Here is a 225022-nt window from a genome sequence, read left to right as displayed (position 1 = left end):
AGATAGATAGATAGATAGATTGATTGATTGATTGATTGATTGATTGATTGATTGACTGATTGCTCACAGCACAATCACTACATTCACAATCCTGACCTGCTGTAACACGCTTTTGGAAGAGCAATTGGAAGACATGACTCTGCCCAACAAGAGCAACAGGATGTCCACCAAGAATTTTTTTTTTCATGGTTGATATTTTGTAGGGTTTTTTTTGTGTGTGTATTTGTTGTAACAAAAGAAATATAAAATATACAGTACAGTAATTGGACAAGCAGGATTGCATGTAATACATTTGTACACAAATAGATTTTTTTTTCTACGTACTATTCAATCTTCTTAACAATTATCAGCTTTTTTCAACCTTAATTTTACATGGTTGACTGTCTTGGTGAAAAAACAACTAATTATTTTGAGCAGTGTGGCTCACACGATGACAAATACACTTTATGTTTTGGTGGCCTTGGCCAAATTACTGACACGATAACTAGGTTTTGAAGCATGAATTAAATGTTTTGGGTGAATAACTACATTTTGCAGGCATGCAATAAAGTTCTGAAGTTCCAGCAAACAGTTTTGAGATTTGCACTCACAGTTTAAAGAATGTTAAGTCTATTTTTAAAAAAATATGTCAAAGCAATTCAGAAAAACTGTAATTTCAGTTTATTATCATGTAGCAAAAAACCCCTCATCATACCTTAGCACCCGATGTATCTACAGGAAACCCATTCACAACAGCATTTGGCCAAATGATCCCTCAGGCAGATGAATAGTGACTGCACATGATGACTGTTTTAAAAAAAGCTTGGCATGCCAACACAGTAAAGCTAATGACTATTCACACAAGACAGTGAACATGTTGAAATGTGCATGTACTGCAAGTGTACTGTAAATATGCCACTCTAACTAAAAAGCGAACTGATGAAGCACACAAAATATACCTAATACTTGGATTACCTAGCCCACTCTCCCAGGAACGTGCAACAGACTTTATCGACACAATTCATTCCGACAGGCAACTTGCGTAAGTACACTAGAAATCAGCAGGGATATGTTACTAGATGCACACTCAGCAGCTTTTCATGTTCATACCACGGGCACGTCTGGTGTGGTTCTCTCCTTACTGTCTAATTGGCCTTAGGTGGGCTTTGAGAGGGGATACAGCAAAGGCTATGAGACTTTGAACTGTTGCTTAATGCCTCAGTCAGCATGAGTCCAGTTTGTGCTGACTGCTCCTCTGCATGGCCTGCATACCTGTGGGACCAGCTGAATGTCATTAAAGTGGATGGGAAAGGGCCCTGAATGGTAATGAGGGTAAATATGTCCACTGCATAAGCAAACAGAAATTAGTGGTCTACTTCTGTGCTTTGGATTCGACAGTGCTGCAGAGTTTCTCGTTTGGTTAATGTGGCAAGTGAGTGAGTTTGCTTCTGAAACAGCACGCTCTTGAAAAGGGACTGTTATGATGAGGCTAAAGATCTGGCCTTGAATGAAGATTTTGATAATGAAATGTGGCTTTTGAAATGTGTGAATGCATGTAAATGTATATATTTTTTTTGCTAACATTCACACACAGTCAGAAGCAACATAATACTGTATGCTGCAAACTGAATAAAACTGTACTGAGATTTGAAATACATGGAAAGTATATTCAACGCGAGTGTCTAACTTAAATAACTTTAGTAGAAATAAAACGTCAAAATGTGAGGAGAAATGCCTTCCTGGCTTTCAGTGCAACAATCATATTCATGCAAAAATGAAGCACTTGTTCTGATTCTGGCTTAAATGTATCAACATATATTGAACTGAAAGCTGTTTAACACTTCTTTTGTACATACATTTTTATACTTGACTATACACATATACACACATATATTTGCTGACATATCAACATTTAAAAAAATGAAATTTAAACAAGTGAATACACACATTTTGTGAAATTTCCTGTGAAATATTTATCCTTCTTCAAATATTTTCCAAGTGATAACAGAGCAACACAATCTCCACAGATTTCTTATTATATTTTTACATCTAGAGAAAGTCTTATATAAAAGCTGTTTTAAAATAAAGAAATATAATTAATTAACTTACATAATTAAATAAAATAATTAATTAATTATTACACCCCTTAAAAAATTAGGTCACATTTTATTTTGATGGTCCGTTTGTTGAATTTAAGATACATTGCATTTACTTCCCAACTAATTCTCATTAGATTATAAGTAGACTGTTAGGTTGGGGTTAGGGTTAGTGTAGGTTGACATGGATTTGCACAGTTTCTTATAGTCAGTTAAATGTCTGTTAGTCAGCAGTGTCAACAGATATTAAGCAAACAGTCTACTAATACTCAAATGGACCATCAAAATAAAGTGTTACCAAAGTTATTTTTTGCAACAGGCTACAGAACAAACCACTGCTGTCCAGTGACTTGCCATATTAACCTACCTTGCCTATAGTTACCCTAATTAACCTAGTTAAAGGTGCAGTAGGTATTCTGCCTAAATGTTAACTGGTTAGCATGATATCTTTGAAACACAGTCCCTCCCCTGCCATCCAAAGCGATGCCTCCTGAAATCACGAACGCGCACATTAAAGATGACAGAGACCCACTAGATCATGTCATTCACCAGTTAGAAATCTTTATAGTAATTTATAACACTACAATTCTGAACGAAAAACTGTATTATATCCAGCAAGTTTTCAGTTGTGTAGCAAGCAACACTTATCATAATGTGCAATATTTCATGCATGCAAGTTTCGCTGGTCTCACTCTCTTACACCCTTTGTCCAAAAGTGACAACTGTTTGCTTAGTGCTTGGCTGGCGGGCTGCAGGAATTACACTTATTACTAAGCCATGCTTACATGCTATTTCAGACCAAATATTCAGAGTAGCGCGGTGAACAATATAGGGAGTGCGTCACAGGTTGTCATTCCTCAAAAATGAACCAATGTAGTAAATTACCAACTTTATCTCAGTAAAGCAGGCTTAGCGGAATAGTGCTTAACTCAACAAAACTTCAATCTTTCACCAGAAGAACACTTCTGTGCATATAACCAATTCATAATCCAACAAAATCTACATCAACTTTGCATGACTAAAATTGTTTTAAAACATAACATTACCTGTCTAAAAGAAATACAGTATGCAAAAGTAACTCCAATATTAATTCAGGATTTTAAAAAGTTTTGTGCAGGTGATCAAGCATGCATGCTCAAACGGTGGATCTGCGTGAATAGGGGTGCACAGATGTACAAATCTACATTTTTGATAGGCAGTTTGGGATACTTATCAGAATTATGGGAATTATTGGCCTGACAATTTTTAATTATAAACATTTTTTATTTTTACAGTGCGTCCGTAAAGTATTCACTGCTCTTCACTTTTTCCACAATTTTTTTATGTTGCAGCCTTATTCCAAAATGGATTAAATTCATTTATTTCCTCAAAATTCTACACACAATATCCTATAATGACAATGTGAAAAAAGAGTTTTTGAAATTGGTGCAAATTTATTACAAATAAAAAACCTGAAAAATCACATGTACATAAGTATTCACAGCCTTTGGCGTGAAGCTCCAACTGAGCTCAGGTACATTCTGTTTCCACTGATCATTTTTGAGATGTTTCGCTTAATTGGAGTTCACCTGTGGTAAATTCAGTTGATTAGACATGATTTGAAAAGGCATACACCTGTCAGTATAAAGTCCCAGGGTTGACAGTGCATGTCAAAGCACAAATCAAGCATGAAGACAAAGGAATTGTCTGTAGACCTCCAAGACAGGGTTGTCTCGAGGCACAAGGCTGGGAAAGGTTACAGAAAAAATTCTGCTGCTCTGAAAGTTCCAGTGAGCACAGTGGCCTCCATCAACTGTAAGTAGAAGATGTTTTGAACCACCAGGACTCTTTCTAGAGCTGGCCGGCCATCTAAGCTGAGTCATTGGGGGAGAACGGCCTTAGTTAGGAGGTGATCAATAACCCGATGGTCACTCTGTCTGAGCTCCAGCGTTCTTCTGTGGAGAGAGGAGAACCTTACAGAAGGACAACCATCTGTGCAGCAATCCACCAATCAGGCCTGTATGGTAGAGTGGCCAGACGGAAGCCACTCCCCGCCTGGAATTTGCCAAAAGGCATCTGAAGGACTCTCAGACCATAAGAAACTAAATGAGACTAAAACAGAACTTTTTGGAGTGAATGTCAGGCGTTACGTTTGGAGAAAATCAGGCACCGCTCATCACCAGGCTAATACCATCCCTACAGTGAAGCATGGTGGTGGCAGCATCATGCTGTGGGGATGTTTTTCAGCAGCAGGAACCTGCTTCAGAGTACTCTTGACCTCAGACTGGGGAGACGGTTCATCTTCCAGTTTTTTGTTTTTAATAAATTTGCAACAATTTCCAAAAAATCTTTTTCCACATTGTCATTATGGTGTATTGTGAGTAGAATTTTGAGGAAATAAATTAATTTAATCCATTTTGGAATAAGGCTTTAACATAAACAAACGTGAATAAAGTGAAGCGCTATTAAATAATTTCCGGATGCACTGTATATATACACATACACACATTCCCAGAGGAACGCTATTTAAAATAATGTACTGCTGTTTGCTGTGCTGTTGCATTTAAATGAACTTGACTTTGACTAATGTCTGGCCCCTAAAGGAGTTATGCCTTACAATGATTTCCAAACCAGATGTTGTGTGCACTTTAAAATCGCCCGATAGTCATATATTATCTACAGTCCTAAAAATGTCCATTTTAAGTTAGCTAATAGACTGAAGGTAACCTTTTGCCAAAATGAGACATGCCCTAGTTACATGAACAGTTTTAACTACTTTAATCTCTCTAGGTGACATACTTACAGAACACCGACGACAGTTTCTTTGTAGTAAACTTCAAATGAGAAAGTGCATCTATGCAAGCAGACCTGCTGGGAAAAAATAACATCAACATCAGATGGTGAGACTTCAGTATATTTATACATTTGAGTGTTTCTCTTCTCATAAATGATGGGATTTATTCATCGCTAAATTTAAAGTTCAGTTTTACTACGATGAATTGTGCTCATGGAGGAAGGAGAAGAAGGGAAGATTGTCAGCGTTTAAGATATACACATGCTGCGAAAAGCTTGACAACCCATGAGGAACATTTTCAACCTCTGGTTCAGATGGAGTTGTCTCTTATGGCTTTGGTTATTCTGTAAGATTTAATTTAAGATAAAGTTGTAGTTTTGTTGCTCCTGTAGAATCTATAAAAGGTTGAATCACTGCAACACATGTTATTCTCTTATTGAATCAGAGGCCTGTGATTGATATTGGAAAAAAATCAGGCTGAGAAAATCAATTCTTACTTTTATTCTTATTATATTAAGAATCCTTCAATTAATTTTCATACCATTTATTTATTTAAATAAGCTTTATTCTATAACATACACAAATGATTTGTTTATAGTCATTGGATTTTCATTTTAGCTTTTTTAAATGTATTTGTGCAATTCAATACTGTATGTCTTCTTAATCAATGTTAATTCAACTGACATATTTTTGCTTTTTATTTTGTATTAGTTTAATTAGTTTTTCTTTTTCTTTTTTACTATATATAAACGTTATCAAACAATATATTATTTAATCTGCATAGTAATATATATATATATATATATATATATATATATATATATATATATATATATATATATATATATATATATATATATATATATATATATATATATATATATATATATATATATATATATAGATGTACTGTATGTATATATATATATATATATATATATATGTACTGTAGGTATATATACATATATTTTTGTACTGTAGTTATACAATTATGCACATTTAATATATTGTTTAATAATGTTTTGTGATGGACTGTTCTATATAGGATCAGACTTTGGAAGACAGGCAGCTTTACATAGCCTATAGGTTAATTAGCATAACAAAAATGTTCAGTATTTTTTTTTCTCATTTCATCTCAAGAAGCTCTTAGTTGAGAAGCTCGTAGTTGAGTTCTTTATTAACAAAAACTTTAATTGCTTTCAATAAATGAGTTAATTAAGCAGCTTTTAAATAACTTAGAAAAACACATTATCTTGAATCTATTCTATACGGATACATTATTGTTTTTGTCACTGAAAGTTATTTTTAAAGGCTGGAAGGGCATCCGCTGCATAAAACATGTGCTGGATAAGTTGGGGTTCATTCCGCTGTGGCGACCCCGGATTAATAAAGGGACTAAGCTGAAAAGAAAATGAATGAATGAATGAAGTTATTTTTAAGACAGCTCATACAGTACATTTTTGTCTTGGACTAGCCTTAAGCCCTGTCTCTAAAACAGAACATAAATGTTTGCACAAAACATAAGTAAAATGATTCATCTTGTGTAAAAAAATAACATGGAACACTTTAGGATTCACTATGGTAATTGTAATTACTGTAATTGTAGAATACTGTATATTACAGTAAACTATTTACTATTTGCATCAATAAAGTAATGATAATTCATAAACTCTAGTAAATACTGAGTACACTTTATAAGTTACTACAGTAAACAAGTAGACTATGGTATACTGTATTGTAGGGTTGTCGCGATACCATTATTTCATCTTACAATACTATACCAGCTGAAGTATCACGAGACCAAGTAGTATTGCGATACTATAATTCAGAACACAAATTATAAAGAAACTGTCAGAAATATTAGATTTTACATGCTACAATAGGTCTTATAATTGCCTTATTATTGAAAAAAGTATTATTTGCACGTCACTTCAACTAAAATTTATTCATTCTTTTTGTTTATTTTGTAATTAACTGACCAAAAAAAAATACATTAAATAAAGATACAAATTATACCAAATGAAATTTGTTACAAAAAGAACATTTTTCCAACGAAATTAGGCTATATGAAGTGGTCATTGGTTTCAATGTTTTCTGTTGCTATTTTGGGATTTCATCTATTGTTTTGTTTTCAGTCTTATCAGGTAACAATCCAAAGTAATTCAAATTTTCACTTTGTGAGTTGTTGTTTAAGAGATTGTCACGATTGTTGTAGCTACTAAATCATATTGAGATGAACAGAAGTTAACTGATTCAGGTGTGCGTTCGAAACATCAGAAAACATCAGAAAACATCAGAAAACTTGCAACTCTAAAGGGCTCCACAGACTATTAAAATAAAATGGTCTATTGTTGCACAATCGTGTGAGCATTTTAGTGACTTTTCCTCATCCAACATTATCTATAGATAGATCGTTAATGTTGATACTACCATTTACAAACTACGATACGTCCCTGGTTAGCACTACACCAAAACATGGCTTTAATCGGTTAAAATAGCCTACCCATATATTTCCTTATTACACAGTAAAAACTTCAAAGGGTCCAGTTGTAAAAAATTACTATGGTAATTAATGTAATAATTTGTTTATTTCACAATAGTAGTTACAAAAGAAGTGGAGCAGAATTACCACACATTACCACATCATTGCAATTTATTGGCATATTTCCCATATATAAATCTGATCTATGGAAATTTGGATTTTACATATATAAAATATGTAAAATTTATATAAAAACATATTCACAAATATACTGTACATTTATAAAATATATATTTACATGTATAATAATATGTCATATTTGCAATGTATATTTCAAAATATTGGAAAAAGAGCAATTTATATATTTTCAACCATTGGATTTAAATATATGTGCATACAGGTCCTATGTTCAAATACATTACCTATAATTTTAAATGTGATCATATGGCTATATATGAACACATATAAAATGATAGATAATGTATTTGAACATAGGACCTGTATGCACATACAGTATATAGTATATTTGCAAATCTAATGGATAAAAAAACATGTAAACTTATATTTTTGCAATATTTTGTAACTCGTCATTTCAATAGCTTTTCCATCGATTTCACAGATATTTCAATTTAAGGGTTAAAGTGAAAACATTACAGTATTTACCACAGAAAATTGACTATGTAAATAAATGTAGCCTACTGTAAAGTACTGTATGGGATTTTTATTTTACTGTTTGTTTACATAACTGGTTTAAACATGGCTAGAACTTTTTTTATTCACGTTTGTTTTTAACGCCTAACGCCATTTGTAACTTTGTGCTATGCTTCCGGTGTCTTTGCTAGCAGTCATTTTCAGCTGTTTAATTAACGCTTGTTGTGATAACAAACTGGTTTATCACCCAATAATAAACACACCGATATATTATTCCGTATACTGAGACTGTATTATGTTGTAGTAGGCTACTGTATCGTGAGTAGTTAGTCGGTTTTAATAAAACAAAATAACCACTATGACATAAGAACTTGAGGAAATACCGCATGGCAAATGTCTTCAGGTGTAGTTGTGTATGAATGGATGCAGTAGGGATGGTGAAGCGGGCAGCAGATGCTGTCACATGATCCAGAGAGGCTGGAGATGTGAGAGATCCAGAAGCACAGCTCTCTGACTCTGCACTCGCGCTCCGGCTCATCTAATGCTCGCACTCTCTGATTGGTGAGTAGCTGCTGGATTTCTCCATTTTTTCATCCTTCTCAGTTGTTGAAATGTGACTGATTTTGCTATTTGGTTTCACCGAGGTAATAATTTACCGAGGATGTTATTATTTTATTATTTAGAAAGAGCGCTAGTTACTTTTTTATTCCATTTAACATATTTGACATCGAGTTTATTTCACAGTAATAATTATTTATTTTATGAGCTTTATTCCTAATAGATTTTAATACATGCATGCTTAATGACTCTTGAATTGGTTCCAAAGTTATTTGCTGCTCTTGCATGTTTATTTGTTTATTTTATTATGCTTAAATGGTTTAACCCTTTCAACACATTCCATAATTTCTAAAATATCAACCTCTACCAAATGCTAGATATGTTAGTTTATGGTAAAAGAACCAAATTTAGTACAGATACTATGAAAAATCTGAAAATATGAAGTGTAAGACCAATTTATTTAAAAAATGTAATAAAAAAAATAAAACATTTTTGAACACTAAATCATCTTTATTTTTTGAAGTATGCCATAAAATACTTCAGATTCTCATTTAACATGCTTTGTTGTTGTTGTTTTTAAATCAGGTGTAGTAGTGCAACAGGATTATGTTTGTTTGATTTTTTTGTAAACCAACAATGCTGTGAGTGTAAACCACTATTTAAAACAATCAAAACATGGTCAACTATTTGGTAGAGCAGGCAGTTAAAGGGTTAAAGGAATAGCATGTTCTTTGGTCTTATGCTAAATAAAAAATGGAATAAATAATTATTTAAAAAAAAAAACTTTAGCTTAGTTATTTGAAAAACAGTTGAGCGATTAACTGAAATGACTCATAAAGCAACCTATTTGCAGAAACTCATGTGAAATGAAAAGCAATACATTATGTTTGAAAGCATTTTTGATTTAAATGAGATTTTAAACATGTTGACTTGCTAGGGTTCATGCAGCTAGCAAGATTAGCAGCATTAGATAGCCTAATTCAGCTAATTGGATGTTTTGCAAATGTATTAAGGTTTTTTCTTACTATTGTTACTCTGTATTTTTTATTATATATTTTTTCAAGCGTAATTAATAAAAAAAGCCTAATGCACACAATTAAAAACATAAACAGTTACTTATTTGATTTCAGCTTTAATTTACATGGATCACAATTCAAATAACTCTTTACTGACACTATTGAATATTGTAACTTTTCATGTTTGTTTCATTTTGTTTAGAGCTTTGCACTTTTAAACTTAATTATACTTCAGATAAACACAATTTCAAACATATTTATTATGGATTTTTCATAAAGTTTAACGATGTACATTTTAAATATCACTTCAATTATATAAATGTGTTGCATTTCACATTTGGGCCCATCTCATTCATGGCATCCATATCTTACTGATGTGTCTTGACATTATTGTAATCATATGAAAATATTTGTCTTTCTGTAAAGTGTAAAAAGAAACTTAAAGCTTAAATATCTGATGAATTTTGACAAAAAATGTATCACACGGCATTGTAATAAGATTATTTCATGCGACATCAGCATAATATAAGTTGGCTTTTATATTATCCAGCCAGCTGCAATATTTCTTTCATACATTTTTGTATAATCACACGACCCAAGCCATAATAATCAGTCCTCAGATAAGGTGCTCACAGTCTTCCTGCAAAACCATTTTCTTTAATCAATATTGTTCTTGTAGAATGGAGAATGATAGTGCAGAAGATTTATGTTATTTTGAAAAAAAGAATGATTTACTATTCAGACTGTGTCAGTCAAGGGACAGGTGGGGGAAGCCAGCCGTGAAATATCCTTTCCCCAAGTGAGGCTTATCTCTCATTGGGAATTCTAGTAGGGATGGAAGTATCAACCATACGATACCTGGACAGAATTCCTGAGTCTTCCTCAGAGCCACACTTCCGTTCCATCTGAATAAAGATAATGAAGACACAAGTATGTTTTTATTTATGGAAGAATATTCACAACCAAAATAACTCCCATTCAGGACATCCCTTCCAGCGAAGTTTTAGATTGTAGACACCTACGCAGACTGCAGGATTGTTGATTTCTCATTTAACTGAAAATAAAAATGTGAGTGGGAGAAAGCCGATTGCATAAACCTTACTATTTGACAGCACTTTATTTAGAAACAGCCTATTAGGCTTCACACTGAAACCACTTTGCTGTCTGGTCAGTCTCTAATTGTTTAGAAGTTCATTGTTGATTAAGAACGAAGTGGTAGATGGAGTCAGAATAGCGTTCACCTTCATCCTCAGATATCATTTTCTTTGGATATTATTTGAAAGAATTGCAGTAATTGACTTATTAGAGTCAGAATATCTTGTTAATCTTATCAAATTTAAATTGGGCTTTGTATGTTTTGAGAAATGCATAATTCATTGTCCTTCCACTTATTTATCAGGGGTCACCACATCGGAATGAACCGCCTGCATAATTTAAAATTAAGCAAAACCAATATAGACAAGCAGACAAACAAGGCTCCAAAATAGTTTTGATCACAGTTACACATTTTTCCCCTCAATGTTCCAAAATAATCTTTTAGTCAATGGTGTTTAACAGAACCATTTTCTTCTTGGTGTAAAGAACATATTTTCATATTCACATTTTATCAATAAAACATCAATATATACAGTTGAAGTCAGAATTGTTAGCATCCCTGAATTATTAGCCGCGTTTATCCCCCCCCCCCCCAATCTCTGTTTAATGGAGAGAAGATTTCTTCAACACATTTCTAAACATAATAGTTTTAATAACTCATTTCTAATAACTGATTTATTTTATCTTTGCCATGATGACAGTAAATAATATTTGACTAGATATTTTTCAAGACACTTCTATACAGCTTAAAGTGACATTTAAAGGCTTAACTAGGTTAATTAGGTTAACTAGGCAGGTTAGGGTAATTAGCAAGTTATTGTATAACGATGGTTTGTTCTGTAGACTACTGAAAAAAATAGCTTAATTCTGACTTCAACTGTTTATGGATGGATGGACGGATGGATGGATGGATGGATGGATGGATGGATGGATGAATGGATTGATTGATTCATATTTTCATAATAATCAGTGACATCAATATATAGGCTCCATTGTGGCGATGACATGAAAATGACCCCAGGAGATGTTATTGGGTCTATTTCAGTGCCCTGGATGGTGTCATCCACACTCTTCATGAAAAAGTGAATGGCTTTCAACCTTAAATTGACCCCGTATTGTCTGTTGCAAGCAATGCACTTGTCATGTCAACTATAGCTCATTGTGTTGCCGGCTAATTAGTCAGTCCTCTAGTGACCCATTTACACATGCCTGGTTGAATTTACACTATATTTTGGGATCACCAAACAGAGGGAGTTTCTGTGTAGAGAAGAATAAGTCGTGAAGGAATGTTAATGCCAGAAGGAAGGTTTTGCAAGAATGTGATGGCACCATTTATTTAAAAAAAAAAAGAGTGCTGATATTGATTTTTTTCACACTGTTTTGATGTGGAGGTGAATGTTCAGTGTACGTGAGACGGGCTGTGGATTGGTTGAGGCTGTGAATTTTTGTCCAGCGCCTGAGAAACTGTCATCTCGACAAGCACAACATCTGGAAAAGCTACTGTAAATAAAGAAAACAGTAAAAAAAGTATTATGAAATAGGTTGTGTTTAGAATATCTTTTACCAGGCATAGCAAGTAATGGTTTCAATAGTGCAAAATATCAGCTGTCATTTCAGTATTTTACAATAAATCGCTATTTTTAATGTTTTTATTGTATTGATCTAATGTTATACACTTCAATGGAAAATACTACCCTAACATATTATAATGTTGATACACTATACTCATGCTAGTTTGAAAATGCCTGTTGTAACTGTAAACACCAAATCACTGAACTACAGTATGCTGGTAGGAACTAAACAAGAAATAAGGAAAACATTCATTTATACTTCACACATGGAACATTTTTTGAATATGTTTCAGTTGGATTTTGGATCTTACTTTTTTTTAAAGTTAGCCTACTTGTTCCCCAATAATTAGTACACATTCAAAACACTCTTATAATATCTGCATAATGATAATGGAATGTTTCTTTTCATTGAAGAAGAGATTAAAGCTTAGAACATATTTTGGTAGCTGTGATAAATTAGCTAATTATAAAGGCTACTCACCAAATAAATAAATGTGTGGAAATTAAATATTGATTTGAGTCATCTTATACACTCAGACTGACATTAATATGAACATTATGACAATAATATGACAGTAACATTAATATGAAGTAATCTTTGGTCGTGTACAAGATTATAAATTAAACCAAACAATAGTTTTTAACTGACAGTTAGAGGCTCATATGCAATAAAAATATTCACAGTGAATGCAACTTTGACCTAGTAATATATTTTATAATTAAATAAAAAATTGTAAAGATAACCAAATGTTTTGTGAGTTTTAACCTATTAAAACTGTATACACATTGTTAGAAAAAAAACAAAATGTATACAATAAAAAAACGACAGCTCTGGTTGCCAGCATTTACAGTTAAAAATACTGTACAAACCGTAAAATAAATATATTTAAGAGATATTATTAGATATTAGATAGATTATTAGATATTAAAGTTGGAGCCAAACTATGCAGGACACTGGCCCTCCAGGATTGAGTTTGGACACCCATGGTCTAGACCGTTGGACTTACTTATCTTACTGTTAACCAGGTAACAGATTTCTACTGTAGCATGTTTACCATTTTGTTTACCGTAGTATTTTTAACAATTGTTTACCATTGAAATCATGGCATTCATTTTTACAGTGCAGTAAGAGGATCTAATGCTGACAGAGAAAAGAAATGAGATTATTAGATTTTTCCATTCATGTACTTTCAGCCCTGACCAGTAAATCTAGCAGGAGTGTGAAGTGCTGTAGAGTGCGGAGAGCAGCGAGTGTTTGAATGGGGAACGTATAATAGAATAACAGACTGTGCACAGGCTCAGTGGAGCTGCTGAAGTGATGGAGTTTGAAAGGGAATAGAAATGTCATGTCCAGTCACAATGCCGGAGCTCTGCCATGCCTGTCAACCTGAGAGAATGAGGTGAGGTTATTGTTAACACAGGGAAGCGAAGGGTTTTCATGCACCAGTGATTGAGGAGAAATGACGGTGTGTGTTGAGAGCAGGATGCTGGTGTTGCTGAGGATCAGTCAGAGGGTTTGACTCTCTGTCTCGCAGATGAAATGGATTCTCTGTCGCTCTACTGATTTCTGGTTATTTTGTTTCTGGTGTGTTTGAATGGTAAGAAATCGCTGGAAGTTGTGATATTCCTTCTAAAAACAAATGACATGTCTTACTTGAAACAGATGAACATTTTTCTTTAAAGTACGTGTGAAATCAAAATGTACAATGATTATTTTGCTAGGACACGTTGTTATTCTTTCACTGACATTTTTTAAAGTAAGTCGTTGCAAAAAATTTAAATGGGCTGAATTTAAACAAACAAATTAAGTTAAACATTACTCAATTTAATTTGCTTGTTTAAATTCAGCCCATATAAATTGTTTGCAACCACTTACTTTAAAATAAATAGAGTAAATAGATCAATAGAGTAAATTCAATAAATATTTTTTTCAGTGCAGGTGAACAATTAGTCTGTTTAAAAACATGTTGGTTTTAGTAATATTCAGTCAAAATCATTTGCTTCTGTGTTTGGAGGGGCGGTCCTTCTCTGATGATGTCAGTTTGACGGCTTCAGCCACAAGGATCTTAACCACGCCTCTCTTCACACCGTTAAGCTACGGTCACACCTGGCTTTGTGTGTGCAAAATTCTGTCGTGCGGCGCTGTGAAAAGGGGCGGGATTAAACAAGCTTATTAGACATTAAAAAAAGCCAGCAATTGCTCCTTGTTTTACATTTCTGCCCAGAGAGGTCGTGTTTTGATCCTCGATTGGTCTCACGCAGTCAAGTGATGCGATTTAGCAGGTTAGAGTACACCAAGCTTGAACTTTGCACCACAGCAACCTGCGAAACTTGACGCATGACCCCGCGTTTCCGGTCTGACGCATTCGCGTGCGTATGAATGGAAGTCTATGGAGGGAAAAGTCAAGTGAGATTCGCAGCTCACTGCGGTGCAAAGTTCAAGCTTGGTGAACTCTGACCTGCGAAATCGCATCACTTGACTGCGTGAAACCAATTGAGGATTAAAACACGACCTCTCTGGACAGAAATTAAAAATATTGAGCAATCGTTGGCTTTTTAAATGTCTAATTATCTTGTTTAATCCCGCCCCTTTTCACAGCGCCGTACGACAGAATTTCGCACACACAAAGCCCAATGTGACCGCAGCTTCAGTTTGCTATGAGGGAATGATGCAAAAAGAAAGCCCCGCCGTCTACTCAATATTCTGTTTCAGTGGTATGTCCAAATACTGAAATAAAAGGCTCAGCAACCTCCAGTTCATGCAGACTTTAAAATTTAAAGGGTTAGTTCACACAAAAATGAAAATTCTGATATAATTTACCCACCCTTTACTTGTTTAAGTTTTTGTTTTTTCGAAAACAAAAGGAGATATTTTGAAGAATGTTGGAAACATATAATCATTGACTTCTGTTGGAAAACTACAGAATCAAGTGTTACAGATTTTCTTTTGTGTTAATCAGAAAAACAAGAAGAAGAAAAAAAACATTACCAAATTGGTATGGAACAAGTCAAGGATGAATAAATGATGACATTTTATTTTTTGGGTGAACTATCCACTTAAAGACTTTTTTGACTTTTCTGATTTTATATGGTAAAATACAGTTGAAGTTGGTGCAAAAATATATAGATGTTTGTTCTTTTTTTAAAACAGCTGAAATGATTTAGTTTGCACAATAGTAATTAGCTTAATTTGCTATAATCAATATAAGTGGAATAGGCAAATGGCTTTCACTATACAAGTTTAAAACACTTGGCATCCCTCTGTTGCTGATTTTGTAAATGTTAGAGAAAAAACTGGGCTTCATTCATTAAAAATCTACTGGACTTTTAAGTTCTGAGCACAACAATATATTTGACTTTATAATGTCAGTAATATTATGTCAGTAGGTAGTGCTGACGCCTTACAGCAAGAAGGTCGCTGATTCGAGCCTTAGCTGGGTCAGTTGGCATTTCTGTGTGGAGTTTTGATGTTCTCCCCGTGTTCGCGTGGGTTTCCTCCGGGTGCTCCGGTTTCTCCCACAGTCCAAAGACATGTGGTATAGGTGAATTGGGTAGACTAAATTGTCTGTAGTGAATGAGTGTGTATGGATGTTTCCCAGAGATGGGTTGCAGCTGGAAGGGCATCCGCTGCGTAAAACATATGCTGGATAAGTTCATTCAAAGAAAATGAACGAATGAATATTTAAATGTATTGAGATTATTCAATTTATCCTGCAAAATTACATTAAATTGATAAAACAGTTATAATTTAGACATTAGAAGATCATCTTTAATTACTCTAAAGGATTTCTGTTTGTCTGCAGTTGTATTTATCAAATAAATGAATATCCTGTGTGGTTGCTTCAAAAACTATTAAGCAGAACTGTTGTTTTCAGCAAGTCTTATTGTTAATGTTTAATGTTAACATCACTTCTTTTGTCCAATTCAGACATTACAGAAATACATTAGAAAGAAATAATTTTTTAATAGATTTTTATCATTTTATAGTCTTACCATTAAAAAAAATAAAGTGTGCCTTGCTGAAATAAGCAAATAAAATTACTTTTTTTTTTTTTTTACTTTTTACTCTTACCGTTGAACTGGAGGGTTGCCAGTAAGACTGTTAATTTACAAGCGCACTGTAAATTAATAATTTTAATTTACTATAAAATTACCAGTAACTTGCCGACAATTTTGGTTGCCAGTAAGACTGTAAATTCATGAGTACATTGTAAATTAATAATTAATATTTACTGTAAAATTCACAGTAAGACTGTACATTTACAAGCGCACTGTAAATTAATAATTGCAATTAACTGTAAGATTTACAGTAACTTACTGGTAATTTTGGTTGCCAGTAAAACTGTAAATTTACAAGCACACTGTAAGTGAATAATACCAATTTACGGTAAAATTTACAAGAAGACTAAATTTACAAGCACACTGTAAGTGAATATTAACAATTTACGGTAAAATTTACAAGAAGACTAAATTTACAAGCACACTGTAAGTGAATATTAACAATTTACGGTAAAATTTACAAGAAGACTAACTTTACAAGCACACTGTAAGTGAATATTAACAATTTACGGTAAAATTTACAAGAAGACTAACTTTACAAGCACACTGTAAGTGAATATTAACAATTTACGGTAAAATTTACAAGAAGACTAAATTTACAAGCACACTGTAAGTGAATATTAACAATTTACGGTAAAATTTACAAAAAGACTAAATTTACAAGCGCACTGTAAATGTAAGTAGTAAGACTGTAAATTCACAAGCACATTGCAAATTAATAGTTAAAATTTACTGCAAAATTTACAGTAACTATAGGTTGCCAGTGAGACTAAATTTACAAGCGCACTGTAAATGAATAATTACAATTTACTGTAAAATTTACAGTAACTTACTGAAAGTATTGGTTGCCAGTGAGACTGTAAATTTACAAGCACATTGTAAATTAATAATTAAAATTTTCTGTAAATTTTACAATAACTTACTGGTAATTTTGGTTGCCAGTAAGACTAAATTTACAAGCGCACTGTAAATGAATAATTACAATTTACTGTAACATTTACAGTAACTTACTGATAATTTTGATGCTAGTAAGACTGTAAACTCACGAACACATTGTAAATTAAATATTAAAATTTACTGTAAAATTTACAGTAACTTTTTGGTAATTTGGGTTCCCAGTAAGACTAAATTTACAAGCGCACTGTAAATGAATAATTACAATTTACTGAAACATTTACAGTAACTTACTGAGAGTATTGGTTGCCAGTAAGACTGTAAATTTGCATGCACATTGTAAATTAATAATTGCAATTTTCTGTAAAATTTACAGTAACTTACTGGCAAATTGGGTTGCCAGCAAGACTGTAAATTTACAAGCGCACCGTACATTAATAATTACAATTTTAATGTAAAAATAGAGCAAAATCTGAAGAACCCTTTTACACTATACAGAACCTTCTGTTCAAAGGAGATGTTTTATTCATGTAACGGCCAGTTTCTAATTAGATTTTCTGAGCAGTTACACATTATAGCACTTAAAAACTCTGCTTGATTCTATCAAATATGTTACCTAAAACCAATAGTTTTGGAGAATTGATTATATTTACATCTTAATGCATACAAGAGAATGCAGGTGGGAATCCTGACCTGATGAAACACTTTGTTATCACTTGCAGCGAAAGTCGGGAGAAGCCTTATATCTAAAGCTTTTTCTGCAGTGTGAACTTCACACGTCTCTGCTTTCTCACACTCTGTAGTGCTCCTCACAGCTCATCCCGACTGGTGTCTTCTTTGGTGTCAACCCACTTGCAGACAGATGTACAGTCTCTGTACACATGAAAAGGGTCTGACGGGATCATCTTTAAAGAGCGATCTTCTTTTATTTTGGTCTATTTATAGTCACTGCAGAATGTTGGCACTGGTGATCAAGATGTGTAAATTTGCACGAAGACAGTTACAATCCAGCTGGTCGTTTATGTATTTGTGTGTGGTTTTCCAGGAGGAGGATGTGAATAGGTAGCGTATCTGAAAATAACTTTCTTTCTTGATCATAAACTTTTATGTCTGTTTCCATGGAGATGAGTTTGGAAATGGGCAGGTAATGAATGAGTCAGTAGTTCTTTAAACCCCAAATGAATAACTCATTAATCAGTAACTCTTTGTCAGTCAGTAACGTTCGGTAGCACTAAATTATAGGTTGTAATAAACTGCTCCCATAAACAATCTATTGGGTCATTAATGAATACATTTTTGGTGGAGGGTCTCATCTTTTTACATCTTTCCATTAGTGTATTTTAATATTCACTGTGTACACAGAGCAATATTCTGTACATATTATGTAGACATGGTGGCATTGTGGCTCAGTGGTTAGCACAGTTGCCTCACAGCAAGAAGGTTGCTGGTTCGAGTCCCAGCTGGACTAGTTGGCATTTCTGTGTGTACCTCTGTGTGCTCCAGTTTGCCCTAAAGACATGCGCTATAGGTTAATTGGGGTAAACAAAATTGGCCTTAGTGTATAGTGTACATGTGTGTATACATAAAAAATATACCGGAATAGTTGGTGGTTCATTCCACTGTGGTAACCCTAATAAACAAGAGACTAAGCTAAAAGAAAATGAATGAATGAATGAAGGACATTCATTGAAGTTGTATATATATTTCATATTTCTAGGCCTCCACTGTTTTTTCATTCATTCATTCATTCATTCATTCATTTTCCTTCAGCTTAGTCCCTTTATTTATCAGAAGTTTCCACAGTGGAATGAACCGCCAACTTATCCAGCATATGTTTTACACAGCGGATGCCCTTCCAGCTGCAACCCAGTACTGGGAGACATCCATACACACTCATACAGTACGGGCAATTTAGCTTATTCAATTAATCTATAGCGCATGTCTTTGGGCCGGAGGACCCGGAGGAAACCCACGTGAACATAGAGAGAACATGCAAACTCTACACAGAAATGCCAACTGACACAGCCGTGACTCGAACCAGCCTTCCAGACTTTCTTGCTGTAAAGCTTCTGCTAACCACTGAGCTATCGTGTCGCCCACACTAGTGTTTTTGTATAGTTTTAATGACCATCTATATTTATGTTTTGCTATTTTTATTAAATAAAATAATTGAATAATCAAAAGCAGTACATGAAATGTGCACAGAAAATTTCAAAACATACCTCACAATATTCAGAATAAAAAGGCTTCATTGAAAAAACGATTTGGTGATGAACTAAACTCAGCTAAATCTAATGACTTTTCTACATTAAATAATTAAGTTAAAGCAAGAATAAAATGTGAAAAGTAAGTTCTATATTTGTAAATCAAACCTTGAACATAGAAAAATGAAGCAAAACCACAAATCCACTTTCTGACTCTGGTGTCACCATCATGCACCAAGTCTGTGTCTATCACTGACTGCTGTTTATCTGACTTAATGCATGATGAGAAGCAGACACGCATGTGGGAACGGTGGGCGAGGAGAAGCAGTTGGGAGAAATTACTAGGAATAATAAACGGCAGAAAACGGTCAAACTACTTATTCTACAAACAAGTGTTTGCATGACAGTACAGAAAAAGTAGAATAATATAATAAGAAAATATCAGTTTGCAACACCAAGCAGCAAAACAAGATGGTTTTAAGGTTTAAAAATGAATGGAAGTGAATGAGACCGGAAGTCTCGAGCCAAAATGATTCAAATGGCTGCGCCCACTCATACGCGGAGAATAAGGTGAATAATAAATTATCTGATGGGTATTTTGAGCTGAAACTTTACAGACACATTCTGGAGACACCAAAGGCTTATCTTACATCTTGTAAAATGGGTAAAATATTTAATTCCATACATGATAATGAAATGAAAAAAAAAATACTCTGTGCAAAAACTTTCCAAAAAAGTACATTTTTATTTTACTTTTTAATTTCTTGTCCTTTTTTTCAGTGTGATAAAAGTCAGTATAATGTGATCTCCATTGGCACACTCTTGATCTCTTTTACCAAGACTGTCCTGAAGCGTTCCAGACTTCTTTCAGCACTTCCCCAAATTCAGATTTCATTTTAGGCTTCATTTTATTTATTTATTAATTTATTTATTTTTTCTCCATGACAACCCCATACTGTACATAATATTCAGGACTCTGTGAATGCCAGTTCAGACATGAGAATGAAAACACAATGATTTACATTTGTTTTTGGTGAATTTGACTTTAATATTATTCCTTTGTCTTTGTGTGTGTTTCAGGACATCCTGAGAAGGATGACTGGGAAAACTCAAACCAGCAACATAACAAACAAGACAGACCCTCGCTCTCTGAACTCCAGAGTGTTCATTGGTAACCTCAACACCGCCGTGGTTAAAAAAACCGACATCGAGCTCATTTTTGCCAAGTATGGCAAGATCACGGGCTGCTCTGTGCACAAGGGCTTTGCTTTCGTCCAGTATGCCTGCGAGAGAAACGCACGCTCAGCTGTGGCAGGAGAAAACACCAGGGTGCTCGCTGGACAGACATTAGGTAAGTGCAGTTATTTCTCTTTCATTTGGGTATATGATTGGACCGATAGTAATTTTGATGACAATGAAGTGGAAGGTAGGGAAACATTTAAATGGGGCAAAATGAGAAAAGAAAGGAAGGTAAGGTCTTCAGGGCAGGCACAGAGACAGTTGATCTTAGGTCATAGTCGTTCCCATGGCTACCTGGTAAATATTCATCATCCTTTATTAAAAATGAAACTCCCGCTGTCACTGTAGCGGCTGTCTCTCCAGCTGAACTCCAGTGGGTCTTTTGGGCTGGACTGATTTTCCTTAACATTACTGTTGGACACCAAATTTATATTGACATGAGAACAACATACAGTTGTGGCAGATTTGTCAGCTTCACATTCATGATGTGAATCTCTCATTCACCACATCATCCCTAAGGTGCTCTATTGAATTGAGATCTATAGTGGAAGTGGAAGAATGGTGAACTCAATGTCAGGAATTTGAGATGGGATGAGCTTTGTGGCATGGCAGGTTAATCCTGCTGGAGGTAGAAATCACAATATGAGTTTCTGTGGTCATGAAGAAATACAGCTAGCAACAATAGGCTGTGGTGTTTAAATGATGCTCAGTTACTATAAGAGGCTGAAAATCTGCCCAAAAACAAAAAAATTGCACCATTTACAGCCAGAATTGTTGATACAGGATAATTAAGGACACCCATATTATCCATTTCTCAGTGAATATATATAGACAATGTATTTTGGTGGATTTAAACAAAACTGATTTATTAAACAGATATATTTATTAGAATAATATTTTAGTCACCAAACATATTCAGAAATCGAAAGATTATACAAATAAATTCAAGCAAAATATTGCAAAAATAATTTACAACCCACAAAATTTCAACAAAATTTTTCTTTTATTTATTTATTTATTATATTTTTTTGTAATTAATTTTTTTGCTTCTCTTGATTTTTCCTCTTTTCTTCAAATTTATATTAAAGATTTTTTATAACATACATTTGGGTGTACTAGTTTTCGGACCCTTTTCATAAGTTATTTGTTAGATAAGCTCCAGATTTGGCTTCAGTACTGATTAATCTAATGTATATGCACAAATATAATATTGTAAAGCTTCCTATTAAAAATATGAATTTAAAGGATAGATTTGTGAGGGGTGTACTTATATATTCTGAGCACTGTATGCCAACATCTGAGCTGACCATCTCTGTGGTCACCACCAATGACCACAGAGAGCCTGGACCTTGGTTTAACGTCTCATCCAAAAGATGGCGCTCACTGAGCACTATAGAGTCCCCGTCACTGTACTGGGGCATTAAGACCCACAAAGACCACAGGTTGGGCACCCCCTGCTGGCCTCACTAACACCACTTCCGGCAGCAACCTAGCTTTCCCATGTGGTCTCCAATCCAGGAACTGACCGGGCGCAGCTCTGCTTAGCTTCAGTGGGCAACCATGTGAGAGTTGCACAGAGCTAGCTGCCGGATAAATCTTCTTTTGTCCAATGTGTGACCTGACCCGTCGCAAAGTCCTGCCCCCCTTTTCAATGCCCAACAAGCTTTCAGTATCAGCTATGATGCTCCCCTGTTAATTTGTGCACTTCTTAGGGAAATAGTGAATCGTTTCTTGAAAAATTACATCTGATTTCAGACAGTCTGCAATATGTACGCTGGTGGTGGCGTGGAGAGACCCCCTTCATGATTGTGAAGTGCTTTGTGTGTATGACCATGCACAATAAATGCGCTATATAAAATACACACATTACATTACAGCATACGTATGAGGAATATGTTGAAGATATGAGCAGAACTTGAAAATGAAATGAAAACAAAATAAATATTGTACCAGTAGTTCACTGGTTATTATTTCACATCACATTTCCATAAACTAACTGCCCTGATCCGATAACATAACAGAGGTCAGTCTCAAGTTCTTAGAGTTCGAGTCATCCTTTTAGCAAGTGACCGCACTATTGATTGACAGTTGTTGATCACGAAGGTACATGTCACACACTTCTCTAGATTTCAAGAAAAGATTTTTCTCCAGTTTCACAATTTTTCATGTTAATCGCTGATGTTACTCTACTGCGTGCGGTTAGTCTTGACTGTTTTGTATGTTAGGTTAAATGGGCCACAGAATAATGCCGCTATGATTGGCCAGATCATCTGTCAATCAAACTGTCTGTAAAGGGCCGATTGTAGCTTCAGTTTGCTGTTCTTAATTGGCTGGATTTTTACCGGTGTGCATTATTTCAGGCCATATTTCATCTGCTTTGAGTTCTTACATGTCTTCCATTAAGAGATATGCTCTTCTGGCCATTCTGATGAAGTAAAGTTTGTCAAGTGTGGTTTTACCCATGCTCAAAATTGGTCCTCTGTATTTAACCCATCCAAGTGCACACACATATTTTGAGTTAAGAGTGAGAGCACACAAACAAACAGTGAGCACCCGGAGCAATGGGCTGCTATTGCTTCCAGCACCCAGGGGAGCAATTAGGGGTTAGACGCCTTGGTCATGGACACCTCAGCTGGGTATCGAAGATGGAGAGAGTGTGGTTCATTCACTTTCCCCTCCTTCAATTCCTGCTGAATCGAACCAGCAACCTTTGAGTTACCAGTCCAACTCACTAACCATTAAGCCACTGCCCCCACCTAACCTCAATAAGGCATTTCCCCCACTGAACTGCCACTCACTTGATATTTTCCCCTTTTCAGAGTATTCTCTGTAAAAATCTCAGTAGTTCATCAGATTCTGAAATGTTCAGACCAGCCTGTCTTACACCAACAACCAATACCACATTCACACTCACTTAAACCACATTTTACCCCATTCTGATGCTCAGTTTCATGCAGCATGCAGATCATCTGGATCAAGTCACCGTTTAAATACACAAGCAGTGGATTAGTACCAGTAGTGAACAGTAACTATTTTTAATTCACTCCTTTACCTTTTTTTTATTACTTACTTATAGTAACTTTTACTACCTTCATTGCGTGTTTCGCTGAATTTACAAATTGATTTAAATGGGGTAGTTTTTAATGTAAAGACTAAAAATAAACACACTTTAATAGATATTAACATAGATTAACAGAAATTAATACTGATTGCATTTTTTTACTGCTGTAGCACATACCAGACATTTATGTTTTTTTACCATACACACATGAAAATGTAATGTTTATATTTGTCAGAACACCATTGCACACTTTTTTGTTTATTTATTATTGTCTCATACAAGGGTATTTATATGTTAATTTTGTTAACACTCTTAAATGATCATGAGTTATGACTGACAGCTTTTGGTAATACAGTTTTCTTGTAAAATAAGCAGCCAGTTTTATTACTGAACATTAAATTTTATTATTAAGTTTTAATATTAAAATTCACACACTTTGGTACTTTGAGTCAAGTAAATTCTAAATGTTTTATAGTTTTACTGGAGTATTATTTTATTAGAAATTTGTGTAGGAAATTGTAGGAAACTTCGTCCACCACTGCTTTACACACAAAATGATTACCAAGAGCAGCACTCAGACGCCATCTTTATTATTTTACTCACCTGAAAAGAAACAAACAGGAATATGGGAAATCAAACACAGCAAAGAAGACATCTGTGCAAGTTCCATGAATCAAATAAATGTTTTGAGGGAGATAGAAAGTGAAGCTAGATTGTTTTCTTATTTTAAGGGGAAAAAATCAATGGATACTAGATAGTTTAAGAAATGTTTAGGTTACTTTTTGTGTCCCCTCGTTTTAATAATGTAAACATTTTATTACTGATTTTAGATCAAGAAGAACTGCTTAAAAACCTTAAATACGTTCTTTGCTTTAGAATGGTTTAGAAGGAATAGTTAGAAAGTACATTTATTGTGCTTGACTGAACATTGTTCACAGTGTTATATTGCCCTCTCTTGTTGGCAAGAGGAATTACAGGTGAGCTGGTTTGAACTGTAAACTCAAACTGTAAAAAAAAAACCATTATATATATATATATATATATATATATATATATATATATATATATATATATATATATATATATATATATATATATATATATATATATATATATATATATATATATATATATATATATATATTAAAGTTTGTTTTCAATTAGTGCATCTTATTATGGCGTTTCTTTGTGCAATGGTATTTGTTTGAAGATTACACGTGGTGCAGTATGCGACTTTGAGAAGTGTTCGCAACGCTTCGCAATGTCATTTCGCTTCACTCATTTCACACAGTAAATTTAACTCGTGTCGTCCACTAGATGGCAATGTAAATATACCAAAGACGTCTGTGCCACTGCAGAAAAAGACAACACAAAAGCTTATTGTGGAGCATTTATACATAGCCATTGACCCCATTCAGTTCAAGCAGATTGCTTTTAGTCAAAAAGTATAACAGAAGCTAAAAATATTGGAGAGGAATACTAAACCCCATAAACAGAATCATCTCATTTTTTATCTGAATATTTGAACAACACCTTTATGAATAAACCATACGGTGTCAAACTTTAACATTTATGTAAGCTTCAAAAGCAGTCAGAAATATGACATTTAGTTTCTATAGAAATTTTAAAATTGTTTTCTTTAAGCTTGCCTTAATAAAAGCTTTCTTAAAGAAAAAATATCAATGTCACACTGAGCATATATATGTTTGTGTGTGTGTGCTCTCTCTTGTTGTCACTGTAATTATTTTTTCGATATCTGAACTCTCTGACAGATATGAAAGCATCACAATGTCTTCAATTTCAGAGGCTGTCTTTAATTCAAAGAAAAATCATATTCCTCCATGAATAGCCTGCAGGCTTATTATGTCAATAACTACCAAGCCTTTCCAAGTGAATGACAGCAGCTGTGGGATGCTGCTCTTTTGATGTATAATATGATCCAAGATCAGTTCAACAGTCTCAGACAAGAGCATAAACTGCAGTGACTGATCATACATATTTATTCTAGCAATGCATTTATAAATACATATGTAAAAACTTGTTTTCTTATAAACAGCATTTGACAGATAAATGTAGAAGAGCATTTTATCTATTAACGTCTATTCATAATTTCTTAAATCCTTGAATTTTGCTGATCTATTATCTCATCATTACTAAATAATATATATTTTCCATTGCACCCTGATCTCTAGATTATATTGTTTTCCAAAAAAATCTATTGTTGCACATTTGTCCACACCCCCGTCATGTGTCAGTGGTACAGTCTGGAATGGTGCATGGTTGTGTGCTGAACTCTGTTCAGTCAGTCTCTCACAGTGACACCACAGTGAAGTGAGTACAAGGGAAAGGAGTCATTTATTCCACAAAATACAGTATGCACAACCTAATGGACATGTACAGAAGAACTGTGCATAAAGGGAAGCGCCAGAATCACAGATGTGAGTATTTTACAGACTGATAAGATGCACTATGTTTTCTGATAAGTGCTTTTAGTACTTTATTTATAACAGAATCAATAAAACCTCATTTTAAATGTGCTTAAATATGCAACATTTTTTGCATTACTGTTATTAAAGGCAAGACTTTTTATCAAATGTATATAAATTAATATTGTAGTTCTGTTTTATTCATTTAAAACACTTAGCAAATGCAAGTGAAATTTTAAAACTTGGAAAATTACTTGTAAATAAGATACAGATAACATCTGTACAAATGCACTTTCATTAAAAAACTTCAAATATGCAGTTGTTTTCTAAAAACGGTCTGTTATTGGTTTATTTGTATTTAATCTGTAAAAACTACTTAATTTGTTGCAACCTACAATTATCAAAATGTTCAAAAATATATTTAGAAATATATTAATGATGTTTGAATAATAATAATGTTAATGTAAAAATAATAATGTTTGAAATCACAAAATAATAAATAATATTGAATTATTATTATCATAATATTGAACTAAATACTTAAATGCAATGTGCTAATGTAATTTTAAAAGTTTTTTTCTTCAAAATTATAGTTACTGATTGAATTGATGTATTTTTTTGAATATTTTACAGTATTATTATTGTTTTATTTCAATATTATGATAAAAATGCTGTATGCTTACAGTTGAAGTCAGAATTATTAGCCCCCCTTTGAATTTTTTTCTCTTTTTTAAATATTTCCCAAATGATGTTTAACAGAGCAAGGAAATTTTCACAGTATGTCTGATAATATTTTTTCTTCTGGAGAAAGTCTTATTTGTTTTATTTCGGCTAGAATAAAAGCAGTTTTTAATTTTTTAAAAACCTTTTTAAGGTCACAATTATTTAAGCTAAAAAAAATTTCGACTGTCTGCAGAACAAACCATCGTATACAATAACTTGCCTAATGACCCTAACCTGCCTAGTTACCCTAATTAACCTAGTTAAGCCTTTAAATGTCACTTTAAGCTGTATTGAAGTGTCTTGAAAAATATCCAGTAAAATATTATTATTTACTGTCATCATTGCAAAGATAAAATAAGAGTTATTAAAACTATTATGTTTAGAAATGTGTTGAAAAAAAAAATCTTTGTTAAACAGAAATTGGGTGAAAAAATAAACAGGGGGGCTAATAAATCAGGGGGGCTAATAATTCTAAAAATGGTTGGACTAGTTTAAAATGATAATCATATCCTGTCTTTAATTCTTTCATATAGGGTACTCACTGAAATGTGTTCTCCATATTGAAATATAGTTGCTGCTTTTGTTGTAAAACACTTTTGTTTCTGTTTAATTGGGATACGGTTAAAATTAGAGGTTTTGTGTTGTGAGTAGGAGTGTAGGTGTAGAGTCGGTAGTGTAATTACATATATTATTGTTATAATTACCCGCAGGTATTTTTCAACATGCAAATACATTTCTCTTGACAATAAGTGAATTGTTGGTCCCACTTAATATCAAGTGGCCTTAATTAGCCTTAAAATAAGTACTGTACTTATTGTGTTCATATTATATTGCATAATACTTGTGTGATGGTGTGGGATACAGGCAAGGTTAGAGACATGTTTGGTGTTGTGGGTACACTCAAAAAAAAGATTTTTGCTGCTTGCTCAAACTACTTATTTAAAAATGAGCTGAAACAACAAGTTTTGAGATTTTTTGGGACAACTTAATTATTTTATGTTCAATCCATTTTAATTTGTTAAGTAAACTTAATTAATTTGTGTTGGGAAAATATGAATGAATTGTGTTAAACTCTGCATTTTCTCCAGTGTTTAGGTTTAAGAGTGAGTTAATATGTCAGGGATTGGTCAACAGGGTAATTATAAAAGTAATTGCAGACATTTATTACAGATATAATTAAATTATATCTAATTACATTAAACTGTACTTTTACTTATAATTTTAGATTATATTATATGTGTAATTATATTTATTGTAATTTCTTTTTAAAACTTTTACTATTTGTATTAATATTATATGTTTGGCACCTAGAGTCTGAGAATAATGCAATTTCGATTCTCTGTATGTCCTGTACATGTAGTTGAATTGGCAATAAAGCTTTGACTTTATATGCAGATAATTTGTAAAACACAATGTGACAACATGTACAGTTGAAGTCAGAATTATTAGCCCTCCTGTTTATTTTTTGCCCAATTTTTGTTTAAGGGAGAGAAGATTTTTGCAACACATTTCTAAACATAATAGTTTTAATAACTCATCTCTAATAACTGATTTATTTTATCTTTGCCATGATGACAGTAAATAATATTTGACTGGATATTTTTCAAGACACTTCTATACAGCTTAAAGTGACATTTAAAGGCTTAACTAGGTTAATTAGGTTAACTAGGCAGGTTAGGGTAATTCGGGTAAGTTATTGTATATCGATGGTTTGTTCTGTAGACTATTGAAAAAAATATATAGCTTAAAGGGGCTAATAATTTTGACCATGAAAAATTAAAAACTGCTTTTATTGTAGCCAAAATAAAACAAATAAGAGTACTTATAAGAATAAGAATACTTTCTCCAGAAGAAAAAATATTATCACACATACTGTGAAAATTTCCTTGCTCTGTTAAACATCATTTAGGAAATATTTAAAAAAGAAAAAAATCAAAAGGGGGGCAAATTATTCTGACTTCAACTGTATGTTCATAATAAGTGCATTTTTCTGAATGATTCAATTAAATGTAAGGGCATCTAATTAAGGCTATATGTAATATTAAGTGGGACCCAAGTGTATACAATAATTAATGTAAATGTTAGTAGTTGTTGACAATTATACAGTATATAATGTGGGTAAAACTTGCTAATATGTTTTGACTGTCAAGTCCAGAAAGTTAATTTCCAGGTCTGTCCAGGCTAAGTAGTCAAAAAACGGAAGATGTGATCAGTATTAAACCCGAAACTGTTAAATTTGCATGCATGCTGCATTCGGCCATGATGAGCATCCATGTTTTGTGCCTGTGTCTAATCAAAGACGGCACATCAAAGTTACAAAGCAAAGTTTTGTGGCTGTTGCACAGACACAACACTCCAGGGATAATGAGCGCCACGGAAAATGATATGATGTCCTCAAGTGTAACAAACTGTTCCAGACAATTGCGCGCATCAGTCACCGAATTACATCACGCCACAAAGGAGCGAGTAAAGGAAGCATAAGAAATATTTTATAAGTAGGTCATGTATAGAAAAAAAACAGTCATTAGTGAAACAGACACAATTGGCAGAAGTGTCTGAGTAACATTCGTAGACTTCGCCAGCTGAACAGATCCCTGAATTACGTTTATAATGTCTGTGGTGTGATTTCCTTTGAAAATAAAAGTCCTTGAAGTCCTTTCAGGTATATCCTCAACTGAGATTTCTTTCATTTAGAGTTCAGCGTTTAGGCTCAAGTGTTCAGTTATGTCTCGTTTGAAGGAATCACTCAGAAAACTCTTTTAAGCTGACAGGTGGACACATTGACATTAAGCAGAGGTCATCAGAAAGAGAAACGTCAATCTTCTCTTTAAGTCTGACAGACCTTTGAGAAAGCAGCCTATACTGAGAAGAGCCGGCCTATTGGTGAACTCAGATTAAAGTATTGATATGGCTCCACATTTGAAATATGGTGGTATTTTTAATATTGAGTGAAATGTCTGGCAGGTCCTGGGACAATCTGTTGATTATTGGCGCGTCTGGATGAGTCAGCCTGTTCTGGATCATATTGGCTCCCGGGAAACCATTATTAGGATCTCACAAAACATTATTAAGAGCTTTAAGGGACTCGAGTCACTCGCTTCCACATTAGTGCAGTCAAAGAGACTCAATAAGGTAGTTTCTGTAACTCAGACCGTAAAGGATTGCACTGGCATCAAGGGTTCGATTTTCCAGGGAATGCATGAACTGAAAAAAAAAATGTATGGCTTGAAGTGAATGCAATGTAAGTGTCTGCCAAATGTGTAAGTGTGAATCGATGAACAGCAGCCATTTCTGTGATTAGTACTCAGTAGGGTAAGTTCATTGTGATTGAACTTATGATGACTTACTTTTGAACCTCAGATGCTCTCATAACAAAACTTTTTACTCCATTCAGTTCATCAACTTTTTTTTCCAGTCCATTAGACTTCAAAAACATAATTTCATCATTTGTTATTTATTTAGATATTGGAATTTAAGGGTCAGAGTTGTTAATAGATATTTTTTTTTTCTATTTAGAAAGCATAAGTAAAGGAAAACATTAAATTAATTTTGCTTTGGCTGGCAGCTGGCTCTCTGCAACTCTCACATGGTCACCCACTAAAGCTAAGCAGGGCTGCGCCTGGTCAGTACCTGGATGGCAGACCACATGGACCACATAGTGAGACCAGCTCAACCTGCGGTCTGTGTTGGTCCTAACGTCCTGGTATATTGATGTGGACTCTATACTGCTCAGTGAGCGCCGTCTTTCAGATGAGACATTAGTCGAGATCCTGACTCTCTGTGGTCATTAAAAATCCCAGGATGTCCTTTGAAAAAGAGTAGGGGTTTAACCCCGGCATCCTGACCAAATTTTCCCACAGGCCTCTGCCCATCGTGCCCTCCAAACCATCCCCATATCATATTTGGCTTCATCACTCTGTCTCCTCTCCACCAATTAGCTGGTGTGTGGTGTTCAGTCTGACGCAATATGGCTGCCATTTTGTTATTCAGGTGGATGCTGCATACTGGTAGTGGATGAGGAGATTCCCCCAACAAATGTTTAAAGTGTTTGAGTGTCCAGAAAGTGCTATATAAATGTAAGGAATTATAATGTAAGGAATATATAATTATATAATTATCATTAATGAGTGCAAAAAAAGAGATTCATTTTAATAAATTGTATAGCTGGTATACCAATTTGTTATAACAAATACCAATCATTTTATACCAAATTGGTTTGGGTGAGAAATAGGATCTCAAAACAACATTTATCTACCATTCTGTCATAATTTAAGTTGTGTTCTTGCATGGCAGGTTTGGTTTGATTCTATTAATCATGGCTCTGTTTGGGGTTTATTTGAAAATGTGTGAATGCAGCCTTTTGATTCATGGAGTGAACCAAACAAGCAGACCATGACAAAAAATATTAATAAAAATGGCTCTCAGTTCTCTTTCAAACAAATTCTGATGCAGCTTCATTGAAATAGCAACACAATGCAGACCAAAGACATCCAACCAAACCAAAAATAGGATGTGCTAACATAAGACACTAGAATGTACAGATACAGATTTCCTCATTATAGTCTTGATGTTGCCCATTACAGTTTAGTACAAAAAATAATAATTAAAAGTACAGTTCAGGACAAATAATAATGATAAAAAATAGACTCTCAGTTCTCTTCCAAACATTCAGCATCATTGCATAGGTCTAATCAAATCAAAAACAGGATGTGATATCATAAGATTCTAAGATGTATAGATGCTCGACACCTGTTTTTTCCTCATTATAGTCTTGATGTTGCCCGTTAGAGTTCAATACCTTGGTCAGAAACATTGAGGCAGATCTTTAATTGAGTAAGTGAGATAAAGCATTTCCTGTTGCATTTTTGATTTCTTTACACTTTGTAGTTCTTCACAATTTCTTAACTGAAAAAATACATTCATTCAACAAGTGTACATATTATGTTCGGTCTTAAAATTACAGTGTGCAGTCAGCAACAAACATATTCTTTATTACTAACTATTCGATTTTTTAATATCTACTTTTGTATAATAAATCCCTAATCTTTAAGACTTTCTTAGAAATTTTTTATCCTATTTTCTATTGTTATTATTAAAAAGAACTTTTCAAATTCAAAGAGCAGTCGCACCATCTTTAGATTTTTTTAAGTAACAGTGGGAAGATGACTTAGGAAATATAGTCACAGAGGCAGTCTGGCAATTAACAATTAAGCCAAGTCCCTCAACATCTATCTGCGTCAAACATGGTCTATTACAATTTAAGATAATTCATAGGCTGTATTTTTCTAAAAGAAAATTGTCAAGAATATTCCCAGAAATTGATCCAACATGTTCTAGGTGCCACAGAGATAAGGCCACCTTGGGCCATATCTTCTGTACCTGTCCATCCCAAAGACCATTTTGGTCTGCTGTGTTTTTCTTATGTAAAAAGGAGATGCAACAAGATCCAGTAAGAGCAGTATTTGGTGTGATACCTGAAAACCTTGTACTACCAGCAGGTCATTTAAATGCACTAACTTTCTCTTTTTTGTTGACCTGAAGGCTTATATCTCTGTAAATATTGTACCCAATGCTCAAATAATAGATTGTTTAAAGTATTTATTCCAAATACTTGAATTGTAAGCTGTCCAACCACCCGACCCCCCAACATCGCACCTTAAATTTATTTATTTATTTATTTAATTATTTATTTATTTAATTCACCTTGTATTTTCTACTATTTTTCATGTACTATATTCTTGTATATGTTTGAGTTGCTGTGTGGATCTTCAGTTTGCTATGACTGTATTTGTCTACAAAACTTAAACACTAAAACACTAATACTAACTTTCTACACACATGTAACAATCAACACTATACAATCATTTTTCTATTTTCTATTTTGTTCTTAAAACAAAACACTTTCTTAGAACTTTCTCAGAATATTGTTTTATTTTCTTTGTTCTGGACTCAAAGTTCAAAGAAGTATGTGTATGTATCACTTATTTTCTTTTGTAGAGCAAATACTGTAAATGTAAATTTTGACCCCTTTGACTTCCATTTTTTGGACAAAGTGACATCCTTCAAAATATATTTTACCGAAGAGAGAAACTTTGGTATGGAGCAACATGAGGCAGAGTAAATGATGACAGAGTTTTTAGGCTTTTTTTTTCAACCCAACTAGCCGTTCAGTTTCAAAACTGACATCAAACTCAAAGTCACATCCTTTGAAGCTCCAACATTTTAAATCAATCTAATCACAGTAATTTGAAGAGAATTCCTTTTCATATAAAGCTTTTGTACAAACATCAAGCTAATTGTCATGTTTCTGTGGAAAACGTCCGCTCTCATTGCAGAAGGTTAGCGCTAATTAGCAACTGCTAATGACGGAGGATGAAACAAATCTGATCGCCTCAGTCAGCTCATTTTTTTCCCCTCCTACTATTCAGTTGATGTGTTTAAGCATATTTTCTAAAGTATTCCTCCTGGTGACCCTCTCATTCGAATGTTTTGAAACTTCAGTCTTATAAATACATTCGGAGCGCGACTGCCTCTATTTGAGAGGTCTGTACACTTCCATAATGAATTTGACTCAGTCAAGCAAAGACTAATCTAAACTCTGAAAGTGCACAACTTTTTTCCTCACAGATTTAGAGCTTTGTTTTGTGCTTCATCAGACTGAAGGCTGAAATTGCTTGTAAATGTCTTAAAGCCCCGATTTGTGATTTAGTCAGGCACTCAGGCAGCTCGTCCTTCTGGATAACGTGCCGGATGACCTTGAAAGGCACTCAGGAGTGATTGTGCATCTCTCTCTCCCTCTCTCTGTATGTGTGTGTGTGCGTGTGTTGCTCTGATAGCATCTCTCTTTCTGATGAGACAGATGAGAGCCATCAGTCATTTATTCTGTGGCATTATGCCTATGCACTCTCTGAGGCCGCTGAGGTCCATTATATTTTCCAGCCATTGTTAGTCATGAAGGAGACTATGATTAAAAGAGAAAGCGTAAACTGTCCTTTGCTCTTCCCTCAGACATTAACATGGCTGGAGAGCCCCGTCCTTACAGACCTAAAGTGGGATCCAAGCGCCCCTTCTCTTTATACAGGTAAGCCGTTCATATTTAAAATAAGAATGGAAAGCATGGAACAGCTGAAATAACTATTTTCTCCTCTTTCTTTCCTTTCCTTTATTTTAATTATTATTTTAGTGGATACGAATTTGATTACGATTTCTACAGGGATGATTTCTATACCAGGTACTGTATGTGCATTGCGTTCACTTACACAAATGCTCTTAGCACCAGATTTACAAAATATTAACAGGGGGAATTGGTTTGACAGTGCAAACTCATCATAGAGCTGTGATAAAAAGTCCTGCTAGTAATCGGCTGACAATGAGCTGAGCAAATGAAAGAAAACAGACGCAGCAGCTCATTTCAATCATGACCCACATAATCTACCAAAATTAGATTGCAAACAAGCAGAGTCGATGGTAATAGGGTTCATGTAATGTACTACACAAGCACAAAATGGGTGAAGATGTGGTTTTATGTGTTAAATAATGGTGCAGTCAGCTACTGAAAACCTTATTAAATCATGTTGCGTGATAAAGTCAGCTGCAAAAACAATTCCTGACAGTAGTTTTTATCATTTTTTTGTATAAATGCTGGGGTTTTGTTCTGTGGTTGAGAGAGCTTAAACTCAACGCAAGTTACAATTGAAGTCAGAATTATTAGCCCCCCTGAATTATTAGCCCCCTGTTAATTTTTTTCCCCAATTTCTGTTTAGACTCTGCTGTCGTGTAATTATTAAATACTCAGTGGCATAAAATGGTCTTAACGTGACAACATCAGTTATCGCAAATATTCCTTATCACACAATATGTATTGTGCCAGGCCTAACCAATGATTAATTGAGGAATTGTTGCATCTATTAATTGATAATCCTTTAAATTTACCAGTCATGGTGTTGAAAGAGTTGTTGTTGTTTTTTTTTACCAATAATAACATTAATATGGATTACCTTCCTATTATAGGTCATGTATTAACAACATTTACAAACAACAGCAATCAAAATGGCGGTTAACTCTGACAGTCAATTAACAGATAGCATGTAGATTCCTTAGTATTACAAAGCATTTCCTATTTTCTATGAATTTATGAAGTAGCTTTAAGTTAATTTCTTTAAAATTGCATATTTCAGAAGTTAAATTAATAAGATCTTTCCTTCAGAAGCTTTATGATTTGTTTTTGTTAATTAATATTTTTCAGTTGAGATCCTCTATGACCTTTTCTATGCTATGAAAAAAATGTGGTAAGGTGAAGCGAAAAATAAAAGTCAAAAAGGAGAGGAAGGAATCCCCCTAATAACCATAATTAAAGTTGTTTTATTGGTTTGACTTGGATCCTTTGCTCAGGCTAATGATGAGCACTCCTCTCCTGTGAGACATTAGCTGAATGTCAGAAAGCTGCTGGGTCGTTAAACCGACATGCCGGTCATCTTTCCTCTGACATTTTCATGTGTTTGCTTTCACTCCTCATTTGGCAGAGGCGAGTTTTATGCCTCTCCGTGGAAAATATATGTGCGCTAACGAGCAAAGTCCCTTCAGTGCAGTTATTAAAAAATATGCAAGAAAAATCTAATTATGCTCATCAAGTGTTATCTCGGGGGAAAGAGACTTAGGAATGATCTTGCTCTTTTGCATGTAGACTAATTAAGATATTCTCTCATCTCTTTATCCACCTTAGTTTGCAATGCCAAAATAAACTTCTGAAAGTGAGACTTCCGATTCATTAGTTGTTTTTGTTAAATAACTAGAAGAAATGGCACAAAATAACTATTTATATTACTATTTGCATAACAAAGGATGAAAAAAATCCAACCCAACCACTGGTTTATTTTATATATATATATATATATATATATATATATATATATATATATATATATATATATATATATATATATATACACACACACACACACACACACACACACACACACACACACACACACACACACACACACACACACACACACACACACACCAGATCATCATTGCTATGTATTTTACGTTTTTTTTGTGATATAATTATTGGTGAATGTAGTACACAAGTCAAGCACTTGGGTAAAAATAGAGATAAATATAGATATTTTAACATTTAAACAAGAAGAAGCATGCAAATGCTCAAGTTTTAGATATGCTAACCGGCCAATTTATTAGGTACACCTTAGTACCCCCTTTTGTCTCAGAACTGCCTTGATCCTTCATGGCATAGATTCAACAAGGTACTGGAAATATTCCTCTTTTGGTTGGAGATTTTGGTAATTGATTGACATGATAGCATCACGCAGATGATGCTAATCACCCATTCCACCACATCCCAAAGGTGCTCTATTGGATTGAGGTCTGGTGACTGTGGAGGCCATTTGAGTACAGTGAACTCAAATACAGATTGTAATGTTTAAGAAACCAGTATGATTCGCGCTTTATGACATGGTGTGTTATCCTGCTGGAAGTAGCCATCAGAAAATGGGTACACTGTGGTCATAAAGGGATCGACATGGTCAGAACCGTTGATACAAGGCAGGATGGATCCATGCAAATGGACAGGTGTACCTCATAAAGTGGCCGGTGAGTGTATCTTAATAATAATATTAATTGCGATAATATTTTTCTATCTCTCTTCAGGATTTTTGACATCCATGGGCGATTAGCACAATCTCCTCGGGCTGTGATACCCATCAAACATTCCCGTTTGGTTGCGCTCTCAACACGCAGGATGAAAAACTCTTTCCAGCCAAAGATGTCCACCTGCTCTTCCTATCTAAAAACACTGTCATCAGGTTTCTTATGCTCTATGGATTGTCCATTACAGTTCCCATGTTTTTCCCTTGTAAAACTCTTCTCCTGACCATAACTTTAACAGTGTCTAACTATGCCATTCAACAACTAAAAATCAAAAATGAAACTTAAAACATTGAGCTTTATCTTCTTCTTCTTTTTTACCCAAGTGAAATCCGATCAGCTTCTGACAATCAAGCAAGAACTGTCTCAGATCAAGATTAAGATCGACTCTTTACTGGGAAGGTTAGAGAAGATTGAGAGGAAGCAGTTAGCAGAAGCAGGTAAGAGGATGAAATGAGCTCTGCTGTCAGGGTAGAGGCCATGTTGGCAGGAGGTAGATTAAAAACACTTGTCTTCATCACTTTCAATGTCAGGGCTGGAAATCGAAAAACAACACCGCTTTCTCTTCGCATACACACAAAAACTATTTTTTTTTACTTACTTGAAACTTATTCTTCAAATGTTCAGTGGACTCTGGTTGTTGGCTCTATGGCAAGCTGTCTAATCTATAAAACTCAATCACATCTATTTTATGGTTCTAGTATTTTTATTTTTATTTTTTGAGCTTGTTTCTTTTTCAATGACCACTAGTGTTTATCCTTTAGGTTCTAGTACCTTTTTAAAAGAGACTAGCACTTGTTTTTTATTCTTGTTCTTATTTATTAGATAGTAATACTTTAGTACTCATTTCAATACTGATTAACTACTCTGCTGTTACTAATAAATTGAACATTTTGAGTTCTATAAGTATCTGTCACGGAGACTGTTCAGTTTGAAATATGTATTCAAGTTGGGATTAGTACGAATTATTAGATACTAGCACTTGATCATTTGATATATGTAATAAATAGATATGTTTCAATTGATTTCAAACTATTAGTCATTCATTTTCCTTCCGTAGTTCCTTATTTATCAGGGGTCACCACAGCACAATGAACCGCCTATTACAAACTAATATTTATATGTTAGAACCTACTTCTTATTTATTAGTTACTAGTACTTATTAGTTAGCTACAGTAGTTGTTTTTTAGGTCATTTTTTAATTGTTAAGCCTAGTAATAATTCTAATCTAATCTAAGGAAGTTGTGTCGTACTACCTTTGTAATGATGTGGGTCAGACATCTGGGTTCCATGACCTTCACTCCGGATTTGATGATTTCGCTTCATTAATCTCAGTGGGATTCAACAAGTTTGCAATAAATACAATGTTCTCTGCTGTTTACACACATGCATTGCCATTCGTTAAACATCCCAACTATTTTGAATCATCACATATCTGAATTGATTTTCAACCGACTCACTGTGAATTGTTACATCCCTACTAAATAGGTACTAGTACCGAAAGCACAAGTAGCTAATAAACAAATAATAGTATATATAATAGTATAAAAGATAGATGCAAAAAAGATAACTACTAACATGACGATAGATACTATAGTGTGCTTGGGTCCCATCTAGGCATGCACTGTAAGAAATTATATGATCAGTTAGTCCTGACAGCATATGTTTTTAGGTCATTGTAACTTATTAAAGTAAGTTAATCATGTTCTAACTTAATTTTATAAGTTATGCAAGCTGTTTTAAATCAGTTTAACATAATATAAGTTCAATAGACTCATAAGGTTAATTTGATTCAGATTAAAAAAATAGAAGGCAAACAGGATTTTTTTACAGTGTGGGATGAAAACTGTTCTCAAGGTATACCGTGGTTTGGAAAAGTCAAGGTTTTAAAACCGCCAAAATTTTCTGTAATACCATTCCTAAGGTATGTGTAGGATTTTTAAAAAACTTTTTATATTAGAAAAAATATTAAAAGATGCCGTTTTAAATTGTAAAGAAATCTGCATTTGAAACAAATGAAGACTGCAAAATTCAATGATTCATTTGAATTAATTAGCCCGACATGTTTACTGTTACAAAATATTATAAATCTTTCAAAAAAGAAAATATATTGTTTTCAAAGGGGAAACGGTTTTTGTTTTTTACCCAGGCATTTAAAAAGAATATATTTTAGAGCAGTGAGCACAATACCGTGATACCGTGAAACCGTGGTATTTTTATCCAAGGTTATCATACCATCAGAATCTTATACCAGCCCATGCCTAGTCCGATCATATACCTGGCGCAATAAGTCGCTAGATGTGTTTTGTGCGATTTGTTGCTATTTTGGGACCAGTGCAACCCTAATTTTCACATTTTGCACCATGTTGTTTAAATAGTAAATCCATTTGCGCCACTTTGTGGACTGGGTGTGCCGGTCTAGAAAGGAGGTGTGTTAAGCTGCATTGTTGGCACGTTGCTATTTTGAGGACTAAAATAGACCGCACCATTGACCTACTGAAAGCAGGTCTAAAGTCCAGTGCAGAGCGTGTTAGTTGTGCGCCTATGCAGGTCCAAACGCATACACATTGCTTAAAACACTCATACAGCAATACACAAAATCTTTACATATCAAAAAAATTTAAAGATTATAATGTTACAAAAATTACTATTTTCTACATAAATATTAAAACCACTACCTGCATATCTTCATCTCGGGTGCCTTTTTTTTAGTTAATTCATGACAGTCTGCTTTTGGATAATGTTATTATTATTAGTGGGCAGCACATTGGCGCAATGGGTAACACAATCACCTCACAGCAAGAAGGTTGCTGGTTTGAGCCCAGGCTGGATCAGTTGGCATTTCTGTGTGGAGTTTGCATGTTCTCTCTGTGTTCACGTAGGTTTCAAGGTGCTCCGGTTTCCCCCATAAGTCCAAAAACATGTAGTATAGGTGAATTAAGTAAGCTAAATTGTGCATAGTGCATGTGTGTGGATGAGTGTGTATGGATGTTTCTCATTGATGGGTTGCAACTGAAAGGGCATCGGCTGCTTAAAAACATATGCTGATTAAGTTGGCGGTTCATTCCGCTATGGCGACCCCAGATTAATAAAGGGACTAACCCAAAAAGAAAATGAATGAATGAATGCATTATTATTAGCAGTATTATTTATTATATGCTTATTTATATTTGTTTTAATTAAAACAAGTTTAGATTTGTCCACCTATCAGGTTTTGGAGACGTCTGCATCACTATATGGTGCATAAGAATAGGACGTGTGTTTGATATAACTCAGTTTTTTGACCAGACTTCGTTATTATTGTCCATTTATTCATTTGCTAGAAATTAGAACTGAATTTAACAACAGTTTTGAAACAAATCTTTGCCCTTAACAAAGTAAATTAAAAATGTAGGCTAATGGATGTCTTCAGTGGAGTGAGTTTCCACTGTTTCCCTATCCACAAAAGTAAAGGAGTAAAGTAAAGAGTAAAAGTAAAGTAAAAAGAAAGTAAAGAGGCCGAATTGAGGAGGCTCATTATTTATCTTTGTGCTGCAGATGGTTTGTTTAACTGTTTTCTCGCTAGTAAAGCATTCACTTTTTCCTCTTACAAAGTCTGCCAAGTAAATAGCAAACGCGCCATGGCGAGACGCAACTGACTCTTAAAGGTAATGGGAGATGATACTCTGATTGGTTTAATACAAGTTATGCTCAAAACACACCCATAACTCATTAAGAGAATAAGCAAAACCCTGTTAGACCATGGTGCAGACCTTATTTTTCTGTCCTTAAAATAGCAAAAGTGGATTCGGACACGCCCTTAATGCGTTTGCACTATGCGCTTTAGAGTTTGTGCCTAGATTGTTAAAATAAAGCCTCTTGTTTTTGTTTTTTTTACTAAAAGTTAAAATGGCTTGCCATATTTGGCCATCCTTTAATCTCGCTCTCACTGTTGTTATCAATATTGTGTAGATTTGCACAGGAAGCATGAGAAGGCCTATCGAAGTCTCTACCTTGAGACAGAAGAAAATCCCGGCGAAGATGTGGATCGGTGTCATCAGGAAGCAGGGTCTTGGGAAGTGACCGAAGAAGGTGATGACAGATATGATGAGAGGGTTAACAATGGACTGGTGAGCTGAATGTGAACTGTTGTTTATTTGATATATCAGCAAGACCCATTTGAATAGGGCATACTAATTGCGTGTGTTTGTGTGTGTGTTAAATCCCAGATAGAAAACCACATATCTGATGTAGACAACTGAACAAGGTTTGTACCATAAATTCATGTCACGTCATTTGAAATGCTTCAAAAAGTAGATGATGTCTGTCCTTCAAGAGTTTTATGAAATGCAATGATCGGCACTGTCTGATGTTATAAAAGACTGCTTTCCAAGTAAAGCATTATTACATTGTGCAATTTACAGCACTTATCATTTTCATACAGACCTTTGCATTCATAATCAGTGCCCTCTCAACTACAAGCTATTTAAACCATTAATTTTTGAATGCTAATGTCTCTGAAATGACTCCTCAATTGACCTTCAGTATCAAGCTAACAAAAACCCTTTGCTTTATTCAGTGTATAACCAACAGGTTCTTGGAAAACACTTACTGATGATGGAAATGTTTGATACTGCAAAGAATTTAGCAATATTAAAATTGTTGAAGGCTCTCTCTCTCTCTGTCTCAATTCAATTCAATTCAATAACTGCTTTATTGACAATTGTTACAAATGTATTGCCAAAGCATTTATTTTACATTATATTATATTATATTATATTATATTATATTATATTATATTATATTATATTATATTATATTATATTATATTATATTATATTATATTATATTATATTATATTATATTATATTATATTATATTATATTATATTATATTTTCATTCAAAAGAACATACATGTATATATATATATATATTTAAAAAAGTAAACAGTTAATAGTAGTAGTAAAATAATAATAGTAAAAATTATTAAATAAAAATAAAACTTAAAAATAATGATAAATTAGAATAAACTGTACATTTAACAATAAACATTTTAGGATAAAACAGTAATGACAAATAATAATAATCAGTATATTTACAATGATTCCATTATAATCTAGATGTGTCTCTCTGTCTCTCTCTCCCTCTGTAGGACTGAAACCAGTGCTCCTGTCAAGTTTACAATTTTTGAATGAAATCTAGTTGGAATTGTTTTAATTTTCATATCAGTCTATTTATGTATTCATTAATGTATGTACAATATGTTTGTAGGTAGGGTTGTATGCTATCTATCTATCTATCTATCTATCTATCTATCTATCTATCTATCTATCTATCTATCTATCTATCTATCTATCTATCTATCTATCTATCTATCTATCTATCTATCTATCTATCTATTTACAAATAATTAATTTCAATTTTATATGAAATGTGAAAGTCAAATCCATAAAGTTATTCAGCTGAACATGATATATGTAAATAGAAACAATAAAAGGTTAAAACCATATTTGCAATATTATTAGTGTATTTTATCTTACAAAAAAACTACAGATACATGTCATTGTTATTTTAAGGTTTACAAATAAACATTGTATTGTAAATTGTAGCCTACGTGCAGTTGATTTTTGAACATTAATTATGTACATAGTCGTTAACATGTCTATTGAAAATTATCGATGTCATTATTACATTTTATTATATTTATTATATGCCATGATGTTACTATTTTCGTTCTATTTTTGTTGTAGTTTATAACTAATCTATAAAGTGTGGTAACTATTTTTGTTTTGGTTTATGTTTAATATTGTGTGATAAATTTGTGAAATAAAATCAACCAGGCGTCAACTGCAGCAGCTATTTATTTGTTTGTTTATAAATTGAAGTTATTTACAACAAAGATTACTGGGAACACAACTATATATATATATATATATATATATATATATATATATATATATATATATATATATATATATATATATATATGTCCAATCAAATGCATTACAAATCTTACAATCGGATATTCACATTTTAGTATAAAATATGTAAGTAAAATAACAAAAGAAAGAAATAAGGAGAGAAAAAACTAATAAAGAACAAGAGCAGGTATACATAACATTAGAGGAGGAGTTCAGTTTTTGGAGTATATTTACAGTTCTGATTGCTTTACAACTTGAAAGTCCTTTAAGAGTTTCAAAATAGATTTTTAACTCAGCCTTGAAATGGATTCACCATTTGCGGAGTCAGTTAGAGGATTTGATTTATCATTTGCAACGAGGGTTTAAGAATTTGATTCATCAATTGCGAAGTCGGTTTAAGAATTTGATTCCTCAATTACGAAGTCGGTTTGAGGATTTGATTCATCATTTGCGAAGATGGTTTAAGAATTTGATTCATCAATTGCGAAGTCAGTTTGAGGATTTGATTCATCAATTGCGAAGATGGTTTGAGGATTTGATTCATCAATTGCGAAGTCGGTTTGAGGATTTGATTCATCAATTGCGAAGTCGGTTTGAGGATTTGATTTTTAGTTTGAGCATTTGATTTATCATTTGGGTAGTTGTTTTTGGAGTTTAATTTATAATTTGATCTTTTAGGCATATGGATAATAATTTTAATTTTGTTAGGAAAAAACTTCCATAGATGTTAGGCTTCCTATTCTACCATTTACACTTGTGTACATGAAACTTGCCTAATAATATCAAAAGATTGAACATCAACAGGAGATTCTATATATTTTTATGTACGTTAAATATGGCAACTAGCTTAAAACACTCTTTCCGTTCAGTTCAACTTCTAAAAGTTTTGAAAAAGAGGCAGGAAGTGACTATTTAACCGTCCGGAAGCAGAAAGTGCTAAGCGGGGGGGTGATTCCTCTTGGCCACGGGCTGTGGAGGAAGAACGCGGAAGACGGGAATTTTAAGCTTGGATATCTGGACTTTATTTGAACTGAAGATTCAGAAAGACAAGCTGGATCGAGACGGAAAGTGGAAAGAAGGAGGCGGTTGGCATGAGCCGGTTAGTGAATGGGACATGATGGCAGGATCTGGGTATGAAGATGAGGACAATGGGGATAGTGATGATTGGGTGGCAGCTGGAAGTGGGAAAGGTAAAGGTAGAGGAAGAAAACATAGAGATGGGGGCAATGAAAGGACTAATACAAGCCAAAAGAGGGGTCTGGAAGGAAATAGTAGTGAGGAAAATGAGCGCATGGTTAGAAGGAAAATTGATGAGGAAGATTTCAAAGTGATCATTATGTTTAGAAAGGAAGACGAACACATTCGTGTAAGCCCAGTTGCTCTCACACAAGAACTAAAGAAGAAGCTTGGTGAAATAGCAATGGCAAAATTACTTCGAGATGGAAACATTATGATAAAATGTAAATCTGAAGAACAAAGAAAAAAGGCACTTCTCTTGGGAAACATCTGTAAAAAGAAGGTAGTGGATAAAAAAATATTGAATGGAAGGAAAGGAACTTCAGGAGTGGTATGGGGTATTCCACAGGAAGAGGATTTGGAAAGCTTCAAAAAGAACATTCAAGGAGGAAAAGTAAAGAATATAAGAAGACTAAATAAAACAGTAAATGGAGAAAGAGTTGCGAGTTTGTCTGTGTTAATTGAGTTTGAAGAAGATAAACTTCCGGAAAGGGTCAAGGTGGGTTATGTCAGTTACCCAGTTAGAGAGTATGTTCAGCCACCACTGAGGTGTTACAAATGCCAAAGATATGGGCATATTGCGGCGGTGTGTAAAAGCAAACAAAGATGCCCAAAATGTGGTGGAGAACATAGATATGAAGAGTGTGGAGAAAATGTTAAACCAAAATGCTGTAACTGTGGAGGAGAGCACAATGTAGCGTATGGGGGATGTGAGGTAAGGAAAAGAGCAGTGGAAGTTCAAAAAATCAAAATAAAGAACAATATTAGCTACGCAGAGGCAATTAAAAAAAGTCAGGAACAAGGTAGAAATATTGAAAGGGTGAGTGAAGGAAATATGATGGATGAACAAAAACAGCCGAGCGACATCTCTGTGAGTGTGGAAAATTTAATTTTGTTCATAGCATATGTCATCAATTGTGCTGATCAGGTGAGGCATAAAACTGAGAAAATTAAAGTGATAGTGAAAGGTGCTGAGAAATTTTTATCAGTCAAACACATTGGATGGGAACATATCAATAAAAGACTCGAGATGGACAGTAAAGCTGCCAGTCAGGGTGGGCAAGGGACATGCTGATTATCCAATGGAATGCCAGAAGCTTAATAGCTAATGGTCAAGAATTCAAAGGATTCATTAATAAATTAAACATTAAACCGGATTTAATTTGCATTCAGGAAACTTGGCTGAAACCATCATTAGATTATGTAATAGCAGGATATGAAAGCATACGTAGAGATAGAGACATTGGTAGTGGAGGAGGATGTGCAGTTTTTATTAAACAAAATATACAGTATAGGATATTGGAAAGAGGTAAAGAACTAGAATTCATTTTACTGGAGGTTTGGACGGAGGAAGGTAATTTCAAAATAGCAAATTTTTATAATCCATGCCAGAAATTAACTTTAGAAAATCTACAGGAATTTACAGCCCAACTGGAAGGTAAAGTTATTTGTTGTGGAGACTTTAATGGTCATAATACACTTTGGGATAATTATAATGATATGAACGGAGAGGTAATAGAGGAATTAATGGATAGAAAAAATTTAGTATGTGTTAATAATGGAGATGGTACCAGAATAAATGTTAGAAATGGGAAAGAATCTGCAGTGGATATTACTCTTGTTTCTGAATCAATAGCTGGGGATTGTTGGTGGGAAGTTAAAAAAGAAAGCACTGTAGGGAGTGATCATTACCCAATTTTTGTGGAAGTAGCAGTGAAAATGAAGTCGGATGAAATAATTAAACCTGGAGGGTGGATATTTAATAAAGCAGATTGGATTAAATTTAGAGAAATTAGTGAGGATTTGATGGTGGAAATCAACAGTAGTCAAGAAATAGAAGAAGTTAATCAGTGTATTAGTGAAGCTATAATAGAAGCTGCGATTCAATCAATTCCAAAGAGAGTAGGAAATAAGAAAAGAAGAAGTGTTCCATGGTGGACAGATGAATGTGGAAAAACAGTTAAAGATAGAAACAAAGCATTTAAAAGACTTAAAAGAACCCTTAATTTTGAGGAATTAATTAGTTATAGAAAGGCACAAGCATTGGTGAGAAGAACAATTAAGACAGCAAAAAGAGACTATTGGAGACAGTTTTGCAATACTGTGGGTAGAGAAACGGATATTCGCAGGGTTTGGGGTATGGTAAGGAAAATGAATGGTGTTAGGAGAGAGTATAATTTCCCAACATTAACTGATAGTGGAAAAACAGCTGTAACAGAAAAAGAAAAAGCAGAAATGCTAGTGCAATCATTTGTTAAAATTCATAGTACAGAAAACCTTACTGAAAAGGAAAAAAGTGGACGTGAGGAAACATTATCAAAATACAGAGATTGTAATGATCATGAAAATGTGAATGAGGTATTGAATTTACCTTTTAATATTGATGAGTTAAATTATGTACTAAGGAACAATAGAGTGTCTGCACCAGGTAAAGATCAGGTTTGCTACACAATGATGTCTAATTTAAGTGAGATATCTAAAGATATTTTACTGGATTTTTATAATAGGATATGGGAGAGTGGTAAATTACCTAAAATATGGAAAGAAGCAGTAATCATTCCAATACGTAAAGCAGGGAAAGGAGGTAATAAACCAATTGATTATAGACCAATTGCATTAACCTCTCATATATGTAAAGTTATGGAGAAAATGATTAATAAAAGGTTAACATATTATATGGAAACTAAAGGATATATTGTCAGTTATCAAAATGGATTCAGGAAAGGGAGAAGTACTATAGATTCTACAGTGTGTTTAGAGTATGAAATAAGGAGAGCACAGATTAATAAAGAAAAGGTAGTAGCGGTTTTTCTGGATATCGAGAAAGCTTATGACATGATGTGGAGAGAGGGGTTGATAATTAAATTAAAGAAAGCAGGGATTAATGGAAACATGGTAAGATGGATTAAAGACTTTTTATTTGGAAGAACTATACAAGTTAAGATTGGGGAGAGTGTCTCAAGAAACAAGTGTGTGGAAAATGGTACTCCTCAAGGAAGCATAATTAGCCCTTTGTTATTCTCATTCATGATTAATGACATATTTTCAGATATTGAGAAAGGAATAGGTTGTTCTTTGTTTGCAGATGATGGTGCAATCTGGAAACGGGGAAGGAATGTAGATTTTGTGGTTAAAAAAATGCAAACAGCTATAGAAGTGGTTGAAAAATGGTCATATAAGTGGGGATTTAGATTCTCTGTTGAAAAAACAAAGACAGTAATTTTTTCAAAACAAAAGTATAACAAGGAGTCAATTCTGAAATTATATGGACAAGATATAGAAAGAGTTTCATGTTTTAAGTTTTTAGGGGTATGGTATGATGAGAAGCTCAATTTTAAAGTACACATTGAGAAAATTGTGGATAAATGCAGGAAAGCACAGAATGTAATGAGATGTTTGCTGGGTAAAGACTGGGGAGCTGAAAGGGTTGCAATGAAAAAAATTTATTATGGTTTAATAAGATCAGTACTGGATTATGGTTGTATAGTATTTCAATCTGCTAATGTAAGTTTATTAAGGGAACTAGATAAAATTCAGTATAAGGCATTGCGATTAATAACAGGGGCTATAAGGTCTACTCCTACAGCAGCTCTTCAGATTGAAACTGGGGAAATGCCACTAGAAATTAGGAGAGTCCAATTGACAATGAATTACTGGGTCAATATACAGGGACATAAATGTGATCATCCAGTTAAGGAAGTGTTAAAACCTTGTTGGGAAAAAGGAAAGTCAGATATCAAGAGTTTTGGATGGATTGTACCAAAAGAGGCAGAAGAAATGGAACTAAACAAGATGTCCATTAGTCCAACAATACCATGGGCAATTACTCCTGAATGGTTACTACCAAAACCCATTGTAGATACATCACTGGTAAAGAGAAGAGATAAGAGTGCAGAGGGCAATTTTAATATTCAAATGGTGCAAACATATCTTAAAGACAAATATTTTAATCATGTTTTAATATATACAGATGCATCTAAAGATAGTGGAAACAGAGTGGGGGTAGCATACACAGTAATAGATTTTAAAATAAAAGTTATTAAAAGAATCTCAGATGATATATCAGTTTATACTGGAGAAATGGTGGCAATACTAATGGCACTTCAATGGGTTGAGGAACACAGACCATTAGGAGCATTGGTATGTTCAGACTCAAATTCCTCATTGATGACATTAGAGAGTGGACATTCTGAAAGCAGAAAGGATATATTGATTGAGATATTGCAAACACTATATCGCATTCAGATGATGGGATTAGAAGTTAAGTTCTGTTGGGTTCCAGCTCATAGTGGAATAACAGGGAATGAGTTGGCAGACGAAGGTGCTAAAGAAGCAACAAGAAAATCAATTATAGACATTGAAGTAAAATATAGTAAAAGTGAGATGAAGGTTTTAATCAAGCGACTTTTAAAAAATAGGTGGCAAAAACAATGGGAGGAAGGAAAAAATGGGAGGTGGTTGTTTAATATACAAAGCAATGTGGATAAAGGAAGAAAAACAAGTAGAAGTAGGAGGGAAGAGAACATAATTTCAAGAATTAGATTTGGACACACAGGACTCAACAGTACATTGTACAAAATGAAACAACATAAGACTGGAAAATGTGATTATTGTGGGCAAGAAGAAACCGTGGAACATGTTATTATGATATGTCCAAAGTACAATAGTGAAAGGAAACTATTTATTTTAAATTTGAAAAGAATTCATATGAATTTTAACTTGGTTAAAATTTTAAAAAACAAGTCAGATGAGGACTGTATAGAATTTTTAATTCTTTTTTTAAAAAATACTAAATTAGATAAAAGAATTTAGATATAAGTGGTGTAGGTGGAAAATTTTGTTTAGTTTATCAAATCTTGTGAAGATGGATAGAATGCGCGATCATGACCCACACTCCTAACCAGCAGGTGGCGGTAATGCACCTAGAAGTTGTATGCCAACCGCCAATAAAACTCATGAGAAGAAGAAGAAGAAGTGCTAAGCGGGACTTTTAATTTTCGCAGCGGTAGGAAAAGCAAAATGGAAAGCTGTGGATCTTACGCAAGCGGATAAAGTTCATTACAAGCCGGGTATGTGATTATATTATTGCATATTGTTTATATATATTAGTTTTAGCTTAATGGAGATTATAATGCTTTCGTGGAAGCTCCAAAATAAGCCAAGTCACGCAGAAGAACAGACGTTTAAACTCGCTAACATATGAACACTTTGCATTTCAAACTAAAGCTGAACGAAATACATAACTGTTAATACTTATCTTACATTTTCATACAACCTTGATTTACGCGTCTTTTAATGAGAGAACTGGTCAATTATTAACAAACATCGTCCGATCGAGTATGAGACTGCGTTTTGTTTACATTGTGTTGTTGTCAAGTGCTGAACTGTCAGTCATCCATCGACTAAAACGTTTTTTTTTTCAGTGATTCGACTCAACTAAGTTATTATTATCAGAACCAAAAATTAAACGTATAATCAATTTAAATGAATTTTCAATCGTATTTATAGCGGTGTTTTAGATTAAAGATTTCATAAATTAAACATTACCCCTTTTTGACGCGGCTACTGTACCATCTATTGTTGTTATACATGTTATATATGTGTAAAACCCCGGATGTTTCTGCAGGTTATTGCTTATATATTTGACAGGCTGATAAAGACAAACGTGTTCTCATTGTGATTATGGCTGTTGGAGAGCTCTGTCTAATTGATAAAGATATATCAAGGTGAGTGTGACAATATTCCAGTACTTGTATATTTTAACAGGCTGGCTTGTATTGTGTGTTGATGATTTTACTGAAGTTTTATTTTAGTCTTCTAGAGGTCTCACTGAATCCCAGCATTTCATCCCTGAATCTCCACTGCAATCGTCTCACTAAGATTGAAGGATTGACGACAGCATGGCACATAAGGCATCTGGACCTGTCATCCAATCACATCTGTCGTATAGAGGGATTAGCTTCCCTGTCATCTCTGCGCACCTTAAACCTGTCTTGCAACTTAATTACCAAAGTAGAAGGTAAGGCTCACAGTTTTTGAGGCAGAAAATGCGGCATAAATATGCAGTATGTTTTTATTACAAAATGAGGAATAGTGAAATGAAAGTATGTCGTTCTTCTTGCTGTTATGTCAAACTGGTACATCTGTGGTATGGAGTTGTTCAATGCATACATTTATTTTCAGGGCTCGATGGACTAACAAACCTCACACGACTGAATTTGGCCTACAATCAAATAAATGACCTAACTGGTAGGTTAGATTGCAGTCTTGTTAAATGCATTTATTCTTGAGTGGTTTGTTTTAGATCTCTGAAAAATGTTACATTTAGGGGAAGAAATGAAAACTACAGTTCAGACATTGGTAAATTCTCCAGATAAAAAGTACGTTGTTCTCACCAAGACTGTATTTATTTGATCCAAATCCAGAAGCCATTTCTCTGGTCCTTATTGTCACATGATCATTGAGTAATCATACTATTATGCTGATTGGCTGCTCAAAAAACATTAATATTAACAATGGTCACAACAGTTGTCCTGCTTAATAATTTTGTGGATAGATTTATTGACTGATGAATTGATGAATAGGAAATTTGAACAAAAAAACTTTTATTTTAATTTGAAATGTTTTGTAACAATAACAAAGTGTTTGCAGTCACACAATTCAGTGCATCTCTACTGGATAATAATACAATTTAAAAAACAGTAGCAAACATTACAATTGATCAAATGTTTATTGAGTCTCTGTTCTGTGCTTTTTAGGTCTCTTGTATCTCCATGGAGCAAACCACAAACTCAAGTACCTGCAGCTTCACAACAATCGTTTGGATAGTATGAACCACCTGCTGCAATGCATGGTGGGACTGCAAAATCTGAAAGATATCACTCTTAGCAAGGACGGTGCAGAGAATCCAGTCTGCAAAATGATAGGTTTGTTGAAAATGTCCTGTTGGTAAAACATACATACATACATACATACATACATATATATATATATATATATATATATATATATATATATATATATATATATATATATATATATATACACACACACACACAAACAGTTGAAATCATAATTATTAGCCCCCTTTGATTTTTTTTTTTTTTTTTTCCTCTTTTTTAAATATTTCCCAAATGATTTTTAACAGAGCAAGGAAATTTTCACAGTATGCCTGATAATATTTTTTCTTCTTCTTCTTATTTGTTTTATTTTGGCTAGATTAAAAGCAGTTTTAAATTTTTTTAAACCATTTTAAGGTCAATATTATTGGCCCCTTTAAGCTATTTTTTTCCTCTATGGAGCAAACCATCATTATACAATAACTTGCCTAAAGACCCTAACCTGCATAGTTTCCTAATTAACCTATTTAAGCCTTTAAATGTCACTTTAAGCTGAATAGAAGTGTCTTGAAAAATATCTAGTCAAATATTATTTACTGACATCATGGCAAAGATAAAATAAATCAGTTATTAGAAATGAGTTATTAAAACTATTATGTTTAGAAATGTGTTGGAAAAAATCTGCTCTCTGTTAAACAGAAAACGGGAAAAAAAATAAACGGGGCTAATAATTTAGGGGGGCTAATAATTCTGACTTCAACTGTATATGTGATACATATACATAGAAACCAAACTATACAAACTAATTTTGTTACATAGATATTTAAATTCATATATAAATTGTATCATATACAACTATATTTTATATCTAAATAAATATTTTCTCAAATTTATGCATGCATGCTTGGATATGTGTATTTATATATACATAATACATATACACAGTACACACACACATATAGTATGTCAAAACAAGCTTTTATTTTGGATGCGATTAATTGTGATGAATTTTTGCCCAGCACATATATTTATATACTTATAAATTCTGTAGGTTGATTTGTTTAACTTGTTTATTGTTTTTCTTATGTCTTAAGGCTACAGAGAGATGGTTCTTCAATCTCTGCATCAGGTTACTACACTTGATGGAGTAGATCGCATGGGAAACACATGTCCAATAGCAGAGGACAGTCCTATGGATGTTCCCGGTCTCGAGGACTTCCTCGAGTTTCTGATTTCATCCGATGCCAGTGTAAATGGAGAACTGGTAAACTATTTTATTATACTTCTTAATTTTCTGTATTTGTCTGTTTTTAAAAGTGAGAATGACGTTTTAATGATTTTGAGTTGGTAGTGAGACACATGCGGATGTTCAGGCTGTTTGTTTGTTTTTTTTTGTTATGAAGGCAAAGTCAGATGCTCCTCTAACTACTCCACGGATTGATGATGTCCTGACCCAGTTTCGACAGCGAGGTGGAAAACCATCTACAGAAAATCAAGAAAATGAGCAGCGAATTAAAAAACTTGAGCAGCAGGTTTCCCATTTAATACAGAAGGTACATTTCTGTTCTCAAATATTTCAGTTAATTGTGATCTTTCTTTTCGTTCCTTTAAAACTAATTTTAACACATTTTAATCTGTTTTTAATCATTTTTATTCTTTATTTTTATTTTCTTGTACTTGTATTTTATACTTCTTTTATTCTTGTTCATGTAAAGCATTTTGAATTACCTCTGTGTGTGAAAAGTGCTATATAAATAAGTTCACCTTGCCTTCATTTTATAGAAACGGTGCAATCCAAAATGTGTGAAACAGTTCATTTCTAAATTTGACATTTGTTCTTAGGTCCCTAAAAGTGATAGAGTTAACTCCAGCAGTACTGCGCAGCCTTCTGTGATGCGTAAAGCAAAAAGAGACACTGATCAGACATCAGAGAGTGAATATGACAGTGGAAAAGAGAACCAGCGGCATTCAAGAGTTCTGTTTCATCCCAGAGGCTCTGCAGGGAAAAAACTGTCCAAGGACACCAAACCCAAACAATCTGACTGGTGACAGAACTTCTACTTGTTCATATTTTACGTGTATTTTTTGACAATTAGCACATCGAATTCTCATTACAGTTTACTGGATTTGATTAACAATGTAATTTTCTCCAGCACAAGGCTTGGATTGTGTTTTGAGAGTCTTGTTTAAAATATTTTCTTGCTGCACTCGTTCACAATACAGTTTGTTTAGCTCTTTTTCAGGAGTGCATAAGAATGGTGCATTCATTTAATAAGGTTCATAATTATAGAAAAGCTCTATGCTTTAGACAAAGGCTTTGCTGCAGGCCAGTAATCAGGGCAGCTTATAAATTGTCCTTGCTCCTCCTACTTAAAATTGCTTGAACACATGATTGATTTTGCTGTTCTGGAGTTGAGCTCATTTAGCCTCATCAAAACTCAGACTGCAATAATGTGGAAGTGTACAGAGAGTTCACTATTGAGTTGCAGCAGTATTTGATTATATACAACAATACATTAGTATGTTAATAAATAATATGTATATTTTAAATTAACATTTAATATGAAACATTTAGCATAAATGACAAATAAGCATCCTAAAAGAGAATTGTATGATAAAATAATATGATGAAATTACTATATGACAATGTTCATAGGCAATTTTTGCTGTATTTCTTTTAATAACAGTAACTTTTAATTGATATAAAATAAATCCAGTACCACTGCTATATGTAAATTATACATTTTGCTCTCTACAAAAACATTGACATACTAACGTTCAGTCATTTTTATTGTTCAAAGATAATTTAGCCTAAACTAATGAATGATTTTGTGCCAGTGCTTGAGCATGTGGCACGCCAGTTGTTTTTTTTATATTTTGCACATATTTCATCCAACCTGGAGATTAATTTATATTGACTAAATCAAATCAACATTTGGTATGACCACACGTTGCATTTTAAACACTTGCCCATATTTTATCAAGTAGCTTTGCATGTAGATTTTTGGAAGCATCTTAGAATTGTTGCCAAAGTTGCTGGATTTAGTTTGTCTCAGTTTGTTCTGTTTCTTCAGACATATTAGTTATTGATCACAGGCTGTGGTCAGACTCCTTGTGCAGACAATAATCTCACTGTATAATTACAACTAATGACAGAAATAATGTTTTGAATGCTACAGAAAAATATAGAAAAAAAAAACGCTTAAACCGAAAAAAACTATTTTAAACCTTTTTATTGGTGAAAATACTAATAGCTAAGACTTTTACACTACTGTATATATTTAGGCATTATGTTAAACTACCTTTTTCACTAGTATGAAACTTCTTTTTTTTTTTAAATATAATTATTTTTTAGATTTTTTTTACCTTTATTGATAGGACAGTGGAGATTTACAGACAGGAAAGTGTGGGGAGCAGAGATAGGGGAAGGATCGGCAAAGGACCTCGAGCCGGGAATCGAACTTGGGTCGCCGCGAGCACCTAGGTGCTATGTGTCAACGCACTAACCACTAGGCTATTGGCGCCGTCACTAGTATGAAACTTCTGCTAATATGAAGTGTTTTTTTATGTTTTCATTGCAGTGTGGGAAATACACAGAAGCAGAGGTCCACAAAGCTGACTGTTTGTCCCCGTAGGAGTACATCAATCCAGAGCTCAGAGACTACTGAAACCACAGAATCTGTCAAAAAGGGCCCCAAAATCATAAAATCAGGCCCCAAAAGCTCAAGTCAATCGCAAGAGGAAACCTACAAAGTATGCAAACTGCACTGCTTAGGTTTGCCATTAAACTAAATGTGAACATTCAAAGAATAACTACTCATGTGTTTACATGCAGGCAATAGTGGAAGAGCGAGACCAGGAGCGAGAGCGGCGCTGGAAAGCTGAGCAGGCTGCGAAAAAGCTTACCGAACAGGTCAAGAACTTGCATACTCAAGCCAGTGAGGAAAAAGACTTGCAGAGTTTGGCCTTACACACCACAGACAGGTCAGGACAAACAGACAAATGCAGTTTCACTTTGTTCCATTTGTTACTTTGTGCTGAAATGAATGTGAATGACATGAATGCAAATTAAGCAGCCTAATTAAGAGTTCCACCGCTGACAGTCAAAGTAATATATATATAGCTGCAACTTTTATTTTATCTCACTCGTTTAAACATTCTCTCCCATCAAGGACACCTTAACAATCTCCAGCCATCCAAGTGTTTGCGGAGAATGTTTGGTTTGACGTATTGCACCTAATTGGTGTCAGCTCCAGCTGAAATGTTGGATCGGAATACACTCGAGTATAATTAAATTTTATTAGAAGTTTCCAGAGACCCCACCACAGGGCCCTGATGTATGAAGCTCTGCCATCCCACCTGCACAGCGCTTTGTGTGGTGTGATGATGGCCCTGATATTGTGCTCTAATATTATAGCCCACGCGCTCCCCCTGGTGATAAATCGTAATTATAATGGAGATTAAAGTCGTGGTGACAGGCACATGTCTGCTGCAGATCATCAATCAATCCTAATTGCCACCCCTGCAGCACTCGACTGCTAATAACTGTTGCCTCACAGTCCAGTATGTGTTTCGTTAACTCTTCGTCTGCTGAGTGTGGGTGAATATGACAGCATTGTGTATTAAATGTCATTAAACTGATTTCTCAAGCCATTCTAGAGTGCTCATGATCTCTGCTCATCTTTATACTCCAGAGTGAGAGCTTTGAAAGAGATGAACTGTTCTGTGGAACATCACAAGTGAAAAGAATTGTAGGAGTAAAAATTGTCCATAAGTTAATAACTTAAGTTAAGAACCCTTCAAAATCTTTGATTCCAAGTGTCCAGTTATGAGCACTTATTTTGAATGACACTTAAATATGGTAGCCATGATTGTTCTTATTCCAAAGTGACATTGAGAGGTGGATTTTATCTCATTTGGAATGCTGCAAAAATGTGTAATTCAGAGTGAGAACTTTGAAAAGGGTCAACTGTTCTGTGGAACATCTCAAATGAAAAGAATTATGGGAACAAAGTGTCTATAAGTTAATAACTCAGAATCCTTCATTCCAAAAGCCCAGTTATGAGCACTTTTGTTTTGAATGACACTTAAATATGGCAGTCATGATTGTTCTTCTTCAAAAATGAGCTAGAGAGGTGGGTGGATTTATTCCCACTTGGAATGCTGCAAAAATGTGTAATTCAGTGTTTTACTATTGTGAAATGTATCAGTGTGGATTAAATAAAAGTAGAGAGATGGTAAGCATTCTTAAATACACTGTAAAAATGCAGGGCTTCACACAATTCATTCATGTTGTTTAAGTTAAGTCATTAAATTGATAAATTAAAGTGGATTGAACATAAAAAAATTAAGTTGTCCTCAATAATCTCAAGAATTGTGTTATTTTAGCTCAATTTAAATAAGTAGTTTGTATAAGCTGCAAAAATATTTTCGAGTGTATATTGTGTATTTAAATCTGATTTGAAATGAGTTATTTTTATTAATTTCTTACTCACGATCCTGTTGCCCCCTATTGACCTATCAATATAATTATTTATTTTGTTCTTTGAACCAATGTTAATTTAGTCAACAAAAATGCCATAAAAAAAACAGAAACTTGACAGATCTGCTGGGCCAGTATCGTAACTGAATGCGTGCGCTCTGATCTATGAATGATCAATGAATGGACTGTGCAATTCAGCAGATTATAACAAAAATAATTTTTAATCTTTTTGAATACATTTTAATCTTGTCTTTTTTCATCAAGTATATTGTGCTGTTGTTCATTCATTAAGCAGAGCAGAGTTTTCATTCACTTCACTCAACAAAGATGTCACGTTTTTGTTTCAAACCATAGGCAACAAACATTTTTCACCTTTATCTTTGTTGAAGAATTTAACAGTTTTGAACATTCTATTCATCAAAGAATCTTGATAAAATGCTCACAGGTTGCAAAAAATGCAGTACAGCTACTTTCAACAATAATAATAAATACAGTTGCAGATTCTAATGATTTTTAAGTGAAGTTTATTTGTAAACTAATTTTGAGAGGATCTTGTGCTTAAGATTGACCACAGCCGATCCCGCATTAGCTAATACATTATCCTCAAATCAGATGATTCTTAAGTCACTATTAATAACCACAGTCTTCATTCCACAGCCATCTTCGGCTGGAAGGAACCCCTCTTCCTCCCCTTCTCCTTCACCCTTTGCCTAGATTAGGTGGCCCGGCGGCCCAGTGGTTAGCACTGGTGCCCCACATGAGAACACCACCGGCTCTGGTCCTCGCTGGGCCAGTTGGCGTTTCTGTGCATAGTTTGCATGTTCTTTTTGTGTCCGCATTAATTTCCCCCGGGTTCCCTGGTTTACTCCCACCGTTCAAAGACATGCGTCATAAGTAAACCAACTAAGCCAAATGGGCACCATAGTCTAGCTCCCAGCATCAATATTTCTTCTTAAAGCAGTTCACCTGTAGTCGCATCAGCGGGAGAGTTTTTGAGATCTACCTGAGCTCAATCTCCCCTCTTGCCCTGCAAACGGGAGGAAGCTCTGGGCTCGAGGATCCTTTGAGCTCAGGGCTCTCTCTTGGGACAGCATGCCAAACAAGCTTATTATAAATCATCAGCTAAGTGTGAACTCTTGAAAGGACCGCGTGATATGAAAGTAAAGTCATCACAGGAAAAATATTGCAATGTAAATATATTAAAACAGAAACTTACTTTTCTAAATTGAAAGAATAACCCTACTAATACTAATTTACTAGATGTTTTAATTAAATAAATGTAATTTTGGTAAGCATGAGAACATCTTTCATAAACAACAACTAAAAGGTTAAGTGAATAAATGCTGAAAAATAATGATTATTATTCAAACATATTGTGAAAAGGTCTGTCATTTCTCTTTAGGTTGAAGGAGATGTTACTAAAAGAGCGTTCGGATCGTGCAGGACTGCAGACTCGTTTGCAGGAGTTGGAGGAGAGGTACAGGTCTACCGTAGAGCAGCTGGAGCAGGTGCGCAACCGGGAAGAGCAACACAAGAGGGCGCTGTCCAGTCTGGAGGACAGCATGAGTCAAGCAGAGACTCTTAGAGTTCAGCAACGTGCTGAAGAGGTAGAGGAAGAGTCCAGTTCAGTAGTGAAACACATCCATAACCTCAACTGAGCATCAATATAGTGTATAGACTGGCACTGATTTATCCCTATACGTTCAATCTCTGAAACAGAAGTATTAAAAGCTATTTTTTGAGATGGTTCCAGAAGCAACTCTCAGATAAATACTGTATAGTTGTGTTTGGCTGAATTGCAAAAAACATTGCAATTTCTTTTGACATTTCAAACCCTTTGAATTGAGAGGTACATTTTACTCCTGACCTTTCTATATATGTATATTTGAAAGGCTACCTTGAGAAAGCTGCTTGAAGCACCACTTGAGCAGACGTCTACTTATGAAACCACTTTTCAGAATGAAATAATTCCATATAAACGGTATTAAAAGCAGCTGACCTGCTATATTCTTTCAGATGAAGAGGACTCAGGAGTTGGAGAATAAAGCGTCTGCTTTTAAAAGGGAGGTTGAAATACTGCGAGCATCTTCTAGGCAGCACAAAGAAAAGCTGCAGCAGTTGCATGAACTACTGGCCTCCAGAGAGGAGATGCACAGGTACATGAGTTTCTAATAAAGGCGCCATAGAGTGCATTGATTTAATATGTTAAATTGTTCTCCCATATCTACATAGTACGTATGTGCTTTGGTAAAAAAAATCTGAAGAAATGCTCATTTATAAACAGGAATTATGCATATAATGACCATATTTGGAATAATCCTGAATAATAATTAAGCAAGGCAAGTTTATTTATATAGCACATTTATAATACACAAAGTTCTTTACATAAACAAGAATAAAACAAGAAAATAAAAATGGTTAAAACAATTAAAAATGATAAAAGCAGATTAAAATGTGTTAAAACGGGTTATAAAAGAATGAAAAAGAAAAGAAAGACATACTGCAATAGTGCGATCTGTCGGACGTAGCACTGTGCTCATTCAGTAAAGGCACAGCTAAACAGATGTGTTTTCAGTCTTGATTTGAATGTGCTTAATGTTGGAGCACATCTGATCATTTCTGGAAGCTGATTCCAAAAGCGGGGGGCATAGTAGCTGAAAGCCGATTCACCCTGCTTTGACTGAACTCTTGGAATTTCTAATTTACTTGATCCTGATGTTCTGAGTTAGGTTTGTATTCTGTGAGCATATCTGTAGTGTATTAAGGTCCTAGGCCATTTAGTGATTTATAGACAAGTAGTAATACTTTAAAATCTATTCTGAATGTAACTGGGAGCCAGTGTAAAGACCTAAGGACATGTGTGATGTGCTCTAATTTTCTGGTTCTGGTCAGAATCCTGGCAGCAGCAATCTGGATGAGCTGCAAATACCTGACTGTCTTTTGGGGAAGGCCAGTGAGGAGTCCATTAGAGTAATCCACCCTGCTGATGATAAAAGCATGAACAAGTTTCTCTTGTTCTCACGTCCTTACTGGAAACAAAGCATCTAATACTTGCAAAGTTTTGAGATGATTGTCTGCTGATTTACTTACTGATTTGACATGACTATTGAAATTAACTGTCTGAAAATTAAATGAAATTTATTTATATATTCAAAAAAGAGACATGAGGCTTCATGAGGCTTAACCACATGAAAACACAGGCCAGAATTAATATCAACCTCTGCATAAACAGATGGGTTTCATGAAGTTTACTGCTGTCCTTTCACTTATGAAAAATCACAGTTAGATCTGAGCAAAATGACATGATTAACACTTATGTGCATTAAACTCAGCAATCTAAATGTGTTTGTGGCCTCATTACAAACATAAACATGTCTTGCCTCATTACAAACATGTTCAGCAAATTTCCTAATTAACACACCTCTTCTTGTTGGCACTATGTAAATTTATAATCTGTATATCCTGCATTTTGTGTTATGACAAGCTGTGAACATTTCGTAGTCTTTTTAGTCTCCCTGCTTTCCTGTTTTCAAAATAAGAGTCCCACATACAACACCTACCTAGACTTAAACATAAGGGGAATAAAAAATGGTTGTAATCTAATTAGAAAATGTTATGGCCAATTAAACTCAGACTGGGGCGTGCATATTAATGACTTTGTGTGGATCGTCAGTGTTTTGTTGGGATTGGCCAGTTTTTCACCGTGATTCTACTCTCACAGGATTTACATGAGAATGAGGAAACAATGGGTTGTGTGGTTCATGGTATGTTGTTTTTATGTACTGAATGTATTATTCTGCTATGCCTAGGGATACCCAAATTGTAATTCTATGGCACCTTTTAGAGTGAAAATGGTTCAAATTACAAAACAATAAATGTTCATTTGCACCTGTTTAACTGTTACAGGAAAGAGCTTGCAGCACGATTGCTTCCTGGTGGAACTGAGTTTAAAGAGGCTGTAGCCAAAGAGGTTGCTGCAACAGAGCAGAGATTTGCCCAAAAACAAACTGATCTGGAAGGAAAAATTACGGATGCTAGAAGACAGTATGCTGCTCTAGAGGAGGAGTTTCGCATGGCTCTTACCATTGAAGCAAAGCGTTTCACAGAGGTAACATTTCAATTATGAGCACATTTGTAGTCTAATCAGTCTTATTTATGATTTTGTGACTGTAAGTTTTAGTTTTTCAATTTGAACTCTCATAGCAGGAAAAATAAAAGCAGATACATCAGTTTTAAGTTTGACTTTTAATTTACATTACAAAACAAAAGTAGTTTGAATTTTTAGTAATTTTATTATGTGGTTTTATGTGATTCAGGTTTTTTAAACTTTAGTTTTAACGTGGCTTTTAAGAAAGTTTAAAATACATTTTTTATCTAATATTTATATCTTGTTTCTAATGTAAAATATAATTATATGAAAGTTTATAAATATGGGATTATAATTATATAATACAGTTTATTATGAAAAACACATTAGTATAACATAAATAAAAACTGAAAATGAAATAATTTAATAATTACAAAATGATGCAAAAAAAGTCCAATAAGATTCAAATCAATTACATAATAATGACTAAATAAATATATACACATTAAATTGAAACACAAGTTAAATGAAAATGATAATACAAATACAAGTTTGGTCAAAATAAATAAATAAGTAAATGATAATAAGTAGGGGGAAAATATGTACTTTATAAAACCAGATATTTTACAAATAACATGTTCAGAAAGAATCAGAAAGAGCTTTATTGCCAGGTATGTTCACACATACGAGGAATTTGTTTTCGTGACAAAGCTTCTACCGTGCAATTACAGAGACAAGACAAAAAACAGATAATAAATATATTTTAAAAAATAGAAGTAAGTAGTGAGTGCAAATAAACAGATTGACAAGTGTATTTACATGTTTATTACTATATACAACGTTGTATGTGCAGCTGTTATGTGCAAATTGGCATGTAAAGTGTGTTGTTAAATAAGTGTATATGTGTATAAAGTGTATAGCAAGTAGTGATGTTGGTTTCGCAATTATTATCATCAAGTGTTCATGAGATGGATTGCCTGAGGGAAGAAACTGTTTCTGTGTCGGGCTGTTCTGGTGCTCTGTAGCGTCGACCAGAAGGTAAAAGTTCAAAGAGGCAGTGTGCTGGGTGTGAGGGGTCCAGAGTGATTTTGGCAGCCCTCCTGCTCGCTCTGGATAAGTACAGTTCTTGGGGAGTAGGAAGGGTTGTACCAGTGATTCGCTCAGCAGTCCGAACTATTCGACGTAGTCTTTGGAGGTCGTATTTAGTAGCTGAGCTAAACCAGACAGTTATTGATGTGCAAAAAGACCTATTTAAAACATGGATTTTTCTTAGTATAAGTAAAGTCTTTTCACAAGAAACTATAGATACTTTTTACATTTTAGGACAGGAATGCCTTAATGTTAACCTGAATATGTTTTACATGTTTACTGTATGTGCTTTGCAGGTAAAGGAATGCTTCGATCAGGTGTCTGCTGAACTCCTGGAGCTGAAGTCGGGTCTTAGCCAATCTCAGCAGAAAGAGAAACAATCGGCCTCTCTGGTGCAGGAGCTCACAGCTATGGTGAAAGAGCAGAAAACACGACTTGCTGAGCTTCTCAAAGCCAAACGAGAAGCTGCCAGTGAGTTCAAGGTAAAACCAAAAGATTTTACTTCAAATAATTATATACTTTCCTAATTTCTTGGTCCTTTGGTGTTTTGTATCAGATTACACTGTGATAGAAATGGACAGCAATATTATCACACAAATGAATCTAGCCCAGTGTTCTTTTTTTAAGGGTTTTCGCAGAGTCTTAAAGTCTAAAGTTTCACTTTAAAAAATGATATGCAATGTAATGTGTAGTTATATAGCACATTTCTTGTGTATGGCCATACACCCAAAGTGCTTCACAATCATGAGGGGGGATGATGCAACGGCAGCCACAGGACAACGGTACCAGTGCGCTCACCACATACCAGCTATTGGTGGAGTGAAGAGACAGTGATAGAGCCAATTCGGTGGATGGGGATGATTGGGAAGCCATGATCTTAAGGGCAGATTGAGGGACTTTGGCCAGGACACCGGGGTTACACCCCTACTCTTTACAAGAAATGCCATAGGATTTTTAATGACCACAGAGAGTCAGGACCTCGGTTTAACATCTCATCTGAAAGACGGAAAAAATGTCTGAAAAAAAATTCACAGGAGAGCGAATAATTCTGACTCAACTGTGTCTTTTTTTAATCCAGTGGCAGAAGTGTGTTTCCTAGTAATGCACACAAACACACACACATATAATAAACAGACAGCAGAGAGTTGACTGTGAAACAGACCATGTTTACTTCATTGATTAAGAGAAATAAATATCTGCAATACAAAGAGTTAGCGGTCAATTGAGCCGACAGACTGACCCGAGAGCATCAGTGTTTCACAGAGCGAAGCTTACAGGACAAACACATACACCCTCACTCATACACTCCAGAAACAATCCACTCCTATTTCACAATATTAATAATCAACATCTGTCAGTTCCAAAACAAAAAAATAAGTCGTCATCTAAAATCTGATATCCTCTTCATCTTTATAAATGCTGGAGAAAAAGAAACATTGGTCCAACGCTGCTGTCAAAAAGTCTTTGCTTTTATGCTTTTTGTCGTTGTTACTATTTCTTTTTATACACACAATATCGTATATCTCTTCTGAATAAAATCAAGCACAAATGTGGAACAGTCGGACCATTATTCACAGAATTGTCAATAATATGTAACATTAAAACAAAATCTCTTAATACTGTTAATGAAACTAGCTCATCTTCAACCACAGAGAGTCAGGACCTCGGTTTAACATCTCATCCGAAAGACAGCACCCACTGACAGTAAAGTGTGCCCCATCACTTTTACTGGGGCATTAGGACTCACACAAAATAAATGATTTTGGATGAAGTATCCCTTTAAATGTGCTAAAGTATTGTGTTCTAGGTCTTAAATACTTTCAAACAAGTCTCAATTGTCCTCCCCATGTTAAGCTACCTATAATACTCATTAAAATGCTCCTACATGACTTTGACATGCATTTTTGTTTTGTAATTCTCTCTTTAGCTAGCCCAAATATAATTTCAAGAGTTCCCACTTAGATATGCTTGGCGTATAAAAGGTGACTAGTGGAGGGGGCCAGAAAGGGGTGGCCAGGGTTGACTCATTAAGAATCAAAACAAAATATGCTCGAGGAACACTCCTGACAGAGATAGAGCTGGGAAGTGGCAGCGCTATATATAAATATATATGTATATATGAGAGTATATAAATATATATATATATATATAATGGGGTAATCTAAGGCCTGGAGGGGGCACTCAGAAGACTTCTGTGAGTCGGAATAGGCGCTGCGGGAGTTGGGGGCAGCAATTCTTATTATTTGCCGTCTCCGGCAGAAATCGTGAATTGGGATTTGGGTGGTGGAGATTTCTGCTAGAGGGTGAGTGGCAAGTTTGGCGAGACTCCTGAGGGAGTCGATGCTCGAGGAACACTCCTACTTGGAGATAGAGCAGGGAGTGACAGCGCTCTATATAAATATATAACCATGGACGAGAATCCATAGATATATATAAATAATGAGTTTCAGTGGCCTTGGGGGGGGGGGGGGGCAGTGACATGACCCCTGCGGGGGTCGGCGCCCGGGGAATAGGGCAAGCTGGCCGACTCTGACAGGAGACTGGGGAAAAGGGGATTTGGACGGTGAAGACTCCTGTTAGAGGGTGACGGGATGGGTTAGGTGCTCGAGGAACACTCCGTGAGGAGATGGAGCGGGGAGTGACAGCGCTATAAGTAAAAATATATATATGTCTATGTACTTGCACACATAGATACATATATATACACACACAAATCCATACATACACGCACGCATACGTATATACATATAAACCCACATACACGCGCATACTTCTATACGTGTGTACATACATACATGCATATACCACATCTACACCCGCACAAATACATACATACGTACGCAAACGCATACACCCATATATATGCAAACATATAAGAGAAATTTGCTAAGGCCTGGGGGGGACAGTGAGATGACTCCTACGGGAGTCGAAGCTCGGAGTAACACTCCTGCAGGAGTCAGAGCCTTAGGGGGGGCAGGGTCTGGCAGGAGTCGGGAAATGGGAGGGGGCTGTGAAGACTCCTGCAGAAACGGCCGGGGGTGGCGGGGTGACGAGGGGACTTGTATGCACCTTCGATTTACAATGTGACTGGGGGAGAAGGTTGAGTGTTACTCAGTTTAAAAGTAAGGGAAAGGAGGAGGGAAGGTGGCTGGGTCATGCCCTCGCCCTTGAGTAGCTGTGGGTTGATGGCTGGCGAGAGTCATCTGGGCTTCTTTGAGGTGCCTTTGGCGAAGACGTATGCATGTCTTTAAGGCATTGGATGACCACCTTCCCAGGGTCTGGATCTGTTGTTGTTAAGCCCTTTGGGCTTCTGTGGTGGCTGCTCATATTCTGAAACAGAGTATATACAGGAATCAGAAGTGTAATTCAACACCTTTAAATACCTTTAAGACTCTTTCAATACGTTTAAAGACCTATAACCACTTTTCAACCGGAAATACTGGCGATATTTATCTTACAATATATTTACTAAATATTAAAATGAAAGAAATTAATCCAAACTAAAACATACATATAGAATATAGATCTATAAAATCTAGCCGATTCAACGTGTCCCTATAGAGCTGCAGAAATAATGGTGTTGCCTTGGTAACTGTGGTAAATAAGCAACAAGCTGTCAAATCTACTAGGATTTTACTGATTTCGTAACTACACAACATCCTGATATTCACAGATTTAATACAGTCAAATTTTACCATACAATGATACCTTGTATAAAATAGATAAATTTAGTACATTGCAGGAATCTAAGACTATCTAAACTTGTCCTCGAACTTTTCTATATTGACTTATCTCCTTAACCCCTCGCAGAGGCCCTGTGAAAAAAGGGGGACTGGAGAGTGAGTGGGAGTCTGAGAGGCGGAGAATGCTATGAATCATCTCTAAATTCGGAATAGTGTTACTGGGCAATTGTCAACTATAAATGGGGAGGGGGAGAGGGGAGGAGGCAGGGAGAAGGCAGAGGGAAAATAAGGCTCGGCGGAGCGTCTCTGCTGTTGCAGAGGTGCAGTGGTAGTCAGCATTGGAGCATTATGAGTGCAAAATATTGTCAGTAACTATATGTAGAGATGAAGTAACAGAGGGGCTCAGCTAGAATGCCCGTGCAGTAGTGCTATGGGCGAAAGTTACTTGAATCATCTCTGCTGTTGCAAAGGTGCGTTGGTAGTCAGTATTGTATGGTTATGCATGTTCCTGAAAGAATAACAATACTGTCAGTAGTGATATGTAGAGATGGGTAAAAGAGGAGCTTAGCTAGAGTGACAGTGCCATGGTGTTATTGGTGAATGAAACTGGGTGGAGTGTCTCTGCAGTCGCCGAGATGCAGTGGTAATCAGCATTGGATGGTTATGCATGTTCCCGTAAGAATGAAAAATACTGTTGTTAGTGATATGTAGAGGTGAGTGAATAAGGGGTCGGTTAGAATGTCACTGCAGTTGCGCTGTAGAGGGGGGGGGGGGGGGGGGGGGGGGGGGGGGTGTAGCTCAGCTGAGCGTCTCTGCTGCTGCAGAGGTGCGGTGGGTCAATATGGAGACAATATGTGCTCCTGCAGAAGCATCTATTACTGTATTCATGGGGGGTTGGGAGTGTGACGATAGTGGTATTTGAAGTGTAAGTGTATCTGACTTGTTTAGAGCATTGCTGCTACATCAATTGACACTTGGGTGACCTCTAAATGGGTCAGAGCTGTGGTGAAAGAGTAAATGGAAGTATGGGATAGTTTGAATTTGGAGGGAAATTAAAGGAAGAAAAGAGGAGACAAGGGCTAGAAATGCATGAGGGTGGAGGTCAGTTGGAGAAGATCAGCTGTGCTTCCGTGATGTGGTATTGTTCTCTTGAGGTGTAAGAAAGCGAATAGTGTTTGAAATGGGTGAATGGGGGGGGGGGGGGGGGGGGGGGGGCTTATTAATAAAGAAAGGCAGAGCTTCCTCCTCCTGCCTAGTTAGATCAGCTATGATGGTATGAAATGTGGGATTGAAATTATGTTAATTCAGACTTTTCAAAAACCAAAAAGGGGCTAGTGTGAATATGGCCTCTAGTGTGTGGGCTGTATGAGGCAAAAAGGGGCTAGTGTGAATATGGCCTCAAGTGTGTGGGCTGTATGAGGCAAAAGGGGCTAGTGTGAATATGGCCTCAAGTGTGTGGGCTGTATGAGGCAAAAGGGGCTAGTGTGAATATGGCCTAAAGTATGTGGGCTGTATGAGGCAAAAGGGGCTAGTGTGAATATGGCCTCAAGTGTGTGGGCTGTATGAGGCAAAAGGGGCTAGTGTGAATATGGCCTAAAGTGTGTGGGCTGTATGAGGCAAAAGGGGCTAGTGTGAATATGGCCTGAAGTGTGTGGGCTGTATGAGGCAAAAAGGGGCTAGTGTGAATATGGCCTAAAGTGTGTGGGCTGTATGAGGCAAAAGGGGCTAGTGTGAATATGGCCTAAAGTGTGTGGGCTGTATAAAGCAAAAGGGGCTAGTGTGAATATGGCCTAAAGTGTGTGGGCTGTATGAGGCAAAAGGGGCTAGTGTGAATATGGCCTAAAGTGTGTGGGCTGTATGAGGGGAAATGCATCTTTGTGAAGAGTGTGAATACATTTGGAAATGGATATAGAGTGTGATGGGTTGAATAAGGGTAGTTTCTGGAGCTGGTAACCATGACCTCTAAATGAGAAAACAAGAAAGAATTAGAGATTAAATGGTCACGACATGGTACATGTACAGCAGACATAATTAAATGTTTTAGCTGATATTCATGCAAGGTCGCTTCGTCAGAGCGTTGTCAACTGTGAATGGAAGCGCCTTTGTTAATACATGTTACAATAGCTTAGATGTCACAATAAGCAAGGGTTGTAGAAGTGGACATTCGTCCCCCTGCAGGGTGGCAGATGGATGAAGAGCTGAGGATATGGGCCGTGTCTTGGCTGGTGGTCCTGGAAGTACCTCTTGAAGAGCAGGTGAGGTGATAGTATGGTGAAGTGGAGTTTAACCCCTTAATGATAAAGTAGTTTGTTTAAAAGCAAAATGTATCTAACAGAGTCAGTGGATGAAACGTTATTCTACTGCCAGAAATGTCCTCTTTGTTCGTAGCAGTCAAGCAGGAAGTTGTTTCTTCGCTGTTTCTCGTCCCACTGACTTGTCATTATAAGCGTGACTATGGCACTCATGTGTATTGATATAAGAGTAGCTATTGGCATGTTGCAAAAGAGCTTCAATGCTTTGTGTTGAATGTTTTTCACTGGCTGGGTAATACTCTTTTCGTTGGTTCCATGGCTATCAGATTAGATGTGGCAGAGGGGTTATTATAATTTTTTTTTTTTTTTTTTTTCGTTCGGAATCTTAACGTGATCTGGCCGGATTCATTCACAAAGTCTTAGCACTCAGTCCATTCATGAAACTGTCAAGAGATAAGGCGGGGTCATCTTAAGTTTGGAAAGCTCATTGGATGGTGACATTTCTCCTTTTGGCTCCTTGGAGTATCCGTCAGAGTGCAAAAGGTCGGCGGCCATTTTGACAAGCAAAATCGCTATAGTGTTTGTGCTTGAAAGACTATTTTGCTGCACGCGCTCCAGCAGCTGGTTTGACTGAAAACAGTGCATCCTTCCATGGACGGTTATCAACATATGAGTATGTTGTGGACTAATGTTTTTGGAAAAGATTGCTTGATCAGTTGCAATCGAATTACTTCTGCAGTCAGAAAGTTATGGATCTGTGGACAGGCGGGAGGTTGAGAGGTGAGTTCTTTATTGAAATCATTTGATTCACGCTGGTCTCATCTTTCAAAACTTTTATAAAATGTTTAGTCTTTGTTAGAGTGTAGTTATGTAGTGAAGCTTCCGCTTAAAGCATGTACGTTACCGAAAGTGGACCTCTAGGATATCAGTGAGAGTCAGGCTTCATAGAAATGGCTTGGATCGCTGGCGTCTTGAGTTTAATGGAAGGTGTGGCTTGCGTTGAGTGGGGCAGTAGGAGTAGAAGTTGGAAGAGCTGGTGGGCCGGCGTCTTGCTGTAATTCAGGCTTGATAGTTGGCGAAGCAGCGGCTGAAGTTTTGGGGAGAGCGGGGTTCTGGCTGGAGTTGTTGTTGCTGTTTGTTTGTTCTTCCACGTTGAAAGGTTTAAACAATGCTGAAGCCTAGGTTAAATGCTGGAGCGTTTGTAGCGGGAAGCATTCTTCCAAATGAAGATAAAACATTAGGGAGAAAATGATCCATTTATAGTAAACTAGGATCGCTCTGATTGGATTATTACTGATTACAGATGAGTGGCCAGACGTGCTCAATCATATCACGTGCTCCTCTCGAAATTTGGTTTATGAAACTTCACATAATGCTGTATCATGATTGCAAATGAGACCAAAATCATGATATAGGTCTTAAATATTATTCATAACTATCTAAAAAAGGTCCTAGAAAGTTTTAAATTTGACTTATTGACTCAACCCTGCTTTATTATAATATCATCTTTTGGTTATTATATGGTTGTGGTTTCAATCACTTCCTAGGTATTGCTTCATTATGCTCTGTTTTTGCTTTCTAGACTCGTGTGCAGTCACTGGAATCCAGGTTAGAGGATGATAAACGACTGAACCTGCAGGTAGAACTACTGAGGAAAGACAAGTCCAAGCTGATCTCCCAGCTCACCGCTCACGAGTCTGTCATAGATGGACTGCGGGCAGAGAGGAGGATCTGGGGCCAGGAACTCGCACAGCAAGGTACATCAGTAAATAAAGATACAGCCTTCGGAAAACAGACAGATAACGTTAGCTGTATTTTAACTAAGTTTTCATCCTTATGTTCAGGTGCATCTCTAGCACAGGACCGTGGTCGACTGGAGGCCAGGATTGAGGTTTTGTTAACTGAACTGGAATCGCAGAAGAAGCAGAGTGAAAGAGACAACGATTCGCTCAGGATCAAAACTAAGATTGTTGATGACCAGACGGAGACGATAAGGAAACTTAAAGAGGTAAAGCCCTCCCTCACTAAACTGTATACAAAGATATAGTATGCAGAGTATATAGATATTAGATATTAGTACCTATAATATATTGTATATATAATTTCATTCATTCTTTCATTTTCTTTTTGGCTTAGTCCCTTTATTAATCCAAGGTCGCCATAGCAGAATGAACCATCAACTTATCACAACCCATGACTGGGAAACACCCATACATACACACTCATTCACACATATACAATACAGACAATTTAGCCTACGCAATTCACCTATCCCACATGTCTTTGACTTGTGGGGGAATCCGTAGCACCAGGAGGAAACCCATGCGAACAAAACTTGGTAGTGGTAGTGTAATTACGTGTGCTAATTTCATTCATTAAATAAAAATTAAAAATAAACCTTCAATAAAACCTTCAAAGACTAAAACTGTATGTGCAACCGTGTCAGATGTCATTGCCTGGTTCATTTCGTCCAAATTGCTTCCAGGCATTGCTGGAGCGAGATGAGCAGATGCGTAAAGTTGGTGATGAGAGCGTGCAGGAGCAGAGAAAGCTGAAGCAGCAGCTGGAGGAGGAAACGGCATCTGCAGTGGAGCTCAGAGACTCGGTGGAGCAGCTCAGTCTCAGGAAGGAGGAGCTGAAACAACAGCTGTTTGATAAGGAGGCGGAGCTTGATGAGGCTAAAGAGACATACAGGTATGAAATAACATTGGTTGAATAGAGTAGTGGTTGGGTTACAAATGTAAAAAATCTGTTCATTTTCTCTATAGACAAATAGATTTTTTTTTTTTTAACAATAACTGAAAATTCTTACAAAACAAAGACAAAACTGCTATGTTGTTAATGTTGTTAATTGATTGTATATGCTTTTTTGGTCATCTGCCATCTGTCCATGTTAATTCAACTTCTTTTTAAACAATTGTTTGTCTTGAAAACAACTTACCCATGATGCTGTATAGAAAATTACGGCACTTTACAGAAAAATAAAATTACAAGCAAAAAAAAAAAATTATATTTGGCCATCCATTGCCTCAAGGCAACATAAATAATAAAATAGAGTACATTTTACAGTTTGTAGAAAACGTTATGATTTTGTCTAAAACCCACATCTTTTAACATATAGTTTATTGTCCTTCATTTTGATCTGATTGTGTCACTCACAATGCTTCATGGGATTGTAGTTTTTCCCTTTACTAAAGATATAGTTCACCCCAAACTGAAATTTTGTCATCACTGACTCAACCTTCACTTATCACAAATCTGTTTGTGTTTCTTTATTCTGTTGGACACAAAGAAGTTATTTAGAAAAATGTTGGAAATCAGTAACCACTAACTTCCATAGTATTGGTTTTTCTTACTATGGAAGTCTGTGGTTACTGATTTCTAACATTTTTTTGTGTTCAATGGAAACAGGAAAATCATAAAGGTACGTGAGGGAGAGTAAATTGTAAGTAAATAATTTTTTTGGGGGGGTGAACCATCCTTTAAAAGCTGTTAAATACACAGTCTTGGGTTTGTCTTGTCTATTTGTCCAATTTTAATGTACTTTGTTTCAAAGTTGCAGATGTTGTGATTCCCTTCAAAGCTGGTTTATTTGGTTCATAGATTACACCTCTTAGGGTTCCCATGCTTCTTGAAGATACATGAATTTCAGACCTGGATTCAAGGTGTGAAAAGTACTTGAAAACAAACACAGGTCCTTGAAAGTGCTTGAATTAAATGTAAAATTAGTTTTTGGTGTAATATCAACAATTGTTATGCTGATGAAAACATTCAAGTTTATCATTGAGTCTATTTATTTACTTGTGTAAATGTGTGAAAATATATATTTAAATTAATACATTTAATAAATGTTAATTATTTAATACATTTATATATTTTTTATTCATTTCAGTAATATTATTGACAAATATGAAATTTGCATTGTAAATTAATAATAGTAAATTTTTTATTTCAAAAGTTTTAATTCATATATTAGGTTTTTAGTTACGATACTCTCAAAAAAGATTCTGTAAAAATCCACAGATTTTTTACAAAATTCTGCGCATAAATAGTCAGCAGATTCTGTCTGGCCAAACTAATTACCCATAACATTTACTTATTGCTTATGAAACAGTACATCATTGTTTGAAATTATGACTGCTGATGTCTTACTCCTCACACAATTGTTATCTGTAAATTCAACTATCCAGAAAAAAAACACTTAACTTGTGCTTTTGCAGGGCCTCAAGTAAGAAATGGCAGGAAAAGGCAGAGGTGTTGAACAGGCTGGAGAGTCAAGTGAAGCGGATGAAGGAGGCTTTTGATTCCAAGGAGAAAACACTGATGGAGGAAAGAGACCAAGCTTCACAAGCACACAGGTACTGGACGGGCCACTTGTTTTAATATAACCAATGGAGAACTGATTTTTAGACATTTCAACTGATTTGCTGTTGTATTAGAGCGGCAGTGGAGAAGCTTCATTGTGTGGATGATGCCTTCCGTAGACAACTGGAATCTCTGCAAGCGTCACATCAGGCGGAACTACTGAGACTTGCAAATGACAAACAGAAACAGATAGAAAAAGCCAATCAGAAGGTATCAAATGCCAAATAACACTAACATTTCAGGATGGATTTATTATATTTAATATATTTATTATATTTATTATATTGCTACATTTGTGTAAACTATAGGCATGTGCCATTATTATGGTATTAATATTACATTTTATTATTTATTTATTTAGAATTTATAATATTTAATGTATGCTAATAACATGTTGTAATTGTTTAAAAAGTTATACTATTGAAACAGTTTAATAAAGAAATGTCACTATGAAACTATTGAGCTAAAGTATGTCAATTTTAAACAATTAAAATTTTAATAAACATTTTTAATTTCTAAAATAATAATAGCATTTTATATAAACTAAGTAGAACAACTAAATCAATTAATGTGTCTGTTTTTCATAATAAAAAAGGTCCAATCATTCTCTAGTTCTGAGGAAGCCATCGATGTACACTTTGTTTTAACTATCCACTAATTGAATCTCCTGATGAAGAATAATATGAAGAAGAGTAAACTAGTGCTTTTTTAAGACTGTATTTCTTTTTTTTTTAACCACAGGTTCTGCAGGTGGAGGAGGAAATGCGCCAGCTGCTTGAGGAAACTGAGAGTAGTAAAAGGGTAATGGAAGAGAAAATGAGACGCCTCACACAAGTGCTAAAAGACTTTTAACACTCTATCCATTACAAACCTTAAGACAAAAATACTTGGAAGAAAAGATTTTCATGAATTTTGTCAGCTGTGTTGTGCAAACTGGAACATAGCCTGAACTGAGACTCTGCTTCTGAGTGTTCAGCCTTTTGTGTTTAGCTGTTTTATTGGCTTTTTACTTCCATTTTCTTGAACAGAAAACTGGCATAGCTGTGAAACTTCTGTCTTTTAATGGCAAAATACAAAACATTAGTAAGTTATTTTTGTAGAACTGTACATTGAGTGTCATATAATGCACTTTTTACCATTTTTTTATTAAATTATAAATCGTTTGTTATTCATTGTACAGTGTGTTATTTTTAATTCATTAGTTAACTAATTCATTTATTTACTTTTATTTTTTCAAATATACAATTCTCAAAGCGCTGAAGTGGGTCAAATCTCTACCAGGGGTTTGCAAAATTGAGGTAAAGTTGGTTTTATATTTGCACATTCGTTCAGTGTCAACTTCCTATATTGTAGTTTGATAGTCATTGGCTGATAATATGATTTCACTATTTAGAATATGCAATTAATACTTTTCTGAAATTATGTTGTTGAGAGTCTGAAAGTGCGAATATAAAACCAACTTTACCTCAATGTTTGCAAACTGGGCACAATGTGGTCTGTGAAAATAAAAATGTAAATAAATTAAAATATTAAAAGTAATTCATTAAAAAACAAATAAGTAATAATATTAAAATAAATAATAATGAATGAATAATCAAACATAAAAAAATATTTGAAATATTTTACGAAACATAAATAAATGCACATTGACAGAAGAATAAGCTAATTTTGGGATGCCAATAATTTGATTAAATAAAACAAATATATATTAGATTAAAAGAAATAACAGATTGTATTACAAATAAATAATGAAATGTTGTTATTATTATTATTATAATAATTATTATTATTATTATTATTATTATTATTATTAACCATTTCCCTGTGAATTGGGTAACATTTTAAATGAAAAGTGTTAATACAATCTCAAAATATTTGGGACAAATATCTGAACCAGGGTTCTTTAACCTGGGCACTGTAAGGGAGTTTAATTTTTAAAAAGAATAATTAAAAAGTGAATGAATAAAATATGATTAAAATAAACTCCACTAAATAATCAAACCTTTTTTATTGTTAGAATTTTTATGATAAATACATAAACACATTCACATAAAAGAAACAATTAAAAACTGGATTTAACTAGTCTTATTATAAAAATAAATACACATATATTTAAATACGATTCAGATTATCCGATATCGTATTAAAATAAAATTATACAATTCATTAAGAAACATACAAATTAATAAAAAGGAACTCAAAGTTGTATTAAAATGAGTTAAATAAAAATTGTAAAGAATTAATATATAAAAAATAAATACATAAACTACAAAAATACGCAGAAAAAAATATAATGTGACTTTAAGAAATTGCAGGTAATATTTTTGACCACATTATAATAGAAAACGTGTTAAGTCAATGAACATTACCGGTATATTTAGGACTTGTGGATCTTATTTGGGTTTTTGTGTCTGATAAAAACTGCTCTGGCCAAACGCTCAAGCGAAGACGTTGTCATAGTAACTGTAATCCAACGTCATTTCCTTTGATTTAAAAAGCCTCGAGCCATCAGCAGTAGAAGGGTAGCCTGAGGTAAAGAAGTGCTGGAGATGAATTCTGCTCCCCCTCACCGCCACCAGCCGCACTGAGGTCCACCTCAACACGGGACAAAGGAGGACATTTTTGTGTCACCTCAGTAACACCAGGCATTTGGATGTTATGGCCGAGTCGAACAGCGCGAGTTTCCCTCATTCGACACCGAACGGGTCAAGTCGCCACGAGAAGAGTTTGGGTCTCCTCACAGTCAAGTTCGTCACCCTGCTCCAGGAGGCCAAAGATGGGGTGCTCGACCTCAAAGTGGTGGGTTAAAAGCACTTTTGCGAGTCGAATGAATGAATGAGTGACGAGAATGAATGAAAGTCGGCAGGCTGCTGAGTTCAGTCAGGACGTACACAAAGAAACTCTTTCACCTGAGTGAACTTTCGCCGTCAACTGAGGCGTTTACTAATAGAGATGTGCAGAAACATTAAAGCTCTGGTTCGAGGTTTATTAAAACTGTTAAACGAAAGATCGAAATGGCGTGTCATTGTGTCAGGGGCTTTTGTACAGAAACCCATTTTTCTCCCACAGCAGGTGTTTGTTACCTGACGCTTGAGGCTGCAGAGGCGCAACATGTTAATACATTGGAGAAAATATTCAGTTTAACACCTGTTACTTCCCTTTAAAATGTACTAAATAAGGCACCTAAACGATTTAAAAATAAAATGTTGCAAGTCTGTTTATATGTACAACTAGGAGGTGCTTAACTGTGCGCATCCTAAATTGACGGGGGAGTCAGCTGTTTGGGTTTGTGTAATACAGGCTTCAGTCATTTATATATTTATTTTAAATTACATCTAGTTTAATAAAAACGCTTTTACGTTTTCAGCGTTTTGAGGGATATTTAATGTATTCTGACCTACAGTATTGCCTGATTAGCTATTTCAGATGTTACTGTTGGTTAAACTACAAACTATGCATCTAATTTGATTTTTATTTTCAGTCTAAATGTAGATACAAACACCTGTTTTACGAGAAAACAAAGTCTTGTGAACACGAAGTCTATTGGTGCTCTAGATCTGCCGCTTTAACACTTTTTCTCGAATAGACTGATTGGAGCAATTATGCATTACCAATGGTTTGGACCGTTGTAGGGGTGGTAAAGTGTATATTTATATTAGCAATTATTTTAATTATTAACGTTAGTCTTTAAAATACAGATCAGAGTGAAATATTTCGAAGTATTAAAGAACTGACCCCTATACATCCCTTCCGGGGGTGGGGTGGGGGGACGGGGGGGTCAAGCGTTAATTAAGGGGAGTCAGTCCCCCCTAAACCCCCCTGTAAATCGCACCCTGGTCGCCAGCAGGTTTGGGATCTGTTGTTTTGGTGTAGTTATTCATAGACTTGTGATTTTCGTACATCAAAAATTAAAAAGATTCAAATTTTAATACATTAACTTGAGTTGCTGTGCTTCTAAAATGAAAAATGACAAATTAGAAAAACTGGAAAGATACATTTTTTTTTTGCCAGCTGAAATGAGGTACAAATTATACTTTTTGTGTGTCTGTGTGTTGTTTGCATGAGAAAATACATTTATTATCATCTGGTCATTTAATACAGTTAGTTAACTAGTTTACAATTAGTTCTTAAATAATTTTTAATTTTGAACGGTTATTTTAAAAACAGTCTTTGCACTTTATGCTGTGACACCAATATACAATATTTAATTTCTTCATACACTAACTTGAGTAATAGTACTGCCTAAAAGTGCACATTAACAAATTAAAATTAATGTGGAAATGCTGTAGAAATGTACTTTCTTATATTACAGGGTTCAATTGATTTCTTTACTTGAGGAAGAGTACTGCCTAAATGCAAATGATGATAGAAACGAGAATTTTATAATGTGGGGTCAATTTGACCAGTGCTATCACCTGCAGATGCTCTTCCTGATAATACACTTACTCATGATATCAGTTTAGAAATTTGTTGGTATATAGCAACACAAGCTATTTTGGGTCCCGCAAATAACTAGTTCCTGTTTTCTAACTGTACGATTGCTGATAATAACATTGTGGTTTATTTTCATAGGCTGCAGACAGTTTGGCTGTCAAACAAAAGAGGAGAATCTATGACATCACCAATGTCCTGGAAGGCATCGGACTCATTGAAAAAAAGACCAAAAACACCATTCAGTGGAAGTGAGTTCAAAGATTAAGATGTGCCACAAAGTGCTGATGGTACTGACATTGTATTTACGTAAACATATTTCTTTACATAATTATGTGCATTTTTGTAATGTGTGCTAAATTTGCACCATGCTCCTTTGCATCCATCTCCAAAGCAGTTGCTTTATCTTGTTTAGGGGGGAGAGTTCAGGCTGCCAGCCTCAGGAGGTTCTTGAGCAGGTGGAACTTCTCAAGGCAAGTATTGCTGATCTGGAGCTTCAGGAAAGAGAGCTGGACATGCAGAAAGCATGTCTGCAACAAAGCATCAAACACCTGAATGAAGACCCCTACAGCTGCAGATATCCTTACTGTCAGTAGGCATTTCCATCAACCTTCATATTATGCAAATTGAAAATGCATCTAATGGAAATGTGTCTATTCAGCAAAAGCTCCCATATATTGCAATAAAGCTTTTGCACTCACAGAAGGTGGTTTTGCAGACAAGTCATGAAATTAATCTTTCACAAAACTAAAATGTAAACTTTTTATTTATTTATTTATTTTTATTACAGGTAACATGGAGCATGTAAAGTGAATAATATTTATAGTCTGGTAGGCATTTGATAGGATATGACATATAATGTATATTATGTGTTAATCCAGAAGTTGTTTACATTTTTCTTTTTATTTAATTTTTTATCCACAGGTTAGCAATGCAATAAAGACATTTTGGGCATGAGGCTGTGGCACATTCACATTTATGCCACAAACATATTGTTCATTTAGATTGCACAACTGTAATAGTAGGATATCATTTTAAACTGAAAAATGTCTATAAATCCACAGCAATGTGCCTCTAAAAATAAAACCATTATATATACATAACACAAGTATGTGTGTGTCTAAGTTCAAATTCAATTATTCAAAAGTCAATACTTTTATTTCATTTTTTTTTACCTATACAAACTACTTTGGTGCAATTTTCATTGGATTCACTTTTATTAGTTTTACAAAGATCCTTATGCGTCGACTAAATCTACATATAATCGATCATAGTTTTCATATAAAGGAATAAGGCCAGAATATTCTTGAAATTTGTGTTTGTTCAAAATTAATCCTCCTCTATTCACAATTACAGAAAACATAAGAAAAATTCAATCATGATCTATTGTCAATGCCTGGCAAGAATTACAAATTCATTTTAAAACAGTTGGATGTCCCTGTATCAACAGACAAGAACAAATTGCAGATCTTTAGACACATGAATGTTGCTTATATTTGGTCTAATAAAGGGGAAGCATTCCATTCCAAGAATACTTTCTCATCATTTAAGCACAGCGACGGTTACTTCATGATCTTTGGATGATTCTCTGCCAGTGATTCAGGTCACTTCCCTAAGATAGATGATATGTAGAAAAAGGACTATATCAACATTATGGATGAAAAACTGGTGGTGCTGGTACAGACAGCATCCAAATGTACTAAAAGTGGGATATGACCAAAAGAATACTGCATGAGAGCTAGTAATGAGAAGTAATGGTTCAGGGACAACAACATTAATGTTTTGGAGTGGCCTATAGCCTAAGCCTTGATCTCAACCTGATTGACAATTTGTAGAGAGAGTTCAGGACCAGAGGCCTGTACCATAAAGCTTGATTAGCTGGCTAGTCAGTTAATTTTCAATTTAGTTTGCACTGATCTTGAGTAAAACTTTAATCATTCTTTGTTGCCGTAGTATTATGGAGATGGTGAGCTGAGCTACCTTCATGTTACCTAAAGCTCAGAATTGGTGTAAAGTAATCTGAAAATTAACTGGCCAGCTAGATAATCTGGCTTCATGGTACAGGCCCCTGGGTTTAGGCTCAAAATTAAGCCATCAGGCCATTCAGATAGTCAACAAATAGAGGTTTAGCTAAGAACAGAGAAGCAGACATCCAGACATCTTGTGGAGACAATCAAAGAGATTTAACTTTTCTGTTTATTATTTAAAAGGGGTATGAGTAATTCTGAACATTGAGGTTTTTTTTTTTTAATGTACAACAATATTTAAATATTTATTTTATTATTTTATATATATTTTTTTACACTTACAAAATATCTATAAAGATGCGTGCAAATGTGTAATGAAACATGCCTAGTGCATGAACCAGAAGCACTAGTCAAATCCCCCCCATTCCTGTCTGATATTCCTCCATTTTGGGGTGGGTTTTCAAATGATTGTCAGTCCCAGAAAAATGCCATTGTCAGAGGAGTGCACCTAATTACATGTTGAATGCAGTGCTGGTCCTTTTTTGAATGTGTGTTGTTTATTGCTGGGTATTTGAGTGGCCCTAGTCCAGTTTTACCAGTCTCTAATCCAATGCGGTTCATTCTAGAGTTTCATAACCCTCACCCCACCAGTTATTCCTCTCTGGATTTAACTGGTTTAATCATAACTTTAGGCTTTTCTCTCAAAACGGAAAATGTTATGGTACTTATAACCTAAGACAGCAGTGTCCAAACCGGTTCCTGCAGGCCACTGTCTTTCACAGTTTAGCTCCTACTCTAATTATACACATCTGAACTAGCTAATCTAATGTGTGCACATTTACTTGGTGTGTTTCATTTGACCGCAAGTAGACTTCAAAGCACACTTGATGGGGTAAGCTCAGGGTAATGATTGTGTCATGACCAACTTCACACCTATTAGAAACTTTGGGATGTTTAAAAATGGACTTGATAACCCTGATCTAAAGGGACATGATGATGAAATATATATATATATATATATATATATATATATATATATATATTCATATTCATTAATTTCACAAATTAATTCTCCCAAGATTTGAAGCATTGAAATAGTTGTTTATCCTACCCCGTTATGTTAATAACCAAGAATACTTTTTTTCAAGAAGTTGCAGAGGTTATTTATTCATTTATTTTGACTTTTTTTTTTCCTCATCACTGTGTCCCTTTTGGGGCTCTGTATCAATTGGACTTTTCTGACATGAAAATGTGCGAGATGGTTGAAATTTTATTAGCCATTGTTCAGATTCCTTAGTGTTGTGTACATACAGCTATGTGATGCATGAGGACATCTGTGATGCGTTCAGCGGAGACACCCTTCTAGCTGTCATGGCACCATCAGGAACTCAACTAGAGGTCCCAGTGCCTGAAATGGTACGTTACACCAACACCAATGCATGATTTGCCTTTTAGAGGAATTTAAAGGTTTAATCTGAAACCTAAAATGAAGTTGTTGTTTTTTCTCTACATAATTTGTAATGTGCTTGTGAAGTTATTTTTTACATTTCGCTTTTTTTTGGGGGGGTCTACAATTTTGACACAGGGCCACAATGGTCAAAAGAAGTACCAGGTGAACCTGCGAAGTCACTCAGCTCCCATCCAGGTCATGCTGATAAACAGAGAGACAAGCTGCTCCAAGCCTGTTGTCGTCTCGGTTCCTCCTATAGACGACATTTCCTCAATGCCGACTCCTCCTAGCACTCCAGCAGGACTGCAGAGGTTCCCCATCTCCTCCATTGATCTCTGTGATCAAAAGCGTGGCCTGCTTAAGAGTCCAGCTGCAGAGCACCAGCTCACACCATCTTCCACGTCCCCTGATATGCACATGGGTAATTTCTTTTTGTATCGGCCCTATTAATTACTGTGTGACTGACGTCTATAATACCAGTCATTGTTCTTTTTGCATGTTAAGATTTGATGAGGAAATATTTCTATTATACTTTTAATATATATTTTGAATGTATACTACTGTTGAGAGTTTGGGGTCAGTGTGGTCTGTTTTGGTAGTCTCTTGTTTATTTAATAAGTATATTTGAGAGGATAGCTAGTCTATGGCTGTGAGAGACTATACTGTATGTAGTTTAAATGAATGACTTTTCTGTCTATATGATATGCTGACATTACTAAATAGCTCTTTCTGAATGATCCTGATCTTTAAAAGCAGTTGTCTCATGTGTCATGAAAGAATAATACATGAAAATGATTACTATTAGATTATTTTAACGTGTAATTTTGTTTTCCTTCTTGTTTTTGTTCTTTTTGTTGTTGTTCTTGTTATTGAAAATATCATCAATAACTTATTAAACAGCAACATTTGAAACTTAATGTTTCTGTAAGATTATAAATGTTTTGCTTTTTTTCTTATACAAATTACAGATCCCCAATCTTTTAAATGATAATAGCATTTTTTTTTTTCAAGAATGCAACCCGGAGTCTCCTGCCAGTCAGTGTTTGTTGATGCAGGGCTCTCTAGGAGGTCCTGAAGAACAGCAGAGGGAATTGGGAGGTCAGGATCTGCAGTCCATGCTGGAAGAAATGAGGGATGACAGAGAAGGTGATCAAGCTAATAAAAGATTGTTCCGGAGCATTTCTACATTTATTTTTAAATATTAAACAGCTTTTTTCTTCTTCCTCTAGGAGTTTCTAACCTTATTGATGAATTGATGTCCTCAGATGGTAAGTTAAAATAATTTTGTCGTTTATCTGCATTGTTGGCCTTCTGAATGGCCTCTTGTGGTCACAAGGAGTTTACTGTTGTGTGCTGTCTTTATCAGTTAATCATATAGCTAGCAGTGTAGATAAATCGTTTTAATATGTCCTCACCAAAGGAGGATGGATTCCCACAGCTGAGTGATGGTTCCTCTCAAGGCCTTCCTTCTGTGCATGATTTTTTTATGAGCTCATTTTAGCTGTGAGATGTCTAGTAATAGAATCTAACATCAACTCCTTTTGAGAACTTCAACAAAAATGTTTACTTTACACTGAAATTTGAGCTAACAACAGCAAAATTATCAAGTCTTAATTTTTCTTTTTTTTTTTGGTTTTTATTTTTAATATTATATGTAGGTATGTGTCTATGGATCATTTATAAGACTTCCCATTTTGGTGTCTGCATTAAGTAAAATTTATAAAAGTGACTATACACATGGAAAGCAAATTAAATGCAAGTGTATTGTTTACTTTAATGTGTCAATGTGAAACATATATTTAAGGGAAAAAAATAAACAAAATGCTTATTTTAAACCTTTACTTGATGAGAAATAATATTAGATTTTTAACTGATTATGCTAAATAATTATTTTTCAAAGGATTATAAACTTCTTGCTGAAAAATGAGTGGCAATTATAAGGATTTAAACTAATTTATTTGGTGTGTGTGTGTGTGTATATATGTATATATGTATATATGTATATATGTGTATATATATATATATATATATATATATATATATATATATATATATATATATATATATATATATATATATATACAATATTATTATTTAAACTTATACTGAATGTTATTTTAGTGAGTGTCTTCTGTAACTCATGGTAAGAAAATATAGGATGATGTTGTTTTTTGTTTAGGGAACATTTCATAAAGATGAAACCAGACCCTTTCTAATGTATTGACCTTATTCTTTGCATATGAGTGGGCACAGCCATTTGGATCTCTTTTACTTGAGACTTCTGGTTTCATTCGCTTCCATTTATTTTTAGTCGTTAAAAACAGTTAGTTATGGTGCTGGATGTTGCAAACTGATATTTTCTTATTATATTATTCTGCTTTATCTGTATAGCCATGCAAACACTTGTTTGTAGAGCGAGTAGTTTGATCGTTTTCTGCCGTTTATTATTCCTAGCCATTTCTCCTATAGGCAACTGAATCAGAAGTTCTAAAACAATCGCAAAAACTTCCGCATTGAAGAATAAGGTCAATAGAATAATAATGTTTAAAAAAAAACTATATTACAGTTATCGTGCTTAAAATTGCCTTTTTTGGTTGTTTGGACCTCTGTGTACTCCATCTATATCAGGGTTTTCCTGCATTGAGAATTATAGGGCAGCTATCAACTTTTGTACCACCTCCACCTTAAATAAGACAGGAGATCAGGGCTACGACAATCCCCGGAGTGATGCTCAATCACTGGTTATGTATTAAATTACATTTGATGTTAGCTTTTTTAAATAAAATTACGTTTTACTTAAAATAATTTCAAGAATAATGCAAAATGTGTTTTTCAATTACCAAAAATTTCAGGATCGGGATACCAACTCCCTGTATATACTGTCCACAAGTTCAGAAGTTTAGTAATATATTCTTTGAATAAATAAACTTTTCAGTCAAATCTGTCTTTTTTACGTCATAAAGAATCCTTTAAATGTTGATCTTTTAATCTTTATAAAAGTAGCTTTTAGCATATTGATAAAACAAAATCGGGAAAAATGTAGTATGTTATTACAAAATATAAACAGCAGCTATTTGCGTTATTGATAATACAAAATGGTTTTTAATACATTTTAAAATATCATTTATTTCTGCTATGGCAAAGTTGTTTAAAAAAGTAATACTAGTTCATAGTATTGCCATTTTTACTGTTAATAAATAAATCACTTTTATTGTTACATTATCAGCAGAACGTGTACTATGATAAGTGAAAGCTTCTATATACTCCTGCAGTTTTCCCATTGTTAAGACTGTCACCCAACCCTGGTGTGGACTACAGTTTCAACCTGGATGACAACGAGGGAGTCTGTGACCTCTTTGATGTACAGATTCTTAACTACTAGAACATGATTCGTGCCACACTGATCCACACTTCATTCTCAAAGGACAAACGCAGAGGTAACGAATCTCTTTCCCCCACTGCCAACGGCTGCATTCCTGCCACACTTCCTGAACCTTGAACTTTGGCTTGCACTCAGTTTTGCGTTCATTTACACTTCATCCTTAGCAAGTCTTTAACAGTGTTGTCCTGTCCGCTTTCAACCATGACTAATGTTTCAGAGAAAGAGACCGGAAAGATTGAACCCTCCCACCCAAACTGTAGACTCTATTGTTATTTTGTTTGATACAGTCGTTAGTTTGGTTTCGTTTTATTTATTTATTTTTTTACCTCACCCATTGTTTCCGATGAGTGATGGTGCATTTCGTAGAGTTGAATGGAGGGAAGTCTGAATGTAATCTGAGGAATTAAAACCACCCAAACATGATACACTTTAAGATTTGGCTGTTCACTTGTTGGAACATGTGCCTAAAACGATCTGTTTTTTTCTTATTCTTGATACTAAAGTTCTAACCTTTTATATTTTTTACCACATATTGCAAGCAGTAGACATGAAAATGAATAATATTATTTAACAGCACACACAACGATTTGAGCGGTTCGATTTGTTTGTTTCTTACCTGTTTAATCAACACTCCACTGTGTATATTTATATTGCGTTTTGTTTGTCTTTCTTACTGACTGACATGTTGGAATATCACTGTTGTTCACCTTGTTGTGAAAAGCTGATTTGTTTTTTGTGTTTCGAGGCAATCCAATTTATTTAAAAAAGGGAAATGAGTATAATTTTGTACTATATTGTTCTTTGGAGGACATAAAGCTGCCTTGGATAATCTTTGTTTCTACATTGCATTCCAAGATTGTGCCTTAAACAGTTTGTAAGTAACTATTTTCTTTGTATAGTTTTCTAATCAAAAGAGCAATGTTTTTTGTTCTGTTGCACTTTTTTTAACCAAAGTTTTGTTTTATATATATATATATATATGTGTATATGAAACACTTGACATTGCTCAAGTATTGTGATCACTTATGTTTGGTGTTGAAAGGTTTGTTTGTAGCACTACAATATAACACACATGAAGCATTCTTTTGAGTTGTCTCTCCATTTATTTATCTGCCTTGAGGTTTGTTTTTTCACATACAGCAGTATTTGGACAGCAGATTTAAAAAGGAACAGTCATTTTTAAACAAACCTAAGTTATAACCTTAACAGACCAGAAGGTGGTAGCAAAAACATGGATGAAATTTATTTTGCTGTTTTTTTTTTTTTTTGTTTTTTTTTACTTAATCAGTTATACCATATAATATTTAAAAACTATATGTGAAACATTTTAATATAATTTTCTTTATTTAAATAAACAAAATTATATTAAAATATTTCACACATTATTTGGTTTGCTTCCCCCAAACAATAAAACAACAGAGCTCATATCTGAATTATAAAAACAAAAAAAATAATCAAATTAAATTGAAAATTAAAATATCATCTTGCTAAGATGTGTTATTAGCAGATAGTGATATTTTATGTTTATATTCATGTTTAAAATGTATTTATTTAGGTGTGATTATGGGACAGAAAAGCCTTTGTCTAAAAAAAAATTAGGATTTAAACTGTCTATCTCCTGTTCTATATGCTTTTCTTTTGAGAATCAGTTAGGATTTTACATGTATGGTGAAAGATTTGTTTTGTAAAGGTTTGTTTGGATTGTGCAGCTGGAGTTAATACAAATGAGTTTTCACCCTCGTGACCCATTGAAGTCAGCCAAGGTTTTTTGCAGAATGCTAATCTTCTTCTCCTGAAATTCCTTCAAACGTCTTTGATCATTGTGAAACTAGATATTGCAGAACTGTGCCAAAACATTTCAAACTGAAATGGTGCAGATGTGCAAAACGACCAACCAGGCACTATGTTGTTATTACACCCAAACGAAAAACCCTATGATTTAAACACTTAAAGATCACAACAGCGAACATGATGAGCTTATTTAAACAAGAACATTCGTCTATAATGATGATGGGGTCAATAACTGTTTTCTGTTGTCTTTGTTCTTATAGGTTATTCATCTAGAGAGCTTGATTCTGATTAGTCAGTTGTGGGATTAAGTGCTGTGATATTCATTCATATTTGCTGCTTTCCATGGAACTAGTTCTTACTGGTTTATTCAAGTCATGCCAGAAATATTGTACGAGTTTAGAAAACGTCTCTTTATGCATAATTTTGCAGATGTTGATGTAAAAAAAATACATTGCGCACACAGTCTTGTAATTATCTTTCCTACTCATAAATGCAAACTTTCAGGTCAGTCTATTACTTTATTCTAATTCATACATGTACTGTACAAATGGTGAGGAAGGCAGTCAGGGCCCAAAGTTTTTACATTTTATTGTCATCACACAGAGCTTGACCATGTTAAGGCAGAGCTTTGATCATGCAGATACGCTGATTTCCTTTGTGCTTGCAGGACAAAATTTCATAGTCTTCCATAACTTGCGTGGATCAAAGTAATTTAAAAGCACCTGATGACATAGTTAAACCTTTTTAAGGAGTTTGACGGAGCTTTATTTTTTTTATTTTTTTTTATGGTGCAAACATGCAGATCTTAACTAATGTAGAGGAAACAATTTTGTATTGTTCCGTTTAAGTGTGCATAACAAAGCACAGACTGATCTTGTTACGGTAGCAATGTTAAATGTATCTCTACTTTATGCCTAAATGCTGTTCAACTATGTCAAGGTTGCAATTTTTCTGAAAGTTCATACAGTATAACGTGCATGTTGTATGGATCAAATTTCATGCATTTCGTTAAAAGATTTCTGGCCCTGTCAGCATCAATATCCTGGTGACATGTAGCACTGAGGTGCTCTCACGGTGAGCCAAGTTCGATTCCCGGCTTGAGGTCCTTTGCCTATCCTTCCCCTCTCTCTGCCTTCCACACTTTTCTATCTATACTGTTCTGTCTAATAAAAAGGTAAGAAACCCTCACAAAATAATAATAATTTAAAAAAATATTTCTGGCACTGATTGCCTTCCATATCATATCAATTTTCATGAAAGACAAAAAAATCGGACATTTGCGTATGCCCATGCCAGTATACCATTGTGGCATGCAGTCCAAAAAAACATGGTGTCTTATATGTCTACCCCAGCATGCTATGACTTGAGTAAACCATCAATTCACACAAGTCCATGTCTCTCATATCACTCCGCAAAGCTTGGTCTTTGTTTGTTGTTCTTTTCGATACCAACTCGAATGTTGACATCTTGCGTCTCTGCATTTACTTAAGAATTTATTCTTCTGGTCAAATGCTCCGAAACAAAGCTCCGTTCTGTCACTTTGTGTACACATTTCCAAAGCTGCAGATGATGCAAATCCTCCACAGTCTGGTAAACATCTACAACTCTTCATTCCCAATGCTCAAATGGAGAAAGTGCTGGTGTCTCGGGAGTGCGAATGAGAATTCAATGAAATATTGACTTCCTGTTGCTCCCTCGCATGTGCCAACCTCCTTCCTCTGTCTCCAAAGTCTTTGGCACACTTCAAAACATGCTGTCTGAAGGAGGAACCAACGAAAGTATACACAACAGGATTTAGACAGCAATGCGTTAGTGCCAAGCTCTCTGTGATCTGAGTAGCCCAATCCAGCTTTTTACTAACCCCACAGTGAGTGACAAACGTATACATGATATCTAATGCCCGACAGAACTTGACCACATTGTAGGGCAACTGGGTGACCAGGAAAACTCCCACCATCGCCAGCAAAACACGCATGTACCGCCACTTCTTCCACTTTTTATCCTCTGGGAGCTTCAGCAGGGCTCGGCCTACGCAGGTGTAGCAGAACAACATCACTAATAAAGGTAGCAGAAAACCAATCACTACCTCCACCACTTCCAAACTAGCTTTAGCCCTGAGCGCCATGTCTGACGGATACATCGCAAGGCAGCTTTTTTTATGAGGGAGTTCTCTGACGGTTGAAAACACTAAATCAGGGATGCCGAGAAGAAACGCAACCATCCAAACCACCACACAGAGTTTTCCACAATGCTTCTTTTGAAAAACACGTCCAAGGCCTTGGTTTCTGGATCCCACTGACAACGCCAAATACCGATCCATGCTGATGTAGGCCAAAAGCATCATGCTACAGGTGAAGTTGATGGTGTACAGACCAGAAACGAGTTTACAGATGGTTATCCCGAGCTGCCAGCCATGGACTGCATCGGCTGCCCAAAAGGGCAACGTTAGGAGCAAGAGAAGGTCTGCGACTGCCAGGTGGATTATAAATGTGTCAGTCATTGTTTTCAGTTGCTTGCAGTATGCATACACTGCCACAATCAGAGCGTTGCCTGCTAAACCAATCACTAGAGATAAGCCAAAACAGCTGGGAGGAAGATTCTTGCAAAGGAGCGAACGTCGCCTTTCTCGCAGATGGTCTGATAGTCATCATAGCTAAAGTTAGAGCTGCTGTTTTCATACTCAGGGTAATCGTAGTAATGCTCCTCGGAGTTCTCCATTCTCTGAAAATGAAAGCAAGGTTTAATGGAGTGTTTAAACATTCAAAAAATGCAAGTACTTGATCTGTCCTATATTAATCATTTTAACTCATGGATGTACAGAAAAGCCTCAGCGGCTGCAGCGAAGCATTTAGTTATACAGCGCAGTTGGGAAACTGACTGTCAACTAGAAGAGTGGGTCACAGACTGGGAATAACTATATATTTTTTTCATTCATTTTATGTTTGGCTTTAATCCCTTTATTAATCTGGGGACGCCACAGTGGAATGACCCGCCAACTTATCCAGCATATGTTTTATGCAGCAGATGCCCTTCCAGCCACAACCCAACACTGGCAAACACCCATACACTCTTGTATTCACAGACATACACCATGGATAATTTAGCTTACCCAATTCACCTACAGAGCATGTCTTTGGACTTGTGGGGGAAACCGGAGGAAACCCACGTGAACACGGGGAGAACATGCAAACTCCACACAGAAATGCCAACTAACCCAACCGGGCTTGAACCAGCAACCTTCTTGCTCTGAGGCGATTGTGCTACACACTGCACCACTGTCATGCCCTCAGAACATTTTACCTCATCTAAAAACCCCACACCAAATCACCAATTGGTTCGCTGTATCTTTTGTCATAGAACCTACTGGACCCCATTTAAAATGCATCATATCAATGCCTCTTTTAGTTCTCTGTAATAAATGTCCTGACCAGGAACTTGGATCTTTTTTTTCATATGATGTGAGAATGTGAAAAAGTACAAAAATTTGGAATCAGGTCTGTATTATGTTATCTAAAATTATTGAACATCCTATACCGGTGAATTCTTTCATTCTATTACTGAGCGATTGATTCTACGTTGAATCTTACCAAGCTACAAAAAGCTATTTGGCTGGCTTAACTTCTGCAAAAAAAGTACTAGCCCAACATTGGCTGCCTCCACATAATTTGGACACGTACAAGTGGTTGGTACAACTTCAGGACATTATAATGTTGGAAATATCCACAGCTCGAGTGAACTTGGTACACATGAGTACTTTAAAGATCTGGACTTCAGCTGCTGACAAAATCTCCATGTTTATTGCTCAAAACAATGATCAGGATCCAGAATGATTCCTTATTTTGTATAATTGATACTGTGCTTTGTTTTGTTTTCTGTCAACTTCTGTTCATTGGATACCCCAGTTTAAAGAGACAGCATAATAAAGGGGTGGGGGTAGTTGAATTTCTATATTTCATTATGTTGTTTGTTCAGCACGTATGTTTTAACAACAATAATCAAATAAAAAACGATGGTGAGAATTGCAAAAAAAAAAAAAAAAAAAAAAAAAAAGAGCAAGTACTGATACAGTTGGAAAGCATATGGTTGCCAGATGGGATGTTTTACTGCCTCAGGCATGTAACAGTCATTCCAAACATTCCCAATCTTTATTTTCAAATGCCCTTTTTATGCATGCTTCAAATCACAGATAAACTGAACGAAGAGATGCATATCAGTTAAATGTTATAAACACTCCCAAGGTTTCCCATGCAAGCCAATTTACCAGAAGTTGCAAGTTTCACCACCTTTCATGTTTTTATTTTTCTCTTTTTGTCTGAATGCATTGCCAAAGAGTCTTAACACTTTCAATTATTTCAAAACTTTCCAAATTAGTTTAATGTAACGTAATTTGTTTAAAGACTACAAATGTGTTTTATTTCACAATTATCAATGAAATTAAAAACCAAGAGGTATTTTCAAATAGCAGATATGCACGTTTTTAACGGTTCATTATTGTTTATCCTAATGTTCACACAATTGCTTTCTTTTCTTTAAGATTTATCTGCCAAACTGCGTGCTATTTTACTAGCTAACATCTGGATCCTATTAAACTTCTTCTTAAAAACAAAATAATCTTCTAAAACTGAAAATGCCATGCCTTTCTTACCTCTAAATGGTTGAAGCTTTGCCTGAAGGCAGAGTGGATCGTTTCTGTCTGCTCTTCCTGTAAAACAGTGTTTACTGTGACTCATGCATGAAGGGTTTGACTCCCACACCTCACCATACACTCAGCCCATCTGTGATTCAAGTACGTTTCCAACAAACATGCACAGCAAACAGGCCCTCTAAGTCTTACAGACTGGTTTGCACAATATTAGACTGCATATGAGATAACTGTAATGCATAGCAGGTTCAACACTTTTTTTATTTATATTATAAGGGGGTTACTATTTTACCCCATTTTTCAAGATTTAAGATTTAAAAGTCTTTTGTGTCTGCAGAATGTGTCTGTAAAGTTTCAGCTCAAAACATCTATCAGATTATTTATTATACCTTTCAAAATATTGGAATTTTCTGCTCTGAACACAATGTAGCTGTTTTTGTGGCCTATGTCTTTAATGCTAGTACTCCACACCCACCGTTCCCATGTGCCTGTCAGTGTGTGCCTCAATCTCTGCCTCAGCTGTGTCAGATAAACAGCAGTGACAGACATGAAGCAGATCTCGCATCACGTTTTTGAGAAATACTACAGTAAGAACTTTCCCAATGATTATTTGATGTATTTGTTGTGGAGTTAATTTAAGCCTTTCTGCAACGATGAGTCACACACAATGTCGTTACAAAGTTCACGCACATACACAAACGCACACAGTGGGCACAATGTTTTTGCACGGCAAATGTGACAAGATACACTTTAACATCCACTGCTGTATGGATATCCGTTGTGTTAATGTACAAAATAAACCTGATTTAACATCCACAAACTGGGATTGAAGCGTCTTCTTTTATAATTGTACTGACACATGGCTGTGGTGATAAAGCTGGTAAAATCGCTGTAATTTATTACAATAATGCACTGTTTAAAAAAAAACCATTTTAAACTTGTAAAACTCATTCTTGATCATGTGAAGATTGATGATCACAGAGAGCTCAACAGATCTTTTAATCCCAGTTGCTTTGCACACGTCCTGTTTTGTTGATATGTTTATGTGCATTGCTATGGAGACATGTTAATACGCAGCTGTCAATCAATTTGATGGGTGGGGAAACTGCACTCTTATGTCACGTTAGGCCTCAAAATGGGAGGGATTTGGATCTTATTTTAATGTCAGGACATTTAAAAAAAGAGACTTATTGGCTTTATATTACTCTAGTATGACTGTGGACACTTACCTACACACAGTTCTGTCCAAACAGCTTACAAAAGATGATTTTCATCATAGGTGCCCTTTAAAGTTTATAGTAATAATAATAATTATAATAATAATTCAGCGCTGAGGGCGTCGTGCTTAGTGCGTCAACACGTGCACGTGCCGATCCTTCCCCACTCTCTGCTCCCAACACTTTCCTGTCAATACTTTCTACAGTCCTATCAATTGAAGGTGAAAACACACACACAAAAATAATAATGATGATAATAACAATTATTATTATTATTATATAAACCTAATCAAAGTTGAATGTGCATGCACTTTTTATGCACGTTTAACTTTAAATGCACTTTTTATTTCTTAAATTTATTTTATAATGTAAAAATGTGAATATTTCCGACTTCTGTACAATTCTGCTTTAGTTTTATTACAAGAAAAATGTGTTCTTGACTAGTTTGTAGTTTAAGATCTGCACAACTTACTTTTTTCTTTACTGTGGTCAAGAAAATTGAGAAGCAAAATAATTTATTTTTCTCCCAACTTAACAACATTAGTTTGTCTAAGAACTGTTCATGAATTTTATATTTTACTAAAATCTTCTAAATTATATTTCAATAGAGCTTCTTCCTGATTTTTGAGCTGTAGGTTATTTGGTTTCATTTAGACATTTACATTAATTCATTTAGCAGATGTTTTTTTTTCTAAAGTGACTTACAGTTGAAGTCAAAATGTATTAGTCCCCCTTTGACTTTTTTATTTTTTTTTAAATATTTCTTAAATTATATTTAATAGAGCAAGGAAATTTTCATAGTGAGTCTGATAAATTTTTTTCTTCTGAAGAAAGTCTGATTTGTTTTATTTCGGGTATAATAAAAACAGTTTTTCATTTTTTAAAATCATTTTAAAGTCAAAATTATTTGCCCCTTCAAGCTATATTGTTTTTTCGATAGTCTACAGAACAAACCATCATTATACAATAACTTGCCTAATTACCCCAACCTGCCTAGTTAACCTAATTAACCTAGTTAAGCCTTTAAATGTCACTTTAAGCTGTATACAAGTGTCTTGAAAAATATCTAGTCAAATATTATTTACTGTCATCATGGCAAAGATAAAATAAATCCGTTATTAGAAATGAGTTATTAAAACTATTATGTGTAGAAATGTGTTGGAAAAAATCTTCTCTCTGTTAAACAGAAATTGGGGAAAAAATAAACAGGGGCTAATAAATCTGAATACAACTGTACAAATTAGGATAAAAGAAACCTTTCAAATAATCAGAGAACAGCAATATATAACTGTCATTAGAAGTCCAAGTTAGTTTAGATTATTTTTTTTATGTATGTATTTTTATTATTTGAGGGAAGGCCTTTTAAAGTATAGTCTGAAGTCTGCACTGGTTCCATAGATATCTGTGTGGGTGCACATGTTTGTTTTGCATGGTCGCTTGTGGTTGCTTTTTGTTGCTCAGTGTGAATGCAGTGGTTCTGCACAAAGGCCAAGTGTGATTTTAAATAAAAGGTTTACCAGCTTATTTTAGATGCTTGAATAACAACCAAGTTCAATGGCAAGAAAATAGTTTCGAGTTATTATGAAGGATTATGCTTGTAGGTAAGAAGGGGTGTTGCTTTGCTTTCGACCGCCAATGTGTTTTGACAAGTTGGCAAGAAACATATTATTTCCTACGCCTTATTACGACTAACAACTTCTCTGGCACATTTAAACTGGCAGAACCACTCAAACACAAAAGAGGAGTAATAGTTATGTCGTTTTTGTCAACAGTGTCTTTCTTTTACACAGTAGAACTGTCAAACCTTTACAGAAAGCCATTCTTCGTCTACAATTTCCACTCGTTCCGCACAATAAAAGAGTGATTTTTAAGAAATGCTTTATTGTAAATACAATATAAAAATCAACAGGCATCAATTATCATCACGTTTAAAAAAAATAATAAAATAGCCAAGCCAGCGATCGAGCGCTCCTCTCTCGGATAAATGCTGCCGCCTAGAGTCCACTTCTAGCTTTACAGAATCCAGCAAATGCATTTGCTTAGAAAAGATGGCTATAGAACGATAAATGAATACTTTCACAAACATATCCTGAGGCTTACACACTATTTCTGATATATTATGGTGATGTGTGTCTGTGCAATTCCTTATTCAGTGAACCTGTAACGAGAGAGCAGAAACTGTTAAACCTAGTAGCTTTTTTTCTTATTTTGTAAATGTGTTGCAATATTTTTCACCTGGGGAAAAGCACTGGATCCATTTCATGGTTGAACCTTTTGGTCAGGGACTTTTCCCTCCAGCAGTCTCCTCTCTTTTGGCACGGACAGTCTGCTGTGGGTTTAAAGTAGGAGTTCAGTGTTAAGCAATTTAATATTTGTTTATTTATTTGACCTAAAATGGCCGCTATTGTGTTTAAATGGCATGTTGATGGTGATCAGTGAATTGGATTTACCTGGTCTGGTCTACTGCTTCCTAAAAGGCTGAATTGTCCAGGACGTGGTTTTTTCCGTTTGTTGTTCTTGATTTTCTCCTGCCTCTTGACACGAAGGTTGATGTCTGACTGAGATTTTAGAGTAAAGCAAGTCAGTACTTTTAGAATATGAAATAATTTTACTGGAGAAGTGTGCCTTGCCAAATGTACAGTTCTAATCCATTTTCATTAAGATTCTTTCGCTTAGTAAGGCTGCATTTGATAATAATGAAACAAGAGAAATACAATAAAAACAAAAATATATGAAATATTATTTCAATTTTAAATATCTGTAATACATTTCAAAATGTAATTTATTCTTGTGATACAAAGCTGAATTTTAGCATCATTACCCCAGTGTTTAGTGTCACATGCTTATAGGAAATTATATTTAAATATAATATACATTTTTTTAAAAATCATATACAGTTGAAGTCATAATTATTACTCCTCATGTGATTTTTTTTTTTAAATTAATTAATTAATTAATTTATTTATTTATTTATTTATTTATTTTTTATTTATTTATTTATTTATTTATTTTATTTATTATTATTATTTTTTCCTATTTAAAATATTTCCCCAAGGATGTTTAACAGAGCAGGGAATTTTTCCACATATTTTTCCTAACATATTTTTTTTCTTCTGGAGAAAGTCTTCAGATGTGTTTTGGCTTAAATAAAAGCAGTTTTTCCTTTTTTAAAAACAAAACAAAAACAAAAACATTTTAAGGTCAATAATATTAGCTCTCATTTGCAATAATTTTTTGTCTTGTCTACAGAACAAACGATTGTCATACAATGCCTAATTACCCTAACCCCCCTAATTAACCTAGTTAAGCCTTTAAATCGCCCTTTAAGCTGAATACTATAGTATCTTGAAAAATATCTAGTAAAATATTAGGTAACACTTTATTTTGATGGTCCATTTAAGTATTAGTTGACTGCCTGCTTAATATCTGTTGATATTGCTGCTAAACAGACAATTAAATATAAGAAATTTACACTTGTCAATTTACACTAACCCTAACCCCAAACTTAATCCCACCCTTACAGTCTACTTATAATCTAATGAGAACAAACGGACAATCAAAATAAATTGTGACCAAATGTTATGTACTGTCATCATAGCAAATGAATATCAAATATAAAAGGAAACAGTTGTTAGAAATTGGTTATTGAGACTATGATGTTTTAGAAAAGTGTTGAAAATTTTTTGTTTTAATTCTGTTAAAGAAATCGGGCGAAAATATACAGGGGGGCAAATAATTCAGGAGGGCTGATAATTCTGACTTCAACTGTATGTATGACCTTCAGTGTAACAAAATACCTGTTTTTACTTTTGCTAAATATTTTAATGGATCATTTATTTTTACCTCGGGCCCTCCATTGTCTCGTAAAACGGAAAGGTATCCTGAACGTGGACGTTTTGGTTTCCCAGTCTTGCCTTTTTCCTTTAGATCATAAAAATTCAAATCTTTACTTTTTCTGGTGACACGTTTTACATCATGTTCTCTGCTTTGGGAAACAATTATGATGACAGATACAGCTGTAAGCTGCAGATTATATATTTTGACAGATCTTTAAAAAGTTATTTTGTTAAGTACTACTGACATTTAAGTAGTGACCTAGGAGAGATCATCATCATCATCATCATCCAAAGCCCTGTAATCTTTATTAGATTGTGAAACGGCAGTAGCTGGAAAAATCATCTCACAAAAGTCACAGAACACTTACTCTCTTTTGCATGGCAACTTCTGTCTGTTCTGCATTTTCCTCCTCAGTCTGTCGTCGCACTCTGTACATCTTAAAGGAATCATTGATAAAAGACTTAAAAATATCTGATAACACCTGCAGAACAATTGTGTCTGTTCAAGCATTAATAGAGCTTCCAACATATCTGCCAAATAGATGCGTGGACGTAATGTGCATACAACTGAGCTTAAATCATGGTTCTGAGAGGACATGTGGCTCTATTCAGAGCATTCAGTATGGTTTTGTTTTTCAATACCAGTAAAAAATTCTCGGTTGCTAATTAATGATAGTATTTAAAACATAATTGCTACCAAAATGATTTTAATTACAAATATGATATAAAATAAGCCATTGGTGCTATCAGTCACTTTGCAAAAAACAAAAACAAAAAGAAAAATACATATATATGTCCTTCTCCCAGTATGACTGAGCTCAGTTGAAGCACTGCCAACTGAATTCACCCCTCACCTGAAGCTGAGGAATATCCTCCTCATCAAACATTACTGGTGTGTCCATGCTCTCTCCACCATCGATTTCTTCTCCATGAAGACTGCAGATGAGCAAGCTGAGACACAGCAGCCCTAGTTGCTCACACACCTTCATCCTGTTGCTTTTCTGCAGAGCAGACGCACTTCATCTCCTCTTTATACTCCCATTTAATTATTACCAGATGTCCAGAAAAGGGGCAGTAACACATTTGCCCTGATGAAAACATTTTGAAACGGCATTCAGCAAGCAACTTTGCTTGGGTATGCAGTGAGTTTCTGTCTAATACTGGCAGATGAGATTTATCATCCGTGTGTGATTTGTTTGGCCGAGGGGCAAAGAGAGGGTCAATGTATCTCATAAGGCTCTTATTAATGTGGTTTATCATCCAGCTTTCAGTTGTGCTATTGATTTATAACTGTGTTTGCAGTAGATGATCTCCATTTCTTGAAATTTATAAATTTGATAATAAAAAGTGATTGAAAAGAAGAGTGTCTTTCTCTTTGGACAGAGAAAGAGTGAGGTATAGGGAAAAGTTTGTTGTCCTTCGCTTTGTGTTACTCTTTCCAAACCAGCTGACTGGATTTATGCATGTGATAAAGCTTAAGTCTGAAAAAGCTGAAGCATTTGCTTTCCTCACAGCCTTAATATGCGGATCAGTAGACAAAACTAGAGGGAAGTTAAGAAATATATAAAAATTCATGACATATAAAATAATGAAGCAAGAGAACATCATTTTTTGGGGGTGGGGTGGGGGGTCTCTGTTTTATTGTTTATATTAGGTGGCTTTTAGATGATCGAATCACAGGTACAGTAGGAGACACATTCCCATCTCCACCTTCTGTTTAAAACAGACCTATGATCCTACAGTATGTGACTGGTGTGTTTCAACGTCCCACACTATTTAAGAATTACATGGCTGTAGGTGGAGATTAGGTGTTTTTTTTTTTTTTGCCTCTTTCAATTACTATGACCTTTTGAGCATTTACGAAGACCTGTTTGAATGTGCTCAAACTACCTTTAGAAGCAGGGGTGGACTTAACCAATAAGCAAGGTAAGCAGCTGCTTAGGGTCCCGGGTAATTAGGGGACCCCGACCAATGCCAAGAATTGCCTAAATTAATCATATAGCTCGATTATTTTCTATCATTTGTTGTAAAATCTCTCTATAACCATTAAAATTTTAACAATATTACTTACTTTCAACACTGGGGGCCCCCAAGAATAGTAGAACGTTGCTTTGGTATACTGCACATGCAAATATTAAAATCGAATCATGGCTGTACAAATAGCTAACTGTACATATAGTTTGTCAACTATAGTTAGTTTTTATTTATTTATTTATTTATTGTATTTAATTTTACATTAAGAAGATAAAGCTTCCATTAAAGACATATTTTTAACATGCTGTATATTTACAAAAAATCTACAGAGGGGAAAAATATCTAGAAAGAGTGTTTTGAGTTTTAATGGGGCCCCAAACCTGGAATTGCTTAGGGCCCCCAAATCAATAAGTCCGCCCCTGTTTAGAAGTATACAGAAGTGAACAGGCTCAACTTTTAAACCCTATTTATTTTGCATTGTCTGTTTTTCCATAATTTAGTCAAAACAGCATTAACAGGTGTAAACAGGGACTGGTTTCAGCTGGTCTTCCAATTGGACAAGGTTACTAAATAAAACCATGACCAGAAATTTAATTTAGGCTTATTTAGACTGCTTTAAACATTGATTTACTGCAAAGATTTTGTTAAACAAGTGCCATTATTTTTATGATTGCAAAACTGTTGGATATGTGTCAGTGCTGCAAAACAACATAATTGCTACACTATTACTATAATACAATTAATTAATTCAAATTTGTCTCTTAATTGCTCCTTAGATTTGGTCATATTAGTTATAACATTAATATTACAAATAACCTTTGATTTATTTATTAAATGACTTAAGAAGAAAGCAAAAACAATAACAAAACACATTTGAATAATATTAATCAAGCAAAATTATAATTTTCCTAAATGAAGAAAGATCTGACTAACAGATCTATGCATGGATGAAAGATCAGACGATGGGTGCATGGACGGACAAATGTATAAACAAAGAGACAGATGGATTGATAAATGAACAGACTAGAGCTAGCTAGAGAAAATAGAGAGATAGATAAATGTTATTCTCAAACACAATTATTTTGTCTATTCTTTAACATTATTCTTAAGGCTTTATGTATTTATTTTAAATGATATTTAATTAATTAAAATGAGAGTTTCTATTTTAAATATCGAGACTATAACAAGTAAGACGCTATTCTCAATATATTCTCAATATGTCATGAGTGTTCACCACGTTCAAAAGTGGATTAGCAGCACTGCAGTGGTCGAGAACAGGAGGTTGGCAGATTTCAGGACTCGTGGTCATAAATGGCTTGAGACCACACTAGGTGCACGCGCGCTCTCATTTCCCGCGCTTTCTCCTCATATTCTTGACTTATTTGTCAAACTTGTCAAAATGTTCATTTTGAGCGTGCCCGAAAGACGCTGACCGTATTGATTTGACGCGGACATACATAATGAGTTTGACTTCAAATCTTGACAGCTTGGCAGCCGCTGGTCGAAGAGAGCTGACGTAAGCGACTGAGCTGGAGACGCGACGGTGAGTGCTGCATCCTAACTAGCTCCTCACAAAATAACAATTGTTGTTGTTTTAGATCCTTATAGGGTAATGTTTATATTAAGGAGCCAACGTGATGTGATTGTACGTATAAAAACATTTTAACTGTGAACTGTCATAGAAATATAAATGCTTGGATAAATGTGAATTGATATTTGAACATTTGAGCAGCAGCTTCTTTCTGTGACTTTGGCAAACTTAAAGTCAGGTTTAAAGGGACAGCTTACTAAAAAACAAGTCTGTCGTCACTCACCTTCATACAGTATGACTTTTTTTGTGGAGCACAAACGATTATAGCAAGCAAAATGAAAGTGTCAGTCTCCATTTGCTTCAATGCATGTTAGGGATGCCTCTTAATAATGGTGAGGTGTGACAGTTGTGAACTTCATAAAAGGCATGACCTGAGTTTTCTAACCAGTAGGCTTACATTTCTTTCTTCTGTTGAACGTTTTATAATGTGAGAAGTTCTTGTAACAAAGCAGTTGCTGATTTCTTTCGACAACATTGGAAGTCAGAGAAAGGACTGGAATTGTTTAAGCCACATCCTTCAAAATATCTTCTTTTATGTTGAGCAGAAGAATAAATTCACAAATGTCTGGAAAAGAATTGAGGGTGAGTGATGAAAGCATTTTCATTTTGGCAGAAAGATTCTTTTAGGTGCTGCAGCCTTCTGACAGATAAATTGTAGTTATACCTCATGGGCAAAAAGCTCTGTGTTTGCTTTTACTGTCAACTCGACAGATGGATTCGAGGTTGCTCAGAAAGATTGTTAGTTTTGCTTTGTGGTTAATGAAAGCCCATGGGTTTGTTTTTCAAAACTGTTGTGGATACCTGCATTGTTGTAGGTTTGTTTATTATTATATTTATTCGTTTTTAAGTAATTTAGAAAAAGTAGCTGTAACATGTTTTAATCATAGTTTAATATAATTAATTTTGAATAATTTATTTTTTACTATTATATTCTATTATTATTATTATTATTATTATTATTATTATTATTATTATTGTATTCATTCTTTTATTCCAGCTAGTTAAATTATTTTTATATAGTTTTAGTTTAAGTTAATGCTAACAATGTTTAACAATTAAAGATATACAGTACATGTTAAAGGTGCAGTAGGTGATCTGCTTAAATGCTATGTGTTAGCATAATATCTTTCAAATTCAGTCCCTCCCCTGTCGTCCAAAACCACGCCTCCTGAAATCACGAATGCGCACATTAAAGATAACCCACTACATCATGTCGTTCACCAGTTAGAAAACTTTATAGTACTTTATAACACTACAATTCTGAACGAAAAAACTATTATATCGAGGTCCTTTTCAGTTGTGTAGCAAGCAACACTTGTCATAATGTGCAATATTTTATCCATGCAGTGATTGCTGGTCTCACTCTATCACGTGCTTTGTCCTAAAGCAACTACTGTATGTTGAGCTGCTTGGCCGGCGAGGTGCAGGAATTACTAAGAAATACTTGCATGCTATTTCAGACTGAATATTCAGAGTAACATGGTAAACAATATAGGGAGCGCGTCACAAGTTGTCATTGTTCAAAAAGAATCAATGTGAATATAAAACCAACTTCACCTCAGTAAAGCAGGCTAGGCGAAATGGTGCTATTAACTGCTGTTTTGTTGTTAAACTAAGGCTACGTTCACACTGCCAGGCTTAGTGCTCAAATCAGATTTTTTCTCAGATCTGATATTTTTGCATGGCTGTTCACACTGCTCTTATAAATGTGCCCAATATCAGATTTGCAGTGTGAACAGATCATTGTCCTAAACTGACCCGGATGCGCTAAAGTAAAATTTTGTAGCACAAAATGACTAATTATGCACACGTGAAACTGTATAAAGTAAGCACGTTGTCAGATCATGCTTATATGATTATTTCCTTTTTCACACACAACCGTGGTGTATTTCATGAACTGTAAATGATTGTTCTGCTACTACTAATGTGTATTTCGGCATTTGAAATCTAAAATAAGTCACTTGTGATTGTAAACACTGAGCATTTGTGATTTATGACAACTGTGGTGCGCGTATGTTTGACCACCATTGTAGTGAACTCATCAAGGGTTAATGAGCAGCTGCAGACTGAACTGTGAGGCAGAGTTGGTTCATCTCCGTTTGCAGAGTTATTTAATTTTACTTTGTTCTAAACAGCAGACACATTCAGAAAGTGGGTTTGGGTGCTCGAGCACCTGCCCTTTTTTCTCTCCCTCATTTGCACACGGATCCCCTATCCGCAACACACACTCCAAAATCTTTTTTAAAATGAACAACCAACTTTCTGTGGTAATCACCATGTGTGCCATTCTACTATGATGCTGAGTGAGGAGTAGGGGATGTTTGCAGCACAGAATGATGACGCATATCGCTTGAAGATTATGTAAAAGTAACATGAAATCCGACATAACCGTTCACACTGCGGTCGCATTGCAAAACATCAGAAATGTGTCTGATTTAAGACTACATATGAAAGTGGCACAGATCTGACCTGAAAAAATCAGATTCCATGCGGTTTGGGCTGTTCACACTATCATTACCTGAGTCACATGTGGGCAAAAAAATCAGATTCGGGCCACATTTAACTGCAGTGTGAACGTAGCCAAAATAAAAAATACATTATCAATGCTGTAAAAGGACCCTTATGAAATTAAAAATAGTCACATCTAACGTTCACCGGAAAATTTCAGTGGCTAAACAACACTTCTGTGCATGAAACCCATTAATAACAACACAATCTACATCAGCTTTGCATGACTAAAATAGTTAAAACATAACATTACCTGTATATTACCAAGAAATACTTCAGCCATGGTGTCGTCCTTCCTCTAGCGTGCAAAACTAACTCCAATATTGATTCAGGATTTTAAAAGTTTTGAACGGCGGATCTGTGTGAACGGCTGCTGCAGATGTACAAATCTACATTTGTTGACAGACAGTTTGGGCTACTTATCAGAATTATGGGAATTGTTGGATGAACATTTAATAGTCTTATGCTTTAGCCAGAATATTAAAATACAAATAAATACATTTTGATCATTTACTTTAATCATTTTATATTGGAATGTGAAGAGACTTTCAACCAGCACAATAAAAATGTTTCTGAAGAAAATCACCTACTGCACCTTTAAGCATAGTCAAACACTCAGGGGTATGGTAGTACAATTAAAAGCTACCTGTTTTCATTATATGTCAGGACTATCACAGAATTAATAAAAAAGAACAAGTCCACAGCAGTGGATATAAATAGCATTGTTGGGGGTCTTTAAAATCAGGGCCTTAACCAAATCTGGGCCTTATGTAGGCTACAGCCTGATTTAACAACCTTATGCAAGGGGGTTTACTTCTGAGTTTTGCAATGCAGTGTATTATGTTGATTTCATAATGGGGAAAAATGTATAATTACAAGAGGGTTTTGTCTACAGATTTACCTCTCAGCTGCCACCCTACAGCTGAAAGACAAAGCAATAAATTATTCATGTTATAGTATAAAAAATACCTAATAAAATACAACAATTTGACACCTCTAATTCAAAGACCTTATAAAGCCAGTGACGCAGCTGGTGCCAAGCTTTTGGTGTTGTTAAATGACTCTCTTCTGCTGCCCTCAGCTAACCATCCACACAGACCAGGTATCTTATTAGCTCTGTAGAGGCGAAGGATGGGCCGTAAACTGGATCTCTCTGGCCTGACGGATGTGGAGGCTGAACATGTTATGCAGGTGGTGCAACGGGACATGCAGCTGCGCAAGACGGAGGAGACGCGGCTTTTGTGAGTTTTTTGTAAAATCTCTTTTATTATTATTACTGCTCAAAACACATTCACAAAGTGACAGTTCAATTAATAAAATAAATTCTGTTCTTTTGAGTTTTCAGTTCATTAAAATAATTATTGTAAAAAATTATATTTAGCAGCTTATATATTTTCAACAATAACAATAATAAAAAATGGGCGTGAGAACCAAATTAAAATCTTGTAACAGTAAAGACTTGAATGAAGTTGTTAAATTACATTTTAAAATATATTCTAGTTGGAATAATAATTTCACAATATTACTGTTAATAATAAATGCAGTCTTGGTGACCAAAAGACACTTCTTGTAGAAACAAAATCTTACTGACTCAAACTTCAGTGTTTATCAGATTTAAAATGATAATGTTAAATATGAAAATAATTAAATATTTCTTATTAAACTCTATCAACATTTTCTCACTGCTGATGTCACTCAAATGGCATTCCAGTCATTGCTGGAGAGCATGAGGGAGTTCCCATCATTCTTTGCATAAAAATGAACAAAATGACAGGAAGGACCTTCCCTTTCCTCTTCTTCTGTGACTCGCTTCCTTGAGCTCACCGTGAGTGTAGTTTCAGCTTTGAGGGAATCTAATTCTGACAGCTATATAAAGATGTTCAATGAACATGAGAGAAACTCATGTTACTGTATATCTCACACTATCCCATGGTTTACATTCACAGACGTTTCAAAATGAAAAGACCCTTGTTTTTCATAGATAAAATATATAGACATTTCTATTTTGCTGCATGAGAATATAGTTGTAAAAATGTGCAGTATCCTTAACTAATGGTCTTACTTAACCTAGTTCTTTTATTTATGTATGTTATTTTACAGTACTATCTATAAAAAAAACAATTTAAAAGTAGTAACATAGCCCACCCTCTTCATGTGTTATTGTGTTCCGTGTATTTAGTCAGTAATCTTTTTTGACTTTCCTCTATTATTGTTTTTTCCTTTTAAAAAGTATGATATTGGCACAAAGGAGCACATTACTCATCACGCTACTTTTGGGTGATAAAAAAAACACTTTGGGTAATGGCTTTGTTGGGCACCAGGGTTTTATCAGACTGACAGACAAGCACTCTGGTAATCTCTCAGTCTGTTGTTGGAAATGCTAGCTTGCTTGATCAGGAAATTGGAATAATGGCACAAACATTAATTAGGAACAATCTAAAACAAACAAGCCTTCAGAATAAACAATTTCATGTTTGTAGAAACACATTTTATATGGTCACACAAAGAGACTCTTCTAATCACAAGTACTCACAAATGAGATTTGTGGATAAAGCAAATCAACTTTGCATATATATAGACTGTTATTCAAAGATGAGGACTTTTTACATCTATCCGATCCTTATCTTTATGTGCACAGACTTACAATTTTTTGTTTTATTACAACAGACTTTATGCACACTGTGAAAAACTTTTAAGACCTCTCCTGGTCCAAATGTGTCTGTCAATGTGCAGGTTATAACCCATATTACGTTATTTGTATGATTTCTAACCTCTTCGCACAATCACTGCTGCTGTAGCTTGCATTCGTTCCAGTATATATTTTTGTTTATGCTTAATAGTAAAAGGGGAGTTACAAAAATAAAAAAATTAAATATTAAACAAATTCAAATGTGGATTAGCAAAGTCACAGTTACTAAAATCCTGTGGTGGACCTGTGGTGTACATTGTGTCCATACTATTCTACTGATCTAAGTATTCTCTGGCTAGAATTAATACTATAAAACAGATGCCATCATTACTTTCTTTATTACCGTGTTTACAATAAACATGTTTCATTGCTGACATGCCCTTAATGTAAACAGTAGACCTATCACACCAGACCATCTTGGGCCATCTGACCAGTCAGAGCAAAGCAGACGCACAGAAAGGAGGAGTTTAGAGAGACAGGATCCTTGATCGAACTGTTATGAAAACTTAGAAAACAGCTGATTCCATAATATATGTTGTGGGAAACAGAAAGTATATTGTGATCTTTGGTTGATGTAAGTCTATAGTAGGAGACTATAACATAGCTATAGCATTTTAAGTATTTTCGAAATTCAAATGAATTAACCATAGCTTTCATTTAAAGGGGTAATCCATTTTATACTTTAGTTGATGTGTAATGTAGCTGTGTAAACAAACAACATTTCTGAATGTAGCTGTGTGAACAAACAACATCTCTGAATGTATTACGGTCAAAGTTCTATGCAAAGGGAGACATTGACTTTTACAGAGTTAGCTTAGCAAAGCCTACAGCGAATGAAGTTTGGGGACCATGAAAAAAATGCATCCGGGTTAATGATGTCATAAACCCTTCATGTAATGTGCATACACCCCGCACAGCCAAGAGGTGTGGCCAGAGGCGCTGTAATGTAATAGAGTGTGTCTAATGTCTAAATGCTGCTATTTTCACTGAGCTTCTTCTGTTTCTGTATTTGGACTTCCAAAGGAAGGTAACCATAATAATATTCTTTCACGTCGCTACAAAATCTTAAACTGCCTCATTTAATGCAGACAGCATTTTTCTCTTCCCCCAAATGTGTTCCGCCTGCATGCATCAAGCTTTTCAATATCCGTGCTGACACCTGGAGAGCATCTCTGAATTTCAAACAGGGCAGAGTGACTTATATGAGAATGGAAGAGCACAAAACAAGATTATTAGAAAAGACCCTTGGAGTAAAGAGATGAAAATGCACAAAGAGAGGTTTAAAATGATTTCCACGTCATAGAAAATTGTTAGATTAGTTTGAAAGAAAACCTGCAATGCAATGCAATCAAGGCATCATCATATACAATATACGTTCTTAATGGTCCTTGATTTGTCCTTCTTGGTTTACATCAATCCGAACACATACATTTGTTTTGGATAATATGCATTATAGCAGCGCATCTCTTCTCTCAGTGTCTGATTTGGTTAGTTTAAGGATTTCGTTTCTTTAAACCCCTCGTTTCTGAGAGTTTGCTCATGCTCTGATTGACCAAATGTTCAACCAAATGTTCATTACTACGTTTGTAGACTGTTGTAAATAGGCAGCCACTTACAATCATAGGCTGACATTGTGCAAACTTGTGAAAAACCTACATAAGTTGTGCTGGAATTGGATTGGAATTACTGATGAGGTTGTTCAGAAAAAGGCTGGGATATACACCAAGCCGAAGGTCAACCGTTAACATCTGAGCTTGTTGGCTCGATTCAGCATTTAACACAGCAACAAATCAGAGTGCGAGTGTGACGTAGTGAAGTGACGTAGCAACTAGCAAGTGAACAATTCCACTTCAATAAAAAGGCCGGCTATAATTTTACAACTTTTCTCAAAAATTTTCAGACGATATGGATTATTCTAGAACACACACTCTCGTTTTAGTTGGCTTTCGTTTGTTTGGTCTGTTCATGAACAGCTTTTTGGTACAGACAGTGCTAGTTGTTTGGCATCAGCTTGGTGTGTTCTGGCCTTAACACTAACAAGTCATTTTGACCATTTTTAAATGTTGTAATTTAATTACTTTGTTCAGGGCAACACAGTGGCGCAGTAGGTAGTGCTGTCTCCTCGCAGCAAGAAGGTCGCTGGTTCAAACTTCAGCTGGGTCAGTTGGCGTTTCTGTGTGGAGTTTGCATGTTCTCCCTGCATTCGCGTGGGTTTCCTCCGGGTGCTCCGGTTTCCCCCAGAGTCTAAAGACATGCGGTACAGGTGAATTGGGTTGGCTAAATTGGCCGTAGTGTATGAGTGTGTGTGGATGTTTCCCAGAGATGGGTTGCGGCTGGAAGGGCATCCGCTGCATAAAACAAAATGCTGGAAAAGTTGGCAGTTCATTCCGCTGTGGCAACCCCAGACTAATTAAGGGACTAAGCCGACAAAAAAAATGAATGAATGAATTACTTTGTTCAAATAACCGTAACAACATATTCAGTGCTACGAGAACTTGTTCTCCAGCTTGTGAAGTGGAAGTGAGGTGCACAGCTTCACAGATGGACTACTGTAGTAACTCATACAAATTTATTGGCTGTAATACCAAAAATATTGCATTTTTATGGTAGTGACTATAAAATATGATGACATGACATACTGTACCTTAAAAGCTTAATTCAAATAAACTAATAGAAGCTTTGAATGTAAATATAAGGTGACAATATGACGTCTTACATGAAAATGGTCAGAATGACTGCTATGGCCATTCTGGTAGGCTATAGAATTCTGATCGTTCCAGTGTTAAAGCTAATATTTATATTAAAAAAAAAACATAATAGGAACACTTTATAATGTTTAACCTATAGTTTGACCTGAACAATTGTTTATTTTAATTTTGTGTTAAAGATCAAGAAAAGGAACTGCAGATGGAAACAAATGAGCTAGGAATGCAGCTGAAAAATGTGCAGCACCAATTTAGGTAAACACAAAGACCCATTAGGGAACTACTAATCTAAATCAGCATTTGGAAACCATCTAGAATGAGACCCTAGAGTCCTCCATCACTCATCTATGATTTTCCATTTTATTAAATCAAAGATTTCAAACAGATGGCTGTGGATGAGTCTGACATTTTTTTGTAAGGGCACTGATAATCCATTGCTCGATGAGGAAATATGTTGCTACCACACACAAAACATAATGATTCTGGGAAGGCATTTTATCTTGTAGGACAGACTTCAATTGGCTGGTCATTTTGGCTCTAGACTTTACAAATAATGTGACTAGGTATTTTGTTTAAATACACACTCACCCATGCAATATATACAGTATTAACTTTATATGGACGTTAGTGTGTGGCTTATGTTTTAAACTGATCCACATTGGAGAACTAGATTTGTCTAGAATCTATGCATTTGACATATTGACAAGTCCTGTCATATGAGATTAATGCATGTTTCCTTGCATTGCTCTGTAGTGAGGCATTCCCATTGAAGCACATCTTGTTTGACTAACTATTATGTGTTATTGTGGTGAATTACAGCTGCTGATTTGAGCTGACAAGATGTTCCAGGAATAGGGCATGTTATTGCTTCATTGCTGGAGTATTTGCGCTGCAAAACACACCAGCAGATTTGGCTCTTTAAGACTGATCTCTATCTTGTTTGTGCAGAGAAGCTCTAAATCCTTATGCAACATATTTTATGAGATTTAATAATAAACTTAAATAAAGAAAATGCTTTTTTGTTTACTTTTTATGTTAATCAAATACCATTGCCTCTTAAATAAATAACCAAGCAAGCAGATGCCTAATATTTTTGTAGAAAAATATTGTTGTTTTTTCAGCATTCTTTGATGAATCAAATGTTCAAAACAAACTTTAACAATATAAATGTCTCTTTACACTTGATGATCCTTGCTTAATTCAACAATTTTTAAAAAGATATAGGGGAATTTAGGTGTCTTAATATTATAATTTATATAAAAATATGGAAGAAATGCTTCATATTGCTTACTTTAAAAGTATTATTATTATTATTATTATTATTATTATTCAAAATAGCTTTCCATTTCCTAATGATTATACACATTTGGAAAAAAAGCTAAATATTTAATGTCAGCTATGATATATCAATATAAAAAAAATGTCAATATATGAAGATTTCAGATGCGAAACATATAAATGCCATCTGAAATTTCTTTCAAAAACAAGAATTTTTCTCAGCGTCCTATGTTTATGTTCAGTTTTTTCACTTCACAGGCAGTGGAAACACCCTTTTCATCAACATACATGTGAAATGACTGAATTTTAATTTTTTAGAAGAATGTTCATTGGCATTTAAAGGTTTTTGCATCTGAACTCTTGGTAAAAAAATATTACCATATTGTCTAATCACTTATGTTAGTTATACTGCAAACCAAGAGTGCATTTCAAAAGTTTTCAAGGTAGGGTGTAAAATTATTTAAGGATAAATATTGTATAGTTCAACAGAAAAAGGTGCGATTGCTTCTTTAATAGATTTAAATGATTTAATGGTTCATTTACAAAAAAGCTACTGTTTGAGAATGCACTTTAATGTGTTGAATTTCAGTTTGAATGACAAAACCAACCCAGCCTTTTGCAATATACAAATTAATAAATGAAAAAAAAAAATTTCATATTGCGATATTTTATAGTTCTGCGATACATATTGCAATATTGAGTATACTTTAACCAAACGAATGAACGACTTTATTTGGAAATAGATTGATTGGGATGATTTAGTAGTTTAGTGCATCTGCATGAAATAAAAAAAACAAATCACTAGCACTGATACAGTGCAGCAAAGATAAAATTTATTTTTATAGTTTTATAATTTTTAGAGTCTAGCAGGCAAAATAACAATAAACAAATGTAAAATATCACTGTATGGTCTACATTGTATAATTACAACTAATCTTTCTTAAAGTTAAAAGCATTGTAATTTCTTGCCTGAATGTTTTAAACTGGCTTGAAATGCTCATCGACCTTAAAAACAAATGCAATTGATAAACAAGTTGGTTCACTTCAGTAAAATTTAGCAGTGAATCCACAAATCTAGTATGTTCAAAATCTCAAATCTCGGCAGGCACATTGCGATATCGATGGTGAAACTATATATTGTGCAGCCCTAATTGGAAGTAGACTTTCAGAATTTTCAAAAATGTTCAGATTTTTAAAAAAATAATTTAATACATCCTTGCTAAATAAAAGCACTAACTCCCCATATATAGTGCAAGTGCAACAGAATTGAGAGGCATATTCATGATTTTGTGCTGGAGTTGCAGATTATATTGGTAAAACCTGTCATTCTTAATAGATACTGCTCTGTCAAATGAGTTGGTATAAAATATTGGCTATTAGCTTGCCTCCCTGTTCATCACACCTGTGCCCAGTCTGGCTATCTGGCATGAGTCACTTAGAAGACCTTCCCTTGGATCTGCACCGACTGGCACAGGACACCTCTGGTGTTCTCTGCCAACACGTTGCTTTGTAAACAACAGACCATGTTTCAGAGAACTCTGTGCAAATGACCTGCCGAGTATCCAATTATGAGTTCATCTGAGAGACCCCTGATGGAGGATCATCACGGTGGGGGATTGTAGGCTCACAAAATTAATCCTGCTGAGGTCTGTTAAAATTCCTCAAATATTCAGCTTTTTTGCTGTTGCTTTAAATGCATCATACCACAGATTTGGTGAAAATCTCTTTGTAATTTCTATTTTTTTGTATATACAAGGTCTGAAAGTCACATTTCAGGATTTATCTACAAGCTAAATGCATTTTGGATTTAGTGCAAGAGTTGATTTTGCTGAATTTAAGCATATGCAAGCACAAAAAGGGTGGTTTTGCCTCTCATATTTGGTACCAAATTATTCCTGTCTACACATATGCTCAAAAATGCAGTGTTGCAAAATGTGTTTGGAAAGCTCACAGTCTCCATACCAACAGGACTGTATTTTCATTTCTTGCTTGTGTATAATATCATTGCAGCATTTGTTTTTTTCTTTTCCATTTTCCCCCTGACTGTCTGTTTTCAATCTGCTGAGATTATCCTCACTTTCCCTCTCTTAGTATTCACTGGAGCCAATCCGTTCATGCTGTGGCTCTAATCATTCGTAATGATTTCCTGTTGCTATTGTTTGGAGAGACAAAGTAAATGTCACACCTCAAGCACAGGTTTTCAATACAGCGTTTCCTTTCTACTTTTTCATCCCTCTCCACTGCTCCTGTTAACTCAGCTCTTGGCTATGTGACTCATAATGTAGGTTTGCTTTTAGCATATGCACTAAAAGAACCCAAATGAATACTCCAAACAAGTATATTAGTCATTTATTTATAGTTTAGAACTTAATTAAGACATCAAGTTGGCACAAATATATATTTAAAACATTAAATGAAGTGTCATTTTGAGATTTAATAATAAACACAAATAAAGTTTAAATTTAAATGAACAATCGAATAAAAAAATGTATAATAATATAAATATACTTCCAGTATCTGTGTAGGTTTCCTCTGGTGATGTCGTATTTTTTCATAAGTGTAAGGCAAAGCAGAATTAGCCATTTTACATGCAAGACCCACTGAATTTTTTAAAAAGCATGATTGTTATATGTGAATGATTCAACAACCCATTCATAATTACATTGACTGCTTCCATAATTTCACCTTGAGCAGGTAATTATTTTGAATCATTTGAATAATTACCTTTAAATTATGTACGTTCTATACAGTATAAATTTGTTCAGCAGTATAAATGTTATCTAAGGATACTGTGTTTGCCATGTTGTTCTTGTGTAACCTACTAGCGTCGATTTCATCACTTCACTGCCATAAACAAATCCTAGAGAAGTGTCATCATGAGATAATGAAATGTCATCATACACACTTCAGAATCTTGCCTGAAATAGTAGGTCATCTGGGTATTTATGAATTCAGACATGCCTCTTTTGTTATTATAACTGTAAGCAGTAAACAATTAGAATAAATTACTATACTTTTGGTGGTGCATTGAAACAAAAGAGTTATGTTGAGTTTGGTCACACATCTTTTGGAGTTGTAAGTTAATCCCTTTCAGTTCAAATAAGTTATTGGAATAAACTAAACTTGATATTTTGTGCTTCTCTTGATTTTTCCTGTTTTTTAAAATTATATTGAATATTTTCAGCCAATATTAATTAGGGTGTGCTAATTTTTGGACTGTGATTCAATTTTTTTTTTTGCTACAATAGTTCCAGTTTTGTATTTGGCACTGAATTATCTAATGTATATGCACAAATATAGTACTGTAAAGTATCCTATTAAATAATAATTTAAAGTTGAGCAGTACTGTATTATAAGTTATTGTGTGTATATGTGTATATGTGTATATGTATATGTGTGTGTGTGTGTGTGTGTGTGTATATATATATATATATATATATATATATATATATATATATATATATATATATATATATATATATATATATATATATATATTTATATACAGTTGAAGTCAGAATTATTAGCCTCCCTGAATTATTTGCCCCCGTTTATTTTTTCCCGTTTTCTGTTTAACGGAGAGATTTTTTTTCAGCATATTTCTTAACATAATCGTTTTAATAACTCATTACTAATAACTGATTTATTTTATCTTTGCCATGATGACAGTAAATAATACTTGACTAGATATTTTTCAGGACACTTCTATACAGCTTAAATTGACATTTAAAGGCTTAACTAGGTTTAATTAGGTTAACCAGGCAGGTTAGGGTAATTAGGCAAGTTATTGTATAATGATGGTTTGTTCCTTAAATATCGAAACAAAAAATTTGCCTAAAGGGGCTTATAATTTTGTCATGTGTGTGTATATATATATATATATATATATATATATATATATATATATATATATATATATATATATATATACTGTGTGTGTGTGTGTGTGTGTATATACATATATACATACATACATGTATACATACATACATACATATACATACTCACTGGACACTTTATTAGGTACACCTTACTAGTACTGGGTTGGCCCCCTATTTGCCTTTAGAATTGTCTTAATTCTTCGTGGCATAGATTTAACAAGATACTAGAAATATTCCACTGATATTTTGGTCCATATTGACATGATAGCATCACGCAGTTGCTGCAGATTTGTCGGATGCACATCCATAATGCGAATCTCCTATTCCACCACATCCCAAAGGTGCTCTATTGGATTGAGATCTGTTGACTGAGGAGGCCATTTGAGTACAGTGAACTCATTGTCATGTTCAAGAAACCAGTTTGAGATGATTTGCGCCTTATGACAGGGTGCGTTATCCTGCTGGAAATAGCCATCAGAAGATGGGTACACTGTGGTCATAAAGGGATGGACATGGTCAGCAACAATACTCAGGTAGGTTGTGGCGTTGACACGATGCTCAATTAGTACTAATGGGCCCAAAGTGTGCCAAGAAAATATCCCATACCCTGCCTGAACCATTGATACAAGGCAGGATGGATCCATGCTTTTATGTTGTTGATGCCAAATTCTGACCCTACCATCTGAATGTCGCAGCAGAAATTGAGACTCATCAGGCCAGGCAACGTTTTTCCAATCTTCTATTGTCCAGTTTTATTGAGTCTGTGTGAATTGTAGCCTCAGTTTACTGAGCTGACAGGAGTGGCACTCGGTGTGGTCTTCTGCTGCTGTAACCCATCCGCCTCAAAGTTGGACATGTTGTGCATTCAGAGATGCTCTTCTGCATACCTCAGTTGTAACGAGTGGTTATTTGAGTTACTGTTGCCTTTATCAGCTCAATCCAATCTGGCCATTTTTCTCTGGTTACAAGGCATTTGCACTCTCAGAATTGCCGTTCAACTGTATATTTTTTTTCGGACCATTCTCTATAAAGCCTAGAGATGGTTGTGCGTGAAAATCCCAGTAGATCAGCAGCTTCTGAAATACTCAGATCAGCCCGCCTGAACTGAAGCAGTGTCTACATGCCTGAATGTTGCTGCCATTTGATTGGTTGATTAGAAATTTGCGTTAACAGGCAGTTTGACAGGTGTACCCAATAAAGTGGCCGGTGAGTGTATGGAGTGTGTGTGTGTATGTATATATGTATGTATATATGTATGTATGTATATGTATATATACAATAATATATTTACACACACGCACACACACACACACACACACACACACACACACACACACACACACGCACACACACACACACAGACACGAGATACATACAAACTAACTGAAGAAATATTTTTAATTCTTTAATTCCTGCCAGTTTAATAGAGCATCATAAATCTTGTCCAAACAAATGATGTGCATGCTGGTTGCAACCTTCTATTAAACAGCGTTAGGTCTTTCGTCTCTCCACTAAATGTCAGAGCAATTTTGCAGAATTGCTCCCTCATCTCTGGAGGCTGCTATACGGCTGGAAATCCAGACAGATTTAAGACGTGGAAGGGCAAATGCAGTACATCTGTCAACACGCAGATGTCATGTGAACGTGATCCACTTACAGGGCACTACAGTACAACCCGCCTTGCACAGAGATTAATTATGAATGGTTTTTAATGCATTCTACTAATATGCAGCAGCTTATCTATGATTTTATATATAGTGGCATATTTTATATTACAGTTGCTTTTCTTTTTTTCTGCCCTCTTTCTCTCTTCTCTTTCCCTCTCTCTCTCTCTCTCTCTCTCTCTCTCTCTCTCTCTCTCTCTCTCTCTCTCTCTCTCTCTCTCTAGTGAGATGAAGAAGGCGCTGGTCGAGGAGGGCAGTCGGTCTGTTTTACTGTCGCGGCAGCACAGGTTTAATGAGCGCTGCTGCATCCGCTGCTGTTCTCCATTCACCTTCCTGCTCAATACCAAACGTTCCTGCCTGGACTGCCGCTATAACATCTGCAAGAGCTGCTGCACCTACAATAAGAAGGACAAAGGCTGGCTCTGCTCCTCCTGCCAGAAGACCAGGTCAGTATTGCTGTGCTTTCAATCGCTGTTGTTGTTCAGTGACAGAATGAGCACGAGCTCCGTCAGGAGGGAAACACCTGCAGCTTAACGGCTCGTGATGCTTCCGTTAGTTGATTTTGTGAGGTGGAAAAACTAGATGGAAATGACACCGCGTCAGATAATTGTTGTATTTGTGAATTTATTATAAATTGAGAGTAACTGTCAATATTGGATATTTAATTATGCATGATGATTTATGATTTATTTATTGTTTTTGTGGGTCATTTAATTCTCTGTTAAATAAATATTATATTTTAAAATAAATAATTGAAAAGCATTTATGTGTCATTGATGTTAATAATATATTTCTTTAGCAAATCTAGATCCCTTTGATCAGTTTTTATGATGCTGTAATGCTTAGATTTACTTGTAATATTTAACTACATTGATTAAATAATTTGCAAATAATAATAATAATAATTATTATTATTATTAGGTGTTTGTCAGAATTGTTGCAATTGTTGTGTATCAATGTTCCCTATTAAACAGTGAAAACTGACAGTGTTGTTTTACATTAATCTTTCATTAGGTCAAAGACTAAAAGGGGTTTTCTAGCTTTTAAAGAAAGCATCCTTTTTAAGTACAGTAGATGTGTTATACAGCTTTACACCCCCACCCCATTCATTAGAATCTGTCTTTTTTTTGACCAATGAATAAGTACTATCACAGAGTATCATTTTTCCTATAATTTACAGAAGACATTCACTAAAATACCATTCATTTTAACTATAGTTAAAATATAAAAAAAATATTTTTAGTATATTTTAATAATCGAATTTACAATAAGTTTATAATTTCATTTTTACACACAATGAAAAATTATAACATTATTTCATCCATATTTTGACCTTCTATTTTAATAAAAAAGTCAATCATAACATAAAAATTTGACTTGCATTTCATATCTTTGGGCTGCATGGTGGCACATTGGGTAGCACGATCGCCTCACAGCAAGAAGGTCGCTGGTTCAGGCCCCGGCTGGGTCAGTTGGCATTTCTGTGTGCATGTTCTCCCCATGTTATCGTGGGTTTCCTGAGTGCTCCGGTTTCCCACACAGTCCAAAGACATGTGCTATAGGTGAATTGAATAAGCTAAATTGTCCGCAGTGTATGTGTGTGTGAATGCAGGAGCGTGTGGGTGTTTCCCGGTGGTTGGTTGCGGCTGGAAGGGCATCCGCTGCATAAATATATGCTAGATAAGTTGGTTCATTCTGCTGTGGCGACCCCTGATTAATAAACAGAATAAGCCAAAAAGAAAATGAATAAATTTCATATTTTTTAATATGTAGTGTATATAAAAATCACCAAAAAGACGAGATTTGCTGTTTGTCGAGAGTTAGCTGGAATTGATTTCGTAAAAATAATCAAATAATTTACAAATTAATTTACATGTTGTTGTTTTTTTTTAATCATGCTAAATTAAATCCATTGGAATTGAAATTATTTTCTTACTGATACAACAGATTCCAACACTATAACACTTCCTGAAAAGGTCAGGGCTGGTGCTGTAAATGTGAGAATGCGTATCGTGTTTATGTTCATAAGAGTTGTGACTCACGTTGAAGCACCTTAGTAGTCATTTGAAGGTTTGTGAACGTCTGTGTGTCTGAAGGTTTGTTTGCTCTTATGTTTAATGAAAGACAGTAGAAAAGGTGTTTAGAACCGAGCCTTGCCATTGAGGGTTGGAATAACAGTGTTCAGACATTTCGACAATTATTGCAATAATTATGTGTAAAACTGTTATACAGGCAGCATGCTGTAACATAGCATTGCTCTCAAAGACTGTTTTAATGTCACAGACCGCTGTAGGTCACAAAACTGCTAAACCAAGACTAAAATATGTATGTCTTGCATGCTGATGAGCAAATGTTGGCCTGTAAACACATCCATTTGAATGTAGTGTAACTCCCCTGATTAGTCCAACCAATGGAGGTAGAGTTAAAATTAGGGTGATTTTATGCGTCTTGTTGGTTTAAATGTGCTTTCACGTCATTTTTAATGAAACCCACGGGAGTTTCACGCCAATGGAAGGTTACTGTGTCCTACAAAAGTCCTGTATTGAGTTATTTTTATGTATTTATTAATTTATTTATAAAAGGATGAGTTCTCCTCTTTCCTATCTTTACATAAAGGCTCACACTCGCATGCAAAGAGATTATGTCCATCAGCGGAATTGAATTTTGATACTGCGCTCTACACATCCACTCTAGATTTATCTCCTCTGTTTGTCACATAATAAGACTGATTGCTCGTTCCTGGTTTCATTCTGAAATCCGAATATCAGCATATTAGATCATCACTCAGTGGAAGTAGGCAATTTCAGTGATGCTATTTATGGACAGAACAGGTTTATCAGTATTTATGTACAATATGCATAATATACTGAACATGAATGTGTGGATTCTGTAGACTAAAGTATATAATGAAATGAATGCATATAAAAGCAGAGCTGAAAGCAAAATGATTTTATGTAGGAAACATATTTGTATGTAAATATTTACTATAATATATGGATTCTGGTGCATCACGGTGGCGCAGTGGGTAGCACGATTGCCTCAAGAAGGCCGCTGGTTTGAGCCTTTGAGTCAGTTGGCATTTCTGTGTGGAGTTTGCATGTTCTCCCCATGTTTGCATGGGTTTCCTTCAGGTGCTCCGGTTTTCCCCACAGTCCGTAGTGTATGTGTGTGAATGCAAGAGTGTATGGATGTTTCCCAGGGATGGGCTGCAGCTGGAAGGGCATCCGCTGTGTAAAACATAAGCTGGATAAGTTGGTAGTTCAAGCTGTAAAGAAAATGAATGAATGTGGATTCTGTAGTCTACAGTAGTTATTGACAAATATGCAAAAAAGAATAAAGCCTCTTTAAGAAAAAAACTTTATGCAGGAAAGAGTTTGTAATATTTTATACCAAAATATTGTAATATATTATTTTTTAGCGTGTGTCTGTACGTTATGGTGAATGGACACAGAATGCTGTTTTAAAAATGAAAACATTGCAGTAGAATCTGCATATTTCTTAAAAAAAAAAAGATATGTAGACCATAGTTGTTAAGCTAATATTGCTAACATGATTGTTCTGTGATTGTAAATAAATTATAATTATTATGGGATTATACGTTGCTGATTGGTAATTTAGTTTTGATCTCCGGATGATAAAAGAAAATTCTTCCGATTTTTTTTTATTTTTATGCTATTAGTAAAAAAAGGTCTTTACTTGAGATTCAATTCAATTTAAGGTTATTTGTATAGCTCTTTTCACAATAATTATTACTTCAAAGCAGCTTTACAAATGGGGCACATTATTACATTACAATCAAAATCAGAGAAGTTAAAGCGTTTCATCATCGATATCGCAATGTGATCATTCGCAATAGTCACATCGCAGGATTTGCAATGTTGAGTCTATTATAATTGGTCATTTGCATGTGCTTTTGACGCCTGTGAGTGACTGTATAATGATGTGCAAAGAATTCAGGCACAAGATATTGTACCGTTAGTAACTTTAAAAATGAATAATTACATTGAGTTATTTGTATTTTTATTAAATTTACTGTATCTGTATTTTCTTTATTTTAATGATCAATGCTTGTAGATTGATATTAGCTTTTATTCAGAGGCATCACAGTGGCGCAGTGGGTTGCATGATCACCTCACAGCAAGAAGGTTACTGGTTCGAGCCCCGGCTGGGTCAGTTGGCATTTCTGTGTGGAGTTTGCATGTTCTCCTTGTGTTTGTGTTGGGTTTCCTCTGGGTGCTCCGGTTTCCTCCACAGTCCAAAGACATGCGCTTTAGGTGAATTGGGTAAGCTAAATTGTCTATAGTGTGTGAATTGAGAGTGTATGGGTGTTTCCCAGTGATGGGTTGCAGCTGGAAGGGCTTCCGCTGCGTAAAATACATGCTGGATAAGTTGGCGGTTCATTCCGCTGTGGCGACCCCAGATTAATAAAGGGACTAAGCCGAAAAGAAGATGAATGAATGAATGAATTTTATATAGATGCACTCCCCTACAGAATCATCCCAAATCGGTCTAAAATTTTAAATTCTTTCCAAATAGAAATATTCAAGTCATCTGGTGAAATTGTATTTATCATATCACAATATATATCGCAGAATAACAAAATATTGCAATGTTGGATTTTTCCAATATCGTGCAGCCCTACTGCAGTTATATACTGTAATATATAATAAATCCATTTCTTGTATAGTATATTCTCCCTCTATTCAATTTTCTCACTTTCATATTGGCAGCTTTTCCTACTGTAAACAAACCAAATGAACCCTTATACAGCATATTCCCAGCAGACCGTTTCTCTAAAATTACTCATTTTAATTCAGACTATTGTTGGACTTCAGTGGCATGGCAACATGGAGCTATTTGTCTCTCGGGCAGTGCGAGGCTGTGTAGGCAGGTTGAACAGCACACCAAGTCTTATTGAGCATGCTCAGAAGTGCCTATGGCTGTCTACCCTGACCTTTCTCTATATGTATGTATGTGTGTGCGTGCGTGTGTGAAAAGAGAGAGTTTGATGATTATAGGAGTTTGAGTCTGTGGTTATATTAAATGTCATGCTGTTCAAAGTCATACATACTGTACTTATATTGTCACAGTGAAATCTCAAGAATACTCTTAAATAATGTTGTGTATTTCCAGGCTACTGAAGACCCAGTCGCTGGAGTGGTTCTACAATAATGTGAGAAGGCGTTTTAAAAGGTTTGGCAGTGCCAAAGTGTTAAAGAACCTCTGCAGGAGGCATGCGGCTGAGCGTGGAGGACTAGCAGAGCTTACAGGTACTCGCCATCTGGACTCCTGCATGACCTTGCTTAACAATAAAGGAGGTTTTCACACTGTACGTTTTATAACACTGTACAGGTTTTAACATATATTTGCCTATAGTTTGGAGAAAAAATGATCGCTGCTTTACATGTTATAGGAGTTTCTACATATCAAATTTAATGTTTCCCTTGAATATCTCAGTTTTGGATTGTCCTTTTTTACTCTATAAGGTTTGCATGCACACGTACAGTTTTTAAACATAATTTATGGATAGAAAGCATAGAACAGGCAGGGTTCTTCTGGTGTTATTTGTGTCCTGTAGATCCGATTTAACAACAGCACGATTTCTGAGAATTATTAGAGCCCCTATTATACATGAAATAAGGTCATATTGTGGTTGTAAGGGTCTCCAACAACAGTCTAATATGCATGCAAGGTCAAAAAACAGTTTCATGGTCTTATAATCTGCATTTATTTTTACCTAATTATCCCAGCGACTCCCATATAAATCGTTCAGCGATTCATTTGTTCCCAAACCCCTCCTTATCTGCGCTGATTGGACCGATGACAGCCTGCTGCGATTAGTCGACAGTGACAGGCTTCAGCACGAGACAGAGTGAAATGCCCAGCAGCTAATCAACAATATAAAAGTAGTCACAGTGCTTACACGCTTCATAGTGTAAGGCGTGGATTTTGGCTGCCAGTGGGTGAATGTAAATACAGATGATGGACTTGAAAATACAGACGACTAACTATTTTATTGAGCAAAAACTCCTAGAACTGGGAAGGAGATCAACACGAATCTCCTAGCCGTCACACTCTTCCTGCTCTTTTTTCACACACACACACACACACACACACACACACACACACACACACACACACACACACACACACACACACACACACACACACACACACACACACACGCACACACACACACACACACACACACACATTACCCTCCTACTCAGAAGAAGTGGGGAGATCAACACGAGTCTCCTAGCCCCTAGCAGATGATGGCCATAGCAACGACAAATGGCAGTGGAACGCCAGCTCACAAACGCATTTAACGTTAAATCCATAAACAAAGTGGCACGTGTCGCATTTTCAGCGTGATTTTAGCACTCTAACTGCACAAGGCTGGGCTATAATGCTGAGGTATTTTTGCAAAAATAAACCTCAACCACTGACTCTTCACAGTTTCATCTTTGGGTAGAGACTTTCAATAATATCCAGCTGAGCACTGCGTGACTTCATTCAACCGGCATCTGTGTGTCTAGCCCTTTTTTCTGTGTTAGTGGGCGGGACCGCAGGTTTCAAATCTCCCTGGTTTGCGCAGGCAACTACTGAGCGGGGCTTGTGTTTCATAGCCGCGTCATTGCGAAACACCTAATGACTCGTTATCAAGACGAATCGTTTGAAGCACTATGAGTCGACTCTTTTATAGATGAATCAACAGTTTTAAACACTGTACACTTACAGATTTAAGCCTTAGCTGGATATTTCACTTCACTTAGAGCTGTGTTACACACTACATGGAAGGTAATTTTCAAAAACCCACAAAATGGGCTCTTTAAAGTTTGCGGAGGAAAGGTCACTATGCAGTTTAATATGACCTGATGAATCCCTCATTTCCCTCAGAAAATATATCGACAAATGTGCAACTTTATGGGTAAAACAGCTTGTCACTGGGGCAGTACCCTTGAAAGGACATCTTCTTTTATGTTTTATTTACCCATAAAAGTTTATTGTAATATCTTAAGGAAGCATATTGCTACTCTACGATACTAAAATACATCCTAGTGGTAGATAAGGCACATGGTCGTTTATTTTAAAAGTATTGTCCCAGTGACAAGCTGTTGTAGCTCCAAAGGCACAATTGTGCATTTTTTTTATCTGACAGTGAATGATACTTACTTGCATAAACAGACACAATTATTTAGTTGTTTGTCTTGTTTGTCTACATTTAGAAATGGCTGTATATTTTGTTTATTTAGAAAGACATTTATGAGGAATTAGGCATTTAATTTACTGAAAAATGTGTATTAATATTAATATTATTTACTATTTTAGCTAAATTTTCCATCCATCCATGCATCTTTTTTCTAACGTCTTGTTGTTCATCCACCCAGCAATCCATCTTTCTATCCATCTTTTCAATCAATTCATCCATCAATCTTTTCTAAAATCTTTTTTGTCCATCCTTCAAGAAATCCATCTTTTCCAGCCATCCACCCAGATATCCAACTATCTATATAGCCATCCATCTCCTCTATCCATATTTTTAGCCATCCTTCCAGCAATCTATCTGTTTCTACCATCTTTTTCCATTCGTTTATCCATCCATCCATCCATCCATCCATCCATCCATCCATTCACCTTTTCTAACATCTTGTTGTTCATCCACCCAGCAATCCATCTTTCTATCCATCTTTTTAATCAATCGATTCATCCATCAGTCTTTTCTAAGATATTTTTGTTCATCCTCCCTGCAATCCATCTTTCCCAGCCATCCACCCAGATATCCAACTATCTATATATTCACCCATCTTCTCTAACCATCTTTTTAGCCATCCTTCCTGCAATCTATCTGTTTCTACAATCTTTTTCAATCCATCCATTCACTCAATCCATCCATTCATCTTTTTCTAACATCTTATTGTTCATCCACCCAGCAATCGATCTGTCCATCCATCTTTTCAATCAATTAATTCATCCATCAATCTCATCTAACCATCTTTTTATCCATCCTCCCAGCAATCCATCTTTTTCAACCATCCACCCAGATATTCAACTATCTATATATCCATCTGTCTCCTCTAACCGTCTTTTTTAGCCATCCTTACAGCAATCTATATTTTTTCCATCTTTTTCCATACATTCATCCATCTCATAAATCCATCCATCTTTTTTTAACGTCTTATTGTTCATCCACCCAGCAGTCCATCTTTCCATCCATCTTTTCAATCAATCCATTCATCCATCAATCTTTTCAAAGATCTTTTTAGTCCATCTTCCCAGAGATCCATATTTTCCAGTCATCCATCCAGATATCAATTATCTATATTTCCATCCATCTCCTCTAACCATCTTTTCTTGCCTTTCTTCCAGCAATTTATCTTTTTCTACCTTCTTTTTCCATCTGTTTATCCATCCATCCTTCCATCTATCCATTCATCTTTTTCTAACATTTTGTGTTCATCCACCGTGCAATCCATCTTTCTATCCGTCTTTTTAATCCATCAATTCATCCATCAATCTTGTCTAACATGTTCTTTGTCCATTCTCCCAGACATCCATCTTTTCCAGCCATCCATCCAGATATTCAACTATATATACATACATACATACATACATACATACATCTCCTCTAACTAACCCTTCTTGCCTTCCTTCCAGCAATCTATCTTTTTCTACCATCTTTTTCCATATATCCATTGATAGGTCCATCCATCTTATCCATCCATCCATCCATATCCGTCCAATAACTTTCCTATTACCAATTATTAATAGTCATTTAAGTAGTTAAATATTACAGTAAAATGTAATAAAAAAAAATATATGTAAACTCCATGGCTTATCTGGGCAGTTACATCACAGTCATGTCTTGTTTTGCTCACTAGAATACACACACTGCCTCTTTGTTTGGAAATGTAAAAAATCCAAAAAGATTACTTTCCTCTTCTGCACCAGCCCAAAGCTCCTTTACTTGTGTTGTGGGCTTTAAATGAGTTATGACCTGTGCTCAGCCTCCATTTCAGTTCTGCTGTGGTCAGTGAGCAGAGAATGTCTTCAGCATGAAGGGGAACGCAGTTAAAAGCAAGGCCAGTGGCACATTAACAATGGATGACCATGACTGTGGATGTTTGTCACCTCAGCAGACCTCTATAACCTCAGAGGAAGAACAGCTCCCTGTAGAATAGAGTAAAAGCATTGCACTGACAATGAAAAATGAAGAGCTTTGGCCACAAAACTCACTACCCTGTGTGGTTAGGCCTTGGAAATTTGATGCAGAGAAAAGCTAGAAGATAATCTGTTTGAGTTCAGTGCTAAGAATGGAGCAATAAGCTTATGGCATTATAGGATAGGTTTTTAAGCTGCAACATCAGTCTTCAGATTTAGCTCATAGAAAAGGCTAGATTTATAACATTATTTTGATTTGTTTTGCCTAGAAGAGAGTATGCGTGAATGTTGGCTTGAATGTAAAGGAAAGGTGTTTTCACATAAGGCTAGCCTGAGACTTCAAAGGCTGTTTGACCTTCATCAGCTCACTTTAAAGGGCTTTTTGTGGAGCTGAGGACGTATTGATATGTCAGTAGTTGCCCATCAAGTGATTTGTCATTCGACAGCTCTTCGAGAATGAGACAGTGTCTGTCAGAGAGAAACCTGTGGAGAGTGCTATTAAATCATGTCAACAAGCTGAAAGTGCTGTCAAATCTCTGGGTTTTGCACAGAAACAACTTGTCAACAAGAACATGTTGTAATATGTGATGCTCATGTTTGACTTTGTCAGTAAAGCAATACAAAATAACAAACAGTAAGATCCTTTTTTGTCTAAATAAGCGAAATAAGATTTTGGTTTATAGGGTTTATTGACTGCTGTCACTTTAGGAGTGCACAGATCTGCTAAAAGGCATTCGAATTTGCCAACTTTCCCAACTGTTTATGTTCACTAAGGACATAACTGACTGCATTTAAATAAAAACTCAACAAAAACCCAATCTTGACATATTTTATGTGCATTTGTCCATTTAATCACACATTTGAAACACAATAAACTTGTCCATATTTTGCTTCATCTCGGATTGCGTGCACAGAAAGCCACGTAAAGACAATTGTGAAATTGTGAATTGAAAATAAATCTTAAACCAATTTTATAAAACTGCATATCATAACCTCCCAAAAAAACTTAATGCTGCTAACAAGTATAAAGGGGCTTTTCTTGGCATTAAAGGTGACCTATTATGCCCCTATTTACAAGATATAAAATAAGTCTCTAATGTCTCTAGAGTAGGGGTGGGCAAACTCAGGGACCTGTGTCCTGCAGAGTTTAGCTCTAACCCTAATTAAACACACTTGCCTAGAGATTTCTAGTGATATTTATAACACTGATTATTAGTATGTTCAGGTGTGTTTGATTAGGGTTGAGATTGGCACTGAGTTTGCCCATCCCTGCCCTAGAGTGTGTAAGTGAACTTTCAGCTCAAAATGCCCCACAATTAATTTTTTATAACTCTTTGAAACTGCCACTTTTAGGCTTTGCTTAAAATTCTGCCATTTTGGTGACTGTCACTTTAAATTCAAATGAGGCTCCCAGCCTCATTAAAAAACAATCTTCAGCTAGTACGGTGTGAAAACTTGGTGGACGGCTGCTTCCTACTAAAGCTGCGGTCACACTTGACTTTTCTTCCCAAAGACTTCCATTCATACGCACGCGAATGCGTCAGACCGGAAACGCGGGGTCATGCGTCAAGTTTCGCAGGTTGCTGCGGTGCAAAGTTCAAGCTTGGTGAATAACCTGCTAAATCGCATCACTTGCCTACATGAGACCAGTCGAGGATCAAAACACGACCTCTCTGGGCAGAAATGTAAAACATGGAGCAATCGCTAGCTTTTTTTAATGTCTAATAAGCTTGTTTAATCCCGCCCCTTTTTGCAGCGCCGCACGACAGAATTTCGCACACACAAAGCCCGGTGTAACCGTAGCTTCAGAGCTCTTTATACTAATGAGAGAGAGATTGTCACTAATGGGCAGGGCTTTCCTCCTCAGACGAAATACAAAGGGAGAATGTCAATCAAAGTGTAATCATAAAAAATGTAGTTAATTAATTTTGACCATAAGAAGCTGGCTATATGGCTATATATGAACCTACTAAAATCTGTTGACATGATTTTTGAAATAGCTTATTGAGATAGGAAAAAACTGTAATAGTTTTCTAACGACCTTTTATAAAAGTTCTATTTTACGCATACCTGTTATGGAAACCAAGCTAGTGTCTCTTTCGTTATTCAATGCACATTTAAATACTGAGCATGTCTGCCAGGATATTGTATATTATGACCAGTGTTGGGGAAAGTTACTTTTGAAAGTAAGGCCTTACAATATTGAGTTATTGAGTTGTTCCGTAAAAAAGTAACTAGTTGCAATACTTAGTTACTTTTTATGGTAAGTAATGTGTAACGTTACTTTTGAGTTACTTTTGCTTTACTTTTTATTACCAGGCTGAAGCTTGATGTTTTTCTCTTTTTTTTTTTCGAGGAGCTCTGCAATTAACAATGCACCGCCTACACCTTCATTTACCTGTTTTAAAAAAACACATGAAAAAATATTTTAGAATAATGTTATCTGAGAACTTCCTTACCCCAGAGCTAAACATGCCATTTTTACAGATTACAAAATACATTTTCAAAAAAGTAACTCAAATATTACTTATTTTTTTAAAATAATGTGTTACTTTACTCGTTACTTAGAAAAGTAATATTATTATGTATCTTGCGTTACTTGTAATGCGTTACCCTAACACTGATTATGACAATCTTGCATGATTTTAAATGATTTGAAATTTACACATTAAGGGTTCTATTTTGACGATCTATGCGCAAAGTCCAAAGTTCAGGGCGCAAACGCATTAAGGGCGTGTCAGAATCCACTTTTGCTATTTTATAGACGGAAAAATCCACTTTGCGCCATGTTGTACGCACAGAAATTGATTAGCCTATAAATAATTAATTTTGTTTGTTAAGCGCAAAGATTTGTTTCAAAACTATTTCTAAATTCTGTTCTAATTTCCACCAAACGAATAAATGAACAATAATAATGCTGTGTGGTCAAAAAACTGAGTTATATCCAAATACACATGCTATGCCCCATATGGTCTAAAACCTGACAGGTGGACAAATCTAAGCTTGTTTTTAATACATCAAATATAAATATCCATATAATAAATAATACTACTAATAATAATAACATTCAAAAGCAAATTGTTATGAATAAACTGAAAAAAAAACAGAGATTAAAAAAGCATGAAAGTATGGTTTTTATATTTATGTAGGCTAGAAAATAATATTTTTGTAATATTTTAATTCTTTAATTCTTTTTAATTTGTAAAGATATTTGCGTATTGATGTACATTCTGTGTGTATTAAGCAATGTGTAAGAGAGGCGCACAACTCTGTGCTGGACAATAGACTAGCTTTGATCTGGTCTATTGAACCGTATATATAAGTTCCTCAAACAAGCAACACGCCTCCTTTTTTAGATCAGAATGCCTATGGGCGCACATATGAGCGCAAATGCATTTGCTATTTAAACAGCGTGGCGCAAAATGTCAAAACGACTCTTGCGCCGAGTTTAAACTAGCAAACAACAATTGCGTCGGGTGTATGATAGGGCCCAAAAGTTTTTGTGATGGACTGAACTGTGTTACTTTTTACCCCAACAGAGGGCAGCGCGTATGAGGAGAGTGTCTGCAATGAGAGTAGCGTCTATGAGAGCGACTGCACATTCTACAAGCAAAGCGAAGGTTTGTAATCAAATCAAAACTGTAAGGATATGGATGGTGTGTTATATCAACAGTTTCAGATTACATAATTACTCAATTTAAATTGCAATCTTTTACTCACCTTCCACTTGTTTGGAGCCTGTTTGAGCTTCCTTCATCTGTTGAACACAAAAGAAGATATTTTGAACGCATGGATTATTTCTTCCTAATATGGATGTCAATGGCCAACTGATTTCCTGCAGAAAAATATCTCCATTTGTTCTCAGTAGAAAAAAGAAACCTATAAAGGCTTATGTAAAACCACTTGAAGGAGAGTACATGAGAACATTTTCATTTTTTGGTTGAGCTATCTCTTTAATGAGTTTCATTCTGGGAACATTTTAACACTTTTGACTGCAGTCACAGTGTGTGGCACATATAGCATCTGGTTCAGAGCTTTTTGTGAAGGCTGAATGATTATTTCAGAGCACAGCATGGCTGAGACTATTAGTGTGGCACTGCGGGTGGCAGAAGAGGCCATAGATGAGGCCATTGCTCAGGCTGAAAGCCAGACTGACAATCAAGTAAGACTTTCCCATTAATATGTTCAGGATTATTCATTCATACTGTCTGCTCAGAAACGTTTTGAAATTTTCTTTTGAAGGAGAAGCAGAATGAAGCTCAATATCTGCGGCAGAACAGAGGAGAGCTGATAGAAGAATTAGCCACAACTATAGTGGAGAAAGTGAGTACCATGTCAGCAATGACCTTGAGTTTGATCTTTTACTTTTGTCTAGGTTTCCGTGTGCAGCAAATAGATTTCCATTTCTTTTAATTATTTAAAGTAAATACTTCTGCAAGGATGCTTTAAAATGATCAGAATCGACAATAAAGACATTCATAATGTTATCTATTTCAAATAAACAATGTTCTTTGAACTTTCTATCCATTTAATGATCCTAAAAGAAATATCAAAACATTGTCATTATTCGAAATGATATATGATTTGATATGAATCTCTGCCACATCACCACCTTGTGTGTGCAATAATTTCTAATAATTAAAGGGATATCATCAATTACTTCATACATAATATTACTGTTTTACTGTGTTTTAGATCAAATAAAGGCAGCTTTTACCTTTTTAATTGTAATTTACACAGAGTATTCATTGAAATTATTTCAGTATTTTTGAAATGTATAATTAGTATGATTATCTGAGTATCTGTATATGTGTATACTCATGATGTGACATCAAAAAGATTAAAGAATTGTTTAATATAAAAAGCAATGTTTAATAAAATAAATTATGTAATAATTATTTGCTTCGTTTTAAAATTTTTACAATTATTTTCAGCAAGATTGACAGTATGAATTATTTTTTGCTAATTATAAAAAATATTTTAATGTCAGATTGTCCGGCGGAAGAGGGATTTGTCTGAGATCGAGTCTGGATGTAATGTGGAGCAGAACAGTGAGGAGATTTCTCCAGATCAAATCCAGAAGGCCTTCGATGCTGCTCTCTGGGTAATCTGCCCTTTTATTTCTTCCATTACCAGTTTTGGAGACTTTTTTGATGCACTATTGATTGCGCTGACTCTGTATAGTGGTTTTTTAGATGGTTCATTTGCTTCGGGGTTAGCTGAATAAATCTTCTCGTCTCTCCTCAGAGGTCTCGCTCAGCTTTCTGCCTCCTGACTGATGAAAAAACAGATCATCACAGTAACACCGGGTCAAGGCCTTCATCCTCTAAAAGCCATGCTCTGGAAGTGACAGAAACATTGCCTGTCCAAGCCATGCCGAGCTGGAGGAGTGTTGACCGACTAGACAATTCAAGTTAGATTTTTTGCTTAATAACTATTTACATAAAGAATGAAAACTAAATAACACCAATGGACAATGCTCCAAATTTTATTAAAATTGCATGATGCACTTTTGCCTATTGACGCTTAAAATGCTTTCAATTTTTATTATCAATGTAGTGTAAGCGTTTTTTACATTTTCAAAAAAATTTTATATAAAACAATTATTGTTATTATATATTATATATAAAACAGTAATTGCTATTGTTTTCATCCTTGGTGTGAACAAGCCTTTAATTTATTAAATGTTCTAAATGTGGTATCATTTAAAACCATCAACATTCAAAAGTCATCCTGTGTACAGCATTTTTTAACTCAAAATTACATTAACCTGAAAACTTTCTCTATTTATTTTAAAATAAATGTTATAATTTGACTGACATCCAATGGCTGTTTTCAGGTGTAGCACTTAATTCACATTTCACAATAACCACAATTTTGGTGGTATCAACTTCAACTTGGTTAGACAAACTTTTTTCAAACTTATTTAAACATCTAAATTATTAAAAAAAAAAAAAAACATTGTGTGTATGTTTGAAAAAAATGTTAAGTGCAGTCCATTTGCTTTACTGTAAATATAAACATCTGTAACTTTTTACACTTGAATCATATTTTCAGACCAATCTTATTCCGAAACATTTCATTATTTTTACAAATTACACATTGCAACAATTCAGTCAGTTTATATGACTGTGCTCCATAAGCCTTATTGTGACATTGCCATCCAAAGATTTCCTGAATTTATGGTCCTTGGTGATAAAGTGCAAATGAACTGTTGTACATCGATCCCTCGCTATGACGTGGTTCACTTTTCCTTGTCTCTCAGTTTTGCAGATTTTTTTTCGTGCAATTTGACATGCTTTTTTCTGTAGCGCATTGTGTTCTGCGTCCGGATTTGCACATTGTAGACCAGGCTGTAGACCATTGTAAAATAATTTTCTCCGTGTCTTGTCTCCTGTATAGTACAGAATGCATTCAGCTTACTAAATTTACATAAATCTTTAATCACTAGCAAAACAAATGTTCTGCACCGTCAAGGGCTGAGTTAAACTTCTGGATTGATAAAGGAAGGTAGAAGTTACGCTTTGAGGTAGAAGTTAAACTTTGAGAGTGCTAAAACAAAAGAAAAAAGTGTAAAAATGTTAATGCCTGTCTGAGCAAAGTGTATAAAGTGTGTAAAGAGGGTTTTTACAGCCTTAAAACATCTATAATAATTGTAACAAATAAAGCTGACTACTTTGCAGATTTCACCCATTGTGGCTTATTTTTAGAACATAACTTCTGCGAATAAAAAGGGACCACTGTAGAGACACAGAAAAATTAATAGCTGATACACTGATGCCTTATGATTCACCTCTGCAGTTTTTGTTTTCAGCTAAAAATAATGAGTAATAATGTAGACACCTTTTAAAAAAGTCACTTAAATATCGGCCTGAGGGTGAGCAAATTAAGAGCTAATCTTTCATTTTTTGGTGAACCTCATCATTTTTGACTAACTCTTGCTCATAACAGGTAGATTTTCAATAACTTTACGTAACTGTAACTTTTGAATATATTTATATACTACTCAATGTGTCTAAATGCTGTGCATGTATATGTCTTCAGTGTTACAGAGTCCTGATGGGAACTGGATTGCTTATCAGAGCAATCTGCTCTCTCGACCGAGTCTTTTAACCAAGCGCAAGAGTCTGGTGTACAGTGTTTTAGAAAAGGAGTCTGGTGTGGTGTCGGCTTATGATGACATGGGTTCAGAAACAGAGCCTGAAGCTAATGGGGTCTGGGGCGCTGCACTGGTTGAGCTTCAACGTAAAATGTCTGCCAGCAAACAGCTGACTTACCCAGAATCCTACAGCCGGCAAGCAACCTTACCTTTGCATGCACAAGCACAATGTTTTACTGAGAACAATATTGACACTGAGAACTCCTCAGGACCGGACGGGCCGATGTCCCAAAAAACTCTGCTGCCCTTTCTGAAGAGAAAAGTACCACTGGAACATAGACGACCTGCATCAATACGCCGGCCAAACGTCATGGATGTGAATTTCAACCCAGAAGGAGCTGAAAGCAGTGAGGATGGACTAGAGGACAGCAGAGTCAAGAGGTCACGGCGTCGGAAGAAAAATAAGAGAGAGGATGCAGACTGGAAAGGACAGTCAGGACTGCCTTTGGCTGAACCGGTGAGAATTAAAGTTTTTTATTTACTGCCTTATATACACTCTTGAAATTAGATCATTTTTTTTTCATTTCATACCGCCATCTATGTGGATATTCCTGTAAGGTATGTTTTGGCTATATATGTAAGGTTGTTTCCACATGACGTCATTGATGCGTGAAACTCAGATGGAGGGCAGGAAGTGATTCTTCTACATAGAAGTCACTATCAGAACATCAAAATGTTTCTGTTTTATGTTTTTTAAAATAGTTTAGATGAACTAAAATAAGAAATGCCAAACAGCTTTTATAGACTTCCACAAGTTTTTGCTCATAAACAGAGGAAAGTTCAAGAAACTGGATGAAAAACGAAAGAAAAGTCAGCATGTGATAAACATTGGTTTAATACATTCATGTGTACAAACCTTTTTTGAACATGATAATTCGTTTGACAGCACTAATAAATATTATATACAGGCCTAGCTATGTGTATTATATGTTAATGTGATCAGATACAAACACCATCACACTTATACAAAATCCAGGAGAATATAAATAACGTACCCTGACATGTAATCGCTGCCATGAAATCTCTCTCCATTTTGTTTTGCAAAAATCCATGTCTTTAATAGCGTTTTGGTGGAATAAACCACCGTAACGTGAACATCGAGATACGCAGCAGCAGTGAATGTTTGTTGATGGTAAGTTCATTGACAAAACAAAATTATTATAGACAATTATTAAGACAATTATTATAGTAGTGCACGTTTCCCCTTACAAAAATAAATAAATAATAATGTAGACTTTGTGTCTACACTTTTGCATGCTTTCATCTGTTATTTGGTGATGTCTGGAAGATATCTGCATGGGGAAAAACTATAGTAATTTAAAATAAACATGTTTTTGAACCACATTGTAAAGTGTATAATGTGTACAACTCCTTGTTAATGAATGCTACAGAATACTGTAGCATAGTAAACTGATAAAGTGTAATAAATACTGTAACATTAGTGTAAACTGTGATGCATTGTGATGGTGTATAATTATAGAAACTGAAGCCTATTTAATAATTTGTTTATTACTATAGTAGTTTCGTACAACAATATATTTACTATGACAATTTAATTCAAGTAATTATCTGTAGTTTGCTTCCAAACACTATAGTACTTATTTTTTCATGTAAAAAATAGCTTATACAGTATATACCGCCTTGATAAGAGGCAAATATATTTTAGTTTATTTTCTATTTATATCTGCTTTGAAATATGGTATAAATCGCAAAAATACAGGCTCTCCTCTATAGTCTCCCATTCTGTTTTTTACTTCCTGCCCTCCATCTGAATTTCACGCCTCACCAGAACCAAGTGATTGAAAACAACCTATTGCTTTCTAATGAAGGCTTAAAAAGAGGTCACTGGACTAACACAGTACCAAAATAGAAGTGAAAACAACTAGAGTTGAACAAACAGACAAACTTAAATATACAAAGATGATCAACTGAAGTAAAACGAGCTAGGGATTATTAAAGGTATAGTTCATCCAAGAATGATTGTCATAATTAATAAAAGAATATATACTGAAGAATTTTAGATAAAATTACCATCGACTTAAATTGATATTTTAATACTTTAAATTGATATTTTGATACTTTAAATTGATATTTTGAGTTAAAATCATAACGTTGACATGCCTGAAATGCAGATTATAAAATTTTACTTTAAAAGAAAGATTTATTACATTTTATATTGTATTTTATGTACAGTTGCAATCAGAATTATTAAACCCCCTTTGAAATATTTTTTCTTATTTAAATATTTCCCCAAATGAAGTTTAATAGAGCAAGGAATTTTTCACAGTATGTCTGATAATATTTTTTCTTCTGGTGAAAGTCTTATTCTTTTTATTTCAGCTAGAATATTAACAGTTTTAAATTTCTTATTAACCATTTTAAGGTCAAAATTAATAGACCCATTAAGCTATATATATTTTTTTGATAATCTACAGAACAAACCAACATTATACAATAACTTGCCTAATTACCCTAACCTGCCTAGTTAACCTAAATAACCTAGTTAAACATTTAAATGTCACTTTAAGCTGTATAGAAGTGTCTTGAAAAATATCTAGTCAAATATTATTTACTGTCATCATGGCAAAGATAAAATAAACCAGTTATTAGAAATGAGTTATTAAAACTATTATGTTTAGAAATGTGTTGGAAAAATCTTCTCTTCGCTAAACAGAAATTGGGGAAAAATTAACAGGGGGGCTAATAATTCAGGGGGTTTAATAATTCTGATTGCAACTGTATTTATTTAACCTTCAATGATTCTTCATTGTCAGGATTCCAGTACCCTACCCTCAGATGCTCAGCCAAAAAGACGGTATATGAAACAAGACTCAGCCGACACTTCAGACACTGCGACTCCTGACATTCTGAGCTCTGGAGCCACAACCCCTGATCCCTTTAGACCTGATCTCAATGCTTATGGATCTTTAGATCAAGAGTTGACTTCCAAACTGAAAGAACTAACCAGTCAAGTCCAAGAAACACAACTCTCTTCCACTGAGGATGAACTTGACAGGATAGAGTTTCGAATGTGGAGTGAAGAAGATAAAGCAAAGTCAAAAGTGGGAGGGGAAGTTATGGGAGACACTTTCTTGAAGGTTACAAAAGAAAGATCAGATGAAACTGAATCTACAAATCAAAGGAGATCTACTGAGATATTAAAGGAAGATGATTTGACCACCAGACTGAGAGAACTGACCAGTCAGGTCACCGAGACTCAACTTTCCTCCACCGAAGATGAACTAGATAGATTTGAGTGTCAAACTAAAACCAAATGCCTTAATCAATCAACAAGAACAGAAACAGTAGAGGTAGATGACAGGGCAGATGGAGAAAGATTCAGAACACATGGCAATATACTCCACAACCATGTAGAGAAGATGGTTGAAAAAGCAGAAGAAGAGCGATCAGAGAAAAAGCACCATGTGGCAAATCAGGACAGTAGTGAGCATAATAACACAGATGAGACTCAAATAAACTCTGGGAGACAAAAACAAACAGTTGCTGACGCAGATGCACAAAATGAGAGAGCTAGCGAAATAATTAAGCAGACAAAGAACAAAGGAGAAGTTGAGACTGAAGAAAGAGAAGCAGAAATAAGTGATGTGGTTGAAGGTCAGCAGAGCCGAGCCGAGAATACAGAACTGGCTCTCAGTAGATTTATAAGTGAAGATGGAAATATGGAATTTGATCGGATCATCGATACTGTAGTGAAAGCTTTGGGTGACATGGAAGAACACATAGAGGTTTACACTAGTGAGGCGGTATTTTTAGATAGAGCGGAAAGTGAGGCAGAGAAACTAGAGATGATGGATGAGGGGGAGAAAGTAACAGAACAGAAAACCGATGACAAGGCAACATTTGCGGGATGCGTTGTTAGTGGAAAACTGATGGATGAACAGGAAAAAGAAATTAATGAAGAGGCTAAAACACATGAAGTTCTGACACTAAAAAGCAGCAGTGGATTTACTGAGGACACTGAAGACAAACAATGCATCAAATTATTAGAAGAGAGAGTGCAAGAGAAAGATGGCAACAGCCAAAGTGAAGGAAAAGAGGAGCAGAAGGATCTGATAACATCGCACAGCACCCCCTCTGTTCAGGAGTATCTGACACCAGATGAGATTTACAAGGTACTATACTCCCACCAAGCTATTATGTCTATAAACATAGAGAAACTTCTTGAGAAAGACATGTCTAAATTTGGGCTGTGAGTGAAATCTAACTATAATCTAATAACAGACTATATAGACTAGTCACCAAACAGCCTAGTCATTCATTCATGTCTATTTGTTGACTAGCCTATTGTTAGACATCTATTAGATTTTCAATTACAGACCACTTTTGCCGTGTTTTAGCCAAGATGTCTATGTTTAGATCTCTATTAGACATCTTATACCCAAAAAAAGCCTGCTGGGAACTATTAGTCATGGGAAAAAAAAGCTTTTAGAGACTTCAACAAATTTATTTTTTTAATATATTGTATTCAGACTCCGAGTATATGCCAGTGGTGTAAAGGTGGAAAGTGCAGACGAGAGTGAGGTAAAACGAGCCATTTTGTTCTTATGTGGTCCTCATGGTAAGGGGAAAAAAGCAGAAGCAAAAGCATTTGAAATTATTTTAGGATGTTTCCTTTTAATTGAAATGATGATGGGGGGCAGAAAGTCGCTGGTTGAAGGTCGCTGGTTCGAGTCCCGGCTGGGCCAGTTGGCATTTCTGTGTGGAGTTCGCATGTTCTCCCTGTGTTCGCATGGGTTTCTTCTGGGTGCTCTGGTTTCCCCCACAGTCATGAGCTATAGGTGAATTGAATAAGCTAAATTGTCCGCAGTGTATAAGTGTGTGTGTGTATGTGTATGTGTGTGTGTGTGTGTGTGTGTGTGTGTGTGCGTGTGTGTGTGTGTGTGTGTGTGTGTGTGTGTGTGTGTGTGTGTGTGTGTGTGTGTGTGTGTGTGTGTGTGTGCGTGTAAATGAGAGTGTATGAGTGTTTCCCAGTAATGGGTTGCGGCTGGAAGGGCATTTGCTGTGTAAAACATATGCCAGAATAGTTGGCAGTTCATTACGCTGTGGCGACCTCTGAAATAGAGACTAAGCCGAATGAATGCATGAATGACTGAAATGATGATAATACATTTAGGACAAAGTTTTCTAAAGACATGGTTTATTACATAAAAGGGTTCATGTGGCTCAGTTTGCCCTACACTGAAAAAGATATTCAAAGATGATTCCTTAAAATGTTTAAGTGGTTGTAAACAGTTTATTTGGGATGAATTTAAACAAACAAATTAAGTTGAACATTATTAAATTTCATTTGTTTGTTTAAACTCAACACATATAAATTGTTTGCAACAATTTTGCAGCCATCATTTTTTTCTGTGTAGATTAGATGTAAATTGGTTTAAGGCAGTGGGTAAATTGAACCAGCCATGTCACTGAACATCAATAAAACAAATGAAAATTTTTTTTTAAATAATTTACTCCTTTTAAACCTAATTAAAAAACATAATGTAATTATATGACTGGCCTACCAACTCAATCATAATGGAGTGACATGACAAATGTAAAACCAATACTTTTTCAATTTCGACTATTAGACTATTCAACAGTCAATTCATGCACGTTACAGTGAAATGTGACTTGTCATTCCATTTTTGCAGCTTCTCCAATGCTCTTAAGTTGAGGTAGCTTCTGCACCATATCACAAAACGGCACCAGAATGAGTTAAACCACTGGCTTATTTTACATTCCAGCATAGTTACCATTTAAAAAGAAAAAACTTGCTTGTATGTTAACTCAAAACTTTTCATGAGTTTAAACACTGGTACATCACAAAGATTCATTCGTTCATTCATTTTCCTTCGGCTTAGTCCTTATTTATCAGGCCACTTCCAACTTATCCAGCATACGTTTTACACAGCGGATGCCCTTCCAGCTGCAAGCTAGTACATCCATACACTCGCATTCACACACATGAATGCCAATTTTGTGTATTCAGTTCACCTATATCGTATGTCTTTAGACTGTGGGGGAAACCGGAGCACCCAGAGGAAACCCATACCAACAAGGGGAGAACATGCAAACTTCGCACAGAAATGCCAACTGACCCAGCCGGAACTCAAACCAGTCACCTTAAACCAGTGCTAACCACTGAGCCACCATGTCACCCCCGCATCACAAACATTCATCACATATACAGTTGAAGTCAGAATTAATAGCCCCCCTGTTTATTTTTTCTCCAATTTCTGTTCAGCGGAGAGAAGATTAGTTCTAATAACTGATTTATTTTATTTTTGCCATGATAAGAGTAAATAATATTTGACTAGATATTTTTCAAGACACTTCTATACAGCTTAAAGTGACATTTAAAGGCCTAACTAGGTTATTTAGGTTAACTAGGCAGGTTAGGGTCATTAGGCAAGTTATTGTATACGATGGTTCGTTCTGTAGACAAAAATGAGCTTAAAGGGGCTAAAAATTTTTTACCTTAAAATGTTTTTAAAAAAATTAAAAACTGCATTTATTCTAGCCGAAATAAAACAAATAAGACTTTCTCCTGAAGAAAAAATGTTATCAGACATACTGTGAAAATTTCCTTGCTCTGTTAAACATCATTTGGGAAATATTTAAAAAAGAAAAAAAATTCAAAGGGGGGCTAATAATTCTGACTTCAACTGTATATATTTTTACACCTATATATACTTTAATTTTAATTGTAAATTGATGCTAACCACTTCAATGTGCTTCTCCGTTTTGTGGTCAGGAAGAAATTATATGTTTGAATCCAAAAATGTAGGGTCATATGACATGATAAAGGGGCTACTAGTTTACCCACTGGCTCATCTTACCCTACACTCCCCTACAACATAAACTCAGAAGCAAACTGTTTTAAACTATAAAAGTGTATTCAACAAACAATCAAAAGTAATGAAATATGAATTATTAAATTGTTCATAAGAGACAGTCAGTTCGTCCTTTTTATTCTTTACTTGTGACAATAAAGTGTTTATCCAAAATTGACACACAGTCTGATAAAAGCCATGGCTTTATAGTTCCAAAGTTCTCACAGATCAACATGTTTTGAAACGGTTATAACAGCAAAGCCTTGTTTACTGAAATTGTGACTTCAGCAGTTTGAAATGAGTTCTGAATCACTGTTTCAACACATATGGCTACAGTATATTAAAATCTACGGGCTGCTTGCTTGCAAATTACATGCTTCATTTAATCTACTAATTAAGCGGTTTCTTTGACACTCTTTCCTTGCTTCTTTATTTTTCCTCCTTTCTCTTCTGTCACTTTTCAATCTTTATTAGGATGCACATGTGCTGGACATAGAGAAAAATCTACATGTTATCTCCAATATACTACACCAGGTGATGATCGTATGCTAATATTAACTGGATGAATTCATTATAAGTGTTTACTAGGCTGTGCATGTTCTTCTTTTTTCTGAACATTTTCCATCTTCTTTCCACACACTTTTCTCTGTGCATTGTGTTTTCATTTCATATATTTTTACGTTCTGTTTGGGCTGAGATTGTACTGCAAAAAAAAGGAAAAGTTCAAGTAGAGGTCATGAATACAATGGCCAATCAGAGACGTCTTAATCTGCTCAGTGTTGCTCAAATAGAGGATTTATTTTCATCATGAGCTTACAAAGTTTGTCGCATTTTTGAATTCTACTCTAAAATGTGGACACAGAGTAAAAGACTATGAAAGAACATTTTCCATACAAGGTGTAATTATGAGATACAAAGTCAAAATGTTGGCACAACGCCAAAGCATTTGTCGTAATATGATTACATTTATAACTTTGTCTGATATCGTAATTGGCTGATGTCATTCATAGTCACGACTAGTTTGTCAATGTTTTGTATGTTTGTTAACATACTGAATGTTTTAAATGGGTCATTTCATAATAACACTTTTCATTTCATACTTTTTGCTTTTTTATATCTCATAGTAAATACTTGGTTTCATAATTTTGACTTTTAATGTCATGAATCTCCTCTACCAAAGTCAGATTTTTTTGGTGATGTCATAATCTTTTTGTGACATACTTTTTGTGTCATTTATATCTCATTTACCTTATTTACTTTGACATCATGATTGTAATCTATATTAGGGCTGCACAATATATTGTTTCAACATCGATATCGCAATGTGTGTATTCGCAATAGTCAATGGATTTGGGATTATAGTTGATCAGCAATGAATAATGCACAGTGTAATTTTATATTTGACATTGAATTTGATTATTCAATAATATAGGGGTGGAATAAAATATCCGATGTGCTGATTTATTAATTCTGCCCCCGTGATACATTATCAATTTGGCCAAGTATATGTATTTATTTAAAGGTACAAAAGATCTGAATTAAATCATCAGCCTTGCACTACTACTGTTTACCGCAGTACATGAGGTGGCATGTCTCATAATGGCAGATCGGAAACACAATGTTGCAATTTCACACAATATATGTGCCGTTAATAAAAGAAATACATCTCATAACAGTTTGATGCATTTTTCCCTCTTCATTACAAATATCATAATATATTGTGGATGGTTTTTCTGATCTGTCATTGTCGTCATTATCATTATCTGGGCCAAAAATATCATAATAATATTGTGTCATGTTACTTATTTCACTTTTATTTTTGCTCCGTCGTATTTATTTATGTTTGTGATTTGTTTGATTTACTCTGCTACTAGATTAATCCAATCAATCTAAACTAATGATTTCATTCCAAATATCGCAGAAAAATAAAATATCGCAATGTCAGATTTTACCAATACCCAATGAAGCTAATAATATGCCAAAACAATTTCAATTGTGTTAATTGAGATGATTGTGAGATGTAATTGAATTAAATATATGAATTTGGTTCACTGAAGCATGTACTGTATATTAATTACACAACCAACTGAAAATAGCTGACCCCCAATACCAATAGTCAATTTGCAGAAGAATTGTGTCCTCCTGAACCTCACATACACCAGTAAACTCATGCATCTCTGTGTTTGGCCAAAATGCTTAGCTTGACTTTTCAGTGATCGTCTACTCTTCCCTGTTGATCACTCCTGACCCCTGAATTTCTGGTTTTGAATTTTAGAATATTGAATTTGATGTTCTGAATTTCTTCATCTTGAAAACTTATTTTTAGAAATCTGCAGTCTATGAATTCAGAACCAAAAAATCTGAAGTTTGAAAATACGTCAAAAATTCAGCCTTGAAAAATTCAGTTGTCTTAAATTTCAGATGTTCAATATTCGTTATGAAATTCAAATTAAGAAATTCAAATTCAAAGCATTTTTAATTGCAAATAAAAATTCAGATTCATAAATTACAATTGTCAATAATTCAAATGAATACAATTCAAATTCAGATTGTTTGGGCATATTATTAGCTCCATACTATCGTGCAGCCCTAATCTACGTTCTACTAATGAAGACTTTTATATTTTATACATCGTACTATGTGACTTTAAGCCTCATTGATTGTCATTAACATGCATTTGAGTTTAATATGTAATATTTACAGCTCCTTCCTCCATGTATTTATCCTAAACAGAAATACTCCGCCTCATCACTGCGCAGCATCACCACAGAAGTGTTGAAAGTCTTAAACGCCACCGAAGATCTGATTCACGGCTCTATGGAAGAGGAACAGCCCAAAGTAGATCACAGTGACCTCTCCAACATTCCCCCCGCTGAGGCCAGAAGACTGGACGAGCAGCTTAGCAGACTGGAAGAGAACGTACTGACCCTCCATGGCATCTACATTTCTCTGGTCATTATGGGCTGTTTGACAGTTTATTTTCTGTCTGGTGTGTGCAGGTGTATGTGGCGGCAGGTACAGTGTTCGGGCTGGAGGCAGAGCTGGGGGATCTGGAGGAGTGTGCGCGCGGCATCAGCGGATCCAGCACTGAACGCGAGCTGGCTCATCTGGAGGATCAGGTGGCCTCAGCAGCAGCTCAGGTGCAGCAGGCTGAGCTCCAGGTGCGTTCGGCCTGGACGCTGTGCTCTCGCTCGCTCTATCAATCTATTTAGCTGCACTTCAATTAATCAGCAGTGTAATTAAAGGCACAATATGTATGATTTTATTTTGTTAAAATATAAAAAAAAAACACTTAAGACAGGGTTTTATATTTTGCTGACTTTAGAAGTCAGAATTATTAGTCCTCCTCAATTATTAGCCCCCCGTATATATTTTTTCCCCAATTTAATTCCCAGTTTAACAGAAAGATTTTTTTTCAACACATTTCTAGACATAAGTTTTAATAACTCATTTCTAATAACTGATTTCTTTTATTTTTGCCATGATGACAGTAACTTACCGTAATTATGCAAGTCATTGTATAACAATGGTTTGTTCTGTAGACAATAAAAAAACAAATAGCTTAAAGAGGTTAATAAAATTGACCTCAAAGACTTGAAAACAAAGACTTTCTCCAGAAGAAAAATATTATAGGAAATACAGTGGAAAAACGCCTTGCTTTGTTAAACATCATTTAAGAAATGTTTGAAACAGAAAAAAAAATCACAGGAGGGGTAAAAATTTGGACTTCAGCTGAATGTACTTACATCATCCCAAATTTTTCGAAGAATGTTCAAATCCAGAGAAATAAGCAAATCTACCTAGTGACACTGGGGTTTTTTTTGTGACACGGTGTCTTCTTGTATCATCATGCTAATGATGTCACACACCCTTGATTTCTGGTTTGGTTTTTATAAAAAATAGTGAAACACCAAAGATGCTTTAATTTGTTGTGTGTGTTTTCGACTGCAAAGAGCAGCTTTGTAACAGAACCCTTAAAACGTATTTACAGGTAGTATGATAAAACAGCGCTGCATCTTCCTCAGGTGATCACAACCAGAAGAACCGAACTTTGGCATAATAAAAGCTCTGCTGCTTTTTTGTCTCATCATGTTCACTTCTCATCAGTGATTCGCTTCTCTTCAGTGTTCTCTTTTCGCTTCGACAGCTTTTAACTTTACTCTGCTTCATACCACCGTAATAATAACATTTGAAGGATGGAATGCATTATATAAGATGTGATGAAGATCATGATTCCACACTCATCAACAAACTATGCATTTTTTGTTGTTAATATGCCCTCTCTAGTGGCAAAAATTGCATACTGTGCCTTTTACACAATTATTTAAATCATCATAAAAATATTTCATTCAGAATATGAGGATATACTTAGTCAACATTTCATATAGATTATTAGTTGAATATTAGGGTTATTAAATCGTATGCTAATATTAACTGGATGAATTTATTATATGTAATTTACTTGGCTATGCATGTTCTTCCTTTTTTAGTTATTTTCAGTAGAATGTCTCACAAGAGACCATCATTTTTTAAAAGCAGATATTAAAGCGGTCAGTCTATTGAAAATGGTCTCTAGTTGGCATGTTGTAGCAAATATTTATTTACCAATATGTCTAAATGTTGGTATGATTAAAAAGTGTTACCAAACATTTATTTCACTAAGACCACATGCTAATTTTTGTTTCTTAATCTTTCAATTACTTTTCTAATTATTATTTATTAAAGTTATTAATTATAGTTAGTTGGACATGTTGAATCAAAATGTCACTTAAACCTAATTTGTGTAATTTAAAATATATATATATTTTAAATACAAAAATGTTTTCAAAATATTATTAAATACTACAATAAAATAAATAAATATACCAAATCATGCCAGGTTTGTAACACTATACATACTGTATAAAAATAAATAAATAAAATAAATAAAAATAAAACAGCCATTTTAATATCTGCTTGCCTTGATCTGTGTTATTTCTGTTTTCCAGGTTTTAGACATTTCCTCAAGAATTGCCGCTTTGAAAAATGCAGGTCTGAATGTAACTCCACAGACCAAATTCATCAAGTCCAAGACTGCAAAAATCAAGGTCTTCATATTTTCTTATAAACAAGTGATATTGATGCACACTTACTGTATCTAAACCCTCATAAGACTAATATGACTATAACTGTCATTTTACTTCTGTTTTAGACACAAACCATCGGCTCATCTCGAAAACTGAGGCGGCGACTGCCAGCTCCTCCAAAACAAGGTAAAAGCTGCTCATAATCAGTCCTGATAAATGACATTTTCAAGATTTTGCCTGTTTTAAAAAAGCCTCAGACATGACATTCTTCATCTTTAAAAACACTTGATTTAAATCTATTGTATTTCTCAAAAGTCGACAATTATTATCAGTCAAAATGATTCAGATTTCTTATTTTATCTGTACATTTCAGATAAAGACACATAGAGAGTATAATGGAAGACAAGTATCACCACATGGTTAAACAACTACAAAGCCACTGATCACATGTGCCTTCAAGCTGATGGCTCAATGCAGATGTTTTCTGAACTCAAGCACCGGTTGGAAAGACTGAAATGGATTGATGTCACTCTTACAATGAAGCCATGGATCAGGTTGCTTTAGTACCTCTCTCTCTCTCTCTCTCTCTCTCTCTGTCTTAATAATACTGTCTGAATTACTTAGAAATAGTCATGAAAATGCTATAAAATTACACAATAATGTTTGGAAATTTGACCATTACTGTGAATTCATTCGATTAAGCATATCACTTCACAACACAAGAGGGACAGTCCATTGAAATGAATACTTTAATACCACACATTTGGGCAAGGGTGAGAAACAGGATGAAACGTTCCTTTTATTTATCACTGGCAATAGAAATAAAATAGATTTAATGGCAATATTTTGCACTTTTGACCAAATGTTTCCTGGGTTAAATTTTTTTTTTTACCATGATTCACTGTCAGATTTAATATATTATTCTAGCCAAGTGTCAGTGATTTGCATATCAATCACAGTCATGCAGAACAAACTTTACATTTGCTGATAATGTAAATGCATAGTGTCAGATTTGATATTAGAGAGGTTTTCAAGTTATTGTAAAGACATCGATTTATTGTAAATGTGTAAATGAACTGTGTAAATGAATAAATGGGATTTTTTTTGTTTGGTTTTATGGAAATTGTAATGGTACATTATTTTGTTTGTTAGATTATGTGCTTATTTCATGGTGTTCCAAAATTGAGCAGTCTTCAAAATATCAGTAAATATATCAATTCAGTCATTAAGTATTTGACAGTATTTAAAATCCAAATACATATTTCAAAAGCACACATTTATTATGAGGATGTCCACAATATATGCATTTTTTTTTTATGAAATTGAATATATTTAATAAGGAGGAACAGTGTTGGGTAAGTTACTTCAAAAAATAATTAATTACTAATTACATTTAATATCATTATAAATTGTATTTAAATTAATTTTCTAATTGCTTTGCTTGGAAAAAACTTACTTGGAATAAAGTTACTCAATAAGTAATTTCAGTACTAAATTAATTACTAAATTTAATTATTACTTTAGTAATTTAAATACTTAAAAGCCACATAAATATTAATGAAATTAGATCGAAAATAGAAATAAAACTATTAATTCTTAAAACTGGGAGTCAAAAAAATGTCAAATATAAAAATAAATAATAAATTTAAATATAAACGTAAAAACAACATTTACATTTTAGACAAATATCAAAACAGAACATTTGAAATGAATGACACTATATTTCATATATACCATATACTGACATCCATTTCTAAAAGATTTCATTGTTTCTGAAGCATGTGCCATTGTCAGACAAATAAAATAAATCTGAAGAACAAATATACACATAATATTCTGCTTCTCTGAATTTATTTATACAGAAATGTTATGTACAGTATTTAAGGCAGGTATATTACACTATACGTTACTCTTAACTAATATATATCTAAATAAATGACCTAAAAATTTTTAATTAACTGCTTACTTTACATTTTCAGTGCACAGTAATTTTATTACAGTGACTTGTTTGTAACTGATTACACCTAACAATGAGGAGGATATTCTGTGTTTTTTTGTGTTTGATCGCCTTATAGTATCTCAGTTTTTCCCTGACATGCTACAAACATTCTGAAAATGTCAAAGAACTTTGAAAGTTCAGATTGATCTTTATACAGTAACTGTGGGTCTCATTTATGACACCAAGGTCATCCAGTGTAATCCACAAGAATTTGCATTTATTTTGATCAGTTGCGTAAGACTTGCAGAAATACAGTTCATCCTTTAGCCTTCCCTGATTTACACTGAAAGTTCTTTGAAGTTTTTGAAAATTCACAAACTTTATTGTTCATCTCTGCATCTTCAGAAGGGTCCATTTAGAAGCAAAGTAAGCAGAAGCTGAATTGTGAAGGTTTTTCCTAAGCACTTCAATTCCACTGGCGTCATCAGGTCAGAAAACAGCACTAATGCATCCACATTGTTTACACAGCACTTTGGTGTGATGATGGAGCAATAGATCTCTCGCATTTGTAGCACTCTAACAAATACCACATTCATCCAAGCAGCCAGTGCAACTTCCTCTCAAAAACAGAGGAACTAATTGATAAAAAGCACTGGATTGACCTTTAGCGGTGCTCCATGATGACGAAACATTCTCTCTGGTCAGAGACGATGAATCCTTCCTTTTGCTCTGTCAGAAACAGGCTCTCTCTCCTGTCCGCCAGCAGGAAACTGTCTCTAGAGTCCATCATGATGAAGCCCTCTTTATCCTGTCCCGCGGCTTCCACCTCTGCATATGAGGGGTGTCCTGAACCTCGGCGAAACTTCATGGCAGGCCAGTGTGTCGGTCGTCTCTACATAACAAGAGTAAGATTACTTTTTCAGAGCACATACAAATGTACACAAAAAGGTTTGCAAAGTACACAAAATGCAAAGTCATTTGATGGGAAACACAAACAACTGTGTGAAACCATCAGCTGGTTTCAGTGCTTACAGTGACATCTTGTGGACAAACTAAGAAATGCAAAAAAATGCAATTAAAATACTGTATAGAAATGAAATTTTAATTCTTCAAATTTCTGAAGAAATATTTTTACTTTGTTAACATATTTCAATAGTGTTAATAACTAATTACTAATTAATCTCTCTTGTCTTTGCTGTGATGACATTACATAATATTTTACTAGTTATTTAGCAAGATACTATTACTCAGACTATGTTAATCATATAGTTAAGGTAAGGTCCTTCGTCAACAGTAGTTTGTTCTGTAGGCAATCCACAAAAATATGAAGAAGCTAATAATACTGTCTTTTAAATGCTTTTATTCCAGCCAAAGTAAAAGAAATTCATTCATTCATTCTCTTTTCAGTCCCTTTTTTTAAGCCAGGGTTGCCACAGTGGAATGAACCGCCTACTAAAAGAAATAAGACTTTGAAAAAAATATAATAGGAAATATTTTGAAAATGTACTTTCTCTGTTAAACAGCACTTATGTATTTGAACAAGAATTAGAATTGTATGTATATACTATTACATTTGATCAATTTAATGTGTTCTGGCTAATTATATTAAGATAATTAGGAAAAAAAATTCAAGAATGATTTAAGCTTTCTTCAAAAGCTGCTGCATAAAAAAAATGCCTGAGTAATTGGTGGTTTATTTCGCTGTGACGACCCCTAATAAATCAGGGACTAAGATGAACAAAACGTTGACCAATTCGATTAAACCTTATTTAGGTGATTATTTAGAGATATAGTTCAGTCAAAAGCAAAAATGATTTTTCACACTTAATTTGTTCCAAACCTGTTTTTTTCTTTTCTTTTGATATTTTGAAGAATGTTGGAAACAGGTAGCCAATGACATCCATAGTCCATATATACACACACAGTTGAAGTCACAATTATTAGCCCCATCCCCCCCAAATTATTAGCCCCCCTTTATTTTTTTCCCCAATTTCTGTTTAACGGAGAGATTTTTTTCAACTGATTTATTTTCTCTTTGCCATGATGGCAGTAAATAATATTTGACTAGATATTTTTCAAGACACTTCTATACAGCTTAAAATGACATTTAAAGGCTTAACTAGGTTAATTAGGGTAACTAGGCAGGATAGGGTAATAACGCAAGTTATTGTATAAGGATGGTTTGTTCTGTAGACTATCAAAAAATATATAGCTTAAAGAGGCTAATAATTTTGACCTTAAAATGGTTTTAAAAAATTTAAAACTGCTTTTATTCTAGCTGAAATAAAACAAATAAGACTTTCTCCAGAAGAAAAAATGTTATCAGACATACTGTGAAAATTTCCTTGCACTATTAAACATCATTTGGGGAAATATTTAAAGAAAAAAATCTGTGTGTGTGTGTATGTATGTATGTATGTATGTATGTATGTATGTATATATATATATATATATGTATATATATGTATATATATATATATATATATATATATATATATATACATATACATATATATATATGTATATATGTATATATGTTTGGTTGTGGCCCTTGTTCCTTCTTTTTTGTCCTTGACTTTTTTATTATAGTAGACTTTTGAATCGAAGTGTATATAGAGATGCTTCATAAACTGAATCTGCTTGAGTTGCTGTGTTCACCTCTATGAAGAAGAGACTGGCGCTGGATGTGGGATGGTAGTACATGTATATGGTGGCCAACACAGCGACCACCATGAGGACCATTGTTAAAAGAATGCCAATGAGTAAACCAGTCTGCATCTGCTCCTCTGACTTCTCTGAGATGCCCATCTCTCCATCTGAAACAGAACATACACAAGCAATTACTATATTTTTACATTTCAAAGAAAAATGCGATCATACTGCAATGTCAGGGTGCTCAGGGTATTTCGATGATTGATTTTTGCAGTCTGTGTGGTTGTAACAGTGATGCACAGTCCAAAAGAGAAAATGGCTGAATGAAAACTCAAAGATGTTTGGAACAAAAGGAGGATGAGTAAATGATGACAGATTGTTTTGGAGGGGTAAATTATTGTTTTGGATAGATTTTTAAGCACACTTTACTTTTAAAGCCTTCATTTAAAAACAGCAAGATATACGGTAAAAAAGATAAATAAATAAAAACAAGCTCTCGATGATTTGCAGCACATAGGAGGACTGAAACATACCATCAGCGAAGAGGCTGGTAGACAGGTTTTTCATGAATAAGGATGTGCCAGTGATGTTGACCGTGAGTGAGGAGGCTGATGTGGTCGATGTTGTTGTAGTTAGAGAAGCTGCTGTGAGTCCTGTCTGTCCTGTTGGAGTACTGCTAATGAGGGACTGTTTTCTGTCACAGTTCTGGGTCTTTATCTAAAAATACATCCACAGTAAGTCAGTAACAATGGGAGATGGTGGACAATGACTCAAGAAAATGAATAAAGCACAATATAGTTACCTCACTTAAGCAACCGCTGTCAACCCAGTCCTGACGATACTGGTCAAATCCATTGGAACATCTGCAGGACAAACCATTTTTAAAGCAGTTAACTCCAGCTTTGAATGAAAACTACCTGATAATTTAATCACACGTTTACAACCCTGCCTACCCTGTTGAAGGTGGGGTATCTGTCTGTTTGCTTGTTTTGTTACACACAAAGGTTTGAAGAGCAGTGTTGAGTCATTGTGTCCTTATTACACGCAACACGAGAAGATTGTAGAGACAAGCAATTTGTCTGTTCGCAACACAAAAACAGCCAAACACAGGAAAAGTTCTTTTCCTCAAGCCATCTACCTCATGAACAGTTAAATATTCCCCTACTGTGCTATAAATATGTGCAATACTTTCTCATACTCACTTGTACACAGCACCTTATAACCTGTATATTTATAACAAATCTGTACTCACAATTCAACATCCAGATTTTTTTGACTAACCGCCTCTCTGTTTAATGTTTATCATATTTCTTTTTTCCATATTTGTTTTGTGTTGTCACTTTATGTACACTGTATACTTGTGTAGCCAAAACAAATTCCTTGTGTGTGTGTGTGTGTGTAGCACACTTGGCAATAAAACTGATTCTGATTCAAATGCAACACAAAAAACTATTAAAATATTGTCCATTCAGAAGCACAGAATAGTGCACTGCACTCCCAACCAAATGGTAAGGCTTATAATCAATATGTGAAGTTTATTTATAAACTAAGGCCGTACTCACACTATGTACAGTTGCCTTGAACCGAGCCAAAGCTCGCTTGTCCCCCCTCCTGTCTCCCCCGACGGCCCACACTCACATTACATTCGGGCCTGGGCACGCTTAAGTCATCGATGATGCGCTGTACATTAAGCGCTTTCACTCAGCACAGTGGAGATTTCTTTAGTTACCTTGTTTTAGTCGTTTGGGATGCGGTGACACACAGTCAAATATTTCATTAAACAGATCAGCCACTTTTGACGCTCCTAAACAATCATAAAGTCCTCATGCTGCAGGAATTAGGAGGTTTGCTGAAGGTACAGCTGTCGTGCAGTGAGGGGTTTGCGTCTTTAATAATCTATGACAGTTTGTGTTCATTGAACAGTAAGAATGATTAATAAATCCATATGAAACAATCCAGTAAAAATCACGTCTCGTCTTCAGTTTCAGGCTCTGGCGCGCTTTGCACTCACACTATAAGCGTACCGCGCCAAAGCCCAAGTGAACCGCACTCTGGCACACCTCTTCCAACCGGGCCAGGGCCGGCCAAGTGAACCGTGCCTGAGCCCGATTCAGAGCACTCACACTTCTCAAACGATCCGGGAAATGGGCCTGGGCACGGTTCGGATAGCATTGTGTGAGTAGGCCCTAATTCAACTGCATCACAATGACAGAGCAATCACAAAGTGTGAACACACCCTAAGAATTAAAGCATGCTCCACTTCATTAGTAGTGACCTCAAAAATAAAAGTCTGTACCTCTGCAAACGACTGCACCAGCTACAGTTGAAGCCAATCTGAGCCGTAACACACGTCTCACAGCTAGAGAACTGAAGGCAGGCTGACAGCAGGTGGAAAAAAAACAGCAATATTTTTTTAATTAAGGTTAAACGTAGGATTAAAAGAAAGTAAGATTTTAATCAAATCTAAAAAAATCTAATACATTTATAATGTTTGTAAATGTTTAGATTTATGTAAGACTAATATATATATATATATATATATATATATATATATATATATATATATATATATATATATATATATATATATTATTAGTAAATGAACTATTAAATTGCTGAAACAAAACCATTGTTCCTCTTAGCAATCCCGTTTTTTTTTTTTTTTTTTTTTTTTTTAAATATGGAAGGTAACAAGTCAAATCATGGAAAAGAACAGTTGAAAAGCACAACATTAGTACAGTAATAATAATATTTTAATGAAAATATTATTTCTGTGGATATGTATTCTAATTGAATCTAGTTGTGTGAGCAGTTCAGACTCACTCGGCAGAGGAAGCATCTCAACAGCAGTCGCATTCGTGATCTTGGATTTTAAGAGCTCTACACGATGATACTCATATATTGTTCTCCTTCTAACATCTGTCATGGAAAATGTAAAAAATACAATAAAGTTAAAACTGGAGTAACTAAAATTGCTAAACTAAAATGTTAACTGGAATAAATGTTAAATAAACTGTTAACTGAAACTCATATAGGATATGAAGAGTTTAATTCAAGTGCCATCTGAACATTTCTTCTAAAATGAAATGTTTTCTTACAGTATGTGTAGGTTCAGTTATTTCCCATTTAAAATAAAAATAACATATTATTCACCATAAAAGTGAAATTACTGAAACTATACATAAGAAAATACTAATTTAATAAGAAAACTTCAGTTTTTTACATTTGAACTTTTCATATACACTGTAAAAAAAAGTGAAATAACAGCCGTTAAATTACAGACATTTACAGTAAAAAAAGACGATAAATTACAGAGATTTACCAGAAATTTAAATTTAAGGAAATGTTTGTAATTTAATGTCCGTTGTTTTACGGCAAATGTTTGTAATTTAACGGCCATTATATTACGTTTTTTTTTCCAGCACCCTAGCTGCCGAAAAAAAAGGTAAAATAACGGATTTATTTTACAGTGTACTGTACAAGGGCCCTTATTATGTATTTTTTAATAACGATCTTAAATGCAGTGTGTAAAACAGCTCTTAGTGAATAAAAATATTTAGCTGCGTTTTAAATCTGAAAAGTGCACCATGAGTAAAATGATTGGCTCTCAAAAAAAAAAAAGAGTTGACTCAGAGTCATTAAAATGAGCCGTTTTCTAAATGAATCATAAGTGACTGATTTGGGATTTATTGAGCAAACAAGGTAATGCATATTATAGGACAATGAATTGTGTTTTTAACCTTGTTTGCATGTCAAAAGGTTGTTGGAGACTCTCAAAACCAAAATATGGACTTGAGAATCCATAATTGAGGCACTTTCAGAAACATCCAAATTTATCTTGCCTCGCTAAATGAAACAAAGTTGCTAATAAGTACTAAAATAACAAATACTAGAAGGAAAATAAAATAGAAAACTAATAAAAATGGCAAACATACAGCAAAACAACAAAAAATGAATGAATGAAATCTGAATAAGCACATTCAAAATAACATAACTACAGTAGTACAGTGTATCAGATATAAAAGCTAAAATAATTGGCCAAATTAAAAGTTAAGAACTTACTGGGAAGCTGTTCAATATTATGAAAAACCACAAATGCATCAGAAAGTCCCACTTTGACAGGATGATTCACTGAGCTGATCTTGTTAATGTCAACTGGAACCTGCAAGCAGATGAGAGTCTGCAATCAAACCCTGACTCATCCATATCAGTGCAGCAGTGTCAGCGCTAAAAGTATATAAAACAACCTCTTTATATGCAAAGGTGATTCTGCCATCAGCGTATAAGACTGCCTGGAAGGTAAAACTGCCAAAAAGAGCCTCGTCCTGAAGAAGCACTCGCTCCCACTGAACAACAAGAGCTGTGCCTATTGATAATACAGCCATTCAGATTGAACACATTCAACAATGAAAATATTTTTTAGATGATAGTCTGTCCCATTTTACCATTATCACAGTAAATGACCGTTGAGTTTTGTGAGATGCTGAGGTCAAAGTTGGCCATGAGAGGAGCGATGTATTGAGTAGCGGTCAGCATTTTGTGGACAACATCTCCAGTGTAGATGAAACCTGAATGGAAAATAATATAAAAACATATCAATGACAAAAGTTTGAGGGGTATCTTTCAATTTTTTTGGAAATAAGTACAGTGCTCAGCATATACGAGTACACCCCTCACAAATTTATCTTTTAAATTCATATTTTTAATAAGAAGCTCTACAATATTATATTTCTGCATATACATTAGATTAGTCAGTACTGAAGCCAAATCTGGAGCTTATCTAACAAAATAATTTACGATGACGCTCCAAAAACGATTACATCCAAATTGATATGTTATGGAAAAATATTAAATACAAATTTAAAATAAGGGCGATGCAGTGGCGCAGTAGGTAGTGCTGTCGCCTCACAGCAAGAAGGTCACTGGTTCGAGCCTCGGCTGGATCAGTTGGCGTTTCTGTGTGGAGTTTGCATGTTCGCATGGGTTTGCTCCGGTTTCCCCCACAGTCCAAAGACATGCGGTACAGGTGAATTGGGTAGGCTAAATTGTCCGTAATGTATGAGTGTTTGTGGATGTTTCCCAGAGATGGGTTGTGGCTGAGAGGGCATCCGCATGCGTAAAAACATGCTGGATAAGTTGGCGGTTCATTCCACTGTGGTGACCCCGGAGTAATAAAGGGACTAAGCCGAAAAGAAAATGAATGAATGAATTTAAAAAGAGGAAAAAGTATGAGAAGAAAAATAATGGAAAATTTTTTCAATATTTTGCTTGAATTTAATAGTATTATCTTTCAATTTCTAAATATGTTTAATGATTAAAATATTATTTTAATAAATAAATCTGTTTTGTTACAATACAATAAAATCCATTGTCTATATTCACTGAGAAATGGATAAACATATTAATTTTTAAAATGGGGTGTACTCAATTATGCTGAGCACGGTATGTACAGTCAAGCCCAAAATTATTAATGCCCCTGGAAAATTCTGGTAAAGTTTTTGTTCAAATGTAAAAAAAAAAGCAGAGAAATATTTTTTTTCTCCACCACTTGTACATCGTCTTATTTTTGAATCAATCAATCAATTAATCAATCAACTTTTATTTATATAGCACTTTACTAGAGCCAAGGTTGACCAAAGTGCTTTAAACAAGTAAAAACAAAAAAGCAGACAATGCAAAACAATACAAGAAATATCAATAAAATCCAACAAACATTAAAACATAAAGAAGTATCAATGTAAAAGCCAATTTAAACAAGTGGGTCTTAAGCTTGGCTTTAAAAAGTGGCAGGTCAGTGATTGTACGAAGCTCAGTAGGAAGGGCATTCCAAAGTTTAGGACCTGCCACTGCAAAAGAGCGATCACCCCACTGCTTGTATCTTGACCTTGGGACTTTAAGGAGAGGTTGGTCAGCAGATTGCAAAGCTCTGCTTGGTTTGTGAATGTGCAAAATTTTGTATAAATAAGTATTAGCAAGGCCATTGATGAAATAAAAAAAAACATCAAAAGTTTAAAACCAATTCTACGGGAGCCAGTTGAGGGAGTAGAGAATTTGTGTAATGTGTTCACTTTTCGACATTTCCAGCATTTTGCAGCAGCTGCAAATGATGAAGACATGACTAGTTAACTCCAGCATTGCAGTAGTCCAAACGCGAACTAACAAAAGCATGGATGGCTTTCTCAAGATCAGCCTTGCTCAGGAAGGGCTTGACTTTAGAGAGAAGGTGAAGCTGAAAAAAGCTTGCTTTAATCACAGATTCAATCTGCTTATCAAATTTTAGAGGGAAAATTTTGGGAGAAGCCTGCATCATTCTGGTCAAAAAAATTCCTTTCTAGTTAAACAAAAGTGACTAAGTCAGAATTTGCAAGGGGTATGAATTATTACAGGCGTTTTTGTATGTATGTATATACTGCATAAAAAATGCACTCACCTCCTGTTGCTACATAGATTTTTCTTAATGAATGTCCATAGAAAGGAAAATCAAAAGACATATTGACTCTCTGTAATGCAAAACAACAGTTTTACACGATGTAAAAGTGAGTTACAAAATGTTTTTAGGAAGTGTATCTAACAGTATGATCTTACCAAAGTTTGTCGATGTGTGTTGGAGAGAATTTCATGAACTCTTCCAGTGTCCATTTTCTCAATATTTACCCACAAATCCTTGTCTGAACTGTCTGTGAGCTCATAGAATTTGGATGTGTAGTAGATATGATCCATATCTCGCTGATCATATGAACAGATATGAACATTAGACCAAAAAAACAAAAAGTTTTCAAGCATCAAAACAATAACAGCTTTAAGTTTTCTATATATTAGAATGTGTCTATTTTTTCACATTCTCACCTCGCCTCTATTCTTCAATCTGTCAGCAATCAGTTTTTATGGTGTTTAATTTTAAATACTGTAAATATGTCTCCTAAAATCATCATGAATTCATCTTTTCATATGCAGAGATCAGTAAATAACTTTCACCATAATTCACTACAGTTAGTTTCTACTTTCTGAAAACATGATGACCATGATGTGAAACTGTGATACTTTTATATGTCCACGTGTTATTAATATAGTCTGATATTATTGCTGAATGCCATTTATCATTTCATATATACAGTATATACAGTATGCTCCTGAATTGAATTGAATTAATCAAAATATGGGTGAAATGTTCCACTGACACTCAGCATAACACCTGTGATAGGGGAACAAACCAGGGACGTATTATAATAATAATTTTAATAATAATAATTATTATTATCATTGTCATTATTATTACTACTATTATTATTGTCATTATTATTATTATTAATTCAATTATCAATCAAACTTATCTACAAAAAGAAATATCACCATAATATTTTAGTGCTGTAATGCATCTCACATTAATAATAATAAAAATAATAGTAATAATAAATAATAATTTATTATTAACATAAGATTTTTTTATCACAATTGTAATACTGCTATTTTTCTATGTTCTATGTAATATGATGTATGATGCGATAATACATTCCTGTATGTTCACCTTAATGGATAAGTTGTCATGACTCTCATTTGTCACAACTTCTGGAAAACGCTCTGAATCCAACCTGCCGTGCTCTACATATCGCTTCAGCTCCTGGTTTTGACTGATTTCCACCTCCGGCTTGGATGTGAACATCCATCTCCTCCATCTCTTACTGTCAAATGTGAGGTTCACGCCTGCATTCTCTTGTTTGGAGGGTCTCTCAGATGTGAAAGAGGATACTCCTGATCAAAGAAGACAAGTCAAATAAGTCTGTTACAAAATCCTTGATCTCTTAAACATAAAGGGAATTTCACAGAAAACTCTTTCAGCTGTTTTCTTAAGCACAGGATGTAACATTGACAATGATTTTCAGCAGCTCCAAATGACCTGCAATGCAAATAAACAGTGTTCCTCACATCCTGGAGTGACAGGAGTGCATGTGTCCAGTACTCTTGTGACAGGAGAGTGTGAAACATGCTCAGGATTCCTCAGCGCTGGACGGCTGAGTGTGAGGGCAGGACAGTGTTTTGAATGGAGTAGAAGATTTTCTGTTGGCTCTTTCTTGTGTAGTTTTTTTTTATTTGGATTCCGCCAACATTACTTTGATACTTCACCATAGATGTTCAAACTAATGTCAGATTATGCTTAAGAAAGCTTTTTGACCAGATCCTGCACCTCCAGCACAGAGGGCTGCTCTTTTCCGGTCTGGCATTGAACCTGTGTGTCATGCCCTCTGGTCTATCACATTTATTTTCAACACGCTGACAGAGATTGCTAGCATTTGCCAAAAATGGACTACTTATTTAAATCAATTACAAACACACTGATTTTTAATGTCTGAGCTGAACAACATTGCTAATATTATTTATTTTTGTTATACTCAGCAAGTTACTCAGTATCAATACCTCAGTACTATGGGGTTAGTTGTGTTTCTTTATTATTCAATCAAAAATATTTCGTTTTAGGGAAAAATGAAGTACAAAGTATTTTTAAAAAAATTAAAGAATTGCAAATAAAAAAAAATTAATTAAAAACTAATGATAGAAGTCAATGATCATAAAATAACTTGGATTACAAAAAATAAACTATTGTCCTATTATGCAGTTACCACAATTTTCCTTGCACTCTCTCTGTTCTGCTGTCATTTATTGACATCTACTATCTTTGCTTGCAAGTTGAGAAGTTTTGAACTTATACTGTACACAGTTAGTCAGTACAAATGGTAATTTATTGGTCACGTTTTGTGTGAATCTCAAATATATGTTAAAAGTTCAATCCATAACCAAAATTAAATACATACAACTTGAGTATGTTCTACACAGTAATACAAATAAAATAAAATCAGAAGCCTAATCAATATTTGCTAGAATGTATAATAATAACAAAGTAATAATATAATGTACAAATTAAGCTAATAATAGGACAAAAGCATAAAATGTAAGATAAATAAAAGTATTAAAAGTCACCGAACAATAAAATCTGCATTAAATGGCAGTAAATGCTCTCTCAAGCGCAGATCATAGCCTAACATGAAAACTAATACATCCGCTATAATATGAATATATAGTCATATACTATACTAATATATATTATACGTATAATGTTAAATGATTGAAATAGCATTTTGTGAGAAAAGCATTAGGCCTACAGTTAATTCACCTGTTTACATAAAAGACAAAATCCTCCAGCTCAGAGATGAATTTAGCTTTCTTCAGTGTTTTTTGCTATTTAGTGAAAACACGAGAAAAGAATGAATTACTTACCACTGGATGACAACTCCTGAAAGGTAAATTTAATCTGAATAACAGCAAAAATACCTAAGAAAACACGTGGTCTTGCCGGCAGCGCCATCACCAGCTGCACACCAGCTGTATTTAACGAATACTTGTCGTTTACACGAAGGGAGAAGACAGAAAAGTGCACGAGACCGACAAGCAGAAACGCGGGACGGTCAGCTCCAAACACACCCACGACAGTCAGTGACGCACGTTTGAGCAGTTCATTTGACCAGAGCCGATTTAAGACAATAATATGACAAAAAGTCTAGTTTTAGATATTTACTTGCAAGAGTTTGTAAAGGGATACTTTCACCCAAAAATGCAAATTTACTCTGTTTACTATGGAAGCCCGTTCCCGCCACTGAATAAAAAAAAATTTCATTGAAGAAAAAAAAAAAAAAAAAAAGTAAAAAAAAAAAAAAAAAAAAAAAGTTAAAAAAATTTTTATTTAAGTCAGAATTCTGAGTTATAAAGTCGCAATTCTGAGATATAAAGTCAGAATTCTGAGTTATAAAGTCACAATTCTGAGATATAAAGTCAGAATTCTGAGTTATAAAGTCGCAATTCTGAGATATAAAGTCAGAATTCTGAGTTATAAAGTCACAATTCTGAGATATAAAGTCAGAATTCTGAGTTATAAAGTCGCAATTCTGAGATATAAAGTCAGAATTCTGAGTTATAAAGTCGCAATTCTGAGATATAAAGTCAGAATTCTGAGATATAAAGTCACAATTCTGAGTTATTAAGTCACAATTCTGAGATACAAAGTCGCAATTCTGAGTTATTAAGTCACAATTCTGAGATACAAAGTCGCAATTCTGAGTTATTAAGTCAGAATTCTGAGTTATAAAGTCGCAATTCTGAGTTATTAAGTCAGATTTCTAACTTTTATTTCTTTTGAATTGCGACACTTTCTTACGACATTTCATATTACGTTACGGGAGTTCCTGTCGCCAGCAGGTGAACGTTTCTGCGACGGCAAGGTATGGTCAAATTTACTTTTTGGTATGATAAAATGATATGAAGTGTTACAGTAAATTACGTGTTATAATAGAAGCCTTTGGCGAGTGTAAAATCCGAAAGTTTGGCGCGTGCTCATGCGGTTTCCTAGACCGTAGTCCTGTTGCTTTTATGGACAATTAAGCATGGTAGTTTAATATCATTGCACCAAAAGGGAGTAAAATTAGGTTTAGATTCAAAGCTTGCTTTGTTTTGTACAGTGTACTAACCACAAAAGTACATGCATTTTGTTTTCTGGCTTATATACTCGGTCTAGGCTTTATATTGGCCTCTAGCCTCACTATGTTTTCCTATTAAAACTATCATTGTAGGATGGACGAATTAATAATTTTACTGAGGGAGAGAAACATTCCCGAAACAACTATCAAAAGACTGGAGGAAGACAAGGTAATACTGAAACAAACAATTTAACACACACTTTAAAAGTCATAATTTGGAAGAAGTGGACATTTTTATCCATGTTTAAGTCACTTGCAGTTTTATTTCTTAAAGGGATTATATACTGTTTATTTTACAATAAATAACTTAAGCTAAACACTTTGGCAAAGCTCCAGTGTTTACCTAAACACTTTCGATTATACGTCAGTTTACTGACTGACTCTTAATATTAACTAGTTGCTTGTTGACATGCATAATACTAGCAGATTGGCTGTTTATTGGTACTTAAAAAACATATATTAATGCCATATTTTGCATGACCATGTTTTACATCCCTTTTTAAACCATACATAGTTACTAAGAGGCATACTTAAAGAAAACAGTACTACACAATTGGAGAATATTACAGACATTTAATACATTTACTGAAAAGCAAAGTACCAAAATGTATGTCATGGCAGAAATTAAAGACTTAAAGAATGAAAATAACATGAACTTGCCATTTATAACCAGTAGATGGTAGCAGAGGTTAACTTATTTAGCTCAGTTACTGTATCAACTCCCCAGATGTTTCAATGTCTTTCTTTTGGATTTCTTATAAAAAGACATCAAATATAGCACGTTTACTGTATTACAGTATATAGTAAAGGAAGTACAAAGTACAAGAAGTCAGAGTGTAATTTAAATGTAAATATTGAAACCCATACACCAACAGACTTTAAGAGTAATTTACTTGAATACATTAGTAACTTATTTTACTAACTTAGTTATTGTATTTGACTGTACAAGCTGCTACATATATTCAGACAACTAAGATTTGTTGTTATGTAGTTTTGGTACCCAAAATTTAGTCTGATTTACTTTATGCACAACTCTATTTTATTCTTCGACTCATCAGATGTTCATATAACTCAGTCATATTAACACTTGCATTTGTAATTCCGGATTCTGCATAGGTGGATTACACACACACACACACACACACACACACACAGACACCTATATGTTGTGTGTCTGTATTTATTTATTTATTTATTTATTTTGCAGATTGATGTCAGTGTCCTACTGTTAATGACTGATGATCAAATGAAAAGCTATTTTCCTTCATATGGAGACAGACTGGCTGTGATGGGATTTTGTAGGAGGCAAGAAAGAGAACCAGGAAAGAGAACTTGCAGTAAGTCAAAGCTGTTTGAGCGCCTTAAATCAAAACTGACCAAAAGACAAAAACCTGACAATTCACAAACTGAAACCAAAAATACTACAAAAAAACATTCTCAGCGTATTGTAAGAAAAATTGAGATGGGGTGGATGCACCATGATGGGCAGGGCTTTGTTCAAATGAGAGCAAAAAAAGGAGGGGGAACAAGGAAGTTGAGTGTTCCAAAAGAATGGAAAAGGAAAGAGCTGATTGAGGAGGCAATTTGTCTGTTTTTTCCAAATGGAAAAAATTCTCATGGGAGTATTTCTGAGTTTGAATTGGATCTAACAAATTATCAGGAAGTGTCACTAGATGCAGAATCTACAGTGGGGGAAATGTATAATGCATCCAAACTCACAATGATGAGGTTCTACTTGACAACAAAAAAGGTGGAGAAAGAAGTGGAAACAGAAAGTGAAGAGGAAATGTCAGATCAAATGGAGGACTTTCATAGTAATAACCAGGATCAAAGCCTTCCCTCTACTTCCAGTGGGATGAATGACTTCTTTCCTTCAGAAATGGATGTTATTTATGTAGATAGTCCGGTTAATGACACTGCATCTCCCTTTCATTCCACAGAGGATCATGTTGCAGAAGATGACCTGAATGTATCTTTTCAAAGTTCTTTAGTGACCTTGCCTGATTACTTGGATTCAAGCAATGTAGTGACAGTACTCACTGGTGACATCATTGGAATAGATGAACAAAACTTAGATGACACTTTGCCGCTGAGCCCAGAACCCATTGCTCCACAGACAAAAATCCTTGTTGTTCATCGTGGACAAATATTTTCTGAGCTCATTGCCCATTTCTGTGATGAAACCCTTACTCATACACAGAGTGAAGTAGAAGTGAAGCTGCTCCTCCCAAATGGACAGTTTGAGATGGGCCATGATGTTGGTGGAGTGTTTCGGGATTGCTTATCAGAGTTTTGGCAGGAATTTTATGATCAGTGCACATTGGGGAACAGTTTTAAAGTTCCCTTTCTTAGACATGACTTTGGCAAAGAAAAGTGGGAAAGTGTGGCCCGAATAATTTTGTTCGGCTGGAAGAAAGAGAAATATCTCCCAATAAAACTTGCACCTGTCATCCTCCAGCAAGCAATACAGGGATCTGTGAAAAGTGATCTGATTGAGAACTTTTTGAAGTATGTCTCAGAAAACGAGTGTGCTGTGTTAGAAAGCTGCAGAACAGACTTCTGTAGTGCAGACCAGGAGGAATTGCTTGAGACCTTAGACAACTACAGTTGTCGAAAAATTCCAACAGATGAAAACTTCAAGCAAATTTTGGAAGAACTGGCTCACAAAACTCTCATTCAAGAGCCAGCTTATGTTCTTGAACAGTGGGCAGGCATACTTGGACCTCTGAGGAAGGACCTTGAGGAAATTGAAGATGTGTACTCTGCATTACAACCAACAGTGAGGAAAATTGTGCAATCTCTCAAATTTCCTGAAACAATGAATGTACAGCAAAAGGACATTTCAAAGCACTTGACAACTTACTTGAGGGAGTGTGATGCAAAACGGCAGTCTCTGTTTCTTCGATTCTGTACTGGATCAGATTTGTTTATAGGCAAAGCTATAACAGTTGATTTCACAGACCTTAAAGGGTTTGAGAGAAGACCAGTGGCGCACACATGTGGCTGTTTTCTGAGACTTTCAGTGCACTATGACAACTACCCTGATTTCAGATCTGAAATGAACAAAGTCCTTGAAAGCAACATCTGGGTCATGGACATAGTTTAGTGGATTTAGTCTGAGTTGTGGCCAGCTCCTATGCAAGCTATTGTTTTCAGTCATTCTTATTACACTTCATACAGTTAATTCACACTGTATACAGTTTTGCACTTAAATATTGCTGGCTACATTAAATGCAGACCAACCTTTATTATTTTGGATGATTGAGTTTTTTTGTATGATTGAGATTTGATACATTTTTTGGTGCAACCAAATGTTTGCATTAAATCATCAAATTGTTCATTTCAACTGTTCAGTCAAATAGGTTTGGAACCGTTCAAATGGTTTATTTTTCATACGTGTACACACTGTACAATTATTTGACAAGTACATAAAGTAAAACGATCGCTTTAATTGTTCACTGAATGTTGGCCTTAAATAGTGAAAGTTTTCTTCATTGTTACGAACAATTGTTTACATTTAATTAATGAAAGTTGCAACAAGTTGTACAAGTTGCATCTACCCTGAGATAAACGTCTTAATGATTAAAATGTATTTCTAAAGAGATAGTTCACTAAAAAATTTTAATTTACTCACTATTTACTCACTCCTCAAGTGTTAAACAAGCCTCTATGGATTTATTTCTTCTGTTGAAAACAAAATAAGATTGGTTGAAGAAAGCTGTAAATCTTTAACCACTGACTTTTATAAAAGAAAAAAAAATACTCTAAAAGTCAGTGGTTACAGGTTTTCAGCTTTCTTCAAACAATCTTCTTTTGTATTTAACAGAAGAAAGAAACAAGTAAAGAGTGAGGAAATTGACAATTTTCATTTTTGCGCGAACTATTCTTTTAAGTTTGTGTTTCTGTACAGTTGGGTGTTGCATTAATGTTAACCTTTCATACAGGCCATAAGTGAAACATTTGAACAATTTTATAACATTGTTTTATTGAAATAGTTTTAATGGGGTTTGTTTTATTTTTTCTTGCACCACATTGTAATGTTTAGTTACTCATGCATTAAACAACACAACCTCCATATATTGTGTCAAATGTTTTTTTGTTTTTTTTTTTGAGAATTCAAGATGGAGTGAGTAGGCTTCTACACTGAAAAAAGTATGGAGTAGGGCTGAATTTCTGAACTTTTAAAATTAATTTCACTTAAAGCTCTGTAGTGGTGCACAAAACCTAACAGCCACTGTACCATGTTAAAATTATTACAGGTTCATTAAGCATGTATAGGAAGAACATTGGGAATGCTATAGCATTTGTTTGAAGCAAAAATGTACTACTACAAAGTTGAATATTTAATAAAGAAAAATACCATTAAAAATTCAGTTCCAATTAAATTTTTATTTTAGGTATAACACAAAATACAGACAACATATCAGTTTACCTGTAAAACCCTTTAGTTTATATTTTAAATATACCTCCCCTTTATACTCTTTTCAAGGTGAAACAAATGAAAATTCTATCAATTTTGAACAGTTTCAGTACTAATGCTTTACAGTTTAAACAAAATTGTTTTACTTTTTAGTAGCAAAACACTGTTTCTTCTAAAACTCACGTCCTCTGTTTCATTTGCATTCAGGTTAGGTCTGAAAGTAAAGGTGGAGCACCACAAAAGTGTTTGAAATCATGTAAAAAATTTACATTACTGTAGTTGGGAAAGATGTTTATACATTTAAAAAGTAGTCATAAAAAAATTATTAATTTAATTTTGTATGAAGTGCATCTTGATGCATTTTTATTCTTATCTCATCTAAGCTTGCTGGCCTTCTTTTGCACTTGATGATGGGATGGTCTGGAACAAATTATTGATTCATTCTGAAAACACAAAGCAACATCACTGTGATTGTGTGTCATCATAAACAAAGAACTATACTAGAGGTCATTCACTGTACCTTAAGCACTGTGTCTGACAGACAAGGGATCCTGAAGGGTGTATGAAAATCATGTAAACAGTTGTTCCATCTTAATATGTATAGGTTTATTGATCCCATAATCCTAGAAGATAGGGCTGTTACTAATCAAATGCAATCAGCATCAATGAAATACATCCTTCAATTGCCACAGTGGCACAGAAGCTACATCAGATGTGTCATTCATTCATTTACTCATTCATTAGTAAGACAGAATTTATGTTTTAAAATTATTCTTTGTTTGCTGTGAGCATTGTGCATGCTGTTTATGTGCCCCAGGCACCTCACATTTTTTCAAGGGTACATGAAAAAAGCTATGTTATGTGATATGTCTATTAAATGCAGCTCAGTAGTAACACAATTGTAATGCAGAAAAATTACAATTCCAGTTGTATCAATAATGTTATGGTGTTAATGTTTTGTTTATAGAATTTTTTCATATAAATATATGACATGTCAGTGGCTATCCCAATTTAAATACTATGCCCTTAAATTATACACTATGGCATTTCGACAACTGGCTTGTTATCAGTTACATAATTAAAGATGTAATGACTTTTTGTGTTCAGTATTGTGTTGTTTTATTGGTTAATGTGCATAAGCACAGTATACACACCTTCTTGGTAGAATGTTGTTCAGTGAACACAATGTTTTAATTACAAAACTGCACTGACTAGTGCATACATATTTGAATTGGTATAACTCTATACTGAATCATTCATGCATTCAACACACATTAAGCTGTCCTTTGCTGCCTTAGTGCTTTTTTGGCCTTGCTTCTTAGCCACAATAAATAGCAAAGCTTCTACAGTGGATAATATTTAAATATGAGAAAATTAAGCAAAGGTAAGTGTTGACTTGAAAGTTAATTACAATGAACAGTCTGGGGCACAATGGTAACAAGATTAATAATCATAGCCAAATAATCATAAAGTGAAATATAGCTCACCTGTTATCTTGAAAGACAGACACAGCACAGTGAAAGTAAGGTGGGAATTGCAGAGATTTTTAACCCCAGAAGGTTCTTTTGGGACTTTTCATGAAAAAAGCACAATAGAAGTGTTAAAAATAATGCTCATAGATAATAGTTTGTGTGTGTGTGTGTGTGTGTGTGCGTGTGTGCGTGTGTGTGTGTGTGTGTGTGTGTGTGTGTGTGTGTGTGTGTCTCTGTACAATAGCTTTACCTTCTAGTGAATGTTGTAGATAAGATCTCAATGGTGCATCTAGTAATCCAAGTCCAGTCCTTCAAGGATCAGTTCACGAAGCTTAAGGTACAGGTCTGTAATTTCATAAACATCATCTGACAGTGCAAGGTTATGTTCATCCAGGAGTTGTACGCACAGTTGAAAGACATCCTCATCACAAGGGTAGTCTTTAACTAAACACTCCTCTTTACAAATACTCAGTTTTGTTTGTTCAATTGGATGCAAGAAATTCTGCACTCCATATAAGCTGGGAACTGCAAACATTATTGAAGGTCGACCACTGGGAGCACGTGGGTTGTGAGTTGGCCTTATCCTGTGGCAATTCCAGGCACTGACTATTTCATCAAGCTCTTCCTTTATAAAATAAAAGCAACAAATTAAATTAATAAACACACTGTACACTGCATATTGTAGGTTATGTAAATATTAAGTTAATCCTAATACATAAACTACAATATTATCTTTATAATTAAATTAAATATAGTAAACCAAATGTGTTACCTGTATAGAATGCTGAAAACAGAACTGGATGAGAGATTTGTCAATGAACGTATCAACAAAGTGCCCATCTTCTTTTAGCTGTTCAAAATGATCCATCCAAAATTGTATGCACTGGCTTCTCAAAGTGGACCACCATCGTTCAATTCTCTGGTTCCCCGTGCTTGGACCAAGAGTGACAGATTCGGCACTAGCAGTGCCTCTGAAGAATGTCTGCATATCTGCTAAATGCGTATTTTCAGTTCCATGGTCAATGCGAATTCTTTGTGGAAATCCGTTATTTTCAGCCACAGCTTGTAGGAAATAACCCGCAATTACTCGTGGGTCATTGTTCGTTTTGTATGCTTCAAGCCAGATCATTTTTCTGGAAAACCCGTCAATGCATCCGTTTATGCATATTCCGTAAGGTTTTAACTTGTCGTATCCGTCAATATGCCAAACATAGTTTGGTCCGCGGCTGTTATACATGCGTCGCCGTAGACGACCGCGAGCGCGCAGATCAACCCCTTGTCCATCTAACAGCCGCATCAACTGGCGGACAGTTTCTCTGTCTGTAATAATGCCAGACAGCCAACATTTCTGGTGCATCCAACGATATCCATGTTGTCGTCCCGATGTCTGTAGCTGTTGGTGTATAAAACGTGCCACGTCGGCCTCGTCTGTTTTATTGCGTCTCCGCCACAACTGATTCCTACATAACGTTCTCTCAAGAGTCCGTAAACTGAGCTTTATATTGTGTGATTCCTCCAATAAAATTAAGATTTCTCTATTAGTAAAACCGCACCGAAAATAATCCTCTATAATATTTTCCACCAATGTCCTTGACCATACAGAAGATCCAGACTAACCTTTTTTCCTTCTGAATTGCGAGATATAAACTCAGAATTCTGACTTAATAACTCAGAATTGCGACTTTATAACTCAGAATTGCGACTTTAAAACTCAGAATTGCGACTTAATAACTCAGAATTCTGACTTTATATCTCAGAATTGCGACTTAATAACTCAGAATTCTGACTTAATAACTCAGAATTCTGACTTAATAACTCAGAATTGCGACTTTATAACTCAGAATTGCGACTTAATAACTCAGAATTCTGACTTTATATCTCAGAATTGCGACTTAATAACTCAGAATTCTGACTTAATAACTCAGAATTCTGACTTAATAACTCAGAATTGCGACTTTAAAACTCAGAATTCTGACTTTATAACTCAGAATTCTGACTTAATAACTCAGAATTGCGACTTTATAACTCAGAATTGCGACTTAATAACTCAGAATTCTGACTTTATATCTCAGAATTGCGACTTAATAACTCAGAATTCTGACTTAATAACTCAGAATTCTGACTTAATAACTCAGAATTGCGACTTTATAACTCAGAATTGTGACTTTATAACTCAGAATTCTGACTTTATATCTCAGAATTGCGACTTAATAACTCAGAATTCTGACTTAATAACTCAGAATTCTGACTTTATAACTCAGAATTGCGACTTTATAACTCAGAATTGTGACTTTATAACTCAGAATTCTGACTTTATATCTCAGAATTGCGACTTTATAACTCAGAATTCTGACTTTATATCTCAGAATTGCGACTTTATAACTCAGAATTCCGACTTAATAACTCAGAATTGCGACTTTATAACTCAGAATTCTGACTTAATAACTCAGAATTGCGACTTTATAACTCAGAATTCTGACTTAATTTTTTTTTTTTTATTATTATTATTATTTTTTTTTTTCAATTAATAATTTTTTTTATTATTCAGTGGCGGGAACGGGCTTCCATAGTTTACCCACCCTCAAGTGGTTACAAACCTTAAGGATTTTTTGAAAATTAATAAATAAATAAATAAACGTAACTGTTGTACTGTACAGTAAGTGTATGTTTTAGCAGAAACTATGCTAGCTGTTGAAATGTGCTACTTGTAAGAGTAAGGGATAGTTCACTCCTAAACGAATATTTACTCACTGTTTGCTCACCCTTAAGTGGTTCCAAAACTATAAGTTAGGAGTTTCTTTTTGTTGTTGAACACTAAAGAAGTTATTTTGAAGATAGCTGAAAACCCTTAACCATTGACTTCCATAGTATCAAAAACAAATACAATGCAACAATTGAAACAGATTACATGTTTTTGCGAAATTTATTATTTTGTGTTCAACAGAAGAAAGTCAAACAGGTTTGGAAGAAGTAAAGTTTTTAGGTGAACTATTCCTTAATCATAGCGTACTTGAAGGAAACTTGTGTTTTTGCCAGTGAACCAAGCAGCACAGAAATCTAAAATTCAAATGCTTTTTTTCATGCAACAAATACGTAGAGATTGAACCATCATGTCTCCTGAGTGTTCAGTAGACTTTGTGTCAGCATAAATACAGCCATGTTAAACAGCGGTTTAGCTAAGCTTTTAAACAGAAACGTTACAGACATATCAATGAACTCTCAGTGTTCATTTTGATTTATTCAAGCACTTAAAACTGATGTGCCTCGTTCTTGTTTGCAAGGGTATAGCTGACTGTGGTTGTGTGTGCTACTTGTTTGAAAGGCAGGAGTGTTGGCTTACCCTGAGGAAACTGGTTCCTGTGAGAAATGAGTGGATTAGGGGAGTGTGACATGTCTCATAGGACCGACAGGATTCTCTGCTCCTTGCGTTTGGAAAAGTCAAGCAGCTCTCTTCTGAATGAGGGTAGGTCAACTCAAGTTTCAGCGGTTTGAGTGAAGGGAATTATCAGATGTAAAGTACTGTACTGTTTGGTCTGATTTAATTGTTTGGAAAAAGGCAATAAGGAAGTCTGTGGTAAGAAAGAGCTTAAGAATTTTGTTGAGGGTCAAAATGCTTTGCCAGTTCAACAGAAAATTCTTGACTGAATTAAACATTGTGAGCAAGTCATACAGGACAGTGTGGTATAATTTGATACAAAGCTGTGGTAAGAAAAGCTTTAAAATCACATTAGTGTTGTTAGCATTTATAGTAGTGTTGATAAAATTTACAACCTTGTAAAGTGAACATACAAAATTTGACAAAGGTTAGCATGCTCTATAAAGTCATAGCATACTAGTTTCACTCTCAGACGTCACACAAGCAACAACCATGGGTCTGAGTGATGTATGGCACATTTTTCTGGAAACACTTCAGCAGATTTAAAGTCGTCCTCTAAATGGTTATGCAGGATTTCCATAAGTCAAAAATGCAGCAATCTTAACCAAATGGCCTGGAAACATGTCTGATTGAATAAAAACCTGTGATGTTTACATCAAAAGAGATAATGCTCATTAATAGTGATATATTAAGCGGGATTCTTCAGACTAAGGCCTCGTTTAAACTGATACTGTATGTTTTAGTTTTAAAAGAGTTTTAGAATGAAAACAATCCACGTCCACACTGGCGTTTCTGATGAGATCTCCAACCACAATACACCGCTAATAACACATATCACGTGACCACACACACTCTGGCATTCGCTGCAACATATAGTATGCGCATATCTGAGCTACAGGCAGTCAGCGGGTGCTTTGAGCACAACTCCCCAGGTGAGAGCAGCGCACGTCGAACAGTTTATCAAGGATCTGATGCTGGATGTCATCTCACTAAAGTTGTTAAACGTGATATTTAATTCATCTTGTCTCGATCTAACGATTGGTCTTTTGAATATATTACTTGTTCTCAGGTAACGTGTTTGAGTGCAAAGAAAAGTTAGGCTAATATATTAGTTTATGTAACCACATACACTCATTCTGCTCATTTGACTGATTGCTTGCCTTTATTTCCTATATTGTATAAACTTTCTGTATTATTGATTGGCATTATTGATTATTAAAACTGATATTCAGCATAAGACACGGGTTATATTTTGTATTTTTCAAATCAAATGAAAGGAGGCAGTTATGTTATAGGCTTCATTTTGTTATAAATATGCATACAGTGAAGATGACAATCATATAAATATGTAGCTACTCGATGCCTCAACATTTTTGGTGTCTGTTAAGTTGTCAAAATGAAAATAGGCAGTTCCTTATATCATGTTTTCATTTTATTGTTAAGACAACATAGCCAGGGGGATGTGAATGATGTTATAAAGTACATAAAACATATTAGTGTAAACGGGGCCTGTGTGAGATATTTGTAAATTATGTCCATATGTTTTACTTGAGGCAATTCAAGAGTTCACACTTAGATATTGCTTGATACTACATAAATGTAGGGTTAGCATAGTGTCCTGGGAGAGAACCCTGTGCTCTGAAATAATTGAGTCCAGGGCTCCCGCATGGCCAATTAGCATGAAAGGGGGTCCAAGATCAGGCAGTTCTTGAGGGCTCCCCCTGATAATGGAGGAAAAGGGGGAGATAAGGGGGACGGAGTATTCTTCAAAAACAAAGATAGGGGAAGTAAGGTGAAATAAACCATATTTACTGTAGGTTTAGATTAATCTGATTGGTATATCAAGCAGCATGGTGGCGCAGTTGGTAGCATAACCTCACAGCAAGAAGGTCGCTGGTTTGAGGGTCAGTTGAGTCTGTGTGGAGTTTGCATGTTCTTCCCGTGTTCTTGTGGGTTTCCTCCAGGTGCTCCGGTTTCCCCCACAGTCCGGTACATGCGGTACAGGTGAATTGAATAAACTAAATTGACCATAATGTATGTGAGTGTGTGCAAGAGTGTGTGGGTGTTTCCCAGTGTTGGATTGAGGCTGTATGGGCATTCGCTGTGTAAAACATGTGCAGGATAAGTTGGCGGTTCATTCTGCTGTGGCGACCCCAGATTAATAAAGGGACTAAGCCGACAAGAAAATTAATGGATGAATGATTGGTATATTGATGATTGCAGATTAGAGACCAGCTGCGATCAATCATAGCACATGCTCCTCTCAAAATTCCTTCATAAAACTTCACTAAGTGTAATCTAAAAGAGATTAACTAGTTTGCCAACTGGATATGAACCATTTGTCATATTTTGTGTTATTTCTGTAAAGATCCAATTTTGATTGTTTGCCCCCTTACATTACCTGCACATTAAGAAACAGTGAAATGAAAAATGAAGTTAATTTACTGCACAAATCCTGCAGTACAAATGTGTTGAGATACATTCATGAATCAATTATTATTATGGCCTACACACCCATGTGAGGATAACTTTGGTGAAAACGAGCACTTACCTATTCAACTAAGTGCTGGATTATTAAAAGTATGCAAGGTTCATTGCATAAAAACTTCAACCCAAGTCGAAGTTTTTATGCAGTGAACCTTGATGGCAGTGATTTTGTGTCATTTTGGTCAAGCAGATAAGAGACATCGTTCAAAACTGTAAAGAGGTTTTTTATTTGTGGATACTCACAACTACAACAAAACCATTTGCTTTTATAGAACAAAGGAAACTATTCCGTCAGCTCAGTCTGCCTGATCTTTTTGTAGAAATATGTTGACAAATTAAGAACTGAAACTTTATTTAGCATTATTTAACATTAGTTAATAAACTATGACCAATTTATCTACTGTACAGCATTTATTCATCCTAATAATTAATTTCTACAATTTCTAAAATTAATTTCTACAACTCAACTGCAGATGAAAATAGCCTTTTGGCTAATTCTGGCACATTGTACATTGCTGCATCATTAATATGCATTGTCCCTGTCAAGTAGACCTAAAATAATACTAATAAATAATAATAACATGTATAGTATTATACTGTACGTACTCTAAATATTTTAGAGAGTAAGAAGAACACAATTATTACCAATGAGCCATTGAATTATATTTACGGTAGACGGTATCACGTTTGTGCTGTGTTTACCAATGATTCATTGAGTCATATAGCTACAGTTGTGGGAATAACTGAATTTGGATTGAGAGCTGCAGTTTTTCAGCACATAATGAATAATCTTATATGAAGGACGCATCATTTCCATCTACTGAAAGTGAAATTGTCCTCAAGTCACTGAAATCGCTGCTTTCTGCTGTGGGCGTTAAACCCTGGCAAAAACAGAAAAACAATTTTTCATTAAAAATTCTTACAACATAAGATGCATCTTAGTACAGTATGTTTACAGTCAAGAAAATACTCACGCTCATATTGCAGTCAAAGCCGCTATAAGAAAAGTTTCTATCAAGCTCATCATTTTCCAGTATAGTTACCCTGTAAAGAAACAAACAAAATGTTTGTCGCCTTTTCCTTTTTCCTCTCTATTTGTTTTAAAATTTGTCATGTACCTGTAATGAGCTGTGCATACCTTTTTCTGTTTTTATTCCTCGCGATAAGGACAGCGCCAACAATAAATATTACCAGAAGTGTCACTCCCACTCCAACACCAATACCTATAGCTGAACAAATCAACAAATGCTGCAGGATTTGACAATTTACTGCACAATCAAACCAATTTTGCCAATATAACACTGCGTTTACATTTAATTATTTGTGTGTGTTTACAATTAATGATTTTATACAAAACAAAGCAACAAATAATATGACAATACACACCAAATATACAGTAGCTTTGAAAAATTCTCGGTTTCTCGGTTATAGATTTTGTCTATATTTTAAGTCAAATGTAAACACATTATTACAGTATATTATCATTCTGTAAAGATTATTATTCTGTATTTCTTCAATATTTCACACGAAAATATTGCCATTTAAAATATTTTTTTTTAGGTAATAAGGATTAGTTAAAAAAGTTACAAAACAATAACAACAACATTCAAATAAAAAGGCTTTTCTTTTTTTTTTGGATTGCGACCCCTGGGGTGATCATGTTAGATTAACGACACAGCAATAGTGTCAGTTACAGCAAATCGATTTAACAGCACCATGTTAAACTTTCCGACACCTTTTTGACACTCAAGTACAATAAAAATAAATACAGGTCATGAATGAATGTGAAGGATGATCTTTGTTATGTAGTCAATATACTAGTGTTTATATAGGCTTATTATTGTGGGTGTGCTGTTGCACGTAACATATATTTATTACCATCTCCATGGATAGTGGTGGTTGAGAGTCTACGGAGACCCGGAAGGGATGTGATGGTGGGGAAAATAAATGGGTGGAAGAAATCAAAACTGGGTGAGAAAAAAGTGAGTGATAGGAGAAAAAAAAAAAATAAAAAAAAAAAAATAAAATTTATATATATAATTTTTTTTTTTGCGTTCCCTCGCAAAGTTGTTTTGTGTTCCCTTACAAAACTGTCCATAACCTCCCAGGGCTTGAGTGTCCACATATGTGGATAGCACATTTTAGCTCTTAAGTGACTATTTAAAATACTTTTAAATATCTTATGATATGTCCCAAACACTATTTTTAACTGTCCAAAATGGGAAAAACTGTCTATGATAAATATGCATTAAAATTCAGGAAAAAGAGTTTTATGTAAATTCAGTTCACGAGTCCACATATATGGACATCATTTTTCTCTAAAAGTACATCATATCAAGAGATGATACTTAGTTTTTTATTTAGGTTCTAATAAGCCAAAATAGCAAAGAAAAATAAAAAATGCATGTAAAAAAACACCTTGGGCCTTAAGAGGTTAAACACTTCCTGTTCACTACATACGAATAGAAATTGAGTCCAGACATTTTTATATTAATTTCAACATGTTTTCAAGATTAAAAATATGGGGAAAATACTTAATGATAGGACGATAGCGGGATAGAATGGTAAAATATGGGAGAATCGCGGCAAAAACGGGAGGGTTGGCATATATGAAGTAAACAGGAAGTGTTTGTCAAACAACACTTTTAAGAGGGAACACAAAACATCTTTGCGTTCCCTGGAAAAAATATTTACGAGGGAACACAAAAACTTAAAAAATATACAGTTGAAGTTAATTATTAGCCCCCCTGAATTATTAGCCCCCCTGTTTATTTTTTTCCCCCAATTTCTGTTTGACAGGGAGATTTTTTCAACACATTTCTAAACATAATAGTTTTAATAACTCATTTCTAATAACTGATTTATTTTATCCTTGCCATGATAACAGTAAATAATATTTTACTAGGTATTTTTCAAGACACTTCTATACAAGTGACATTTAAAGGCTTAACTAGGTTAATTAGGTTAACTAGGCAGGTTAGGGTAATTAGGCAAGTTATTGTATAATGATGGTTTGTTCTGTAGACTATCTAAAAATATCTAGCTTAAAGGGGCTAATAATCTTTTTTAGGGGTTTTTCACCTTTATTCGGAAAGGACGGTAGAGGTTGCAGACAGGAAAGTATTGGGAGCAGAGAGAGGGGATGGATCGGCAAAGGACCTCAAGCCGGGAATCGAACTCGGGTCGCCGTGAGCACCATGGTGCTATATGTCAGCACACTTAATCACTAGGCTATTGGCGCCGACAAAGGCGATTTTGACCTAAAAATGTTTTTTTAAAAATTAAACACTGCTTTTATTCTAGCCAAAATAAAACAAATAAGACTTTCTCCAGAAGAAAAAATATCAAACATACTGTGAAAATTTCCTTGTGAAAATTATGTGAAAACATAATTTGGGAAATATAAAAAAAAAGAAGAAAAAAATCAAAGGGGGACTAATAATTCTGACTTCAACTGTATATTTTCCTATCACTCAGTTTGTTTTTCTCCCACCGATTTTTTTTTTTTTTTTCTCACCCACACAGTTCTTTTTTTCTTCTACCCATTTTTCCCCCCACCATCACGTCCCTTCTGGCTCTCTGTACGAGTCACTGGCATTGTTAGTTTGGAGTCGTGGGTTGAAAAGTTTCGGGACCCCTGGCCTAAATCAATAAAATCATAAATTTATCCAAAAAACAGTGGTATTGTGTAGTCTAAAATGTAAATAAATTGTCATTTAAAGCAAAAAACTGACAAATTGGTTACAAAATATATTATAATTTATATATTACCTCTTGAAAGTAGTGTAAAACAAATAATTTTCAAGTGGTCGAATTCTTTACCCTATTTGTAAAGCTGTATATGTTTTATAAGAAGGATAAAATAGAATATAGAAATTATTTTTTAATACAATAAATTTCGTTGAAATAAATGTAAGAGGTAAGTGCAAAATGGTTCAGCAAGTATTATTTTTAGATGACTTAATTAAGAAAAAGTCTTTTTCCAATTTATATGTAGAAATGATGTACATACACACACACACACTACAAAGTTTGCAGGCTTATAAGGTTTGTAGGCTTTAATGTATCCCTTACTGTCACTGTGGTGTGGAGGTGGAGAAGTGGGATCTGAGTCACAAGGTCCAGGAACTATGTTGATATCATCGAGAGCTATACTTCCTTTAGCACCTTCTCCTTTCAGAAATTCAAAAATAAACTGTGGAGAGAGAAGGAGATGATGATGATGTACAGATTTACATTGATCCTGTGAATTTTTTTCATGATGAAGTTTGATACCCAGAAATGCTCTCTGTGTGCCACATAGATGTTGGCTCTCCTCCAGACATCACCCTGATCACCTGTCTCCACCCACACTATCTGGCCAAACTTCTGCCCACTCCTATGGGTGGTCCTGGAAAAGAAAGAGTCTTAATGAATTGAAGTAGAACTGTACAAGATTGCTGTGGTTTTGATACTGTACCTGTTGTTGGTGTATACATTCAGTGTCCCAACTTTCTGTCCAGACATATGATACCAGAATGTGAAACAATGCCCTCTGCTATCAGGGCTGAATGTCTCACTCAGGATCATGGCCGTATCTCCCCATTTGCCCACAGAACTGTCCATAAAAAGATAGTAGCCTACAAACAAACACACACGCAAAATACATCTGGTATCATCATGTGTCTTAAATGAAATTGTAAGCATTGTTGGCATAAGACTTGTGAATTACCTACTGTATATATCATGATACTTTTCTCCAAATAGGATTTTATTCATTATATGTATTTGTTCATTGACATATAATAGAATAATTACATATTCTGAGTAAAATCACTTTGTATTCAAAGTTCAAACTATGTCATGTGAAAAAAAAGTTAAGTCTACTACCTGCCAAAAGTCTTGTCGCCTATCCAAGTTTTAGGAACAACAAATACTAACTTGACCTCTAGTTGATCATTTGGTATCAGAAGTGGTTTATATGAAAAGCAAAGGCCTCTAGATTATGCTTATTTTACCAAAGTAAAATATGATCATGCCTTGATTAGTAATTATTTAATTAGGACAGTAAGGTCTGACTTTGCTTAGACAAAAGTCTTGTCACTTAAAATAAATAATGTACAGTATAGAATATAAAGTCATGGTACAGTGGAAAAAGAATTCATATTGTGTATGACTCTCATGAGCTTGGATGACTGCATCCATACATCTCTGCAACAAATAAAGTCATCTGGAATGGCAAAGAAAGAAAGTGTTCTTGCAGGACTCCCAGAGTTCCTCAAGATTTTTTTGATTCATCTTCAATACCTCCTCCTTCATCGTACCCCAGTCATGCTCAATAATGCTCATGTCTGGTGACTGGCCTGGCCAATCCTGGAGCACCTTGACCTTCTTTGCTTTCAGGAACTTTGATGTGTAGGCTGAAGTATGAGAAGGAGCTCATATCCTGCTGATGAATTTGCCCTCTCCTGTGGTTTGTAAAGTAATGGGCAACACAAATGTCTTGATACCTCAGGCTGTTGATGTTTCCATCCACTCTGCAGATCTTTCGCACGCCCCCATACTGAATGTAACACCAAACCATGATTTTTCCCTTCACCAAACTTGACTGAATTCTATCAGAATCTTGGGTCCATGCGTGTTGCAATAGGTCTCTGCAGTATTTGTGATGATTGGTATGCAGTTCAACAGGTGATTCATCTGAAAAATCTACATTTTGCCACCTTTCCAAATGATCAACTGAAAGTCAAGTTATTATTTGTTGCTTCTACAAATGGGATCGATGACAAGACTTTTGTCAGGTAGTGTTCACTTAAAAAAAATAACACAAAAAAACCTACTAGTTAACAATAATTTAGGAAAGTAGTTTTCAAGTAGTACATTTACAAGTATATTACTACAGTCAAAGATAGATTTTAGTATAATGGGTTATATGCACAACAAGTGTTTTTCACCACTGAAAAAAATTCTGGTGAAAGCTTAATGTGACTATTTTCAATTTCATAAGGTTCCTTTTACAGCATCTAAAATGTAATTTAATTAAAATATAATTATAAATAGACTAAAGCATTCGGTTAGTTGTTCAAGTGAAACAATGAAAGTCTGTTTATATTCAAGTGCCGTCAGGAGCAGCAAGTAAAAATACTGTGGTAAAATAAATGTCCATGTTTTAAAGACATGCCACAGAACAATGGAATTTAATTCAGTGCTTCTTGTCCAGTCTGAGACCCACTTTATTTCTAATATCAACCAGGCAGTGAAGATCATCGATTTTAAAAGAAACCAGACCTTAAATGCAGCGATTTTGTAATGGCATGACAGTTTACCAGAAGCGCTTGAGCTGGTGTACTGAAAATGAAATGCTACATGAAGTATAATTACTGTAAATACACTCACTGACCACTTTATTGGGTACATTTTAATGCATTTAGGCACACAGACATGGTCAAGACAATCTGCTGCAGTTTAAACCGAGCATCAGAATGGGGAAGAAAGGTAATTTAAGTGACTTTGAATATGGCATAGTTGTTGATGCCAGATGGGCTGGTCTGAGTAGTTCAGAAACTGCTGATCCACTAGGAGTTTCACGCCCAACCAGCTCTAGGGTTTACAGAGAATGATCCGAAAAAAGAGAAAATATCCAGTGAGCGACAGTTCTGTGGGCGCAAATGCCTTGTTGATGCCAGAGGTCAGAGGAGAATGGCAAGAAAACAGATTGGTTCTAGCTGATAGAAAGGCAACAGTAACTCAAATAAACACTCAATGCAACCGAGGTATGCAGAAGGGTATCTCTGAACGCACAACATGTCCAACCTTGAGGTGGATGTGTTACAGCACCAGAAGAGCACACCGGATGCCACTCCTGTCAGCTAAGAAAAGGAAACGGAGGCTACAATTCACACAGACTCGCCAAAAAATATTGTCTGATGAGTCTCGATTTCTGCTGCGACATTTGGATGGTGGAATGCGATATTCACAAATCTGCTGCAGCTGCAAGATGCTATCATGTCAATATAGACCAAAATCTCTAAGGAATATTTTCAGTGCCTTGTTGAATCGATGCCACAAAGGATTAAGGCAGTTGTGATGGCAAAAGAGGGTCCGACCCTGTACTAGTAAGGTGTACCTAATAAAGTGGCTGGTGAGTGTATTTATATCCTTCACCATGACCTAAGTTTACTTCATAAAATTAACGTAAAGTACGCTTCTTTTTTGTAAGGGTATGTCTGGAAAGATCAGTTTGTTTCCAAACATTATTTTTGCTATTGTTTGTTATAATCCAGTAAGATGTATTGGTATGCATAAGGATTCTGAGTGCAGCCAGTGCTCCAGAGATCTGACCTCACTGCCATCCAGTCCATCTGGGAGGACATGAAGAAACAGAACAAACTGAGACAGATTAAATCCAAAATATCTGTGGCAACATTTCCAAGAAACTTTCCTGAATTAATGGTTAAGCATTAGGGTTGGGTTAATAAGGGTTGTGTTGATTATTTACAGTGTAAATAATAAATAAATATTTTCAGACAGACTGAGAACATCAGTTCAGAAATAAATGCACAAAAAGTAAATGTTTTCTATTATTAATGCAAGTTAACATATTTCACACAATGACCCCTTTATTGAAGCTCAGTGAAGTGTTTGAGCTCACCTGTGGAAGTGTTTGTGGTGTGATCCACACTGGGCCGTGTGTGATTTCCAGTGCCTGCCTGAGCTCTGAGCCAGTCTCCGTCATCCACCTCCAACACATTCATCCAGCTGCAGAAGTTTGCCTCAAAGTCACACTGTCCCGAAGGAGTGCAGGGATAGTTTGAAATCTGAATATCATCGAGTGCTATGACTCCCTGTTCAGTCTGGCCTGTAATGCCCTCCACCACGATCTGAAAAGACAGTTGTATTAATGAGGACACTGCTGCCGTTTCACACCATTGTACTCAAGGGTACAGACTGGGTTTTGGCGGACAGATTTGTGTGAACCGTGACTGTTGTTGCAAACACTAAGTACATTTACATGGACACCAGTACTCTAATTTTAATACGAGTTAGACAATACTCTGATTAAGATTTTACCATGTAAACCGCCATTTTTGATTACCTTAATCCAACTAAAGTCATAATCAAACAGAAACTGAAGTATGTGGAGTATGCCAATATTAGTCGCATTATTGAAGTGGACTACAGACATGTAAACAACTTAAACTATCAGCATAGTGTAGGACTTTTCACCACATTTTGTAACAGTATAGTTCATACACGCACAGCCGTTTGACACTATTCTTTGAGTCAGTAAATGACCACAGAAACACACTTTTATGCTGTCTGGGAAATGCACAATTTTTCTTTCAATTCGGCGTGCCGTATCAAATTCCAACAACTCTCTCCCATCAGTTCTTACTTCATACTCGCATCCAATAACTCAGGTTGTCACAGAAGCATGAATGAAAGTGAAAGTCAAAATTAAAAAATGAAGCACCCAAAATTACATGAAACTCCAGAGGAAACATTTGACAGCCTGTTGACGTAATGACGTTAATCGATCTACGTAGTAGGGGTGGGCGATATGACCTAAAATTAATATCTCGGTATTCTTCATCTTTTGAACGGTGACGGTATAATATCATGGTATTACTTTCAATAGCAAAATAATATACATCTCAAGGAAGAACGGACAAAAGAAAGTCTCACTTCTTTCAATCTTTAAAAGTTTTGGTTTGGGTCATTGTAAATGCTCAGTCTCGTTATGAGCTGATCTTCATTTCTCTGTGTTGGTGGAATAAAGCAGGTGAGTCAGCCGCACCAATTTATGAGCAGACAGAGCAGGATTCTCGCGATGACCACCGGCGTAATTCCACTCTTTGTTATGAGCCGTAGTTTCAGTGTAAACTTAGTAAAGGTGAGTTTCTTTGGCGATGATGTGTACAGTGTTAGATTTTATATTTAGCGGACATTTGCGCTGAACACGCGGTGAATGCACCGCATCGAGATTCGGGCACCTTCTCCGAAAACACTCGATTGATCTCAGCTGGCGGATCAACATTTACCTCATGTTATGATCGCTGTCATCTGCGCCATTATTATTATTATAACTTTAGGTGAGGTTTGCAAACTTGTGCACTTTTCACTCTTCAGCTGTTTGCATTTCCTGCAGTAACACAAGCTCCCTGTTATCTGACAGCGGGAAGCGTTGAGTGACTGACAGCTAATATGAACCAATACAGCAGCAGGGTAGAGCGATTCAGCAAGTTTTTAGAGAAAATCAAATCAGATTGCACTACAACCATTATATTCAGACACACAAATGCTCCCAAATATATTATGAGGGCGCATAGATTAAATTTCGGGCGCTCATGCGACCAAAATGGTTGCAATTTCGAGCCCTGTAGTATAAAGACATGTATTCAGACCACAACTGAACGTTTGAAGAAAATTGAATGCCTTATTATTTAGAATTAGCTATTATTGATGTAAATGCAGCCGTTCAAGGTGCATAATTGATTTATTACGGTATTGACGGTATTAGAAAATCCATGTCGTGGCGCAATGTCACACCGGTGATGACTATGACACCGGTGTACCGCCCACCCCTACTACGTAGGCTACTTTATTATGTAAAGCGGGAACATGAAAGCAACATTCTAAAAGCAACTCATATAAACACCTTAATCATATTATTGATTTATTTAGATTAAGGTTAATAATTTGATTACCGATGTCCATGTAAACGTATGGGTAATGCATGTCATTGGTAGCTAGGTTTGGAAGCCATCATGTGCGATAATGTGTGATTGTAATTCTGAAAGTATGTGCTGATGTTTGGATCAGTGTTCAGGCTCAATGCTGACTCAGTGACTCACCCTGTAGTTTGACCCAGAGAAAGTCAGAGGGCTCTGAGCAAACCTCCATAGTTCACCTTGTTCCCCAGACTGCGTCACCAGCAGGGGCCGATCTTTGTCTGAGAACTCTTGATACACATTTAGGGTCCCGGTGCCCTCTCCCTCCATGTAATACCACAGCTGGAGGCACTTGGCATCCCCTGCAAATGAAGGTCATGTTTTTATGGGGGGTTTCTGCTTTTCCAGTTAATTGTTTAGATTAGCATGAATCATTTAGCAGGATGAGATGCAGTAGATTTTATTGCTGACCTGTTTGAAGCACAGGGGATGTCATTAAAGCACTACTTCCTTTCAATTGACCAGGTGTGCTTTCCATGTAAAAATAGTATCCACTTGCTGTGTTAGTTGTATGGTCAAAACCAGGTCTAGATTTAGACTTGACGTCATTTCCTGATACTCGGATCCAGTCCAGGTCATCCTCAGCCTGTTGTGTCCAACCACAGTCTCCTTCTTCAAAGTTGCAAAAGCCCTCTGAAACAATTATAGGTTGGTGATGTTTATTAAAATGTATTAATAAAATATTTCAACAAAGATGTGCTCATTTTAAACTTAGAAAACTTAGAAAAATATTTCCTTAAATTAATAGTTATTGATATTATAATATTATAAATATCTTTATAAAATGTGCTAAAATTAATAATGATAATCTTTAACTTATTTTTATGTTACATTTATATATTAGATTCATCTTTTAAAATAAAATATGCTAAATTCATTCAATGTAAAATTAAAGAAATTCAACTGAAAAAAATGGTAAAAATAAATAAGATAGCTCTTAAATTTCTTCAGTTTTACATTTAGGCTTTATTACATAACTTAAAATCTAGTTATGTACCTAAAATCTAGTTTATATGTGTGTGTGTGTGTATGCATATACGTACCACACACACAAAAGTTACATGAAAACTAGATGTTAGGTACATACCTAGATTTTAAGTCTAGTTACTCTTGAATAAACTACCACTTTTCAGGCTTATATCTTCTGAATTTTGTCTTTAATCAAACTGTCTTTGACAAAAATCAAATGCCCTAAATTTGTCACTGAGCTGTCAGTAAAGCTCGATACTGAAGATAGCATCTAGATGGATGAACACAACATTATGTTACAGCTGTGCCAAATGCTTGTGGTGCTCTAGCAAGCATGGAGGACATTTCAACATGGCAACGTGAAAAACAACAGACCAAATGCTAAGTTATGTTATTAATTACCTGTGGGAGCACAGGCACCTTCAGTGATGGATAAATCATCTATAGCAATGTGTCCAGACAGTCCTCCGACTGAAGCCTCAATTAATATCTGATGAACCTGTGCCACTTTCACATGACTCTGAGCCATCTGCCACTCACTCCCCTGAGATCCTTTTCTCTGCCACATCTACAGTTTTAGAGAGAATACAAACATTTTTGCAGTTAACATTTAGCTTTTTTTAAACTTGAAAAATCATTAAAAATATCTGAAGTCTTACTGATGTGACGTGGTTAGATGAAATGTCAAATACAGACATTCTTAATGATCCCACTGTTGTTCCAAACATGTGAAACCAGAATGTAAAGCAATACCCATCAGGTCCAGTGGGGGGCGACAGTGGAGACTTCAGATGAGCTGAAGCTCCTGTTTCGTCATGACTTGAGCTCTTTATGTACAAATAATACCCTGTAATATCACAATAAATACTTAAAGGGGTTCTTCATTACCACTTTTTCCACTTCACTTTTTTAATGGCATTGTTTGAGCATAAACAACATTTGCAAAATACATCCAATGCAAAGGGAGATGTTTTCTTTTACACAATGTAAAGGCTTACATCAAAAAATTACAAAAAAGAGCTTCTTCCTGACTTTATGATGTCACAACTGCAAAAATCTACATAAACTCCAACCCTGGGTGTGTCATTTCCTTCAATGTGCACTAGGCGATCAGCAAATCAGAACAGTATACCGTCACTCAGCCTTTTCGAACAAAAACGAACTTCATTTCTGACTATTGTGAGACCTTAAAGGTCCTGTGAAGTGCTTTGAAATGTGAATTTTTATTCAATGTTTGAGTTTCGTAAAAACTAAAACACGAAGAAAGGGTGGGACATAGTGTAGCCTCTTGCCTTTTTAAAAAAACAAAAACAGCCAATAGAGTTTAGTTTTTCTCACCGTATGAGGTAACATGAATAAATCCATCTGCTGATCCATTTGGGCTAAAGTGACAAACTGCAAGCTTGACATGTTTGTATCAGTTTTATATTTCATAAACACGAATTTTGTCACTGTTTTGGTGCGCACTAGCTTATAGATATCCTAAAAACAAACAATACTGATACTAACATCTAAAATACTTTATTTTCATTTAATGGGACCTTTAAGTCAATAGACTGTGTTTATGAGAGTGGAAAAGGTGTAAAATATATGGAAAATAATATATTAATATTTTTTTAAATCTATGCAAGTTTAAATACTGTACATTACATTGCACATAAACACAATCAAGTCTTTAAAAATAAATTGACCACCACTTTAATTAAGACACATGTGATGAGTGAGCTGACACTGATATGGTGCAAGTGACTCGCCTTCTCCACTGGTGTGATCCCCTGAAGGACCTGTATTTGGGGTCCCTGTAGGTCCACTCCATCTCTCCCAGTCTAATTCCTCTGCAGCTCCCTGGATCCACCCACATAAGTCCTTCTCAAATGAGCACGTGGCCAAGGAGAAGTCTGGTGTAGAGAAGTGAGACAATGTCATACTGTGGAACAAATGTTCTTAAAAATGTGCTCTACCGCTCAAATATCTGGGGTCAGTAAGATTTCTGTGTTCAGCAAGGCTTCGTTTATGTGACTAAATAAAGCATTAAAATAGCATTATTTAAATAAAAACTATTTTTTTTTATTTAAAAATGTTAATTATTTTATGATGACCCTCATTTTCAGCGGCCATCACTTTAGCCTTCAGTGTCAAAATATGCAAATGTAAAACTCACGAAACCTTTTTAATTATTATCAATGCTAAAACAGTGCTGATATTGTAGTGCAAGCAGGCTTTTTCCAGGACTTTTTGATTAGAAAAGACAAAAGAACAGCCTTTGTTTGCAATACAAATACTTGCAGCATTAAATTCATAGTTACTTTTGATCCACTGAATGTGGCATTTGCAAGGTAAAATATGGTAAGCTTGCGCAATATAGTAGAAACAAAATCATTATGCAGTTCAGATCTGCCTCTGGCTTTGTAGATATTTCCATCTCAACTAACTTTTCAGCATCTTCCCCACCTGGAGGCTGGTGGTCCTTCTCACAGTTGTGAAAGGAGATGTCATCCAGAGCAGTGGTCCGAGGTGAACACTGGGTATCATCTTGTCCGATTGAGATCTGGCTGCTAAAAATGATCTTAAAGGCACATAGGGAAAGTACATTTACAGTATGCACAAGCCGTGCCTGATATTTGGTGTGAAGGCACTAATATAGTTAATGTTATAGTTATTGTTCTTGTTAAAGACAGATCTTTGAGGTAGATCTAGGCTTGGGCTGTAATATTGTATACTGCGGGATCTAAGGCCCCATTTATACTGCCAGTTAAATGTAAATCAATTCCGATTTTTTGCTCACACAGTATGTGACACAGATCAGATCTGTTCTATGATTGTGTGAACATGAAAAAAACATGCGTTCAGATATTCAGAGATCGGTTTCAGGCCTGTGACATTGCGACTATCATGTAAACAGACAGATCGGATTTATTGAGGCATTGCGTTTTGTACGTCATTAAGCTTGCGAAAATGTGGTACTTCTCTGCGGTTTAATGGCGTAGGAGGAAGAGCGTGTGTGGAAACACTGACGCGGTAAACAACAACAACAACAGGAAACATGGCGAAGGGAAAGTGGTCAGTCGCCACAATTTGCTCCCACCTGACCTGAGATCTCTCTCATACCCACAAATTCCTCTAAATGGTGGAGGACACCATATATAAACCATAGACGCAAGCTTCCCTCCTCCTCCGCCTCAAAATAATTTTTAAGTTGAAAACTTTGCACATTTTGCAGAGCTAAAAGCAAGACAATTTCTTCCATCATAGCTAGTGTGGCGCAGATGCTAGAACCCCCTTTACGCATGCACGACATTGTAAATTGTATGTAAACACATGAATCGAATATGGGTCACAATTAAAAGAACGTGTAACAATCAAGCAAAAAAAATCAGATATAGGCAACAAAACTGAATTGCGCATCACGACCTGGCAGTGTAAACGGGTATGCCTCGAACCTGATGTCGCATACACGATATTCAGTTTCTGAATAGTTTAGGCACAAGCCAACAGTTTGGTGACGCTGTTTGAGCCTTACATCATTTTTTTTATTATTATGCACGGTGATACCGTATACCAAGGTAAAATAGGGAGGAGGTTTGACGGTATCAAAATTTGGATAGCGCACAAGCCTAGGTAGATCCACCAAAAATGATAATTTGCTGTTAATTTACTCTCCCCTCAAAGATTTAGGTGACTTGAAATCTAAATAAGACTTTTTGTTTAAGCTGTGGTACTTACAGGAATGTCATTAACTTACTGTGATGTCAGTAAATTACTGTAATTACTGTACTGTACTGTACAGTAAATTCTGCAAAGCAGACATATTTCCGTCAGAAAGTCAACAGTGCCACCAATCCTCGCTTGCTTTTTAAAACATTTTCCTCCCTCCTTCACCCTCCTCCTCCACCCGCATCCTCCACACTCACTACTGATGACTTTGCTACATTCTTTTGCACCAAAACTGCAAAAATCAGTGCTCAATTTGCTGCACCTACAACAAACACGCAAGATACACCACCAACACCACACACACTCACCTCTTTCTCCCAGCTCTCTGAGTCTGAGGTGTCCAATCTCATGCTATCAAGCCATGCAACCACCTGTCCGCTAGATCCCATTCCCTCTCATCTCCTGCAAGCCATTTCTCCGGCAGTCATACCAACACTGACTCACATAATTAACACATCTCTTGACTCTGGTCTATTCCCTACTTCATTTAAGCAGGCTAGGGTAACCCCTCTGCTAAAGAAACCCAACCTGGATCAAACGCTACTTGAAAACTACCGACCGATATCCCTGCTTCCATTCATGGCCAAGATTTGGAGAAAGTAGTGTTCAATCAAGTCCTAGACTTTCTTACTCAAAACAACCTCATGGACAACAAGCAATCTGGCTTTAAGAAAGGCCACTCAACTGAGACTGCCCTGCTCTCGGTCGTGGAGGACCTCAGACTGGCTAAAGCAGACTCTAAATCATCTGTCCTCATCTTGCTGGATTTATCAGCTGCTTTTGACACTGTAAACCACCAGATCCTGCTATCTACGCTTGAGTCACTGGGCGTCACAGGCACTGTTATTCAATGGTTCAGTTCCTACCTCTCGGACAGGTCATTCAGGGTGTCGTGGAGGGGAGAGGTGTCCAACCCACAGCATCTATACACTGGGGTACCCCAGGGCTCTGTGCTTGGACCACTTCTCTTCTCTATCTACACGGCATCTTTAGGAACAGTCATCCAGAAACATGGTTTTTCCTACCACTGCTATGCTGATGTCACCCAGCTATACCTCTCTTTCCACCCTGATGATCCCTCGGTTCCAGCTCGCATTTCAGCCTGCCTGTCAGACATTTCACTCTGGATGAAAGATCATCATCTCCAGCTTAACCTCATGAAAACGGAAATGCTTGAAGTTTCTGCCAACCCGACTCTTCACCATAACTTTTCAATCCAGATGGATGGAGCAACCATCACTGCATCCAAAATGGTAAAAAGCCTTGGAGTTACGATTGATGACCAACTGAACTTCTCTGACCACATTTCTAGAACTGCCCGATCTTGCAGATTCGCACTCTACAACATCAGAAAGGTCCGACCCTTCCTATCTGAACATACAGCTCAACTCATTGTTCAAGCTCTTGTCCTCTCCAAACTGGACTATTGCAACTCTCTGCTAGCCGGGCTACCAGCTAGTTCTATCAAACCTCTTCAGCTGCTTCAGAACGCAGCAGCACGAGTGGTCTTTGATGAACCCAAAAGAGCACATGTCACTCCGCTACTCACCCGTTTGCACTGGCTTCCAGTTGCTGCCCGCATCAAATTCAAAGCTCTGATGTTTGCTTACAAAGTGACCTCTAGCTGTGCTCCTTCGTATCTGCTCTCACTTCTGCAGATATATGTGCCCTCCAGAAACTTGCGTTCTGTGAATGAACGTCACCTCGTTGTTCCATCCCAAAGAGGGAAGAAATCACTTTCCCGAACTCTCACATTCAATCTGCCCAGTTGGTGGAATGAACTCCCTAACTACATCAGAACAGCCAAGTCACTTGCTGTCTTCAAGAAACGACTAAAAACGTTAGTGTTTAGTCTCCACTTTTCCTCCTAATCTGCAATTGCCTCTCTAACTGAGCCCTCTTTCTCTCTCTCTCTCTCTCTCTCTCTCTCTCTCTCTTAAAAAAAAAAAAAAAAAAAAAAAAATTCTACTAATGTTTTGCTTCTTAGACTTTTACACGCCTGAAACTTGTCTATAGCACTTATTCACTGCTGCTCTTATAGTTGTGTAAATTGCTTCCTTGTCCTCATTTGTAAGTCGCTTTGGATAAAAGCGTCTGCTAAATGACTAAATGTAAATGTACTGTAACAGCAAATTGTAATTCCTGAAGATCAGATTCATCACTGCATGTGTGAGAGATTTGAGTTCATACCCTGTAAGGCTGGTCTTGTTTGCCCACTGGTAAATGTTCTGGGACCCACTGAGAAGAAGTGCTGCTGGATCGTGACCAGAGCAGTTTCCTGTCATCCTCTCCTTTCTGAAGGATCACACTGAGATTGCCAGCACATCCTGTACCCATGTGGAAGTGAAAGCTAGTGCGCAAGAGGTAAACATGAGAGTAAAACTGGGTGTAAGGAACATAGCTAGTGTTGTGTAATAGTAGTGCTTGTCTGTTTCACAACAAACGTTGTCTCTGGACCACAAAATCAGTCATTAATGTCCATTTTACATTGAGGTTTATACATCAGCATCTAAAAAGATAAATACACAAGTTTGCATTGATGAACAGTTTCTTAGGATAGGACAATATTTAGTCAAGATACAATTATTCCAAAATCTGGAATCTGAGGGTTCAAACTAATCAAAATGTAAAAAAAAAAATCTTCTTTAAATCTGTCTGAATGCTTAGCAATATATATATATATATATATATATATATATATATATATATATATATATATATATATATATATATATATATATATATCTTCGTTACTTAATATTCTAATGATTTTATTGACAAAACATTTATAATTTTGACTCATTCACTGTATTTTATCTGTGCAACATAGGACATTTTGTCATCCAGGGTCACAAATATAGTTTACTTTACTTTAACTTACTCCTCGTTATAATTAGTCTTGCCACAAGTTTTTTACAACATAATTATTAAGGCTGATTTAATGTGCATGTGCCAACATCTTTAAGAATCCAAAATAGCTCCCTGATGTTAAGTCCTTTTGGGTTTTTGCTGCATTAAGGAATAGCAAAACATAATTTTGCGCACAGGGTGTACAAATATTTAAAATGTTTTTTGTTTTTTTTGCCTATATCATGACAGGACAGTATAGAGACAGGAAGCTAAGTTAAAGAGAGAGATGGATGGGACCGGGAAAGGTACAAGACCCAGGACTCGAACTCAGGATGCCCGTACAGCAGATATGGTTATACTGTATGTTGGCACACAGCCCACTAGGTGGCCAATCTCGGTCCAGGAGGTCCGGTGTCCTGCAGATTTTAGCTTCAACTTGCCTCAACACACCTGCACAGATGTTTCTAGAAAGCCTAGTAAGAGCTCGATTAGTTAGTCCAGTTGTGTCTGATTGGGGTTAAAACTAAACTTTGCAGGACACCGGCCCTCCAGGACTGAGTTTGGGCACCCCTGCACTAGGCCATCTGCGCTGACTTTGCAAAGCTTTTTATTATTATTATTTTTAAAAGGGTTTTTCACCTCTATTATAACAGGACATATATAGGGAAAGGATCGGCAAAGGACCTTGAGTAGAGAATCGAACTCAGGTTGCCGTGAGCACCTTAGTGCTATATATGATGGCGCTCTTAGGCTATTGGCTTTTTGACTAAATTATCTTTTTATTTTATTTTAAATGAGGTTTTGCATTAAGCACACAGTTAGCTTGAATATATAAATGTAGTCCAAATGACTCATTTAAACAGCTGTACTAAAAGTATCCTCCAAATTTAACCACAATCTATTCATTTAATAATTAATTGCAACATAGGCTCATTCTGAAAACGTAGCCCTATATACAGTACATTTCTGGAGATCGCAAATTATGTAGCCAGAAGTACGTATGCCTGCATTACGTCTTTAAAACTAACGGTACGGGGCGATATGACGCCGTTCCTTTTCGCACTTACCAGCTGACCGCTTACCTCCATATGAACGGCTTTCCTGCTGATACCAGTTTGTCCAGTGGCTCGTAGCGTTATCGGCAGACTAGAGATGCAAAGAGGAGTTGACCTCGATGATGGGGTTCGACAGGGTAAGACAAAAACAGAAGCCAAAAAATTTTTAAGTAAATAACAGGGTGAGGATGTAGTAAAATATGAAAATGTGGTAAAAATCAGGCGAGGACTTTTTTTCTGGGTTGCTTTTTAAAACTTGAGTTTAGGGAAGTGGGTGAGCGGGTTAATCTGTGCTTTTGAAAACACTATTGGTTGGGTTTAGGGAAGGAGGAGGATGGGTGAGTCGATCAGTCAGTCAGTCAGTCAGTCAGTCATTCAGTCAGTCAGTCAACAGCGACCTCTGGTGGATTTACGCAAGAAGAGCAAGCGCGAATGGCACTCGTGAGACAAATTTGAGAACTCAAAAAGCATACACAGCAGCCTCTGGTGGATTTGCAAAAACAAAAACTGCAAAAAAAAAAAAAAACTCCTGGGATGTATTTGGTGCTCTCCAGAAATGTATATAGCGGTACGTTTTCAGAATGAGCCTGGGTTGATTAATTGATTTAGCAACTTCGCACACTTAGCTTCTTCAACAATGTTTCATCAAGAAAGTTATTCTGAGTCGCCCCCTGTTGTTACAAATAATAGTAAAATGGTAAGCGAATCATGTATGAAAGCCCTCACAATTCACGGTTGTGTGTGTGCAGGCAGTGAAGGCTTGCGATCTGAAGCCAGGCAAGGTATAAATCTAGCTTTAATGAACTTACAGAAGCTGACAGTATGCAGAGCTGACAGGTAGTGATGGGCTCTGAAACACAGCTTCATTCTTAGATGGATCAATGATATTTGTCTGCATGTAGTGCCCTGAGGAGAGAGAAAAGATAAAGATAAATCATATTTGCTTGTGTTATTTATGATGTTTTTGTTTGTATTACCTGTTTTAGTGGTGTGGTCATTAGGCAGATCTGGGTTGTCTGGGGCCTTCACCCGTTCCCACTTATTGGGACTGACACTTATATCATGCCATTGGCACTGCCCGTTCTCAAAATTGCAGGGACCTAGAGAGATAGAAGAATTAATTTAATTTAATTTAATTTAATTTAATTTAATTTAATTTAATTTAATTTAATTTAATTTAATTTAATTTAATTTAATTTAATTTAATTTAATTTTTAGTTTTCCATTTTCTCACCACAGGTTTCTTCATCTTCCCCTAAAGGACAGTCTGGTACATAATTGCACTGGGCAGTACTTGCAATGCATGTTACACCATCTGACTGCCAGCAGTGAAACTCATTCTCCTGATTTTGTCAAAAAAAAAGTACATCAGCAAAAACATGCAAATTTCACAACAAAAAAGGGGAGTCATTTTATCTTTGTACTTAGTATGGTGAATATTTTTATACACATCTAAAACTGTTCTTACCTTGCAAGGGTTGAGTGTTGGTGTGGTTGAGGGAGCTTCAGTCTTTGGGGTTGTTGCTGTAGCTGGTGTCATTGTTGGCTCAGGTGTGACTGGCAGTTCACTGTTGTCAGGATCGTGAGAACACGTCACAGAGAAGGAAATATCATCTACTGCTGTCTGCAATGTATGAGCTTCACCGTTTCCCACATAGCGGAAAACAATCTAAAAAATAACAACAAGTTAATATTATTTTTGACTAATGTTATATATAGAATTTTTATCTTCTGTAGGTTATGGATAAAATATGATAATTCTAGTACTTTAATAACATATATGAGATTTTTGAAAATCACGAAGCGGGTCCCGACCCCCACTTTGGGAACCACTTATATAGACCATTAACATCTCACTCAAAGAGCTTTAATAATTTTCCTTATTAAAGCATGATTCTTCTGTAGTTACATTGTGTATTAAAACTGACAGAAAATGTAAAGTTTTTTTTAGGCCGATAAAGCAAGGAACAATACTCTCATTCTAGCATAATGATCTATACCATGGCTGCCACAGTACTAGGCACAATGATATTACACTGTGCTAGAAAATGGCTCTGAAACAGCTATTTCAAATACTGAATCTCCATGTTGGGCGACGTGGTAGTGCAGTGGGTAGCACGTTCGGTTCACAGCAAGAAGGTCAGTTGGCATTTCTGTGTGGAGTTTGCATGTTCTCCCCGTGTTCTCGTGGGTTTCCTCCGGTTTCCCCCACAAGTTCAAAGATGTGGTACAGGTGAATTGGGTAAGCTAAAATTGACCGTAGTGTATGAGTGTGTGTGTTTTCCAGTGATGGGTTGTGGCTGGAAGGGCATCCGCTGTGTAAAAACATATGCTGGATAAGTTAGCGATTCATTCCACTGTGGTGACACCAGATTAATTAAGGGACTAAGCCAAAAAGAAAATGAATGAGGCACACTCTCTTTGCAAGGCACACTCTCTGTGCAAGCAGGTGGTCATGTTGCTTACACTGACAGAAGTTTGCCTGTTTTCAATTACTGTGTAATATTAGGTACTTCCCTCAAGTTCCCAGAATGCCCATTTGATTATCTAGTCCACCTACAGTGTTTGAGGTTAAATGTTGTTAAAGGGTCATGAAACCCCCTCTTTCAGTTCAAGTCTACCTCAGAATTTTTTCAAAAAATGCTTCATGATGGGCATGGAGTGGCATGAGCAGAGGGAGGAGTGGACGTGGCCGGTAGAGTAGGGGAAAAAGATAGGAGCAAACAACTGTTGTCAGTTGGCTCACAAAATGAGTCACAAACCGTGATTTTATAGTTTACAAGTTAAAATGCAAAGAAATAAACAGTAATTTAATGCCCTGCTACATTTGTTTTTTGTATTTTCATATAATATGTACACATAACCACAATTTGTTCTATTATTACAAAGGTAATTGTGTTTATATAAACACTATAAATGAGGAGGACTTCTCTCCTCCTCAATCCTCAGGTCTGAATGCAGACACAGTGGATAGCAGTGCAGCAGGCCCTATTTAGTTTAACCTTCAGCTCTGCCGGTAATCAGGGGGATTTTAAACACAGGCGAACACAGCAGCATAGACATAGGGGATGTGTCTGAATGGTAACGAACTCAACTGAAAAAAGACAAAGTCCGCCATTCTCCAATTATCGTACAGCTCTCCCATCAAAAAAGCCCATCAAACCAACAGCTTTGCTGTATTGGCCCTGACAGCATCACGGGGAAAAACATGCAACAAACCCTGTGAATCATGGAAACAAACACATATGACCCTTCATGAACAGCTAAATACTGTATGTCGTGCACTGACGCGGTCTCACAGCTTAGCAGGTCTGCCTTGTCTTCAGAAACCATGTGCTCTCATGAATAATTAAGAAGTATAATAAAACTCAGCTATGACAATTAACGAGAAACCAACACGTCATCACTGCACAAGCAGACGAGCGCTACGTCACCGATTTTGATGGTGGTTTTAAACCCAGAAGATGAAATTAGCTCACAAAAGCTCAAAATGATCCAGTTTTCCCCACAATTAAAGCTGACGGATGCTAATGTTGCTTAACTGATGCTCAACGCACACAAATCTGTTAAAATTTCTAAATAAGTACTCAAGGGTTTCTTGAACTTTTAACACACAACCAGTGAAGACTAAAGGATTGCAATGGGTTACAAATGTGCATAATATTGTACAAGAAGTCATAATTGGTTATTAATAACAATACAATAACTCAGTTTATTGTATACTTTCACTTTAAATGTTAAAACCTTTCAGACCTTACATTCTCAAAAAGCTGTATTACATGCCACCTCAAAGGTGATATTCAAATGGCATGTAAGGCCTTAAATTATATCATACACACATGATGCTCTGACCTTGCTCTTAACTGAGGTAGAAAAGGTGACTTCTGCTCTGTGCCAGAGGAAGCTCTGTGTCAGAGTCTTGTTCCAAATTATAACATCATCATCTCCATTAAGAAGTGTCCTCAGTGTGACGATTAGCCTGGCAGCAGTGCTGTCACCATGAGAATAATGGTAGAACCTCACCTGCAAGAGCAAGCAGCATCAGTACACGCATATGACAGTGGGTTTCATTATTTAGTACAGTATAACAGCATCATGACTCACGGTGCACTCAGAGCTGGGCAGCAGGGTGGTGGAAGTGATCTCCGCTGTCAGATCATGTGCTGGAGTAATGTAATGACCTTAAACACGCCACAACCATTTCATTATATAAGGGGATTACTATCAGTGTTTCATAAACCATTTTATATGTTGTTATAAAACAATAAATACAACAAATACAATGCAATATTCCTCCAAGATACCATGCTTCCATTATATTTATCCTGGCAAAAAAACAACAGCAACACAATACATTACGTGTAATTGCACTTCAGTTTAATAGTTGAGAAGGTCTATACAATTCATTATGTTTTTGAGAGAATTTCACCTCATAATTCAGAAATCATTAAAATATGCTGATTTGTTGCTCGAAAATATTTGCTATTACTATCAGTGTTTATTACCAAACAGCTATACTTCTGTGAAAAGATTAAAAAAAGAATAATGTTGTAAAAGTCCTACTTCACTGATCCCTTTTGAATGATAACGTACAGTATTTGCTTTATTGTAAGGAAAATTTTGGATTACCTGCTGCAATGTTGCGTGTGTGATCTCTTGGTGGTCCATGCTTAGGCCAGGCCTCTTCTCCCTTCTGCAAAACCCAGCCAGTTTCCAAGTCACTCTTATCCCATGAGCACATGCCATGCTCAAAACTGCAGCGATGCTTAAAACCCCTAACATCTAGATTAACCAAAGACAAGAGTGCCTTTTAGTTCCTTAAGCCTGGTCAAATCACATGATTTTGTCATGATTTTCTTGACGTAGGTTGTCATCGGGAGTCGTAAATGATAAATGGGCATCGTGACACATGATTCAATTGTGTCTTCTCGCGTAATGTGGCATAGTTCGACAACCGATACAATGTCTGCAACTCCTCACGATACCATCACAAAAAGTCTAGTTTAATTTTGTCCCATTCTTAACGATGAGTTCCGTCATGTGGGTGACATTGAGCAATTGGAGCACATGATTTCTCAGTTATATCCGCAGGTGCTGCCTTTAATCCACAGGTCAGGTAATCAAAAAACAGGGTGCATATTAACTTATGGGTGGGTCCGGGTGGATAAGATTGGTTATGCAAACTTTAACTACTTTTTCTAAAATATTAAAGTGTTTTAAGCAATTAGATTTGACAGACTGGCACAAATATGCAGACGTCATTCTAACAATGATTTTCTGAGTTCTCTCAGCCTTCCAACTGAGTTTGATCTTCTAAGGTAATCTGGAAACACGTTCAGTGCTGCAAATACATTGTAAAAGCCTGTTTTGCTTATTCAAATTACTGTACTTGATTAAACTAATTAAATTGAAACTCACCGGCAATGGATGATTTTGTTATTAACAATGAAATCAGTTTAATATAGGTTTCTCTGAAACAGTGAATATTTCACTTTTATTTTTATTTAGATTTTATTTTATTTAACAAACCACTTTGTACTTTGGCTCTGAAGCATATAGCAGACTGGTTTTGAAGCACGTCACCTCAAATGTTATTCGCAATTCTTGTTTATCTAGTAGATAACTGACCAACAAAATATACATTAATACCAACACAAATACATTTATACCACATGAAATTCATTTCAAAAAGATATTTTTTCCAAGAAAAATAAACAAGTTATGCCCTTCCACTACTCAGCTGTGCGAGTGGATAATTTGTTCCGTTCTGTGGAAAATAAGGATTTAATTAATACTTGACTGTAATTGTTGAATCACAAACCTCTGTCATATTTTTTATATGTCATTATTTTGTTTTAAGCATCTGATTTTGGTGCTGACGTGCTTTCATTTTCTCAGTCTCACTCGCAGCAAGTTCAGGTGAGGGAGTGTTTAATAAGCAACCCATGGCTGGAAAATATACATTTAGATTTAAAAGAAAATATCGTAATATTAAAACAGAAATATACGTTTGATCCTTTTAATGTCATCGGGAATGCCTTTAAATAATGTAGCCTAGTTGTTACCAAGCATCATTTGCATGATTGAGATTGAAATAATAAAAAAACATTGAAATTAAGAAAATATTGTTATAGCAACCCTTGTGATTGCTTTGGGAAATAACGCTCATCGTAGAAATCGTGAAGAAACGTGTAGTCTGGCACATTTGTTACCCCAGACAAGTCAAGATTTTATCAAGATAAAATAGCATAATCTGACTTAGGGACTTTCGTAACCAATCAATAAAAATCGTGTGATCTGACTGGGGATTTACACAATGCAACTGTCCTGAAGACATGTATATCTGATCCCAATATCTTTGAAAAATAAAAGGATGCCAAAAGAAAAGTTTGCTGCCATCAAATGATGCTGCCATCTTTCTAAGGTCATTTTACCTCCTGTAATTTAGCTCAAAATCTCATAAAAAAAAGGCTGGGTCATTTTTTAAATTTAAGGTATGGTTCTTACTATTATTAAACCATCACCTATGCATTTTCTTTATTAAACTCCTAATTTGATGCTTATAAATAATTTTTCGGTAGTATGAATAATAAGATCATGCAGAATATGTATTTTATACGTTTAAATTAACACCCAATATCTTAATAATAGGGAGGTAATAAACTTCTAGTTAACATTGAGAATTGGTACTTAAACTAAAGTGTTAGCAAATGTTGTTTAACCAAAATGTTGTTAAACCCCTTTAAAACAAATAGTGAATAATTCAGTAAATGTACATATATGACAATTAAACAAAAAGCACAATAAAAGTCCTCCATCCCAATTATTCAAAGCTTCAAATGTTTTCTCCTGATTCATCTAGTCATACCACAGTGCTTTTCATCTGTGCCATCTCCACAGTCATCGCTGTAGTCACATACTCTGTTTGGCTCCACACACACATGGTTGGAACATGTGAACATGCCCTCTTGACAGGGTTCATGAGGCTCTGAAAAAAACAATAACAGATTCAGTTCAAATATCAGTTTTGGATGTAATTCGTTACAAAGTAACTAGTTTCTGTAACTAAATAACGCTTCTGTTAAAAAAAGTAAAGAGATTACTGTTCGTTTTTCATTCATTTCATTACAGTTACAGTACTTATACTTGCCTTAATATTGTCCATAAATCTGATATAAATCAATTTAGAGAAACAGAGTAGTTGTATTTTATTGTTTAAATAATTTTATTTTTCAGCTAAAGGTTAGATCTGTCTGACAAATACACATGCTTAAGAAACAATGAAAGGTTTTAGAAAATCATGTCAGTATATGGTGTATGAAATGTCACTGATCTTTATTTATTTCAAAAACAAAACAATAAGGTCCTGTTTGACTCAAAGAATTAAGAGTTTTAATTTCTATTGAATAATCATTGAAAATTATTTGAACTTTTAGTGCTGTCAAGTAATTAAATTATTTACTAAATAACTTAGTTATGTTTAAAGTAATAAGGAAAGTAATTTGAATACAATGTTAATGGTGTATTTAGTAATTGGTAATTAACAAATTTACAAGTAACTAACAAGTAACAAACCCAACATTGCAGATGATGGTTTAATGTTTTAGTGCTAACGCCATAATGCCATGTTCAAAGGGTTAGTTCGCCCAAAAATGAAAATTATGTTTTTAATTAATTGCCCTCATGTTGTTCCAAACCGCTAAGACTTTGTTAATCTTTGTAACACAAATTAAGATATTTTGGCAAAATCTTCCTCGTCATTCAGAGCTTCCAGACTGATTCAAAGTCCAGAGAATACCAGAAAACATCCTCAAAACAGACGATCTGCCTTCTGTGGTTCAATCAGTATATTATCAAGTAATAATAATACTTTTGTGCACACATAAAACAAAAATAATGACTTTATTGAACAGTTTCTTCTCCTCTGTGTCAGTATAGAGCACATGTCCACGGCTGAGTAATTAATAACATCATTTTCATTTTTGGGTGAACTAACACTTTAAGGCATAGGTCTCAAACTGGATTCCTGGAGGGCCGCAGCTCTGCACAGTTTTGCTCCAGCCCTAATCAAACCCAGCTGATCCAACTAATCAAAGTGTTAAAGACTACTAGAGACTATTAAGCAGGTGTGAGTTGGAGGTGGTTGGAGCTAAACTGTGCAGAGCTGTGGCCCTCCAGAAATTGAATTTAAGACCATTCCTTTAAGGTTAAAAGTAAACACGTTAAGCCTTTTAAATCAGTTTATCAAAAATAGTATATTGTTTGTGGCACCTGCCTGGCACAGTGCAGTTAAGGAAGGTGATATCATCTATAGCGATGTCCCCAAGCTCACTGTAGGTTCTGGTAGCCTCAAAGAGGAGAGTGAAAACCTGATGTGTACGACCCACACTTAACTCTGCCCGATGCCATTCATCCCCGTGGTCGCCAGACATCCACCATAAGGGTGTCCTTCTTGGGCCCTCTTGGAGGAACACTTTTAGTTCCCCAATGCCTGACAAAGACAAGATTATGCAGATATGTTTCTTTTAATATAACTCAAAATACAAAATGTTGCATCAATTAGGTCTTCAAGACATATATATATATATATATATATATATATATATATATATATATATATATATATATATATATATATGTGTGTGTGTGTGTGTGTGTGTGTGTGTGTGTGTGTGTGTGTGTGTGTGTGTGTGTGTGTGTGTGTGTGTGTACCCTCTCCAAACATGTGGTAGTAGAATTCTAGCAGACACTCATTGCTGGCCTCTTTCATGGCTGGACTCTGTAGAGCTGCATAGCTGTTCTGGTCACCATGACTGGCTTCTACTGCCATGTACCAGCCTAAGACAAATTCATGGTTTTTAAATATATATTACACTGAAAACATTCTGTTTTGCATTATGAATTAGAATTCTGACTCATTCACTGGAACAGTTTTCTTTAAGAAGGGGTTAAAAATATTTAGCAAGTGTATAAATATGTGCCCCCTAAAACCCTGTGTGGCATGTTATTTGGTCTAAAATGCCACAATAAAAACATATGAAAATATAAATTGGTGATTTCTGTCGTGGCAACACCTCAAAATGTCTTTATAAATTGATTTATATATGTTTATTATTATGCTTTGCGTCTTTTACACTAAAGCCACCAGTAGGCGGCACCAAGTCCTGGTCTGAATGAGAGATTCATTGAATTTTTAATTCAAGTGATTTGTTCAAAACAACATAAATAAATGCTATGCGATTTCACTTTCTATTCTTTCAGAATCCTGAGAAAATGTGTTCTACAAAAATATGCAGTATAACAGACTGTTATATAGATTATTGTTATAAATTTCATGTATGTTATTTATCTTTTTAAAATAAATACAGCCTCAGTAAAACACTTCAAGAGTGTGTATATATGGATCATACCATACAAACAAAAAACAAAAAGTTTTACTTCAGAATAGTTGTTCTGCTCAATTTTTTTACCCAGTTCTGTGCCAGTAGTGTGGTCCACTGATGGGCCAGTGTTGGCGGTGGTTGTACCATTCTGATCCCGTTCCCAAACAAACTGCCCAACACTGATATCTGTCCATTCACAGCTGTCTGTCTCAAAGTCGCACCCAATAAACACTCCACCTTCCACGCCGATGTCTGAATGTCAGTGGAAAACAATGCATACTTGATACAAACCCTTTTCACTTCATCATCAATAAAACATTTTATTAGTGATTAGAAATATGATTTACTTTACCTTTACAAGGCCCATTTGTCAATCTAAAGTCATCCACGGAAATATATCCTTCACTGCCAGTCTGAGCCTCTATCTGAATCTGATACACCAGGTTTAGACATTATGTGGCACGATTACACAGAAATATATAGAATACACTACAGTGAAATCAGTCAGACGGGTATTTCACACCTGAAAAGGTCTGGTCTCATTCACAGTTATGGAGACATTTTTCCAGTCGTTCCCAGTGACCCGTGTCTCAAACAACAGCTCTTGCTCTGTTGATCCTGAATCTAATAGCACTTTGAGGATCCCAGGGTCACTGCCAATAGAAAAGTACACTATAATTGCTGCATTAATCACATCTGACAATAGTGGAAGAGAGACCCATGAGCAAAACCTAATAAAAAAAGGGAAAGCAAGTAAGAGCAGACCTTCCATTCATATAGCACCAAAATTCAAAACAAGAGTCACGGGACGACTGGATCCTTTCTGAGATTAGCACAGATCTGCCCGTGTGGCCTTGCTTGTACCTCTGAGATGGGCTCAAAAGAAATTTGCCTGAAAGACGAACAAGAAAACAAAACAAAACAAAGCATTGATCCTCATGTGTTGCCTTTTCACACTGGCTGTTCTGCAATTTTAGTAGGCATGTATATTCAAATATTCGCAATAGCCACACTCTAATGCTCCGCTCATGCTTGTCTAAATGTTTGTCCTTTAGTCCTCACCGTCTGCATTGCGTGTAGTGTAATCAATCAGAGGACCTCTGAAATGACCGTCTGCATGAATCCAGTCATGTCCATTAGCAACATTCACCCATGTACACTTTCCTGACTCAAAATCACAACTTCCTGCTGGGGAACAAGCTCCTGTTTTAACTGAGACATCATCCAGAAGAACAAATGACTTTGAGTTTGGACTGAGCTCTGCTCTGAATGCCACCTGTTTGTGAATACCAAAAAAAAAAGTACATTCCAGGTAAACTACAAAACATACAACAGACCTTTTTCCAAAATAAATAAAAAAATTACACTTGTAATGCCTGTTTATTTGTTACTTTCAAACTAATATTTTGAAAAGGCTAAGAAAAGCTCAAGTAACCGAGTAAAGAACATATTAATGATGTTCCTACTTTTAGGGGCAGAACAGAGGATTTTGATAAAAATTATTTAGACCAGCTTTGTAACCTGATTCTTTGAAAAGATCGCATTCAAATGATTAATTCATTAAAGGTGGTCCACAGTGTATTTTTAAGGCTTGGTAGTGTTTATAAGATGCAAAGCAATGTGTGCTCATGCTTCATTTGTAGAAAATCACCTTATGTTTTCATATATTTTACTTTTTTGATTATTTACTGCTACTCAGCTAACATGAAAACCTCTGTCATATTTCCTAGTTCCTCTGAAAAGCCCACCCACAAAAGGCTCTGATTGGTCAACTAACATACTGTGCTAATCGCAGATAATTGCGGATCGGCTCCTTGTCACCACATCACGCCCCTACAAGCACGCGCTTTAGCACTGTGTTAACAGTAGCTGAATCAGACAGAAAAAAGGATGAGCACACAGCTAAACCTCATGCCTGCTCTCTAAAATAACACCTGACAAGTGTCTTTAACACATATTTGGAATACGCATGTGTAAGTAATATGAAACGTTCTCATATCTTTTGCGAGTTTGTTATTTGAGTTATTAGAATGCAGAGAAAGCAGTCACACAGAGACACTGCAGCGCTGGTGAAGATTTTTGATGGATAAATATGAATTTGTAGCTAAATTGTTAATGGTGCCAAACAGCATTACCCGTTGTTTACATCCTTGTTTACTTCCTTGATACGACATACAGTTAAAGCTAGAAACATGTAATAGATCAATTTTAACAAATAAAAACACCTACAGGTTGTGGGTCACAATCCACAACTACTTCTATTATGGTTGGAGGAGTTTTTAGCTGAATCCAACACTGAACTGAGAGAGATTCTGGAAGCTCTCCTTTGTCAAATGTTAGAGCTATATATTTTTTATAATTCTCTGGAACATAATTAAAATTAAACTGTAAGCACTTCTCTCTTTGTGTCGTGTTCTTTGAAACCCTAAATACAGAAACAGCACAAGCTCTGTGGAAATAGCAGCGTTTAAACAGCATTTTAGCTTTCACTGCTGAAACAATACAGCGCCTCTGCCCACGCCCTGTTGCTGCGCAGGGTGTAATGCGCTTAACCTGAAGCATTTATGATATCATTAACTTGAATGTTTTTTTTGTAGTCCCCAAACTTCGTTTGCTGTAGGCTTTGCTAAGCTAACTCTGTAAAATCCAATGTCTCCCTTTGCATTGAACTTTGAGCGTATTACATTCAGAGATGTTGTTTATGTTCACAAAGCTATATTACACATGAGCTAAAGTTTAAAATATGATATTGTAGTGGACCACCCCTTTAACAAATCACTAATTTACTGTTACTATTTATTAATGCCCACTGAAAACAACTTATCGATAAATGGTTTGGACACTAATATTCTTCGTAATAGCTTGTTTTGTGTTCCACAGAAGAATAAAAATCAAAGGTTTGACTGAATGATATGAGTGAGAATAAATTATGCCAGAATTTTCCATTTTGAGAGCAGAATTTTGGCCTGTTGTAATCTAAGCTATCATCAGAATTTTAGATTTGTCCTTTGTGGTTTCTCAAAGACAATTCAGTCATGCAATGTTTCGTTATGTAAATGATGCCTGAATTTTTATTCAGTGTGAATAACCCTTTAAAATGTTTTGGTTTGGTTCTCATACAAAGTCATAATTTCGCCAATTTTTTACTTTAACAGAGTAAATCATAACAAAAATGCTATTTTTAATGGTCTATACCTTTACATTTTAGTCTTTTCATGCAAAGTTACTGTATGACTTCAATATTTCTTGGGTTTCGCAGAAGATTTTCACATCATGCGAGGTTGATACCAGCATGATGTGAAAAAAGAAAAGATAGTTTGAACTTACTCTAAACTTGGAGGGAGACGATACTGTGACCTCTGCCACTTCCCAACTATCAGAAGCCACTCCAGAAAGAGACCAGAGTGCTGGACTCAGCTCTCCATTCAGAAGAACATGTACTGAGAGTGAATCAGCCGAGCTTGCAGACAGCCGATACCTACAAACAGCCTCTATTAAAACATCTTACTGAACCAACTGTAACTGAGCTGGAGGAAAAACTACCAAACTGAAGCTTTAATAGACAAATATAAGATTATTGGTTCACAAACATACCAGAACTGCACACAGGACTCTGCAGATGGGCTAAACTCTGGTGTCAAAAGGTTTGAGACCTCTGGTTTTTCAAGTTTGGCCCCAAACACAGCCATTGAATGACCTGTTGTGTGACAAGCACAGAACATGGGTCATTAATTCAATTCAAAGTGCTTTTGACAATGAGATTGTGTCAAAGCAGCTTAACAGATGAAGAGGTGACAAATTACAGTACATGACCAAAAAAACTAAAGTGGCATGTTCACTCACCTAGTTCAGTCCTGTATGTATGGTCAATATAGCCACTAGTACCATCAACATGAAGCCAGGCAGAGCTGACGGTCACATCGGGCTCAAAGCCACACAGTGAAGGAGACTCAAATCCACATGGGCCTTTAAGAGACAGAGATCACAGAGGAAGGACTTGAATGGCTGAGAATGTTTGAGAATTATGTATATATAAAAGACTTTGACTCACTGTTTTCCACACAGGCTCCTGCAGTCACTCTGAAGTCATCAATAGCTACGAAGCCGCTGTTTCCTGCTGCTCTGCTCCCAGAGAACTTCACCTGAACAAGGTGACAGTCATGTTGTTTTGCTGGTTAATATATAATAATAATAATAAATATGAGTGTGGTTTGAGATTTAGAGATGTTAGTAAGCCTCTCTTACTCGATGAACATCAGTAGTACTGATGGAGACTTGTGCATTCAGCCACTCAGATGTCTGCGAGCCTTTTCTTGTCCATATGATAGTTTCCATTGTTTTCTGAAACCAACAATACCGTAGAATTCAACAATACAAATACAACAATACATATGTTTTGTTCTAACAAAATTATATTTTTTTTACATTAAAACAAACCATAGACATTTACATTAGATGTCACCTACGCTATTGTTGTCTATTGGAAGGAATGCGTTAATAGAGCCGCCATTTTAGTACAGGGTAGCACTCTTTTGAAATGAATGTGGGAGCAAAGAGCAGTGGAGGACTGGTCATCCGGAGCCATAGATATATAGACATATATACATATATCTATGATCTGAAGTTTTCCCAGTGGTCAGTACGCAAATGTTTATTTAATTACGAAAACTATCATTTTACATCACTTTTCTACATCGATGCATAAGCGATCACACTGGCATTGCAGTCAAAGAGCATGTGTTTGTGTGCATGGAAATGTACTGTATTATCCTCCCTTCTTGTTAAATTTGATCTAATCCATGTCCTGAAACACACCCCCTCTCCTACTTTCACTTCTAATTCTAACAGAGGGAGCGATTCGTTTGTGAATGAATCTCTGTTATGAACGACTCGTGTGAACCATCGATATCCCTGCGTCTCAATGTGCACATCACCCTTTTTGATCTAAATGGTATATAATATTTGTAATATTCAATAATTTAGGGTGAACAATCTGCACATTGAGGCGCAGCCACTGTTATGTTTTCAGGTACCCTTATAAGTTACTTAAAAACCTAGCCGTTACTTCACTTAGCCATAATAATAAGTTTCTGGCATCAGTGTGTTGTTGTCATATTTAATTTGCATTGTTTGCTGATTTTATTCAACTAAACTGGCATAAGCCTAGTATTTGGTGCAAGTTGGTGCTACTTTGCCTTATGGTCAATGCAGTAAGAGAATTAAGTTATCATCAATAACGGTACTTGTTGAGCACAAATGTTCGTAACAAACAAACACTTAAAAAATTAAATCTTAGCTATGAAATGTTCTGCCTTTATGCTTTGTTTTTTTTTTTTGTTTGTTTGTTTGCTCAATACTACACCCGTACACAGCAAAAAAAAGTCCAGCATCTTCAGATTGGCTTTAGTCTTGACTAGTGCGGTTCATAGACTTTTGTCTTGGGAGCACTGTACAAATGTGGCGGCAGTATTGATGCATGCTCAGGGTCCATATGCGATGTCTAGTGTATACATCTATGAAAACAAACTCTGTAATGCGTTGTGTTAAAAAAGCTTTGCTGTATTTTCGATTACAAATATTTTTTATTAGAAAGTCTTTCAAACATGCATCTTTCTAAAAAGATATTTAAATATCCTAAATTGAATTCACAGCAAGTTTACATATGAATACATCTACAATTGTGAATGTTGTTATGGAAGCTAGATCTTTGGTCTGACAACTACTGATCTTCAAAATTCGACTTCTATTGACATTTTTGGTATAAAATAATATATTACATGGTGGTCATGTAATTTATGATAAAAAACAGTTTAGCTGCCAGAATCATCTCTGTTATTTATTGATACAATACAGTATATTGTTTCAAACTACGCTAAATAATTTCAGTAAAATGTACAATATTACTGGCAATTGTGGTTGCTAATAATACTGTAAAATTTACTTTGAGCTTGTAATTTTTACAGTATTACTGGCTATTATTACAGCATCACTGGCAACATTTTAACAATTACAACTGTGCTGTGGTTTTACAGGACATTTGTAAATTTTAAAAGTATTACTGGCTACCAAAATTGACAGTAATATTGTAAATTTTACAGCAATTTTTTACAGTGTACCAGGGTGTCTGCGGGGTCTTAAAAAGTATTAAAAGTTGATAAATCAGTTATGAGAAAATTAAGGCCCCTAAAAGGTATTAAAAAGTCCTAATTGCGTTTCTACGAGGTCTTAAATTTTGTTCAAGCGTTGTTCATAGTATCTGACTCCAAAAAAGCATAAATATATTTATTTTACTCCTAATATTAACAATGGCGTGCTCGATCCACGCGATTGGTTCGGCCGAGGGCGCATCCAGCCAAGCTCCTCCATTACACAGTTTGTGTATTCCTGGTTAGAGAAATATGAGTTTAAACAATGGCTGAAGTCTGTCGCTGAAAACAACCGTGTAATTTATTCTTTCAAGCTTTGTTTCTTCTGAGCTTATCTGAGTTCTGTGTCATGGTTGTGCTCCATTGATTTATTTAACTACAACTGTTTATTAACAACTGTTTAACAAGTTAAAGGTTTGGTACTGATTAGAATTTGAAGTGGCGATGAGGTGTTAAAATATTCTCAGAAGATCTTTAAAAAGTCTTAAAAAGGGATTGAAATTACCTTTAGGATTCCTGCATATACCCTGTGTACTAAAATGTCAGAAAAAATAACTTGACTAAACTTCTAAGTGTTAAGTTTACAGAGCAGAGATCACGCTAGCAATCACGCAAGCAAGCTTTATAATCAAACTTTCCTAACAATATCATTTTAATGGCCTTGTACATAAACATGATGCTGGTGAATATTAAAGCTTGTCCAAACATATCCATGAATTTATGCTTTCATAAAAGCTGTTTTGTGTATTTATTATGTCATTAAGAAGCAAGTACACAGAGCAAATTTACATATTCATCTAAATGTTGGTCCCAGCACGGATTGGATGTTTATGAACAGAATATTTTTGCAAGCATGAGCAATAAGTTGCTGCAATTTACTTATATTGTTGCTGATGAACAATGCGAATTTCTTTACATCTAGCCTCTTTAAAAAACAAACATCGAATGTCCAAAGAAGTTTAAGATGACTGAAATGTTGAATGTACCGTCTCAATAAGCAGATCGAAGTTTCCAACAGATGGTCCTAACATGTAGTACCAGAATCCAACACAGACATCAGAGCTCTGGATTTCCATCGGGGCTGAAATGACAGCTGACTCGCTGGTTTCATGCTCTCCGGACATATTTACAATTAGATAAAAACCTGCAAGAGTGAAGATGTGTGGCAAAACATTAGACTAGCTCCACTAGCTCTGCTTATTATACAGCCAAATAACAAGTCATACCCCTGTCATTTTTTACAGTGTGGTCATATAAAGGCCCTAGCCATGGATCTTTCACATGTCCACTCATTTGATGGGTCCAGTCGAATTCATCTTCTGTCTCCTGGACCCAGTCACATAATCCTGTAAGCAGACACCTGGAATATTTAGCAGAAAGCTCCTAATACTGTGCATCCATGCAGTGATCACTGAAGTCTTACCCTCCTGAAAGTCGCAGTCCATTGAGGATGCAGGTGGAGCAGTGGGCTCGGTTGTTGGTGCGGGTGTTGTTGGGGTTAGATCAGAGCAGTGTGTATTCCTTCTGATATAGATGTCATCCAGAGCAATGGTTCCTATGTCTAAATATCGACTCGCAGCTTCAAACACAATCTAATGGTGAAACAATGAAGTTTAAACTAATAGTTCACCTAAAATGATCCATTGATGCAAGTTACTGAATTCTTGTTAATTCAAAACATGCAATTCAACAGCTACCGGCATGTTAAGAATTGTGGCTAAACAAAACTAATACTCGTGGCTCCCGACAACATACAGGAAAATTACTTTTAATCTACAGTTTACTTGTCATCCAGCAACCAACAGTATATAATAAAGTACATAGTTTGTTCAAAGATTGATTCGAGTTTGACGTGTGATTATGTGACAGGGAGCTAAGGACTGCTTAGAACTGTTTGTTTAGGCTTTGTATTCAAGGTAATAATGTTATAAATAATGATCACATTTTTTTGCAGACCAAACATTTTGCTCGATAACATCTCTATGTATTATCTGGAGCAATGCACATTCATTTTGTTTTTTTTTGTTTTTTTTTACTCTCAATGTGCTGATATTTATATGTTTAGGTCCATGATTTCAACTAAAAATCTTTCATCAGACAGACAGTGTGACGTTTCATTGTTCATTATTCTCTCACCTGGTGTCGTTCAGATGATTTGTAGTCTACAGTGGCATTGTGCCACATGTTTTGCTGATTGCCAGTTCGATTCCACAGACAGTGTAAAGAGCCAGACTCATTCACATAAACTGCTAGTTTGATCTTATCTGAAATAAAAAAATTAAAATAAAATAGCTAGCTGTAAAAATAGCCTATTTATTGAACCAAGCCATTGATAAATTATTTTAGATCAGAGATTTTACACAAAGGCACTTATTGTTTGATACAAATATCTATATAATTTCCCTTTAAGGCTATGACACGTGTGTGAAATGTGATTATCCCAATAAGTTAGGCATTTCATTTCATCTTTGTTCCATGTTATAGCCAACAAACCACTAAAAAAATCAAACACTTGTGCTGTTTATGCAACATACAGTACATAACAGCTCATCGTACATTGGATTAAAGCTTGGTTTGATGGCTCTGATTCATTTTCGAGCAGGCCAAGACCAATTTGCTTTACTTTGTTGTTGGTGCAAAACTCAGATCAATTGCAGCATTACAAGAACTTGTGCCAGGTTCCCAGGCCAAACTTTCAAAAAGCAAAGTGTAAAATCACCTTCAGTTCTTCTATGAAGATACTCACCAGAGCTCCACATATACATGTGGTACCAGAACTCCAAGCATCCATGAGATTCAGGCTCCATCATCTCACTCTCGAGATGAGCAAACGTTTTTCCATTCAAATTTTTGTCAAAGGCCATGTAGTGCCCTGAATAAAGGAGAACAATTGGATGCAAGAACATTCTGTACTTAGAAATGATTTTTCAGAAGGGATTGTTTAAATCTTAATGATTGATTCTCAAAGGGCAATACTGTAAGTAACACTACATCTGGACTGAAACATTTGTAGAGGAGCATGCTGTGTGGACAGAGAACTAGTCCAACATTTACTCCAATGATGAAAACGAGTTTAATTTATTTGATAGTTCAATGGTATTAATTTATGAATTTTTGACTGCTGTGACCTTCAGAAAATGAAGTTGTGATCATTCTATTTTTGACAGCAATGGTTATTTGGTTATATCAAATATAATCAATCTATTATCATGGTTAATCCATAATTAAGTTAAATGATGAAGAATACCTTATTTCTGATAAAAACAATAAACACAGTTCAAGTGGTCATTAATTGCTCTATATTTTAATCTCCATTGTAACACATTAGAGGTTAAATTAAATATGTAACAGATCTTTAAAGATATAAATGTGTAAACAAGTGACCAGATTCTAATTCAGATTGTAGAAAGCATTTGATTTGACAAGGAATCCATATTGGCTGAAGTGAGAAATCCTAGCATTGCTTGCATTTATATTCTGAATGTGAATTGTGGCTTCGTTTTGTAGCATACTAGCTTATAGATAACATTAAGGTTAATAATAAAATATTCTGAAATCATTTTGATTTCATTGCTGATATTTACCCAATGCAGTGTTGGTGGTGTGGTCGACCTTAGGAGCATTTGAACTAGCACTTGTTCCAGAGCTCCAGCTCCAGTCATCACTGGAGTCATTGACACGAGTATTCACCCATCCACACATGTCCATCTCAAAATCACAATACCCTGAAGACAATAGAACACACCACTTTATTGAGATGGCATGTCATTTGTTTTAAATGATTTAAGTGTTTTTTGAGGACAATGCAAGTTATTAAATTACTTCATTGCTTTAAGTTGAGCACCAATGGAATAATAATAATAATGTTGTGATTATGAATGTCAAGCACTTACCTTGAGGTGGGCAATGGTCATTTAGGATTGTTAGGTCATCAATGGCGATATCATGTTCTCGCTCATTTCCAACCACTGCTTCAAATATGATCTGGTATCAAAGCAGAAAACCAGAAGCTTAGTAGAATCTGAGAAGTCACAGTGCACAATTGATGTACATATTTGACTGGTTAGCTTAAGAAAAGAATCTTTGCTAGTAGATGCCATAACTACACCAACATAACATGAGCAAAACTGATCTTTCTCCATCAACAGACATTAGTCATGTTTGCACAAATATAGTGTTACGGCCATTTAATTTCCAGGGTTGCATGCAGGTCAATGCAACTGTAATTGAGATGAATAGATGGCTTACACATGTTGTTCTTTTGGAATAATGTAACACTTTACTTGAAAGGAGTATTCATAAAACTGTCATGACACCTTTATAATCATAACACATGTCATGTATATCAAAGAGTGTTAATGCATGCTTTTGCAGACTGTCATTGCATTCACTCAGGAAAAGTGACATGTCTTTGTTCTGACAACTTGACATTACTAAGGCAACAAAACCTGTCTGTGTTTTTGTCAAGACAACATAACTTGTCATAAATCTCTCATAAACATTATTGTCAAGAGGTCATTTTATATGTCATGAATGTTTTTCTGATATTTTTTCAGTGGAACAAACTGAATTCGTCATTGAAATTTCTCAATCAAAGTGTCAATACTTATTTTATAACAATGTCGTTGATATTTAACAAATTCATTTTAGTACCAATTCAATTTTTACCACTGTAGTAGAGGTCAAGAAAAATATTAATGAAGCTGGTATAAAATTCATGACACATTTATAATGACCTCATGACTATCATGTTTATGGCTGATTTATGACAAGGTATGTTGTCTAGGTAATGTCGGAAGGTCCAGCATTCTCAAGCCTCCGGCACCTAGACTGCATCTCTACACAAGACATATGGCCATAGGAGAAATGGTCGTGCCCAACTGAGCCTGGTTTCTCTCGAGGTTTTTCAATTCTTCACTTTCGCCAATTGGTGACGTTTTTTCCTCGCCGCTGTCGCCACTGGCTTGCATGGTTCGGGATCTGTAGAGCTGCGCATCAATGGATTTGCCCTTTAGTGTTAAGACTCTCAGCAGTGATTATTAAACCACACTGAGCTAAACTGAACTAAACTGAACTTAAAACTGAAAACTCGACTGACTCTGTTTTAATTTACAATGATCTTCTATGTGAAGCTGCTTTGACACAATCTACATTGTAAAAGCGCTATACAAATAAAGGTAAATTGAATGACAAAGACAGGTTGTGACATTTGTTTATGTAAACTTGTCATAACAAGGTCATCTCAAACAATGTCATCTTTGCCTTTAAAATGGCATAACTGAGTGAATAATAATATTACATGACAGTTGTCATAAACATGCATAAACTCATATTCATGGCATTTGTCATGTCATGAATATAAAGTTTTATTATAGTCTTATGAACTAAAGTAAAATGCTACCATTATTTCTAACATCACTTGTGATGATAAAAGAGAACAAGTATATGCTCACCAAATATAGTATCTTTATTGTTCCCAATTAATATTGTTTTGATGTATTGATCATGAAACTACCATATAATCCTCATCAGAAGAGCATTTCATTCTCAATTAAGACTTAAAACATCTGAAATTGAAATTACATAATAGAAAGGTCAAAAAACAAGAGAAAGATTGTGCATACAGATGACACCATTGTCAAACTGTTTACACAGATCTGTGAAAATTATTAAAAGCATAATTATTTAATGCATGCAAAAACCTGCATTTAAAAGTCAAAAGTTTGCAAATATAGGCTAAGTTAAAACAGTGTGGTTATATTATTTTCTTGATGTCATCTCAGATGATAACATATCCTAAGCACAATGCAACAAACACAAAATTACTAAACTCATTTTTCATACCTTATATGGGCTGTGGGGACTTATGACTGTTGCTCTGCCATGTCTCCACTGTTGCCCTTGATCTCCATTCACACTCCACACTGACATTTGCGATATTCTGCTACTCTGCACATCCTGGACGTAGATGTTTAGAGAACCCACGTCTTTCCCATTCATATGGTACCAGAACATGAGACACTCTCCGTGTTCAGATGTCGGTGGATTGACCTCTGTCATCATTCTGCCTCTGCTGCCACTGGGGTTCTTCCAGAGCTGAGCACTCAAGTAAAAACCTATTGAAAAAAGATGCTATTATAAAGCACATAATATATAACACTTAATATGCTATGCTATTGCTGAGGTGAACATTTAGACCTTTATCAGTCTCTAAAGTGTGATCCGTTGCAGGGCTGGGGGTGTCAATGGACAGCTCTCCTTTGGTTCGGATCCAAGTAAAATCAGTTGTAGGGTCAGATGATAAGCCGCACAGAGAGCCCTGGAAAGTGCACTCCCGCTCAGCTGGACAGGAGCCATTTATACTGCCTGACACCTGCACATCATCTATGGCGATGTAGCCTTCAGAGTTTTCCAGGATGCCCTCAAACATGAACTATTGGATGCAATAAGTGAGAACACAAATGAACACATATCCAACCGTAGATGCTGCATCTGAAAGCTTAGACTTACTTGTTGCCTCACAGCCCAAATATCAGGCAATGCTTTTGCTATCATTGACTATGTTTACATGGACATCAGTAATCAAATTATTTGCCTTAATCTGAATAAGACAAAATATGATTAAGGTGTTTACATGAGTTGGTTTTTGAATGTTCCTTTCATGATCCCGTTTTACATGTTATAGAACATAATTTGATTGATGTCATTGCGTCACAGCACTATCCATGTTTCCTCTGGAGTTTCATGTAGTTTCGGGTGTTTCATTTTTAGTTTGTACTTTCACTTTCATTCTGGAACATTTCATGCATGCCCCCTGTGACAAACGAGACATTGGATGCAAGTATGAACTGCTAGAAGAGTGTTGTTTTAATGGCATTTGATAACGCATGCCGAATGGGAGAAAAAAACTCCCCATTTTACAGTGTGTGTGTCTGTGGTCCTTTACTGACTCGGTAGGTGCAGAGAATAGTGTCAAACAGCAGTGTGTATATAGAATATCCTGTCGCAAAATGTGGTGAAAATCCTACACGATGATAATTGTTTGATTGTGGCGTTTACATGTCTGTACTGCACTTCAATAATGCGACTAAAATTGGCGTATTCCCCATGTCTTAATCCGATTTCTGTCTAGTTCGATTATGACTTCAGTCGGACGAAATGAATCAAAAATCGATGTTTACATGGTCGACTCTTAATCAGAGTGTTGTCTTGATCATATTAAAATTATTGGTGTCCATGTAAACGTACTCATTGTTTACACACAAAGACACTTCATGAAACCTCACTGTTTTTAATAGGCTGTGTGTGAAGTTTTAGCTCAAAATGCTTTAAAGAATTATACCTTTTATCATACCTTTCTGTTAATTTATTTATTTAATGTTTGTTTTTTGGGCAAAAACAAAAACCCATTGGGTCTCAATTACTAGGTTTGTGTGTGTACAAATGTAAGCATGACATCTGCATATGAAGAACGTTTTTACAAACTGAACATGATTTACCCAAACGTTAATAGTAATAGTTCTTCTAAATGTACAAAAATATGTAGGAAGAGTTTAAATGAGGCATTCTAAAAAGCACATGGGCCTACTTTTAGCATTACCTCACTTATTACTTGGCTATTTGAGTTGACCCAAAAGTAAACAATCAGACATTTATTATAAAGCTGACAGAATCAAAAACAGCTGAAAGCAGCCTAAACATTGTTATTTTGCCATGTCTGTGAAGCACTTTGGTCAATATTAATGCTGATTTAATGTGCTATCCAAATAAAGCTGACCTTGACCTTAAACTAATTATTCAGTCACAAGATGACACCAAACAAACAATAACAGCGGCGTGAAAGATGATTTGAAGTTCCTGGATGACCCTGAGTTAATCAGTGGTTATCTCGGAATAACATACATTGCAATATCATAATTGACCAATCAGAATCAAGTATTACAGAGAGCCATGTAATAACTATAAGAAATATATAGTTAAGATAAGTTTATTATTATTGTAAAACAATATAATTTATATACTATCATTTAATTTAAACACTATATTTCATATTTAATCTTACATATTTCAGCAAATAAATTAATAAATGCTGCATCATGATTTTTTTATTTCTTAAAAACAACACATACGGATGTACAACTGGCTAAAAAAAGCTCCACAATCTGCATCTATATAAAAAGTGTGTCTTGTGTTTGAGAATAAGAGTGTGTGTTGAGACAAGGATATACTTAACAATATGAAAAACTTAATGGAAGGATGCAGAAAGATTGTGGGACTGGGATAACAATGCTGCATTTAAAATTCACAGAAAGATCAGATGTGCTTCATTACCATGCTTTTAAATACAGTTATTGTGTGTGTGATTCAGTACCTGAATTGGTTCTTCGCTGTCTGCAAAACTGAGGTCCACAAAACGCCACTTGTTGCCTTGATTCCCTGTCCTCATCCACATAAGAGTCTGTTCTCCATTAGCATGCTTGATGATGAATCTGAGAGAGCCTTAAACAGCCACAGAAACACTGGATTATTCTTTCTGCTTGTAAATATTTCTTGCACACATATGCTGTAACATAAATATATGATAAGTTAGTTTTGTACTGTTCACATGAGTCATTTTTAAGCATGTTATTGTAAAATTGTAAGTATAGGCTAATACATTAAACATTTGTTACGTTATTATGCATAATTTCCAGGAGAACAATATTTCACACACAGCCTTTTATGAATCGTCCACTTTTAAATCCATAACATCCTCAAAAAGAATGATGGATGTCATCTTGACTCACCAATACGTCCACCGTACATTAGATACCAGAAGCTGACACATTTGGCCTGCTGTGGAAAGCTGATCAGTCTGGCTGTTTGAGGTGGTTTGGAGGACCGAAGTGATCCTATGTATACGAAATAGCCTGCACAAAACAAAAAGTGAAATTCATTTTTTTAGCAACTAAACATTTTACAAGAGTGTTTTTTTTATAAATGAAAACATATATTTAGACATCTGAATCATTAATGAAGAAACATTTTTCTTGAGCTTAACGAGTCTGTTAACTTACACATAAAACATTTTTTTATGCACATTAAACATTTTTGAACATTAGTTAGGGTGACTAGAACCCAGGACAGTCCCATGTTGTCTGTTTTTTTGAGATACGACTTTTGAAAAAACTCTTTTTGTTTTTTACCCTTATTTCACTTTTCCTAAAATGTCTTTCTTGCCACTTGCTTCGCACAAGTAAGAATCTGTCTTGTAAAAATAGCCTAATCAATAATCCCATACGCAAAAGTATATATTTACATATACAGTTGAAGTCAGATGTATTAGCTCCCCAGAATTATTAGCCCTCCTGTTTGCCTTTTTTCCCTAATTTCCGTTTAATGTAGAGAAGATTTTTCCAACACATTTCTAAACATAATAGTTTTAATAACTCATTTCTAATAACTGATTTATTTTATCTTTGCCATGATGACAGTAAATAATATTTGACTAGATCTTTTTCAAGACACTTCTATACAGCTTAAAGTGACATTTAAAGGCTTAACTAGGTTAACTCGGCAGGTTAGGGTAATTAGGGAGGTTATTGTATAACAATGGTTTGTTCTGTAGACTACCGAAAAAAATAGCTTAAAGGGGATAATAATTTTGACCTTAAAGTGATTTAAAAAAAATGAAAAACAGTTTTTATTCTGGCCGAAATAAAACAAATAAGAAAAAATATTATCAGACATACTGTGATTATTTCCTTGCTGTTTTAAACATCAGTTGGGATATATATATATATATATATATATATATATATATATATATATATATATATATATATATATATATATTTATTTATTTATTATTATTTTTTCGGGGTTTTCACCTTTATTGGATAGGAAAGTAGAGAGACCTGACAGGAAAGCATGGGGAGCAGAGAGAGGGGAAGGATCAGCATAGGACCACAAGGCGGAATCAAACTCGCCATGAGCACCGGAGTGCATGTGTCAACGCACTAACCACTGCGCCACTGGCGCTGACCAGTTGGGAAATATTTAAAAATAAAAAAATAAAAAAGGGCGCTAATAATTCTGACTTCAACTGTATATGAAACACTGTTAAAAATATATTGAACAATATTTTGTTCAATTCAATTCATCTTGTGTTGTTTCAAATGATTGCATCAACACAATTCTTGAGATTTCATTTGGGTAACTTAATTGTTTTATGTTCAATCCACTTACATTTGTAAAAAAAATAAGTTAACTTAATTCCTTCATGTTGTACCAACACAAATCGATTGTGTGGAACCCAGCATTTTTTTACAGTGTATCTACCAGAGCCAGTGGTGTGATCATGTGTAGGTCCATCATAACCAAAGGAAGGTTTCTGTCCATCTTCTCTCCTCCATGTGATTTCAGTCGACAGGTCATGATACCAAGAACAAGTGTCTTTCTCAAAGTCACAGCTGAGCTGGTCTGAGTCGGCAGGGACGTCTCCCTCTGCGCAGTCTGTCAGTGAAATGTCATCCAGCATGATATCCTGAGCTCCAATGTATGTAGGATCCACAGAAAATACAAGCTATGAAATGGAAAAGGATTTAGAAAAACCATCAACATGACATACTGTAAAGACAGCACAAATTAACATCCAAAAATCTATTTAGTGCTATCAAGCAGACTGACTGTGCATTACCTTTGAGCCCAGAGCACGATTACCGATTAACAAGCCAGCATTTTCCCAACCGTTAGTCTGGCCCTTTTTAATAGACCATAACTCTACAGTCTTTGTGTTAGAGGTCAAACTCAGGGTGAAGTGGGAAGAGATATTCACAGCATCATGGAGATGATACCAAAAGCTGAAAGATAAAGTAAATCAACAGTGTAATATAAGAGACACAGACAGACAGACAGACAGACAGACAGACAGACAGACAGACAGACAGACAGACAGACAGACAGACAGACAGACAGACAGACAGACAGACAGACAGATAGACAGATAGATAGATAGATAGATAGATAGATAGATAGATAGATAGATAGATAGATAGATAGATAGATAGATAGATAGATAGATGTGCTCATTCTTTACCTTAGCTTGCATCCGAGTTCAGTGGCCTGTAGAAGTGTGTGCTCCAAGATTGCTTCAGAAATAAAATTTGGATCATCACCTTCTACATGCATAACTCCACCTGTACATAACACAGAAATGTAAATATCAAAATGTATGTAACATCAAACAAATGTCAGCTTGATTATTGTGGTCCAAAGGCCTACCCCAAGATGATCCTGTGGTGTGATCCACACCAGGAATCGCACTGATGTTTGCCATCTCTCTCCGCCATTTAAACTCATCCCTACTTGAGTCAATCCATCCACAGGCATGTTCATCAAAGTTGCAGGAGCCTGTGAGGAAAGATAATAGTTCATTGTGAACATGGTACTGCATTTGTATTCTAAGGATATAATTTATTATTTATTTGCATGCAAAGCTTATTATAATTAAGAAATGATATCATTGTACATGATTACTGTTCATTTTTTACTATACAAGATGAAAATGCGGTAAAATACTGTACCACAGAACTCTTCATCTGACCCGTCTGTACAGTTAATGTGGAAATCACACACTCGCTCTTTAGAGATACAGTCTTGAGAATCAATACACTGGAAATGGCCATCAGGACAAGATGCCAAAACCATCGAAACTGCTAAGAAAATGCATAGTATGCAGTTTAGAAAAAACAAGGATTAACTATGAACTATGAAAGTTCTGGATTTACATCTGTGAAACAAAATGCACAATGCATTTACAAATGTATCTTTATATAATTTTTGACCAAATGGTTTAGATGCATCAGCTTTCATCAGGTATTACATGTTAGGTACACCTTTCTAATACAGCTGGGAATATTACCTTCACAACTGGCTTAATTATTTAACAAGGTGCTGGAAATATTCATCTGAGGTTTTTGACATAATATTATCACACAGTTGCTACAGATTTTTTGCACATCTATGATCTGAACCTTCTGGTTAGGGTTGCACCTGCTATTTTTAAGTTGTTGCCTAAACTGAAACGTAAACTCCACACTTGTTATGAAGCGGACAGGAGACAGAGGTAAGGAAACGTTAGGGTGTTTATTAAATGACAACAAGGAGCACATGAAGGATAGCCAGGAGGATCAGGAATGATGTTGGGGTCTTTTCCTCCGTGGCTGGGTAACAGGAAGACACGAGGATGGACAGCACACACCAGATACAGCTGACAGAGGATGACACAGACTTGGAAGGACTGGAAGACAGGACGATTCGGGTGGACCAGGAAGACTAGGAGGAATACAAAGAGAACAGGTAAGTAAAGCGTTTGTGTTAGCTGAGGATGACTACGCTGAGTGGTCGCTCAGTTGTCCGCTTTCGTCGAGACGAGCCCGGACAATGAGCGACTGGAGTGCTGTGCTTTTATCTGGTGCTCGTGAATGTGATGCAGCTGTGTGCTCATTAGAAGTCAGGTGATGGTGATCTTCGTGAGTGGGGATCGTGAGAGCCTGACCAATCCGTGACAGTACCCCCCCTCCCCAGGGCCCGCTCCTGAGGGCCGACACCTCCGACGCCGTGGTGGTCTCCCTCTGCCTCTAGGCGCTGGGAACTCAGGGTGGCTCTCATGAAACTCCACCATGAGACTAGGATCGAGAATATCAGCTCTGGGAACCCATGTCCTTTCTTCGGGGCCGTACCCTTCCCAGTCCACCAGGTACTCCAACTGGCCACCACGACGTCGGGAACGCAAGATCTCCTTCACTGCGTAGACGGCTCCTTCTTCTAGGAGCAGTGGAGGAGGGGGTTCCTCTTCGTGGTCAGGCTCTGTGGAGGGAAGAACAGGATCGTGATAGGGTTTCAGGAGTGATACGTGGAATGTAGGGTGAATACGGTAGTGAGAGGGTAATTGTAGTTTGTAGGTGACGGGGTTAACCTGTTCCACGATGGTGAAGGGACCAACAAATCGGGGACTTAACTTGCGAGAGGGCAGTCGCATGCGTATGTCCCGGGTGGATAGCCACACCTTTTGTCCGGGTGTGTATCTGGGTTCTTCAGACCTTCTTCTATCGGCGGTTACCTTGCTTCGACGGACTGCCCTCTGCAGATGTTGATGAGCCTCGTCCCAGACTCTCTCGCTCTCCCGGAACCAGTGATCCACTGCGGGGACATCAGATGGTTCGCCATCCCAGGGAAAGAGCGGTGGTTGGAAGCCCAGGACGCACTGGAATGGCGTGAGTCCGGTGGAGGGTTGCCGCAGTGAATTTTGGGCATATTCTGCCCAGCCCAAATACTGGCTCCAGGAGCTCTGGTGACCACTGCAGAAGGTCCTCAGGAACCGTCCCACCTCCTGAATCTTCCTCTCTGTCTGCCCGTTGGTTTGGGGATGATATCCAGAAGAGAGGCTGACGGCCACACCTAGGAGCTTGAAGAAGGCTTTCCATAGACGTGAGATGAACTGTGGACCTCTGTCCGACACAATATCTTCTGGAATACCAAATGACCTGAAGACTTGATTAAAGATATTGTCGGCTGTTTCAAAGGCTGTGGGAAGACCTTTCAGAGGGATTAGTTTGACAAACTTTGAGAATCTATCTACGATGACTAGAATACAGGTATTACCTTCTGACGAGGGGAGGTCAGTGATAAAGTCCACTCCTAGGTGTGACCAGGGACGGTTCGGAATCGGCAAGGGATGGAGCTTTCCAGCGGGTAGATGACGTGGGCTCTTGGATTGGGCACAGTCCTTACAGCCCTGAACATATTGCCTCACATCCCTTGCCATGTTTGGCCACCAGAATCGTTGGGATACTAGCGAGAGAGTATTGTTGATCCTGGATGTCCAGTGCCTAGCGAGGTATGTAAGGAGTGGATCAGATCTACCCGGTGTTCAGGTGGTATGAACTGCCGATGAGGAGGGCATCCCGGCGGAGCAGGGGCTTCCGGAGTGGCAACGACTGGAGGAGCGTTCCAGGTGATCGGACAAATGGAGATGTGTTCGGGAAGAATCTTCGTTGGGAGTTCTTCATGATCGTGATGCTCGTGTAAACGAGAGAGAGCGTCTGCTCTTAGATTCTTGGGTCCTGGACGATAGGAAATGGAGAAATCAAAACGTGAGAAGAAAAGTGACCATCTGGCTTGACGTGGACATAGTCTCTTGGCCTCTTTGATATATTGGAGGTTTTTGTGATCTGTGATCACCTGGAACGGATGTTTGGCTCCCTCCAACCAGTGACGCCACTCCTCCAAGGCTAGCTTGATTGCTAGAAGCTCCCTGTCTCCTATGCTGTAATTCTGCTCCGCCGGGCTCAACTTCCGAGAGAAATAGGCACAGGGATGCAGTCGGGGCGGTGTATCATGATGTTGGGATAATACTGCCCCGACGCCGGTGGTGGATGCGTCCACTTCCACCACGAAAGGAAGATTTGGGTCAGGATGAGTCAGGAGTGGGGCCCTTGTGAACTCCTTCTTAAGAAGGCGGAAGGCTGCGGCTGCTTCTTTGGTCCACTCCAGTCCTTTGGGTTTACCCTTGAGGAGATTAGTGAGAGGTGATGTAATCCTGCTGTAGTCCTTGATAAACCGTCTATAAAAGTTAGCAAACCCAAGAAACCTCTGGAGCTCCTTAATGGAAGTGGGTTCTGACCAGGATAGAACAGCCTCAATTTTCTTCCCATCCATACGTATACCGGTTTGGTCAATGATGTATCCCAAGAAATGAATCGACTTCTGGTGGAATGAGCATTTCTCCGCTTTGAGGTAGAGGTGATGTTCTCTCAATGTGTGTAGGACCTCCGCAACGTGTTGGCGATGTTCGGCCTCACTCCGGGAGTAAATGAGGATGTCATCTATGTACACTATTACAAAGTGGTGAAGAAACTCCCGGAGGACTTCATGAATGAAGTTTTGGAATACGGAGGGGGCGTTGACCAGACCGTAAGGCATGACCTCATATTCATAGTGGCCAGTAGGGGTCACGAATGCTGTCTTCCATTGGTCCCCCTCACGTATTCTTATCAGATTATACGCGCTGCGGAGGTCCAATTTAGTGAAGACTTTAGCTTCTCGGAGCTGTTCCAAAGCGGCTGGTACCAGAGGAAGGGGATATCGGTATTTTACTGTACCGTTATTTAGGACCCTGTAGTCGATGCATGGACGCAGCCCTCCGTCCTTCTTGGCCACAAAGAAGAAGCTTGAGGCGGCTGGTGATTTTGAGTGACGTATGTACCCCTGACTCAGAGCCTCCCTTATGTAATCTTCCATTGCCTGATTCTCTGGAAGCGAGAGCGGGTAGATCCTACCTCTTGGCAACTGGGCATCTGGAACTAGGTCGATCGCGCAGTCCCATGGCCGATGCGGCGGTAGCTGGGAAGCTCTCTTGGGGCAGAAGACATCATGAAAGGAGCTGTACTCCTTAGGAATGTGGATAGACTGCTTCTCAGGAGGACTCTCGACCGATGTTGTAAACAAAGAAATGGGGTTCCGACCTTGAAGAGGGAGATTTGGAAAACAGGTAGGTGTACATCCAGATCCCCATTTCTTTATCTCTCCTGTGCCCCAAGAGATGATGGGATCGTGCTTCACCAGCCACGGGCGCCCTAGAATGATGTCCATATTTGCACCCTCCAGAACCAGAAATTGAATCCTCTCTTGATGTAACAACCCCACTTGAAGAAGGATGTCTTCGCATTGTCGATGGATACGGGTCGAAGATCGAGTGCACTGGGTTATCGGTTGTATCTGGTATATATGCGAGGACGCCTCAGTACGTAGGTGGAGTTGACGACAGAGGGATTGGGAGATGAAGTTCCCTGCTGACCCGGAGTCGATGAGGGCTGTGACAAGGAGAGAAATAGAGGCAGTAGTTATTTGTACGGTGGTAGTAAGTGGTTTACATTGTTCAATATTCGTACTGAATACACTCACTGAAGTCCGAATGGGACGAAGGGGACACTCCATACGGGTGTGTCCACTGACACCGCAGTATAGACACAGACCCCGGGTCAGCCTCCTCTGTCGTTCCGCTGATGTCAGTCTTCCAGACTCTATTATCATGGGTTCTGGTTCTGGAGAGGCTGTTGACTCAGGCGATTGGAGGAGTGCAGACGAGGGGGTGATGGTGTCCTGTTGATAGGAACGGAGACGATCGGAACATCGGAGAGAATGTTGGATGAATCTCTCCAGACCCATAGTATCATCTAATGTGGCCAGCTGGATTCGGAGAGTGGGTTCCAAGCCGAGCCGGTACGTGGTCAACAACGATCTCTCATTCCATCCACTTGCAGCTGCTAGAGTGCGAAACCGGAGAGCATATTCCTGTGTAGATAGAGTACCTTGCTTTAGATGATACAGCTGCTCTCCAGCGGCTACTTCCCCATCAGAACGTCCAAACACCTCTTTGAAATACTCCGTGAAGGTAGTGATGGAATTCATGACCGGCCCGGCTTGGTTCCAGATCGTCTCAGCCCATTTAAGTGCAGGCCCAGAGAGTAGTGATACGATGTAGGCGATCTTTGACTTATCTGTGGGATATAGAGAAGGTTGCATTTCGAATATGAGGGAACATTGTAACAGAAAACCATTGCACTCCCCCGCTCCGCCTGAGTAGGGCGCTGGTCGGGCCATGGGACTGGAAGGAAGGGCCGAAGAAGAAACTGTGGAGGCGGAAGTGCTCGGTGCTGGTGGTGCGTTGGAAAGTGGAGCTGGTGGCTGTAGAATCCGCTTCAACTGGTCCACCAGCTCTTGAAAGTGATCGGGGGTGCTCATGTTGTCGTCGTTATGGGTCCGGGCTTCTGTTATGAAGCGGACAGGAGACAGAGGTAAGGAAACGTTAGGGTGTTTATTAAATGACAACAAGGAGCACATGAAGGATAGCCAGGAGGATCAGGAATGATGTTGGGGTCTTTTCCTCCGTGGCTGGGTAACAGGAAGACACGAGGATGGACAGCACACACCAGATACAGCTGACAGAGGATGACACAGACTTGGAAGGACTGGAAGACAGGACGATTCGGGTGGACCAGGAAGACTAGGAGGAATACAAAGAGAACAGGTAAGTAAAGCGTTTGTGTTAGCTGAGGATGACTACGCTGAGTGGTCGCTCAGTTGTCCGCTTTCGTCGAGACGAGCCCGGACAATGAGCGACTGGAGTGCTGTGCTTTTATCTGGTGCTCGTGAATGTGATGCAGCTGTGTGCTCATTAGAAGTCAGGTGATGGTGATCTTCGTGAGTGGGGATCGTGAGAGCCTGACCAATCCGTGACAACACTAGAGGCTTAGAAATTACAAGCTAGTCAGTAACTAAATTTGTACTTACTGTAGTTGCACCACATGTTTTTAAGGCAGAATGTACTAATTAGGTTGTAAACTCATAATGCATATTGCACTGAATGACATGATATCCAATCAGAAGTCTGTAAATTGTTAAATGGGAAAATAGCCTGAAATGCACGTGAACAGATATAAAATCAAAACATTAAACTTGAAATTGTTTTAATAGCCTACACATTGAAAAGGAACAGAAAAAATATATTTTAAAGAAATTCTCTGTTGAATTCATTCATTGTCTGGCACAAACCAGGAAAAAAATCTAATTTGGCAAGACATAAGCATCACAAGATGTGGACCTAGGTCATAAAGGGATGGACAGAGACAATACACACGTAGGCTGTGGTGTTGAAACCATGCCAAGTTGGTAATAACGGGCCCAGAAATACAAATAAGTGTGTCAAGAAATACATCAGTTACACCATTACATTTACAAACTGAATCCAATTGTTTGCTATTCTTAGCTGACAGGAGCTATTCTCCTCTGATCTCTGACATCAACAAGGTATAATTAATCAAGCCACAAAGAACAGTCTATATACTGTATTAGTGACCTCTGCCTTGAAAACATCTGCACACTCTTGGCATTTCCCATTCTCAATGCCACTTGGGGTAATCTATGTACCCTGGGCACTTTGGGTTGCTTTTACTCCAGTTTCTAGTGTAATCCATTTAATTTAAGAAATTCATAAATATGCACCTTTTAAAATTGTCTACACATATAAATTGAAAGCATTTAAACATGATTATTGAGTTTTTCTGATTGATTCATGAATGAAAACTGTTTAAATGTTTAGTTTCAACTGCTACCCAAGATTTTTATGTAAAGGATTTCATAAAACCACACATTATACATGCAAAACAACCATTACAGATCATACAGTAAGTGGCAGGTGCTGATAACCATCCTGACCTTGTCTTTGGCCTTCGTGGTTATAAATTAAAACACATGCCTATACCATTTAAAAACTGATACAAGAAAACACTTGGGCTCACCAAGAAGCAGCAGAATCAGTCCTCTCATTTTGAGAAGAAAGTGGTTGAAGACGTTCCTCCTTGAATTACTGTGCTCTTGTTGGCAGTGCATAAATGTGCAGTCAAAGGAACATGTCACAGAGACTAGAGATCATTCTTTATCTAGATCATTTGCAATGAGGGATGCTTATCAGTGCGTGTTAAAGTTGGTGGACCCAACGACCTCACGTTGCTTTTTATCTGCCTGCTTTTTATTACTTCCTGAGGCCAGATAAAAAGCAGACGGTATCGCATTATTACAGCCAGTACTAATGGCATTCCAACAGTTGCTGAAGAACTGATCTACAATGTTTGCTTTGGTCAGAATGATTTTTCATTGACTTAACCTGAAGATATGTAGAAAGTTTCAGGAAATAAGATGACATCCTGTAAAGAAGTTTGTTAAATAAATAAAAAAAGCTCTCTTAAGCCTGCATAATTGTTGGTTCTGTCATAACATAATTGCATACCACCTAGACTGGACTTTTATTCATGCAGTTACGTCAATAGCGTAACGTAATGCAAGATTAAATAAAAGGCTTTGTCCATCAGAAAAGATGGTGCTGGTGTGAGTGCTTGTAAAACATAACCATGCATGACGTCAACCTATTAAAGAGGCATTGAGCAAGCACTACTGGATACTTGAAGGCATCACCTCCATTATGCAACAGTGTGTCTGGACAGAAATTCTGAAACAGGCACTAGTTCCAAGAAGCAATAAATTGTAGGAATCTTTGAACAAAAAGAAGCACAACCTTCTACCAGTCTCATGCTCATTGGCACATGAAAGGGCATCATTTAGGAAACTCTATATAAACGTCTCTAGGTATAGACATACTGTATAGCACAAGAGTAAAAGAGAAAATTTAAGACCACTAGTGGTGGCTTAAGAAAACATAATAGGTTGTTAAACGGCCCCCATCATATATGGTGTCAAATTTACTACAACTGTTTTATAGTTAAAGGACCGCTCCACTGAAAAAAGGCTGATTTTACAGCTCCCATAGAGTTATCATTTTTGAATTCATACATATGATCTCAGGTGCTGGCAGGAGCACTTTTAGCTTAGCTTATCTTCTGTCCTCTTTCTCGGCTGAGGTTACTTTCATCAGAAAGTCAACAGTGCCACCAATCCTTGCTTACTTTTTAAAACATTTTCCTCCCTCCTCTATCCTCCTCCTCCACCCGCATCCTCCACACTCACTACTGATGACTTTGCTACATTCTTTTGCACCAAAACCGCAAAAATCAGTGCTCAATTTGCAGCACCTACAACAAACACGCAAGATACACCACCAACACCACACACACTCACCTCTTTTTCCCAGCTCTCTGAGTCTGAGGTGTCCAATCTCGTGCTATCTAGCCATGCAACCACCTGTCCGCTTGATCCTATTCCCTCTCATCTCTTGCAAGCCATTTCTCCTGCAGTCATACCAACACTGACTCTTTGACTAATTAACACATCTCTTGACTCTGGTTTATTCATTTCACTTCATTTAAGCAGGCTAGGGTAACCCCACTGCTAAAGAAACCCAACCTGGATCAAACGCTACTTGAAAACTACCGACCGGTATCCCTGCTTCCATTCATGGCCAAGATTTTGGAGAAAGTAGTGTTCAATCAAGTCCTGGACTTTCTTACTCAAAACAACCTCATTGACAACAAGCAATCTGGCTTTAAGAAAAGCCACTCAACTGAGACTGCCCTGCTCTCGGTCGTGGAGGATCTCAGACTGGCTAAAGCAGACTCTAAATCATCTGTCCTCATCTTGCTAGATTTATCAGCTGCTTTTGACACTGTAAACCACCAGATCCTGCTATCTACGCTTGAGTCACTGGGCATTGCAGGCACTGTTATTCAATGGTTCAGATCCTACCTCTCTGACAGGTCATTCAGGGTGTCGTGGAGGGGAGAAGTGTCCAACCTACAGCATCTAAACACTGGGGTACCTCAGGGCTCTGTTCTTGGGCCACTTCTCTTCTCCATCTACACGTCATCTTTAGGAACAGTCATCCAGAAACATGGATTTTCCTACCACTGCTATGCTGATGATACCCAGCTATACCTCTCTTTTCACCCTGATGATCCCTCGGTTACAGCTCGCATCTCAGCCTGCCTGTAAGACATTTCACACTGGATGAAAGATCATCATCTTCAGCTTAACCTCACAAAAACGGAAATGCTTGAAGTTTCTGTCAACCTGACTCTACACCATAACTTTTCTATCCAGATGGATGGGGCAACCATTACTGCATCCAAATGGGTAAAAAAGCCTTGGAGTAACGATTGATGACCAACTAAACTTCTCTAACCACATTTCTAGAACTGCTCGATCTTGCAGATTCGCACTCTATAACATCAGAAAGGTTTAACCCTTCATATCTGAACATGCAGCTCAACTTATTGTTCAAGCTCTTGTTCTCTCCAAACTGGATTATTGCAACTCTCTACTAGCCGGGCTTCCAGCTAGTTCTATCAAACCTCTTCAGCTGCTTCAGAACGCTGCAGCACGAGTGGTCTTTGATGAACCCAAAGAGCACATGTCACTCCGCTACTCACCCGTTTGCACTGGCTGTCAGTTGCTGCTCGCATCAAATTCAAAGCTCTGATGTTTGCTTACAAAGCGACCTCTGGGTTTGCTCCTTCTTATCTGCTCTCACTCCTGCAGATTTATGTGCCCTCCAGAAACTTGCGTTCTGTGAATGAACGTCGCCTCGTGGTTCCATCCCGAAGAGGGAAGAAATCACTTTCCCGAACTCTCGCATTCAATCTGCCCAGTTGGTGGAATGAACTCCCTAACTACATCAGAACAGCAGAGTCACTTGCTGTCTTCAAGAAACGACTAAAAACTCAACTGTTTAGTCTCCACTTTCCTTCCTAATCTGTAACTGCCTCTCTGGCTATACCACTAAATGTACTCTCTCTCTCAAAAAAAAACTTTACTAATGCTTTGCTTCTTAGACTTTACACACCTGAAACTTGTCTATAGCACTTATTCACTGCTGCTCCTATAGTTGTGTAAATTGCTTCCTTGTCCTCATTTGTAAGTCGCTTTGGATAAAAGCGTCTGCTAAATGACTAAATGTAAATGTAAATGTAAATCACTGAATCAAATTAGACCATTAGCATCTTGTTTAAAAAAATCCGTAACTCTTCTGTACTTTCATTGTGTACTAAGACTGACAGAAAATGAAGAGTTGCTATTTTCTAGAACTATACTCTCATTCTGGAGTAATGGAGTTCATACAGCTGATCTCTGGTTTTGGCTAGAGCACTTTAGCTTAGCTTAGCATAAATCATTGAATTGTATTTGACCATTATCATCTTGTTTAAAAATGCTTGACTCGTCTGTAGTTACATTTTGTACTAAGACTGACAGAAAACGAAGAGTTGCTGTTTTCCAGAACTATACTCTCATTCTGGAGTAATGATCATGGAACTTCAGAATGAAATTTGTTGCTAGCATATTGACCTAGAAAAGTCTGTCTGTCTGTCTTAGTACACAATGTAACTACAAAAATACAGTAGTGGTTGGTGTTTGGTAGGTCTTAAAATTTAGATAATCAAACCTCAGATGGATAAAATTTAGCAACATAATAACAAAAACTCTAAAACTCCTCCAGAATGATCAGAGACAGATGAGGTCATACAGAAAATGATTATATTACACTGCTAAAAGTGGATCTACCGGTGTCTGAATCACAGGGTGTCCAGTTTGTCCCTCATGGCTATTCTATTTTTTTTTCTGTAATAAAAAATAAAATGTCAGGGTGGTTAGCACTGTCACCTCACAGCAAGAAGGTCGTTGGTTTGAATCCCGGCTGGACCAGTTGGCATTTCTATGTGGAGTTTGCATGTTCTCCCCATGTTTGTGTGGATTTCCTCCGGGTGCTCCAGTTTCCTCCAGAGCCCAAAGACATGCAGTATAGGTGAACTGGGTGTGTGTGTGAGAGAGAGAGAGACAGAGAGTGTATGGTTGTTTCCCTGTACTGTGTTGTGTCTGGGGGGGCATTCGCTACATAAAACATATGCCGAAATAGTTAGCGGTTCATTCTGCTGTGGCGACCCCTGATAATCATGAACTAAGCCGAAGGAAAATGAATGAATAAATGAATAAAATGTCATGTGATTTTGATCTGAGGCTTTATGTTCCAAAATTTTAAACTTGCTAAAAGACCATATAGTTTTATTATTATTATTATTACGTCCTGATACTGAAAACCATGAAATTCAACAGTGTCATAACATTTTATGTCAATGTAGTAGAACAGTTTAATTTAGCATACTGTATGTGAGCACAGAGAGTTGGAGAGAAGCAAGCAAATGTAAAGAACTGACATCAGGTTGTTATTTGTTGAATTCATATAATATCCAATGATGTAATCAGTATGCTAATTGGCATCTTGGGTAATTTAGACACGTTTAGTGAAAAGACTGCTTTTCCACTTAAGAAAGTTGGCAATAGTGAGTATTGTAATGCACTTTATCATGCAAAACAAACAAATACAATTTGTATGCATCTTTTCAAGTATAATGTTCATATGCCAGCCATACCTCCTGCCACATTGTGCAATGCACTTACCAGTCAGACTTGCACATCTTCTCTTACTCACTGTTCCCACCCTGCCGACTCAGCACATAGGACATGAAAACAGTTGCATTTGGAATCACTGTGGGAGACTAGAGAGGGAAATGGTTGATTATGTAACCTCTGGCAAAAAGGAACTGAAACTTGTTTGTCTCCAGTAACCTTCCTTACACCTCATGAGTCAACTCCACAAATCCCAACACAATGAACCACAAAGGCTGACCACCATTTGGACCTGCAACATGTTTATGGGAAATTGCAAAGTTGTCAAAAAAAAAAAAAAGAGTTCTAGCATTCTAAGAAAGCTAGAACTGCTACTTAGAACACATACAAGACATATAATTAAAATCATTTAGAATCAAAGTAACACAACATTGGATTAAAGGTTCTATAATCAGACTTTTAAATATTTGTGTTTTCAAGAAAGCCTTGCATATAAGATTTTCCCACCACCATGCTGATATTCAATTCAATTCAATTTACCTTTATTTGTATAGCGCTTATACAATGTAGATTGTGCCAAAGCAGCTTCACATAAAAGGTCATAGTAAATGGGAACAGTGTAGTTCAGTTTGTAGTGTTTAAGTTCAGTTCAGTTTAGCTCAGTTCAGTGTGGTTTAAAAATCACCACTGAGAGTCCAAACACTGAAGAGCAAATCCAACGATGCGCAGCTCTACAGATCCCGAACCATGCAAGCTGGTGGCGAAATCGGAGAGGGAAAA

General features: G+C 35.8%; 10 protein-coding genes across 15 annotated transcripts; 5 read left to right on the top strand and 5 right to left on the bottom strand.

The window, feature by feature from the left end:
* Positions 1-8466: 8466 nt before the first annotated feature.
* Positions 8467-42116, top strand: ralyl (RALY RNA binding protein like). Its single transcript, XM_056467093.1, has 9 exons — positions 8467-8542; positions 20459-20729; positions 33836-33908; positions 34011-34058; positions 36494-36648; positions 36817-36930; positions 40442-40599; positions 40699-40736; positions 41623-42116. Exons 2-8 carry the CDS (start codon positions 20474-20476, stop codon positions 40729-40731), a joined length of 837 nt encoding a protein of 278 aa, XP_056323068.1. The 5' UTR covers positions 8467-8542; positions 20459-20473; the 3' UTR covers positions 40732-40736; positions 41623-42116.
* Positions 42117-48600: 6484 nt separating this feature from the next.
* On the top strand, positions 48601-72544 carry lrrcc1 (leucine rich repeat and coiled-coil centrosomal protein 1). Of its 2 annotated transcripts, none has more exons than XM_056477245.1 (20): positions 48601-48696; positions 49277-49353; positions 49441-49646; positions 49811-49876; positions 50386-50553; positions 51561-51730; positions 51870-52019; positions 52309-52511; positions 54048-54219; positions 54302-54450; positions 57351-57555; positions 57965-58104; positions 59855-60056; positions 61421-61606; positions 68642-68816; positions 68904-69067; positions 69545-69753; positions 71280-71417; positions 71499-71634; positions 72166-72544. In XM_056477245.1, exons 2-20 carry the CDS (start codon positions 49310-49312, stop codon positions 72274-72276), a joined length of 2994 nt encoding a protein of 997 aa, XP_056333220.1. In that variant the 5' UTR covers positions 48601-48696; positions 49277-49309; the 3' UTR covers positions 72277-72544. The 2 variants fall into 2 exon arrangements, with proteins under 2 accessions (XP_056333220.1, XP_056333212.1); XM_056477237.1 differs by having other exon boundaries at positions 49254-49353.
* Positions 72545-73944: 1400 nt separating this feature from the next.
* On the top strand, positions 73945-83587 carry e2f5 (E2F transcription factor 5). Its single transcript, XM_056467085.1, has 8 exons — positions 73945-74223; positions 75997-76106; positions 76271-76432; positions 79130-79238; positions 79408-79693; positions 80284-80418; positions 80502-80540; positions 82545-83587. The coding sequence occupies exons 1-8, from the start codon at positions 74083-74085 to the stop codon at positions 82652-82654; spliced, it is 1092 nt and encodes a 363-aa protein (XP_056323060.1). The 5' UTR covers positions 73945-74082; the 3' UTR covers positions 82655-83587.
* Positions 83588-83693: 106 nt separating this feature from the next.
* ackr4a (atypical chemokine receptor 4a) lies at positions 83694-89177 on the bottom strand. Its single transcript, XM_056467073.1, is given in 3 exon segments — positions 83694-87022; positions 87025-87166; positions 89091-89177. Coding segments are annotated over 2 exon segments (1095 nt in total). The 5' UTR covers positions 87164-87166; positions 89091-89177; the 3' UTR covers positions 83694-86066.
* A 2988-nt stretch (positions 89178-92165) lies between these two features.
* On the bottom strand, positions 92166-95159 carry si:ch211-106h4.12 (uncharacterized). Of its 2 annotated transcripts, XM_056467053.1 has the most exons (6): positions 94995-95155; positions 94509-94577; positions 94148-94225; positions 92755-92862; positions 92540-92633; positions 92166-92462 (listed from the first exon to the last, which is right to left on the bottom strand). In XM_056467053.1, the coding sequence occupies exons 1-5, from the start codon at positions 95127-95129 to the stop codon at positions 92583-92585; spliced, it is 441 nt and encodes a 146-aa protein (XP_056323028.1). In that variant the 5' UTR covers positions 95130-95155; the 3' UTR covers positions 92166-92462; positions 92540-92582. The 2 variants fall into 2 exon arrangements, with proteins under 2 accessions (XP_056323028.1, XP_056323036.1); XM_056467061.1 differs by lacking the exon at positions 94148-94225 and having other exon boundaries at positions 94995-95159.
* Positions 95160-97426: 2267 nt separating this feature from the next.
* Positions 97427-141770, top strand: myripa (myosin VIIA and Rab interacting protein a). 2 transcript variants are annotated; one of them, XM_056477227.1, is made up of 17 exons: positions 97427-97657; positions 101295-101454; positions 112655-112876; positions 117564-117700; positions 125132-125212; positions 125657-125754; positions 125835-125915; positions 126583-126696; positions 126840-127005; positions 128637-129208; positions 131526-132884; positions 136062-136121; positions 138321-138506; positions 138587-138727; positions 140576-140674; positions 140779-140839; positions 141027-141770. In XM_056477227.1, the coding sequence occupies exons 2-17, from the start codon at positions 101345-101347 to the stop codon at positions 141038-141040; spliced, it is 3501 nt and encodes a 1166-aa protein (XP_056333202.1). In that variant the 5' UTR covers positions 97427-97657; positions 101295-101344; the 3' UTR covers positions 141041-141770. The 2 variants fall into 2 exon arrangements, with proteins under 2 accessions (XP_056333202.1, XP_056333196.1); XM_056477221.1 differs by having other exon boundaries at positions 138587-138748.
* Positions 141771-142558: 788 nt separating this feature from the next.
* Positions 142559-154602, bottom strand: plxdc2a (plexin domain containing 2a). Its single transcript, XM_056465251.1, has 13 exons — positions 154515-154602; positions 152770-152993; positions 151830-151970; positions 151675-151744; positions 149690-149812; positions 149492-149610; positions 149307-149406; positions 148068-148163; positions 147541-147622; positions 146047-146107; positions 145778-145961; positions 145251-145408; positions 142559-143484 (listed from the first exon to the last, which is right to left on the bottom strand). The coding sequence occupies exons 1-13, from the start codon at positions 154600-154602 to the stop codon at positions 143257-143259; spliced, it is 1674 nt and encodes a 557-aa protein (XP_056321226.1). The 3' UTR covers positions 142559-143256.
* An 872-nt stretch (positions 154603-155474) lies between these two features.
* Positions 155475-159320, top strand: LOC130236355 (uncharacterized). Its single transcript, XM_056467042.1, has 3 exons — positions 155475-155512; positions 155861-155936; positions 156975-159320. The coding sequence occupies exons 2-3, from the start codon at positions 155862-155864 to the stop codon at positions 158871-158873; spliced, it is 1974 nt and encodes a 657-aa protein (XP_056323017.1). The 5' UTR covers positions 155475-155512; position 155861; the 3' UTR covers positions 158874-159320.
* Positions 159321-160158: 838 nt separating this feature from the next.
* Positions 160159-163233, bottom strand: LOC130236343 (uncharacterized). 2 transcript variants are annotated; one of them, XR_008838462.1, is made up of 5 exons: positions 162432-163233; positions 161910-162284; positions 161675-161758; positions 160708-160810; positions 160159-160630 (listed from the first exon to the last, which is right to left on the bottom strand). XR_008838462.1 is itself a non-coding variant. In XM_056467030.1 (3 exons), exons 1-2 carry the CDS (start codon positions 163014-163016, stop codon positions 161949-161951), a joined length of 921 nt encoding a protein of 306 aa, XP_056323005.1. In that variant the 5' UTR covers positions 163017-163233; the 3' UTR covers positions 161244-161758; positions 161910-161948. The 2 variants fall into 2 exon arrangements, 1 of the variants encoding a protein (XP_056323005.1); XM_056467030.1 differs by lacking the exons at positions 160159-160630; positions 160708-160810 and having other exon boundaries at positions 161244-161758.
* A 4492-nt stretch (positions 163234-167725) lies between these two features.
* si:ch211-106h4.4 (MAM and LDL-receptor class A domain-containing protein 1) lies at positions 167726-219802 on the bottom strand. 2 transcript variants are annotated; one of them, XM_056477204.1, is made up of 51 exons: positions 219691-219802; positions 212914-213045; positions 212612-212740; positions 212427-212526; positions 212028-212190; positions 211670-211913; positions 210136-210258; positions 209721-209848; positions 207548-207782; positions 207194-207465; positions 205243-205333; positions 204934-205074; positions 204096-204221; positions 203486-203613; positions 202773-202941; positions 202576-202695; positions 202336-202493; positions 199449-199544; positions 199255-199345; positions 199047-199169; positions 198798-198900; positions 198531-198681; positions 196266-196479; positions 195969-196095; positions 195727-195856; positions 195556-195634; positions 195291-195455; positions 194533-194658; positions 194096-194311; positions 192689-192808; positions 190450-190602; positions 189925-190001; positions 189673-189843; positions 187289-187489; positions 187055-187163; positions 186798-186920; positions 186630-186726; positions 184106-184265; positions 180653-180767; positions 179956-180099; positions 178861-179048; positions 178604-178769; positions 177644-177865; positions 177356-177534; positions 175153-175381; positions 171982-172141; positions 171798-171912; positions 171597-171717; positions 168661-168751; positions 168497-168566; positions 167726-168403 (listed from the first exon to the last, which is right to left on the bottom strand). In XM_056477204.1, exons 1-51 carry the CDS (start codon positions 219779-219781, stop codon positions 168314-168316), a joined length of 7272 nt encoding a protein of 2423 aa, XP_056333179.1. In that variant the 5' UTR covers positions 219782-219802; the 3' UTR covers positions 167726-168313. The 2 variants fall into 2 exon arrangements, with proteins under 2 accessions (XP_056333179.1, XP_056333186.1); XM_056477211.1 differs by having other exon boundaries at positions 212914-213042.
* Positions 219803-225022: the final 5220 nt, after the last annotated feature.

The sequence above is a fragment of the Danio aesculapii genome, chromosome 2 (genome assembly GCF_903798145.1).
Source record: "Danio aesculapii chromosome 2, fDanAes4.1, whole genome shotgun sequence".
Lineage (NCBI taxonomy): Eukaryota > Metazoa > Chordata > Actinopteri > Cypriniformes > Danionidae > Danio > Danio aesculapii.
Note: the sequence above shows the minus strand (reverse complement) of the source record. Positions and strands in the feature narration are given on the sequence as shown.

What these genes read in the sequence shown, in the direction of transcription:
- ralyl (XM_056467093.1), top strand. Translation starts at nt 20,474, where the DNA reads ATGACTGGGAAAACTCAAACCAGCAACATAACAAACAAGACAGACCCT. An exon ending in GCTCGCTGGACAGACATTAG is followed by an intron (nt 20,730 to 33,835) that starts GTAAGTGCAGTT and finishes CTCTTCCCTCAG; the next exon opens with ACATTAACATGGCTGGAGAG. An exon ending in CGCCCCTTCTCTTTATACAG is followed by an intron (nt 33,909 to 34,010) that starts GTAAGCCGTTCA and finishes TTATTATTTTAG; the next exon opens with TGGATACGAATTTGATTACG.
- lrrcc1 (XM_056477245.1), top strand. Translation starts at nt 49,310, where the DNA reads ATGGCTGTTGGAGAGCTCTGTCTAATTGATAAAGATATATCAAG. An exon ending in TTTCCCATTTAATACAGAAG is followed by an intron (nt 52,020 to 52,308) that starts GTACATTTCTGT and finishes ATTTGTTCTTAG; the next exon opens with GTCCCTAAAAGTGATAGAGT. An exon ending in CGATAAGGAAACTTAAAGAG is followed by an intron (nt 69,068 to 69,544) that starts GTAAAGCCCTCC and finishes AATTGCTTCCAG; the next exon opens with GCATTGCTGGAGCGAGATGA.
- e2f5 (XM_056467085.1), top strand. Translation starts at nt 74,083, where the DNA reads ATGGCCGAGTCGAACAGCGCGAGTTTCCCTCATTCGACACCGAACGGG. An exon ending in GAAGACCCCTACAGCTGCAG is followed by an intron (nt 76,433 to 79,129) that starts ATATCCTTACTG and finishes AGTGTTGTGTAC; the next exon opens with ATACAGCTATGTGATGCATG. An exon ending in AGGTCCCAGTGCCTGAAATG is followed by an intron (nt 79,239 to 79,407) that starts GTACGTTACACC and finishes ATTTTGACACAG; the next exon opens with GGCCACAATGGTCAAAAGAA.
- si:ch211-106h4.12 (XM_056467053.1), bottom strand. Translation starts at nt 95,129, where the DNA reads ATGAAGGTGTGTGAGCAACTAGGGCTGCTGTGTCTCAGCTTGCTCATC. An exon ending in GAGACAATGGAGGGCCCGAG is followed by an intron (nt 92,863 to 94,147) that starts GTAAAAATAAAT and finishes CTAAAATCTCAG; the next exon opens with TCAGACATCAACCTTCGTGT. An exon ending in GAAGCAGTAGACCAGACCAG is followed by an intron (nt 92,634 to 92,754) that starts GTAAATCCAATT and finishes TTAAACCCACAG; the next exon opens with CAGACTGTCCGTGCCAAAAG.
- myripa (XM_056477221.1), top strand. Translation starts at nt 101,345, where the DNA reads ATGGGCCGTAAACTGGATCTCTCTGGCCTGACGGATGTGGAGGCTGAA. An exon ending in ATTCTACAAGCAAAGCGAAG is followed by an intron (nt 125,213 to 125,656) that starts GTTTGTAATCAA and finishes TGATTATTTCAG; the next exon opens with AGCACAGCATGGCTGAGACT. An exon ending in TGACCGACTAGACAATTCAA is followed by an intron (nt 127,006 to 128,636) that starts GTTAGATTTTTT and finishes ATATGTCTTCAG; the next exon opens with TGTTACAGAGTCCTGATGGG.
- plxdc2a (XM_056465251.1), bottom strand. Translation starts at nt 154,602, where the DNA reads ATGGCGCTGCCGGCAAGACCACGTGTTTTCTTAGGTATTTTTGCTGTT. An exon ending in AATCTATGTAGCAACAGGAG is followed by an intron (nt 149,813 to 151,674) that starts GTGAGTGCATTT and finishes TTTTCCATTCAG; the next exon opens with GTTTCATCTACACTGGAGAT. An exon ending in GGTCATTTACTGTGATAATG is followed by an intron (nt 149,611 to 149,689) that starts GTAAAATGGGAC and finishes TATTATCAATAG; the next exon opens with GCACAGCTCTTGTTGTTCAG.
- LOC130236355 (XM_056467042.1), top strand. Translation starts at nt 155,862, where the DNA reads ATGGACGAATTAATAATTTTACTGAGGGAGAGAAACATTCCCGAAACA. An exon ending in AAAGACTGGAGGAAGACAAG is followed by an intron (nt 155,937 to 156,974) that starts GTAATACTGAAA and finishes TTTATTTTGCAG; the next exon opens with ATTGATGTCAGTGTCCTACT.
- LOC130236343 (XM_056467030.1), bottom strand. Translation starts at nt 163,016, where the DNA reads ATGCACCAGAAATGTTGGCTGTCTGGCATTATTACAGACAGAGAAACT. An exon ending in GTTTTCAGCATTCTATACAG is followed by an intron (nt 162,285 to 162,431) that starts GTAACACATTTG and finishes TATTTTATAAAG; the next exon opens with GAAGAGCTTGATGAAATAGT.
- si:ch211-106h4.4 (XM_056477204.1), bottom strand. Translation starts at nt 219,781, where the DNA reads ATGCACTGCCAACAAGAGCACAGTAATTCAAGGAGGAACGTCTTCAAC. An exon ending in AATGTATACACCAACAACAG is followed by an intron (nt 171,913 to 171,981) that starts GTACAGTATCAA and finishes TTTCTTTTCCAG; the next exon opens with GACCACCCATAGGAGTGGGC. An exon ending in AGGAATAAAAACAGAAAAAG is followed by an intron (nt 168,567 to 168,660) that starts GTATGCACAGCT and finishes GTTTCTTTACAG; the next exon opens with GGTAACTATACTGGAAAATG.